Source organism: Sus scrofa, chromosome 14 (genome assembly GCF_054392235.1).
Source record: "Sus scrofa isolate SSC_HxYL_T2T_F1_AM1 chromosome 14, Sscrofa_HxYL_maternal_Yorkshire_Landrace_v2.0, whole genome shotgun sequence".
In the NCBI taxonomy this organism is placed as follows: Eukaryota; Metazoa; Chordata; class Mammalia; order Artiodactyla; family Suidae; genus Sus; species Sus scrofa.
This window is the reverse complement of record NC_139396.1, coordinates 67511100-67792723: the sequence shown is the minus strand read 5'-3', so window position 1 is coordinate 67792723 and position 281624 is coordinate 67511100. Positions and strand designations below refer to the sequence as shown.

The 281624-nt window shown below is 49.0% G+C and overlaps 8 protein-coding genes, 1 long non-coding RNA gene and 1 other non-coding gene across 76 annotated transcripts; 5 read left to right on the top strand and 5 right to left on the bottom strand.

Moving 5' to 3' along the window:
* The first annotated feature begins 2310 nt into the window (after positions 1–2310).
* Positions 2311–53001, top strand: AP1B1 (adaptor related protein complex 1 subunit beta 1). 21 transcript variants are annotated; one of them, XR_014825837.1, is made up of 24 exons: positions 2311–2428; positions 21887–22040; positions 22144–22206; positions 25451–25556; positions 27235–27370; positions 28074–28319; positions 30356–30546; positions 31286–31507; positions 34638–34758; positions 35134–35229; positions 36536–36651; positions 36942–37107; positions 38962–39060; positions 39510–39769; positions 40642–40843; positions 41652–41672; positions 42293–42436; positions 46676–46821; positions 48750–48879; positions 49157–49241; positions 49864–49950; positions 50045–50199; positions 50825–51147; positions 51960–53001. XR_014825837.1 is itself a non-coding variant. In XM_084993555.1 (23 exons), exons 3-23 carry the CDS (start codon positions 22170–22172, stop codon positions 52032–52034), a joined length of 2841 nt encoding a protein of 946 aa, XP_084849681.1. In that variant the 5' UTR covers positions 2311–2428; positions 21887–22040; positions 22144–22169; the 3' UTR covers positions 52035–53001. The 21 variants fall into 21 exon arrangements, 14 of the variants coding, with proteins under 14 accessions (XP_084849681.1, XP_084849680.1, XP_013845844.1 ...); XR_014825838.1 differs by lacking the exon at positions 2311–2428 and adding an exon at positions 15061–16642; XR_014825836.1 differs by lacking the exon at positions 21887–22040.
* Positions 47426–47522, top strand: LOC146396637 (small nucleolar RNA SNORD125). Its single transcript, XR_014828607.1, has one exon. It is a non-coding gene; the product is annotated as a small nucleolar RNA SNORD125 (small nucleolar RNA).
* Positions 53002–64225: 11224 nt separating the features above from the next.
* Positions 64226–82398, top strand: RASL10A (RAS like family 10 member A). 5 transcript variants are annotated; one of them, XM_084993603.1, is made up of 3 exons: positions 64226–64907; positions 65950–66074; positions 82231–82398. In XM_084993603.1, the coding sequence occupies exons 1-3, from the start codon at positions 64689–64691 to the stop codon at positions 82343–82345; spliced, it is 459 nt and encodes a 152-aa protein (XP_084849729.1). In that variant the 5' UTR covers positions 64226–64688; the 3' UTR covers positions 82346–82398. The 5 variants fall into 5 exon arrangements, with proteins under 5 accessions (XP_084849729.1, XP_003132992.1, XP_084849730.1 ...); XM_003132944.5 differs by lacking the exon at positions 82231–82398 and adding an exon at positions 66380–67026; XM_084993604.1 differs by lacking the exon at positions 82231–82398 and adding an exon at positions 66380–67026 and having other exon boundaries at positions 64731–64884.
* On the bottom strand, positions 67190–72704 carry GAS2L1 (growth arrest specific 2 like 1). Of its 4 annotated transcripts, none has more exon segments than NM_001244834.1 (6): positions 67190–68520; positions 69035–69206; positions 69291–69387; positions 69471–69578; positions 70981–71632; positions 72558–72704. In NM_001244834.1, coding segments are annotated over 5 exon segments (2046 nt in total). In that variant the 5' UTR covers positions 71614–71632; positions 72558–72704; the 3' UTR covers positions 67190–67484.
* A 927-nt stretch (positions 82399–83325) lies between the features above and the next one.
* EWSR1 (EWS RNA binding protein 1) lies at positions 83326–113787 on the bottom strand. Of its 8 annotated transcripts, none has more exons than XM_005657339.4 (18): positions 113753–113787; positions 109309–109345; positions 109115–109166; positions 106950–107073; positions 106505–106522; positions 101109–101295; positions 98901–99068; positions 94855–95066; positions 93756–93936; positions 90920–90957; positions 90373–90405; positions 89922–90040; positions 86694–86823; positions 85876–85998; positions 85268–85430; positions 84739–84836; positions 83738–83990; positions 83326–83543 (listed from the first exon to the last, which is right to left on the bottom strand). In XM_005657339.4, exons 1-18 carry the CDS (start codon positions 113763–113765, stop codon positions 83501–83503), a joined length of 1992 nt encoding a protein of 663 aa, XP_005657396.1. In that variant the 5' UTR covers positions 113766–113787; the 3' UTR covers positions 83326–83500. The 8 variants fall into 8 exon arrangements, with proteins under 8 accessions (XP_005657396.1, XP_013845831.1, XP_013845832.1 ...); XM_013990377.3 differs by having other exon boundaries at positions 83326–83540; XM_013990378.3 differs by having other exon boundaries at positions 90920–90954.
* RHBDD3 (rhomboid domain containing 3) lies at positions 113441–122467 on the top strand. 17 transcript variants are annotated; one of them, XM_084993577.1, is made up of 8 exons: positions 113441–113540; positions 113823–114014; positions 114525–114653; positions 116191–116380; positions 117050–117433; positions 118394–118556; positions 118640–118927; positions 119010–119344. In XM_084993577.1, exons 4-8 carry the CDS (start codon positions 116233–116235, stop codon positions 119185–119187), a joined length of 1161 nt encoding a protein of 386 aa, XP_084849703.1. In that variant the 5' UTR covers positions 113441–113540; positions 113823–114014; positions 114525–114653; positions 116191–116232; the 3' UTR covers positions 119188–119344. The 17 variants fall into 17 exon arrangements, 14 of the variants coding, with proteins under 14 accessions (XP_084849703.1, XP_020928941.1, XP_005657417.1 ...); XM_021073282.2 differs by having other exon boundaries at positions 113441–113633; XM_005657360.4 differs by having other exon boundaries at positions 113441–113633; positions 116191–116506.
* On the bottom strand, positions 120412–164500 carry EMID1 (EMI domain containing 1). Of its 11 annotated transcripts, none has more exons than XR_002338673.2 (16): positions 164299–164500; positions 156777–156890; positions 156237–156340; positions 148178–148261; positions 146940–147001; positions 144416–144536; positions 144012–144101; positions 143151–143297; positions 141430–141519; positions 141239–141291; positions 140623–140685; positions 140476–140520; positions 131766–131810; positions 125767–125851; positions 124817–124907; positions 120412–121213 (listed from the first exon to the last, which is right to left on the bottom strand). XR_002338673.2 is itself a non-coding variant. In XM_021073276.2 (16 exons), the coding sequence occupies exons 1-16, from the start codon at positions 164397–164399 to the stop codon at positions 120989–120991; spliced, it is 1617 nt and encodes a 538-aa protein (XP_020928935.2). In that variant the 5' UTR covers positions 164400–164500; the 3' UTR covers positions 120412–120988. The 11 variants fall into 11 exon arrangements, 8 of the variants coding, with proteins under 8 accessions (XP_020928935.2, XP_001928570.1, XP_005657409.1 ...); XM_021073276.2 differs by having other exon boundaries at positions 124817–125004; XR_014825866.1 differs by lacking the exon at positions 131766–131810.
* A 9303-nt stretch (positions 164501–173803) lies between these two features.
* LOC146396636 (uncharacterized) lies at positions 173804–194412 on the bottom strand. 3 transcript variants are annotated; one of them, XR_014825885.1, is made up of 4 exons: positions 194250–194358; positions 179457–179630; positions 177961–178011; positions 173804–173929 (listed from the first exon to the last, which is right to left on the bottom strand). It is a non-coding gene; the product is annotated as an uncharacterized LOC146396636 (long non-coding RNA). The 3 variants fall into 3 exon arrangements; XR_014825886.1 differs by lacking the exon at positions 194250–194358 and adding an exon at positions 193510–193559 and having other exon boundaries at positions 178397–179630; XR_014825887.1 differs by lacking the exon at positions 179457–179630 and having other exon boundaries at positions 194250–194412.
* Positions 194413–199199: 4787 nt separating this feature from the next.
* Positions 199200–269016, bottom strand: KREMEN1 (kringle containing transmembrane protein 1). Of its 4 annotated transcripts, none has more exons than XM_013990380.3 (9): positions 268837–269016; positions 245856–246018; positions 239997–240088; positions 222601–222725; positions 218562–218715; positions 207795–208127; positions 206570–206764; positions 205437–205521; positions 199200–202969 (listed from the first exon to the last, which is right to left on the bottom strand). In XM_013990380.3, exons 1-9 carry the CDS (start codon positions 268931–268933, stop codon positions 202801–202803), a joined length of 1413 nt encoding a protein of 470 aa, XP_013845834.1. In that variant the 5' UTR covers positions 268934–269016; the 3' UTR covers positions 199200–202800. The 4 variants fall into 4 exon arrangements, with proteins under 4 accessions (XP_013845834.1, XP_013845835.1, XP_005657403.1 ...); XM_013990381.3 differs by having other exon boundaries at positions 206573–206764; XM_005657346.4 differs by having other exon boundaries at positions 206570–206731.
* Positions 268462–280764, top strand: C14H22orf31 (chromosome 14 C22orf31 homolog). Of its 2 annotated transcripts, none has more exons than XM_084993597.1 (3): positions 268462–268639; positions 278673–279122; positions 280252–280764. In XM_084993597.1, exons 2-3 carry the CDS (start codon positions 278685–278687, stop codon positions 280711–280713), a joined length of 900 nt encoding a protein of 299 aa, XP_084849723.1. In that variant the 5' UTR covers positions 268462–268639; positions 278673–278684; the 3' UTR covers positions 280714–280764. The 2 variants fall into 2 exon arrangements, with proteins under 2 accessions (XP_084849723.1, XP_084849722.1); XM_084993596.1 differs by lacking the exon at positions 268462–268639 and adding an exon at positions 277785–278018.
* Positions 280765–281624: the final 860 nt, after the last annotated feature.

Below are 281624 nucleotides of genomic sequence, written 5' to 3'. Positions count from 1 at the left end.
TACCACTGACGTCACATTCACGTAAGCCGTCAACCTTTGTTTCTTGGTGTGTTTTGTTGGATAATTTTTCTCTTTCCATGTCACATTCCTAAGGAAATTTTGTTTTCCAATGAGGCCAATAGCATTTGCCAAAATTTATCATTAGAGAAAGGTGTTTCCTCCAGACAGCTGTGCATAGCATGTGGAACACGGCATGTGCATATAAAACTATTTATTTCCTGTCTACTTCAGAAAAGGATTTAAAGGAGTTTCCTTGTGGTGCAGCAGGTTAAGTATCTGGTGGTGTCACTGCAGTAGCTTGGGTTGGGAACTTTCACATGCTGTAGTCATGGCCAAAAAAAAGGAAAGGATTTAAAAATGGACTAAGTTCTGTAAATTTAGTTAAGAGAGTTGTTTCAATGCCAGTTCCCTGGTTTTGACATTATACTACAAATATATAAAATGTCACCATGGAGGGAAGCTGAGTGAGGGTACATGATACCCTTGATGTACTATTTTTGCAATTTCCTATAAGTCTGTAATTGTTTTATTTATTTATTGTCTTTTTGCCTTTTCTAGAGCCGCTTCCCACAGCATATGGAGGTTCCCAGGCTAGGGTTCTAGTCGGAGCTGTAGACACCGGCCTACGCCACTGTCACAGCAACTCGGGATCTGAGCCGTGTCTGCGACACACACCACAGCTCATGGCAACTCCAGATCCTTAACCCACTGAGCAAGGCCAGGGATTGAACCCACAACCTCATGATTCCTAGTCGGATTGGTTAACCACTGCGCAACGATGGGAACTCCACTATAATTATTCTAAAATTAAACATTTTATAAAAAGGATTTCAGGTTAATTAAACATGCAAAACTATATTAAAATTAAAACAGTAATATCTGGATTAGATGGGACATAAAGACTTGGCTGTGCAAACTTATTTATTAATACGTTTTGTAATATGAAACAATTGGTGACAACCCAAGTGAACAACTGTAGAGGTTTGTTTTTGAAAACAGTGATGCCGTCCATACAATAGAATCGCAGGTGTTGGAAAGCACCAAACAAAAATGTATTTCTTGGAGTTCCTGTCATGGAGCAGTGGAAACGAATCCGCCTAGGAGCAGTGATGTTGCGGGTTCGATCCCTGGCCTCACTCAGTGGGTTAAGGATCCTGCGTTGCTGCGGCTGTGGTGTAGGCCAGCAGCTGTAGCTTGGATTCTACCCTTAACCTGGGAACCTCCATATACTGAGGGTGCAGCCCTAAAAGTTAAAAAAAAAAACAAAAACTCTAAATATATTTCTTGCTTTAGAAGACTTTTACCAATATCTTGGTGAGGTAAAAATACCAAATGATGTGTTGAGTCTGGAAGGATATTCACCAAAATATTAAGAATGAGTGTACAGCAGAAATTGGCACAATATTGTAAATCAACTATACTTTAATTTTAAGAAATGATTGTCTCCGGGAAATGGGATTGCAGATGATTTCTCTCCTTTTGCTTACTAGTATATTTCCGTTTCTCTACAATGCAAATATTTGTCCAGTAAACATTTTTAAAGAGTAATGATTAATTAATATTTTAATGAGGATAATCAGATGGAATTCCCATTGTGGCTCAGCAGGTTAAGAACCCAACTAGTATTCATGAGGATTCTGGTTCTATCCGTGGCCTAGCTCAGTAGGTTAAGGATCTGGCATTGCCAGAAGCTGCGGCATTGGTTGCAGATGCCACTCGGATCTGGTGTTGCTATGGCTGCAGCACAGGCCACAGCTGCAGCTCCGATTAGACCCCTAGTCCAGGAATTTCCATATGCCCTAAGTGCAGCGGTAAAAAAAAAAAAAAAAAAAAAAAAGAAAGAAAGAAATTATCCAGGAGGAGAAAGTTTAATAATACCAGAGTTGGGAGTGAGATTGCTATAGCAACTGAAGTCCTGATTAACCCAGCCAAAAGGAAGATGGGACATCATTAAGCTCTCCTTGGAAGGTCTAAGGTTTTCTCTTACAACGCGGAATTCCTTCATAAAGTAAGCGATCTTGAGCAAAACTTGCCCCTCTCAGAGTCTAGTTTACCCGTCTGTAACGACCTTTTCCATCTTCATCATGTTAAACTACGTAACGGCTTATCTGTCTAATCTTTCTCTGGCTCTACAGTGGCTGAGAACGACATGTCGGAGGAGGGTTAATTCCCGCCGGCCCCGCCCTCCTGGCCACGCCCTCACGGGCCCCACCCCCGCCCGGGTTGAACCCTTGACCCCGCCCCCAGGCCCTGCGTCCACCGGAAGTGCCCGAGCGCGGGCAGCTCACTTCCGCCCGGCAGGTGACAGCCGCGGGGCTCGGAGCGGCTGGCGGCACGGACGCACCGGGAGAGTGGGACGACAAGGCCGCGGACGTTTTACTGCAGAGTGGAGCCGCGCCGTGGCGCCGGGAGCCGTTTGGACCTGCGGGTGAGGAGGCGGGGAGCCCGGCGAGGCCGGAGAAGAGATGGGGCAGGGAGTCGGGGGGTCTGAGGTGAGGGGTTTGTGGGGTCAGAGGTCACGGAGAGGACGAGGCGCTAGAGGAGCTAGAGTGGCTTCCCAGGCCGCGTTGAGGCAGAAGGGCTGCGGGTTCATTCATTCTCGGCCGCTTGGCCTCCCGCCTCCACCCCAGGTCCGCAGTCCCTCTGGGGGCGCCCTCCTGGAGAGACTCCTAGACTTAGGCCCCAGGGAGCCTGCGCTTGGCCAAACAGGAAACTTCTCTTCGGGTCCTGGTTCCCTCTGCATTCTTACCCCCATGGCCAGCCTGAGTCTTCCTCCTCGTTCAGGGCCTTATCTCTTTGCCAAGGTTTGAAAAGAAAAAAAAATAATAATAAATTAAGGAGCAGCCCGCGCTGCCTGCTCTGGGGTAGGGTTGGGTTTGGTCTGTACTTAGGCGCCTCACCAACAAGTTAACTGGGGACACCTGTAATAAATGCCAAAACTACTGATAAAATGCTAGCTGCTGATTAATTGAGCTCTTACTGTGTACCAGGCATTATGTTAAGTACTCGTAATGCAGCATTTAAATTTCCCAGCAACCTTTGTGAGGTAGCTGCTGTTGTTATCTCCATTTCACCTCCGAGTAAAATGCACAGAGAGGTTAAGTCACACCTGTAAGGTCAATCGGGTGGTGTAGGCAAGAGTCAGAATTTCTACCCAGGTTCTCAGGAACGTGCAAAGTGCAGAGACCAAAGAGAGGCTGGAGCAAGATTGGAGTGTAGGAGCTATTTAATATCTTTAGCTGCCATTATATTTACTTGCATCTATATAAAGATGTAGCCTTATTGCTTCTTGTCTAACCTTCATAAGGAGCATTTGATTCACTTTATTTAGGATGAAACAGTTTTGCAGGTCGTTGCTTTTCAGGGCAAGAGTTTTTCCTGACTATTGGGTACTGTGAGACATCAGATAGGCTATGGATGAAACTAATTTAATAATATCCAGAACCTCCCTTGAGAGTGGTTGAGCTGCATTCTTTTTGGAGTAAAGAGGAACTACATGACCCCTTAGAGGAATCTTTTGGCCCTGGGTTCTTGAAGAATATTCCCAAGGGAAAGGTCTGTGTCTCTCTAAGAAAAATGCAGGTCCCCTGACTTCTTGGCTAGAAAGTGCACATCTTGCCTGAAAGATGGTGAGATGGTTTCATCACCAGAGCACTAGGCTCTGTGATTCTGAACCATATTCCTTTGCAGACATTCTCTTGCTCCACTTCTGCCTCATTTTCCTTGGTAGCAGCACAGACCTGCTGATATCCTACCTGCTCCTGGGTATTACAAGCCTTAATGAACTCATAAGGGTTTCCACATGTTTCTGAAGAAAGTTGTGATACAGACATTACTGTAGTACCTGTTTTTAAACTCTTCGATCTGTTCTTCTAGTTCATTGAATTCACAGAAACTTAACATTCCTATCCCCATCATTCCAAGGGAGAATATGAGATGAAGTGACTTGTCACAGATGGTAAGAATATAAGCAGAGCTCAAAGCATCTGGCTTCCTGTCCTGAGTTGAGCCCAGCCTCCTTCAACCTCTTCAAGAAGCTCCATGAAGAGGGACTTAACTAGTTTTCAAAGAATCAGATCCCTCAGAAGTTGTATAGAGATTATCAGTTGAGTGTGGTTTGAGCATAGATTTCACCTGAGTGACTTCTTGAGCGCTCAGAGGTATGATGGAAAAAGCACTCCCTTACTCATCAGGCAATCCTGGGTTCCAGTCCTAGCTCAGCAGCTTCTTGGTGATGTGACCTGATTAACTTATTTAGGCTGAGCCTTCTCTTTTTTAAATTTATTTTTTATTAAGGGCCGCAGATCAGCATATGGAAGCTCTCAGGGTAGGCGTTGAATCAGAGCTACAGCTGCTGGCCTACACTACAGCCACACCAGATCCGAGCCGCATCTGTGACCTATACCACAGCTTACCGCAACGCCAGATCCTTAACCCACTGAGCAAGGCCAGGGATCGAACCTGTATTCTCATGGCTACTAGTTGGGTTCATTTCCACTGAGCCACCATGGGAACTCCCAGATTGAACCTTCTTTACCTCAGTTCTAGAATAACACCACCACCTTCGCCCTCTCCCCAGAACACTGGCACATGTGGCACATTTGTGCAGACCCTCTTGTTGCTGTGGTAGGTGCCTTGACTCTAGGCACTTGGTGCCCACTGGGAGCCTGTGTCTAAGGAAGGCTGTCAACCCTGGTTTGGGGGTGTGGTATTTCCATCTGCAAACAGAGACCATTATGTACACAGGACTTCTCCCGTCCTTCTTGTTTCACTTCCTAAAAGTGTTTCAGAACAAGTTCAGTCCGTTGGTCCTGCTGGCTCAGGGCTTGAACTTTCTTCTTTTTATAGTTATTCTCTGAAGCTATGGCACGTCTTGCCTGCTCACTTCCCAAAAACCCCCACGCCTGGCACCAAAGCCTGATGTAGAGCAAACACGCCTTGGGTATGAGATCTGTGCTTTGGTGTGTTTCCGAAAGCTGAAGGGGTATCTGTTACTTGTAGATATTTCTTTTTCTAAACAGGTCTTTTGCCTAAGATAGGTCACTGATGAGTTATCACAGTCCAGAAATGGTTTTTGTGTTCTTTTTCTCTTCACACAGAGAGGAACAAATAACTCCAGAGAGAAAAATATTGCTTGAGCATTTGAGGACTCTCTTTTAAAAAAAGTTCTGTTTGAATATCCATCAGTGGATCCTCATGGCTCTAAGGCTAAAACTCACACTCCCTATCGTGGCCTTCAAGGCCCTTTGAGCTCTGATCCCTGCTGGGTTCTCTTGCCTTGTCTTTTCTACACCTCACTTCCTCACTCCTCTTCCCAAGTTGCAGTCAAACTGAGCTGCTTTCCACTTCTGGAAAGGCCTCAGCTGTTTGCCTCTGTGTCTTTGCTTTGTGCTGTTCCCTCCTCCTTAACACCATTTCCTGTCACACACACACCCTTCTTTGCTGGACGACTACATGATGCTTCCCATCTGACCATCTCCCCCACCTTGCAGGCCTGAACTGGATGTCCCATGGCTTTGATCACAGTGAGTTGTCATTGTCTGTTTACTTGGCAGTCTCGTAAATACATAGCTTTTACTCCTTGGAGAGGGCTTATCTTAACTGTTTGTGTCTCCAGTACCTAGTGAAATGTCTGGCACATAGTAGGTGCTCAGTAAATATTCAGTAAATGAATATCACATTAAATTTTTAGCAGTCCTTGACTCCTGGGGAATTTAAAGCACTTTACAGACGATCTCCTGTCCATCCTTATGTCACCCCAGAGGAGAAGGGAGAAATCTGATCAATGGTGGGATTAACTACTCTAGAACTATTCATGCTGCCACTCAGCCAGCCACCAGAGTGTTTTAGGGCCTCCAGAGAACTGGAAATTCGGGAGCAGCAGGGAGGTGCTGATGGTAATGGCTCTTCCTGTGTAGTAGTAAGGTGACCAACATTTATCAAGCACTTGGTGGACTGGGCACTGCCGAGGACTTTGTATGTATTCCCTTGTTTTAGCCTTATAAACCCCTCAGGCATGTGCATTGTGATTCTCATTTTGCAGATGTGGTATGGTTGTGCCTGTTAGGTTGTGTAGACCCCTTGAGAGCCTGGGTTGTACCTTTTCTTTCCCAACCCCTTGCTCTTGAAATGTCTCCTTTTAATTTAATGGAGCTGAGCAAGGGCTTGCCTGTGGTTCTAGACTCCCAAACCTCATGCTTTTGGGCTCTTTAGCCTTGGGCTTGACATCTGACCTCCACTAAGAGGGTCTCCCCAAAGCTGAGAGGCCTCTTCCAATTAACATTGTGGCTGGTTGACCACAGAATGCCTAGAGTTCATCAGTCGCCGATCTGTCAAATCTCCTCTGTGGACTTTAGCTACAAGATGGTAGATTTGGAAGTCAGGTCTCAAAAGTTCGACCCTTTCAGCACTGAAGACATTCGTTACAGCTGAGCTCTGTAAAGGACTGGACTTGGTTGGCACATACTTTTTATCTCACCTTAATTGCTTTTTGGGTCCTAAGGATATTGAAAGTAGAATGACAAAATTTCATTAGAGCTAGCTGTTGTTTGTTTCTGTAGTCTTCATTCTCTGATCTCTGAGGGCTGGGTGGCTGGAGATTGCAACACTGAGGACAGAGCCTTCATACATCCAACATTCATTCATTCAGTATTTATTGAGCCCTCCTGTGTCCCTGACACTGGGCTAAATGTGATGATAGGTAAACAAGCCAGTTTCTGCCTTTGGGTTGCTTACCACATTCTAGTGGGGCAGATAGACAAAGAAGAAATAAAAAACAAATGTAAGAATTAGAAAAACAAGTGGAGTTCCTGCTATGGCTCAGTGGGTTAATGACCTGGCATTGTCTCTTCGGTTCAGTCTCCCGCTTGGGAACTTCCAAATGCTGTGGGTGTGGCTGAAAAAAAAAAGGTAAGTCATGAGGGATAAGAAGCATAGCAGCCAGCACCTGTTAAAATGTAAGCCAGATCTTAGGACTCTAGCTTAAAACCCTGCAGTGACTCACAGCTCATTCAGAGTAAAAGCCAGAGTTCTTACTTTGACCTGTAAGGCCCCCTCCATTCTCCTCTGATCTTAATAATCCACTGCCCCCCTTATAGCTCTCTCTGTTCAAGCCACATCACCTCCCTACTTTTCCTCAAACAGGCCAGGCACACTCCCACCTTTGCACTGACTATTTTTTACACCTGGAAGTCTTTCCCCAGGCATGGTCACCTGTCACCTTCTCAAGGAGGCCGTTTGTAGCTGCCCTGGTTAAATTTCAACTTCCCAGTCACCCTCCCTCATGCTCCCTGTTCTCCTTCACAGCTTTCTTTTTCTTCATAACATTAATCACTATCTGAGATACTATATATTTAACTTATTTATCTTGGTTATAATCTCTGCCTGCCATTAGGATATAAGTTCTGTGAAGAGTAAGCTCTTTGTTTCATTCACAGCATGTAGACCTATTTATGGCTCAGTAAATGTGTGAATACTGGGCTATGAAGGCAGAAAAATACCTGCTTAGGGTTTCTGTTGAGGCTCGGCAGTATCGAACCCAACTAGTATCCATGAGGATGCTGGTTCAGTCCCTGGCCTCGCTCAGTGAGTTAAGGGTCCAGCATTGCTGTGAGCTGTGGTGTAGGTCGCAGATGCGGCTCAGATCCCAAGTGGCTGTGGCCTAGGCTGGCAACTCTAGTTCTGATTCGACCCCTAGCCTGGGAACTTCCATGTGCAGAAGGTGTGGACCTAAAAAGCAGAAGAAGAAAAAAAAAAAAGAAAAATACCTACTTATGGAGTTCCCATCATGGCTCAGTGGTTAATGAATCCAATAAGGAACCATGAGGTCGAGGGTTGGATCCCTGGCCTTGCTCAGTGGGTTAAGGATCTGGCATTGCCATGAGCTGTGGTGTAGGTCGAAGACGTGGTTCTGATCTGGCATCACTGTGGCTGTGGTGCAGGCTGGTGGCTACAGTTCCGATTAGACCCCTAGTTTGGGAACCTCCACATGCCATAGGTGTGGCCCTAGAAAAGACAGAAAGATATATATATATCTACTTAGTGCATACAGGGATGGTATCTTTGAACTGATGTCACCTAAGCTGAGGTTTGAAGGATAAGCTGCTCTAGAAGCTGGAGAGATAATCCAGGCAGAAGGATCAGCAGGTGTGAGGGTAGTGAAGCACAGGAACACAGAAGGCCTATGAGCCTGGAGGGTTATAGGTGGAGGGAAGGCCCTGGCTAAGCTGATACCATGGCCTGTGTCAGAGCCCCCCTTCCCACACCTACCCCAGCATTTGTACCCCTACCTCCTGCAACTCTGGTCACTCTCTGAGCTCATGCCCAGAGCAGGGGAATGATGATATGGCCTCACTGAAGGAAGTGGCTTGAACATTTCTTCCGTTGAATATGTTGCCACTTGATCTTCTACCCTCTGCCCTTTCTTCTCTCTCATCATTTATTTACTTACCTTCCATTTATTGGCTGTAAAATGGCTAGGATTTTTGGCATTCTCAATTTCAGTTTTGTCAAAATAGCTTGACAACCAGAACAGATGTAGCTCTGACCCTGGTGAATCCTGTGAAATGAACATTGGGAAGGTGTTTCCTGGCTGAGGTTGGTTAACAAAATATGAAATTTCCCCAAGAAGAGGATTGAGCACTAGTCATTTGAATATTTACTGAGTACCTATTACTTGCCAGTCTAGGAGCCGGAATATAGTAGTGAACAAAATGGACAAAATCCTTGTCCTTGCGTAATTTCATTATGGAGGGAGGAAAAAATAGGCAATATAAATAAGTTTTATACTATGTTGATAAGTACTTTGAAGAAAAAAACAAAAGGAGGATAGGAAGTGTGGGGGATTAGTTGGGAGTGGTAATGATTTTAAATAAAGTGACGAGAGAAGGCCTCAGTGAGAAGGTAACATTTGAGCCAAGACACAAAAGAGGAGAGGGACTGGGGTGGGGGGAGGAGAGAAATAGGTGAGGGAGAAACTTGCAGTTGCAAAGTAAATGAGTCACGGGTATGAAGAGTACAGTGTGGGGAATATAGTCCATAACTATGCAGTATGGTGATCATTTTGAAATGTGTAGAAATATAGAATCACTATGTTGTGTAAAGGGAACTAACATAGTGTTGTAGGTCAATTATACTTCAAAAACAAACAGACTTACAGAAAAAGAGATCAGATTTGTGGTTACCAGAGGCAGGGGTTGGGGGGAAGGGAATTGAGTGAAGGCAGTCAAAAGGTACAAAACTCCCAATTATAAAATACATAAGTGCTAGGAATGTAATGTACAACATGATAAATATAAGTATACTTCTGTATGTTATTATGAAAGGAGAGTAAACCCTTAGATCTCTCATCACAAGGAAAAAATTTTCTATTTAATTTTGTATCTGTGTAAGATAATGAATGTTCACTAAACTTATTGTGATAACCATTTCTTGATGTATGAAAGTCAAATCATTACACTGTACACCTTAAACTTGACACAGTGCTGTATGACAATTATATCTCAGTACAACTGAAGGGGAAAAAAGATGAGCTGAGCTATGATGCCATCTGGAGAAAGAGCCTCCTTTGCAAAGTGAATAGCATATGCAAAGGCCTTGGGGTTGAAACATGCCTGTTGTGTTCAAGGATCAGCAAAGAGGCCCATGTGGCTGGAACTGAGGGAGTGATGGGGAGAACAGTGGGAGAAGAATTCAAAAGAGATAATGACAGGAGAGAAACAGGAGGGGGTATGCATCTTATCCAGGGCCTTGTGAGCCATGAGGCCATGATAGGGACTTTGGCTTTTACTCTGAGGGAGACAGGAACCATTGGAGGATTTTGAGCAGAGAGGTGCCACTGTCTTAGACTGATGGAACCATTCTGGCTGTTGCTGAGTTGGGTTGTCGGGTGCAGTGTGGAAGCAGCTTTGGCAGCAATCTTGATGGGAGGGGATGGTGTCCTGGGGCCAGGTGGGAAAGATGAAGCCAGTGAGAAGCCACTTCATGGATTCTAAATTCATTTTGAATGTAGACCCGACAGGAATTCCTGATGGATTAGATATGACATATGAGATAGAGTGTGTTGTCAAAGGTAACTGAGGTTTTTTGAACTTGAGAACCTGTTAACGATGGTATTGGCAGTAACTGGATAATGAAGACTGCAGGATGAACCAGTTAAGGGATGGGGGGAAGCAGGTGGTAGTTTTTTTCATTTTAAATTTGAGCTGCCTGTTAGGTATACAAACATTCAAGAAGAAATGTCAGGCAGTTTGAATATATGAGACGGGAGTTCAAGGGAGAGATTGGGCCTAGGGATGTAAAATTGTGAGTTGTCAGCACAGAGATGGTACTTAAAACCATGACACTGGGTGAAGTAAATAGCTCAGCTGGAGAATGGAGGAGGGCCTCTGGAAAAGGGCAGAAGAACCAGGCCTGAGCCCTTGGGTGCTGCAAGTATTGAAGGATAGGGAGAGTACGAGGAAGAGGAACAAAGACACCAGACAGTGGGATGGGGAAAAGCAGACAGCATAGCATCCTGGAATCCAAAGGAAGAGAATCTTTCAAGGAGGAGAGAGTGATCAGTAGCATCAAATGCTTGCCAGCATGAGACTTGTCATTTGATAAGATCACTGCATCTTCTGTTGGCAGGGTCCAACTCACCTTGACATCCAAGGCTGCCTTGAATCTCATCATTCCCTGACTAACCTCATCTGCTTCTTTCCCTGCCAGGATCTTGCCTTCAGCCAGGTGGTCTCAGAGCCTCCTTAAACACGTGTGTTTGTTTTGGCCTTGGATATGTCTCCTCTCTCAGCATCTCTAACTCCTCATTTTAAAATTGGTTACTTGAGAATTCATACAGGGGCTTTGAATTCCCTAGCACAGAGCCTGTGCCCCAGCCAGTGTTTGTGGTGGTTGAGTTATTCTCCATTCATTCCCTGTTATTCTGGCAATTTGTGGTTCTTCTCATGTCGCCTTTGCCACTCCCTGTCCAAATCTGACACATCTTTCCATTTTCAGTCAAGCACTATTAATCCAAGAAGGCATCCTTTAATGCTTCCATCTCTAAGTCTCCTTAGTTTTGGTGGCAGTTATCTGAAGGTCATGCTCACTCTGCTGTTCCCTTTACCTGGCTTCTGAATCTGTAAGGCCAGCAGGACAAGACTGTTCTTTGTCTACTGGGAGTGTGCTCCTGTATGGGGCACAGTCCCAGGCTTGGAGCTGAAAGTACCGCACACTGTTATGCATGCTGTATACGTGAATGACTTCAAAATTTGTCAGATTTTCAGAAATTTGTCAGATTTTCAGAAAGTGTTCTGATTGTTCAGGTGGGGAAACTAAGGTCTCAAGGAGCCTAGTTCTATAGTCTTTGGCCTCTTTCTCTTCATTAATTTAAAGATTGTTGAGATTGTTCAGAAGAAGCCCCCCACCCTCCCCCATTTTTTCCCTTTTTTGGGTGCCCCCAGCATATGGGGCTCCTGGGCCAGGGATCAGATCTGATCCATAGCTGCAACCTAAGCCTCAGCTGCAGCAATGCCAGATCCTTAACCCACTGTGCCAGGCCAGGGCTTGAACCTGTGTCCCAACGCTCCCAAGAGGCTGCCAATCCTGTTGCACCACAGTGGGAACTCCAGAAGGCCCGCCCCCTTTAAGGAACTTTTCTTTTTCTTGGCAACATGTCTTTCCACATATTACTGCTTTAGATTAGTTAGGGACTGGCACTTGATGCTAGAGTTCAGTACTAGAGATTCAGTCTTGTAGAACATTTGATGTGCCATTTGTCTGCTTTTAGTTCCTTTTCATTTTGAAGCTTTAATTGCTGGTGGATCATGGAAGATTGACTAATCAGTTTTCATCCAGATCCCAGGAGACCTATAACTCAGGTGAGCTCATGCAGACAGGCTTTCACTAGACACATTTCTAAACTTGACATTCCTGTTGTCCAAACTGGATGGGCTCGCCCTAAAATAACCTGTAATTCAAGCTTCGAGGGACTAGGCAGGGATGTGTGGCAACATACTTCACGACCTGTTTAAAGTGTGTGTGTTTCTTCCAGGGCTTCATCAGAGAGGGGGAGTTGCCTCACTGGACAGAGTGGGACATGTGTGACCTCATGATGGGGCAAGAGTAGAGAATATCGGAGTTACCATTTTTCTAGCTCTGTGACTCCAAACAAATGCCTTGACCTCTCTGGGCTTCATCTGTAAACTTGTGATATTATTGATACCTTCTTCACAGATTAGTGTGAGGTTTGAATTTAAAGCTCTTTTAGTTTCTGGCCCATAGTGCACATCCATTTGTCATTACCACTACCACTGCCACCTTTGTTTCAAATCTTGTGCCAAGCCCAAGGAAGAATACAGCTTATTTACTTATAATTGAACCGACTTGAAAGAGCCTGTCTAAATTTGGTAACCACATTGTCTCAGAGAGAAAGTCTGAAATCTGGTTTCTCTACTGCTGACTCACCTTTTAATCTTCGAGGTGGCCTGAGCTGTTTCCTTGTCTGTGATGTAAACTTCAGTACTTACCTGTGAGGATCTTTTCCTTTTTAAAAAAAGAGGCTGTTACAGAGTGCCCGTCATGGCTCAGTGGTTAACGAATCCAACCAGGAACCATGAGGTCGAGGGTTTGATCCCTGGCCTTGCTCAGTGGGTTAAGGATCTGGCATTGCCATGAGCTGTGGTGTAGGTCGCAGATGTGGCTCGGATCCTGCATTGCTGTGGCTGTGGCGTAGGCCAGCAGCTACAGTTCCGGTTAGACCCCTAGCCTGGGAACCTCCATATGCCCTGGGTACATCCCTAGAAAAGACAAAAAACAAAAAAATAAAAATAAAAAATAAAAGGAGACTGTTAGGTGAGGAGTGGTGAGTAGAATTACTGGGTGGTAAGTAAAATCATCATCTCTATTAAACATTGTATTGAATGGGGTCAAGGACACAATCCAGAGCATGCAGAGTAGGGGAGCATTTGTGAAATGAATCAACCTCTGCTCTTGAGACAGAACTTAAATAGCAAAACATACACGCTGGTTAAAGTTTGGCTTTTCTGTTGCAAGTGAAGAAACAGTAGCACTACCCTAGCCCCTGTTATTCACTCTTCCTAGCATAGTCTTGACTGTCCTTGAGCTAACACTTGCCTCGGATCAAGTTTCTGAAAGCTGTTCATCAGGCAGAGGTTTAACAATGACAGTTTCAGCACTGAAGTGGCAAGTTACCAACACAGACTTTTAGGGATCAGTTTTTCTTGCCCGGATATCCTTGAACTCAGTGATGGGTCTTGGCAATTGAATCAGACCTTGTCAAATGTCTCTTTCCTCTTTTCATTTCCTAAGCTTCTCCTCTGGCTGATCTCGCTGGGCGCCGAAGGCATGCAGGGCTCTGTGCTGGCACTGCCATCTTCATGCTTCTCATCCAATTGCAGAGTATGGGCTGCTCTGACATGAGTCACTGCTCTGAGCCTAGAAAAGTCCTCTCCCTGGCCATTGGCTGGTCACTTGGGGGAATTGCTTGGCTTGTTACTGTTTTCCCTCCTACTGAAGACCTAATAAGGTTTGCTGGCCCTGGCTGCATTCTGAATTTGTTTTCTCTTTTGTCCCCTTGGAAACATCTTCTGTCATGCCCTGTGAATGATCATGCACATTGCCTCTTGTCTGATTCCCAGGAAGAACACTCATTGGTAAGAAAGTGGGTTTCTCATCTTGCAGGGAATCATAGAACATGAAATGGGGGGTGGGAGGATGGACTTTGTCATTTAACAGACTGGTAGTTTTCTGACTTTGTTCCATGGAACTGTGGGTTGTCAGAAGGTCCCCTGGTGAGGGGAGGGAATGCCAGGCACAGTGGAATAATGCACCAGGCTCTGGGCACCCACCCTTACTTCAACTAGAGCAGTTCCATTTATCTATCTATCTATCTGTCTATCTCTCTATCTTTCTCTCTGTCGCCACACCTGCGGCATATGGAGGTTCCTAGGCTAGGGGTCAAATCAGAGCTGTAGCCACTGGCCTACGCCACAGCAGTGCCAGATCCGAGCCACGTCTGCAACCTACACCACAGCTTATGGCAGCGCTGGATCCTTAACCCACTGAGCAAGGCTAGGGATTTAACTTGTGCCTTCATGAATGCTAGTTAGATTCATTTCTGCTGAGCCATGATGAGAACTCCCTCCATTTTTGTTTTAAACAATTTAAAAGCAGGCCGGGGAGAAGGACACTTGAAAAACCATTGATTTCTTTGAATTCTCCTATTTGACAATTGGGGAAAGGGCGGGCCAAAGATGGGGGGTGTTTGCCCAGGGTCTCAGAGCTGTTGGTAGCAAAACTAGATTTCCTTGGAGCCATCTTGGCATTGGATCAGTCTTGCCATTTCTGTTGAAAGTTAACTGCAAAGCCTTATGTTCCTGGTTTGCCCAGCCACCGCTGTCTGGCACTCATCAAGCAGCCCTATTGTGGTGACCTGTTGTGGGCTCTTGGTTTTCTAGCTTCTCTGGAAAACCTGTCTTTCATTTTGTCATCAAACATTTTGTGAACTCCTGGAATATGCCAGGCATTGGCCAATTGCTGGGTTGACAGCATTAAACAGGACAGGTCCTAAATTAGAGTCAGGAGGAGGACTGTGGGGAAGCCCACACTGTGATCGAGTCACATGTCAGGGAAGCCTCTGCCCCTCTGGGTCCAGAGAGGGCTTCTCTGGTACAGTGTGTTTGAGCTGAGACTGAAATAAGCCTGGGGGTGGGAATGGTGTTTCGGATAGATGTACCATAGTTTTCTAAATTGCATTTATTTTTTTTTTGTCTTTTGTCTTTTGTTGTTGTTGTTGTTGCTATTTCTTGGGCCGCTCCCGCGGCATATGGAGGGCGGCATATGGAGGTTCCCATGCCAGGGGTTGAATCGGAGCTGTAGCCACCGGCCTACGACAGAGGCACAGCAACGCAGGATCCGAGCCGCGTCTGCAACCTACACCACAGCTCACGGCAACGCCGGATCGTTAACCCACTGAGCAAGGGCAGGGACCGAACCCGAAACCTCATGGTTCCTAGTCGGATTCATTAACCACTGCGCCACGACGGGAACTCCCTATTTTTTTTTTTTTTTTTTTTTTTTTGTCTTTTTAGGGCCGCAGCCAAGGCATATGGAAGTTCCCAGGCTAGAGGTTGAATAGGAGCTGCAACTGCTGGCCTCTGCCGCACCTGCTGGCCTCTGCCACAGCAATGCCAGATCCGAGCTGCGTCTGTGACCTACACCACAGCTCATGGCAATGTTGTATCCTTAACCCACTGAGCAGGGCCAGGGATCGAACCCAGATCCTCATGGATACTAGTCAGGTTCATTACTGCTGAGCCACAACAGGAACGCCAAACTGCATTATATTTCAAAGAGATGATTTACATACACAGGATATAAAATTCCCAAGATAGACAAAGATAAGTGATGAAGAGTCAGTCTCTTAACCCTCCCTTGGTAATCCAGCTTCCTTTCTTAGAGAAACCATGGTTAACATTTCTTTTTTACCCTTTCAAGGATAGTCTATGCATTTGCAAACACTTGAGTATTTATGTTTTATTAGTATAATTATTTTTTAATTAAATTAAAATTGTTATGTATTACATTTTGCATCTTTTTTGTAGGGCCACACCCACGGCATGTGAAGGTTCCCAGGCTAGGGGTATAATCGAAGCTACAACTGCTGACCTATGCCACAGCCACAGCAATGCCAGATCCGAGCCGAGTCTGTGACGTATACCATAGCTCACGGCAATGCCGGATCCTTAAGCCACTGATCAAGGCCAGGGTTTGAACCCCCAGCCTCGTGGTTCCTAGTTGGATTCCTTTCCATTGCACCATGATGGGAACTCTGGCATCTTTTTTTCACTTAATATCTTAGAGGGTATTGCATATAAGTACATGTAGAACTGATCATTCTTTTTCATGATTGCATAGTGTTCCTCATGTCTGTATGTAGTGGCATAATTTTTTAAACCAGTCCTCTCTCAATGGGAGGACATTTAAAGTATTTAAAATATTTGCTGTTACAAAGGATGCCACATGAATAACTGTATCCTCATAGTTTTGTACCTATAGAATAAACTGGAAGCAGAATTGGTGGGTTGATGGGTAAGTACCTTTGCAGTTTTTGGTATCTGCTGTTGTCAAATTGCTTTAAATGTTGTAGCAATTTAGATTCGTTAGCATTATATAAGGGTATCTGTTTCCCCATGTCAGCACCAATATGGAGTGTTGCCAGACTTTTGGGTCTTTACCAAATCCAATAGCTGATTTCAGCTATCGTATTTCATTGTAATTTTAATTTCCATTTCTCTTATCGTAAGTAAACCCAAACCACTGTATATCATTTTTATGAATGGGCTACATCCTCTGCCATTTTTGTCTTTGTAGTCACTTTTTTTTTTTTTTTTGGTCTTTTTGCCTTTTCTAGGGTCGCTCCCGAAGCATATGGAGGTTCCCAGGCAAGGGGTGGAATCAGAGCTGTAGCCTCTGGCCTACACCATAGTCACAACGTCAGATCCGAGCTACGTCTGTGACCTACATCACAGCTCATGGCAACACCAGACCCTTAACCCAGTGAGCGAGGCCAAGGGTTAAACCTGCATCCTCATGGATTCAAGTGAAATTCGTTTCTGCTGAGCCATGATGGGACCTCCTCTGTGTATGTATTTATCTTTTGTATGTCTTTGGGTTTTTATTATGTTTTTGGCCATGCAGAAAGCCTTGATTTTTGTATAATTGAATTCGTAGATCTTTTAAGACTTATTGATTTTATGTCTTGCTCAGAAAGGCTTTATTTCCTTTGGGTTATGCAGTGTGCTATTTTTCTTCTCCAGGGTTTGTTTTATTTATTTATTTATTTATTTTAATGTAATGTTTGTATAACTTACACCGACTGAAATGCTCAGCTCTGTGGAGGTCCCATTGTAGCTCAGTGGTAATGAACCTGACTAGTATGTGTGAGAACACAGGTTCAGTCCCTGGCTCTGCTCATTGAGTTAAGGATCTGGCATTGCCATGAGCTATGGTGTAGGTTGCAGATGTAGCTTGGATCCTGCATTGCTGTGGCTGTGACACAGGCTGGAGGCTAAAGCTCCAATTTGACACCTATCCTGGGATCTTCCTTATGCTAAGGGTTCAGCCCTTAAAAAAAAAGAGAGACAGACAGAGAAATGCTCAGCTCTTAAGTGTGCAGTTTGGTCAGTATCTGCATCAAAATAGAGATCACTTCTATCACCTTTAGAGGGTTTTTTTGTGTGTGTGCCCCCTTTGATCCATCCTTTCCACCTAGAAGTATCCACTGATCTATTTCATATTTATGATGGTTATGTTTATGCTTTCAGTATCCTTTCATTCTTTTTTTGTTTTGGTTTTTGTCTTTATAGGGCCACACCAGCAGCATATGGAGGTTCCCAGGCTAGGGGTTGAATCAGAGCTGTAGCTGCTGGACTACACCGTAGCCACAGCAGTGGGGGATCCAAGCCACATCTGCGACCCACATCACAGCCCACCGCAACACTGGATCCTCAACCCACTGAGCAAGGCCAGGGATCAAATCTGTGTCCTCATGAATGCTAGTCAGATTTGTTTCCACTGAGCCATGTCGGGAACTCTATGTCCTTTCATTCTTACACTATCCCCTGTCAGTGGTGAATTCCCCAGTTTTAAGAGAGGAAATTGAATTACAGAGATGAAGTAAACTGTAACCTCAGTTCAGTACTCTTTAATTAATTATTAGTGATTTTGAGACTTTGAAGAAAAGTTGAAATTTAGTATTTTCTTCATGTATTTTTTATAGATTTTGAATTCATTTTATTAGCTAAAAAACAGAAAGATATTTCTTAATCTTCTCTTCATAAAATTGTATTTAGATTTGTTGATGAATCAAAAATTTGAAAAGTGATTTTTTGTTTTTTTTTTTTCCCTTAAACCTAATCCTAACGCCAGTGGCTAAAATCTAAAATCTTAGCTGAAAATATTTTTATGTGTTTTTTCTTTCGCCTTTCCTTTTCTTCCTAGGACATCATTTTTCTACTCTGAAATTACATCTTTGTCCCTGGCCAGTTTGTTCATGATTTTCACCAAGAAGTTCTTCATAATTCTAGAAAACATATAAGAGAATACTGTTTCAGGCTTTATTACCTAGTTCCTTTTAAGCCTAGGGGCAGGGGAAGCAGCCTTGTCAGTAGGATTAAAAAAAAAAAAAAAAAAGAAAGAAAAGAAAAATGAGATTAAACTGGCCCTGAGATTGTGGCATCAAAGTCATCTTCTGAGAATGGGGAGTTCCCGCTGTGCTCTGCAGGTTAAGAATCTGACAAGTATCTATGAGGATGTGGGTTCAATACCTGGCTTTGCTCAGTGGGTTAAGGAGCTGGTGTTGCCACAAGCTGCAGTGTAGGTCACAGATGCAGCTTGGATCTGGTGTTGCTGTGGCATAGGCTGGCAGCTGCAGCTTCAATTCACCCCTGGCCTGCAAACTTCTATATGTTTCAGGTGCGGCCCTAAAAAAGAGAAAAGTCATCTTCTGAGGATGGGTGTAGGAAGGGAGGGTAAGGTGGGGATAGCAGCAGTGGCTTCTCAAAAACAAACCAGTCCTTCCAGATGTGCCCCCCTTTGAAGTTGGACTGTGCCATGCTCTTGAGGCATTCCTTGGTCTGTTAAATTTTGAAACTGAGGGCTATCCCAGCACTGAATGCCATCTCCTTAGCGAAAGTGACTCATCACACTGGCCAGAGCACCAGTTACTGCTTCTTTAATGTGCCCTGCTACTTTCAAAGATGGAGCCCAATGCCTAAGTTTTTTCCTATCTAAATCGGTTGCTTGCTTTCAATCATGGCACCTGTGGCCTCCATTAGCAGAGATGCAATGCATGGTGGCAGCTGGACAGGGCCAGGAAAAGCACCAGTCTTTCCTGTGGGAGCTCGAAGTCTGAACTGTAGGATTTTTTCAATTCCTGCAGAGAAAATGAAAAATACCTCTTGCACTGACACCCAAGAGGCAGCTGCAGTGAAAGGACACAAGGAGCTAGCCACCCTTGGTAGATCCATAGGCACAGATGATCTTTCATGGTGGGGTGAGGTTTTTTTATTCAGTGTTCTGGGGTGGCTTTGCAAAAGGGTTTCCACTTCTCTGCATCTCCCCTTCCTCCTCTTCTTTATTTCCTGTGTAGAAAACAGCTCCAGAGGGGTACTGTTTCTGCGTCACCTGTCCCATTGGGCCCTCTGCAAAGGAATATGTGAAAGAGATATTGCAGAGGCAAGAGGCCACCAGCACCAGCCGGTACACACGGGTGGTGGTTTAAGTTTGTGACTGCTTAGCCCCTGTAAAAGAAAGAGTGTCATCAACAGCTCCAGCTGTAGGAGCATCGGCATCTGTGGTGGCATCACTACAGCAGCTCTGTTGCTTTTATTACTCCCCCAAAGAGAAACATTCCCACCCTTTCCTCTACCTGGCTGGTTGTGTTTGGGGAATTCAGGGCCCTCAGATGTCATGTTGAGCCTGCAGATAAGCGGGAAGCCCCTAACAGTCTCTTCTAGAGAGAAGGAAGAATTTCTGGGCAGCACTGAAGTTAGACATCTTAAGGTAGTTTTTGCTGTGTTCATTTTGATTTCCATCTAGATTTAACATTGGAGGGATTTCTATGTTACTTTCTGTGATCCTTTTGGCCTGTGATTTTTAGTCCCTTTTGCTGTCATTGATCCCTCTTCTTGAACTAAACTTAACAATGAGAAACGGCTGTTCTCCTATTCTAGATACTTCTGGTTATGCTCTCAGGCCTGTGACTTCTGAAGCCATTCTGTCCCTTATTGTGTGACAGACATGCCATTATCTTCTTTACCTGCTCATTCTCAGAGCTCCACAAAGGACCTCTAGGTTGGTTCTAAGTTTCTCTGAAAAAAATGGCTTTATATGTGCTTAAAAAGAAATGATTTTTAAGGTACATAAACTCCTATAGGAAACAAGTGCTTAAATAGTTACATAACGGCTGTCAGAGAGTAGGCTGAGGCTCTCTGGGATTTTCAGGGGCCACTTTTCTTTCAACAACCATTGACTGAACACTGGCCATGTATGGAGGAGGGATGCTGCTGCGGGTCCTCACTTTGTGACTCTGCCTACAGCCCTGACTCCTGCCGCCAGAACCAGTGATTAGAGTCCCTGCTGTGGCATCGGCTCATCAGATGCAGCAGTCTCCTCTCTTCCTTGCAGTTCCCGTAGAAAGTGCCAACATCCCTTTTCAACCTGGCAAAGCAGGGGGGCTGTGGAAATTGTGTCTTTTTCTTATACTTTTGTCAGTGAAGCCTTTATTCCTTCATCCTAACAGCATCCATGAAGGCTTTCAGGCAGCCCCAAGCCAGTACGCATTGGTTTCCCATTGAAACAAAATCTATGGGCATCTCAGCTGGGAACAGCCCTGTTGTCATCCCGCCATAATTTACAAGCTTAAACTAGAAAAATAGAGTTGGGCTGGAGGGGTACTATGTTGGCTTTGTTTCCAGAGAACTTTAAAATGATACTTGACTCTTCATGTCCTTCCCACCAGTAACCTTCATCTCTCCTCCCCATAGTAATGAATTGAAAGAAGATGTTAATGGTTTTCATGTCTGAATCTCTTCCACAGAGGCAACAGAAGGGACAAAGTGAATTTTCTCCATTTAAACATCTGTTTTGGAGGGTTGTGTGGTTTTCTGTACCATATGAAACTACAGGCAGGACTAGAAGGTTTCAGTTGAAAAATTCTTGGTTTGTTAGACTGAGCCTTAAGCCACTGTCAGGGCTCTGTCCTTCCTCTTGGATGGGGGACGCAGAATTCCTTCATTAATAGAGCACAGATGCTGAGCTCTGATGGACCTGAAATAGTCTTCCAGTCCAGCCACTTACAAGCTGTGTGACTTTGTGCAGGTTACTTAACATCTCTGGGCCTGTCTCCTCATCTATAAAATGGAGTTAAAACAGTTACCTTATTGTTAGAATTAAATGAAATAGTATGTGTAAAGCCCGTGGCTTTAATAGGTGTTCAGTAAGTGATAGCTTCTTAATCAATGTTAGAAGAACCCCTGAAGCCTCTGCAGTATATCCAGGGTACTTGGCCCCTCTGTAGCTTCTTTTTTTGTTGTTGTTTTTTTGCTTTTTAGGGCCACACTCATGGCATATGGAAGTTCCCAGGCTAGGGGTTGTGTTGGAACTGCAGCCACCGGCCTATGCCACAGCCACAGCCACAGCAACATGGGATCAGAGCTGCATCTATGACCTACCTACGCAGCAGCGCTGGATCCTTAACCCACTGAGCAAGCCCAGGGGTCGAACCCATGTCCTCATGAATACTAGTCAGGTTTGTTATAGCTGAGCCACGGTGAGAACTCCATGTAGCTTCCTTTATCTTTCAGCTGTTGACAAAGAGCTACTGAGGTTACATAGTAAATGTCCAGCAAATTGTTGAATGAATGAGAGAGCCTTAGTACTTTCTCTGTCCTGTTGCCTTAGACCAGCACTGCACACTGTGAGTTTTATACTATGAGGTGTCCTGAGAGATGCTTTGAGAAAACTGGCCAGTTAGATTTGGAGAGTGTTGCAAAGTCTTCAGTGTAGATTCTAGCCCTCTCTAGGGATGAATAATACCTTTCATTGTTAGAGAAGCTTGGGAACGTTGGGGAGAGAGGAAATCTCGCGAGCTTTTTAAACTCCATATTTTCCAGGTTCCTTTCACTATATAGGCAGTAATAGTACCTCCATGACACTATGATGAGGCTATAATGAGTCAACATGTAAGAAGCCCCTAGAACCAGTGCTAGGCAGAGTGAGCACCACAAAGGGGCTGTCACCATGATTATTCAGTGCTTTTTAATCTGTGGACTCTTCCAAGGTATTGAGCCATTCCCTTACTGATGGGCATTTACATTGTTTCCAGTGCTGCAGGGTATAAAACCCTGTATAGGCGCTTCTGTGGAAGCAAAATTGCTGGGTCAGAGGATATGCACATTCAAAAATTTGATAAATGCTTCAGAATTACCTTCCAAAATCCAATCAGCCATTATCTGACAGTTCCTGTGCCCAGTAAAGAGGTGAGTAGCTATCCCCCTCACCAGGTGTGTACTGGATCCCCCCTCCTCTTGTGAAATGAACTTGGAACCCAAAGGCAAGTCACCCCTTTCTTCTGTCTTGCAGAGACTGGCTACAAATAAGGGACCAAAATGACGGACTCAAAATATTTCACCACGACCAAGAAAGGTACTGTTCGTTTCATTGTGTGGTCTTAACCTTATTTTCCTGTCGACCTATTGCATGTGCCTGCAGCAGTGCGGGGGGAGGGGAGGGTGGAGGCCTGTAGTCAGTGGTGGGAATCACCCAGAGTACTTTTAACCTCATGGATCCCCAAATTTGAATTGCTGATGGTGTAAGAAATTGACTGCTTCTTTTAGAATTCCAGAAGGGAAGGGCATTAGCTCCAACTATAGAAAAAGCCCTCTTTAGTTCCCCACGGCATTAAATTGTCTAAAATGATGTTGGGGTTTTTTGCTCTGTTTTGTTTTGTTCTCCTCCTGGAGAAAAGAAGGCACACAATGCTATCAGCAACTCCACAGTGATGTGTGTGTGTATCAGGGCCTTATCCTTAGGCAGATGTTTACGTGGTTGAAGTCAGAGTTTATATCCTGTTTTTCATCTGACATTATCATAACCATTTCCCCACATTCTGAAGACTCAATATTTGTCTTTTGAATTGCTGCATCAGAATTTGCTAAGCTAGTCTTGTGTTGTTGGGTATTGTGGTTGTTTCTCCTTTTCGGGAAATGGAATTTGTTGTAGTGGCTGGCACATGTGTTTTTACCTTGTGAGCATCTTTCTGCCTGGCCTTTTTTTTTTTTTTTTTTTTTTTTTTCTCTTCTTTTTTTTTCTTTTTAGGGCCACACCTGCAGCATATGGAGGTTCCCAGGCTAGAGGTCAAATCAGAGCTACAGCTGCCGGCCTACACCATAGCCACAGCAACACCAGATCCAAGCCGTGTCTAACCTACACCATAGCTCACAGCAGTGCCAGATCCTTAACCCACTGAGCGAGGCCAGGGATCAAACCCACAACCTCATGGTTCCTAGTCAGGTTTGTTTTCACTGTGCCACAACGGGAACTCATCTGCCTGGCCTTTTCTTCCTTCTTTCTCCCTCCTGCCTTTCTTCCAAATGAGACTGACACTTACCTGCTGACCATGAGGAGAGTTTGTTGGGTCAGCTGAGCCAGGTCCTGCAGTTCCCTTGTTAGGCATTTCATTTATTGGTCCAGCCCGTTTTCCTGAGTATCTTCCACATCAGTGGAGGAGACAGAGTCTTTGACCTGCTTTTGCTTGCCATTGAGCAGAGGAGACAGTTTCTTAAGTGGTAATACTCTAAAGGGCAGTAGGTGCTACAGTAAGGGGGGTGCTACAATAAGGGAGGTGCAGGGGACTGTGAGAGAGCCCGAGTGGGGCTATCTGGGTAAAGGCTGGGAGAGAAGCAAGTGCTCAGCCCTGGTCCATCCAGAGAAAGGAAAGCCACTGGGCACAAGCTACTGAGGAGAGTGATGGAAAGGAGTTTGAGAGGTGTGCAGGGCCTGGTGAGCCAGCCTGGTGGGGTGAACTTAAGTGCTGAGTATATTGGGGTGTCACTAGTAGGGTTTGGGGGGCATTTTCTTTTGAGGAGAATAAGGAAATGTCTGGGACCAAATCTGACATCGGTGATGGTTTTAGGCAAGGGAGGGTCAGAGGCAGACTCTAATCAAGGATTTAAGTGAGTATAGGAACCTCACAACTCATATGAGAGATGATGGTACCTGAGCTGGGGAGGAAGACGGGGGTCAGGGGGCTGGAGATAGAATCATGCCTCATATGTGGTTGAGGAGATAGGCTTGGTGACTGTTTAGATTTGGGGCTCATTATAGGAAGAGGACACTTCAGAAGCAAGCAGATCCCATGTTCACCCACTTGCCTTCTTGAAGCCAAGGCGATTTGAGCCTAGATACATCAGTTGACCACCAGTTGTACTGAATCTGGACAAACACCTCAAGCAAAGCAAGGGCAGCCTGGCAGCAGGGCTCATGGTCAGTCACATGGTCTGGATCCCACAGCAGGGACACACAGCCCCCTCAGTCTCTTGGAGGAAGAAGGGTGTGTTGTCCCTTCATCTCTCCAGAGCCAGGGGTTTGAACTGCAAGGTTTGCAGATTCTTCCTGGCTCTGTTGCACAATATCCTCACTGTGGCCTTGCCCTGGGCTCTGCCGCATGATTGTTCTTAATTAACCTGTTTACTGTCTCTCATTTCAAGTTCTTTGCTGAACACCACATTGTTCAGTCATAAAACAATAACAACAACAACAAACCTGTTTTCTTTTTTCTCACTGTAAATCCTCTAGAACTTCCTGTAGCACTTCCCCTCACATAATAGTTTCTGCTTCACCCTGGCTTCAAGTACTTGCGAGGAAAGCCTGGGACTCTCCTACAAAAGAGGCATCCAAGACAGAACGTCATGTGGCAAATTCATAATAGCAGCCACCTTTAATGCAGGCCACTGAGCGCCAGGCACTGAGCTGAGCACTTTGCATCTGAATGTCACATGAGAAGATTCAAGGCCCCAGCCAAGACAGGGTACAGATAAGGAAATGGGTTCATAGAAGCAGAGGGAATGTAGTGGGTCGGCCAGAGCGTTTGGGCTTTGGAGCTTTATAGCCTCCATATGCTGATCTGCAGAATGGCAGGGAGTGTTTTGAGGATGAAATGAGGTGTGGGAAGAAGTTTGTGAGTCAGTGAGGCATCTGGCTTTGAGAAAGTCTCGGGAAAGGTTGGCTGCATCTCTTTGGAGGGCTGGAGGCCTGTCTCACTCCACTGCCCTCTTAACCTCTTACTGGGGTGATCAGGGTCCTGACCACCTCTCCATGGCAGCCCTGCTTCCTCATTTGCTTTTTCCATATCATCAAGTTCTTAAGAACAGATTACTAAGTACTAGAGGCCTCGTGGGACAGCTAAATTTCCATTTTCAGAGCTGAGCAACCACTTGTGGCTCAGGAAGTGAAACCCTGAGTGAGCTCTTTTAACTGGAGGGTCTAGGAAAACAGGAAAAGCCTATGTATGTCAACTGAGGAAATCCTGCCCTTTCCCCTCAAACTTTAAGTCCCCAGGTTCTATCCCAGGCTGCATTGAGGGCTTTGGGTGAGGGGTACTGAGGAGAGCTTTGCTTCCCTCTGTATGTTTTTATCTGTGTGGCTGAGCAGGACCTGTCTACACACTTTTTGTCTCCCTAGACCCTCTGTAGTTTCCATGGTTCCTCTCCCTTTAATCCACCGTGACCTCCAGTTTCCCTCTGCTCCCTGTCCCCAAGGCCGGGGGCCTGAAGCTGTCCACACCACAGAGTGTCTTCCCTGCCTTCTTCTCGTTCTTTTGGAAGTTGGGAACTGGGAGTCACCCCCTGGCAGGGTGGAGATGGATCGCTCACATTGCCTCCTTTTTTAGGGGAGATCTTTGAGCTGAAGGCAGAGCTGAACAGTGACAAGAAGGAAAAGAAGAAGGAGGCGGTGAAGAAAGTGATTGCATCAATGACCGTGGGCAAAGACGTCAGGTGTGTGGAGTAGGCTGGGTGGCAGCTGGAGGTGGGTGATGGGGGCTTTCTAGCATGGGCCCAGCCTCAGGTCCCTCCTTTAATATGTCCCTAAGGACCCACATCTCCCTTCCTTTAGCTCCTTTCTCAAACCTCCTTTCCAAACAGAAGGTTTGGTGTGCAAAGAGATCATGTGCTCAGATGCAGATGGGATTGGGCAGTAATGGAGCAAGTGAAGTGGACAAGGTCGAAAAGGCACCAGACAATGCAGTGCATGTGGTGTGAACCCTATCAAACTCTAGAGGGTGCTGCCCGCTGTGGAAATGACCCCAGTGGGGCCAGTCTTTTGGTTTTTAGAAAGAGTGGGGAATTCCTGGATTTTTCTTTGCTTTCTTTTGTTTTTTGTTGTCTTTTTAGGGCCGCACCCACGGCATATGGAAGTTCCCGGGCAAGGGGTAGAATCAGACCTGCAGCTGAGGTCTATACCACAGCCACAGCAATGCCAGATCCAAGCCGCAGTTGTAACCTATGCTATAGCTTGCGGCAGTGCTGGATCCTTAACCCACTGAGCGAGGCCAGGGATCGAACCTGAATCCTCATAGATACTAGTCGGGTTCTTAACCCACTGAGCCACAAAGGGAACTTGATTTTTCATTTTAAAAATCTCTGTTTTAGATTGTCACACGATACCGAACAAACAAACCCTGTGCAAGTAAGACACACCTGCAGGTTTCTTGTTGAATTTGTCGTCAGTTTGCAGCCTCTGGTTTGCATCTGTTACCACAGCAGATCGCATACAGAATGACAGCCCCTCCTTTACTCATGCATCTCCCCAGCCTGGAACGTCCCTTCCCCTTTTGCGTTTACCCAGCTGTCTCCTTCATCACTCTGGCCCACTGCCCTGAACACATAGCATTTGCTGTGTTCCTATTGCTTGGCCCTAATTCTAGAGTGCCCTCTTCTTATGTGCGCTTGAGCCTCCCTGCCCACCACATTGTCAAGTCCTCAAGGACAAGGGCTAGATTTTACAGCAGCTCAACACATAGTGTTTGAGAGTCAGCAGAACACTTTTAGATATATTTTCCTGGAAGTTCCATACAATTTCCATACTGTAGGTAAGGATGATCTTTGGCCAAAGAAGCCAGAAACAGTGACTGTCCAAATGGTCACTTGGTTAATGGCAGAACCATTACTCACGCTCAACCCATCTGAAATCCAGACCTGGGTGCTTTCTTCCTTCCCTGTCCTTGGTGTCCTTGTGGTGCCAAGCTCCATGCCTTGTAGGCCTGGACACTGGCCTGGAGCAGCTCCCCATCTGGGTCCCTCAGCAGGATCCCTCTGCTCATACTTGTAGTGCCCAATCCCATTGCCACACTCAGCAAGGGACCTCCTGACAGCACCACAGGAGAAGCAGCTCTACAGAGAAGCCTGCTGAGGACAGATCAGCAAAGGGATCGGGTGTCTGCTGGAAAACTGGTGCAGCCAAAAAAGGGGGAAAAAAATCACCCTTTGGAATTCATTTTCTACCAGTAGATATTCATGGTAAAAGCTGTTGCCCTGCCTTTTACTAGGAAGACCTGTTATCTTTTCCTTCCCTCCTTCCCACTCACCCCCCTCCGCACCCTCCATTAACTGCCTGAAAAATCTTCCTTTTCTCTTCTTTGGCCTTCCTTGCACTGACACCGCTTTGACCTTCCAGTGCCCTCTTCCCCGATGTGGTGAACTGTATGCAGACGGACAACCTGGAGCTGAAGAAGCTAGTGTACCTGTACTTGATGAACTATGCCAAGAGTCAGCCAGACATGGCCATTATGGCCGTCAACACCTTTGTGAAGGTGAGCAGGAGCTTGTGGGAGGAGGGGTGTAGCTGCTTACTGCTCCCCCCGGTCTCTTAGGGTGGGGCACTATGGCTCTGGGCCTGGGCCCTCTGGCTCCCATCCTGGGGACTCTTCCTCCAGCAGAGGGCCCCAGCTCTCTTCAGAATAGCAGATGCCACAGACCCTGCTACTTCACTCCATGTGAGGTCACCCCAGGCCTGTTGTTCCCCCTGTTCCCTGGGGTGAGCCACTGCCCTGCGTCATTTGCCAGCACAGGATGCAGCACACATCTGAGAGCTGTGCTCCCCTTCTAGACTTTGCTCCTTTCTGCATTTTCTGTCCTCCAGATTGGGGAGAAGCAGGGACTTGCAGTGTCAGCTCTGCACTTTATAACCTTAGCTCCCTAATTCCCGTTGATGCCCAGATAGGTGAGTCCTAGGGCCTAATTGAAATATTAGATGCAGGATGGGTCATGGCTCTGCTGTGTGACTGGGTGAGCTCCCGACCTTGCTGAGAGCCTCAGCTCCCTCACCTGTAAAATAGGAACTGTATTCTGTGTCTGCTATGAGGATCAAGGAGGATAGTGCAAAGCCTAGCATCTGGCAGGTGTTAGATGCCCATATATGGCCCTTGCTTTTGATGTTGTTGGCCACAATTGGTGGGAGATCCCATGGTAGCTGTATGATGTTGCTCACCTCGGCCAATGGCTGATTCCCCTTAGGACTGTGAGGACCCCAACCCTCTGATCCGGGCTCTGGCTGTGCGGACCATGGGGTGCATCCGTGTCGACAAGATCACAGAGTATCTGTGTGAGCCACTCCGGAAGTGCCTAAAGGATGAGGACCCCTATGTGCGTAAGACAGCAGCTGTGTGCGTGGCCAAGCTTCACGACATCAACGCCCAGCTGGTAGAGGACCAGGGCTTCCTAGACACTCTTAAAGACCTCATCTCTGATTCTAACCCCATGGTAAGTCACTGCCACCCACAGTGTCACCTCTACCTCCTCCAGGGTTCCTTGGAAGGCCTTGGCTTGACCCTCCACCAGGCAGCTTCAGTTCCTGGAAAGAGCCCTGCGGGGTGGGCCAGCTGTTCTCCTGCCTGCAGTGGTTTGGGCACCATCTTTGGAGTGAGCTAGACCTAGATGCTCTTGTCTGCACGGCTCTCTCTAACAAGCTTTGCGACCTTGAGCAAGCTGCCTAACCTTCCAGAGCCCTCTTTTCTTCATCAGTAAGATGAATCTATTTCTGCATGGTTACCAGGAGTGTATGAGGCTTTATCTATGAAGGTATCGTGCCTAGCATAGCCTGGCACACAGTGGATATGCATCTACGACTAGTGCCCTCCTTCCCCTTCTAGTCACTGTTGTTGGTTTTTTTGGGGTTTGTTTTGTTTTGTTTTGTTTGTTTGTTTTTTTGGTCTTTTTGTCATTTCTTGGGCCACTCCCGTGGCATATAGTTTCCCAGGCTAGGGTCTAATCGGAACTGTAGCCGCTGGCCCACGCCAGAGCCACAGCAACGCAGGATCCGAGCCACGTCTGCAACGTACACCACAGCTCACTGCAATGCTGGATCCTTAACCCACTGAGTGAGGCCAGGGATCAAATCCACACCCTCATGGTTCCTAGTCAGATTCATTAACCACAACCACATGGTTCCCTGAGCCATGACGGAAACTCCTAGTCACTGTTGTTATCACCGTCCTCTCACCAAGACCATCAATGAGCTGTGAATGGGAGGTGCTTCTCCCTTTCCCCACTCTTTGCAGAGTTAGAGATGGTTACCCTTGAAGTAGTGTAACCGGAGAAAAGGCACCAGGATGCGTTGGGAGGGGACCTGGTCTCCTCGGTTTGGTGGGCAATTCAGTAGGGCCATATTTAAAATGAAATGTGGGAGTTCCCGTCAGTGCCTTAGTGGTTAACAAAGCCGACCAGGATCCATGAGGATGCGGGTTCGATCCCTGACCTCACTCGGTGGGTTAAGGATCTAGCATTTCTGTGAGCTGTGGTATTGGTCGCAGACTCAGCTTGGATCTGGCGTTTCTATGGTTGTGGCGTATGCCAGCAGCTACAGCTTTGATTCGACCCCTAGCCTGGGAACCTCCATATGCAGCGGCTGTGGCCCTAAAAAGACAAAAAGATTAAAAAATTTTTTTAAATAAAATGAAATGTGGAGTTCCCTTTGTGGAGTAGAGGAAACTAATCTGATTAGTATCCATGAGGATATGGGTTTGATCCTGGCCTCATTCAGTGGCTTAAGGACCTGGCATTGCCATGAGCTACAGCATAGGTCACAGATGGGTCTCAGATCCGAAGTTGCTGTGGCATAGGCCCCAGATACAGCTCTGATTCGACCCTTAGCCTGGGAACTTTCATATGCTGCAGGTGCAGCTATAAAAAGATTAAAAAAAAGGCAATGTACAACCTGCCTGGCCCAGCTGTCCCATTCTGTGTAACACTAAAACCAGTCACACACAGGAGCCAAGTGGCCAGTACAGAGATGGCCACTGGAGCTCTGCTTGGTTCAAGGAAGGTTGAACACCACACAGTACACATGTAAAACCAGCTGCTCTGGTGGAAATGGGTTGCACACCCAGAGCTTCACAAGGCAACCCTTCTGTGCTCCAGCCCAGATCTGTTCCTAGCAGCCTTGAGTGGCTCTGCAGGAACCTTCTAGCTCTGAGAAGCACAGGTGTCAACCCCTACAGAGAGCTGTTGGAGCTGGTAGACTGGTACTGCTGTTAGGTAGCAGGAGTGCTTTCTCTGGCCAGGTTTGGGACTAGAGCTTTCTTATCTTGTGTTTTTCTTTAATGGCAGGTGCACTTTTAGTTTCAGCTTACAGAGGAATCAATCGTAGCATGAGCTTGAAGTGAGTCTCGGAGATCCAGACCCTGCCTATAGGGTCTTCCAGGATATTTGAGCTCTGTCTGGTCCACATCATTAGCCCCACTACTGCCCTGGCCTGCAGACCGCACCCCAGCCTCTAACCCCTCCACCCTCTCAACCAGGTGGTAGCAAATGCAGTGGCGGCCCTCTCCGAGATTGCTGAGTCTCACCCCAGCAGCAACCTGCTTGACCTGAACCCGCAGTCCATTAACAAGCTGCTGACAGCCCTGAATGAGTGCACTGAGTGGGGCCAGATCTTCATTCTGGACTGCCTGGCCAACTACACTCCCAAGGATGACCGAGAGGCCCAGAGGTGAGAGGCTGCCCCTTGTTTACAGCCCCGCCGGGCTTGGCCCTAAGGGGCTGCAGCCATGAGCTGGGCTCCAGGCCTCTGGTGGGCCTCTTTCCAGGGCCTTGCCCCACAGACCATCCTCAGACACAGAGCCAGGCTGACAGTGGTGGTGCTTCAGGCCGTCGCTCACTGTGGGCACAGAACAGAAGCCAGAGACCTTGGTCACCTCGGGCTGAGTAAGGAGGTAGACAGCCTCAGGCCACCATCCCTTGAATTGTCACTGGGTGCTTCCTGTGCATTAGATAACCTTTAAAGCAACTCTGTGAGGGTAGCCCCATCATTGTCCGCATCTTAGAGGTAAGGAAACTCTGGCTTACGGAGGTAAAGGAAATTACATAGGACACCCAGCTAGGTCTCCCCTGACCCTGGGTCCTAACCAACATGATATCCTGCCCTCTTGGATTCGCTTGTAGCTGGAGAAGGGAGGGAGGTAACATTTATCCAGTATTTACTGAGTGCCAGGCTCTGTACTCAATACTGCACATGCATTGTCTCCTTTAAGCCCCTAGCAACCCTTCATTTTTCAGATGAAGAAACTGAGGCTCAGACTGGTTTTAATCTGCTTTGGGGGTCAGTTAGCAGGAAACAGTACCAGGAACTAAATCTTCCTCCTACAGAAGACATGCTACCTTAATAACTAAAATCAAGGTGTTTCCCCTTGTTTGTCTCTCCCATTTGTCCCCCTTGGAATGGACCGCAGCATCTGCGAGCGGGTCACACCCAGGCTTTCCCACGCCAACTCTGCTGTGGTGCTGTCTGCTGTGAAGGTGCTGATGAAGTTCATGGAGATGCTGTCCAAGGACCTAGACTACTATGGCACGCTGCTCAAGAAGCTGGCCCCGCCCCTGGTCACACTGTTGTCAGCGGAGCCTGAGCTGCAGTATGTGGCCCTGCGAAACATCAACCTCATCGTGCAGAAAAGGTACCAGGACTGCCATGTACAGATGGTGTGTGCCCTGGGGTCTCCTGCTGGGAACAGGCCTAGAGGGAAACTGACCTTCGCCATGCAAGATGTCTCAGTAGCTTAACCCAGGGGTTCTCTGCCACGGGCATCTTTGTCCCACAGGGGACATTCGGCAATGTCTGGAGACATTCTGGTTGTCACAGTGGAGGGTGCTACTGGCATGTAGTGGATGGAAGCCGGGGTGCTGCTCTATATCCAATAGTGCAGGACAGCTCTGCCCCCACTGAACTCTCCGTCCCCAAATGTCAGTAGTGCTGAGGCTGAGAAACCTTGGCTTAGCCTAACCAGGTAGTAGGCCAGGTGAAAAGCCTAGCTTGGCACTCTTTTTTTTTTTTTTTTTTTTGCTTTTTAGGGCCCACCCCCATGGCATATGGAAGTTCCCAGGCTAGGGGTCGAATCAGAGCTACAGCTACCAGCCTCACCACAGCCACAGCAATGTGGGATCCAAGCCACATTGGCAACCTACACCACAGCTCATGGCAGCACCAAATCCCCAACCCACTGGAGCAAGGCCAGGGATCAAACCCACATCCTCTGGATACTAGTTGGATTCATTTCTGATGTGCCACAACGGGAACTCCTAGCCTGGCACTTCTTAACCATGGACAGTGGGTGACTCCATAGTCCACACAGCCCTTCCGAAAAACAGGGTATAAGATTTTGTATGTGTGCACACACGTGCACATGTTTTTCCAGGGGAGAGGGTCTGTAGCTCTAGTCAAATTCCCTGAGTCGGAGAACCTCAGAGTGGGGCCACTCAGAGTGCTGGGCAGCCTGTTTCTGTCCACTCTGTATGAACGACCGCAGCAGTGAGCACGGCTTCTCAGGGAAGGCACCCAATATCCTAGTGGGTGGGGCTGAAATACAAGGACCAATCCAGTGAAGGAGCCCTGGCAGCTCTGTGGGGTGGGGTCAGACTCTAATTCTCCTTCGAGCCTCTGGTCAAATGGCTCACTCAGCAACTTACATATAAGCAGAGCAGGGCCTCTCGGAAGACAACACATGCTCCCTGTACTTATAATATCAGTCTGGTTCTTAGCATACACTGGGGGGCCCAAAAACATGAGTGGAATTGGGACATTTGTAAAGGTTTGAGAGGTCAATTTGGGAAAGCTCTGTGAGTACTGACATGGAGGGATGAGACTAGGGGTTCACATTTGCAGTATGGGTTTAGCGAGGTGCGGTGACCTGTGGATACCGCTCAGCAGGGGCACTTCCTGTAACATGGCAAACCTCCTAAGGAGTTGGCCATGTTGTTGAGGCAGCACCAGACCCAGGCCCCACCGAGTCCTGATTGCAGAAATCACATCTGCCACTTCCCAGCTCGGGATTCTCCTCCGCTGGCTCTGCCAGGACATCCCACCACTTGCTCGGCAGCACTGAAGACCACCCTGGGCCGGGGCGCTCCTTTCTTTCTGCCGGGTTTTTTCCCCTCTATAACGTCTGTCCCCATTTCTTCTGGTTCCTCCTTTCTGTTCTAGAAGGGCATGGGAGTAGGAGTCAGATAGGGGTGAGGCTCTCATCCTGCTCCCGCCCTTAATGCACTGGATGTGTGACCTAGTGCATTGCCCCCAACCCCCCAGCCTCGAGTTTCCTCAGCTAAGAAAAACTTGGTGGTTGGTGCCAGGTGAGGGAGCAATGACAACACTACTAGCAAGGGTCGTGGATCATGCTAGATGCTTTGCCTCTGCCTCTCACAGCAGCCCTGTTGCGTAGGTATCTGTATTGGGGTCCCCAAGACCACCCCCAGGTTCAGAAAGTCAGTAGAACTCATAGGAGACAGCATATCATTGTTCCCATTGATGGTATTTACTGTCAGCCTAGAAGGGCTGCACAACTGGATGATAAGGAGGACAGGAGGAGTCTGGAGGAATCTGAATTCAGGCTGCCTATGCCCCCTCCTTCCCTCCCGTCAGGGGGTCACACACAGTGCACCCTTCCCCAGCTGCAGTGCAGCAACGTGTACAGGATGTTCCCCCTCAGGGATGCCTGTTGAGACTCAGCACCCTGGATTTTTATTGGGGAGCAAGTGTCATAAGTACCCTCTACCTGACACCTTTCAAAATTCTAGGCTTTCTGGAAGGAAAGCAGGTGTTCAGCATAAACTATGTTGTTTATACAGTCAAGGCACAGCGAAGTTCCCATTGTGGCTCAGTGGAAACAAACCTTACTAGTATCCATGAAGACATGGGTTCGATTCCTGGCCCTGCTCAGTGGGTTAAGGATCCACCGCTGCTGCAAGCTGTGGTATAGATCATGGGTGTGGCTCACATCTGGAATCACAGTGGCTGTGGCATCCTGGTGTGGCATAAGCCAGCAGCTGCACCTCCACCTCACCCCCAGCCTGTGAACTTCCATATGCCAAACCTGAAGCCCTAAAAAAAAAAAAAAAAAAAAAAAAAAAAAAGACACAGTTAACCACCTTTATCATTTAGGGAATGGTGGGAGCACTCTCAGAAGCCAAATTCGCAGATGCTGGGCCTTTCTAAGACTAGAGACTCAGGCCTGCAATGGTAATGCTTCCGACACAGAACAATTCCCATTTCATGAGTGAGGAAATGAGCCTGTAGTCACCAGGTAGGATTGGAACCGAGGCCACTGCCTGGCGTCTCCAGCCTCTTGAGTGTGAACTGTTTCTTGTTAGTTTCCCTGTTCCCTTCCTGGGATGTGATTGGGCATGCAGGGGCCAGTCAGAACCTTGGTCAGCAGGTTCAGTTGTGGGAGTGACTGACTTCACAGATATCAGGCTGCCCTCAGATACACGTGGAAGGGGTTTTCTCACAGGGCCTATGACTTGTTCTTTTTTTTTTTTTTTTTTTTTTCTCATCATTTTAGGGCCGCACTTGCAGCATAAGGAAGTTCCCAGGCTGGGGATCGAAGCAGAGCTGCTGGTCACAGCTACACAAGAGCCAGGCCATGTCTGCAACCTACAGCACAGCTTATAGCAATGCCAGACCCTTTAACCCACTGAGCAAGGCCAGGGATCAAGCCTGCATCCTTACGGATAGATACTAGTCGATTCTTAACCCATTGAGCCATAACAGGAACTCCTCTGTGATTTGTTTTTTGCAATCTTGCCCACCACCAGGCCTGAGATCCTAAAGCACGAGATGAAGGTGTTCTTCGTGAAATACAACGACCCCATCTACGTGAAGCTAGAAAAGCTGGACATCATGATCCGCCTGGCCTCGCAGGCCAACATCGCCCAGGTCAACAGAGGGTGTGGCCGGGGGCACAGGGCTCTGTAAGCAAGCACTTGACAAATATGAACTGATGTTTTTGTTATTAAAGCATTTGTTCTCTATGTTATTACTTAACCATCCATCCATTGAGAAGTGGTAGTTAGGTGGATACATTAGCTCAATCAACCAAAACAAGGGTTCTCCAGCCCTGCCAGTGAGTCCTTCCTGTTTTCCTCTTGGGGCGTCTGATAGCTTTCTCCCTCCCCTGGGAATTCTGCCTGGAACAGGAGGCATAGTCCTATCCTTCAGGGGTCAGTGCGTAGCCACAGCCCAGGGGTATTCCGAGGTTGCTGTCCAGACCCCTCCCCCTCAACTCCATCGTCTTCTTTGTTTGGGCCATAGGTGTTGGCAGAGCTGAAAGAGTATGCGACAGAGGTGGATGTGGACTTTGTACGGAAAGCTGTGCGAGCCATTGGCCGTTGCGCCATCAAGGTGGAGGTGAGGCTCTGAGACGGTCCTCAACTTGGGGGAGGAGGAAGGGAAGGGAAACTGAAACCAGGCAACCAGTCTGATTCAACCAGAATCTGCCAGCTGTTTGTGGTCCAGGAAGGCCTGGGGGTCACCCCCATCGCACCCGTGGTACAGAATTAGTTGGGCTGCTTCTCACCTGTAATCTCCCTTAGGCCTTTGAGTGGCCACAGAGAAAATTAACCTATCATACTCCTGGGTTCTCCTGCACATTAGTAAAACACTGGGGCAGCTCCAAGCTGGTGGTGGCCCTGATAGACTCAGCTTTCACTTTGTGAAGCTTTGAGACAGGGCTCTACTCTGACTCTTGAGCATTTCAGCAAGTGTCATGATTCAGCTGTCCTTGTGCCTTTTTGCCAAATTCCCAAGGGTCATTCAGGCCCCTGTGTCCTACTGTTTCATCTCTCTCATTCTCTGCCTGTGGAAATTCTCCTTGACCACTGATCTTACTCTCCTTATTTTTGTTTATTTATTTATTTGTTTGTTTGTTTGTTTGCCTTATCTAGGGCTGCTCCCATGGCATATGGAGGTTCCCAGGCTAAGGGTCGAATTGGAGCTGTAGCTGCCGGCCTACACCAGAGCCATAGCAACTCGGGATCCGAGCCGTGTCTGCGACCTACACCACAGCTCACAGCAACACCGGACCCTTAACCCACTGAGCAAGGCCAGGGATCGAACCCTCAACCTCATGGTTCCTAGTCGGATTCGTTAACCACTGCGCCACGACGGAAACTCCAGATCTTACTCTCCTTAAATGAGTTCACTGAGAGCTAGAGGATCTGGGACAGCTGGTCACTTCAGCCCCTTGAAACGTTTTCCCTTTGGCAATCTGAGAAATCTCTCCTCTAGAGCATGCATTAGCATAGTGTTTTGGAGCAGGGGGTGTGGGGAGGGCTGATCCAAGCAGAGACTTCCTAAGTGTTTTTGGTCACAGGAAACCCTTTTGTGGAACAAATAGAAGTGAGATGTGGTCAGACTGTAGTATTGTCACACTACCTCAGGGCTTAGCCTGGAAGAGCTCCAAAGGCCTTCCCTGCTCCCAGACACTCTCCTGGCCTTCTCCTCAGTCTAATTCTCTCTCCCTGTGTCCCTGCCATCCCAGAACCATCATTTTGTACTCAGTCTCCCACCTGTTACCTGCGGAGAGTGTTCTGTTTTCCTGCTGTGAAAAGGAAGGTGGGCAAAGTGTGACTGAGCCCTTGACCAAGGCATGCTGGTCAGAGGCTCTGTTGGAGATGGGTGCAGGCCTTACCCACACTCTCCTCTTCCCACATAGCAATCTGCTGAGCGCTGTGTGAGCACGCTGCTCGATCTCATCCAGACCAAGGTCAACTATGTGGTCCAGGAAGCCATCGTGGTCATCAAGGACATCTTCCGCAAGTACCCCAACAAGTACGTGGCTGCCTCTCCCTGTGAGGGTGCTGGGAACAGGGGTGGTGGGAGGAAAAGCCAGGAGGAGCCTCTCCCCTCTGCTGAGAACAGCGTTCTCAAAAGAAACCCTTTATCTTTTCTTACTTCTCCTGAGCTGCCAGATGAGAACTAAAATGTAACAGAGAAAACTCAAATCCTTTTACCACACTCTTGGGACCTCTGGGGTCTGTCTCTCTTGCCCCTTCCTGGGTCTCCCTTGGGCAGCCCAGGCTCTCTCAGTGCTTATGTGCCAGCCGCGCCCTGGTCTCTAGGTACGAGAGTGTGATCGCCACACTGTGCGAGAACTTGGACTCTCTTGACGAGCCCGAGGCCCGGGCGGCCATGATCTGGATTGTGGGCGAGTACGCCGAGCGGATAGACAACGCGGACGAGCTGCTGGAAAGCTTCTTGGAAGGCTTCCATGATGAGAGCACCCAGGTGAGAGGTCGAGTAGCCGACTTGGGGAAGTGCCCTCCTAACACTGCACTGACCATGTGGACAGGCAGTGAGGTGACGTGTGGGTGCCAAGTGTAGCCGTTTGCCTCCCGCACTGGAATACCTAAGGGGGACCTGTGAGGACAGTCTATGATGGTTTATGTTAAAGACACACAAAGTTTCTGGTTTGGTTTCAATTTTGGGAGTTCCCATCGTGGCTCAGTGGAAACGAATCTGACTAGAAACCATGAGGTTGCAGGTTCAATCCCTGTCCTCGCTCAGTGGGTTAAAGGATTCGGCGTTGCCGTGAGCTGTGGTGTAGGTTGCAGATGCAGCTCGGATCTGGCGTTGCTGTGGGTGTGGCATAGGCCAGCAGCTATAGCTCTGATGCAACCTTAGCCTAGGCACCTCCATATGCTGAGTCAGAATTCAAATGAGATGTGATTGAACTCTGGCTCCCAGTAGGCAGCCATTAGCTGCTGTCTTCTAGGCTCACAAGAGGAGTTCCCCCTGTGGTGCAGAGGAATTGGTGGTGTATTGGGAGCTCTGGAACATAGGTTCAATCCCTGGCCTGGCACAGTGGGTTAAGGATCTGGCATTGCCACAGCTGCAGCTTAAGTTGCAGCAGCGACTCAGATCTGATCCCTGGCCCGAGAGCTCTATATGCTGCAGGGCAGCCAAAAAAAAGAGGAAAAACTCACAAGAATCCCCCCTGAAGCAGAGATTCCTCTCCTTCACCACCTGAGAATAGATGGTTTTCGCTAGGCTACCTGGCCAGGGGTGCTTGAACCAGGTCTAGAAGCCAGTCACTGAGCCACCTCCCATCCTGGAAGCAGCCACCTGCTCCTCTGCCCTTTGCCCATGTGTCACCAAATTACAAGGACTCTAGATACTTAGTCTGAGAAACCAACTGCATCTGTTCAATCCCACATACCACTGGCAGCCTGCCCTGCCTAGCAAGGCAGTTAAGCCATTTGTTTTTGTTGTAAGTGCCCTCCTGCACCACAGGCCTAGGAGGTGCTGCTAGCCCCTTTCCCACCTTTCTGCTGCAGGCTGTCCCTGGCACGGTTGAGGCTCAGGAGGTTCAGGCTGTCCTCTTGTCCCAGGGCTGACAAAAGTGAGATGGGGCTAAGGGCTCTGTGCAGAGAATTGACCTTTCAGAGGTCAGCAGGTTTTTAAGTGCCTGTTATGCACCAGGCACTAGAATGAACAGTAACCAGGGATGAGCAGTGGCAGATGCCATTCCTGCCTTCAAGGGTTCTCTCTACAGAACAGCCCAGGGGCTGGAAAGTCTTTGTAATACTGCGGGGTAGCACCAGTGTGGGGGCCTGGGAGGCATATTCAGGCAAAGGCAGCATTGGGTGACATGGGCTGATGGAGGGCTGGGCAGGAATGGTTCCCGCTCCCTGAGAGCGTTCCTCAGTGACACACTGGCTCTGTGGGCCCTGCTGATCCAGTCCGCTGGGCTTCTCTGGCACCCTCTCCCTTTGGTGACAGATGATCTTTAATAAGCATACCAGGCACACATGTTGCCTCTCTGAGCTCCTAAAGGCACTGTGGGCCTGGAGCCTGGGAGGGTTTCTGGGACCCTAGAGCTGGGTGGCAGCCCCCCTCCTGCCTGAGGCTGCCAGATAGTGCCATGGCCAGCTCCTTCCTGAGCCATGATGCCAAGGTCAAGGCTACTCTGCACTACTAGCACCCCCTGCTGGCCTTGGCCTGTTTGCATAGCCAACCCCAAACCCAGGAAAGCCATTCTCAGCCTTTGAATACCTTTTCCCCTCTTTGGGGTCCTTATCTGGTTTCCTGCTATCCCCAGTCACACTGCTTCTTCCTCGACTCCTCTCTGTCATCCTGCAGGTCCAGCTGCAGCTGCTGACAGCCATCGTGAAACTCTTTCTAAAGAAGCCGACAGAGACCCAGGAGCTAGTGCAGCAGGTCCTCAGCTTGGCCACTCAGGTGGGTGCACAGCCCTTGCTCCACAGAGGGAGCTTTAGTCCAAGAAGCCAGACCTGGGTGGTCTTGCCCCTAAAAGACCTGGGGTTTGGCTCCAGAGCAATCCAGGATCCCTGCTCAGGGAGCTCAGTCACAGACAAATCAAGGTGTGGCGGGAGCACATGGGCCAGACCATAACAGGAGGCGGAAGTCCATAAGCCAGACGGGCAGGCCCTGGAGAGGGTGGGGAGTGGAAACGGGTGGGGTGGCCTACTCGCAGCCAGGCCAGCGTGGAAACCAGTGGGCTGGGCCAGGTCTGTTCAGGTGGTTTAGGGACAGGCCCCAGGGGCTCTCAGGTCTGTCATGAGCAGCCCTGTGCTCATCACACTGTGTCATGGGACTATGGGAGAGGCTCCCCCACCTTCCCCTCACCTGGTTGCTGTGAGATTCATGGGCTCCTCATCATCTCCCAGGACTCGGACAACCCGGACCTGCGCGACCGAGGCTACATCTACTGGCGCCTCCTCTCCACGGACCCTGTAGCTGCCAAGGAGGTGGTGCTGGCTGAGAAGCCACTCATCTCAGAAGAGACAGACCTCATTGAACCTACGCTGCTGGACGAGCTTATCTGCTACATCGGCACACTGGCCTCTGTCTACCACAAGCCACCCAGCGCCTTTGTGGAGGGGGGCCGGGGCGTCGTGCACAAGAGCCTGCCGCCCCGCACCGCCTCGTGAGTGAAGTGGGCCAGTCGCCAGCCTCAACCTTCCCACCTGCCTCCTCAGTTCTAGCACAGGCACTCAGGCCTGAGTCTGAGGAAAGTTAGTTCTAGTGACCTTCTATCGAATGCTTACTGTACACCAGGTGTTGACTGGGTGACAGCAGCTCTGAGAGATGTCCCCACTTCACAGACAGGGACAACAGGCATAGAGAGCTTGAGTGCCTGGTGCAGCATCCCAGGCAGCATAGCTGGGCTCAGACCCGATTCAGTCTGACTCCAGAGCCCCATTCTTCTCGTCTTCCTCCTCTGCCGTTTCCAGTGGCTTATTGGTCTGGTTGTCCAGTTCTCTGGGGACCAGCATCTAGTCTTCTGTTTATTTATTTATTTATCTATCTATCTATTTATTTATTTTGTCTTTTGTCATTTTAGGGCCGCACCCACAGCATATGGAAGTTCCCAGGCTAGGGGTCCAATCGGAGCTGTAGCTGCTGGCCTAAACCACAGCCATAGCAACGCAGGATCCAAACCGCATCTGTGACCTCCACCACAGCTCATGGCAACACTGAATCCTTAGCCCACTGAGTGAGGCCAGGGGTTGAACCCACAACCTCATGGTTCCTAGTCGGATTCATTTCCACCGCGCCATGACGGGAACTCCTGGTCTTCTGTTTAGAGTGGGCTGAGTGGTGGGAATGCAGATGGCCCTCCCTTCATTCAGCTTGTGAAGTTGGATCTCTTGAGAGCCAAAAAGATGGATGAGACGTGGGAAGAGGGAGGAAGAAGGCCATATAGACTGGGGGTGGATCTTAGAGAGTGGGGACTCTGGCCTCCCTGAGATAGCCTGACCCCCCACTCTGCTGAACCTCTCCTCCATGTCCTGGCAGGAGTGAGAGCACGGAGAGTCCTGAGACGGCCCCTGCTGGGGCACCCCCTGGAGAGCAGCTGGATGTCATCCCCACCCAGGGTGACTTGCTGGGCGATCTCCTCAACCTGGACCTCGGCCCTCCGGTGAGTGGCCCCCCACTGGCCACCTCCTCGGTGCAAATGGGAGCTGTGGACCTTCTTGGCGGCGGCCTCGACAGCCTGGTACGTCCTGGGGCCCCTCTGTGTGATGTTAATAATTGATCTCAGAGGAGCGATCATTGAACACCCTCTGCTAGATTCCAATCAAGGGCTTCAGGTACAGTTTGCCAGCAACGGTGGTCACATAGCTCCCTACAAATGCGTGAGAAACTGAGGCTTAAAGAGGTCAGGTGACCTTCCTTTCAAGAGTACACAGCTGCTAAGTGCCAGGCACAGAATTTAGTCCCTTGCTGGGCTGCTGAATCCCAAGAGACCCGCAGCATGTAGGGCCTGTCCTAGCCCCTTCTCCAGAGTGGTCGCACAGGCACCTTGGCCTTGTAAGCCTGCAGGAGCCATGCCTATGTCCACTTATCCCACACCCTCGACTGGGAATAGCAGCCTAGCAGGCCAGGGAGAAGCCCATGAGAGGCCAGGGACAGTCCCTCCTCTCCTGTGAAAGGAGGTGGGAGGACTGGCCTAGATGTCTCCCTGGGACTTCTTTAGGCAGCTGATAGAGCCAGGTGGAGGGGGCAGTAGGGCCCTTGTCACTTGGCCATGCCTGGCTCTGGTACCCAAGGCTGCAGCACAAGAAAGGGTAGGGGGTGCTCTGGCACAGGACAAGGGTCGGGTGAGCCCCAGGATTAGTGCCCTTTTAGAGACAGTCTGGGCCCCTCCAGGCCCGGCACAGCCTTGCCTTAGGCCCTTTTGGGTGGAGCAGTAGTGACTAATCTTTTCCCTCTTTCCCTCTCTTGTCTCTCTGTGTCTTCTTTCCTGGCTTTTCTCTCTGCATGTGGCTGCCTGTTCTCATCACCCTGCCTGCTTCTGCTTGGAGATGGGGGATGAGCCTGAAGGGGTACGGTTTGACCTTTGTGTCACCAAGTATTTGTCCCTGCTCCTCCTAGATCGCCCACCTGGCATCCCAGGGGTTAATTGATGTCAAAGCAAACCCTCCCTACTAGCCCTGGCCTCTGTCCAATGTCCTGGCAGCCTCTGCTTTGACTGCCTGGCATCTCTCTGCCAGTGGGCTCCCACATTCATTCCTTGCCCTGTCCTCACCGCCCTACAACGAAGTTGCCTTGTCATTGGGAGGCTCGTCAGCTCTCTGTCCCCCCAGCCATCTCTCACATCCTAGAGGCCGTGCTCCCATCTGCTGAGCACTGCCCCCTCATAGCACTGTGTCTCTAGTACCCCTTTTAATCTGTGGGCTATTAGTCTGTGAGTGTCCCCAGTCCTTTCCCAGAGGTCACCCCAAAGGCTTGAGGGCTGCAGGGCATGGGAGGGCTTGGCCTCTCCTCTCCACCCACCTTACTCTGTCTTGTTTCTACAACTTAGAGCTGATGTGATGGCAGCCCTGTGGAACCCCCTCATGCCCTGCCCCCCTGTTTTCTGAAGGACCAGGGGGCCATACTCATCTTGAGCCCTGATGTCCCTATCTTTGATGCCTGCCTCTGACCTCTTTCCCATCCTTTCCAGATTGGGGCCCCCAACTTTGTGGCACCCCCAGCAGCAGCAGTACCAGCCAACCTAGGAGCACCCATGGGCAGTGGTCTGAGTGACCTCTTTGACCTGACCAGTAGCGTGGGCACCCTGTCAGGATCATATGTGGCTCCCAAAGCAGTAAGTATGGCAGTTTCTCTTGGCAGGAGCAGAGAGAAGCGAGAGGCTGAAGGATGGGCTCCTCAAGTGGCCCACTCTATGGGATAGCCTCTGGCAGTAGGGATGGGCCCCCCAGAGCAGCGGCTGGCCAGCGCAATGCTGAGGGCAGCGGGGAGCATGGAGGAGATGTTCATTTGGGCCTTGGGACCTGGGGAAGGCTTCCTAGTGGGGGGTGTCAATAGAGCGTAGGCCTGTGGATCAAGTCAGAGTTAGTGAGGCACAAACAGGGAGAGGGCTCCCAGCCTGGAGCTGAGGCAGAGCCCACACTTTCCAGAAGGCTGACAAAAGTCCCATCTAGTTGGGTCAGTGGTTCTCAGTGCTGTCCAACCCAGTGCCCCTTACTGATAACAGGCATGTTATGACTCCCACTCCTTTCCTAATAAATGAGATCTGTTGCCTGTGCAGCCTACCTCACATAGAATTTCAAAAACAGTAAGGTGCTATCACTGCATAAAGGAGACATAAAAGAAGAAAATGAAATGATATATTTCAATGTGGAGGCTGAGCACACCCACCCCAGAAGACCTGATGACATGGTCAGGTGTGGGCAGCCGTTCAGAGTCGCCATAATGCCACAGCTGTATGGTTTGCAGCTTGAATGTCATGAGTCGTGTGGCCGGAGGTGCCATTAGTTTTTGAAGTGCTGACTGACTCCCAGTAAAGGTCCAAACAGAACAAAGGACAGGCTGCCCTTGATTTTCACCGTCATTAGGTTCCTAGAAATTTCAGGGTATATTGCCACCATGCAGGACATAATCAAGGGCTGCAGGATGGTAGCTCGTGAAGACTGTCGTCTCCACAGCAGCACCCTTGATGTCAGCCCACTAAAAGGCACTGCCCCCACCCCCTGCTCCATTGTGTGGCCAGGAGATGCCCCCCCCCGCCCACTGGGCCCACTGGGCCCCCAGGGCAGTTGTGCACCCCAGGACTCCTGCCTGGAGTAGAGCTAAGAGGCAGGGAGCTGGTGAGGTCAGCAGCACCAGGCTGTGAGGGTTTGCTCTCGATCCTGGTGCGTCAGGAGCCATTGGAAAGTTTCAAGTAGAGATGAAGCAGATTTGCAGTTGAGAGAGATCACTCTGGCTACAGAGTGGGGGACGGCCCAGAAGTGGGGAGGAGAAGTCAGGAGCCCAGTAAGGAGACTGGCGGGAGGTGGCAAGTGCTGTTGGTGGCCAGATACGAGTTGGAGACGAGGCTAGACTGGAAGTAGGAACAGCAGGATGTGGGTCTCGAGGGGAGAGGATTCTGGCAGAAGTAGTGGGCCAAGGGCCTTGCCATTTGCTAGGGGTGCAGGCAAGGGAAGGAGAGCTGGATTTGGTGTGAGAACACGCAGGCCTGGCACTTGGAACAGCACAGTGTGGGCCAGGCCCAGAGTATCATGGAAGCTGCCAGAGGGGGGCGGGCTTGTCCTGATCCCTCACAACACTCAGAGCAGACACCATCTCAACCAGAGCCCCCCTCTCTCTTGTGAAGTTCCCTCCCCAGAACAGGACACAGCAGGACTTCAGGGAGGTGGGGGAGGGCACAGTGACATCTCCCTCGTGACTGGGAACCTGTGAGCCAGTACCTGCCCTGACCTCACCAGGTGTGCCCACTGAACCTGTACCAGAGGTGGCCAGAACCCCCAGGCAGGCCTCCTGGCAGGATCTGGACCTGAGGGGCATCCAGCAGACAGCAAGTCTAATGCTACCTGCACAAGGATGGCATAGCCACCATCCCACTGAATCCTCCCAGTGGCCTTCTGGTGCTGTTATTCCCATTTCACAGTTGAGAAATCTGAGTGCTTTTGCCTAAGGTCACAGAGCTGGTATGTGACAGAGTCTGAAACTGAGTGTAGGGCTGTGGCACCATAGCCTCTGACCCTAACCCTTACGTAATCACCTCTGAAAGTATTTGGAAGCCTCCATGTGCCTGCTTCAGTGTTATGAGTTGTCAAAGTCAGCTAGCCCTTGGGGGGCTGGACCTCTGCTTATGTTCATTTTGACAGCTATTATCTCTGCTTTGTCTCATTGGAGGGCCAGTGAGTGTACCAACTGGAAGGAGAGGTGAGGGATCAGCAGGTTAGAAGTAATCAGAGCAGAATGCCTGGCGGAGGGGTCCTTGCAACATGAGTAGGACTTCCCCACTACCTTAGTCACAGGAGGGTTCTGGGGTATGGGTGTGCTCTTCATCCAGAAGCAGTAGCTGTATGGGCTACATTTTCCTAATAGCACTGTGACTACCTTGAATTGTTTGTCCCATGTGACTTCCCCGCCCCACCTGTCATTCTCCACCTCTGGTCAAGGGGGATGAAGCTCTCTGTATAAGAACTTGGAGTTCAAGTATTTGGGGCAGCAGATGCAGACAGTTAGTTCTACACGCCATGAACCTACAGTGACCGAGAGACAAGGTCCTAACCCTCAGCAGTCAGGATGGTGTTAGTGCCAGAAAGAGCCAGTTCTGCAAGAACCTGAGAACGGAAGCCTGATAAGAGGAGCGGGGAAGTTCCGTGGGAGTTCTTGGGTGCTGCTGTCTGTGTGCCCAGTCACGGCTCAGAGTTGAAGTCGTGAGGTTCTGCCCTCACACATTTGTCTAAGGGAAGCAAAGGGTGATCAGGGTTAGCAAGAAGGATGGAGTGGGAGTGGGAAGCACTTTCCAAGCAGGAGGAACAGGGTGTGTGTGAGGGCCAGAGGCTAGCCATGAGCACTGAGCCCAGGGGGGGAGGGCTGGGTACCAGGCCGTGGAGGCCCTGGGGAGTGGAAGCATTGCAGGATTGAGGGGGTTTAAGACTGGTGTGATCAGATTTGCATTTTAAGAGATGGCTTTTGGTGCTGCAGAAATTGGGGATAGAAGCATTGGGCAGCTACATGGTGACTGCCATCTTACCTGGTAAACTCTGATGGTGGCTCAGATGCATGTAGGTGGTATCTGTGCAGAGGGGAGAGCAAAGGACCTGGTGGCAGATGGGAGGAGATGGCGTTGACAGGACCTGGGCTGCATGACTGGCCTAGGGGTCAGGGTGGGCAGAGGGCTGGTGCCCAAATGTTCTGGTTCCTGGCCATAACAACTTGAGCTGATACAAGGCCCCCTGGGGAAGCTGGTTGAGGGGTGGGTCCTGAGCCTTTTGGCCTTGGCGGGGGGCGGGGAGGCTGTGAGCCATCCCACTGAGAATGGTGGCCTGAAAGTTATTTGCATATCCACAGGATCAAACCCCTTGGATGTCCCTCATGGGCAGGACTTTTTTTTTTCTTCTTCTTCTTTTTTAGGGCCACACCTGCAGCATATGGAAGTTCCCAGGCTAGGGGTCTAATCAGAGCTATAGCTGCTGGCACAGCAACTTGGGATCCAAGCCACATCTTCAACCTACACCATAGCTCACAGCGACACCGGATCCTTAACCCACTGAGCAGGACCAGGTGTCAAACCGACATCCTCATGGGTATTAGTCAGATTCATTTCTGCTGAGCCACAGTGGGAACTCTGGGCAGGGCTTTAATTCATAGTGTATACTCAGCAAATATTCCCTGAATACCAGTCTCATGTCAAGCTCCGAGCTAAGGATACAAAGACAGAGAATCAGAGCCTCTACCTCAAAGAGCTGTCTAGGTAGAGGAGACAGTTAACCTGCTAGAACATCATTGCAGTGGGAGCCTGGAGTCAGCCTGGGGTCAGGCTTCCCAGAAGAGGTGGCTCTTGGGCTGAGACTCAAATGACAAGGATGGCCAAGCAAGCAGCATCAGGCCCGTCATGCGAGGGTCCTCTTAGGTTCTGTCCTCTGTCAGTCCACCTTGTACAGTTACAGGCCAGCCCTGCCTTCTGTGAGGAAGGACAGGCTGTAACAGCCAGGGAGGTCTCAGGCTCTGGCTGAGCCCCAGGCTACCATTGGGCTCCCGCCTCTCCTTGGCTGGTCCGGAGGCTGGCAGGCCCCACTTGTCTCGTGGCCTTCCTCAGCCCTGCTTCTGATTGTTCCCTCTTTGGACCTTCAGTAAACCCATGGGCACACTGAGTGCCCAGCAGCCACACTGGGGCGGGGGGCCCTGGGCAGGCCGTGCGGGATCCTTCATTCCATACCGAGAGTCGCACGGTCATCCTGAGATGGTAAAGGTAGGTGTGGTCCATCTGAGAGGCCCCTAAAGGTGCAAGGAGGGGTAAGGACCCTCAGGTGGGCTGTTGAGCTGGGGGACGTGGCGAACACCAGCCCCCTCCCCATCATCTTCCCTGCAGGTCTGGCTCCCAGCCATGAAGGCCAAAGGGTTAGAGATCTCTGGCACCTTCACCCGCCAGGTAGGCTCCATCACCATGGACCTGCAGCTGACCAACAAGGCCCTGCAGGTCATGACCGACTTCGCCATCCAGTTCAACCGCAACAGGTGAGCTCCCCGAGGCCAGCCTGCCAAGAGCCCACCCTGGTGACTGCAGGCTAGGACTGAGGGCTGCCAAGGCCTGTAGCTTTTCTTCCTGCTGAAGGAGGATATTGCTCACAACCACATCTGAGGCCAAAACTCTCTGAAGCAGTGATCTCTTGCCCAGTGACCTCTTTATGTATGCATACACCAAAAGGATAGAGGGGGTTCACCATCTCCCTTTATTTTTGCCGCCTTCTATTGCCCATGGGAGTATTTTGCTGACAAAACCCCCAACTCCAGCTTAGGAGCCTACCTTTGACACACATACTATATAAAAGGAGCTTGGAAAAAATAAAAAAAGTAAAAGGAGCTTGGAGCCTCCTCTCCAGACCCAAGTGGCTTCTGTCTCAGCACCTTTCTCTTAAGAAGGCTAGTGAGCAGTGGGCCTGCCTGCCAGCCTCCCCACTTGGCAACATTAAACCATCAGACAGGGCCTTTGGGAGTGGTGGCTGCTGCAGGCTCCCACCCCACCAGGTCCCCTGCTCTGGGGGGTCAGTGAGGAAGATCCCTTGTCTGGCGCCATCAGGGTCTTCATGGAGCAGGCCAGCTAGGTCAGGGCTCTCCGGGGAACCCAAGCAGCCTCTCCTGATGATCCTTCTTCCTGAGTGGCTCTAGTGATGAGCAAACTGAGCCTCTAAGAAGTTGACTGAAGGGGCTGCTTCCTCGGGGAGAACCTGTGGGCCAGTGGTTGCTGACCCTCTGTCAGACCAGGGAGAGTGATGGTGCTCTCCTACTAATCCTCAGGTGACCCTAAAGGCCACAGAAACACTCCAGGCTTCAGGGGTAGTCCTGCTAATTGCTCACAAGCCTACTGTATTGAAAACTTGCAGGGTACCAGGCCCTGTGTTGAGAACTCTTTAGGCGAGTGTTTGTCTCATTTGAGCCTCTTGGCAGCCCAGTGAGGTCAATGCCATTAACCCACCCTTTAGTAAGCAATGACACCTGGGTCAGAGAGGGCCGGTGCCTTGCCCCAGGTCACACAGTAGGCAGTGGTAGAGCTCCCAGAAAAGCCTGGCGTGCTGAGCCATCACAATGGCCAGAGGTTCCCCCATGTTGTCTCCTGCTGTGTCCCAGAAAGGTCTGATCTCCTTCATGGGCAGAGCACAGGCTGGGGTCAGGCAGCTCAAGCTCTGGATCTCAGCAATGCCACTCACCCTGAAGGGTCTGGACATGGGCCCACCCCTCCCTGAGTCCCTGTGTCCTGGAAGATAGGAGAGTATATATCTGTCGCTGTTTTTACAAGTACAGGAGTTGGCATAATGTCAAATGCCCAGCCTAGGCGCAGTGAATGTTTGATTCATGGTCTCAGTACTGTCGTGACTTATCTTCCCAGAGCCTGTGTCTGGGGTGAATCTCACTCTTGAGCATCCTCCTGGTTTGCCCACGTGCTGCTTTACCAAGAAGCAGGGCTTTCCTGAGACTCCGTGGCCATGTTATGGTCTGGCCAGTTCTGACCCAGTCAGTAAAACCCAGCATCTTGCTTGGGTCAGTCTGATTCCTTGTGGGAGATGGGGGTTGGCCGCCATGACTTGGGCAGTCACAAAGTTTCAAGTTAGAAGAAGCATATAGGCTCCTGGTATTACATGGAGCTCTTTGAAGGCAGGGCAGGGCCACACTCACCTGGGCCTGCCCAGTGCCTCGCCCAGAGGAGAAAGAGGAGCAGAGATGCTTTAGGCCCTGAGCCAGCCCAGGGCGCTTCCTGTCCACGTGGCCATTGAGGGATTGGAGGGGTGGTCAGGAGCTGGTCCTTTAGGCCTGGACCTGGGATGAGCCCAGCTTGCTGGCGAGGCTTCCCACCAGCTGCTGCCCCAGCTCCAGAACCCGAGGAGCCCACCCGTCCTGTCTCAGCACCTGCTCCCCTGCCATCCCCACGGGGGCTTCTCTCTCCACAGCTTTGGCCTGGCCCCCGCCGCCCCCCTCCAGGTCCACGCACCACTCAGCCCCAACCAGACTGTGGAAATCAGCCTACCTCTCAACACGGTGGGCTCAGTCATGAAGATGGAGCCTCTGAACAACCTCCAGGTGTGTTCTGGGCAAGGCCGAGCACCCTAGTCCTTCCCGCCTTCCCCTGGGAGGAGCCTGAGGTCCAGCTGGTGCTGGCCAAAGCCTGTGTCTGTGTACTTGTGCTCTTGATCACAGATCTGGCAGGGGAGGCCTGGGCAGAGGGATGGAGGGACATGGCTACTGGGGACACCGTGTGAGGGAACCTGCTCAGCAGGGTTCTCGGGGAGCAGGCACTTCCTAGGGCCTCAGGTGATATCCAGCATCAGGCACAAACCAGAGTTCCCCTTGTTCCTAGGTGGCCGTAAAGAACAACATCGACGTCTTCTACTTTAGCACCTTGTACCCGCTGCACATCCTCTTTGTGGAGGATGGGAAGATGGGTGAGTCATGAGGGTGGCCCTGGGGTGCCTAGAAAGGGTGGCTCAGATTTGCCCCCTGATGGTGTACTTGAGTACCTGGCTCCCCTGCAGAGCCTAAAGTGAGGGTCACATTTCTATCAGGACCCCCAAGATCTCGTCTGCCCACCTGGGAGACTGTGCCATGCAGGGGCTGTTTCACTCCTGGGTTCTGCTTTGCCTCTCAGCCTTGCCTCTATACAGTCATCCCATAGCCTCCCCAGCAGGGAGCCCAGGCCAAGCCTCACCCCTGAGTCCCATCCCCTGGGCCTCTTCTGGAACCCCAAGGAAAACATCTCAGCACCCAGAGGGCTTGCTATCAACTGGTACTGCAGGGAGCACTTTGCCCACATCATCTCTGGCATCGCAGAAGCTTTGTAACGAAGGCTATGACTCATAAGGCTGTTTGGTGCCACAGCAAAAGGGGGGCGTGTGTGGGCGGTGGTGGGGAGAAAGCTAAGGTCCAGTGGTGGGAAGCCTGGGGTCTTTTGGAACAGCACCAATAGCCACCCTCACCAAGCTCAGGGTTTGCCCAGGGAAGCAGGAGGGGCTGAGAGTTATGAGCGAGGCCACAGGTTTATCAGGGTCCCATCTCTACCCGCTCCAGACCGGCAGATGTTCCTGGCCACATGGAAGGATATTCCCAATGAGAACGAAGCCCAGTTCCAGATCCGAGACTGCCCCCTCAATGCAGGTGGGACTCCTGAGCCCTGCCCCACAGCCCACACTGCCCCTCGCCTATGTCCCAGGCTCCCACATCGCTGACTGGGGGGCCTTCTGACCCCCAGAGGCCGTGAGCAGCAGGCTGCAGAGCAGCAACATCTTCACAGTTGCCAAGAGGAACGTGGAGGGCCAGGACATGCTTTACCAGTCCCTCAAGCTGACCAATGGCATCTGGGTGCTGGCGGAGCTGCGCATCCAGCCCGGCAACCCTAACTTCACGGTGAGGGCCCCTGCTCCTTCCTGGGGCCTCTGCCTTCCTGTCCCAGGCAGCCTTTCCCACCCCACCCCCTTCCTAGGCCGGGGGTTGGCTCTGACAGGGGACACTCTAGCCCAGCTAAGCTGGATTCCCTTTGAGACTGGCATGAAAAAGCATCAGAATTGTGACTTCAGAAAGTTTCCAACTCAGTCCCATCAGATTATCCAGATAAGACACCAAATCGGGATGTCCCATTGTGGCTCAGTGGGTTAAGGACCCAACATAGTACCCATGAAGATGCAGGTCCGATCCCTGGCCTCACTCAGTGGGTTAAGGATCCGGTGTTGCCATGAGCTATGGTATAGGTCGCAGACACGGCTCAGATCCTGCACTGGCTGTGGCATAGGCCAGTAGCTGCAGCTCTGGTTCAATTCCTAGCCTAGGAGCCTCCATATGCCATGAGTGCTTGGCCCTAAAAAGAGAAAAAAAAAAAAAAAAAGACACCAAACTGGGTGTCAGAACAGTGAGTTGGACCAGAAGATTCTGTAAAATTGTGCCCTGTGAGGTGGCACAGTTGGCCCAAGGCCAACCTGACTTGGGAATTGGCTCTGCTGAGCCCAGGACCTGGCCCTGTCCCTCCCCACCTTAGTGCCCTCCTAAAAGGACGACCTTCCTGGCCTTAAAGTCAGACTCCAGCCAGGATGTGGCTTCAGTGGAGCGCGTGGTTGTCCTGGAGGCCGTGCTGCTGTCCCAGGCCCCTCTGGAGCCCAGGCCTTGCTTCACCCTGCACCCAAGTGTCGGGCAAGCATGACCCTCCAGACAGATGCTGCTCCCTGGGCCCCGCTGGTGGCATCAGCACCGAGGTTGGGTGGGGCTGCAGCGGTGGCTTCGGTGGTGGTAATTTCTGTCTCCCTGTGTTTGGATGCTGCATGTCCACCTTCCCTGCTGGTGCCCGTGGTGCAGGACTTGGAGGTTAGCGGATTGCTTTTCTCTTCCCCTTCCCCTCTGTCCTCCCAGCCACACCTTGCGCCCCGTCTTATGGCCTGGCCTCCTGGCCTCACCTAACCCTGCTGCTCCCCAGAGCTGGGCAGACACGCATGCAGGCTATAGGCAGAGGACCCCAGCCCTCACCCCAGCGCTCCCCAGCCTGGTGGCCCTGATTGAGGAGCTGGTACCCCCCACTGCTCACACAGAATCCCAGAAGGAGACCAGGGGTTCTGACTTCTGAGTGCTGTGTGCCCCTCCCCCTCCTGACTACCCTTCAAAGCAGTGATTTTGGCAGAAGGGTGGTGGCGCCTGTCTCTCCTGCCAGTGCTCTCCGGGCTCTTACCACACTCAGAGCCGAGCCAAGTCTGACGTACCTGCTTCCTAGGCAGGAAACCAGAAAAGAACCCCTCCACCTCCCTCCCAGCCCCGTACCCACTCAGGGACCTCCACCCTCCCTGGGCCGTGGGGGGGCCTGGCAGCTCTGTGGGGTGGGGCTGGCAATGCCTGGCAGCTCGGGCTGTGATTCACGCTGCTTACCAGCGGGCCATGGTGGCGGGGACAGCCGGTGTGTGGGCTGCAAGTATATTTGGTTCACGGCTGGCTGGCTGTGGTGGCCGCCCCCTCTCCTGCACTGCACATCTGCTGCAGCCGCACTTCAACCACCAGGCCACGTGTGCGCACCATAGTCTTCCTTCTGGTTCCGCCTTCTTGTCCTTCCCCACCTATTCCTTCCCACCCCAGAGAGGAGCCCCAGGAATAAGCGCTCTCTGTCCCCGCCAACCCTTCTCTCCCCGCAGCTATCGCTGAAGTGTCGAGCACCTGAGGTGTCACAGCACGTCTACCAGGCCTACGAGACCATCCTCAAGAACTGAGGCCCCATCCAGCATCTGCCCCAGCCTTCACCAGCCCCGCAAGGAGCCCCTGGTGGGGTGGCAGCACCTCCTCCTCCCAGGAGGGGCCGGTGAGGTTCCTGGCCACCCACAAGGTTCCCTGGACCTGACTGCAGTGTCCCTGAGCCTGGATCCTCAGGGTGGGGCGGCACCCCTCTGGGAGTGAAACCTCGGTGTACTCTCGTGCTCGAGATGCCCCTCTTTCCATTGCTGCTGACGTTTAGGGTCAGGTGAGGCCGTGGCCAAAGGAGCTGGCTCAGCTGCAGGAGCTGAACAGGGAGACCCAGGGTTCTTCTCTTGCTTTTCCTCCTCAGGCTCCCAGCCCCGGACTCCCCCTCCCCTCAGCCCCTCTGGGTTGGTGTTAGAGGCCCTCCTCTGTCCCTCTCCTGCCATGGGCCCTGGCAGGCAGGTGGTCCTGGTGTGCGCAGAGGGTCCCCTGCATACTAGGAGGGCTGCTCTGTTGGGGGCCTGCACCCCTGTGCTCCCAAGTGCCGACCGCACAGGGAGAACCCCAGCAGAAGCTCCCAGGGCCCCTCCCGAGCTCCTGCTGCCCTCTTGCCCGTGAGAATGGTCACTGCCTATGATACATTCCTGCGTGTGCCCTGGGTTCCTGGAGCAGAGGCAGGGCTGAGGGATGGGGCATGCAGGTGAGCAGGATGCTTCATGTCTGGGGTTTTTTCTTAGCATCTGCCACCCTCCTCCTAGCCTCCCAAGTTTCAGTTGTGTCTGACAGAGCATTAGGTTTTCCTGTTACCGCTGTTTAATAATAAAGATTCTGCTTTTGGCAATCACGGACACTTTTTTCCCCTTCCACCAAATGTCAAAATTAAAACTGCCTTTAAGTCCTGAGCCCTCCGGTAATGATGTCTAATATATATAAATAGAGACTATATATTGTATGTTTACTCCTATTTTCAGAAAGAGAACTGAATAAAAATGATGACATCAAGTGTGTCCCTAGCCAGTGTGTCAGGTCCTGAGGCTCTTGTAAGCAGGGTCCTGGGGTCCAGGGTCAAGGGTTCAAGCCATGTCAGCCCCTCCTTGGCCCTTTCCCTTTCCTGTCCTTGCAAACTGTTGAGGCTTGCTGGTCTCACAGCGCCTCTCCCACCCCTGACCGGAGCTTTACCCAGCTAAGGCCGTCTTGCCTTTTGATGTCAGAAGGACAGAGTCCATCTTGGTTTTCCTTGGCTCCTGGGAGTGGCAGGGAGGGGTTCTGATGGCGGGTGGTTGTGGGAGAGGGAGCCGCAGGCAGGCCCAGCACCAGGCCTATCCGTGCAGGGTGTTCTCCGCCCTGCATCTGCAGCAGCCGCCACCGAGGACGCCTCATGTGGCCCTGGTCCTGGTCAGGGCTCCATGGGTGGAGCTGCAGGTGGGTTGTCAGGGCTTCATGGCTGGTGGGCCTTTGGCCTTTGCCCCTTTTCTGCCCCAGCTGCTCCCTGCACCCTGCCCATGCCAGACACACTACTGCCTTCCCAGCTGCCAGGGCAGGAGCACCGGGCCCCCCACAGCCTCACCTCTGAACCCTAGGGTATCACCAGACCACCCCGGGACCCGGAGTCTAAAACCAGCCAAGGCCCCGGACTACACACCCTAGTTCTCACCGCACCTGAAAGCTCCGGCTCAGCAGGCCCCACACAGACACAGCTGGAGTCCCCTGTGGTCTTGGGGACTCCACTCCAAGGCCTGCCCTGTTGCCTGCCTGCTGGAGCCCGACTCTCACCCAACCTTGTGGGGTTACCAAAGTCCAGGCCCCAGGGCAGGGCAGGGGAGTGCTGGTGAGAAAGGCTGGCCTGGCCAGACGCAGGCCCCATCATAGGATATGTGGGTTCACTGTGCTGGAGCCTTGGGCAGTTGTGGGAGGGGCCTTACTGTGGATGTTGCCCCTCCCACCTGCATGAGGGGATCCAGCAGAGTCCTCATATGCAGCAGGAGGAGCTGAAGCAGTGCCTTCTCACTCCCAGGAACCCTAGCCTGGGCCTTAGCTGGGCATGGTGGCAGGAAAACAAGCCCCTGGCTGGATTTCCCATTTGTAGCGCAGTGGAAACAAATCCAACTAGTAACCATGAGGTTGCAGGTTCGATCCCTGGCCTCAATCAGTGGGTTGGAGATCCAGCATTGCTGTGATCTGTGGGGTAGGTCAGCAGCTATAGCTCTGATTGGATCCCTAGCCTGGGAACCTCCATATGCCATGGGTGCAGCCCTAAAGAGCAAAAAAAAAAACGCTGGGCCCCAACCTTTAGAAGTGTTTTAGGGGATGTCCAGTCTGTGCCCCTTAGCTTCTGTCCCTCCCTCACCCTAGTGTCATGACACCCATCACATGCCTCCCCCTCTCACATGTCTCCCTGGTCCCTATGTGCTCAGGCTTCCTCTCCTCAATGCTTGATGCTTCTTGGGGCCTTGGCCTCCTGCACACTCTCTGGGGACTGGGACTTCCCAGCCAGGGAATTCAACCCAGTTTCTAGTGGAGGGTCCAGCAGGCCCCAGAGGCCCGACTGGTGTGCCACACACCACGCCAAGGCCTGCAGCATGGCCTCACTGTACATTTTTTAATCTTCAACTAGTGGTTTACTTTTTTTTTCTTGTTTTATGGAGAGTGATTCTGGACCTTGGTAAGATCAGTCACACAAAGGATAAGGGTCTTCCACGCTTCCTCAGTTCTTAGTTTTCCTCCCAGAGACAAAGTTCATTGCCACACTTTAGTCTTCTTCCAGGGTTAATTCTGTGCTTATATAAAGCAAATCCAGGGAGGTATTCACTAAATAAATAGCGCACCCTAGACACTACTAGTATCTTGGCTTTATTGACATATCAGTGCAAATAGACCCACCTTGGAATTTGTTGTGCAGATGGACATTCTGGCTGTTTCCATCTTCGAGTCCAAGGAAAAGTGCTGTGAATATCTTCCTAGACAGCTTAGGGTCTAGCCCCAGAATTGCTAATTGCTGGACCAGACAGGTATAAGCATTTCACATTTATTTTGTATAATTTTTTTTTCCATTGTAGCTGCTATACAGTGTTCTGTCAATTTTCTTTCTTTCTTTCTTTTTTTTTTTTTTGGTCTTTTGTCCTTTTAGGGCCACAGTTCCGGCATATGGAGGTTCCCAGGCTAGGGGTCTAATCGGAGCTGTAGCTGCCAGCCTATGCCACAGCCACAGCAACGCCAAATCTGAGCCGCCTCTGTGACCTACACCACAGCCCATGGCAATGCCAGATCCTTAACCCACTGAGTGAGGCCAGGGATTGAACCCACAACCTCATTCCTAGTCAGATTCGTTTCTGCTGTGCCCTGACGGGCACTCGTGTTCTGTCAATTTTCTACTGTACAGCATGGTGACCCAGTTACACATACATGTATACATTCTTTTTTTTCACATTATCATGCTCCATCATAAGTAACCAGACATAATTCCCAGTGCTACATAGCAGGATCTCATTGCTAAGCATTTCACATTTTAAATTTTAGTTCTTATTTTGAACAAGTAATGCATTCAGATGGTTCAGAATCCAAAAGGTGGGAGTTCCCATTGTGGCACAGCAGAATTGAATCTGACTAGTATCCATGAGGATGCTGGTTCGATCCCTGACCTTGCTTAGTGGGTCTGGGATCCGGCATTGACGTGAGCTGTGGTGTAGGTCACAGACATGGCTCAGATCCTGTGTTGCTATGGCTGTGGTGTAGCCTGGCAGCTGTGGCTCCGATTCAACCCCTAGCCTGGGAACTTCCATATGCTGTGGGTGCAGCTCTAAAAAAAAAAAAAATCCTGAATGCAAAAAAAAAAAAAAAAGAAATAATCCTTCTCATTTCTCTCCCTAAAGGGAATCAACATTACCTTCCAAAGAGACTCAACAATGTCTAATATGGTTTTTTCCCTTTTTAGACACAAAGGGTAGCATGGAACATACCCCAATCTGCACTGTTATGTCTTGGAGGTTTTCCATTGTCTATTACAGAGCATGTCTTCATGCCTTTTTCTAACAACTCTGTGATTTTTCCATTGAATGGAGGTGCCATGATGAACCAGACCTCTCCCTGATGTCCACATCCATGTGTCTTGGGTGCTATTAGTACAAGTGATACTGCAAAGAACATTTACTCTCACGTGTTGATAAATTCCTCAGGTGGAAATGACTGGGTCAAAGGTAGGTGTGTTCATCACTATAAGAGCTATTGCTAAAAATTCTCTGGTTTACATCCCACCAACCAGGAATGAAGTTCCTGTTCCCCCTCAACCCTCACTCAGCATATTGATATATGTATTTAAGTTATAGGCAAAAAATTGTATCTTACTGTTTTTGTTTTTTACTTTGTTGTTATTGAGTTTTTTTGGATGTGCCCAAAGCATGCAGAAGTTCAGGCCAGGGACTGAAGCCAAGCCATAGCAGTGGCAATACCAGGTCTTTAACTGCTAGGCTGCCAGAGAATGCCAGTCTTACTGTGTTTAAAACATGCTTCTGGGAGTTCCCGTCGTGGCGCAGTGGTTAACGAATCCGACTAGGAACCGTGAGGTTGCGGGTTTGATCCCTGGCCTTGCTCAGTGGGTTAACGATCCGGCATTGCTGTGAGCTGTGGTGTAGGTTGCAGATGCGGCTCGGATTCCACATTGCTGTGGCTCTGGCGTAGGCTGGCATCTACAGCTCCGATTAGATCTCTAGCCTGGGAACCTCCCATATGCCACAGGAGTGGCCCAAGAAATGGCAAAAAGACAAAAAAAAAAAGAAAAACATGCTTCTATTCATGTGTTTTTGAGCCATTTGTATGTGTTTTTGTCTTCATGTTTCTTTGCCATTTTTCAGTACGGCTATTGGTCCTTTTTTTTTTTTTTTGTCTCGTTAGGGCCGAACATGTATGGAGGTTCCCAGGCTCGGGGTTGAATTGGAGCTACAGCTGCTGGCCTATACCACAGCCACAGCCACAGCAACTCAGGAGCTGAGCCACGTCTTCAACCTGCACTACAGGTCATGGCAACGCCAGATCCTTAACCCACTGAGTAAGGCCAGGGATCGAACCTGCGTCCTCATAGATACTAGTCAGATTCACTTCTGCTGAGCCATGATGGGAACTCCTGGCTATTGGTCTTTTTCTTCCTGGTTGGTCATTAATCTCTCCCCATTTTGTTACTTTTCCGTGATAAAAATGTGTTGGATGTTGGCTTCTTTTAATCTCTTCTTTCTTTTCAGTACTTACCTCATCTTAATTTTTGCATTTTGAGCCTGTTCCATCTGGGCTTTATGTTAAGAAGGAGATAGGGATCCAACTTTCTCTTTTCCCAGATGGTTACCTAGTTGTTTCCACACCATTTACTGAATAATTCATCTTTTTCCCACAGATTTGAAATGTTGTATCATATACTAAATTTTCACATCTATATGAGTGATTTTTTGGACTCCTTTCCATTACCAGAGAATTCATCTATTCATTGGCCATTGCTTTTTGTTTGTTTGTTTGTTTGTTTTTTGTTTTTTTGTTTTTTGTTCTTGTTAAAGCCGCAACCACTGTATATGGAAGTTCCCAGGCTGGGGGTTGAATTAGAGTGGCAGCCCCCAGCCTACATCACAGCCATAGTAATGCAGGATCCAAATCACACTGTGACCTATGCCGGAGCTTGTGGCAATGACGGATTCCTAACCCACCGAGAAAGGCCAGGGATGGAACTTGCATCCTCATGGATACTAGTCGGATTCGTTACTGCTCCGCTGAGCCATGAGGGGAACTCCAGCCACTGCATTTTTTTAAAGAGTATTGTACCTTCATATTTTCATAATTTATAGTACCCTCTTATTCATCCTTTCTGTCCTTTAGAACTCAGTTTTTCTTTAATGGTGGTATTATTTTTATTTCAATTATATCAATGTTTACATTAACTTGTAGAGAATTGACATCTATATAATAATGTTGGTAATAATGTTATTTTTTTTTTTTTTTGTCTTTTTAGCTATTTCTTGGGCCGCTCCCGCGGCATATGGAGGTTCCCAGGCTAGGGGTCGAATTGGAGCTGTAGCCACTGGCCTACGCCAGAGCCACAGCAACTCGGGATCCGAGCCTCGTCTGCAACCTACACCACAGCTCACAGCAACGCCGGATCGTTAACCCACTGAGCAAGGGCAGGGATCGAACCTGCAACCTCATGGTTCCTAGTCAGATTCGTTAACCACAGCACCACGATGGGAACTCCTCATGCTTTCTTTTACATCTCTATGATATTTTAAGTTTTCTTCATTTAAACGTCCTTACAAGAGTTCCCATGGTGGCTCAGCAGTTTAAGAACCTGACATGGTGTCTGTGAGGATGCAGATTCAATCCCCAGCCTCGCTCAGTGGGTTAAGGATCTGGCATTGCTGTGGCTGTGGCTTAGGCCTGAAACTGCATCTCCAATGTAACCCCTAGCCCAGGGAGCTTCCATATGCTGCAGGTGTGGCCATAAAAATAAAAATAAAAATAAATTAAAAGTTCTTCCATGCACATTTATTCTTGCATAGATTCAGGAGTATTTTCTATTTTGGCGGTCTTTTTGTAAATGGGATCTTTTCTATTCCTTTTTTCCCCTCTTCCTTTTTGGCTGCACCCATGCCAAATTTCCAGAGCCAGGGACCAAACCTGTGCCACAGCAGCAACTTGAGCCACAGCACTGACAATGCAAGATCCTTAACCTGCTGCACCACTAGGGAACTCTTCCATTCTTTTCTGTATATATGATATGTGTATGATGTAAATATATTTTATTATATAATACACAAGTATAGGAATAATAATATATATTTAAAAGATAAATAACCTAAATTATATAACATAATTTTTAAACCAAACTCCAGACTTTATTCAGATTTCACTAGTTTTCCCACTCATGTCCTTGTTCTGTTCCCAGATCCCACGTTCCATGTGGTTATTCTGTCCTGAGCCTCCCTGAGTCTGTGACAGTTTCTCAGACTTTGTCATGACCTTAAAATTTCTGAGTGTTGGTCAGGTACTTTGTAGGCTGTCCCTAAGTGCTGCCTACACCCTGGAAAGAGTGTGGGGACAGGGAGCAACTACATCAAATATTTGGAATTCTTCTGAAAGGAAAATTTTTTTCATCTGCATTTACTTATGAATTCAATCATTTATATCTGTTTGGACTCCTGGATATTTATTTTATAATTTAGGTTTAATCCAAAAGTGCTGTTTTTATTTTGCTGCTTAACTGTTCAAGCTTTGGCCTTTGGGAGCTCTTTCAAGTAGTCTGTGTCCCTTTGACCTACCCCCATCCTTTGGTTGCTTTTGGGCTCTTCCATACTTTCTGATGTTAGGAGATGCTTCAGGCTCATCTTGTATTTATTCTGCTCCAACCCTAGCATCAGCCATTTCCCCAAGGAGCCTGGAGAATAAAATTAGGAACTGAGATCTGGGCACTAGTGTGCTTGCTATTCCTGGGCAGGCACTGTTAGGGGACCATTGACTGAAACCGCCCGCCTTGGCCAGGCATGATAATAGCCCCTGTTATGAGTTGTCTCACAGCAGGAGGTCCTGATAAGGAATAGGGTGCTGCCCTAAAGACTAACCAGGAGGATTTGGGAGGGACCACCACCCGCCCAATATCCCTGATGCTGGAATCCATCTTGTCTGAGAGTCACATGTGCCACCAAAAAAGACCCTGAGTCAGATCAAGTATGGGCTGAACAAGAAGACTGGCGAGAGACAACCTGGAAACTAACCCAATTCCCATAAAACTGGAGACTGTGAGCCATGTGGCAGAGCAGTTCTCCTGGGTTCCTTTAACCTGATGCTCTCCATCCACCCAGGCACCCCTTCACGATAAAGTCTTTTGCTTTGTCAGCACATGTGTCTCCTCAGACAGTTCATTTCTGTGTATTAGACAGGAGCCCACACTTGGGCCCTGGAAGGGGTCCCCCTTCATGCAGTAGCACTTCTAGGCCCTCTCAGCAGACAGAACTAGGAAGTATCTGCCTACATACTTACCTATGTGCATATATGCCTCTGTTATATTTTGTAAACTGGCAGCTATTTGCATATAAAAATGAAATTATTTTAGGAGTTCCCTGGTGGCTCAGTGAGTTAAGGATCTGGCATTGTCACTGCTGTGGCTCAAGTCACTACTGTGATGGAAGTTCCTACCCCTGGCCCCAGAACATCCACATGCTGCAGGTACAGCCAAAAGAAAAAAAAAATTATATGTACAAATTTAGTCTCCCCTACCAGCCTTATAAACCTGTCTTGTTTTCCTCTTTGTAGCATCTTATTCCATCCCACAGTAGCTGTATGAAATCAAGACCATTAGAGAAGGAAAGTGAGTTTTAGTAACTTGTACAGATGACACGTCGCCTCCAGGGAAGAGGCTTCAAACCCTAGAGTTCTCATTCCCAAGGCCTGGAAGCCCTGCCCTGTGCTTCCTCCTTGTGTCCTGATAGCTGTAAGATCCCGAGGCCTTCAAGGGGCCAACTGGTGGCAATCAATGGGCAGCACTGCAGTGACCACCAAGGACCCACCACTCATGAGGCATCTGAGTGGTAAGGGTTTCTTCCCCCATTCAGGGCTCAGGGAGGTGAGTTAAGCTGGGACAAGTGATTAACCAGCAGGATAGACCATGATTAATGGTGAGTGGACTGACCAGAGACTGGACCAGAGAAGTCCAGAGCAAATACTTCCGGGAGTGGGAGGCAGTCCACGTGCTCAGCCCGGGGGAAGGGCTGGAATCAGGCTGATGGGGATAGGCCATCTGGGTGAAGGTCAGGTGTGGGGGGGACCCCCGGATGGTTGGTGTTGGGAGGCTGTGGGCAATGAACTGTGGACACAGTTCCCCACTGGGCTGCCCAGGCTCCCTCAGCCACCTCCCAGCCACCCACTTTCTGAGGTTCAGTCCTCCAGGGCTCTGCTTCGGTATGTCATCAGGCCCTTCCTGAGCTCTCCTCTTGGCCAGGCTGGTGCCTCCCCTGGGTGCCCTCAGTCCCACAGGCCTGAACGAGCCCAGTGCTGCTGTTTCTGTCTGTCTGCACCTGGCTGTGTGTCTGTCTTCCTCCAAACCACGGGAGGAGACTGTGTGCCCAGTGCCAGGTTCCATTTGCTGAAGGAGCAGATGCCTGGATGCCTGGTGGGTGCTCCCTGGGGGTGGGGGCACAGACATCAGCCCTGCTGCCCCTCCCTGGGAGGGGGGTCAGTGAAGAAAAGTTCAAAATTCAGGAGTTCTCTGGTGGTGCAGCATGTTAAGGAACCAGCATTGTCACTGCTGTGGCTCAGGTTGCTGCTATGGTGCAGGTTCAATCCCTGTCCCAGGAACTTCTGCATGTTGGGGAGGTGCGGCCAAAAAAAAAGTTTTTGTTTTTTGTTTTTTGTGGGGGTTTATTTTTTTGGGGGGGGGTCTGTTTAGGGCCATATCCACAGCATATGGAAGTCCCCAGGCTAGGGGTGGAATTGGAGTTGAAGCTGCCAGCCTACACCACAGCCACAGCAACAAAGGATCCGAGATGCATCTGTGACCTACACTGCAGCTCATGGCAATGCTGGCTCCTTAACCCATTGAGCGAAGCCAGGGATCAAACTTGAGTCCTCATGGATACTAATTGGGTTTGTTATTGCTAAAATACAGTGGGAACTCCAGGCAGCCCAAGTTCTCTGGCTTGCTAGTCTTTGGGAAGCCTGGCACCGGGCTGCCCACTCCTGTCTCAGCTCAGCTCCCACAGTTCCAGGGGCTTCCTCAGTCCCTCCCCACAGGGGCACAGGCTCCAGCTGACCTCCTCCTGAGGCCCTTCCAGACCCTGGGCTCTGATGAAGTTGGGCTTCTCAGAAAGTCATGTTCAGTGCCCCAAGGTCCTGGGTTCCAGTCCCTGTGCTTCCCCCTTTCTTGCTGGGCTCTATTGGAGGAAACATCGCAGCCCTCAGAGCCTCGGGGAGTACACAGCTATGGTCGGGGCTAGGCACGTCACTGGCCTTGATGGATGGGAGCGGCTGTTAGTGACTCTGATGGAAATGTTTCCCGGGGAATATGTCACCCTTTTGGAGTTTGCAGGACTCGGTGGGAGCTTTCAGATATGCCCTGTCCAGAGTGTCCTCTATCATTCCAAAACCTCACTCTGGGGCCCGAGATGCCTCACACACAGCCCTGTGTGTGGCTCCCAAAGAAGCCCTAGCCAAGAAGAGGGCACTCTGTCAGAAAGTGAAGGCAGGATTCCCAAATGAAGGACACTCAGAACTGGCTCCCACATGTGGATGAGAGAGTGCTCCAGGCAGCAGTGGGCCCCACCCAGTGCCCTAAGGAAGACCATCCTGATGTCAGCTTCACACCCTGCTGAGTGCCAAAAGGGAAGGGGGGGGGGCTGGTTTATTTACTCCCTGCCTTGTTTGCCAAAGAAACTGAAGCAGCTCAGGAAGCCCAATGGCTGAAAAGTTAAAAAGTCAGAAGGGAGACTTCTCACCCTTGGTGCAGTGGGTTAAGAATCTGACTGCAGCAGCTCTGGTCACTGTGGAGGTGCAGGTTCAATCCCTGGCCTGTTGCAGAGGGTTAAAGGATCTGGCATTGCTGCAGCTATGGCATAGGTCACAGCTGTGGCTCAGATTCAGTCCCTGGCCTGGGAACTTCCATCTGCCTCGGGGGGGGGGGGGCAGCCATAAAATTAAGAGAAAAAAAAAATCAGAGGGGAAATCTGATGAAGGGAAAAATCACAGCAGGAAAGGAAGATAAAACCAGGGATCCCTACTGAGCTTGAAGACCTGGAACACCTACAGATGTAGCCAAAACTCAGACTCTGAGCTCCCTAGTTGTTGAGAAGAAGAATGGAAACAGACCCAGGTCCCTGATCTATTTGCCATCACCTGCTCCCCAGAGGATGCACCCTCCCCCACCCCCCACCACCACTTCCCCACTTCAGGATTCAGCTCCTTCTCCCTCCTCCACTTCCTTCAGGCTGGGGTGGGCATGTTGTCTGTGCTCTTACAATTCCTGGATTCCATGTGTTCTAGAACATTCCCTCTCTCTCTTTCTCTCTCTCCCTTTTGGCCATGCCCATAACATGAAAGTTCCAAGGCCAGGATCAAACCCCTGCCACAAGTGGCAATCCAAGCTGCTGCAGTGATGAAGCTGGATCATTAACCCACTGATCCACAAGAGAACTCCTAGAATGTTTTCTCTTAAGGCAGGACTTTTTCCTTGCTTTTAAAAATCCATTTCAGCATCCTGACAAGCAATAAGATTGGGGATGTTTGTTTAAGAGACAGATAAGCAAAACCCTTGGTCAGTGCTGAAAGGGGATGTTTGTGCATTTCACCCAGTACCTGGGCATCTGGGCAGAGATGTGGGAGCCCCCCACTATAGTGGGTAGGCACACAGAGGCAGAGGATGGGGTTGGTAAGATTTCCCAGGCCCTGATGGGGAAGGAGCTTTCCTCAGCTCCAGGGAGGAGGGCCTTGGGCTCAGGGAATCTGTCATGGAGAATGCAGGGTTTGAGGGAAGCTACAGGTGGAGACCTAGACAGAAAACTTGGCTTTAGCAGTGATGATGTTGGTGTGGACAAATTCCTGGGTCTTTCAGCCTTGGGATTGGGGACTGAGATGCTGTGACCTGGTGCATTCAAGTTCAGCACCCTCTGTCGCTCTCCCCACTCCATGATGCTAGTTGACATTTTATTTCGTGCTGGCCATTGAACCCTGTGAGCAGGAGGGAGGAGGAAGAACTCCTCGGAGGGGATCACAAGGTTGCAGGTCAGGGGCCACCCACTGCCCCCAAACTTGGAGTGTCCCCTCAGTTTTCTCCTGAGGGTGAGACTGTTGGATCACGTAGGTAATAGCTTAGTATAGGGCTTGCAACGTAGTAGGTTCTCAAGAAACGGTGTCTGCCTTAGATGGAGTTGGAGCACAGCCAGCGCAGTGCGGCCACCGGCCCAAGGTCACACAGCTGGCCAGATCCGACGCGGGCGGCCTGACTCCAGCGGCCGGGTTTGTGAGCAGCCAGCTTCGGGGAGCGGTGTTTGGAGGAGCGAACGCGGACGTAGGCGGGAAGGGACGTCTATTTTGGAGCAGGTGACAGGAGCGCGGCAGGCGGAGAGGCTGGGGTGGGGCTGGGTCCCTCCCCAGGCTCCCCGCTCCCTTATCACCTTCCCACGACCCTTACCGGGAGAGGCGTCCAGGGCGGATAGGGGGAAGGTGGGAGGGGCGGGCAGGCAGGCGGTTACCTCATCGCCGCCTCCGGGAGGCTCGGCTCTCTCGCTCGCTCGCGCCGCCGGCTGGGGCGGCGACTCCGGGCGCCTGAGAGAGAAGGACGGAGGGACTGAGGCACCGAGAGGCAGTGCTGCACCCCGCGCCCCGCTCCGCTTCGGGAGCCCAGGGGCGAGGAGGTCCGACCTCGGTGCCCCGCGCTGCCGGTGGCGCCTCCGGCCGCGCTGCGGGGAGGAGGCGCGCTCGGTCTGTTCTCTCCCGAGCTTGGCACCAGCCGGAGCTGCCCGTGCGCCCGCCGTCCGCCTTCTCGGTTGTCTGTCTGCCTTCCCACCGCCAGCTCCATTCTCCAGCCCGTGGTCTCCTGGGGTCCCGGGTGCTCCGAGAGGCGATGAGGAGCGCAGCGGGACCGGGGCGCACGGGGCAGGACGCGCGGGGCGCGCGGCGCGGCGCCGGCCCATGAGGCTTCTCGGCGCGGGGCGCGGCAGCGCGCGCGGGTCATGGGGGGCAGCCTGCGGGTGGCCGTGCTGGGCGCCCCAGGAGTGGGCAAGACTGCCATCATCCGCCAGTTCCTGTTCGGTGACTACCCGGAGCGCCACCGGCCCACGGACGGGCCCAGCCTCTACCGGCCCGCGGTGTTACTCGACGGCGCCGTCTACGACCTGAGCATCCGCGACGGCGATGGTGCTGGCCCCGGTCAGAGCCCCAGGGGTCTAGAGGTAGCAGCTTGAGCGGCGAGCAAGGGCGACTGACAGCATGTGTGTGAGTGTGAGTGCTCGGCACACACGTGCGTGTCCGCGTGGACGGCCCCAGGGTGCCTGACTGTGTTCATGCGTTGAAGGATGAATGGGTATCCTGGAATTTGTGCCTCACCCCTTCTGCTGGTCTGAAGTTGCCTGAAACCAGGCCTGAGACCGGCTGATTTTGCAAGGTGGATTTTTCTCGCTATCTGCCTGCCCGCACTGGTGGGTGGAGAACAGTGCGTGGCAGAGCATGGTCCTACTTCCCTGAGGGTGAGCGTTGTGTGTTTGGGGTCTTGAGCAGAGCCGCAGCGGGAAAGGTTGAAACCAGACAAAGTGATGTACTTTGTGTGTGCGTGTGTGTCAGGGATGGGGGGGTCGTTCATTCCTGTGACTTGCAGCAGAGACTAGTAATTTTGCAAAGTCCAGGCAAACAATCCTTCGAGAGGTTGCGAGGAAAGAGCAGGCAGGATTAAGCAAGGCTGCCGGGGGAGGGGGGGGGATTGCATTTGGGGTAAACCTGGAAGGATTAGTTAAGTTTTGATTAAATGCTTCCAGCCACAGGCATTCCAGGTGGAAAGAGCAGCGTGCTCTTAGGCTGGAGGCCTAAATGGGGACAGCTGCTGACCTTCAGTGGTCTCTGCGGGCTGGGGGAGCCGGCTTTGGAATTAAGCTTGGAGGTAATAGTCAACCAGCCGGGGCATCTGGGGAGGGGCGGGGCCTGCCCCGAGTTGCGTTGTGGGATACTGAAGGAGGAGGAGGAAGAAGATGGGAGTGGAGAGGAGACCCAGACTGAAGAAGGGCTGGAAGCCGACTGGCTTCAGGCACCACCTGAAAATGTATATTCGAGCGGCCATGAGGACAGCAGGGCTCAGGAGCTTGGGAGAAAGAGTGCACTGACAAGGATGAGGACAGCTGAGGCCTGAGCATGAACTGTGGGTTTAGCGTCAAGTCTCCTGCAAAAGGTCTGGGCGTGAGAGTGGGAAGGGGACTCCGGCAGACTCTAGCCTCCCGCCCCCAGGAGTGGCCAGACCCTAAGGACTGGAGCTTGCAGGACACGGATGCCTTCGTGCTTGTCTATGACATCTGCAGCCCAGACAGCTTCGACTACGTGAAGGCGCTGCGGCAGCGGATCGCGGAAACCAGGTGGGAGCTCGCCCGGAACGGCGTGTGGGGAGGAGGGGAGTGTTTGTGGGTCTGGCCGGACCTTTGCCTGAGGTGAGCGGGTGAGTTCTGCCGCCGTTTTGGGCCTGGTCTCAGGCCTTCTAGGCCTGGCCGCTAGCACTAGCGGTCTTTGAGCCTGGGTCTTTGAGGGTCTGGTGTTTGCTGGGGGTCTCTGGCTGCAGGAGGGTATGCTCCTGAGTGTATATATATCCGGTGTTTGTGTGGGGGGTAGTTCTCCGGCCATGGGATTCCTGACACAGCGACCCTCCTTCCTATTTGGCTCCCAGGCCGGCGGGCGCACCTGAGGCGCCTATCCTCGTGGTTGGCAACAAGCGGGATCGGCAGCGGCTGCGGTTCGGGCCTCGGCGTGCGCTGGCAGCCCTGGTGCGCAGGGGTTGGCGCTGCGGATACCTCGAGTGCTCCGCCAAGTACAATTGGCACGTGCTGCGTCTCTTCCGCGAGCTACTGCGCTGCGCTCTGGTGCGCTCACGCCCTGCGCACCCGGCTCTGCGCCTGCAGGGGGCGCTGCATCCGGCGCGCTGCATCCTCATGTGACTGAATTGGACGGCGCCGCCGAGGGCGGCGGGGGTGGGGGTGTCCTCCATTTGACTGGAACGACTGGGGACCCGGATTGGATGAGATTGCCCAATTTCTCTTGGATTGGACAGGACATTGTCCTCCGTGAATGGCTGAGGAACGCTCCCACCCAGTCTCCTGGGCAACAGGCCTCTTTGAACATCATTGGACCCACATAGGCCTCAAGCCCCATTGGACAGATTAGTCTTTTCTGGGAATTCACTGGGTCATGATCCCATTGGATGGAAGGAACTTGGCTATGAATTTGATTGGAAGCTCTCAGACTGCTCTTGGAGTTTCATTGGACAAACTATTAAGTCAGACCTCTCAGGAGGTAATAAAGGGGGAAACAATTCAAGTGCACCAGGCATTTCTGGGAAGGGCAGGGTGATCTTAAGCCTAGAGGTCAGAGCTGCTAGGCATTGTCCCCTGGCAGTTAACACCAGAATCCTAACTTGTAATGAGGGCCTCCTAATGGGTGTGACGGCTTCAAGGCTGAGTCCCCAAAAAGCAGACACAAGTAGCTGGAACAAAACTTTACTGTCAGGCTCAGCAGGGCCACAGGACCTCAGCATGGGTCCTCATTGGGCTGGCCCACCTCCTCTAAGGCATTCAATAATATTAGTAATTAAATAGCAATGCTCATCCCCCAACCGGAATGTACAAGAGAGGTGCCATTGTGCCATGTGGTCCCAAGGGGTCTGGTCCCATGAGGTCTGGTCCCCAAGAGGCAAGGGGGGCTCCCTGATGCAGAAGGGTTAAGGCCACAAAGGAAAAGGAGAAGGAATGTGGGAATGGGAGCAGTGGGCTGGTCCATCACATCCAGGAATCCGGTTCTGCCCTTGGGCTGACCGAGTGCAGAGCAGGCCAGGCCCCGGGCTCTGTGGGTCCAGATGGGCGGCGGGGGCCCCTTGGCGTGGGGATGCGTGAGGGTTTTCGGTCAGGCTGTGTGTCCATCCGGCCTCGCGCCCAGGTCCTGGGGGGCTCTGGGCCAGTCAGGGGGCTCCCAGGAGCATCTGGTGCACCCCCTAAACCAGGGCAAGGGCTGCCTTCATCAGAAGAGCTGGACAGGGCTGGGCCTCGGGGACCAGGCAGTCCATTGGCCATCCTTCCAGAGTCCCCAGGTTGGCCACACTTGCTACCCAGGATGCTCAGGGATGAAGAGGAGGAGCTGGAGGAACAGTAGGCGGAATCAGGAGCTGGAGGGTCTGGGGCCCGAATCGGGTCAGGGGCTGGTCCAGTGGAGGTCCCACCAGCAGCAGCCTCAAGGGCTCGGGCGTTGGCCAGGAACTCCTCTTCCAGGCGTCGGAATAGTTGCTGCTCCTGCTTTGGGTCAAGCTGCAGTGGGGTGCGGAAAACACTGGCAGGGGTAGAGCTCAACTCTGGACTGGGGCTGGGAACCCGAGGAGGCCGGGGGGCTGCAGGGCTGTGGGCACGGGGAGTCCGGGGACTGCTCCTGCCCGAGCCCCCACTTCCCCTGCCCCGTGGCACCCATGAGTGCTGCCCATCTCGGTCCCGACGCACCAGCAGCACAGCCTGCTCCTCGCGGCTCTGGCTCCTGGCCCGCCGGGCAGGGCTGGGGGCCAACAGCTGGCCTCCCCTGCCTCCCGGGGCCCCTCGTGGCCGTCCCCGATCCAGCCGGTCTCGAGACTGGCTGCGTGGGGCGGGAGGCCGCCTTGGGGAGGCTGGGGTGCCTGTGGTCACCCGCCTGCTGGGCCGCTCCCGCCGGGGCCCAGTGCCTGAGTCTTCATTGCGGGCACTGAGAGGGCCACTCTGGGCTGAAGAGGCCGAGGAATCACTGTCCCCAGAGCAGCGGCGGGAGCGAGGATGGGGTGGCAGCTGGTCCCGGGCCCTGGGGCAGGGGAACGAGAGAGAGAGATGGGGCAACTTGGAGGGGACTGGTGCACAGGAAGGGCAGGGAAAGGAAGCAACAGGCAGCCATGCGGGTGGGGGGTGGGGAGACACCTGTGGGGGTGGTGTCGTGGGGGGGGCTGCCAAGGACTTCTGTCAGTCTCGGGGACTTCCAGAGAGAAGTGAGAGACTCTGCCGCAGCTTCCTGCAGCCAGGGCCACCCCCAACCCCAAGGCAGCGGAAGAAGAAGGCCCTAAGCTCCCCCTCCCCAGGCCTCTGGTTTCCTGGGCAGGCCAGAGGGAAGCACGGTTGGACTGGCCGCCACCCAGCCCCAGGGCCCGCCCAGCTGTGTTGTTCGTTTGGTGGGGTTGCCATGGAGTTGGGAAGCCAGGCCCACCCCCACCCACGGGAACTTTTCCCAGGGTGTGAGTCACTGGAGCACAGTCATTCAGGCCAGGGCGGGCGCCCGGCCCCCAACCCTGGACTCCTCACACCCACATCCTCCTGCCTCTCACCTGAGCGGGGTCTCAGGCCCCTCCTTTGAGCTGCGTAAGCTAATGGGTGTCATTTCTGGGCGGGAGCCCCGGCGCTCACCCCCTGGGGCTGGGCTACCAGCTCGGGGGCTGGGGGTGGGTGACACTCGCTGCGGGGAGAAGGTGCGGGCCCTCGGCTGGGGTGGGCGGTGGGCTGCAGGGAGAAAGGACAGATGGCATGTTGGGGGGAGGGCACAGAGGTGAGCACCCGCCTGCCCCCACCACCATGGACACTGACCCGTGGAGGAGCAGCGGCAGGGGTCATGCTTGTCCAGGTAGTGCTCCAGCGTGTCCCAGCCACCGCCCACACGCACCATCACATGGCTCCTCAGCACCTGTGGGAGCCCAGTGTTTGCAGGTCATGGCCTGTCCCCAACCTCCCCAGCGGCCGCCTGCTTGGGTAGTCCCTTGCTCTCACCCGCACAAAGATGAGCAGGCTGGAGTCTCCCACGCGGTACTTCCCCTCCGAGACCTTGATCATGGGAAACTGGTCTGGGCAGGTGCAATGGCCCAAGATCTCCCTCACCTGAGACGAGAGAGGAGAGCCTGGAGGTCAGGGGTCAGGTCCCTCCTCCTGGGGGCCTGATGTCAGCAACTCCAGGATCAGAAGGAAGTAAGTCTTGGGGAGCTAGGGCAAGACTCTGCTGCCCCAGGCTGGACTGTAGCCTCTACACTTTGCCTTTCACCAGCTTTCTTTCCCCTTTGGCAACCAGGGATCAGGGAGCTGACCAGGATAAGATGGAGGGGTTGTGGTCAGGCCAGGACCTAGGACCCCAAAAGGCACATCCTTGAATCCCTGAGCCTGTCCTCACTCCCCCTCGCCCACTTCACAGACATAATGTTGAGAGTCATAGAGAGGCCAGGTTCAGGGACAAAACCTGGGACACAGGTACAGAGAACCTATACCACATGGAGGCAAGAGTGTCACAGATGTGTGCGTATGTTGTAAGGCACACACACACAACAACACACACACCAAGCCACATGCCTTACCATACACATCTGCCCACATGCTCCCCCAGGCCGGGAGCGGCCAGGCTGGCTATGTGGGTGGCCCCTCCCGCCTCCTCACCCACAGCAGAGCCACTGGAGAAAATGAGCAGGTGGAGCCTCGGGTGACCCTGGCCCAGGATGGGGTGGGGTGGCAGCCTCTGCCCACAGCCATCCGGCTACCCTCCTCCAAGAGGACACATCATGTCCTAATCTCTTGATAAGAAGGAAACTCTTGGCCTGGCTGTGGGGGTGTCAGGGACACCTCGATCCCAGGAAGAAGAGGAGGGAGCTGGGGTCATGGTCTGGCATCTCCTATGCTCAGAGTAGAAAGAATCCTGCATCTTCTCACAGGACTTGTGCTCCCAGTAGCAGCAACTGCTCTGGGCTGGGCTACCCAGATAAGTGAGCTACAAGGCCCTGGGGAGTGGGAGGGATCTGCAGAGCCACTGGGAGCTTCCCTAGGCACTCACTGAGTGGCTACTATGTGCCAGGCACCTTGTCCAGGACCAAACATCTCGGGCACCCGTGATGTTATTTAACCTCAGGCTCAGTGATGTTATGGACACAGCTGTCTAGCAGCTGAGTGCAGGGAGGGCATTGTGGAGGGGCTGCAACCATGAGGCCCCCTAGATGAAAGACCCAGCACTTATCTCTCTGGTGCACGGTTAGCAAAGGACAGAAAGCAGGGAGATCATGCAATGGGGCCTGAGTATTCTCCCAGGCCTTATGGTCCCTGTGACCTTACCCAGTACCAGTACCTCCCTGTCCCTGGTCCTACTCATCTCCTTGAGCCAGGTATCCACTTGATGATCAACATAGGTACCCTTTCGCTGTCCTGAAGATTCGTGGTTAGGCCTGGGTCCCTGGCCTCTGGCACACAGGGATGGGTGAGTGAGAGTAAGCGGGCCACCAGGAATGCAGACTCGGGGACTCACCAGCTCATCGAGGTTGCGCAGGTCGCTGGGCGTCATTCGGGGCCCACGGGCAGGAGCCCCTGGGGTGGAGGCAGTCTCCGGGATGTTCTCCCCAGCAGTGGGGGCATTGGGGGCCGGGGGTGTAGCACGCAGCTCTCGCTCAATCTCCTGTTCAAATTGCACGAGGCGAGGGGCGAGCAGGCCGAGGCGGGCACCGCGCCGTGCCACCTCCAGCAGGCACAGCACCACACTTTTCTCGTTCTTTCGCAGCACCAGGTCCTCAGTCTCAAACATGAGCACTTCGGGCACGCCCAGCTCCCCTCGGCACCAGCCAATGAAAGTGGCCACATTGTCTCGGGCCATGAAGGAGCCAGGTGCCACGCTGTGTGCCTGGAAGGCCACCCCACGGGCCGGGCGGGCAGCGGCCATGGCGCGGGCAGCCTCCGTGACAGCGTTGGCATGTTGGCACAGTGTGGTGCCGGTAGCCAGCCCCGTCAGGAAGCCATCACCACCACTGGGCAGACCCAGGCCATACAAGGCATTGAGCCACTCGGCCAGGTCCTCCTTCATGGCCTCCACATAGGCCTCGCTTGAGCGGAATGGCCGCACGCTCTTGGCTGCTGAGCCTGCAATGCCCGCCACCGGGTCCGCCATGCCCAGGCCAGCCGAGTCACTGTGGGCAAGGACACGGGTCAGGATTGCTGTGAGGACCCATTGAGCTCTCAGTACAAAGTTGCTGACCACCTGCACTCTCCTGTCCTTTCAGACCAAATGTCTGAGAAACTTCTCGCCTCAGTTTTCCCGTCTGTGAAATGGATACAATAACATTACCTTCCTCATAGGAACAAATGGGATAATTTTTATAAATGACTTAGTGTCCATAAGTGTTTGTTGTTTGGTTCTTTGAGGGGAGACAGGCTGTTGGGGTACTTGGCTGAGTCCTCTCGCCCAGGCAGGGAGGCACCCATCTGGACCTCCCTGTGTAATAGGTGATGAGCTGAGCCCTAGAGAGATGAGCCCCACAGCCCTGGACTCACAGTAGGAAGCCTGGTTCTGACCTCAGAGAGGGGTTAGCCCCACTGCTCAGGGCTGCTGCCCATCCTGCTTCCTCCGGAAAGATCCCAGGTCCTCCCTCAGACCCCTTTCCCTAAAGACCGTGTCATTATAGCAATGACATGAACAGCAGCAGCAGAAAAGTAATCACGATGATCGTGGCCAGCACTAAGCTCAGTGATATTACCTCCATTTTACAGATGAGGAAACTGAGGAGCAGAGCGCACTCATGGACGCTGAGCAATGGGTGGCGGGGCAGTAGGAGCCCTGGCCGACGGACAGGGCACTGCGTTGCTGATCCGGCAGCCCGCTGGCCCGGGCCAGGCCCCGCCTCCTCCAAGGAGCCTCCCCAGCGCCCCAGGCTGGTCCGAGTGAGCCAGGACTCAGAATAGCCTTCGCCAGCCCCGGCTGTCCTCTGGGCTTCGGCCCAGAGAGGGTGCGGGGCTGCCCAAGGTCACACAGCTCTGGGGAAGAGGCCGCGGCCGCTGCCGCCAGGTCCCCTTCACTGTGTGCCGGACAGGGGGTCTGGGGGTCCCCGCACTCACCTCGCTCATCCTGCGGCCTCGGGGAGCATCGCTCTGGCGGGGCCGGGACCGGGCCGCCGCAGGGAGGCGCCGCCCGAGCCACAGCGATCCCGGTCCCACCACCGCGTCCTCCGCGCCAGCCGTCTCCGCCCCGCCTCCCTGGAATTCGGATCCGGCCCGGAGGGGTGGGCGGGGCCACATGCTCTTAAAGGGGACGCGCTCTTCCCGGGCTGGGAGGGTCTGCAGATGCCGAGCGGGCCAGGGACTCTTTGCAACCCTGAGTGGAGGCGGAACTAGGGCCCCCAGGCAACCCTACCAGCCCAGATGTCCCATACCCACCCAGGCTGGTCCCCACAGTCTCTTCCACCCTTCTTGGTCTCCTGGGGAGGGGTTTGGGTGTTTTTAGTTGCACTCCCTCGTCTCCAGTTGGTGGCCTCCCGGGTGATGGGCACAGCCTTTTCGTTCCCAAGAACTCAGGAAGCGATAGGGACCTGGGGCTGCAAAGTCACCTCCTCCAAGTGGTCCTCCTTAGCTCAGATAAATGAAGCTCTCCAACCTGGGGTGGCGGGCTTCCTACAGGCAGGGCGGCCTCGGGGAAGGATGGGGAGGGCTCTGTTACCCCCACCCAGCCACTGGAATGCTCTTTTTTAACCCTGAGATTAGGGGACCCTGTTTCTCCGATGAAGGCACTGAGGCTTAGAGGGGTAGGCAGGATGACGCTGTGGGCCCCTCCTCTGCGGTGAGGACGGGCCAGTCCTGGACCAACTCTGGCTGTCCGGGTGCGGCCATAGGCTATGGGTGAGAGGAGGATTGGCAGCAGCCGAAGGTTAAACCCGCCTGGTTTCTTTTCAAACTGCAGAGGAGGGAGCTGGCTGGGACCAGCGGGAAATCCTGCCCCCTGCTGCGGCAGGTCTGGCTAGGCAGCAGCCTTGCTGGCCAGGCAGGACTGCTTGGGATGTGGGGGGAAGCACTACCAACAACAGCCAATGCTCAGAGCTTTGATAAGGCTCCTACTGTGTGCCAGGCCTACTGTGCACCCTTGACCTGAAGGAACTGATGAGTCACCTCTATGAGGGACACTGTTATGCCCAAACTTGGGCTCAGTCAGAAGAGTAGCTGATGGAGCTGGGATTTGAACAATGACTATTTTGGGAATACCCTCATTCAAGGATCTGGGGATTTGGTTGTGGACCTACTGTGTGCCTGACCTTCTGGTACCAGGCTGCTCAGATGCATCATTTCACTGAGTCATTATGGCCTTTCAAAAGGTGGGCTCTCACCCCAACACCCAGGTGGTACAGGTCCCACTCCACCCTCTCCTTAGCCCCCTACCCCCACTGCAGAGTGAGGAAGGCAGGTGATGGACGTAGTAATGGGTGGCACCTGCCTGGCACCTACTGTGTGCTGCGTGTCTTTGGGCACTGCAAACCAAGAGCAAAGAGCAGGGAAGAAAATGGAGCTGGCTCTTAGGTTCACAGTTAAGAAAGGTGGCCCCTGGGGTGCAACAGCAACAAGGCGCTGGAGAGAAGAGAGTGGGGAGCAGGAGCAGCAGCTGGGGTGGCAGGCCAGCCCTTTTAGATCAGTGATCAGCAAAGGCGAAGGGGGGAGCTGTGTGGCTGTCTGGAAGGAGAGGGTTTCAGGCTGAGGGAACAGCCAGGTGAGAGGCCAAGGTAGAGGCGGGCCATGTGCCTGGTGTGTTCAAGAAAGAGGGAGGAGCCTTGGGAGGGTGGAGTGGGGGAGATGGAGGAGGAGAGATAGAGGATAGAGAGCTGGTAGCAGCTTGATTAGCTCTTTGTGGGCCACGCCTCTTCTGAGGGACATGGGAGCCATGGAGGGACTTCCAGCAGGGGAGGGTGTGACCCAGCTTAGGTCTTAACAGGTTCCCTGTGGCTGCCGTGTTGAGCAAGGCAGGGGCCCTGGAGGAAACCAGGCGGTCCAGTGGTGAGGGCCATTGGATGCCGGCTATATTTCAAGGGGAAAGCTGATCCTATGTGTTGGTGAACTGGGTGTGTCTGTGAGGACACAGTCCCAGGTTCAGTGCCGCTGATACCTTGGAAAGACAAGCTTGCTGGAGATGGGGCAGGGGAAGATCAGGGTGTGGAAACTAAGTAATTTCATTCTCAAATTAGCCCTCTGAGGTTCGATGCTTTTTTGTGTTCTTCTTTTACAATTTGGGGAAACCAAGGCCCAGAGAGGGCAAGGACTGTGTGTGGTCAGAGGCTGCGCAGGCATTTAACTCCTGCTTGTGTTTACCTTGTGGCACTGCCGGGTCTGGACACTGAATAGGTCAGACCGAACGTAGGCCTCACTGGTGGTCATTGGGTGAGTGGTTAAGCTCCGGGAGCATCAGTTGCACCATCTATAAAATGGGACAACAGTTGTAGCCACATCACAGAGTTATGAATATGTTATTACTCAGCCCAGTGCAGCCAGGGCCCAAGTCCACTGCTCCTCTGAGGAGGGGGATGAGGTAGGACTAGTTCTCTCTCCAGTCCCCTGAGCTGTGGCCTGCTGTGACAGAGGCCCACTGCAGACCAGAGACTCCAGGAGTCCTCTTGCTGCACGGGAGGTTAAGGATCGGGTGTTGTCACTGACCAGGCTCAGGTCGCTGCTGTGCCATGGGTTTGGTCCCTGACCTGGGAACTTCCACATGCCACACAGCCCGGCCAAACACCTCCCCTGCCCCAAGCCAACAAACAAACAGACGTGGAGGGGCTGGGGTTTTGTTTTAAAGTCAGTGAATTTCATTATAGTTATAGTTGTATAACTATCATCACAACCTAGTTTTAGAACATTTCCATCCCAATCCCCCAGCCCACCCACCCCCAACCTCTCTCCATTGTTAACCATAAGTTTTTTGGAGTTCCTGTCATGGCTCAGCAGTTAATGAACCCAACTGGCATCCATGAGGATGTGGGATCAATACCTGGCCTCGCTCAGTGGGTTGAGGATCCTGTGTTGCCGTGAGCTGTGGCATAGGTCGTAGATGCAGCTCGGATCCTGCGTTGCTGTGGCTGTGGTCTTGGTTGGCAGCTACAGCTCCAATTGTTCCCCTAGCCTGGGAACCTCCATATGCCGTGGGTGCGGCCCTAAAAAGACAGAAACAACGACAACAAAAAAACCCCCATGTTTTTCAAAATCTGAGAGTAAGTTTCTGTTCTGGAGAGAAGTTCATTGTATCCTTCTTTTAGATTCCACATATAGGAGTTCCCATCGTGGTACAGCAGAAACAAATCCAACTAGGAACCATGAGGTTGTGGGTTCAATCCCTGGCCTCACTCAGTGGGTTAAGGATCCTGTGTTGCTGTGAGCTGTGGTGTGTCCTGGCAGCTACAGCTCCAATTGGACTCCCAGCCTGGGAACATCCATATGCTGCTGGTGCAGCCCTAAAAAGACAAAAGCAAAAAAAAAAAAAAAAATAGATTCCACATATAAGTGATAGCATATGATGTTTGTGTCTCACTTTCTGACTAACTTAGCATGGTAATTTCTAGGTCCATCCATGTTGCTGCAAATGCCATCATTTCATTCTTTTTTTTTTTTTTTTGTCTTTTGTCTTTTTTTTTTTTTGTTGTTGTTGTTGCTATTTCTTGGGCCGCTCCCGCGGCATATGGAGGTTCCCAGGCTAGGGGTTGACTCGGAGCTGTAGCCACCGGCCTACGCCAGAGCCACAGCAACGCGGGATCCGAGCCGCGTCTGCAACCTACACCACAGCTCACGGCAACGCCAGATCGTTAACCCACTGAGCAAGGGCAGGGACCGAACCCGCAACCTCATGGTTCCTAGTCGGATTCGTTAACCACTGCGCCACGACGGGAACTCCCATTTCATTCTTTTAATGGCTGAGTAATATTCCATTGTGTATATTTACTACATCGTCTTTATCCACTTCTCTGTTTTTGTGGGGTTTTTTTTTTTTTTTTTTTTTTTTTTTTTGCCATTTCTTGGGCTGCTCCCGCGACATATAGAGGTTCCCAGGCTAGGGGTCGTATTGGAGCTGTAGCCACTGGCCTATGCCATGCCACAGCAACGCGGGATCCAAGCCGCGTCTGCAACCTACACCACAGCTCACGGCAACGCCGGATCCTTAACCCTCCGAGCAAGGCCAGGGATCGAACCCGCAACCTCATGGTTCCTAGTCGGACTTGTTAACCACTGAGCCATGACAGAACTCCTCCACTTCTCTAGAGATGGACATTTAGGTTTCCATGACTTGGCTATTGTAAACAGTGCTGCAATGAACATTGGGGTACCTATATCTTTTTGAGTTATGGTTTTCCTTCAGTAGATGCCCAGGAGTGGGATCGCTGGATCATATAGTAGTTCTATTTTTAGTTTTTTGAGGAATCTCCATACTGTTTCCCACAGTGGTTGCACAAGTTTACATTCTCACCAACAGTGTAGGAGGGTCCCCTTTTCCCAACACCCTCTCTAGCATTTATTGTTTGTAGACTTTTTGATGATGGTCATTCTGGCTAGTGTAAGGTGGTACCTCATAGTCATTTTGATTTGCATTTCTCTAATAATGAGTGATGTTGAACATCTTTTCATGTGTTTTTTTTGCCATCTGTATGTCTTCTTTGGAGAATTGTCTGTTTAGTTCTGCCGATTTTTTGATGGGGTTGTTTGGTTTTTCTGATATTTTTTGGTGTATAAACACCTCTGCAGCAGGTGTTTATATATTTTGGAGATAAATCCTTTGTCAGATGTTTCACTTCCAAATATTTCCTCCCATTTGGGGGTTGTCTTTTCATTTTGTTTAGGGTTTCTTTTGCTGTGCAAAACTTTTTAAGTTTATTAGGTCCCATTCATTTATTTTTGTTTTATTGTGTCTGTGTTTTATTGATTTCTTTCATCAGCGTCTTACTCTAGGAGGCGAATCTGAGAAGATATTGCTGTGGCTTATGTCAGAGTGTTTGGCCTATATTTTTTTTTAAGAGTAATATCTGGCCTTATGTTTAGGTCTTTAATCCATTTTTACTTTATTTTAGTGTATGGTGTTAGGAAGTGTCCTAATTTCATTCTTTCGCATGTGGCTGTCCAGTTTTCCCCGCACCACTTATTGAAGGGACTGTCTTTTCTCCATTATATATTCTTGCCTCCTTTGTCATAGATTAGTTGACCCATGCAATTGTTTAATTGTAGCTTTGTAGTATAGTCTGAAGTCAGGGAGCCTGATTTCTCAGCTCCATTTTTTCTTTCTCAGGATGGCTTTGGCTATTCTGGGTCTTTTGTGTTTTAAAATAATTTGTGTTAGTTCTGTGAAAAATGTCCTTGGTAATTTGAAAGGGATTGTAATGAATCTGTAGATTGCCTTGGGTAGTATAATCATTTTCACAACGTTGATTCTTCTAATCCAAGAGCATGGTATATCTTTCCATCTGTTTGTGTCCTCTTTGATTTCTTTCATCAGAGTCTTATACTTTTCAGAGTACAGGTCTTTTGTTTCTTTTGGTAGGTTTATTCCTAGGTATTTTATTCTTTTCAATGTGGTGGTAAATGGGATCATTTCCCTTATTTCTCTTTCTGCTCTTTCACTGTTAAGATACAGAAATGCAGTCAATTTCTATGTATTAATTTTGTATCGTACCATTTGACCAAATTCGTTGATGAGCTCTAACAATTTTCTGATAGCATCTTTAGGATTTTCTAGGTAGAGTATCATGTCATCTGCAAACAGCAATTGTTTTACTTCTTCCTTTCCAATTTGGATTCCTTTCATTTCTTTTACGTCTCTGATTGCTGTGGCTAGGACTTCCAAAACTATGTTTAATAGTAGTGGCGAGAGTGGACATCCTTGTCTTGTTCCTGAACTTAGCAGGAATTCTTTAAGCCTTTCACCATTGAGAGTGGTGTTAGCTGTGGATTTGTCACTTATGGCCTTTATTATGTTGAGGTAGCTTCCCTCTATGCCCACTTTCTGGAGGGTTCTTATCAGAAATGGATGTTGGAGGAGTTCCTGGTGTGGCGCAGTGGAAAGGAATCCGACTAGGAACCATGAGGTTGTAGGTTCGATCCCTGGACTTGCTTAGTGGGTTAAGGATGCAGCATTGCTGTGAGCTGTGGTGTAGGTCGTAGATGTGGCTCAGATCTGGAGTGGCTGTGGCTGTGGTGTAGGCCAGCAGCTCTAGCTCCGATTCAACCCCTAGCCTGGGAACCTCCATATACTGCAAGTGCGGCCCTGAAAACAAACAAACAAACAAAAAAAAAAAAAAAAAGGAAAGGAAGAAATGGGTGTTGGATTTTGGTCAAAAGCTTTTTCTGCATCTATTGAGAGGATCATATGATTTTTATTCTTCAGTTTGTTAGTGTGGTATATCACACTGATTGATTTGTGGAAATTGAAAAATTCTGGCATCAGAGTTCCTGTTGTGGTGCAGCAGAGACGAATCCAACTAGGAAACATGAGGTTGCAGGTTTGATCCCTGGCCTCACTCAGTGGGTTAAGGGTCTGGCATTGCTGTGGCTGTGGCATAGGCTGGTGGCTACAGCTCCAATTAGACTCCCAGCCTGGGAAACTCCATATGCAGCGAATGTGCCCTATAAAGACAAAAAAAAAAAAAAAAAAAAAAAAATGCCAGAAAAGGGAAAATCCTGGCATCCCTGGGATGAATTCCACTTGACCATGGATCATGGTGCATGATCCTTTTTTTTTTTTTTTTTCCGGTCTTTTTGTCTTTTAGGGATACACATGCGACATATGAAAATTCTCAGGCTAGGGGTCAAATTGGAGCTGCAACTTCCAGCCTATGCCATAGCCACAGTAATGCCAGATCCAAGCTACATCTGCGACCTACACCACAACTCATGGCAACGCTGGATCCTTAACCCACTGAGTGAGGCCAGGGATTGAACCCACAACCTCATGGTTCCTAGTCTGATTCATTTTCACTGAACCACGACAGGAACTCTGAGTCCTCTCTCGTTTTATCTTGATGAGTATGGCTAAGGGTTTATCAATTTTGTTGATCTTTTCAAAGAACCAGCTTTTAGTTTCATTGGGAGGCCTTGGCTTTGACTCCCACTCCCCCAGTCATATGGTGATCTCCCCTCTTCCTTGCAGGAACATTGCTGAAGGGATGAGAAGTTCAGGCTATGGTTGTCCTGAGCCCATCCCCACAGACTCCAGAGGCCACCTCCAAGTTCAGAATGCTGCAGCCCCTGCAGGCTCTGGCTAGCCCTTGGGCAAATGACTGGATTTCCAGCCTCTGCCGCTGGGTGCTAGGGTACAGCCTGCTGGCCTTTGTTGGAGCTGGAGGTCGGATGGTGGCCATGGAGACTTTAAGCAGAAACTTCACAGGGGGCAGAACCCTTTCCTGGCATGGGGTGGCCTGGGTCCCAGCATGGGGTGGCTGATCTACCCAATGCTCTCCAGGCTCAACTGAGCTTTGAGCACAGCCAAGATGAGTGAGTGACCTGCAGGGGCCTTGGGCTGCTCTGTCCAGATATGGATCCAACCATGACGACTACTTTTGCCCTGCTCTGGGGTGAATGACCCCAAACTTTCCTGAGCTGCCTCCTGTGTCCTCCATGAGAGAGAAGAAAGGGAGGCCTCGCTTTCCCACCAGCCTGCCTTGCCCTGTGCCTGACGTGTCTCTTAGGAAAGGGGCATGAGCTTGGCTGGGGGTGGGGTGGGAAGTTGGGGTGGCAGTGGGAAGGTTGAGGAGGTGGGGCTGGCATCTGGTCCTGTCACTGAACTGTCCTCGGCCCCACATTCCTTCCTGTGGAGCAGGTGAGCCACTCCCCACAAGCCTTGGTCCACACATGGGTGGGGCAGAGATCTATCTCCTGTTGACCCCTCAGTCTTTGCCTGGGCTTGTGGGGTGCAGCCTGGTGGGACCATGAGGCTGTGCTGGAAATTTCTGCTTTGTTTGTTTTTTAATTTTACAGCTGCACCTGCAGCATATAAAAGTTCCCCGGCCAGGTATTCAATCTGAGCTGCAGTTGCAACCTATGCCACAGATGTGGCAACACTGGATCCTTTAATCCACTGCACTGGGCATGGGATTGAACCTATGCTGCTGCAGTGGGATTGGTGATTTCTGTTCCAAGTGTGACTGAGAGTTTGGAGCTGAGTTTGGAACTTGATTTCCACCCACCCTCCTATACCACATCCTTGGGCTTCCATCGGCCTTGTGTAGCCCTTTGAGACAGGGCTTTGAACCCATGCTGCCTGAGGGCATCTGAGTGCAGTCCAGAAGTTTCTTTTGGCTGAAAGGAACTGGCCTCTTGTTGTCAACACCTCCACTGTCGGCCTAGGCACTGGGGACCTAAACCCCTCTCTAGGCAGGGATGCGAGGCTGCTCCTAGGGTGGCCTCAAGCTCTGGGTGGGAGACAGGCAATGTGGTTGTCCCTGCAGCAGCTTCCAGGGAGGGCTGCAGGCCAGGAGATGGGTGATTGGTGCCATTGCTGCGAGGGCACCCAGCCCTTCAGAAACAGTATGCCTGTGTGGGAAGGTAAGGGGGGTAGATCTCAGGCTCTGAGGTGGCCCCTGGATGGCAAGTCCCATCTCACCTGAGCATTGGGGGTGTCTCTTCCTACCTTGATGGGTGATGGGGAATTGGACGTGTTGAGGCAGCACTTGGCACAATGCAGGAGTCCAGTGATGTGGTTATGTTTGGGCCTTAGGGGTGTGAACTCTGGCTCTGATACCTGTTAAGGCTGAGGTGGGAGCATCCTTGGCCCCTCAAAGGAATAGCGCTGGCACACATGTCAGGGCAGATCGGGTCACGGGGGCCTTATGGGTCATGGCTGGCATGGTGGAATCTGAGGGTTTTGAGAATGGCGACAACTTAAGGTGTCAGGAAGCTGGCCTCTGTGGGGGAGAAACTATAGAGGAGCTGAGAGGGTGGAGGTGGGAGGCACGTGTTTTTTGAGCTGTGCTGTGGTTTGGAGAGGTTGATGGTTTGAGCTAGGGTCTAAGCAACAGTTAAAGAAGATTCCGAGGTTCAGAACAAGGGCTTCCATTTGCTGAAATGGGATGGAGGAAGGGGCAGGTAGGATCCAGCCCTGCTTTCAGCCCCTCAGACGTCCAGGAGGAGCTGGTACCTGGGTGAATCCCCAGTGGCGGGGAGATCAGCCAGGCAGTGAGGGGGCCAGAGGAGCCCTATTAAAGCGTAGGGGTTCCCTCCAGTTAGAAGGCTGGAGAACTAAGGAGCCACCACTGACTTGGCAGCTTGGAGATCTGTACTCTCAGTAGAGGCAAGACCAACTGGAAGTGGGTTCTAGAAAGAGAAGGGTGGTAGACAGAGGGAGCAGTCAAATGGTTTGGTGGCTGGAGGGGGATGAGGGATAAGGGCGGGTTTTCCAAAAGTGCAAAACCAAGGCATATTCAGGTGAGAAACGGTAATAATGAGGAACAAGAGGAGAAAAAGGAAACACGCACATGGGTATGTACAGTGTGTCCAGGAGAGCTGGGGAGCGAGCTCAGGTGAGCAGTGCACACCTTGCAGTGAGCGTGGCACCAGTTCCTCTGATGCTTCTCCCCTGCACTGGGCAGGGGATGGGGAAACAATTCACTCTCCACTCCTGCATCTTCCCCTGGCTGAAGGGGACAATCTCTCCTTACAACACTAGCTTTCTTTTTGACTGTGAGCATATGCTAAGGCTCAAGTTTGCTTCTCTAACAAACATCTGTCTGGGGATAAACCTACTTAAGGAGTTACAATTTGCTTGGAAAATTGCTTTTCCCAGATGGGTGTGTGAGGGCCTCCATCTTCAAATGACTGAAACCTACTGGCCTAGACTGGATACTTCTCCTCATGCAGGTCTAAGGACAGACCAGACTGACCACAAGGCCCACAGGTAATGGGTTGGGGCTCTTAACTCTTCCTGCACAACTTCAGAAATGTGCTCTGACCTCTTGATCCACACAAGGCAACCAGGGTGATCTTAATGGTAGCCTCTAGTCTTAGGCTGTTTACCAAATTTTTTTTTTTTTTTTTTTTTTTTTGTCTTTTTGCTATTTCTTGGGCCGCTCCCGCGGCATATGGAGGTTCCCAGGCTAGGGGTCGAATCGGAGCTGTAGCCACTGGCCTAAGCCAGCCACAGCAACGCGGGATCTGAGCCGCATCTGCAACCTACACCACAGCTCACGGCAACGCCAGATCCTTAACCCACTGAGCAAGGGCAGGGACCGAATCCGCAACCTCATGGTTCCTAGTCGGATTCGTTAACCACTGCGCCATGACGGGAACTCCCTGTTTACCAAATTTTAACTCTGCCCCATAACATCAAGGAAATAGTAAATATACAAAGTTCCCCTCCTTAGCTGTTACCTGGGCAGACCTATGTTCTGGGGTGTGAAGAGCCTCAGATCCCACCACTTCCTGACTAGAGGGGCCTTCAAAGGGCCTTGTGACACGAAGCCCTTTGTGAGGGCTCCCACATCCCCTCACATCCTGACAAGGCTCAGGGTCAAAGTAACACTTGAACCCCCTTTCCTTGCTGACAGCACCATGACCAACACTACACTGTGATGTCCTGTTTCAGATTTCCCACACATGCACAAGATGCTTGGGGCAGGGGCAGGCTCCAAGTAGAAGTGCAGCGGCTACACGCTGCTGCAGAACAGAGGCCGAGAAGGATGACTGTTTATAAACATTTGGAATTTTATTTAAAAAAAAAAAAAAAAAAAAAACCATCACAACCATGAACATTGTTACAGTTAAGAGGCCCTCTTGGTTCTTCACAAAGACACTGAGCATGCTCACAAGGGATTCCCATTGTTTAGTCTTAGTTAAACAACCATCTTTAAAAGAAAACAAAACAAAAAAAAACTCGGCACACTACCATTTAACTTGTTTTAATGTTTCTTCACAAATGGTGAAAAATACTAAAGTACAGACAAGGAATAATCATAATGTTGTGGCCAACATTATAAATATGGAATTATAAATTTAAAACATTTTCTGGTTTAAAAAATAAATCTGGTAGTCAATGCAGCTCTGCGGGGTCTCTGCGTCTAATAGGGCCGGTCTCTGCGTTCCTGACGATGCTCGCCTCTGCTGGGCAAAATGAAAAAGGGGTGATGGGTTGAAATGGGGGAAGGAAGGAAGGCCCCTCCCACAGCCTGAGCCCTGGGTTGGGCATCCCGTCTCCCTTCCTTCCCGTGGAGCCATTGAGACCTGCTCTAGTCACAGGACAGGGCCACTGACCCAACCGGTCCAGAGGTTCACAGCTGGTTTCCACTACCACATACTTATCCATTTTTCCAGGTCCTCCACGGCCACCTCTTCTTCCTCCCATCTGTTCCATCAAAGGTCCAGGGGGCCCTCCAGGGCCACCTCGCCTTCCTCCGCCAAAGCCACCACGGTCCATGCCCCGGCCACCACGGAAGCCACCTCTGTCTCCACCACGGCCACCTCTGAACATTCCACCAGGACCACCACGGTCCATGAGGCCACCTCTTCCTCCTCGCATGCCACCAGGGCCACCTCTGCCACGGTCACCACCTAAGGTAAGGAGAAGGACAGGAGAGGACGGCTCAGGGCTAAGATACAATGTTTAGGAAGAGAACCCCCCAGGATCTGCTGTCTTCCCCCAGAGTAGAAACTGATACTTTTACTCACTTGACCGCCATGGTCATAATTTAGAACTAAGGGTGGAACCACAGCTGACCCTCGAACAACAGGTCACTTAATATGAACTATGGTCCCACACAGTCCACAGCTAGTAGAATCTGGGAATGTGAAACCCCACACACGGAGGAAGGGCTGACTGTAAAATTCTAAGTGGATTTCCCCACTGTGCAGAGGGTCAGCGCCCGAACCTCCATGTTGTTCAAGGGTCAACCATGGAACTTAGGGCTCCAGTGTCAAGTGCTGCACTTGCTGAAACCACCAACCTGGTTCTTAGCAGTGCAGTTTACCAAACCCACCAATTTTTCCTTTTTTAAAAAAATGGCTGGACCCGAGGCACATGGAAGTTCCCAGGCCAGGGATTAAATCCGAACCACAGCTGTGGTGACACTGGATCCCCAAATTCACTGCACCAAGTTGGGGATCAAACCCATACCTCTGAGCGACCCTAGCTGCTGCAGTCTTTTTGGCCACCTAAGGCATATGGAGTTCCTGAGCCAGGGATCAAACCTGCCTGGAGCTGCAGAGATAGCGCTGATCCCATTGTGCCCCAGCAGGAACTCCCCAAGCCCACCAAATTAATGAAGGTTTTTATTTAGTACAAGATGCTGAAGGTACCTACCTGGCGGTGGGAAAGGAGGTGGGAGGAAGCCTTCGGGCTTTGGGGCCTTACACTGGTTGCACTCTGTCCTCCAGGCGAAGTTCTGGTTTCCACACCCCCTGCATAAAGTTGTATCATGACAGAAATCATTTACTAAATCAAAAAAGTTGAATAAGCAAAAGGCACCACTTGAGCAGGCACACTCTGCACTCCACCATCACAAACACTGGGACCCAGATCAAACACCAGTCAGAGGATCTGTCTACAGAAAATGGCTTCTGAGCCACAGCCTTTGATCCAGCAAAATCTGTACAACATGAGGGGTCTGGTGGAACTGTGATTTTCTGCTGAAGGCTCCAAAGCAGCCAGTGAAGGACTGATTAGGCCACCCACTCCTACGGCAGAGCAATCAGGGTCATAACTACTTTTCTCTTGCCAAAAAAAAAAAAAAAAAAAAAAAATCCACTAGGCCCTCTCCAGAACAGAAATGGGGCAAGACACAGGGTGACCTCACTAAGTAGACTATCAATTTGTCAGGTGAAGTACATACGGGTTGGGACATTGCCAGTCTCCAGCTCGGTGCTGGACGTTTCCTCCTCCAGATGGATTCCCTCGGGAACCGCGGGGCCCTCTTGGCGGGAAGCCCCCTCTGTCTCCTCCACGGCCTCCCATGCGACCCATGGGTCCCCCAGGACCTCCTGGACCCCCTGGACCTGCAGTAAGAGCAAATCACCTCTTTACAGACCAGAGATTTACAACAGAACACATTGATAACAACAGGAATCACAGAGCTCACAGCTGTCAGTGCCCCGTCACCTGGCCCATACTTTCCAACAACTTTAGGAAGGTAGGTTTTGTTCATAGACATCAAGAGACCAAAAGCAGGATAAATAAATAGCAGCCCCAAGGCTAACCCCCAGGCAGTGTAGGTCCCTGGGGAAGCCAGTTACTGACCAATCAAGCCCATCCCCTTCTCTTCCTTCACCCCCACGAACTTTAACTGTCAGCATTCAATAGTTTATAGTGTTGCTTGTGCACATCTTTTCAGTATTTCTGATGGGCTTGCCTTCACTCTAGAAATCAAGTTTCTCAAAGAGGTATGTACTAAAAAACTTTCAAAGCAACAAAGCAGCAGCCCAGAGAAGTGTTGGTAAGTACCTCCACGGAGCGGTGGCGGCATCCCTCTGCCCTCTCGGGGTGGCATTCCACCCCGCATGCTATTCATTGGAGGCTTCTTCCGAGCAAGAGAAACTTTAAGTTTGCTCCCTTGAAAATCTTTTCCTGGAACAAGATAACAACATCAATTACTCCCAACTTCCAACTCCTAGTACCCATGAGGGACCGGGCAAGGTTAGATGACTCCTTTTTCACCAAGCCCGCCCCATTATCACACTCAACAGGCCCACCACATCAAGTGTGCCTGCCCATAATCCTCTCTTAGGATTTTTATGGCAAGGCCAGAAAAGCTTTTAAAAGAAACAAAAAAATAAAATTGAAGAATAGGATGAGAAGCAGGGGCAAGAAGAGCTTGATGTGGCCAAGAAAGGAGAGCCAGAATTTGCTGACACTTTCGAGGTGGTTTTATATGAATACAAACACGTGTAGCTCTGGAGTTTTCTACTCCTCCTGACACCTGTGCTTAGAGAAGTATTTACAACTTCAGTAAGGTGGATCTGAATAATGACTGAAAATAAGGCTCTTTTAATGCAGGGTTAGGGATTGGGCCCTCACAGGGCTGAGGGGAGCCAGGCAGCACCTTCCTAGCAGCCATCCAGTGCTTCCTCCTTCCTGATGTGCCCTATGAACACAGAGGGACAACTGCTCCCTGGTACCACTTCAGAGAACCATACTTCAACAGCAAGCCCCTTTCTTTACTCAGAAGTTGACACGTGCAACCCTTGCTACCAGAGCTCTGTGTGCCCCAGAGTAGCAGAGCTAAGGCCAGGAGAACACACTTGCAGGCCTAAGGGTCATACCATCAAACCACTCCACGGCAGCCTTGGCAGTTGGTGGGTCTTCGTAAGACACTGTAGCATCGCCTTTGGGCTTCCCTGTCTCCTTGTCCAAGTAGATATGGATCATGGGTTGTCCAGTCCTCTTGTTCATCTAGGCATAAGATAGCATAGCTAAGGTAGGATCGAAATATACCAGTTTTTTTGGGGGGGCGGGGGCGGGGAGAGAGTCCATAATCAAACTCAGCCAAGTCCTTTAAACTGCCAAAGGCAGTAATTTTCCAGACACATATTCAGAAGAATCTTAGTTTCTCTGAGTGGTGGAATTACGCGTGACTTTATTTCCTAATTGCTATCACAAACATGTACTTAGAAGATTTTTTTCCTCTTAGGTGTGGTTTATCACAAAAACCAAGATAAGGAGTTCCCATTGTGGCTTAGCAGTTAACGAACTTGACAGGCACCCGTGAGGCTGCAGGTTCGATCCCTGGCCTTGCTCAGTGGGTTAAGGGATCCGGTGTTGCTGTGAGCTGTGGTGTGGGTCGCAGACGCAGCTTGGATCCCATGTTGCTATGGCTCTGGTGCAGGCCGGCGGCTACAGTTCCAATCAGACCCCTAGCCTGGGAACCTCCATATGCTGCAGGAGCGGCCCTAAAAAAGGCAAAAAGACAAAAACCAAGCTAAGTGCAAAGTTCCAAATACTGTGAATGAACCCCCCACCCCCATCTTCTTCGGTGTCCCTGCACCCGCCCCAGCACCCTGCTCACACTAACAGGTACCCTGAGAGAACAGCCACCTCCTAGGACGCTGTCAGGCCGCAGTGCCATTAGAACAACATTAACAACTTGGGAAAAACAAATCAAACCACATTTTCATTTCCTTCTACCATATTGGTAAAAGTGAAAAAAAAAAGTCAGGTGAGGAGTTCCTGCCGTGCTGCAACAGGATCAGTGGCCTCTCTGGAGTGCTGGGACGCAGGTTTGATCCCCAGCCTGGCACAGTGAGTTAAAGATCTGGCATTGCCACAGCTGTGGCTTAGGTTGCAACTATAGCTCAGAGCTGATCCCCGGCCTGGGAACTCCATGTGCCAGTGAGCAGCCAAAAAAGGAAAAGGAAAAAAAAAAAAAAAAAAAAAAAAAAAAAAAAAGTCAGGTGATTTCCATTAGCCCTGAAGGATATCTTGGATGCACTGCCAGGAGTGCTGGCAGGAGTCTATGATGGTCAGCCAGACAGTTACTCTGAGAGGTTCAACAGGTACACACCTTAAGAACCAGCAGTTGTACACCTGGGTATATAGTCAGTTCTCATTATTTGTGGATTCAATTTTTGCTAATTTGCCTACTTGTTGAAATTTATTTTTAACTCCAAAATCAATACTTGTGGCTTTTTGTGATTTGCAGATAATGCATAGTGTGAAAAAATTAAGGTGCCTAATACACATGTTCCTAGCTGAGGAGAAACAAGATAGAAACAAGATCATGTTTCCCTCCTCCTGTTCCAGCTCTTTCTGGAAATGACCAGACCCATGGACCATGGTGGGGATGGAGGTGCGAGGGGGGATGAAGCAGTTTCTGTAAGTTCTGGCTCTGGGACTACTTGGATGAATTTGAATGTCAACTTTGACAAGTCACACTTCTGAACCTTTTTTCCTCTTTTGTAAAATGAAATGGACAGGCTCTATCAGGATGAATGGTTTTTAGAATTTCCTTATTTTCTTTGGCCACCCTGAAGCACATGAAGCTCCTAGGCCAGGGATCAGATCTGAGCCACAGCTGTAACCTATGTCGCAGCTATGGCAACGCCAGATCCTTTAATCCACTGTGCCAGGCCAGTGATTGAATCTGCATCCTGGTGCTGCAGAGATGTTGCCAATCCCGTTGTGCCATGGTGGGAATGCCTAGAATTTCTGACTATATAAGGGTGTGTTGATGTATGTATTTGTACATACTCCCTCTAGGATCAAATAGTTCAGAATTCACCAATTCCATGTTTATAGTGACTTGATAGAACCTACCATGAATGACAATCAACTGTACATCCACTTGAGAAATTAGCACATCAGGAGACACAAGAATGTTCACTGGAGCATGGCTTATATACTGAAGAGAATACTAAGAGAATGTATGAATACATATATGTATATTTAAAGTATAGTTGATTTATAATGTTTTGATTGTGATTATTGCAACCTAAGCCCTGGCAACTGTGGCAACCCTGGATCCTTAACCCATTGTGTCAGGCCGAGGATCAAACCTGTGTCCCAGAGCTCCCAAGATGCCAATCCTGTGGCCAAACCTGTTATGTCACCGCAGGAACTCCATGAAATATTATAAAATGAAATACTGGATGTCCATACTTTTGAGATTCTGACTTAAGGACACACATACTAACCCTCAAAATCTGAGTTTTTCTTTCACATCTAATAATCCTACCATCATTCCAGTAGCTCAGACTGAAACAGCCACACCAGCCTCTTGCTGGCTGGGAAAGCTCCCCCTGCTTCACTATTTCCTTCATTATTCTGAAATTACTTCCCTGCTCTGAAAGGCTCTGTTCCTCATTTTATCCCTGCTCTTCTTGCTGTATTTATTTTCCTAACAATTACCATCAATGAACATAGTACAGCTATATTCCTTTTTACTATACATTCCTCACTATAAACTCCAAGGGTGCTTATGTGTTTGTTCCCAGTTTATTTCTAGAATAGTGCTGCCTTACAGTAGTGTTTAATAAATATTCTTCAAAATTATGTGCAACAGGAGTTCCCACTGTGGCTCAGTGGTTAACAAATCCGACTAGGGACCATGAGGTTGTGGGTTTGATCCCTGGCCTCCCTCAGTGGGTTAAGGATCTGGCGTTGCCGTGGGCTGTGGTGTAGGCCAGCAGCTACAGCTTCAATTGGACCCCTAGCCTGGGAACCTCCATATGCTGCAAGTGCAGCCCTGAAGACCCCCCCCCCCCGCAAAAAAAAAAGTGCAACAAAATATTACTGAGGGTACATGTATAAAATGAAGAAAAGGAATGGTAAAAAATTCAGGATGGGGGTGGGGAGAAGGGATAAAATTGAGAAGGGAAGACATACACCAGGTACTTCAAAAATGACTTTTTTTGTTGTTACTGTTATTTTAAGGAGCAAATCACAATATGGATGGCCCAAAAGGAAAAGTCAAACAACTCCAGAAACTCAAGTCAATTCTTTTATATTCTGTGGCTGGAAGATCTGCCAGATCACAAGGTTATGCTTTTACTTACCTTCACAACTCCACACTGCTTAAAGAAGTCCGCCAGATCATCTAGAGTCACATTGTCATTTAATCCTTGCACATAAATTGCACTGTTGTCAGAGTCTTCATCTGGATCTACAGGCGGGCCTTCCAGAGAAAAGTAGACAGAAGGAGTTATTGCCCTGTATCACAGAGGTTTATTAACCAACTGGTCACTACTGCCCACTGGTATTCACCACAAAGCTAAGAGAACTACCAACCATACTAACAAGGATGCCGAGGAACTTTTGGTTTACTCTTTTTACTCTGCTGTTTTTTAAGGTTATTATGAGTAGTAACTCAAGATAAAGGAAGCCCCAAACCATCTCTGACAGCAAGAATATCACAATGATCTACCAGGCTGCTGAACTTAAACCAGCACTTACTTTTGTGCTATGTGTTTATAACGCACAATGTAATATTCAGGAATTCAAAATTACCTAAATCAAGATCTGGTCCTTCATCCATGGGTCCTGCCAACCAGGAAAGATCATATAAAATATTATTAGTGCACGTCTTGCAAGCTACAAACCTTACAAACACACATAACTATCTACTATACCACCATTTGATGGGGCTTCATTAAATTCAAAATGACCCGCACTGCTAAAATGGAGCAGTGCCCCTTTAACATCTGTGAAAGGTTTGCTAGGGTTTGCTTTTAAACCATTAACCAAATACACTCGCAATGCTTATGTGCCAAATTAGTGTTAAATTTAAATCAATTTTTTTCCTCCAAATAAACCAAATTTAAAAAAATGTACTCTCCCCCATATTACAGAAGCAGTTGCTCAATACTTCAAGTTACCCTTTGTTTTGTAACCATAGGTTAACCTTATTACCCCTAAGACAATGCCGGCAGTACCCATTAGTCTCTTTTGTATAGATCATTTTTAAACCGCTTATGAAACTAACAAAAAATTATAGTTTTCTAAAAACTGACTGTATTTTTTTTAACACTATCCATGGTAATACTCAAAAACTTACCACCAGGCTTATTGAAGCCACCTCGCTCTCCAGCGCTGCTGGGGGGATAAACGAAGAAATGAAGGCCTTTCCCTTTAAAAGCCAGTACCGCTCTGAGCCTTGGGGGGGCTCGTGGGGAAGAAGGGCACTGGCTAACACATCTCCAAACAATGCATCTCTCTCATCTTGTCACTATGCCTTTCTTCAGGGCAGCTTGCTCAAATTTCCTTTATATACAACCTTGCTTGTCTGATTGTACACACCAGTGTGGTTGGCTCCTTTCATTTCGGGGGCTGGTATTAATAGTGCAATACATGGCAAATTGGGGGAAAAATACATCCCAAACACCCACCCCATCAGCTGAAAAACAGGGAAAGCTTGGTGTGGAGAGGAGTAGCAAGCTGGGGCAACTGCTGTGATGAACCTTTCCATGTTCATAAAGGTGCACCCTCACCTCTCCCAAGGGAGAGCCAAGTGAGGCCCTGGGCTTCCTAACAAGTCACAGTATAATAAAGCAGGAGACACCACAGTAAAGGCCTACAACACACACCAGAGGACGCATCCAGCAGATCTTCAGCATAAAGCCATACACTTCAGGGCACTAATGGGTTTAACAATCGCTGTGAAAGGAGAATGTACAACAAATACCAAGGCTTCACAGACTGGGGGTGCAACTTTATAGACATTTCAGTTGAGAACAATGACAATGGCAGTATAAAATCACTGCCTTATGTATTTAAAGGAAGGGGGAAGAGATACGAATCGGGCCTTTTTGGTTTTTCTTTAAAATTAAGTAAAATTAAATAAAGGCAGCTCCTCAGTGGGAGGCCCTGAGCTTTTTTCTAACCAGTATTGCACCTTTAATACCTGAATATACAATTTCAAGCTGTTGCATGCAGCTTTGTTTCCTTTTTAAAAGTACACACCATAAAATGTTCTCTCTCTTTAAACACAAAAGTTTACACTTTAATGTTACACAATTCTAGAGTATTATACCTCCTCTGGTTCATTACCAAACAACAAGTATGCAGTTACCAAAGTTACAGAAGGATTCCATTTATACAATGAATACATTTTGTTAAAAATATTCTATGTATATTTTTCCTCTCCATATGGACACCGTGTCTAGTCCCACTTTTCATTATGCTGCCGGCTGAGTACTGAGTACGGGTACTTTTTAAGTATTGAAGTGTATACAAGGCTCTCACTTTGTAACCTGTAGCATATAAATGCGACAAAGCATGTTAAAAAGTTTCCACGTTTAACAGCCAATGAAAATATCAAAATACTGAGGCAATGAAAAAGGGCATGTTAACAACATTGAGTGCCTTACCTGCAGAAGACACTGAAAACCATCACCACACCACAATAAAAAAAGAGGAGAGGGGAAGGCCCTTGTCCTGCCCCAAAGGATCCAACCGACTGCTTCACAGTCTGTTGAAAAACCTATGGGGAAAGCCATGATTTTTTCTATGGCTTCAGGAAAGACTTCTCCACCCACAAGGAGGGAACCCCTCTACTAACAAAGTAGTAAAATTAGTAGAATTATTACTTCTGAAGAATTAAGATGAATAAACTTGAAATTGGTTTTGTAATCGAAAAACACTAAGAATTCTAGGTGATTGGAGACGTGATGATAGTAATTTCAAGTGTCTACATCTATTTAAAACATCCATAAAGAAGTGAAACCTTTATAATGGAATGACATTCTTCATTTAATCAAAAGATTAAATTTACTTTTTACTAAGTTATTCATAAATTTTTCCATGTTGTAAAATGACTGTTTCTTCCAATAAAGATTTCACCAGACTTTTTAAGTTATGCAGAATATGCAAAGCAGTATTTTAAGCCAGTGTTGTTCAACAGTAAACAGATTTGCCAATATAAGAATTAAAGATCAATTTTTTAATGTATTTAATTTTGAAGTAACGTTTCTTAAAAAAGAGAAATTCTAGTTCAGTTTTTCCTTGAATCAACAGCAGCACCAACTCCAATTTATACTTATGTTAACATTCTGCATAACTTTTAAACTATTTATATAGGGACAGAACACACACAGAACTAAGCCTTCTGGATTATGTTAACCAACATCATACCTCACCTTCATCAAAGTATAGACACCAGAAAGGGAAGAGGGGGATGGGACAAGGGAGGGGAAGGGCAGGCACAGGTAGCAGGTTATGTTACTGATCTAAACAAAGTTTTCTAAACCAGATTGTGCCATCAATCAAAATGGTCAAACCGATTTAGACTTCTCAAAATCTCCAATGGGGAGAGTGATTCTATAAGTACATACATTACTCTGCAAAAAGTTATTGGAATTTTCTGTGTACCAGGTGCACCTCAGGCCATGGGTTCAAGGCTTATGGGACCAAGCTCTTCATCATTATGTTCAACAGTTCCAAGTACAAACAGAAGTTGGGGACAAACACTGTGGAAAACAGCTGCATTCCTTTTCTGCAGTATATACACCAGGTATTTCAAGACAACCATTCAGAGGCAATTAGTTAAAAACCTAGGGTTGTTAGAGAAGGGTTGTGTGTGTTCCATCCCAAGTCTATTACCCACAGAGGCTTTTGACCTCTGGAAACCATGAAGGGAACTGAAAGCTCTAGTTTCAAAACCATTCTTTGTTCTCCCCAACCCAACCAAGTAGACTGGCAGGGAAAAAAGCAAACTGCCACTTATATATATGCCACAGAGATGACATTTCCATGTTTTGGAAGATGGCTTGGGCTCATCAGATTATCCATGGAAATGCAGAAATAAATTTCTTATGTCTTTCAGTCCCTTCTTTCCATTGAAAATCCTATGGATGAAACAAAATTAGGTAAAAGGAGAAAAGGTTTGCTCTTACCCCATTCCACCGCGTCCTCCTCCCCGCCCACCTCTGCTCATGCCTCCACGATCAAATCCCCCTCTTCCCCTGCCCCGGTTATCAGGGCCACTCATGCTCCGGTTCTCTCCTGGTCCGGAAAATCCTCCAGACTCCTGCCCATAAACACCCATGCTACTGGGGTGGTCCTGTCGGAATGAACCTGAGGAAAGAGTCACATCTGTAAGCCATGGACCAGCACTTACACCACTGCCTGTTGCACTTTCTCCTGGACCATAGAAATCTCAATTGCAAGGCACTAACCAAGGCACCATCATCTTCTTTACACCTGATTAAGCACCCCAATCAGCAGGAACTTTTTTAGGTTCAACCATAAATGCTGGTTCATCAAGGCTTAAGTAACCTCATATAGTTAGTCTAGAATAAACCACTCCCGAACAAACAAACAAAAGGACTCTGGCCAACAGTTTAAAGGGTTCTGTATCCTCGGATGTCTCCAAAAACTTTAAACCATATTTAAGAGTTCACAAAAATAGACCCCGGTTTCTTGGGGGTTGCTAAGGGATAGTGTCCACCAAGTAGCACTGCTCATCTCATTGTTACAAATGAGACACAGTCATGGATGGAACTTAATTAAAGTAACAGTCCAGGTAGAGATTAAATTGTGAAGACAATTTTTTGGTTACTTCTTCACATAAATAAAACTAAGTATTCTGTGAGGACTTTTTCTTTTTTGCTTTATGCATATAAACAAAAAACAAAAACAAAACAGCATTTACTTGACTATCAAAACTGCTATTGTGTTCAAGAGCTAACTGCTCACTCCCTCTTAATGAGTTGGTGAGCAGGCTGTAAGAAATGCTGGCTTCACTCACTCTTTCCCAGAGAGAGCCGGGCTGGCAGCCTGAAACATTTTCTCTAGTCAGTTACAAATTCTTTTCTCTTTTTTTGTTAAGGCATACTAATGACAATTATATTAGAGAAAAGCCAGGATGTTAGCCAGGATATTATACCCTCAAGATGCATCCTGGAGTTCATACACAATAGTAAAGAGCATTTCCCTATTTCAGAAACTCCAAACATAATCATTCTCATTTTGTTTTCTCTCTTAGCAACTCACTCTGCTGCCCGTAGCTGCTGCTCTGTTGGCTATATTGACTTGGAGCCTGGCTGTAGGATCCAGTTTGGGGGGGGTAACTAGTGGGCGGCTGTTGCCCATAGCTGCTTTGTTGACCATAGCTACTCTGCTGTCCATAGCTGCTCGGCTGCCCATAGGTGTTCTGCTGGGAGTAACTGCTCTGATCATAACTAGTCGGCTGTGTAGAGGAATAGCTGAAAAAAAAAAAGAAAAAGAAAAAGGAGCTTGTTAAGAAGGTTTCCTAAATATGAGACATCTATAGCATGTGACAGAGAAACCCTTACAAATATAGTTACTTGCTATGTATCCACATGCCATATTGAATTTAAAACAAGCAAATCATAAAAGCTCTGAATGAGGTAGGGGATATTATTAAAAACAATCCGGAGTTCCCGTCGTGGTGCAGTGGTTAACGAATCTGACTAGGAACCATGAGGTTGTGGGTTCGATCCCTGGCCTCACCCAGTGGGTTAAGGATCTGGCGTTGCCGTGAGCTGTGGTGTAGATTGCAGACGCGGCTCGGATCCCGCATTGCTGTGGCTGTGGCGTAGGCCGGTGGCTACAGCTCGGATTCGACCCCTAGCCTGGGAACCTCCATATGCCGTGGGAGCGGCCCAAGAAATAGCAAAAAGACAAAAACAAACAAATCCATCTACAAAATGTACAACCATTAGAGTCTCCCCCTTTGTGCCTTGCTCTCATTAAAACAAGAGCTATTCTTGGAGTTCCCGTTGTGGCACAGCAGAAACAAATCCGACTAGGCACCGTGAGGTCACGGGTTTGATCCCTGGTCTCGTTCAGAGGGTTAAAAATTCAGCAGTGCCGTGAGCTGTGGTGTAGGTCACAGATGCAGCTCGGATCTGGCGTGGCCATGGCCAGCAGTTACAGCTCTGATTAGACCCCTAGCCTGAGAACCTCCATATGCCGTGGGTGCGGCCCTAAAAAAGCCAAAAAACCCAAACCCCAAACCAAAAAACCCCAATAGCTATCCTTAACCAAATTCAGGCCCATTTGGGAGTTCAAGTGGTACTAAGGGAAGAATATGCACATGTGCACCCAAGGAAGGTGGACCCAGGAAAAAGGCATTGAGATAAAGGAGGCAAAGTTAAGTGCGGCATTCAGTTCTAAGGCTGTCTCCAATAATTCCCTTGCGTGATAATTTCCCTGAAGGTACAAGGCCATCTGGTGTGTGTTTGTGTGGCCACTTGTCCCTTGAGAATAAGTCTAAGTTTCAAATGGCTACTGCACACAGTTTCAGTCAAACTTTCAGACAAGCCTGATCATCTATGAAATCTGGGCATTAATAAAGAAAAGATGGGGAGTTCCCGTCGTGGCGCAGTGGTTAATGAATCCGACTAGGAACCACGAGGTTGCGGGTTTGGTCCCTGTCCTTGCTCAGTGGGTTAACGATCCGGCGTTGCCGTGAGCTGTGGTGTAGGTTGCAGACGCGGCTCGGATCCCGCGTTGCTGTGGCTCTGTTGTAGGCCGGTGGCTACAGCTCGGATTCGACCCCTAGCCTGGGAACCTCCATATGCCGCAGGAGCGGCCCAAGAAATAGCAACAACAACAACAAAAAGACAAAAGACCAAAAAAAAAAAAGAAAAGAAAAGATGGGAATTTCCGTCGTGGTGCAGTGGTTAACGGGTCCGACTAGGAACCATGAGGTTGAGGGTTTGATCCCTGACCTTGCTCAGTGGGTTAAGAATCCGGCGTTGCCGTGAGCTGTGGTGTAGGTCACAGACGTGGGTTGGATCCCGAGGTGCTGTGGCTCTGGTGCGTAGGCGGGCGTCTACAGCTCCAATTAGACCCCTAGCCTGGGAACCTCCATATGCCACGAGTGCAGCCCTAGAAAAGGCAAAAAGAAAAAAAAAAAAAAAAAAAAAACAACCAAGAAAAGATGGGCCAGAGGACATTAGAATCATGGCAACTGTATGAAAGATGAATGTTAGACTGAGATTCATCATTACATATACCAACTACATGGCAGAGACACTAACCAAAAGTAAATTCTTACACAGAAATAAAGCTTAAGAGAACTAGTATTAAACTCTAGATGAATCATGGTAATAAAAAACAAGAAAGGAGGAGTTCCCGTCGTGGCGCAGTGGTTAATGAATCTGACTAGGAACCATGAGCTTGCGGGTTCGGTCCCTGCCCTTGCTCAGTGGGTTAACGATCCGGCGTTGCCGTGAGCTGTGGTGTAGGTTGCAGACGCGGCTCGGATCCTGCGTTGCTGTGGCTCTGGCGTAGGCCGGTGGCTACAGCTCCGATTCGACCTCTAGCCTGGGAACCTCCATATGCCGCAGGAGCGGCCCAAGAAACAGCAACAACAACAACAAAAAAAAGACAAAAAGACAAAAAAAAAAAAAAACAACAACAACAAAAAACAAAACAAGAAAGGAGAGCTCCTGTTGTGGCACAGTGAAAACAAACCTGATTAATATCCATGAGCTCTTGGGTATCTTGATCCCTGGCCTTGCTCAGTGGGTTAAGGATCTGGTGTTGCCGTGAGCTGTGGTGTAGGCTGCAGACGTGGCTCATATCCCGAGTTGCTGTGGCTATGGCGTAAGCCGGCAGCTGGAGCTCCTATTCGACCACTAGCCTGGGAACTTCCATACACAGCAGGTGTGGTCCTAAAAAGCAAAAACAAAAAACCCCCGACCCAGACAAAAAGACAACATATTTTACAATTCTAAGAACATTTAAACCAAGACTCGATCACTACCTCCCTCACCACAGCTGTAAGTATTCAAAAGCCTCTCTTCACACCAAGTGCACCAAGTGGCCAGATGAAATGCTCTCAGGCTTACAGGTGTGGGTGGGTCCTGGGGAGAACTGCTCAAGCCCTGCCCATTGCTGCTCCAAGCATACAGACACACTTACCCAGTCAGCTGTATTTGCTCCTAAACCTGTTTATGTCTGCTGCACTTTAATGCATAAACCAATGAAATGAGTACAAAAAAGGGAACTGTTAATTTTACCAAAGCTAAGTTGACACAATTCAGACAATTTACTTGAAAATCTGCATCAAATTAAATGTAAAACAACTTTATACAGAAACCAAAACTGGGAGTTCCCGTCATGGCTCAGTGGTTAACAAATCTGACTAGCATCCATAAGGACGCAGGTTTGATCCTTGGCCTTGCTCAGTGGGTTAAGGATCTGGTGTTGCTGTGAGCTGTGGTGTAGGTTGCAGATGTGGCTCAGATCCTGTGTTGTTGTGGCTGTGGTGTAGGCCAGCAGCTACAGCTCTGACTTGACTCCTAGCCTGGGAACCTCCATACGCCGGGAGTACGGCCCTAAATGGCAAAAAACCAAAAATCCTCCACCACAACCCCCCCAAAAAACCCAAACAAACCAAAATTGGTTTTTGTTGTAGCTGCTGGTGTGGTTAATAAAAGACAAAAATGCAGAACAAGGAAACCCTTAGTCAAAAGAAAAGGCCTAGGGAGTTCCCTGGCAGCTTAGTGAATTAAGGACCTGGCATTGCCACCACTGTGGTGTCAGTTCAATCCCTGGCCCAGGAACTTCTGCATGCCATGGGTGTAGCCAAAAGAAGAAAAAAAAAAAAAAAAAAAAAAAAAGAAAAGCCTTGGCCTAACCATTAAAAGACTGGTGCATGAATGAACCTCTGAGTTAAATTCAATATAAAATTATTAAGGTGAAGTTTCTTTTTCTAAAATAATGTCCTGCACTTTACCCAACTGTATTCGAGAAGGTGGCTTCCATGGTTCTGTTTACCTGCTTTCAAGTACTTGTCTCTCATCTGAATAAACTAAAAGAACAAAATTAAAAGAACGAACCTAAAGTGGTAAAAATGTTTTTGTATTCAGAGAGCAAAGTTTTTGGCTGTCAGAACCTAGGACTAAGATTTTAATCCACAATACATGGTCTGGTTTATCACTGGGAGAGTCAGATAATATATCTCACCTGAGGAAGCAGAAGCAGGCAGGTCAACAGCTTGAAAAAAATCTGTTTTTTTATTCTACTAGCTCATTGGCCACAAGAAGAAGAGTGAGAAGACTGACCTGGTAGGAGGGTAAGATGGTGGTGCTGTGACTGGCTGCATGGGGTAGCTCCCAGGAACTTGGGGATAACTGTAGTTACTCTGTCCATATCCTAGGCTGGGCTGGTTGTAACCCCCTGTGCTAGATTGAGGTTGACTAGTCTCAGCGGGTTTGTTACCATCCTGTGGTCTAAAAGGGGAAATAAAAAAGTGAAGACTTTTTTCTCAACCACAAAACTCTTGGATAAGAACACTACAATCTATGAGCAATAAGGAATGTTAGAATTGAGTCTGGAAAATAAATACAATTGTAAAATAAATACATCAAACCCACTGTTGGTCCAACTGTTTCCGCTGGAAGAGAACGCTAAAGATGGGGGAGAATTAATCACATCCACAGAAAAGACATTAACACGCTCCATTTATTCCATTATCAATAACTATAGAAAGTAGTTACAGTATTATGTGCTGTCAATTTAAGAGATCTGGGAGAGGAGGAGGTTTGTTCAGGAAGAAAATGCCTTTTCTCAAAAAAAGACTGTCAGGGACAAACAAACTTACGACGAACAAAACAAAAAACTTAATGCAAACTTTAGGCTAGAATAACATTTGTTTAAGTCCATGGCATGTACAAGCTTGGATGATCTGTGGGTCAGTTTCTCATTTATGAAGAACAGACCAAAAAAAAAAAAAAAAAAAAAAACATTTCCTAACTTGAACTTCTATACATTAATCTAAATTTGCCTTGAGGTCTCCATAATGGAAATAGCAGGGACACACACACAGAGAGGCAGACAGACTAACACACACTCTCCTCTCATGCTCAGATGAACTGAAAGACATCCTAGTTAAGTGACAAAAATCAACTTTAATCCCAAGGAGAAAACCAAGGTTTCTGTTACCCCCTAGCCCTAACAGTTTGTAACAGGGTTGTAGCAAGTGAACTTGAGCTATTTTAAACAAAGTCCAAGAGTCAGCAAGTAGACCAGAGAGGATGTGGAAGTACTGGTTTTTCCAAAGAGCTGAAATGGTCACAAGCCCCCTCTTTCCAGTGGAAGAGTAGCTGTCACTGATCATGAGACAGACAATTGTTTTAAAGTGTTAAGGATTGAAAAATTAAGCAAAAGGAACCAAAAGGGATGATTTATTCAGACCAATTAATATATTACCCACCCCCACCCCAGCTATGGCTTGGATTTACTGTTGCAATGGAGTATCAAATGGGACTTCAACCATAGGAGAACATGCTAGGTCCACCGAATTGGGGCCGTACAGGAATCAGTGTAACACTCACCATTGCATAGGATGTCTAGCAGATGTAAACTACTAAATTCACTCTGATTACCCACAGTGCATTTCAGAAGTAATCTCATGAGTGTCTGCCAGAGCTAATTTCTTACCTCTACAGTAGACAAAATCTAGGTTACAAGTTGATCTCTTGTAACCAGATTCAATGTTTCTTTGAAGACTATACGGAGAAGACATCTAAGTGCACTGCTTAAATATGTAAAATCTTCTGTTAAGGAATAATTAATACTGTTTACCTGCTCATCAGTCATGGAGTTATGAACTTTGTTGCTCAAAACAGTCACCCTATAGCACAGCAGGGCGCCTAGTTAAGAATTTATAAATATTTGTCTGTGATATTTGGATTACCAAAGCCAATATGTAATACAGAGAAAATCATGTCAACTCCTTAAAGGTGAGACATTAGTGTTTAACAACTGGATACGGAGAGACTCTTTACTGTCAGCAACAGGATCCTGTAACTATTTCTTGAAACATATGATGCTACTACCTCCACCCCAACTGTGAACTACAGTGTTTTTCACAGAGAAAGCCGTTAACCATTTACAGGGTCAATGAAACCAAAGGTAAAGGCATCTAAGTACAATTCTATCGGCTGTTCTACGGTGAGGAAACCACACAATTTTCTTCTGGGTTTAGCAAAGGAAACACAATAGCCTCCTCCTATTGAAGGGTTCACTCTTCTGAAACCTGTAGACGACCTGGTTGGTAACATTCCTCATTCTGGCCCCTGGATGGCACCATTTCTCTACTAAGTGAAGCATATAATGTGTCTGCGGTGTGACTCAAAAACAGTTAATATCTAAGTATACGAATAAGCATTAATAAGGAACCATGGATTCTCTCAGTGTGCAGGGTAGCTTTTCTCCTGAAAGCCTGAGGCTGTTACACGTAGCGTTATGAGTAGATGAGGGGGCCTTACCTTGCAGGTGCGGTGGCTGCCGGCTGCTGCCCATAAGCTGGGTAAGCAGGCTGAGTGCCATATGCAGACTGAGCTGCATAGGAGGCCTGGGTGGTAGTGACCGTAGCAGTGGTGGTATCATAAGCACCAGTGCCATACCCCTGGACAGGCTGACTGTATGCCTGGGGGGCAGTTGGAGTAGAATATCCTAGAACAAAGGAGAGCTCCATCAGATACTTGGCTTCTCAGGGATCTGCCTAGACACTCGTTAACAGAACAATTTGTAAACCACCTACTTTCAATGATCATATTTAACCCCTTTACATATTTCCCCTTCAGTAAAAGTAGTAACAAACCAATATTTAAGGCCTAAGTTCTCTGAAAACACTCAGTTCTCAGCAAAGCACTCTTTTGCTTTAAACCACACCTAACCGAGAGGAGAGAGTAGGCCATACAAAAGTGCTGGTATAGACAAAAAGGACCCCCTTTTGCCCCCCACCCCCGAAAAGAGTCAATAAGAGACAAGTCTGTTTTCAATGATTCTATACTGATTTTTTGTTGTTGTTGTTGTTTTGTCTTTTTGCCATTTCTTGGGCCACTCCTATGGCATATGGAAGTTCCCAGGCTAGGGGTCGAATCAGAGCTGTAGCCAACGGTCTACGCCAGAGCCACAGCAACGAGGGATCCAAGCTGCATCTGTAACCTACAGCAAAGCTCACAGCAATGCTGGATCCTTAACCCACTGAGCAAGGCCAGGGATCAAACCCGCAACCTCATGGTTCCTAGTCGGATTGGTTAACCTCTGTGCCACGATGGGAATGCCGATTCTATACTGGTTTTGCTAGCAGGCCTTAACTAGTTTTTCAACAAACTACTTAAGTACTCCAAAACCTCTCCAATAGGAATAAAATGTCCCAGAAAAGGAGGTAAAAGGCAAATGACACAGCATCTTAAAGTATCTACAAAATAATGATCCAGGTACCAGATTTTAGCATTAAAATCTATCATTTGGAATTATCTGCTTTCAGTCCTAAGCATCACGGGTAGTTCATGTTTAAGAAAATTGGAAATTGCAGAGAACTTGTGTTTAATTTTCTGTGAGATGCTAACAATTGTTTAAACGCTCTGAGAACTGCTAATTCTGTTAGCAGATTTAATAACTGTTTCAGGTAACAAACAACTAAGAAAGAAAATGCCTGTTACCAGCCCTAAGATTTGAAATGGCACATAATAATAAAGATAATAGTACAAATTATACTGGTTTACATATATAAGACCAACAAAGGTTATCCCGAAATTTTTTTTTTTTTTGCTTTTTAGGGCCGCACCTGCAGCATATGGAGGTTCTCAGGCTAGGGGTTGAATCAAGAACTTCAGCTGCCAGTCTATATCACAGCCACAGCAGCAACATGGGATCTGAGCCACGTCTGTGACCTACACCACAGCTCATGGCAACACTGGATCCTTAACCCACTGAGGCCAGGGATTAAAAGTGGACTGAACCCGCATCCTCATGGGTATTAATCGGGTTCTTTACCATTGAGCCACAACGGGCACTCCCTAAATTTTTTAATAAATTCCCAAAGTAAACCTCGATAAATGTCTTTCACGTGATAGAATCATTTGAGATTCTAGACTAGTCTCAAATTACCCACCCCCATTTCTCTCTTATTTACTTACAATAAGCAAATGAGTCTTTTCCCTGTTCACCTGTTCAGCAATACCAGAGGTGGACTCCATAGCCCTCTTGTTATTTCCCTAGCCAAGTGTTACAGACCTGCCCTCAGACACGAAGCTAGATTCTCTCCCTAGCTCCTGCCTCTGTCAGACCAGGCAGAATCCATGCCTTTTCACCTGGAACTTGGGCTTGGAGTGTGACAAAAACAAAACAACTCCCAAACCTGTGACTCCTAACTTGAGTCCCTGTCATCTAAGAGGTATTATAACCTTTCCTCCCTCCTCCCTCATGGTCAATGAGCACAAGTTGAGACATGCAATAAAAAGTTGGGTCTAGCCGTCAGCATACATGTCCATCAAAGAAAAATCCTAATCTCACTCAAGTAAAAAAAGAGTTTCAGTACTTAAAACAAAATCATGAATTATTATTGCTCATTTTAGTTAAGATTTAGGGCCTCAACATTAAAACTTCAGTTAGAATAAAGTATCCTCACTATACTCAACAAATTACTGGCCAAAAACAAATATCAACTTCCCTCTGTACAATCTATTTTTCTGGCTGCACTCAGGGAATGCGGAAGTTTCTGGGCTGGGGACTGAACCCAAGCTGCAGTTACGGAGAGATCTTTAACCTGTTGTGCCACAAGGAAACTGTCCCCTTTGTTGAATCTAAAATGTCACCTTTTGTAGCACAGACCATACTTTCTTCTCCATCCCAAACATTTTAGGAAAACTGTGAAATTAATTATACACAAAGACACCAATTTCCTTCTCAAACCTGTTGGGTTGAAACATAAATGAAAGCATATTTCATAAAACAGGGAGCCCCAAGCAATGGAAGTTTTTTGAGTTGGCATGGTATTCATCTGAATTGTTTATTTAGTTTATAAGTTCTTTGCAAAGTCCTTAATGTCAACCATATAAAGCACTCATTTATTTAAATTTAACTGGAATCTAGTCTACCCACCCTATTACTCCTACAAAGATTTTTTTCCCTACATAATAGGCCACCTATAAGATGTACAAGACTAAAAAAAAAAAAAAAAAAAAAACCAAAACTTAATAAGGGAACTCATAAAAATACTCAGCAACAAAGCCTTGTAGTGCTATACAGCAAGAGATTCAGTTAATAATATTTTAATTAATTGTAGTACCCATTAAGCAGCCAAGCAAAATGAGCAAAAATTAACAGGGCAGAATGATTTAATTACAATTAAAAAAAGACCAAAAGCAAAAAGACAACACACCTACTGTGTTGATAAATTCAAGGAAAAAGGTACTAAGAAACATCACACAAACCAACTAAAATTTTTACTCAACCTGAATAGCAAAAACTCATTCTAAAAGCTTAACGAACTGAGCTTTGTATAGTCTCCTTCTCACGAAGTGTAATTTCAAAATATTCTAAAATAGTCTTTTTATATATGTCTTCCAATAATTATCCAATAACCTTTTTTTCTCTTTCTTTGCTTTTTAGGGCTGCACTTGTGGTATATTTAAGTTCCCAGAGTAGTGGTCAAATTGGAACTGCGGCTGCCAGCCTATGCCACAGCAACAGCCATGCAGGATCTAAGCCACATCTGCAACCTATACCACAGCTCACAGCAATGACAGATCCTTAACCCAAAGAGAAAGGCCAGGGGTCGAACCCACATCCTCACGGATACTAGCCAGGTTTGTTCCCGCTGAGCCACAATGGGAATCCTCCAATAAATTTTATATGTAAAGACAGTGTGAAATAAAGAAAAAATTACTAACTGCTCTTGAACCTACTCTTACTATTAAGTCCTACGTAGTCTGGTTCAGCCCCAATTTGCTCACCAGGTTTAATATTAGTTTCTATATTCCAAAAGTTCATGAGAGAATTAGGGGAGCTATGAAGGGTCCTCCATAAACTATAAAGTCTCTATTAACATTCCTTATTAAGTACAATTTCTTGCTCATCCAAACTACCAGTTTCTGTACTAGAATGTCCTACACTTTTTGTGACCAGTCATGATGGGACTTTTTCAATGACAAAGCGAATAGATGGCTCTATAGAACTTAGAAAACGGTTTCCTACAAATGACTTTATCACGTTACTATAAAAATGATCCAAAGACTAGACTTAAGCTGTTTTATTTAATTTGAGATACTTTTTTAAATGGGTTAAGGTGGTCAAAAAGATACAAAACTTCATTATAAATCAGTCCTGGGGACGTAATGCACAGCAAGGTGACTACAGTTAACCATACTGCATTGTACAGAGTTGCTAAGAGAGTAGATCTTAAGTTCTCATCAAAAGGATGATGCATGGTGATTCATGTTAACTAGACTTATTATGGAGATCATTTCACAATATACACACAGAATCATTATGTTTTACACCTGAAACTAATGTTACATGTCCATTACATCTCATTAAAGATTTAACAGCTTCACTATGTAAAGTTTATCTCACAATTTCAAAATTCTGTGCTGAAAATACAAACCCTTTAATTTCAGTTCCAGCTTTTTCTATAGTTGCCAACTAACACTCATAGAATGTTTAAACATTTCCCAACCTATTCAATAATATGCATTAATTAGGTAGATTAGGAAGTACTTCCCATCAAATGAAAGACGCCACGCAAAAGATAAATTACAGATGTTTCTCCCTATCAATGACTTTAATAAAAGGTTTTACATCCTTAAGACTTTTGTATCAAGTACTTTTTTTTTTTTTTCTTTTTTTGCCTCTTAGGTCCGCACCTGTGCCATATGGAGGTTCCCAGGCTAGGGGTTGAAACAGAGCTATAGCCGCTGGCCTACGCCAAAGCCACAGCAAGGTGGGATCTGAGCCTCATCTGCTACCTACACCACAGCTCACGGCAATGCCGGATCCTTAACCCACTGAACGAGGCCAGGGATCAAATCCGCAAACCACATGGTTCCTAGTAGGATTTGTTTCTGCTGAGCCACGATGGGAACTCCTAAATATTTTAACAATGATAATGATGACGATGTTAGGAGTAGGTGGCGGGGAGAAGTAAGGATTCTGAATGTTACATAGCCCTGAACCTAAAAAAAGTTATGTAAAAATTGTGAATTTCCCGTATACTGCAGCTGGATAAGGATCTGGCAGTGCCATAGTTATAGCACAGGCTGAAACTGCAGCACAGGTCCAATGCCTGCCCTGGGAACTTTCACATGTCACAACTGCAGCCAAAAAGTTACATAAAATTTTCACACACTCCACTTCAACCCCAGTATTAGGATAAAGTTTATTCTAATTCTTAGTTTTTTCTTTTTTTTTTTTAAAGCTCCCTGAAATGTTTTTATATATATTTAAGACATACTATGGATTAAAAGAATCAACACTGAGAAAATAAAATGTGTCTGGACCGAAACATTTACAGACAAACATAATACATGCAGGGTGGCAATCTGTTCCTCTAAATAAATCTAATCATGCAATCTATCCTTCAGGGAATAGGGGAGTAATCATCTGAAATACCTTTGGGAAAGTGAACAACTATTGTTAGGGCCTGACACAAAATAATGTAAAATAAAACAAAGCAAAACCTTTCCCAAAATCACATAAAGAAAAAAGGACATGGATCTGCAAATGGCACCTAAAGCAGTTTTCCATTAGCACCTTGTTGTGTGTGATGTTAGAATATTTGAGGGTTAAACAAATGAAAACACCTAAATAATTAACATTACAGGGTTAGACAAGATGGAAAGCATTTCCCATGCAAGAATGAGCAGGATAGTCAAACCTGTACTGGTCCCTTCTACTGTGGAAAGCACAAAACAAAAAAGTAGAGGGCACACTATCAGATGAAGCAAACAGATGGGAAAATTGGTTTGATTTTTAAGCAGCTCAGTTTAAGAAAGCTCATTCTTTCCCAGCACTAGCATTAGCACAATCTTTTATATATTCTTCATTATGTTGTGAGATTATTCAATACACTGTATAAAACAGTTAGAAGGAAAAGATCTTTTTTCCCTTGGACTCTATCCCACCCACATTCTATTAGAGATCCCCCAAGGTAAAAGAAAAGGAAAAAAAAAAAAAAACGAAAAACCCCAACCCCACTCCTCTTAATAAAGGATTCCCAGATGCCAGGGTATTGATCAGAATATATACCCCAAAGCACAAGTAACAAGCTTTTAAGCAAACACCCTAGCTAACATGGTCCAAAAGTCTCTCCAGAGTCTTACCAGTGGGAGGCTGTCCATAAGAAGTTGCATAGGCAGTCTGCCCATAGGTCGCAGTGGTCTGAGCCTGCGTATAGCTGACATCAGTGGGCTGTCCATAAGTTCCATAACTTTGTTGCCCATACGCCTGCTCAAAGAAAAAAGGATTCAAGAACTTCATACAGGGAGTTCCTTAGCAGATTCCGCTGTGGCTTAGCAGATTAAGAACCCAACACAGCGTCTGTGAGGACACAGACACAGGTTTGATACCTGGCCTCGCTGAGGATCTGGTGTTGCTGCAAGCTGCAGCTCCAACTCGACCCCTAGCCTGGGAACTTCCATTATGCCTCATGTGTGGCTGTAAAAAACAAAACAAACCAAAAAACAAAAAACAAAACAAACCAAAAAAAACCCCCCCCAAAAAAATCAAAAAAGAAACTTCATACAGGAACCTTGCATCTTAGCAATAAAATGGAACTGACTTACTTCTAAGTTCCTAACCTGGAAAACCAAAGTCAAAAATACGCTTTCTGGAGTTCCCGTCGTGGCGCAGTGGTTAATGAATCCGACTAGGAACCATGAGGTCGCGGGTTCGGTCCCTGCCCTTGCTCAGTGGGTTAACGATCCGGCGTTGCCGTGAGCTGTGGTGTAGGTTGCAGACGCGGCTCGGATCCTGCGTTGCTGTGGCTCTGGCGTAGGCCGGTGGCTATAGCTCCGATTCAACCCCTGTCCTGGGAACCTCCATATGCCGCGGAAGCGGCCCAAGAGATAGCAACAACAACAACAACAACAGACAAAAGACAAAAAAAAAAAAAAAACGCTTTCTAATAAAAAAAGATTTAAAAAAAAAAAAAAAGACAAATGGAGTTCCCACTGTGGCACAGGGAGACAGGCAGTGTCTCTCTAGAGTGCAGAGATGCAGGTTTGATCCCCAGCCTGGCACAGTGCATTAAGGACCAGCATTGCTGCAGCTGCAGTGTCAGTCACAACTGCAACGTGGATCTGATCCCTTGCCCAGAAACTCCATATGCCACAGGGTGGCCAAAAAAAGAAAAAAAAAAAAACAAAAAAAAAAAAACAAAAAAAACCCCGAAACGACAAATAATAACTGTCATGAATGTTCATTTCTCCTTATCCAATCCACTCATATTTTCATGACCTACAAAAAAGTTCCTGAAATAATTAGGCAAAATCTCAATTTAATGATTCAGATTAACAAGATGCACTCAAATGATGAGCAAGAGGGAAGAGGTGTATAATCGCCAATACTTAGTGTAGCAAAGTCATAGCAAATGGAAACAAGTGCTAGGAAGACAAAATGAACAAAGAGAAAGAAAATGAAACTGGGGCTAAAAATCTGTCAGTTTTGAAAACTAGATTTTCAGCATGAAACAAAGATTTAAAAATTATCACACCACTTCAAAGAAAATAAACAAGAACACTGCATGTCTCCTTAAGGTCAGTGCAGCAAGAATAATGTCTTTTGAACTTGGACATCTTAATACTTAAAACCTGGCAAGGAATGAGCTGTTCTTTCAGATATTAGCAAGATCACATTCTAAATCTGAATGACTAGTTATGTAAGATCTGCCAGAGACCACATTCTGCCTGTCCTAGAATGTTTCCATGGCAGAGCTAGTAGTATCCATTTTATGCCACAGACCATTTTAAAATTTGAGATGCTCTTGAGAACACTAGGTTGCTAATTTCTAGTTAATGTTGACCCAGGCTTTAAAACACAGACTCATGTATAGAAAGAGCTCAGAAACCATATATAGTTAGGCAGCCATAGAGCTGACCCATTACTTACTGGTGAATGCTGTAATATCTACACACTGCAACTTTTTCATCTGCAAAATGTCTTAATATCACCTCCCTTTGCTGAACTGCTATATGATTAAGTTAAATAAATTTAAACATTATAAAATATGCAAAAGGAACAAGCATGGAGTGAGGCACCTAACTTGAGAAATAGTACTAGAAAGGAAAGGAAAGCTAGCAACTCCCAGTTTGAGGTTGGTTTCATTTACAATGACACTCCCACTGTGAAAGTTTAAATACCTGTGTATTTTATGATCACAAGCATATTACACTTTTCTTAAATTTTCTGAAAAAGATCCATGTTAGCTATTGCTTTAATATTTAACTTGGGTATGCAGCCACATGTAAGTAATTATTTTAAAGATTACCTGGGTGGTCTGTGCATATCCTTGAGTGGGCTGGGCGGTGTAAGCACTGTAACTGTAAGAGAAATTATATGCGTGAACTGAATACAGAACATCCAGGTCCCATCACCAAATTCTATACAACTACAGGAGGTTCTGTACTTTAAAAAAAAAGTAACCAATCACATCCAAAGTACTGTTGTGAAAATGTGACTTACCCCTGCTGGGCTGCAGCTTGGCTGTAGGTACTGTAATCTAGAGAAAGCAAGGAAAGAAAATAGTGTGAAGCCAGTATTTACAAGGAGAAAGGAAGGGGGGGGATTCAGGTGGCAGGAAGATTAATTTTTTTTTAAATCAGCTATAATGGAAAAAAATAAAAATCATTAAATGAAAATTAAAAAAAAAAATTTTAGGGCTGCACCCATGGCATATGAAGTTTCCAGGCTAGATAGGGGTTGAATCAAAGCTACAGTTGCTGGCCTATGCCACAGCCACACCAATGCAGTATAGGAGCCACAACTACAACCTACATCACAGCTCATGAAAACGCCGGATTCTTATTGAGGCTAGGGATCAAACCTGCCTCCTCATGGATACTAGCTGGATTCATTAGCGCTGAGCCACGACAGGAACTCCAAGGTGAATTTTTTAAACTGAGAGGTATTATAGGATAACACAGGACCAAATGAGCACCTCTCATCTCTCAACACCAAACCAAAAAATAAGTCTAAGCCAGTTAAACTCAGAATATTTGAATACAGTGCCAGCTAATGAGGTTAAGATCAGCTGATTTGGTAAAGATACTTTGCATGTTCCCATGATCACAAACCTCCTTTAACCGCAGGCTGTCATTTCAAATACATGATCATGTTAAGACGAGCAGAACAAGATAAACCCCAAAGGCTCTGAAACTTTACCTTCATATAAAAAGGAGGCACGCAACAAATAACAATATTTAACATCAAAATGATTACACCAGTAGCTGCATCTTCTTAAAAAATAATTTTGTTTTTTTAAAATCATTCCCTCACTTTAGGAAGTTAGACCAACCATAATTCCCTAGGAGGACTATGGAATAAATGGCAGAAAATAAGAGGCCAGTCATCTCAATCCAGTGTTCTAAAGATTTTGCTGACTGCATCAGGGTTACATCTGTAGAATAACTCAAAAACTAGACATATTTTAAGTCCCAGTGAAGCAGAGTTAAGGCAGATTTATGGTAAATCCTTGGGGGAATAATTTGATTTTACGTAACATCAACTTAAAAAAATAATTCCAGGAATTCCTGTGTGGCTCAGTGGAACAAACCCAACTAGTAACCATGAGGATGCGGGTTAAAGGATCCAGACTTGCTGTAGCAGTGGCATAGGCCAACAGCTGTAGCTCTGTTCGACCCCTAACCTGGGAACTTCCACATGCATGGGATGCAGCCCTAAAGAGCAAAAAATAAAAAAAAATTTTAAATTCCAACTTAAAAAAAAAAAACCCCACACAATTTTTCTTCCCCATCCTAAGTAAAACCTTCCTACAATTCTTCTTTTCCTAAGAAATTTACAAGCAAAAAAAGGACTGAAAAAAATAATTTCACCCTCTGATCCAGAGGTGTCTACAAATAGTGGAAAAAAAAATATATAAGCTAAGTTTTCATGACACTGCTGAATTAAATATACGTGTGTACACACACACACTTTAAAGAGATTAAAAAATAATTACTTTTAGAATCCTGCCAATTCTTTGCTCTTCCCAAAGAACTATGGATCTTCACGTTAAACATGAAGGCAGCCCAAAAGGTCCTTTTCTTTTCTCATTAGGAAGTAGTCCCTCATCTGAAAGCAACAGCTGACAGCTCTTCATAGAGGGGTTTCTACTCTCACTCTTTCCAAAGCCTGTCTCACAGTTCACCTTGCCTGGCCCTGGAGCATTTTGCCAAATCCATCTCTTTATGTTGGCTCATCGTTCACCTCCCTACACTTCACTTGACCACTTTCCTTCCTCTGTACATCCTCAACTCAGAACCCTGAATCATCAACATTAACAAATCAAGCACCAAAGACTGTATAACAAAAAAAAATTTTGTTCAAGACCATCACAGCTCTGTATTTAACATGTAAAAAATAAATGCAAATCACTTCTTCCACCAATGAAGCATCAAAAATCAAATTATTTTAACCTACATTCTGATGTTTCTGTGTGAGAAGTGATTCTAAATAGCTGACATGTAAGTTCAATGTTTGTAAGAGGACTTTTACACAAGAACAGTTATGTAAAACATAAAATTGGCAAAGCTAACATGGAAAAACGAATGATCTTAGATCGGTGAGAAGCCAGTTGATTTAGCCTCACACTGGCAGGGTAAGGGAGGTAGCAAATGTATTTCCTGAGAACTTGTCTACCTACAGCATACAAACATTACATGGCCTCAAAAATCTGCAGTTACACATTGATCAGATTATTAAAGTATTTTTTTTTTTTTTTTAAACTCTCAAATGTGCAGCTGAAGACTACACTAAAAATGCAGAACACAGGCTAGGTTGAAGACAGAGCAGGCTGTGATGGGGGACAGCCTATTCCACAGGGTCCAGAAGGCAGGCGACAGTCTATTTCTTGCTCTGAATGGTGGTTATTTGGAAGTTTACATTGCAATTCTTCGTTAAAATGGACATATACTTTAGGTACATTTCTATGTATGCTATATGGGAGAGGGAAAAATATCTAACATACCCAAGGTGGTGGCTTTCAGATACTTTAGGGCAGTCACTACCTAAACTGTAGAGATTTAGAGCTTCAGACTACATTCTGAGTTTAAAGTCACTATGAGACAACTCTGGGAGCCAAAATGCTTTACTCTAAGGTCAGAAGCCAAGGGCTCAAAAAACTCTTAAAAGGTCTAACCTAACTCCTTCACTCTGAAGGAAAGGAAACACCCAAGTCTAAGTTACATGACACACACCCCCAGGTCCCCCAGCCAGGGCTACTATTGTTTGTGTCTACCTAAACCACAATTGTAATTCTAATATAGTATGTGGTGGTTACCAGTAAACAATCTGAGCAAATCAGAACAAAAAACTGGCATGTCCAGCCACACACTATTTACTACCCAAACTTTAACAGAGAAGGGAGAGTAGCACTCCATTTACAAAATTCAAACACTGTAGGGAAAAGGAAAGTGTAATGGGCTCTGAGGTATCCATTTCCCACCAGAATGTCTTGGACGTGGTATAATTCAGCGCCCTCTCTTCCAGGAGCACTTTGTACCCTGGCACTAAAAGCCACCATCTAACTACCTGTTTACTACCCACACAACTGGGGAGAGTTCTTAAACGTTCCTTCGCTGGCTGGATTCCGGACCCTTTTCAAATTGAAACTCTGAAGGACCCAGGGCTTTTTCCCATTTCCTTCTTGTCTTTTGCAACTGCCTCAAAGGCCTAGAGTCAGGAGGGGCAAAAATGCCCCACCCTACCAATAACCGCAAGAACCTGCTGCAAACTGCAGGTCCAGTCTAGAGTGTTAAACACCCCGTGCAAGGACCACCCCAGTCATCGTATTCGAGCGAGCTCCCACCCCAGGTTTTCTTCCAGTACGCGCCTCCTTCCTCTCTAGTCAGCGAAATAAACAAGCCCCCCGGCCTAACCTGGGCAAAATAACATGCAGAACGATTACTTAAGCATAATGCACACTCCCACCCAGGCCTTTTGTTTCTCCTAAGTCAGAGGCCAGAAATTTCTTTCAGTGGAGATTTCTGGCCTCACGATCCGAGTTGGCCTTATTACACAACAGATCTCCCTCGGCGTTTGCTGAAACACGGCCCTAGGAAGCCACATAACCGCTTTCTGGAGAGAAAAAAATAAATGGTAAAAAACGAAGCCCGAAAAGGGAGCCGACTTGAGAGGCCGTAAAGTGTGTGGGGGCGGGGGGAAGGGGGGCCCACACTCCGTCTAAAACACAGTCGGACAGAAAAAAGTTCGGCTTCGCGCTGGAACCCGCCGAGGGGGCGACTTGGCGGCACTGGACGCCGCAGCCGACTCGGCTCTAAGGATGACGGGGCCCCCTTTCATAGGTCTGCGCCCCTCGGCTCGCAAATCCGTGAAGCCTTTTCAGCTTATATGCTTTTATTCCCCAAGCTTCTCGGCGAGGCAGAGTCGCCCTCGGGCTTTGGCTGCCTTTCTGAAAATGAGATTGGGGTGGGAAAAGTCAGAGGGGCTGCGGAACTGCAGCTTTCGGAGCCGCCGTTCGGCCCTCTCACCCCCCGTTTCGGGGCTTCGGAGCTTCGGGGCTCCGGGGCTCGAGGCCTGGCCGAGCCCTCCCCCCACCCCCGCGCGGGGCCCCGGAGGCCGCAGGCCCCGCCCACGTGGCGGGCGGCCCAGAGCGCGAGGCCGGACGGCCGCCACACAATGGAGGCCAAGGCTGGCCCAGCGCGCCTCCGCCGCCTCGAGCCCCCCGCGCGCCGGAGGTGCCGGAAGGTTCCAGAACCGGCCTGCTCGGTGGGGGGAGGGGAGCGGAGGAGAGGAGAAAGGCGGCCGTCGAGCTCCTCGGGCCGCGGCGGGTACCTCACACCCTTCCCAACAAATCCACTCAGTCGTTCCGGTCACCCCTAGAGACGAACGGTCCCTAACTTGGGCGTCCCAGCCGCCGCCGGCGCGACCGCGGCTCCACCACACTCACCCGTGGACGCCATTTTCTCTCCTTCCTTCTCGTTCTCTCAACGTCCGTCTCCCTCTCGCTTTCCCTCTAGGCGCCGCACTGCGCAGGCGCGAAACCCGCAACCTCGGGCGCTACCATCGGGCCAGGCCACGGGGGTAGGGGAAGGAGAGATGAACCACAGCTTTCTCGTCCTTCGCTCCCGCTGCTCTAGTCCTAAACCTCTCTAAAGAGCAACGGATGTGACTAGCTGGCCAAAATAGCACCGCAGGGGTGGGAGCGACCGGTGAGCGGATCTTGGTAACAAGTCAGAGTGATTCTCTGGTCGATGCGAGGCTGTTTGGAATGGTTACGTCCGCTGGCTCTAGGGACCGTCTCTGAAGAGTTTGCCTTGGAGGGAAACGGAGGCCGGCGGGAGGGCTGGGGGAAGGGACCCGGGCCTAGAACAACTGCTGACTAATCGGCGGGCGGCGGAGGAGTGGGTGGCGCGCCGACCGGTCGACCAGGGTCACGCGCCCGAGTGCGAGTAGAATGGGCTCGGGGCGCTCGGGCTTCGGCGGGAAGCTAGAGCACCGACTCCCAGCCGAGGGCCCCACCCGGCCTTCTGGGGGCGGGGGGCGCGCTCCGCAGTGAGTACCCCAGACACGTGGCCCGGCCTGCGGGCAAGGGGACCGAGGCGGGTGGGCTGGATGGGAGGCCGCGCACGTAGTGTTCGGCCCGAGGGCCCTCCAGTAACGGTCGAGTTTGAGAAGGAGGCCCTTTAATCACCACCCCCCACCAACACCCGTTTTTACAGAAAGGGAAACTGAGGCCCAAAATATAAAGCCGAGTCCCAGCCACACCGTGGGACCCCCACTTTCCATCACCCGGAAGAATCTTCCCGGTCCTTGTCTTTCCATTTCTGTCTTCCCGGCTTCCCAGTAAGGTAGGCCAGGGCGTGATGATGCACCGTCCCATTTTATAGATGGACAGGCTGAGACCTCGAGCATTCAAATCCCAGTTCTTTTTGTCCATGGGCAAACCCACTCTTGCTAAAGTACCCAGGGAGAGATGGTTGTGAGCGTGCAGGAGGCAGCTTGCAGTGGGTGCCCTGGCTCCCTGCAAGAGCTGCACCTGCCTGACTTCTTGTATTAAATCCAGTCTCCCTAGACAGATGCCCAGGCCCATCAAAAGGCAGGGCTTATCCAAATCCTTTGGCGGGAACTGGAGCCAAGCTAGTGTCTTTCCTTCAGTGAACACACATAAAGCAAGCTATATGTAAGCTATGAGCACCCTGGGGAACTTGGCCATGAGCAAGAGGAGAAGGTCTCCTCCAGCCAGTTCAGACCTTCTGCCTAGAAAAAAACAGGCCATGTGGTGCTTATTCGGTTGGGTAAGAGCCATGATACGGGGTGGGGGGGGGCAGAGGAGGGAAGGGGACATTTGAGCTGGGCTTCAAAGGGTGAATAGGAGTTCACAGAGAGATGAAGGGAAGGGCTTTGCAGGCAGAGGCATTTTCTGTATTTTTTCTGTAGGAAACTACAGGTGGGTTTCATCTATGAGGAGTGGGTTTTCTTTATTTTTTTTAATGGCTGCACCCGTGGCATATGGAAATTTCCCGGGCTAGGGACCGAATTGGAGCCACAGCTGAGACTGCAGCTGCAGCAATGCCGGATTATTTAACGTGCTGCACCAGGCCAGGGATTGAACCCATGCTTCTGCAATGACCTGAGCCGCTGCAGTCAGATTCTTGACCCACTGCACCACAGCCAGAACTCCAAGGGATAGATTTTCTTAATGCCCAGTTTACAGATGAGGAAGGAGAGGTTCCAAACTTGCCCAGGGATCCATAGCAGGAAGAAGTGGAACCTTTCTATGAAAAGGGGGCTAGAGCCAGAGGAGCTGAGCTTGAGGCTCTATTAGTCCAGGGTCATTGTGTGCACTCAGGGTGTGGGATTCCTCCAACCCTTCTGCTCCACCCCCTCCCTAATCTGCCTGCCCTTTGGCTGTCCTTGCCCCCTAGGTCAAGGGCAGCTGAGGCCACTGGGTGCTCTAAGTCTGGGCCCAGTGGAAGGGAGGAGGGAGGAAGGTGGTTGGTCTGCAGCCAGAGGGAAGGGGAAGGCAGAAGAAAGCTGGAGATGGCCCTAAATTTGTCCTGGGGGAGCTCCACCCCTCTTTTTGGGAGCCCAGGGCCCCAGTTCAATTTCCCATTCCCTGCCCCTCCCACTCCAGGCTCTTTTCAGGGCCCATCAGGGCTCAGGTACCTTTTGGCCTGGCCCTTTCTCATCCTCACACATAGGTGGGTAGGATGGTCAGATGGCTAAGCACATGATTAGCCTCTGAGCTCCTCAGTGGCCAAGTTGCTGGAGCCGCCTCTCCAGCCTCAGTTTCTACTTGTGTAAAATGATGCTGTTGGTAGGGTAGCTGAAAGGAAGTCAGATAAAAGCCACAATATAACTGTTATTGTTTTCCTTTACCCATAGCACACAGCCCCAAGACCACCTTTGACCACCTTCAGCCAAGTTATGCATGCCAGAGGCCCACCTGGCCTACCATCTCCGGCGCTGCCTCTCGCTTCCTCCATCCTGATGCTTCTAATAAGCAGCCTGTGGCTGCTGGGGGCTGGCCCCAGCCTTGTCCTGGCCCCAGAGCTGCTGCTGGACCCTTGGCAGGGTGAGGGTCAACCCCATGGGCCTTGGAGGAGGCAGAAGAATTGCTGTAGGGCCTCAGACCAGTTGGCAGGAGCAGCATGCATCCTGCAGCAGTCAAGCAGGGATCGGACCCAGTGCCCCAGGGAAGGTCAGCCTTGGACAGGAGCATACCCAGCTCAACCACAGCCAAGAAGGGAGGCCAGAGAACCCAGGCAGAGGGGCCACCTGGGTGGGAGCCTATGAGTAGGAATCCTTTTCAGACAGCTCCCTTTTTGGTGGTTTTCTGTTGAAATCAACGAAGGCTCTCAGCTAAGCCTGAGAAAGGGAGGAGACCCTAGGGATTTGAGGAGTGACCCCAGTCGAGCCTCTGTTTCCCAAGAATGATAGCTTCCATTTACATTCAAGGCACCCAGATGTTCACAGAAGTTAAGTGACTCACCCGTGGTTGGTTTCTCTTCCAAAGCCCAAGTGTAGGGTCCAGCTTGTTCCGTTTAAAGCAGCAGCAGGGCAGCCACGGTGTTGGGAAGCCCCTGGTCCCCTCCACTAGTGATTAAAGTGCTGGGAGTGGGCGGACTTGGCTCCTGGCTTAGCGGGTGGCCCTGACAGAAGGGGATTCCTCAGTTGGCACACCTGGGATATCCTCAGGGGTTAGGGCCACCAACCTGGCACATAAGTCCCTTCTCTCTCCCAGCACACCGGCTGCTGACACATGCCCTGGGCCACACGGCCCTGCCCAGTCTGCTCCTGAGCCTGCTGCTCCTGACCACGCTGGGCTGGCGGCAGGAGTGCCATCTGGGCACACTGCGGTTCCTGCATGCCTCCACCCTGCTTGCCCTGGCCTGTGGGCTAATGGCTGTGCTGCTGGCAGGCCTTGGGTTGTCCAGGGCCGCCGGGGGCTGTGGATACATGCCTGTCCACCTGGCCATGCTGGCAGGGCAGTGTTACCGCCTTAGGCAGCCCCGAGGGGCAATGCCACCCTGGCTCCTGCCCTGGCTGCTCCTCGCCCTGACGCCACTGCTAAGCTCCGAGCCACCCTTCCTGCAGCTCTTCTGTGGTCTCCTTGCCGGCGTGGCTTGTATCCTTTGTCTGGGCCCAGGGCTCATGTGGACATGTGGGTTCTGTTGGCTAGACCCCAATGGTGCCTGGGAAGGGACTGGCAGAAGGGGGTCGGGCCCCACGTGCCAGGAAGCTGTGTGCACACAGTCCAGGGGCATCTCTGAGTCCTCCTCTAGCCTGGCTCTAGCTGGAGATTGGAGGCTTGTGGCCACATAGAGGTGCCAATAATAATTAGAAGGGAGCCTGGGAGCTGAGGGACCCAAGGGCACCTAATCTGGACATCCCAGTGGAGGTGGCATCTATGCCAATGCCATGCAGGATGAGAGGTTCCAGTGACCAGATATGGAAAAGGAGGGCACAGGCCTCACAGACAGTGCAGAAGGCTGTCAAGGCGAGGGTGGGTGAGCCTGTGGCTCTCTGGGCACCAAAAGGAGGAATGACCTTTGGGCAGTGTGGTAAACACAGGCTCTTGCTCCCAAGATGCTTAAAGCCTGTTGGGGAAAAACGGTGCAGTCTGAGGGAACGCTGGGCGCAGGCTGACCCCTTCTAGTCATTCGGGGTTGGGGCCACCTGGCTGAATCCTGGGGTAGGGAGCATGGTGCCCTGGCTGAGGGCAGTCGGGGAGCATCAGCCGACCCAGGCGTGGGCCTGGAGTCACAGTGCTGAGCAGGCACACAGGGCTCAGGGGACAGTGGCCAGGGGGCTGCTGAATCAGGACGAGACAGGTTTTGGGGGGGAGCCACACCCAGCTCCACCTCTCGCTGGCTGGGGAGCTTCGGGCAGGTTCCTTTTTCTCTCTGAGTCTCGATTGCTCACAAGGGTGATGACACCTTTTTGGCACAGACACGGTGAGGAGAAATGAGGGAATACCTAGCACACACCAGGCCAGGCAGTTGGCCCAAGGCCTAGCATGCGGTGTGGGCTCACCCCTGGCTGGATGTGGCTTTCCTTGACCAGCCGCCCTGCCCTGGGCAGACAGATGCAGCCGGGGCCTTCCAGTGGCTGGAGCTTTCTGAGCGGCGGCTGCAGGCACTGCAGGAGGGCGTCCTGTGCAGGGCCCTGGCAGGGAGTTGGCCCCTCCGCCTCCTTCCTACCCCAGGCAGCCTGGCTGAGCTGCCTGTCACCCATCCTGCTGGAACAAGGTGAGGGTGATGCCAAGGACACTGGCCCTGGTATTGGAAGCCATACTGGTGGCTGGCATTCAGGCCTGCTTCTGCTTCTGCAGGCCTCCCACACCTGGACCTCCTTACATGGCCTCCGCTAGCCTGTGGTCCCACAGTGAAGGCTCAGCCCCGCTCCCACCAGGCCTGAGGCTGGTGCAGCCGCACTGGGAGGGTTCCTCAGAGGCAGGACTGGCCTGGTCTGGGCCCAGCTTCCCCCCAGGGACCCCACTGTGGGCAGCCCTGGATGAGCAGATGCTGCAGGAGGGGATTCAGGCCTCGCTCCTTGAGGGGCCAGCCCAGGGTCCCGAGGCCCCACTTTGGCTGCCTAAGTCCTCCGTCTCCTCTCTGCGGTAAGGTGGGGTAAGTAGGGGTGGGGTTCCCTGGTGTGGGGCTGGAGGTGGCCCTGACCCTCCCTGTCTCCCCTTCCAATAGGCTGCAGCAGCTGGAGCGCATGGGCTTCCCCACAGAACAGGCAGTGGTGGCCCTGGCAGCCACAGGCCGCGTGGAGGGTGCCGTGTCACTGCTGGTCGGTGGGGAGGTGGGTACTGAGGCACTGGTGACTCAGGGGAGGGGTGGGCCCGCCCACCCTGAGGGTCCTGGGCCCCCCTAGCACAGGCAGGCCCTCAGATGAGAAGAAGCCTGGCCTGTGGGTGGGAAGTCAGAGTTCCATGCTGCCTGCTAAGAGCTATGGTGGGTTCAGGGTCAGCCCCTCCAGCACCCAGCTCTGGTACTGTTTAGAATTAAACCAGTTTACTTTTCAACCTTGACCTCTTTGGGGGCAGTGGTGTGTCTGACTCGTGTGTGTTGGCATCAGGGGGATGGATGAATGACTGAGCAGTGAACCAACAGCCGACTGAGGAGAGCAGCTCCCTGATGTCCAGCGATGCAGTGTTACTGGCCCTGCACCATGCAGTCTCTTCCCCCAGCAAGCTGTGTCCCCACATCAGGGGCCTTTGCAAGGCTGGACCCTCGCCAAGGAGCATCTGTCATCTTGTTTTCCAGCTAATTTCTACCCATCCTCAGGTCTTGGCCTACAGAGAGACCTTCCTCCAGGAAGCCTTCCCTGATCCCCAGGAATAGCATCCCTTCACTGCCCAGAGCCCCCAGTGTCCCTGTTGGACATGGGACAATTCAGTCAGTCTCCTTGGCCCAGGGCAGGCTCTGTAGCTCGTGGCTGTACCCTGCAGGGCCCTGTGAGCAAGAAGCAGTGTGTGTGTGTGTGGGGGGGTGTGTCGTGGGGGAGAAGCTTTGTCAGCTTTGAAGCAGTAGTTCCTCTCTCCTGGTCCCTCTCAGTCTTACCTCCTCCCAGGGAGGGGAGGTACAGACAGAGCCAAGAGGGCAGAAGGGGCACAGGTGTGAGTTGCTCATGGGCTGGTGGAGGGGCAGGGAAGCTGGACTTTGCGGGGCAGCACACGGAGCTTCAGGTCCTGGAGCGGCCTGTGCTTTGGTCACCTGTGGGGCTGTACCCCAGGCCAGGGCCAGAGTGGAGGGGCTGAAACAGACTGGGAGACCTGATGACCGTGCTATCAGTCTCCTTTTACAGGTGGGGAAACAGGCTTGGAGAAGGGGAGCTGCCCCGAAATCTGGTAGCTCCTTGTTCTCCTGGCCTGTCAGATGCCACAGCCATTTCTGGACACCTGGCCAGGGTGGAGGATGGGGGGGAGGGTGGCCCGAGCCTCTGCTCTGCGCTCGTACCTCCACTTCCCAGCTGCCCACGAGCCCCGGCCTCACAGCCCTGCTTTGCAGGTGGGCAGTGAAGGCACTGAGCAGTGGGAAGAGGCTCCTGGTCCTGCCAGGCTGCCCCTGATCTAAGCACACACTGAAACCAGGCCGGTGGCATTCAGGCTGGGGGCCTTTATTGGCTGATACACATCTACCTCCTGGTGTCTGTCACAAAGGGTGGTGGGAGCAGGTGGCCCCTCCCTCTCCATGCCCCCTTCCCCCTGGGACATGGGAGGGACAGAGTGATTCAAGGGTCAGAACTGAGACAAGGAGCCCTGAATGTCCAGTCAGATCAGGCAACTTGACCTCAGGACCAGGAATCCAGCACCAGAAACAAGGAGAGGAGGGTACAGGTTTGGCTGGGGAAGGGGGAAGGAGACCGGCCACCTCACCATCCCACTTGACTGAGGGCCCGCAGAGCCCCAGCCTCCACTCCCTCAGTTGCTTGGGGCCTGGATGGCCGGGCAGTTAACAAGAAGATGGATGCTGCAAACCTGCCACCCCTGCCCACAGGCCTGCATCACCCATTTCACAGAGGGAAACTGAGGCCAGGAGCCCTGAGCAGGGCCTCACCTCTCGCCTGGGCCCCAGTCACTGCTCAGCCTCAGAGGAGGCAGATGTGTGTGGACTGCCAGGACCAAGACCTGCCCACCCCAAAGGCCTAGGTGGCAGAAGGGACCCTGAGGATATTAATAAATAGGGACCAGTGGACCCTGGAGGCAGCTGGCCAAGTCCAGGCTGGGAAGGGAAGCCTGGCCTGGCCCTCCCCGTGGGGCTACCCCCCCCCCCTCAGTGTCTCTCATTTCGGCTCCTGGGGGCCACGATCCGGTAGTTGGCGGAGTATCCTCCCCTCTTGCCCCGCAGGAAGCTGGGGGTGCCCATGCCGGCAGGGCCTGCCCCTGACCCCTCTGGTTCTGCCGGAGGGAAGGAGAGAGGCCGGGTTAGTGAGGTTGGTGTGAGGGGCCCACCTCCCCTTGGTCCTCAGGGGGTGGGGATGGGCCTCTCTTCCCTGGCGTCAGAGAGGCAGAGCTGTGAGGAAGAAGAGGATCTGCAAAGCTGGTTAGTGCCCTCCCCCCAGGAGTTATCAGCCTCTGACCCAACTGAAACACTCAGCCTCTTATTTCCCTGTCAAGTGGGGATGAGTGGACCCACCATGTTTCTGAAATGCTAAGCACGTAGTGAATGCTCCATAAAAAGGATAGCTCTTTGTTCATGAACACATTTTGGGGCAAAGGTGTGCCCTGAACCATCCCCATTTCATAGCTGGTTAAACTAAGGCCAGGCATCAGACTCACTTCCTCTCTGCTCAGGTTAGGCCACCTGTAGTGGGGAAGGGCTTAGGAAGACCAGGCTCTGCCACCGACCTGCATGGCTTTGGACCTCTGTCAGGACCTCAGTTGTCTCATCTCTAAAACCAGGGGGATGGTTCCAGATATACTGAGGCCTTGGCCAACTTTAATAATCATTGAAGTCAGTTCTGACTTGGTTATGGTGAGATATGCCTCAACCTGCAAATAAGCTGCCCTCCAAGAGTCAAACTGGATAACTGGCCCATCCCACCTGGAAAAACCCTATTTAACCTTCAAAACCCTGAGCAGGACCCACCTCCTCCAGGAAGCCTTCTATGACTATCATCTCAGTCCCTCGAAGTTAAACAAGGGGTAAGGCAGGTTGGAAGGATGGGCTGTTTTTCTGGGGGGGGGGTGCAGAATGGAGGACTTGGCCGAACCTCCGAATCCCTGTTCACAGGACAGACTCCTGTACCGTGGTAAGCACCAGCTTCCCAGCAAAGGTACAGGCAGGGGAGGGGGCTATACCCTCAAACCCCTGCCTGTCTAGCGCCTCAACCTTGTGTGTTGCAGCCTTCCATGCTCCTCCAGGCTGAGATGTGAGGCCCCCAGGGCAGTCAGGTATCTGAGGTCACTGTCAAGGAACGTTTCATACCCTAAACCAAGGAGGGAGTGTAGGAGGAGGGTAGCACAGAGCTCCGGTTCCAACATCAGCTAGGGCCAAGCCCTTGCCCTACTATGTCCCAGTTAGGTGGCTGTAGGCAAGTCCCAGAAACTTGGAGCCTCATCTGGATGACACTCGTTGTCACACCCTTGCACACTGTTTAACATGACCAAGAGTGGAAAATGGTTTGCACAGTAAATGCTGAATTATGGTCATGAGGTTGGTGTGCTTTCAACTGGGGTCTCCTGCAATTCCAGTCACTGTCAGTTAGTCATGAGATGCTGTTTTGTCGTGATCAACTTCAGGGCCTTGGTTTCCCCTGGGCCCCACTCAGTGCCTAGGAGACCAGAGGGGTCAGTGAACCCTTGCAGATGAAGCCCAAAGAGCCAGCGCTTTAGAAGCTAGACCTAGGGTGGACCCGTGGCCTCTCCACTAACATTCCTGTGTCCCTGGAGGAGTCACATGCCCTCTGAACATGTTTCTTCATCTGTGAAGTGAGCATGGTACCACCCACCTAGCAAGCTTGTTACAGATAGTAGATGATGGGTGTAAATGCCCCAGCCCAGGTGGGTGCATGTGACAACTGTTATTATTATCATTTTAAGGATTATAATCTAAATGTAAGCCCCACCTGGGTCTTTCATTAGCACCTGTGATATATAATGGGCCAGTGGGGAAGGTTCCATCTCCTCTGCTCCCCTTCCCCTGCACAGCCCCTTCTAGGCTCACAACCTACGCTGGCTCATGAGACCTGCTCTCTTAGGCTGTGGCCACTCTGAGTGGGCGTGGGCCTTGCCAGGTGCCTGGTACCTCCTTCCTGAACTGAAGGGAAGTGGGGGAGGACCAGATCCAAGGCCACAGTGTGTCCCTGTTGGCCCCTGTCCCGATCCTCCTGAGAGGGCAGAGGGGAACACCTGACAAGGAGCAGAGAGCCTGGGATTTGGTCCTGTCCTTCCTCTGGGAGAAAGGAGGAGGTCCGAGGGCTACAAGCTGGGGAAGCCACACAGGATGGCAACAGGAGTTCTGGAAACAGACCCCCCACCACCAACCTTCCCACCTCCAGGCCGTTGCCCCCTCGGGGCTCTATGAGGGCTGCCCTTCCACCCCCTCTTTCTGGCACACTCCTAGGCACCTTCCATGACCTAATGCAAGGGTCTCATCTCCCGGGAAGGCTTCTCCCGACACACATCGTTTGGTGCTCCTGTGTGCCATGGCCCACATCTCTATAGATGCTGAGGATTCCCCACCACCTGAGAGGCAGCACTCCTCAAGCAGGAACCCTTCGATCTGCTTCAGCGCCTGCCCAGACCTGACCTGCAGTGGTTGTGCTCTACAGTTCTAAATGAAGGAGGCTTGGCTCTAACTTTGGCTTTCCTTCCTGGTAGTGGCCTTAGTTTCCCCATCTGTAAAACAGACACGAGGTTGGATCCAATGTCTGAGGCCCATGTGCACTGATGTGCTAGGACAGCTGTGAGGTGGTGCAGCTGGAAGTGGGAGAGGGGCAGTTGTTGGGGCCTCTCTGTGGGCAGGTGAGGACCAGGGCTCAGTCTTGAAGGTGACCAATCCCTGCCTCTCTCCAGGGGCAGCCACAGACTCCTATTAAATGCTGAGAGGCCACCTTAGCCCCATAAGCAGGTGGTGACAGCCACCAGCCAGTTGGTGTCTTACCTCTTTCTGTGCCTTCCTGACCCACCTTCGAGGACCTTCTCAAATGAGGCCCTGCTGGATGTTTTTTTTTTTTTTTTTTTTTTTCTTTTCCCTTTTAGGGTCACACCCAAGGCATATGGAAGTTCCCAGGCTAGGGGTTGAACTGAAGCTGCAGCTGCTGGCCTACACCACAGCCACAGCAACATGGGATTTGAGCCGAATCTGCAATCCATATGGCTCCAGCAACGCTAGATCTTTAACCCACTAAGTGAGGCCAGGGATCAAACCCACAACCTCATGGATCCTAATTGGACTTGTTTCTCTGAGCCACAACGGGAATTCCCCCTGCCAGATCTTCTAACCTTAGTCCTCACTCCCCAGCAACCTCACAGAACAAGTCCTCCAGCTTCTCTTTGGCCTCAGGCTTTTGTCTGTGGGGTTCCTCTACCCCATCACACCCCAATCCTTGCCTTCCAGGGCTCCATTTAGATGCCTCCTCCTCCAGGAAGCCCTCCTTAGATGCCCTCAGCCACCCCCCGAGCCTGCGTAAGGAGTACTTCTACGCTTTCGTGGCTGCCTGTACTCACTCCACTATGTTATTCCTCACCCTGTGTTTAACAGCCAGTTCCAGGGCTCCCCCCCCCAGCGCCCTAAGCTCCAGGACAGCAGGACCATATCTGTCTTAGCTGTCAGAGCCCGTGCCAGCAAGGTACCTGGCACAGAGCAGGTGCTCACTCACTCAAGAACTAGTTACTGGAGCCTTCTGTGCCAGGCACTATCTGCTGGCAGGCTGGAAGGGCTGAAGAGTGAGTGTCTGTTAGCCTGGGTCCAGCACTGGGAGGTGCCTTCTGTGTCCCCAGGCCCTTCCCAGGCTCTTCCTGGAAGGGGCTGCCCCTGTCTGCCCACCCTGCCATTACCTGGCCAGATGATGGCTTCCAGCAGGGTGACCCGTCTGGCCAGGAGCTCCAGCTGAGCCTGCTGCTGCAGGAAGCTCTGTAAGCTAGGAGCCTGATGGGAGATTGAGAAGAGCAGACGGTGCGAGTCTGGCCTCCGAGGGCTGGGCTGAGAGCTGGGGGTCGGGGATGGGCTGGGTGCCAGCTGGCTTCTGGGCAAGAGCGTGGGCAGTGAGTCTCTGTTAGGACCTTGGTCTCTCCTTCTAAGTGGGGGTGGGGCTTGCTTGGCTCCTCAAGTGACCAGGTGGGTGGAGAACTGGTGGGGGAATGCCTGGGGGAGGCCTCTCAGGCCACTAGAGGAGGACCCTGGGGCCAGAAAGCCCTACCCAGTGAGAGTCTCTGTCACTCACCATCTCCTGCACCTCTGGGGCCTGGCTCCATGACCTATTGTCCTGTGGGCCTGCAGACTGTTCCCCACGATTTCTCTAGAGCTGAGGCTGAATGGAGTCTGGATCCATTACCCATAATTCTCCTGTGGGCCTGGGCTCTGACTTTCTTATCCACAATTCCCTGTACTGTTGCAGTCTGGCTCTGTTACCCACAATCCCCTGCACTGCTGCAGTTTGGCTGTTACCCACAATCCCCTGCTCCTTTGGAGTTTGGCTCCGTTGCCCAAAATTCCTTTCAGACTCAAAATCCATCACCTCTGGTTCCCCTGCAGGCCTCATTACCCACGATGTCTGGAGATCCAGGTCTGAACCACAGGGGTAGGGGCCTGGGTATCTAGGGCCCCCTTTCGTCTGTGGACTAGGGGCTAGTCATTGAGGGGTGGGTGGTCTTGTCCTTTCAGGTCCCCACCTGCCTGGGGCAGGGACCTTCTCTTGACTGGGCCCAGGCAGCTCCACCTTGGAGGGACTGGGAAAGGCTGGCGGGCGGGGACTGGGCTGTCTGTCCGTCTGTCTGTCTCTACTCACCATAGAGCCCAATCATTGTTTCCAAGATTAAAACCCTCTCAGCTAAAATCTTCAAAGCCTCGCGCAGTTGGTGCAACCCCTCCCCCTGTAGAGGAAAGAGACAGATGCAGCCGTGAAGGGGGCAGGGGAGGGGGCCCTGCAAAGCTTGTTGGTGGCCCATGCCCCACCCTGGACATGCACCTGCAGCCCAGCACCACCTGCCACAGCCTGGGGCCCACAGACAGAGGGACAAGACTAGGAGAGGACAGGAGGGGGACAAGGCAGGCGGAAGCAATTCCTTCAGTAAGACCCCACCCCCTGGCTGCTCTCTCCCCACCCCCTGCAAATCCTGCTGCACTGAGGGAGCTGGAGGCCAGTCTGCAGGGGGTGGTGCTGCTGTCTCAATGCCTGCCACAGGACCTGCCATGGAACCTGCTCCCGAGGTTGCCACAGAGCCCCAGCCACTCCTTTATCTCTGTTGCCTGATACCAGTTGTTCTCACATCTGCATGATTCCTGCCACATCCCTGGGTCACTTGTACTCTTGTTTACTTAATATTCTTTAAACTGACTCAGTCTTGCCTTAAATACTACATTTATCTCACTCTAATTAACTCCGTCGGTGGAGTTACTTATTAATATCCTTTCCATTCACATCACATAAGAGTAAAATTGGCATCGCTGTTGGTAAGCTGTGCTTAAAATGCCAGCGAAGTTGAAGTTCAGGTCCACATGCTCCCCTCCCCAGCCCTTTTGGGCTCATACCTGCCCGACAACTCCAGGTCCATATGCTGCGTGCATACGCAGCCCTCTCTTCTGAGGCTTTCCTGTCTCAAGAAGTGCCAGCTGCTGCCCAGGGCTCTTCACCTTCACTTCTTCCCAACCTCTGTCTGTCCTTTCCTTCCCAAGCACAGGGTCCATGGTCCTGCTCAAACTCCACGCTCCCTCATTCCTTCCTCTTTCCTCCTCCAGACTAAAGTTATTTCCAGAATGGAGATATCTTAATTCTGACAGAGCCCTGGGAGGGCACACAGAACTATTCCAAGGCTGACACATCTGGGAGTCTCTCTCGGAGTCCTTTACTTAGTACAGAACAAATGCAATGATGATGTATAATTTGCATCTTGGTACAATTACTATCTGCAAGTAGCTCTTCCCACAAAGACATCTAGCACCCCCACGGTCCCCGCATCATGTCCGTTCTGAGCCGACCTACTGTGGCCATACTGAGACTGTTCTGTCCATATCACGTGGACAGCATTACTCTCAGGCACCGACAGTCATTAAGCCTGGAAAGGTCACAGGGTCATCAAAGGCTGCACACCAAAATAATTCCTCTTCAAGTATTATAACAACAAGATCTCAAAAGGGATGACCTTCAAAAGTGACGTTAAGGGAGTTTCGGTTGTAGCACAGCAGAAATGAATCTGACTAGTAACCAGGAGGTTGCGGGTTTGATCCCTGGCCTCACTCAATGGGTTAAGGATCCAGCGTTGCCATGAGCTGTGGTGTAGGTTGCAGACGCGGCTCAGATCTGGCGTTGCTGTGGCTGTGTGTAGGCCAGCAGCTGTAGCTATGATTTGACCCCTAGCCTGGGAATCTCCATATGCCGAAGGTCCAGCCCTAAAAAGCAAATAAAATAAAGTAGTGACATTAATCCACCGCTGGCACAGACAGTAGGACATCATGAGCTCCCTGTTGAGATGCAGTAAGAGGGCATCAAGTTCTTAGTGTGTCTGCTGAGGGTATTTAGGAACAGTCAGACAAATCCAGATGGGATGACAGTCACAGAAAGAGAATGGAGAAAAGGGCAGGAGGCCTGTTCAAAATTAAGAGACTAGAGATGCACCCACCAAATGCAATATGTGAACTAGATTACATCTTGGTTGGTTGTTTTTTTTTTTTTTTTTTTTTAGCTGTAGCCGCCAGTCTACACCACAGCCACAGCAACGCCAGATCCAAGCCACAAGCCGCGTCTGTGACCTACACCATGGCTCATGCAATGCCGGATCCTTAACCCACTGAGCGAGGCCAGGGATTGAACCCACAACCTCATGGTTCCTAGTTGGATTCGTTTCTGCTGTGCCATGATGGGAACTCCCTCTTGGTTTTTTTTTTTTTTTTTAAACCAGCTACAAAAAGGCATTTGAGGGACAACTGATAAAATTTATATATAAGCTGTATATGAAGTGGCATCATCTCACTGAATTAATGTCAGCTTTCTTTTTTTTTTTTTTTTTTGGTCTTTTTGCCATTTCTTGGGCTTCTGCCTCGGCATATGGAAGTTCCCAGGCTAGGAGTCCAATTGGAGCTGTAGCCACCGGCCTACACCAGAGCCACAGCAACACGGGATCCGAGCCGCATCTGTGACTCACACTACAGCTCATGGCAATGCCGGATCCTTAACCCACTGAGCAAGGGCAGGGACCGAACCTGCAACCTCATGGTTCCTAGTCGGATTCATTAACCACTGCGCCACAACGGAAACTCCAATGTCAGCTTTCTTAGGTGTGACAGTGGTATCATGGGTCTTTGGGAGAGTGTCCATATCCTTCCTTCCTCCTTCCCTCCCTCCCTTTCTTTCTTTCTTTCTTTCTTTTCATTTTAGGGCCATACCCATGGCATATGGAAGTTCCCAGGCTAGGGGTCGAATTGGAGCTATAACTGAGGCCTAACCACAGCCACAGCAATGCCAAATCCAAGTTGCATTTGTGACCTACGCCACAGGTTGCAGCAAATGCCAGATTCTTAACCCACTGAGAAAGGCCAGGGGTCAAAATCTGCATCCTCATGGATACTAGTTGGGGTCGTAACCAGCTGAGCCACAACAGGAACTCCCAGGATCCCAGTATTCTTTCAAGACAACGATGATGTGTTAGGGGAGATGTAAATGAGATCTGCGACTTAGTTTCAAGTGGATTAGGAAAAAAAAGTCTGTAGATATATAGAGGAAAAGCAAATGTGGCAAAATACTAATAACTGATCAGTCTAGAAAAGTACAAGGATATTCACTGTATCAGCTATTCCATATATTTGAAAATTTTCAAAGTAAAAAACTGGGGGAAAAATGAAAAAAAAAATCTTAGTGGATACCTGCTGTTTGCACTGATGATGCCCCAGTCCCCTCCAAGCCTGGCCTGAGTGTCCAGGGCCTGCTGGACACCCCCACTCAGCTGTCACAGGGACATTCCCATTTTCCATGGACAAAACTCAGTGGGCCTAACTTCTCCTGGCTCGCTTTTACTATTGTAAAATCTCCCTTAACTTCTCACACCGCCCACGGCCAGACTAGCACCCAAGTGTCTCTTAGCTCCTGACATCTGTCCAGCTTCACTGTCCCCATCCCAGTTCTGGCCCCCACAGTCTCTTGCCAGGGTTACCATGACAAATTCCTACCTACTCTCTTTCTGCTCCCATCTTGCTCCCTCCTCCCATCTGTTCTCCACACTGCAATCAGAGGGATCTTTTGCGAACAAAAAGCTGACCACATCACTCCCCTACTTCCAAATATTTCGGTGACTCCCCACTGCCCACAGAACAAAGTTCAAATTCCTCAATATGGCCTCTTCAGTCCTAAAAGACTGTTTGACCTCTGTCTCATTCCTTGCCTGTCACACACTGTCATTCCAAGTATTTGCAGCTACTCAAACACCCCAGGCTCACTCCTGCCTCAGGGCCTTTGCACACAGTGTTTCTCTCCTTTGCCTGAACATCCTTTGCCTGGTTAATGCACCTTTGAGGCCTCAGCATAGGTCTCCTCACCCAAGAAGATGCTAAATCCTTCCCTATTACAGCTGAGCTGCCCCTGTCCTGTCACTGCTGGTTACTGGTCTGTTTGCCCCCACTGTGACCACATCACATTTACACCCACAGTGCCCAGCCTGGGGCCTGGCACCTATCAGGGCAGAATTTGGGGAAAGTTAGCTGCCTCCTACAGTCCTGGCAGCTGAAAATCCAGGACTACAGTTCCAGCTCTGCCAACAATTCATTGTGTGGACTTGGGCCTCAGATTTTCCTGTCTGAATAAGGGGTACGAGCTTTGGTCTAGATGGGACGGCTCAGCCCCATCATCACCAGGCAGTGCCTGCAGTACATCCTCTTGACCACTGGGTGTCACAACTGAGCCTCAGCGGGGTCAGCGGGTCTACAAGCTTCACCAAGTGGGCTTGGTAGGTAGAGCATGTATAGGAGCCCTCAGGGCTTTTCCCCACATGGACTCCATCCCCACTTGCCCCCAACAGAGCTAGTCCCCCCAGCCGCCAAAGCCTCATGCAGCCCCCAGCCCAGCGGGTCCTCTCCCAGGCAGGCGGCAAGCAGGAGCAGAAGTGCAGATGGTGAAGGGAAGGCAGGGAGACGGGCAGGGGCCCTGCTACCTCTTGGGGGGCCCCTCCCATGGGTGGTCCTGAATTTGAGGTCTGCTCTGGGAGACGTCAGGAAGCTGTCCTCCTGTTGGGAGCCCCACGCAGGGATGGGGCTGCCCAGCCTAATTCAGCCTTCACCTCACCTCTCTCACTGGGCTGGGTAAAAACCATGTTTCCAAGGCAAGGGTCCTTGGGAGAGGCCAGGGAAGGGGCCTAATGGAGGCAGAAGGCAGGGATCACATGGGTCTAGCTGACCCCCCCACCCAGCTCATGCCCATGCTGGCAGTATGCTTAAGAGGCTCTGGAGCCACTAGCGGGTGGGGATGGGGGTGTGGAAGGGAGGCAGGTGGCAGCAAGGGGTGGGGAGAGGCTTGCCGGAGAGGTAGCAGGGCCCCAGAAGTCATGGAAAGACATGGGGGAGGGCTCGTGCGGGGGAGGAGGGCTCCCACGGCTGTATCCATCACTGACCCCACAATCAGGAGCAGAGAGGGCAGGGCAGGCGCTGGGTGTGTCCCATGTCTTAACTAGTGCCTGCCAGGAAGTAGGGCGTCCCAGCCAGACTGCACCAGGGAGAGGGGTGGAGGAGGGAGGGAGGCAAAATACCAGCCTCCAAAATAGCTCCCCAGTTGCCTCTCCTGTCTGCCCCCATCCCATCCATTCCCCAAATGTCAGTGATGGTTTCCAGGTCCCTGCATCATGAGGGGGGCCCTCCCTCCATGTGTCTCCTGGGTGGGGAGATTTCTAGGTCCTGAAATTCATTCACTGCAACTATTTCTCATGATTGTGAAGGTTTCCAGGATCCCGCATGTGGTTTCTCAGTCCCCTTTCCCATTTACTCTGTGTCTTCTGTTTATGTGATAGTTTCTAGGCTTCCCTTCTCATTCTTCATAGGTTTCTTTTGTGTACGGTGGTTTCTAGACCCCCTCATCTCATTTTCCATGGTTTTCCTATGTGTATGAACTTCTAGGCCTCTCTTCCCACTCCTCATGGATCTCCTATGTATGCAATGGTCTCTGGGACCTCATATTAATTGTGTCTTTTGGGTAGAGTGGATCTATGTCCCCTGATCTCATTTACCATGTACAACATGCACATGATGGTTTCCAGGCCACCCTTCCTGTGATTCATGGATTTCCTATGTATACGGTGGTGTCTGGTGTCCCTGTCCCTTTTGCCAAAGGGCTCCTGTGCACCTCGGCGTTTCTACACCTCCTGTGCTATGCTTCACAGCTTTCCTAAGGCCTCCTGTCTTGTTCCCCTGTGTGGATATTGTTCTCATGCTTCCCTTTCTTCTGCATACAGGGGAGCAGAGGCCGAAGCCCTTGCTGGGAGGCGGGTATGGGGGCGGGATGCAGTCTGGACTGGGTCAGCCCAAACCATCCAGGAGGAACAGGCAGGGTCACCCTGGCCAGAAAGGCCGTGGAGGGAAGGCAGAGACATGGGGACAAAGACAGAGACAAGAGAGTGTAGAGTCTGCTGATAAGGCTGGCCCTGCCCACTGGGGGAGGGACAGGATGGGGGAGGGGGCGGGGCTGAGAACTGACAAGGCTCCTCCTTGGGAGACCCAGTGGCAAAGGGGATTTGGATGGGGTTCCCCCACCCGAAAATAATCTCCTGAGTGCCTGCAGCAGCAGGAGGTCAGTGCTGGGCTCAAGCTTACCCAGTGGCTCTTCTCACCAGGGTCTCCTTTGGGGCCAGGTTCTCCCTACAAGGAGAGACAGAGGTAGGAGAAGTGAGAGAGGGAAGGAGAGAGGGAGAGAGAAGGAAAGAGAGAGGCTGGGCAAGGCTGAGAGAGGCAGAGCAGCTGCTTTGGACTAACATGAGATAAAAATGCAAAAAACCAACTGTTTGAAGGTAATGGAAAGTGGTAAAGAGCAGCCAGAAACCAACCGCTCTATCTGACCTCTGAAAGAAAGGAACTGCACTGGGTGATTGCTCTGAGGGCTCACCCCAGCCCCCTTGCCCGGCCAACAGCTCAAGCAGAAGGCTTTAGTTTTATTGGCCTGAAGAGTCAGAGGTCAGCATTGAGACTGCCAAAGAAGGAGGAAATTGAGGAGAAATACTGGAAAGCAGGGAGTCACAAGAGGGGAGCAAAATCTGTATCAATACTCCCCCCTAATCCTTGGATGGTCTGTGACATGCCCACCTAAAGTTGCAAAGCTGTATCCAAGCCACATGCTCTTTAGAGGAAGATTCTCTTCACTGTATTATCCATATTATCCAGAACACAACACATAATCATTAGACACAGGAAGAAACAAAAATGTGACCTGTATTCAAGAGACAAATCAGCCAGCAGAAACAGATCCATAGCCAAACCAGATATCGGAATTATCAGACATGAAGTTTAAAATATCCATGACAACTATATTAAAGAATCTAGTGGAAGTGAGATAATGGGTGATGACATGGGGAACTTCAGAAGGGATATGAAAATTGTAAAAAGAAAAAAAAAAGCATTGAACAGGAATGTTGGAAATGAAAATGATAATACTTGACATTTAAAAATGTATTAGCGGAGTTCCCATCATGGTGCAGTGGTTAACGAATCTGACTAGGAACCAGGAGGTTGTGGGTTTGGTCCCTGACCTTGCTCAGTGGGTTAATGATTCGGCGTTGCCGTGAGCTGCGCTGTAGGTTGCAGATGTGGCTTGGATCCCGCATTGCTGTGGCTCTGGTTTAGGCCAGTGGCTACAGCTCCGATTGGACCCCTAGTCTGGGAACCTCCATATGCCGCAGGAGCAGCCCTAGAAAAGGCAAAAAAACAAAACAATCAAAAAAATGTATTAGCTAGGATTAACTGAAGATGGGCCATAACAGAAGAATCAACTTGATGACAGACCAATGAGATAACTCTAACTGAAGCAGAAAGAGAAGAAAGATTTTTTTAAACATTAGCAGAGCCTCAGTGACTTCCAGGAGCCTCAATTAGGTGTAACTGGAGTCCCAGGAGGAGAGAAGGGAGCACAGGAACAGAAAAAAAGTTTATCAAGATATATCAACCAGGTGTTTTTTCCCAAACGTAATTGAAAATCAAGAGTTCTAGTTTCTAGTCCAGCATACAAAGAGCTGAGAAGTCACCATTCTGTCCTAGCAACAAGTAAAAAGCTGAATAAACTGAAAAATCAAAACTCTTCACCAAGCCATCAAAGACATGAGGTCACAGGGCAAACCACTGCCCCCTCCAAATTGCAGAGACAGAGAGGGGATCAGGATCACAATTTCCTGGAGAAGAAACCTCCTTGGGAACCAGGCCAGCGGTACTGAAACCCAGTTATCACTGACAAAACACTGGGGCTTAGCATCGGCCAACAACTCTGACAGTTAACGATTCCAGGGGGACACGGTCTTTGTGGCAGGGTGGGGGCGGGGGACACACTTTTGTGAATTTTACCTCCAGGAGCTCTATCTGGTCCTCAGTCAAGGCTGGAGAAAAATGCCCTTGGGCTTTTGGAGGAGAGGAGAGGAGCCACCTTGAAACACCGTAGAGTGTTTCTCTTCCTCTTAGCAAGGCCTGTTGCCCTCAGGAGAAACCACTCTACTAGAGCCTAACCTGCTGGGTTTCATCAGTGCCTGATCAATGGGGCCAGGGCAATACCCAACTCCAGCCAAGGTTAGCTTCTGACATGGGGGAAGGAAAACATCCCGATTCCACCCCCAACTCCCACTCTCAGCCATCTTGAGAGGGAAGAACCAAAGCAAAGTTGAGAAGCACTGGGGAAGTTCACAGCCGGGGGTCACAGGCTCACGGAAGCCCTAAGACCTAATCATTTTTGTCTGCAACATGCTTCCTCCCCGACACGCCACCACTCCTGTACCAAAGGCCTGTTTAGTGCAGTTCCTTTAGTACATCATGTCTACCTTTCAACAAAAAATTACAAAGAAATAAAATAAAATTACAAGGTGTACAACAAGGCAAAAAACAGTTTGGGGGTGGTTATTTTGTTTGGTTGGTTGGTTTGTTATTTGACTGTGCCAGTGGCATGTGGAGGGAAACTAATTAGGAAGCTACCAGCGTCACAACAGTGTGGGGTTTGCTCAATGACAGTCAAATAGATCAATGGAACAGAATAGAGAGCCCGGAAATAGGCCCACACAGATACAGTCAACTGATCGCTGAAAAAGAAGCAAAGGCAATCATGGAACAAAGGCAATCTTTTCCACAAATGATGCTGGAACAACTGGACAACTAAATGCAAAACCATGAAGCTAGACATACACCTTATACCCTTCACAAAAATTAACTCAAAATGTATCACAGACCTGAACAGAAAATGCAGAATGAGAGAGTTCCTGTTGTGGCTCAGCAGAAAGGAACCCAACTAGTATCCATAGCACATGGGTTTGATCCCTGGCCTTGTTCAGTGGGTTAAGGATCCAGCATTGCTGTGAGCTGTGGTGTAGATAGTGAAGTGGCTCCGATCTGGCATTGCTGTGGCTGTGATGTAGGCCAGCAGCTGTGGCTCTGATTCGACCCCTAGCCTGGGGCCTGGGAACTTCCATATGCTGCAGGTGCAGCCCTAAAAAGGCCAAAAAAAAAAAAAAAAAAAAAAAAAAAAAGAAAAGAAAGAAAAAGAAAATGCAGAACTATACCACTTCTAGAAGATAATATAGGAGAAAACCTAGATGACCTTGAGTTTGATGACAACTTTTTATCTCTTTTTTTTTTTAGGGCTGTATCTGCAGCATATGGAAGTTCCTGGGCTAAGGGTCGAATCAGAGCTGTACCTGCTGGCCTACGCCACAGCAAGAGTAATGCCAGATAAGAGCCATGTCTATGATCTACACTGTGGCTTGTGGCAATGTTAGATCCTTAACCCACTGAGTGAGGCCAGGGATCCAACCCACATCCTCACAGAGACAACGTTAGGTCCTTAACCCGCTGAGCCACAGTGGGAACTTCTGATGATGACTTTTTATATATAATACCAAAAGCACAATCCATGAAAGAAATTATTGATAAGTTGGACTTCATTAAAATTAAAAACTTCTGCTCTGCAAAGGCAATGTCAAGAGAAGACACGCTACATACTTAGAGAAAATATTTGCAAAAGATACACCTGATAAAGGTTTATTATCCAAAATATACCAAGAACTCTTAAAATTCAACAATAAGAAAACCAAAAACCCAGGCGTCTCCATTATGGCTCAGCAGTAACAAACCTGACAAGTATCCATGAGAATTCAGGTTTGATCTCTGGGCTCGCTCAGTGGGTTAAGGATCCAGCGTTGCTGACACCTGTGGTGTAGGCCAGCAGCTTCAGCTCTGATTCAACCCCTAGCCTGGGAAGCCCATATGCCACAGGTATGGCCCTAAAAAGCCAAAAAAAAAAAAAAAAAAAAGAAAGAAAAGAAAAAAGAAAGAAAACTAACAACCCAATTTAAAAAGCTTTTGCACAGCAAAGGAAACCATCAACAATATGAAAAGGCAACCTATGAAATGGGAGAAAACATGTGTAAACCACATATCCAATAAGAAGTTAATGTCCAAAATACACAAGGAACTTATACATTCACTAGTGGAAAACCCAGATAAGCCATTAAAAAAATGGGCAAAGGACCTGAATAGACATTTTTGCAAAGATGACATAAAATGGTCTATTCATATATGAAAAGATACTCAACATCACTAATTATCAGGAAGACGCAAATCAAAACCACAGCTTGAGATATCATTTCATACCTGTTAGGATGTCTGTTATCAAAAAGACAACAGCTAACAAGTGCTGGTGAGAATGTGGAAAAAAGGGAACCCTTGTGCACTACTGGTGGGAATGTAAACTGGTACTTGCAGCCATTATGGAAAACAGTGTGGAGGTGCCTCAAGCAATTAAAAATAGAACTACCATATGATCCAACAATATAATTCTTGGTATTTACCCAAAAGAAAGGAAATTGGAGTTCCTGTCGTGGCACAGCAGAAATGAATCCAGCTAGGAACCATGAGGTTGCAGGTTCGATCCCGGCCTCGGTCAGTGGGTTAAGGATCCAGCATTGCCATGATCTGTGGTGTAGGTCACAGATGCAGCTTGGATCCCACATTGCTGTGGCTCTGGCGTAGGCTGGCAGCTGTAGCTCCAATTAGACCCCTAGCTTGGGAATCTCCATATGCTGTGGGTGGGGCCCTAAAAAGACAAAAAAAAAAAAAAGACCAGAAAACCAAAAGAAAGGAAATCACTACCTTGAAGAGTTATGTTCACTGCAGCTTTATTCATGACAGCCATGTATGGAAACAACTGTGTCCACTGATGGATGGACAGATAAAGAAAACGATGGTGGTAATAATACAATGGAATATTATTTTGCCTTAAAAGAGAAAGAAATCCTGCCGTTGTGGCCACATGGATGAAACTGGAGGGCATTATGCTAAGTGAAATAAGTCAGAAAGAGAAATACAGATACCACATGGTATCACTTATATGTAGAAGCCAAAAAAAAAAATGTTTTTTTCTTTTTTGGCTACACCAATGGCACATGTAAGTTCCCAGGCCAGGGATCAAAATCCACGTTGCAGCTGCAACCTATACCACAGCTGCAGCAATGCCGGATCCTTAACCCATTGTGCCGGGCTGGGGATTGAACCCATGCCTCAGCAGAGACAACGCCAGATCCTTAACCTGCTGTGCCACAGAGGGAACCCAAAAAAAAAAAAAAAAAAAGTTGAACTCAGAGAAACAGAGGAGAATGGCAGTTGCCAGGGTCTGGGTAGGAGGTAAGGAGAGAATGGATAAAAGCTGGCAAAAGGGTACAAACTTTCAGGTATAAGATGACTAAGTTCTAATCTAAGAATCTACCATACAGTGTGATGACCATAGTCAACACTGTACTGTATAACTGAAAATGCGCTAAGAGTTGATCTCAAGTGTTCTCAGCACACACACACACACACACTCATGGTATGTTTCTTACAAAAGCTTACAAAAACATTTCTTACAAAACTAAATATCCTCTTACCATATGATCTAATCGCAGTCATTGGTATTTACACAAATGAATTGAAAACTTATGTCCACATAAAAACCTTTATAGCAGCTTTGTTCACTATTGCCAAAACTTGGACGCAACCAAGATGTCCTTCAGTAGGCAAATGGATAAATAAAACTGTGGTATATACAATGGAATATTATTCAGACTGAAAAAAAATGAATTAGTAAGCCATGAAAAGATATGGAGGGAACTTAAAATGCATATCATTAAGTGAAAGAAACCAATCGGAAAAGGCTCCATACTGTATGCTTCCATCTATACGACATTTTGGAAAAAGAAAACACATGGAGATAGTTAAAAGATTGGTGGTTGCCAGGGCTTAAGAGGGGAGGGAAGGTTAAACAGGCAGAGAATAGGATTTTTAGGGTGGTGAAATATTCTGTATGATACTATGATGGTGTCTGCATCTTAACACTGCAGAATATACACTACCCAAGAATGAATCTTAGTGTGAACTGTGGACTTGGTGGGATAATGACATGACTGTGAGTTCATCAATTGTATGAAATGGAGTTCCTGTCGTAGCTCAGTGGTTAACGAATCCGACTAGGAACCATGAGGTTGCAGGTTCGATCCCTGGCCTTGCTCAGTGGGTTAAGGATCCAGCATTGCTGTGAGCTGTGGTATAGGTTGCAGACACGGCTCGGATCCTGCGTTGCTGTGGCTCTGGCGTAGGCCGGTGGCTACAGCTCCGATTAGACCCCTAGCCTGGGAACCTCCATATGCCATGGGAGTGGCCCTAGAAAAGGCAAAAAGACCAAAAAAAAAAAAAAAATTGTATGAAATGTACCACTATGATGTGAGAGGCAGATGGGGAGGAGGCTATCCATGTGTGGGGACAGGGACTTACGGGAATTTTCTGTACTTTCCACTCAATTTTGCTGTGAACCCCAAAAATGCTCTAAAAGAGAATTTTATTCATGACATAAAACAATGACAAAAACAACCAAAACCAGCAACCTTACAGATCCAGGGATCTCAGAGAATCCAAAGCAGGAGAAACAAAGAAAATCACTCCCACCCACATCATGATCAATCTGGTGAAAACCAAGGGTAAAGAGAAAAATCTGAAAGGCCAAAGAAAAAAAGACATATTACGTTCAGGGGGACAACAGTAAGGAGGACACCAGTTTCTCATGAGAAAATGTCATTGTCTACGTGAGCCAGAAGACCATGTAACAGCATCTTTAAGGCAATAAAGAGGGAAAAAACTGCCAACCTATCATTTTATATCCAGTGAAAATATCCTTCAGGAGTTCCCGTTGTGGCGCAGTAGTTAACGAATCCGACTAGGAACCATGAGATTGCGGGTTGGATCCCTGCCCTTGCTCAGTGGGTTAACGATCTGGCGTTGCCGTGAGTTGTGGTGTAGGTTGCAGATGCGGCTCGGATCCCGAGTTGCTGTGGCTCTGGTGTAGGCCGGTGGCTCCAGTTGGATCCCTAGCCTGGGAACCTCCAAATGCCGCAGGAGCAGCCCAAGAAATAGCAAAAAAAGGAAAAAAAAGAAAAAAAAAAGAAAATATCCTTCAAAAATTCAGATTCAATAAAGATGGTTTTAGATAAACAAAAGCAGTGAGGATTTGCTGCCAGCAGAACCACACTACAAGAAAGGCTAAAGGATGTTCTTGAGGCTGAAGAGAGATGATACTCTATGAAATCCACATCTATAGGAAGGCATGAAGAGTACTGACATGGTAAATACATCACTAGATGTAAAAGACTATTTTTCTTTGCTTTTTGAAACTGATTGTTTAAAGCAGTAACAACAATGTATTGAGGGGTCATAACACATACAGGAGTAAAATTTATGACAGCAAATAGCACAAGGGCAGAAGGGCAGGAGGTGAATTATACAGTTGTAACGTTCTTACTTATACATGAAGAGGTATAATAACAATGCAAATAGATGGTGCTAAACCAAGGATGGCTATGTTATCCTTAGAGAAACTATGAAAAAAATAACACAGATATAGCTTAAAAAGTCATTAATGGAGATAACACAGAATCGTAAACAATTCTTGACCCAAAAGAAGGCAGGAAAAGATGAGGAAAAAGAGAAATAAAAGAGAGATTGGGGTAGGAGTTCCCGTTGTGGCGCAGTGGTTAACGAATCTGACTAGGAACCATGAGGTTGTGGGTTCGGTCCCTACCCTTGCTCAGTGGGTTAACGATTCGGCGTTGCCGTGAGCTGTGGTGTGGGTTGCAGATGTGGCTTGGATCCTGCGTTGCTGTGGCTCTGGCGTAGGCCGGTGGCTACAGCTCCGATTGGACCCCTAGCTTGGGAACCTCCATATGCCGTGGGAGCAGCCCAAGAAATAGCAAAAAGACAAAAAAAGAGAGAGAGATTGGGGTAAATAGACAACAAATAGCAGGATGGTTGACTTAAACAGAACCGCATCAATAATTTTACATATCATTAAATGCAAATGAACTCAATATAATGAACTCAAATGAACTCAGCCAGATTATTTGAAAAAAAAAACTAAACAAAACCAGAAGCAACACTCAAGTAGGTGTCTGTTTTATAAGATGCACTTTAGAACAGAAACATACAAACAGGCTGAAAGTAAAAGAATGGGAAAAGACATACCACGTAAACTTTAAGCATAAGAAAGCTAGTATAGCTATTTTAATATCAAACCAAGTAGGATTCAAGATAAGAAGTTACTGAAGTTCCCATTGTGGCTCAGCAGTAACGGACCTGACTAATATCTATGAAGACGCGGGTTTGATCCCTGGCCTCGCTCAATGGGTTAAGGATCCAGCATTGCTGTGCACTGTGGTATAGGTGGCAGGCGAAGCTTGGATCCCACATTGCTGTGGTTGTGGTGTAGGCCAGCAGCTGCAGCTCCGATTCAACCCCTAGCCTGGGAACTTCCATATACCACAGGAGTGGCCTAAAAAGCAAAAATAAAAAATAAAAATAAAGAAAAGAGAAGTACCACCAGAAAGATATTCATTTCATAAAGATAAAAACACCGAAAAGACATTAAAATATTTAGCGTGTATGCATCTAATAATGAGGTGTCAAAATGCACAAAGCAAAAATTGACCAAGCTACAGGTAGACACAGGCATATCTACAATCACAGTTGGAGAGACGGAAAAAGAAAGAGTCAGAGATGGAGACACAGAGGGAAGATAGAGAAAGAGAAACCGGTGCAGAGACAGAGCCAGAGCAAAGGAGATGGAGGTGGCCTGATCTTAAGAAGCTGATGGGACCCTGAGATGGGGTGGGGGGTTGGGGACAGGAAAGGAGATGAAGCTTGCCCTGGACCAGACTGGGAGGGACAGGGGCTCTGGCCACAAAGGATAGAGCCAGAGCAGGGGTCTGGGCCTGTGGGATCCTAAAGGGGCTGCTGCAGGCTGGGCAGTCTCACTTACCCGATGCCCCATGGAGCCTTGGGGGCCGGGCTCCCCACGCAGTCCCTGTGGGAAGCAGAGGAGAAATGGAGTTGGTGGTCAGTGGGTCTGACCCAGGGCTCCCGAGACTCCCCAGAATCCTCCACCCAGGGCTGCCTCAGTACTCACTCTCTCGCCCTTCTCTCCTGGATGGCCGGAGATTCCTTTGGGTCCAGTGGGGCCTGGGGGTCCCTGAGCAACAAGACAGGGCCTCAGCCTTGTGCTAGGGTAGGGTAGAACGGGCAGGGACTTGGGGGTAGAGGGGTACGGGAGGGAAGCCCAGCTTGGCCTGGGCCTCTGGGCCCTTTACCACACACGCAATGCCCAGCACACAGCGGGAGTTCATACAGCTCAATGCCAGAGCTATGGCCCTGGAGTTGGACAGTCCCCACTTCGATCTGGAAGCTGTCATGTGCAGGCCACGGCCCTAGGGCAGGCAAACATCTCCACCTTTCTTGGCTTTAGGTGATAACAACGCTTGCTTCTTGTTACGTGGATGGAATAAAACTTATGGAAAGTAGTCTGCATATTAAGTGCTCCATAAATGCTTGAATGAATGAATGAAAGGATGAATGAGTGGACGGTGGATGGATGGGTGGGTGGGTAGATGGACAGATGAGTGGATGGGTGTGTTAGGTGGGTGTATGGATAGGTGAGTGGATAGATGAATGGATGGGTGGGTGAGTGGGTAGGGGGAGAGGTAAGAAGATGGATATTGAGTGAGAGTACTTGGAGAAACACTCACCATATGTCCAGGACTCCCAGGCATGCCCATGGGACCAGGAGGTCCAGGAGGACCTGGAATAAGACAGGATGTCCTCTGGACCAAAACATACAATGCCAGGTAGTCCACCACCAGCTCCTCCTGATGGCCAGCCCTGGTCTCTTTGCTACCCCTCAACCCTGCCCCTCACTGCAGACCCAGACTCAACTTACCCATGGGCCCTGGGGGGCCTGGGGGCCCAGCTGGTCCCTGGGGCCAGTGGCTGTTGGTCTCAGTGAAGGTGTTGGACAGAAATGGGTCTCCTGGGGAAGGAAAGATGATAAGTGAGCAGGGCTGGGCAGGGATGAGTGGGGCAGTTGGTTTTTTTTTTTTTTTTTTTTTTTGTCTTTTTGTCTTTTTGTTGTTGTTGCTATTTCTTGGGCCGCTCCCACAACATATGGAGGTTCCCAGGCTAGGGGTTGAATCGGAGCTGTAGCCACCGGCCTACGCCAGAGCCACAGCAACGCGGGATCCGAGCCGCGTCTGCAACCTACACCACAGCTCACGGCAACGCCGGATCGTTAACCCACTGAGCAAGGGCAGGGACCGAACCCGCAACCTCTTGGTTCCTAGTCGGATTCGTTAACCACTGCGCCACGACGGGAACTCCGGGGCAGTTGGTTTTAAGCTGCCATTTCTGCCAAGCCAGCTTTGACTGCCTGCATTATGGTTGAGGCCACCAGGTACCTGCTCCAAGGGGCTGGGGTGGTGGGGGGGGAGTGTTGGCCATGTAGGACCAGGAGGCTGGGGAGACCTGGGTTCTAACTCTGCCAGAGTCTAGCTGGTGACATCCAGCATGTTCTACCTTGCTGAGCCTGTACTGTCATGTTTAGTGGAAATAATAACAAAAGCTACCATTTTTTTTTTTTTTTTTTTTGGTCCTGCCTGAAGCATGTGGAAATTCCCAGGCCAAGGATCGAATCCACACCATGGCAGTGACAACTCTGGATCCTTAACCCACTGGGCCACTAGGGAACTCCCAGACGCTTCTTTTTTTTTTTTCTTTTTATGGCTGTACCTATGGCATATGGAGGTTCCCAGGCTGGGAGTGAGCCAAATCAGAGCTGCAGCAGCTGGCCTACACCACAGCCACAGCAACAACGGATCCAAGCCACATTTGTGACCTACGCCATCGGCTTGCACAACACTGGATCCTTAACCCACTGAGCCAGGCTGGAGCTCAAACCTGCATCCCCAAGAACTATGTCAAGTTCTTATTAACCCACTGAGTCACAGTGGGAACGCCACAAAAGCTGCCACTTTTGACACTTTCTTTGTGCCAAGCTTCTGTACATGGGTGTCACAGAGCTCTGGGATGCTGTCATGGTCACTATCCCCACTGTATATATGAGGAAACTGAGGATCAGAGAGGGAAAATGAACGGGTGAATAAATGTGTGGTCAAAAATATGACGTGGATGGGGTTGAAACTTGACACTCCAAGCTCTGACCCCTGGCAGCACACGTGGAAGTCAGGCTTTAGGGGAAGGTGAGGATGCATTTCAGCGCCTGGCTGGGCCAAGGGGGCCCAGCCTCTGAGCACAGGAGCAGGCGGTGGCCTTGGGAGCTCAGGACTCACGTCCCACGGCCAGGCCTTGAGCTTCCTGGTGCTCTGAAGCTGGGTCCTGGCCAAGGCTTAGCAGGAAGGGCTGTGCTGGTAGTTCCCAGCCCAGTCTCCGGTGGCCATGCAGATTTGAAGCTTCCATTCCTGGTTGTGTGATCTCCCCTCCCTGGCCCTCTGTTTTCCTCATCAGTGAACAGAGGACAATAGTACCCAATGGAGCATGAGGTGACATGTGGCCTAAGAGTAAGCCCGGTACACAGGGGTGCCTGGTAGATGGTCATGCCAGCCTCACCCCACCTCACCTGGACCTGTTGTGACCCCGGGAACTCACCATGCTGGGACATCCGGGCGGAGGGTGGTCCAACAGGGAATGGGGGGCCAGGGGGGCCAGGAGGCCCTGGGGGGCCTGGAGGTCCCCTCTCTCCAGGGGTGCCCACAGCTCCGGCCTGGCCAGGGCTACCTGGGGGGCCCTGCAGACCTGCAATGGAACCAGGGGGGCTGGTGGGTATGCAGGGGGCAGGACGAGGCAGCCTGGGGTGACAGGTACAAGAGATCCCAGAGGCCACAGGCCTTGGTGGTTCCTGGTTCTGACTCTCCAGCCATCCATGAGGGGATAAGCACAGCCCTCCCCTGGGGCTTCAGGACACTAGACACACGGTACAAAACAGGTGCTTAGCAGAATGTTCTCTGCTCCCTGCTACAGGCTTTTGCACAGCTGTTCCCTCTATGTGCTCTCCTTTTGTGCTGCCTGATGTTACACTTCAGGTCATCCTGAGGCCTCACATAAGATGTCACTCCTGTGGGGAGGCCTTCCCCACCCCCCACCCCACCCAGGCTGGGTCTGGGCTTCCTTCCTTGGGGTTCCCCTACATGCAACATCCTTAAGAACCCTGGTCACATGGGGTGGGCGCTGCTATTTCTCCTCTGCCTAGGCCCACCCTCCCTGGCCTCCCTGGTATGGGAGGTCCTGGGAGGGCAGGGTCTGGTTGACCCACCCCAGTGCCCAGCTTAGAACCTGCTGGGAACAGCAGACCTGGGAGTATGTACTGATAGATGCAAGAGGGTTTCAGGGAGCCAGGACTGAGGGGGCACCACTGCTGGCCACGTTAGGATTGGAGGAGCAAGGCCCAGCCTGTGCCCACCTGCAGGGGTGGCCAAGGGAGCTGGAGGGGACAGTGCTGTGGGCACTTACCTGGCGGGCCTCTCATCCCCATTGGGCCCCGGCTGCCAGGGTCTCCCTTAGGGCCAGTGGGCCCAGGAAACCCCCGGGCACCAACTCCATCTGGGGGAGAAAGTACATCAGCTGGGCAGCTGAAGCCTTGCTCTGGCTCCACCCCCCCAGCCTGCACCAAACATCTTGAGGGAACAGGGGGGCCCTCATGTATTCTCTGGCTCTGAGCATCCCTAGGGTGGCGGGGAATGCGGGGGTCAGTGCTCCCAGCTCCCCAGTGCTCAGGGGCCCCTGGAGACCAACCCCTCAGGCCTGCTGCAGAGCTGGGAAGACTAAGGACCATGATGGGGTCAAGCTGGGAGTCAGCAGCAGGGAGGGGCCTGAAATCTCACTCCCCCACTCATTCCCACATGGGACCCACTCACCTCGGAGGCCTCTATCCCCCGGACTGCCCTGGGCAGCTGGGGAGCCCCAGAGTAGGGCAGAGTCCTCAGGGGCAGCCAGGGTTGGGGGCACTGCCCGCTCGGTGACAGTCAGCACCGCCACCTGTGGAGGAAGAGGTCAGTAGGGATGGGGTGGGTACCAGGATCTTACCAGAGACAGGCCGGCTGAAGGGCCCCAGTGTGACGGGGGGCAGGAGGCCCATGTAGCCAGTACAACCCAGCCTGGAGTGGAAACCCAGGCTCAAAGGGGCCCAGAACTTTATCAGAAGTGACTGTGGCTCAAAATGTACAATTCATCACATTCATTGTAGAAAAGTCATCACATACCATCACAGCCACCCATGGTGAGTTCTGTCCCCGTGTTTGCTGGGTTGGGTGCTTTTTGCCTGTGCTTACTTGCATGTGAATATGTATATTCATATGGACTTATGTGCATAAATAATATGAAACTTCTCTTGGTCTATTAAAGCACCACAGGCTGGAAGGATTGTTACTAACTTTGAAGCGAACTTTGGATTTTTTGGGGTCTTTTTAAAATTTTTTTGCTTTTTAGGGCAGCGCCTGTGGCATACAGAGGTTCCCAGGCTAGGAGTCGAATTGGAGCTGAAGCCACCAGTCTATGCCACAGGCACAGCAACGCAGGATCCAAGCCACGTCTGCAACCTATACCACAGCTCAGAGCAATGCCGGATCCTTAACCCACTGAGCAAGGCCGGGGTTCGAAAATGCAACCTCGTGGTTCCTAGTCGGATTCGTTTCCATGGTGGTGCCATGATGGGAACTCCAAGAGGTGCTTTTTTTTTAAGTGAACTTTGGAAGGGTCTGACATGAAACAGGTGCCAAGGTGTGTACAAAAGCAGTTTTGAGAGTTCCCTGGTGGCTCAGTGGGTTAAGGACCTGACTTTGTCACTACTATGGCTCAGATCACAGCTGTGGTATGGGTTCCATCCTTGGCCTAGGAACTTGCACATGGTACAGGTGCAGCCCCTCCCAAACCACTTTTGGATCGGGTATAGGGGAGAACTTTAAAGGTCAGTGGTGTCCCCTAAGCCAATGACTGAGGATTAAGAGGCCAGAATGCCCACTGGCCAGGGCTGGGGAGCTGGGGGACCTGCCCAGAGAGAAGATGAAACTGTGAAACTCTCAGGCAGATGCAGAACTGAGAACCACCCCCAGATCTAAGGCTCACATGGGGTTCCCCTGGGAGGGTGCTTGGGGAGCAGGGTAGGGTTTCTGGGTTGCTCATACCTTATAATGGGGGTTCTAACATATGCTGTTTATTTTTTTATCTTTTTGCCTTTTCTAGGGCTGCTCCCGCGGCATATGGAGATTCCCAGGCCAGGGGTCTAATCAGATCTGTAGCCGCCGGCCCATGCCAGAGCCACAGCCATGCGGGATTCGAGCTTCATCTGCAACCTATACCACAGCTCACAGCAATGCCGGATCCTTAACCCACTGAGCAAGGCCAGGGATCGAACCCTCAACTTCACGGTCCCTAGTCGGATTCGTTAACCACTGCGCCACGATGGGAACTTCTAACATGTGCTGTTTAGAAGTGTGGTTTTCCCACCTGATAGATACATAAGGGGCATCTTTACATGTTAGAAAGTGGAGGTGTGGTTAATGCCTGTTTAGTACTCGGCAGAGCCAAGCTGGCTAATTATGCAATCACCCATTCTGTTGTTCAGTTTTCAAGTTTCCCTCTTAAGAGTTAATATTTTGGTATCATTGCATCTTATCTAAGGTAAATTCCCAGAGGAGGGAATGATGGAGGAATGGATATGAGGATGAAGTGTAAATGCCTCTATGTGTGCTTAAAAAATCAGGCAGAAAAGATGCTTAGATGTTGGTAATGGCACAGGTAACTGCTGCCCATGGTTTCCTGGTTAGGTTTTTCATGGTTCTGGGCGTTTCATGCATCTAAATTTATTTATTTATTTTGCTTTTTAGGGCCCTTTGGCATATGGAAGTTTCCAGGCTAAGGGTTGAATAGGAGCTATAGCTGCCAGCCTACAACAGTCACAGCAACTCAGAATCCGAGCCATGTCTGCAACCTCCACCACAGCTCATAGCAATGCTGGATCCTTAACCCACTGAGTGAGGCCAGGGATTGAACCCACATCCTCATGGATACTATTCGGGTTCGTAACCTGCTGAGCCACAATGGGAACTCATGTTTCTAAATTTAAAATGTCTTACTTTTTAATGGTTAAAACCTTTTTTAAGATAATTTGAGGCATGCAATAGGTGTTTTTGCTTTTTTGGAACTGCAAAGACACATTATGGGAAGGTGACAGGGCAATGAAGGGACTCAGGAGCTTGGGGGTGAGGGGTAGTGTCTAGGAGTATCTGGCTGGGATGGGGATGGGGGAGCTTCGTGGTCCTCCTGGAGGGAGCGCAGGCCAGTCTGTCTGTCCTTGAGCAGTCCCTGGAGGGGAAGCTGAGAAAGCCGGGTTGGGACCAATGGGAGGGTCCTGCCTGCCTGGCAGGGAAGCTGCTCACCCACCTTGGCCTCCAGCACCTTCAGCCGCTCTGTCAGCTCTGCCACTTTGCTGCAGTTGAGACAACCTGTGGGGAGGGAGGAAGCTGGGCTGGGGCTCCAGGTTCCCCTTGGAGCTTGTCAGCCCCCAGGGGTAGGCAGGAGGGAGAGGACAGACACCTGATGATACTGACCCTCCAGATGGCCCATCACAGAGAAGGGGCTATAGGGTCACAGCCTGTCCAGGGTGGGTCATGCCCTCTGGTTTCCTTTGGCTCCAGAGCCTCCAGGGGGAACTGAGTCCCACCCAGGACCTGACTCCTCATGCAAAATGACTCCTTTCCTAGAAACCAGGGTAAGAAAGCCTGCTGCTTTGCACCTGAGCAGGGCTGGCCTCAGCCTGCTGGCTCTGGGGACCGACACATCACAGACTGGACTGGTCTCAGACATGCCACCTCTGACCCTTCCTCCAGAACCACCATCCAGCTCCTTTGGCCTCCTCAGCAATATCCTTAAGTCACTCATAACCATGACAGGCATGTGCTGAGCAGTCCTCACCACAATCCTCTGTGTTAGGATGTGTCACCCCCTTCCCTCCATTCACAGCTGGGGATGCTGAGCTCAGACCAAGCATAGAGTGAGCGCTGAACAGGCAAAAGCCTGGGGCGGAGTCTCAGCACTGCCCCTTCCGGGCTGTGGGGCCTTGGGCAGGGCACATCCCCTCTCTGACCCTCAGCTTCCTTCTCTCTAAAGTGGAGGCAGGAAGTTCCCATGTGGTGCAATGGGCTTAATGATCTGGCGTTGCTACAGCCGTGGCAGAGTTTGCTGCTGTGGTGAGGGTTTGTTCCCTGGCCCAGGAACTTCCACATGCCGCGAGTGCAGCCAAACATATAAACTATAAATAAATAAAGTAGCGACAGGGATGCTTCCTGGGGTGGGGGGTGTTGTGAGGTTTAAATGAGTTGATGATGGAAAACTCCTAGCCTCTAACCCTGAAGACATTCAGAAAAGTATCATTTAAATAAAAAAAAGAAGCTGCGGGGGGGCCTGGACTTGTATATGCAGAACTCTGGGGGTCCTGGGTCTTGGGGTACCTGGGCCCAGGTCAGACTCCTCTTGCGGCCCTTCCCCTCTGGCAGCCTGGGGTGGACAAGGGCTGGGCGCTATCCCTAATCCTCCACTGCTGTGTTTTCAGGACAGTGACAACCAGCTCCTCCAGCCTCCCCCTGCCCAGGGGGACCCCAAGCAGCTGCCCCAGGACCCACCTGAGAAGGCTGTGGGCCGAAGTGCCATCCGCCGCATGGCAATGCCTGACCAGCTGGGCTCCACGAAGCCAGAGGAGCCTGCAACTAAGGGACAGGGAGGGTGAGAGCCCTGTTGGCCATGACATCTTGTTTTATACCCACCTCCACCACCCCCACCACTGTAGCCACTTTGGGGACCCCTACTCCCCTTAGTGAAGAGTGAGATAGAAGCCCAGAGAGGTGGGGCAGTTTACCTGTGTCACACAGCATGAACTGGGCTGAGCTGGAACAAGGCTGCCAGCCTGATGGGCTGGGGAGAGGGGCTGGTGATGGGTGGGGGCCATGGGTGAGGCTGGGGGCTTCTCCAACAACCCCTGCAAGCTGCATGGGTTAAGATCTTGAAGCTGACAGATGCAAGGTCAGGTCCCAGGCCCACCACTTGCTGACCTGTGTGACTTGTCCTCCCTGGACCTGCCTATCTTCTCCTCTGTAAAATGGGATCCAGGGAGCTCCCACTGTGGCTCAGAGGGTTAAGAACCCGACTAGTATCCATAAGGATGTGGTTTCGATCCCTGGCTTTGCTCAGTGGGTTAAAGGATCCGGGGTTGCCATAAGCTGCGGTGTAGGCTGCAGATGCAGCTCAGACCTGATGTTGCTGTGGTTGTGGTGTAGGCCAGCAGCTGCAGCTCCAATGCAACTCCTAGCCTGGGAACTTCCATATGCTATGGGTGCGGCCCTAAAAAGCAAAAAAAATTAAAAAATAAATAAAATCAGATACTAAGGCCTCCACACTTGCCAGGCCAGCATGTGGCCTGAGGACAGTGATGCATGCACTGTGCACACACAGGGCCTGGCATGCAGTAGGCACTCAATAAACGCAGTAACATTGCCATCCACCCTCCCTCTCCCTGACCCACTTGGTAAGAAGACACTAGAGTGGATCCAGCCCTGGTTTTAAATGAAAACCAGAAGGAAGCTGGCTGCCTGGGAGGGCGGGGGGTGGGGGGGGGGCGTTCCAGGCGCCCATCCCTGCTGCCACCCCCATGAAGAGCAGGCCATCCTGTCCTGGCTGGTCTGGCTTTGGGGGTCTGGTTTTCTGCACAGCTGGAGGGCTTCTGGAGCCAGTAATGGCAATTGCCTTCTTCTACCCCCCTGCCCCCCACCCCAGGCCTGCCTTTTAAGGCCACAAAGTGTCGCCTGGGGGGAGACAAGACCCAAATAAGGCACGGGCCTGGCAGCTCAGAGCCAGGCTGCGGGTTGGTGCAGGGAGTGGGAGGCCCCGGGAATTCAAACCAGACGGGTCCCTCTGGCCAGCCCCCTGCAGGGAGGCTGCCAAGCCCTCTCTGGGTACCACCACGGGGCCTTGGCTCATACTAGGCCTGGCCCAGCATGCCCTCCACGGGGACCTATGACTTGCCCCCTCACAGGGGACACATCTCACCTGGGGTGAATAAAGGCTGCCCAGGACTAGGGCAGGGATTGCGGGTGGGGTCTGCGGGCAAAACAAAGGCAGTTGTGGGGTTGCCACTGTGAGCCGTGCCCGGTGCTAAGTGCATCACATGGGCCAGGTCCATCCTACAAGGTAGGTAATAATAATAACAGCTAAGGCTTGTTTAGCCCTTACTTTGGGCCCAGAACATTCTAGGCACGTCTCACATACAGTATCACCTCACTGTTCTCTCGAAGCCCCATACGTGGGTGCTTACATCTCCTCCACACTACAGATGGGGAACCTGAGGCACAGAGATGCTGGGTATCACCACTCCTCTGTGCCCCGTGCCCAGATAAACAGACGAGTGGATATGAGGGTTTCCCTTTTGGGGGGGGAAGGAGGCAGAGGGGTGAAGGGGCTGGTGGCCCAGCTGAAGGCTGGAGCCTGGATTAGAACCTGGGTTAGTCTAACTCCAGGACCCGCCTCCTTCCTGGGCTACCTGGCACCATGGGTCAGCCCCCAAGTCTCCCCCGGCAGGGGAGGGGAGGCCTGGCGCCTGACCAGGACGCTGGTTCCTAAGAAGAGTGGCCTTGGCCAGACCTCCTCATCCTCTTTGCTCCCAGGTGAAGTCGTCAAAGGCCACTTTATGACTTTTCAGGAAGTCCACCAAAAGAAGTGGCCGTCTCTCAACGCCACGGAAGTCTGGGTGTTTTCTGCGATGAAGTCTGGCGGGGCGTCAACCCTGCCCCCCTCCCTCCAACCCTGCTCCAGTCTTTTCTTTTTTCCACAGCACTTTCCACCCTCTAACATGTCATCTGCTGTGCCAGCTCCGCAGTCTGATCTTCCACCACCACCCACCCCCCCACCCCCCTGGCTGGAACCCAAGCAGGGACCTCGCCCGTCTTGTGCGTGGCCAGGAAAAGTGCCTGGCACACAGTAGGGCCCCGCCGGCCTCAATAAACCTCTTGATGATGAATGCATGAATCACTGGCTGAAAATGAATTTAAAGCAAGCAAACAAAATAAAAGGCAAAATAATCTGGACAGCAAAACACAACTGTCTTTGAAAATGAGCATAAATGTAACGTTACACTGGGGTGTCCCCAAGGTATTATTCTGTGAGCTTGTGGTTGGAAAGTCTTTTTCAACTCACTTGCTTTGGGACATTTCACTGGGAGCCAGAGAAAATGAGAAGAACTAATGAAAACATGGCCTGACAAACAGTGTAGACAGAACTGCCTCAAAGAAAACTGTGAGTTAAAACTTAAAAAAAAGTCTAAGGAGTTCCCGTTGTGGCTTAGCAGTTAATGAACCCAACTAGCATCCATGAGGATGTGGGTTCGATCCCTGGCCTTGCTTGTGGGTTAAGGATTTGGCATTGCTGTGAGCTGTGGTGTAGGTCACAAATGCAGCTCAGATGCCGCATTGCTGTGGCTGTGGCGTAGGCCAGCGGCTACAGCTCCAATTGGACCCCTAGCCTGGGAACCTCCATATGCCGGGGGTGTGGCCCTAAAAAGACAAAAAGCCAAAAAAAAGAGAAAGCTTAAATAAACAACAAAAACTGTCCAAAAGACCAGGAAAGATTGGATCTGGATTCAGGACTCCCAGACATGGTTCCCCAACCTCCCTCAAATTCTGATAAACTCACAGAAAGACTTTAAGGGATGAATCAGGTTGTAAATGGCCTGGAAGAAAGCCACAGGTTGGGGAAGCCTCCTATAGGATGAAATGTCACATCCCTCCCACTGGTTGAGCCAGGGCCCCAGTAGGCTGAGAGCCCCCCTCACCCCAGCCTGGTGGTCCATCCTGAAGGGCCCTTCCTCAGCCCCAACCTCACTTGGCTAGTCCCAGGAGCACAAACCCCGGCCCCACTCTGGGACCACCACCTGGGAGGTCCTCAGCAGCGCCACACACACACACACACACACACACACACACACACAACCTCCCCACAGCTGCTCCCATGTCACCTCCTCCAGGAAGCCTTCCTGGACAGACCAGGCAATCCACCAAAGCCCCCTTCCCCCACAAGCTCTCATCACTCCATCTTGACCTCCAGAAGGCCAGCGCCATCTGTGGTTTCACCCTGTGCCCCCAAGGCAGCCCCCCTCCCCTTTGCTAAGTGTCTACTACTCCTTCTCAACGGATCTTCATGAGAATGCTGAGGCCCAGAGAGGAGGGGCTGCCTGTCCACACAGCAGGACCAGAGTGGGGGAAGAGAAGGGAAGAGCATGGAATTCAAATGCCATCCTTTAGCAGGGGGTGTGAGAAGTTGGGGTATCTCTGGATCCCACATCTGACTTTCTTTCCAAGGGGCTTCTTCCTTCACAACCCTTCCCCCAAGTCTGCTGGGTCCAGTGACCGCAGGGCGCAGCCTCCCCGGCCCCAGCCCAGCTCTCCTCCTGGGAATTTATTTGCAAATGTAAATATTTGCTGCTGTTGGCCTGAGCCAGGGTTCGGGGTCAGGGGCTGGGGTTGGGAGCTCCAAGAAAGCAGCCCTCTGGGAAGCCCCAGTCTGTCTGTTCAGCTCCTCTTTGGGTAAAATGAGATCCCCACTCATTTCCCGAGCATTCCCAGGAGTGGATAGATGGGTGGCGGATCCAGGCTGATTCATACAGCGTTTAACCTGCAGGATTCCAAGTCTGTGAAGTAAAGCACAGGCTTGGCCCTGCCCCTGGCATCTGGTTAAATGCATGAAGGATGAAGGATGTGCGGGAAGGGCCAGCACCAGACAGCAGAGAGGCTGAGGGGCCCACAGAAGTGCCGGGCTGGTCCTGGGCTTTTTTACTGTGCGACCTTGGGCAAACTCCTTCCTTTGCTGTTCCCCACCATGGAGGGCAGGGGCTGTAGGGGTCCATGCATGGGGAAGAGACAGGTGTAGAGGGCAGATGGGGGCAGTGGGGGAGAAAGCGGAGGCTGCCTGGCTCTGGGGGAGCCTATGGGGGTAAGGTGAGGGAGCTCCTCTTTCTTTCCTTTTCTTTGTCTTTTTACAGCCATACCCATGGCATATGGAAGTTTCCAGACTAGGGGACGAATTGGAGCTTCAGCTGCTGGCCTTCGTCACAGCCACAGCCACAGCAACTCAGGATCCAAGCCGTATCTGTGACCTGCACCACAGCTTTCAGCAACGCCAGATCCTTAACCCACTGACTGAGGCCAGGGATCCAACCCATGTCCTCAGGGATGCTAGTCGGGTTCTTAACCTGCTGAGTCATGATGGGAACTCCCCCCTCTGTCTTTCTATCTGGGAGGGGACAGGACTGAGATTGGCTTCCATTACTCCAATTGTCTAAACACGCTTCCTATGATGTCCTTGGCTGGCATTGCTGCAAAGACCCCAGCTCCGGTCTGACTGATGGGCTTTAACTCCATTGGTGGCCCTGAGCAACGGTACTCCTCTCTGCCAGCCTATTTCCATATCTGCCCTGCTGTCCCTGGTCATGATGGCAGAATGCAGGTCAGTACAAATCATGGTGCCCGGCATGAAGGGATGGTGGCAGCTTCCTCCCCCAGGAGGGTCTCAGGCAGGGGACACTGCGGACCCTAGGTCAGAGGCCTTAGGAGAAGCCCAGTCATAATGCTACTTGCTGTGTGACCTTGCGTGAAATCGACACAGGATCTCCTGAGCTGAGCCTCACTTTCATTATCTGGACAGGGTGGCTGTTGGGAGAAAGACCTGTCTGCAGGGAGCCCCCAGAGCTACTAGGGCGGCCACTAGGCCCTGCTCTAGGCAGAGCCCAATAGCCCAGGCCACTCAGGGGTTCTGCCCAGATAATGCATTCTGGTCTTGGCCATTCCTGGCCCATTGTTTCTGGTGGGAACCAGATGAGAGCCTGGGCCAGTCTTCCTCCCTGCCATCCAGCTCATGTCCCGAGGCCTGGAGGCACTAACAGGTGGATGCTTCGCCAGGCTGGTCCCAGTCCCAGTCCCAGCTCTCATGCTGAGTGGCCTCAGGCCCACCCCTCACTTCTCTGAGACTCAGTATCTCCATCTGCAAAAAGGGGCCTATTCAAGGCCCTTCCACTTGGTTGTCAAAACATGAAAGAGACCAGCTTTGCTCATCATCATGGAACAAACACTCCCTCTATGCAGGTAGGAAAACCAGGGCAAAGGGCCATGAAGTCTGCCAGCCTCACAAACCTAGTCTTGAGACTAGAGGCCCTATTTGCTAAGCAGCTGACTGAGAAATAGGGTCTCAGAAGTGGGAGGCAGGGCAGACTCCACAGCACAGGGGGCCTGAGGGGGAAGGAAGACAGTTACTAAGTAGCTATGTTGGAGGCAAGAGTCTCTGGTCCTTATAACAAGGGAGGAGGTGGGCATGTCTCACTCCCAGGTGACCTCCAGAAAGAGATGGGGTTCTGAGAGGTGAAGAGGCTTGCCCCAGGTCACACAGCACAGCATAGCTGATCCATGGCTGGATTCTGGAATGACAGGTGGTCCCTCTCCCTCTTCAGCTCACTCTGGGCCCTGCTGCTCCTGGCGATGCAGCTCTTTGGCCCCAGGTCATGTCATAGCACTGGACAGATGGAGAGGGCAGTCACCAGCAGGGGAAACAGCTGGGGGAGCCCAGCCTGAAGCTGGCTGCTGTAGGAAGAGCAGGGCCTGGCATGGGTCAGCGATGTCCTCATGCTTCCCCACCCTCTACTCCCAGGGCCCCAGCAGGGCAATTTTCTAGAATATGTAGGTCTGGGCACCCTTTACTCACCCTGAGCTTGTGGGTGGGGAGTGGCCTTCTCATCCCATCAGGCATCACATGCTGCCCCCATGGGCTGCCATGCACCCTGCAGGGTCTTTACTGCTTCATTTTATCCTCACAACATCCCTGGGAAGCAGACTATAAGATCCTGCCCGTTTGACAGATGAGGACACTGAGGCTCAGTGCAGGAGAGCCCCAGGCAGCTTAGTGCCCTTTAGAGAAGGAGCCCCTCCCTCTGAGTGGGCACAAGACAAGTGCCGCCTGAATGGCAGCCTTTTCCCCGCCACCCCACCCCATGCCTTGCACAATGACTTGCACAATGCATGGGGAGTCCCTGGCCCAAGGCCACACAGCTGGCGTGTGGCAAAGCCAGCCTGGCCCATGAAGCCCCCATCTCCAGGTTGGGACCCCAAGTCCCTGCAGAGGGAGAGGTCAGGGTTGGTCTAGCCCCAGGCCTTGTCTTGCACCCCTGCCTCACTATCGGCAGATCCCCAGCCCTTAGCCTGGCTTCTGATGTGTGGCCTACAGCTGCTGGACGTAAGGGCATGGGCGCTGCCCCCACCTGCTCCATGACAGCCCCGCAGACCTGGGACGGTCTGCCCTTGGGAGGGGAGCCAGGGACAGAGAGGCCTATGTCTGGGCAGGCCCTGCCTGGCCACCCTCAACCCTGGAGATTCACTCCCTCTTCACCACCAGCTCCTCTGTGGCCTCCTGGCTGGCTCCCCTCTAGCCCTGGGGCTCTTCTGCCTCCCCTTCTTTCTCCCAGCATCCTGGGGTCTGGATGTGCTGTTCCCGGTCCCCTCTCATCTGCCCCTCCTTGCCTCCCACACCTGCCTTGGTGGGGAGCCTCTCTGCAGGACCCCTACGGGGTGTCGGGCAGCTCCCCACTGCCCTGCTCTTCCCCAGCTGTGTTGGGGACTCTTCCTCATGGAAACCACCTCACTGCCCGACTCTGCTGGACTCTGGGCTTGCAACTGCTCCTCTCTGGGCCCCCACTGCCCCATCTGTGAACTGGGGCTGTTGCATGGTTGCGGGAGGTGAAGTGTGTAAATCCCTCCAGAGGCACCTCTGAACGCTGACTTGCTAGCATTACATGCCCCTGATGCAGAGGCCGCGTTTCACTCTTTCGTGTTTCTGGAATTGGAGTGTATATGTTGACCGATGTTCACACTATTGTGATGCCTGGGGGCATTCAGGCCTGAGGGGCCTCTAGATCAGCTCCTCCTCTTTACAGCCATTCTTGGGAGCATAGCTCTTGGTACCCCCAAAATTTCTGCTCCCTGGGTTCAGCCAGACAGTGAGGCTGGATGCAGTCTGGACCACTGAGTAGAAGCTGGTGCCTGAGAGGAGACAGCGCTCCCAGGAACCACGTGGCCAGGTGCTGGGGGGTGCGGGCTACCTCCTCTGCGCCCCGAGCTACTGAACTGCATGCAGAGAAGGTGGTGGGGTGAGAAGGGTTTCTCTGCCTGGGACCCACTCCACACGCAGGGGGCCCAGCTGAGTCCTCCCATCCCTGAGGGCCTAGGGAAAGCCAGGCAGATCTGGGTTCGAATCCTGCCCCTTAGGAGCCACGTGCCCACACACCCCGAGACTTGATTTCCTCACCTTCCAGATGGGTACAACCGTCCCGACCTTGCTGAGCCCTGCCCTGCTTCCCTGCGTTGTTCCGACCTCCCATGAAAACACCCCAAGTTTGGAGGAAAGGCTTGGAATGCACGACCTAAGACTTTCACGGCACGTATGGAATTCCTCTAGGATTCCTGACAGTCTTCCAGAGGCAGGCAGTCCACACCCATGGGACCGCGGACACCCACTGTGACTGGCTGTGTCTGGCTGGCAGCTCTGTGCAGCGGGTCCGGTGTGCGTGGCGCCGCACCCTGCAGCATCTACAGTCTCAGCTCCCTCCCATGCCCCTGAGGGGAGGCGCCCGGCCTGTGCCTGGGGCCGTCTTACCTTCCTCGCAGCTCGCCCCCGTGTGCCCAGGGCAGCACCTCCACTCGCGGGCTGTCACCGTCTTGTACATCACCTTGTATGTGGGTCTCACCACAGTTCTGTAGCTGAAAGAGGGCCCAGGTGGCCTGGCTCAGACAGGGCCTTCTGCCACCTCTCCCACCATCCAGGGGGGCAAAGCTAGAGCCTCCAGGGTCCTCAGCTGCCTCCAAGGCCCTCTCTCCCCCTACCTTCTGGGAATCAGCCCCTCCATTCCTCCCCCAACCCCCTCCCCGGCGGGGGATGATCTAGAAACCAACTGGACAAGAAGTGCCTGTGAGCGGGACTGGCCTGACCCAGAGGTGACTGTGCATTGAATGAAGGCATATGGGTGAATAGTGGAATGCCCCCCTCCAGGAAGCCCTCCAGGGTGGCCCAAGAGCCAAGTGGAAGTGCTTAGACTAGGCAATGGTTCCTTTGTCCACCCACCCTTGGGGTCCCAGGCTTCCTCTGCACTCCTGATGCAACCCTGGCACCAACCCTTCTCCACATGGTCTCACTCACCTGTTCCCAGGGCAGCTCATAGGCCAGGGGCAATTCTGCAGGACGCGCTGAAGGTAGGTGCCGTTCTGCACATGGCACGAGATGGTGCGGGTCACCACGTATGAGCACCAGTTCCTGAAACAGACCAAAAATGGGATGCTCAGGAGCCACACACAGCCTGTGTTCTCTCCAGGAGCCCCAATCTCCAGGCAGTGAGACACCTGAGCTCCCTATGTCCTTTAGGTTTCTGTGGGAATCTGTGTTGCTGTGGTTGAGGAGTGGACTCCAGAGCCCTGGAGGGGTGGCTGTGCTGGGGACTCTTGGGGGTCCTGGGGTATGAGCTGTAGGGGTGCTTCCTCCTCAGCATCTCCTCTCCAACCACTGCCTCCCGCCACCCACCTGGACAACGGCAGCAGCCCCTCCATCTCGCCCCTGTCTCCCCAGAGGGAGGGTCATACAATGGAAACCAGGCCAGGTCTCTTGCTCAGCCCTACTCTCAACCTGCTGTGTCTCCTGCACCCATTCCTGCCATGGAGTCCCCCAGTCCAGGCCTTTGCTCATGCTGGGCCCGCTGTCTGGAGCACCCTTCCCCCAGTTCTCCACCTGGCTCCTCCTACCTTCAAAGCCCCACTGTGCTGTCGCCTCTCCCCCTGTCCTCTCCCACCTGCACCCCCCATGGAGCAGAACCAAAGGTTCCCTGCCCTGGACCCGCAGTACTCTGTACACCTGTCACGCCGAGTCAAGGTGGTGGTTCAGGTCTGCCCCCTCCCTCCCCGAGGCATGAGAGAGGCGCCCTGCTCGTTCATCCTCAGGTCCCCTCTGTGTGACAGCTGGGATGCACAATCAACATCCCGGGCCTGAAGGACTGACTTCTCCAAATGGCAACCAATATAATTGCCTTGTGCTGCATATATGGAGCACCTACTGTATGCTACAGGTATTTATATCATTTTCCCACAGTGAGCCAGGAATGCCCTCCTCCCACTTAACAGAGGAGTAAACTGAGGCTCAGGGAGGGAGGACAACAGTTCATGTCACACAGCTGGTGCGTGGTGGATCTGGACTTGAACCCAGGAATGTGGATGGCTCAGCCTGGCCCCTGACTCCATCCCAGAGGCCTCAGCTCCCATCTCCTCCCCATCAGAGCCACGGTCTGTGGCTCTGTGAAGACCTCAGCCTGGGAACTTGCTGACCCCGGGCTCCAGGCCACAAAGGAAAGTCTGGTGGGGTGGGGGCTCAAGCTGAGAAGGGTCACCTGAAACGGTCCTTCCTTTCCCAGACCTGGGAAAAAATGCAGGCCTGTGACCCCGTGCAGGGCTGAGGGCCGGTGAGCACCTGGAATGTCTCGGCCATCACAGAGGGGCCCACCACTGCTGAAACCCAGCCCCTGGCTGCTGCCCCACCCCCACTCAGCCCACCTGAAGGAGAAAGTCAGGAACCAGTTGACACACTTGCTATGGGACACTGGGGAAGTCCCTTGACTGTCCTGCATCCTACTGGAATCAGTTCCAAAAGGATGACACAACCGGGCCACAGGCACAGAGGTGGAAAAGCTGGAGAAGGATGACTGTATTAGCCCAGAGACTTGGTGGGAGCTCAACAGAGCCCTTGACGACCCCACGGCAGAGGCGACAGGTGCTTGTTATGGCACCGTTAGGAACAGCCCAAAACTGGAACAGCCCAAGTGGGACCCCTAGACACAGAGGACCAGAGGCTGTGATGGAGCCTGAGGTCTCCAAGTGCCTGATTAAGGAGGAAAAGTACGTGCAGACCAATAGAGGGAAGAGATTTCTATGAATATAAGAAGAGAAAGCCAAGAGGCTGTCTGTACATGTTTGCACATAGAGAGAGGTGGGTATAAAGTGGGGAAAAGCAAACTGCCACCTCTGTGGGCGGAGAGGAGTGTTCCATCTGCTCTGTTCATCACGCTGGGAGCTGGGCCTTCCACCCGCCACTTTACAGATGGGAAGACTGAGGCTCTAGGGTCTGGGATGTACCCTGGGCACCCAGGATAAGCAACACAGTTCAGATTGGAACCCAGGTCTGCCTAACCCCAGGGCTTGTATTCTTTTTGTCTTTTTAGGGCCGCACCTGGGGCATATGGAGAGTCCCAGGCTAGGGGTCGAATTGGAGCCTCAGCTGCTGGCCTACGCCACAGCCACAGCAACATCAGATCCGAGCCACGTCTGCGACCTACAACACAGCTCATGGCAACGCCAGATCCTTAACCCACTGTGCAAGGCCAGAGAACTAAACCACAACCTCATGGTTCCCAGTCGGATTTGTTTCAGCTGCACCACGACGGGAACTCCAGGGTTTGTACTCTTATGTTGTGAGTCACACGGGAAGTCCAGGGCTTGTACTCTTAACCACAGGATGGAAACGTTTCTCCAAATGAGCAGGTGGGATTTTAGAAGTTTAAAAAGATGCATTTCGGAGTTCCTGTTGTGGCTCAGCAGAAATTAATCTGACCAGCATCCATGAGGACACAGGTTTGATCCCTGGCCTCACTCAGTGGGTCAAGGATCCACTGCATTGCTGTGGCTGTGGTGTAGGCTGGCAGCCATAGCTCCGATTCAGCCCCTTGCCTGACAGCCTCCATATGCCATGGGTGCAGCCCTAGAAAGAAAAGGTGCATTTCGAAAGGCCCCCGACCCTTTGAGCTGTGATTTAAAAAAAAAATCTGTTGGGGAGTTCCCGTCGTGGCTCAGTGGTTAACGAATCCAACTAGGAACCATGAGGTTGCGGGTTCGATCCCTGGCCTTGCTCAGTGGGTTAAGGATCCGGCTTTGCCATGAGCTGTGGAGTAGATTGCAGACGCAGCTTGGATCCTGAGTTGCTGTGGCTGTGGCGTAGGTTGGTGGCTACAGCTCCGATTTGACCCCTAGCCTGGGAACCTTCATATGCCATGGGAGCGGCTCAAGAAATGACCAAAAAAAAAAAAAAATCTGTTGGGATCTTCTTTGGGAGAGACATAAGCCCCTTTGGGAGACTGATGTGAGTTGTCACTCTTTCCCAGAAAAACACATAAAATTTGGGGTACAAACTCAGGGGGACTCAGGGACCCCTAAGACTGTGACGGACCCTGTGAGTGGAGGAAGGAGGGAGGGAGGGAGGGAGCAACCTAGGCAGAGGACAGTCAGAAGCACCAGACACAGAAGGGCGGCCCTGAGCACAGAATGAAGATTCCGGGTCAGTGTGTAGATTCACACACATGCACACACATCAAACATACCAGTTTGCGTCTTCTCCCCACCTCAGATCACTGCCTACGAAAGTCCCTCTGCCTGGAAAGCCCTCCCCCTGCTCCAGCAAACTCCTATTCATCCTTTGGGGTGGGGGTCTTGGTCCTGAGGCCCTGGGCACAGCTGGGCACCTGCAGGGGTCTCCACAACCACAGTAACCCTGAGCTTTTTTCTCCCCTGAAGGTGCTGGGGGAGGAGGCTGGTGCAGACCAAGCCAGCATGGGGCTCAGCCCAAGCACCCAAGGTGGCTCGTTGAATGACTGAATGACTGAGAACAGACAGGGTTTGGTAGAGGAGCCAGGACTCAGGCTCCCTAAGGTGGGCGCACTCATTGGCAGCCCTGACTCCATCCCACTGCTCTTGGGAGCTTCTTTTCCAGGGTGTCACTGGTGATAAGCTTCCCAAGAACCTGGTGAGGCTGGGTGAGCTCCTGAGGGATGGGGAGATGGCAGGGGCTGGGAGGAGGCAGCACTTCTCTCCTGGGCCTGCCACTTCCGCCTACTCAGCACCTCTGGGGCCCCCAGAGGCCGCAGGGAGGAGAGAAACAGGCCAGACCAGCTCAGCCTGGCACCGGCCCCCACTCCCCCTCCCAGCTAGGGCCCCCCACCTGCCCTCCACCCCCTGCAAGGAGGGGCCCAGGAGACTTTGTCTCCACGAGGCTGAGGGCTGTGATCCTGTGATCCGGAACAGTGATAGGGGCTAATTGCAGGAGGCAGCCAAGTGGGCTGGGGGCCAAGGGCCGTTATGAAAAGGAGAGGAAAGAAAGAAGACGCAGAGCCGGGTACGGTAAATAGAGCCAGAACCCCTCACCAGAGGCTAAGCTCCAGTCCTGGCTCTGCTTCGTCCTTGCTTGGTGACCTTGGACAAGGCCCTGACCCTCTCTGGGCCTCATTTTGCCCGTCTGCAAATGGGGACAGCAGAACCTTCTTCTGCAGGGAGGTCTCACCCACCCAAAGCCTTAGCAAAGCAATGATGGCTATTGGTAATTTTTTTTTTTTTTTTGCTTTTTAGGGCCACACTTGGGGCACATGGAGCTTCCCAGACCAGAGGTTGACTCAGAGCTACAGCTGCAAGCCACAGCCACAGCCACACCAGATCAGAGCTATGTCTGTGAACTACACCACAGCTCAAGGCAATGCCGGATCCTTAACCCACTGATTGAGGCCAGGGATCAAACCCGAAACCTCACGGTTCCTAGTCGGATTCACACCACATGGGAACTCCTATTGGTAATTCTTGTTCCTGGACCGTGACCTGGGCCCCACACTAGGCAGCAGTGGTCCAGTGGCTTCCCTGAGAGACACCAGCACCACACCTTCTGCACAAGATCCTCCCCTTGACTCTGGGATAGGGACTGTCAGGCTCTGTGTGTCAGAGGGGGAAACTGAGGCCCCGAGATAAGTCACCTGTCCAGGTCATCCATACAGGTGTAGCCCTGGGATCTGATCTCCTGGAAGAGGGCTTGGAAAGAGAACTCTCCTCTCTCTCTCTCTCTCTTTTTTTTTTTTTTTTTTTTTTTTTAATGTTTTTTTAGGGCCACACCCGCTGCATATGGAAGTTCCCAGGCTAGGGGTCAAATTGGAGCTGCAGCCACTTTCCTACAGCACAGCCATAGCAATGCCAGATGTGAGCCGCGTCTGTGACCTACAGCACAGCTCACATTAACGCCGTATCCTTAACCCACTGAGTGGGGCCAGGAATCGAACTTGTGTCCTTATGGATACTAGTTGGATTCTTATCCCACTAAGCCACAATGGGAACTCCTCTCCACTCTCCTTGATTTTTGGATTTGCCCAAAGGAAGCCAGTCCAGCAGGAGGAAGAGGCCTGGGCAGGACACCGGTGAGAGCTTCACCTCTACAGCCATAGCATTGAGACACTGATACAGATCATGAAGGCCAGGAGAGACCCTGGAGGGGCAGGAAGCAGCCCCAGCAGGGGACAGGGGGCAGATGGGGACAGGGGCTTGCCAAGGCAGCTCTGCCCAGCCCCCCGGGTACCCTGGTTCCAGGGTCTCAAAGTCTTGACACATTCTTGGGCCTGGGGGTGGCCCCTGGATGCCTTCCCGGGCCTCCCCCTCCCCAGGCACAAAGCCTCTTTTCTGCTGCTGGTCCCTCGGCTGCCAAGGGGTGCCTGGGGCGCTGGGCTGGGGGTGGAAGGAGGGCAGATGGGACGTGACATCCACATGCTGTCTCCAGTGACGCTAAGATGGGGCCACGAGGGTAGGTCCTGGCAGCCAAGAACCAAAGATTCCTCTGGCCAGGGGTCTCTCCTCTCCCCCATGTAATGTGGGTGACAACAGGGACCACTGTTGTCAGGCCCTGTACTGGTCCTTCCCATGGGGAACTGTCTTAAGAACAGGCCTGTGAGCAGGGGATGGGGGTTGGGTGGAGAAGAAAGAGGGGAACAGTGAGGAAACCCAGGGCCACCAAGTGTCCTGCCTGAGGCGACACACTGAGTTGGTGACAGAGCCAGGAGTAAAACCCTGCTCTGAGGCCACAGCCCCTAATTCCTAACCACGACTCGCAAACCTTTCCTAGCTCCTAGAACTGACGACTCCTCCAGAACTGCTGGGTGAAAAGAGAACGGGATCTAGAAAATGCTTGACTTGAATGGCGGTGCCAATTCTCCTCTCTAGGGCTCAGTCTTTGTATCTGTAAATGGAAGCAATAGCATTGCCTACAGTGCTTTGGTGATGCTCAGGCCACTGTGAGCCTTTGGGGAACAGATAGGGTGACAGTCCCAGTGACCTGATATCTGCCCACAGCCACCATCCTGCTCCCACAGAGGAAGTCCTGGGGAGAAGGGAGCCCAGGCCGGGAGGCCCTGCTGTGGACTGGCTGAAGGGCAGTCCGGGTCTTATACCTTCTCAACTATCATCCTGAGCTTGACACTGGGAATTCTGAGTTCAGAGTCTTGGTCAGTATATCATCTCGGACCCTGGGGGTTTACCTCCATGCCCTGGGCAGGTTATAACCCCTCTCTGAGCCTCGGCTTCCTCTTCTATGAAATAAAGATCATAAAAATGTGGGCCTCCCAAAGCAGTCAGAAAGATTCTGGCAGCAATGGATGCAGGTAGGATGCCAGCCCAGGTCAGGTATGGTCAGCATGCATGGTGGTGGCTGTGACATCTGCCATCCATCAGTCCCTGTCTCAGATAACTGTTCCTCTGGCCTCTGACACCTCAGCCACCTCTGCCCTCCAGCCCTGCCCATGTCACCTGCTCTTGCTAGCCCAGCGGGGGCACGCTGGCCCCTGACCACTGGGAAAGGGGAATTTCTGAAAAGAAAGAATTGAGGCCGTAGGGGGTGGGGGCCGGGCAAGACTTTGAATGGGATGAAAAGGCCTGGAGAGGGCTGGCTACTCCGTATTGTCTGCCTCAGACAACAGCAGTGGCTGGCCCTCGAGAGGGGACCCCAGCAGGGGCAGGGCTAGGGGCAGGGACTAAAGCTGGGACAGGGGTGTGGGCAGGTTCAAATCATGTCATCAAGGCCAGAAAGACACAGATTCAAATCACAGCCCTTCAATTAATGGCCAGTGAGCTCAGATTATGTTAATTCTCTGGGACCTCAATTTGCTGATCTGCTAAATGGGGACAGGTGTTCCCTACTCATTCAATTCTGGAAGGATTAACAAGGAGGACACTACATGTAAAGGGCCCCTTCACCTGGTCCTGGGAGATGCTCCATAAACGCCACCACCAAAGACATTGCCCCTTGCCTCCAGAGAAAGCGCAGGAAGACAAAGTGTTCGCTCCCAGCTCAGTCCCAAATGCCAGGTCTCTGGGGCCTACACTGACCCTGGGTCTGTGAAACTCCACCCCAATCTCCTTCCTTCGAGGGAAATAAATAGCCAGGGTACTAAAAAAAGCCAGGAACAGGGTAAAGGGAGGGAGGGTCCCCAAAGTGTCAGCTCAAGGGTGTCCTGGACTTTTCCTGTGTGCAGGGAGGGGCCCTTGGCTAGGGCGTGGGAAGTCTTGGGGTATCCTCCCTCGTGCCCCTCCCCCTCCCCTAGGGCTCTGGAGTAGAAGTGAGTGCTGGAGAAGGCTGTCTGGGGGTGCTGATGGCTCCAGATACGTGAAGTAGGGGACCCCCGAACTGCCGGGAGCTTCTGCCAGGCAACTCGGGAAGCCCAGGGTCCCTGCCCCCCGCTACCAGGTTGGCAATGAGGTGGGGACCCGGGTTCCTTCCCCGGGCTTGCACGGAGGTTGGTGGGTGGTGGTACCTGGAGTCCAGGTCCCCAACCCCCGGCTGGCAAGGCATAGGGGTGGCGCGGGGTGGGGGAGGGGGCAGCCCTTACCTGCGTGCAGAGAACGGGGCTCCCCCGACGCTCCACGCGGCACTGCCTCCAGGGAGCAGGAGCCCGAAGCAAAGCAGAGCCCAGGCCCGCGGGCCGCCCATGCTGCGCCCGGCGCCCTTCGCGCGCGGCCCCTCGCCGTCGCCCCCAGCCTGGCGTCCTCGCCTGCCTGCCCTCGCCGCCAGCCGCCCCGGACGCGCGGATCCCGGTTCCCAGCGCAGCGGCGGGAGGGCGGGCGGGAGGCGGGCGCGGGGCGGGGGCGCGCGTTCCCGGCCTCGCCCGGCCCCTCCGCGCGGCCCCCCGCCCCTTGCGCCGCCGCTGCCAACCCGGAAGGAGCCCCGGGGGGCCCGGCGCCCCTTCTAGGAAGCCCGCCAGGTGCCCACCTGAGCCCAACGTCCTGCACCGCACGGCCTTTTGGGGGGCGGGGTACCAGTTCTGAGGTACCCTCCCACGTGTTGCAAACTAGGGTACAGAGGCCAGGCCACGGTCTCAGAAGCAGCCAGGATCCAAACCCATCCAGCCAGGGCTAATGATGCGAGGGCCTCATTCACTCTCGACACTTTGGCGGGATCCAGTTCCCAGGGCACAAGGGATCTGTCCGTCCACGCAACAAAGGCTTCCTGAGCAGTGAGCGCCATTGTATGCAGGGCACCTCTCCTGCCCTTCACATCCTCCCTCGGTTTAATCTGCAGACCACTCTGGGTGAGGTGGGCACAATTACCCCCATTTCAAAGAGAAAAAAAAACGAGGTTCAGGCACTTGTAGTCCCCCTGGGAGAAGACTCTGGGAGAAGTGCTGACCCCAGTCAAGCCAGTGTCCACACTTGCCACCATTTTACCGCTGGAGAAACTGAGGCAGAGAGGAGACCCTCCTCTAGCTACAGCTCTCCATCAGTGGTTAGAAGAGCCAGGATTAGAATCCAGGTCTCCTGACTTCTGGGAGGGCATTTCAGCTCTCAAGCACAATTAGGGAAGAGTGCAGACATCAGTGGGCCTGGGGCTGGGTCTCCCCACCTGTAACAAATAAGGACTGGGTTAGAGTGGAGTTACTCCACTTGGGCTACGAGGGAGCTTCAGGGCTGAGGGCTGTGAATCCCACTGAGATGCATCTAAGTCTAACGTGTATGTGTGCATGGTGGGTGTGTGTGATGCTTAGTGTGCATGTGTGTGATGACTGTGTCTGTGAAAGGAGTGCGTGTTCATGCAGAGGGACTGCAGCTCTCATCAGAGGGAACCCAGAAGCTTCCAAAAGTCTGGGATGGTGCCTGACCGCCTTCTGCTGGGGCTGAGGTGCATGCTGTCCTGCCAGCTGGCTTGGTGGTGTCCCAGCGGCCTGTCCCACGGGATCCAGCTGTGGCTTGTCCAGATCCAGGATCTCTCCTAGAAATAGTCCAGCAAGAGGGTATGCTGGCCCTACATCTGATTCCCGGGACTGCCTCGCCTAGACTCACTCGGGCTGGGCAGCACCAGGCCCCAGCCTGAGTCAGAGACACAGAGGGTGTGCCGGTGGAGAGAGCCCACTCCTGTCCCTCCAGGGGGCAGGCAGTAAGAGTTGGGTTCAAACCCTCCCTCTGCTCCCTCTGCTCATGTTAGCTTGGGCAAGGCCTGCCCCTCTCTGAGCCCCACTTTTTCATTGTAAGGAGGACAGTTGCATGTTCCTTATGGGGAGTGGACAGGAATAAGATATCACAGTAGCGCCCTGGCACCCACTGTCCCCTGCTTCACGTGGTCCCCCAAATGCTCCCACATCCTCCAACAACATCGTCATGGTGCCAACTTTGCCCCCTAGTGGAGCTGCCTCCCTACCTTCCATCTGTGATTTTGGAGTACCTACTATGTGCCATTTGTCTGACTCCCAAGAAAAGCAGCTTTGTGCCTCTCTGATTAGCTTTTGTTTTGACACAACTAGATCAGTGACTTAATTGACTTAATCCCCTGGATAGCTTGTCACTCTCAAGGGGCCATCTCCTGAGAGGACCCCAGGCCCAGCTGAGACCTGGTCAGGTGCCGGGATCAAAACCCAACACCCCAAATGGCGCTTGAAGGGCCTGCAGCTCTTTAGGAAGGGGAAGCGCTGGGCAGTGGGAAGAACCTGGGAGGGCCACAGAATGAGGATGCACTGCCAGGTCTGTTTGGGACACATCCGAGCTGCTCCTGTGATGAATGGCATATACATTCCTTTATCATCAAGCTCATGGGAGCTCCAGGCCACTGAGGAATTTCTCTAGCCAAGGACACTCCCAGGAAAAGCTGTTATCAACATGCTGACCTCAGAGGGGGTCCCGTCCTTATTGAGGCTACAGTCCCTTGGTCCATGTATCTATACAGCTAGAGCTCAGAGTACAAGGCTCAGAACCCCATAGGCCTAGGCCTCATTCCAGACCAACCACTGAGCACTGTGTGACTTGAAACAAGTTGCCTGCCCTCTCTAAGCCTCATTTCCCTGCCTGAGGGGGAAAAAAAGGAAGTTTTAAGACATGGAAGCAACCTAAATGTCCAGCAACAGATGAGTAGATAAAGAAGAGGTGATACATATATATACACCATGGAATACCACTCAGCCATAAAAAAGAATGAAATATTGCCATTTGCAATAATATGGATGGACCTAGAGATTATCACACTAAGTAATTCAAAGACAAATAGCATATGATATCACTTATTTGTGGACTCTAAAAAGTGATTCAAATGAACTTATTTACAAAATGGAAACAGACGCACAGACATAGAAAAAAAATTTATGGTTACCAAAGGGGAAGTGGGGGAGGAGGGGTAAATTAGGAGCTTGGGATTAAGAGATACACATTCCTTTATATATAACAGATAAACAACAGGGTCCCACTTATAGCACAGGGAACTATATTCAGTATCTTTTTAAAAACCTATAATGGGAAAAAAATCTGAAAAAGAATATATATATGTATAACTGAATCACTTTGCTGTACTAATATAACCATAACAGAAACTAACGTAATATTGAAAATAAGCTATGCCTCAATTTTTTTGGGGGGGGGTCTTTTCTCTTTTTAGGGCCACACCCATGTCATATGGAGGTTCCCAGGCTAGGGGTTGAATCGGAGCTGTAGCTGCTGGCCTACGCCACAGCCATGCCAGATCCAAGCCACATCTGCGACCTACACCACAGCTCACAGCAACACTGGATCCTTAACCCACTGAGGGAGGCCAGGGATTGAACTTGTGTCCTCATGGATCCTAGTGGGGTTCGTTAACCACTGAGCCACAACGGGAACTCCTCAAATTTTTTTAAAGGCAATTTTAAAGCTTTGGGTCTCTGGTGGTCCTGGGACACAATATGAAGCCCCCTTTTAAGGGTACATTTTCCTGGTGGATGTCAGCCTACTTTCCGGCCGTCTTTCCTCCCAAAGCAGGAAGGGCAGGAAATGCTGAAGAGACCTGGATTTGGTCATTTGAGGTTTCAGTGTTTGCTGCGATGTGGAGGAGAGGGGCCTGTTGGCTCGAGGTCCCTGTGGGCGGAGCCTCCTCCCTGGGGGCCTGATCTTCTCGGCTGCCAAGACCAGACCACAACCTCCAGTAACGACAGCAGCTTCCGGTCTGAGCGCTGACTGTGTGCCAGGAGCTGTGCTAAGCATTTTGCTTGCATTGTCGCCTGCCCTCTTCTCACTTTGCTTTGTTATCCCCAGGTGTGGGGCTCCCTGAGGTCCCTTCGGGCTGGTGACTGATGGGTGCCGGCCTGAGCACTTACACACCAGCCACACTGCTGCCCTCTGGCTCAGCCTTGCAGGGGGCTTCTTTGGGCAAAAAGAGAACTCAGCTCAGATTTAAACTCCTATCTGGGAGCTGATGAGGTGAGAGAGAGCACTTGCACCCACACACGCGTGTGGGCCCCACAGGGACACGGACTCGGACACACACACACATACACTGCCCAGAGCAGGCCGTGGGGTACAGGAAACACAGCCCTTCTGGTGTGGATTCGCTGACACATCCACCCGGCCTAGTCCAAACAGGAAATGCTATTCTCCTCACCAGCAAACAAACCTGGGTCACAGCCTCCCTTCCCCGTCAGCTCCCCCGGGCCTCTTTCCTCCTCCCGTGTCCCAGGGCACAGCCTCCGTGGCTGGGGGTTCCCATCATATCAGCCCTGCTTGCACGCCTCCCCATAAGAGCCCTGTGCCCCACTTGATCAGCACCCGTATCCCCCATTCTATGGGGGAGGAAGCAGCTTAAGAGGGCTGGAGGTACCCAGAACCCATGGCAGCAGCCCCCAGGGGCCCAGGCAGTGCCAGTGGCCTCAGAAGCCTCTGCCCAGACAAAGGGCAGGGCCAGGGCCCCAGCCTTCCAGGTTAGGGAACAATGCCTGCTTTCTGTGCCTTTGATCTAGAGGCCCAGCCCGGCAGGCCCCTTGGTCCCAGAGTGGGGGGCACCCTGTTGGGTCGGGGGTGAGGGGCACTGGGGGACCCAGAGAGCCTGCAGCTGCCCAGTCAGGTTATTTATGCTCCGGGAGCTGCCCTTCTCACCCAGCTCATTCCTTCCTCAGGGAGCGGGGATTGGGGCTGGAAGCGAGTGGTGGGAGGAAGGAAGCTGTCGGAAAATCATAAATTAGGGCTCCTGGAGGACCTTCCTGCCCTTTTCAGGAATCCTCTGGGGGTGGGGGAGACTGACAGATTGGCAGGGTGTGGCACAGGCAGGCATAGCGGGACAGGGAGCCTGTGTTTGGACTTAGGAGACCTGGATGTCTGCATGATCTCTGCCAGGCTTTCTCTCTGAGCCTCAGTGTCCCCATCTGGAACTGGATGGGAAGGATACAAGACTTGGGGACTTTCCACAGACTTTGAAAAACTTATGGTTATCAAAGGGGACAGGTGGGGGTAGGGAGGGATGGACTGGGAGTTTGGGATTGACATATGCACACTGAGGTATACAGAGTGATTGGCCAGCGGGGACCTGCTGTCTAGCACAGAGATCTCTACCCAGTATTCTCTGACAATCCAGGTGGGAAAATATTCTGAGAGAGAATGGTTATGTGCATATGTATGACTGGGTCACTTTGTTGTACAGCAGCAATTATCACAACCTTGTAAATTAACTCTACTTCAATAAAACTTAAAAAAAAAAAAACTTGGAGACTTTCCTGTGACTGTGCTTTGTTGCCTCTGAAGAAATGGACAAATGAGAGTCCTGCCCCTTAGCAATGTTTGTCCCATTTCCCTTCCTCTGGTTCCTTCCCCCTAAATCCCCTCCTTTCTTCTCCCCACCTCTGACCCCCCTCCCTTCTTTGGGGATCCCTTGTTCTGCTTCTCTTTCAATATCTCTCCTCCTGCAAAAATGGACTGACAACCTTTCCTTCAGCAGCATCCACCTAGCTGAGGAGTAAGAGAGAGTAGCTGCTGGCTCATTTATACTAGAGTGATAATGACTGATACATTTCATGTTGTTAACTGGTGAGGGCAGTTAACAGGGGTTCTTCCTCATTTAACCCTAAATCACTGGTAGTGGAACTTTTGGCTGGTAAGGGGGATGCTTGGTAACCAAAGGTTTAGGAACAAAGTCTGCCAAGCGAAAGGACCTTCTGGGTGAGAAGGGGCCATCTCCCAGCCATACTAAGGTGAAACCCTCCCCCTGCTGGACACATCTGGAATGGCGGCCACAAGTCCCTGAGGATTAGCTTTATTTGGCAGTTGCAAGGGCAGGCAAGAGGAGTCACTCAGGGCAGAGGCTCTGGAGTTTCCTGCCAGCCCTGCCAGTCTCAGGAGGTGCCTGCTGGGCCAAGAACATGTGGGTCTGCCCAATCTGACACCCTCAGGATGAATGGTTTCTACCTCTGAGGAAGTGATTCTGAGGAGGAAGAGAAGAGGGAGAGAGAGTCAGAGAGAGAGAGAGATATGGAGAGATACTGAGAAAGAGAGAGAAAAGGAGCCAGAAAGCCAGAGATGGTGGGAGACAAGTGAGCCAGAGACATGCAGAGAGAGGCAGAAGGAAAGACAGGGAGGCAGAGAGACAGACACAGAGAGAAGCGTACTCGGGGAAAGAGACCCCAGGTTGTTTGTTTCAGCTCCTGGGGGGACTGGACAGAAGGGGCAGGACCAGGGTGCCAGCCCAGCTGCCTCTTTTTCCATCTGCTGCCCATGCCTGGCACTGGCTGACCAAGGGGCTCTGGGTGGCCCATGCTGGAATAAATCATGTGTGGGCAGTCCCATCAGGCAGATGGAGCCACTGGGCACAGGGGAACTGGATTTCCAGGCAATGGCTTGGCCTGGGGAGTCTTCAGTGGATGGACAGCATCTGGGGGATGTACACCCCTCAAGCTCCTGGATCGCAGGCTCTCCTGCCCCGCCCTCCTTCTAGCCCTTCGGGGCTGAGTCGGGATCCTCTCCATCTGTGCAGCTGCACTGTCCCTTCCAGCCTCCCCACCCTTCATGGGATGTGGCCTCAGTCTCTTCAGTGGCCTCTCCCTTCCCCTCTGATCCTTCAAGTCCTTTGGATCTTCCCAATGGCGAATGGGTGCATTTCCCTGTGAGGGAAAACTTCAGTGTCCTTGCAGCCCTCAGACTGAGGACAGAATGTGGCCTGACCTGCTTATCCTCCCTGCACCCCAGACCCCAGACACCAAAGAAAGTCTCCATTCTCCCCACTGACCCTGTGCTCTCCAGCTGGCTGCAGGGCTTCCCCATCCTGTCTCCTCTGCATGTCAATGTCCATTCCCCTTCCGTCTCAACTCAGACAGCATCCCCTCCCTGCCTACCCCCAAGACTGGGTCACATATCCACTGGGCTTCCCCACTGATAGCAGACAGCATTCTGTGCAGCAGCCCTCTGTTGACTTGTCTGGTTTCCCTGGTAGATAATAAATAGAGGCTAGGCCCTTTCTGTTGTCTTTCTTTCCTTCTTTCTTTCTTTGCCACACCTGCTGCATATGGAAGTTCCTAGGCTAGGGGCTGAATCAGAGCTGCAGCTGCCAGTGTACACCATAGCCACGGCAAAGAAGGATCCAAGCCACATCTGCCACCTATACCACAGCTCACGGTAACGCCGGATTTTAACCCACTGAGAAGGGCCATGGATTGAACCCACATCCTTATGGATACTAGTCGGGTTTGTCACCACTGAGCTATGACAGGAACTCCTCTGTAGTCTTTATAAGGTACTAGGAAAGATAGATACCCCAGAAGCTATAAAGGATATATTTGAGTACATAAAAATTTCTACATAGAAAAGGAGTAATATGATTAACTGTGGAAAAAATCTGCAACATATCAATCAGATAAAAAGACTAATTTCCTCCATGTATATAGAGCTCTTACAAATCAATAACATCAGTCAATGACCAAATAGAGAAATTGACAAAAATTATGAACAGACAACTCAGAATGAAAAGGCATTCGACTTCACTCCAAAGAAAAGCAATGCATGTGAAACCCACAATGAGATAGCACCTCTGAACCAGCTGTACTCTAAGAGGCAGCCCCTGCCCTGCTCTGCCAGGAAATACCCTGTGCCCCTGTCCTCAGCAGGCCTGGCCCAGGGCTTCTGGTTATTCATGACACATCTGAGTGGAGGCTATTCAGAGAGGTGATGGGGAGGTGGGGGCCCTGGCCAGAGGGAAGGGCTTGCTCCTGAGTTAGGCTGGCAGAGAGCCAGGGCTGCCTCCCCGTGTCCACAGGCTGCAGCCACAAGAAGCTGATATTGGCTGGGTGCTCCCCTGATCCCATGAGGGAGGAAGAGGAAGAGGGGGGAGGGAAAACAGAGACAGAGAAGAGGAAGGTGAGAGAGAGAGGGAGGATAAAAGAGAGAGAGAAGGAGAATGTTAGAGACAAGAGAGATAAACACTGAGAGAGACCGAGAGAAACTGAGCCCTAACGTCGCAGGCCTGACATGGACAGAGAGAGGGTCAGAGTGGAGCCACCCAGGCAGACAGATGTGGAGAGAGCAGAGAGATCAAAGGAAGGCAGGGGACGGGGGGCAGCACTGACTTGCTCAGGGCGAATTTTCAATCCTGCTTCTATCTTCCTCACTGTGTAACCTCGGCCTTCCCCTCTCTGAGACTCAGTGATTTTGCCTGGAAAATGGGGAGAGCAGCACTTGTCTCAGGGTAGGTTGTTAAGAGTAGCATTTAAACGAGCTCCTTACCCATGGCCTGGCATCTACCTGCTGCTCAGGGAAAAGGACCCCCATGAATCTGAGGCACTGTGTATGTGGTTTGCAGAATGAGAAATCTGAGCAGCCTAAGGATCTGACAGAAGAAGAGCCAGTCTTTGGCAAAGAGAGTATTGGGGAAGAATCTGCCTGAAATGCTTATGTTAGACAGACTCTTGGGCTAAAGCAAAGAAAACCCATGTTGAAATTCAAAACTCTCCTCTAGGAGGGCTATTGTATTGACTCAAAACTAGACTGAATAGTTTATTTACTTTTCTTTTTTGTCCTTTTTTTTTTTTTTTTTTTTTTTTAGGGCTGCATCCACAGCATATGGAGGTTCCCAGGCTAGGGGTCCAATCAGAGCTGTAGCCTCCAGCCTACACCAGAGCCACAGCAATGCTGGATCCGAGCTGCATCTGGGACCTACACCACAGCTCATGGCAACACCAGATCCTTAACCCACTGAGCAAGGCCAGGGATCGAACTTGTGTCCTCATGGATGCTAGTCGGGTTTGTTAACTGCTGAGCCATGACGGGAACTCCTATTTATTGTTACTTTTTTTTTTTTTTTTGGCTTTTTAGGGCCATACCTGTGGCACATGGAGGTTCCCAAGATAGGGGTCCAATTGGAGCTACAGCTGCGGGTCTACACCACAGCCACAGCAACGCAGGATCTGAGCCACATCTGCTACCTACACCACAGCTCACGGCAACACTGAATCCCTAACCCACTGAGCGAGGCCAGGGATTGAACCCGAGTCCTCATGGATGCTAGTCGGATTCATTTCTGCTGAGCCCCGCAAGCTCCTATTTACTGTTATCTTGACTGGCTTTGCTGACCCAGGGATCTGGTTCTTTGTAGAACTGGTGCTAGTTTTAGTTGTACTCTGCCTGCAATTAGGAAGCTCTGTCACTAGGTGGCGTCTTGGATTTGAACCGGCACAGAAAGATCCACTTCTGAACCACTGAGAATAGCTAGGGATACAGAGGTTTTAGATGGGTGGAAAAGGGTGTTGTGGTCCCTTAGGAAGGTCTGTTCCAGATGAAGGAGTCGGAAGCAGTAGTTTTGTGCCAGGCATCCAGCCACCTCTAGAATGTGCTTTTGAGAAGACAAGTATGTGTTTCTATTTAATGATACTTTTTAGAATAAGTGGGACTCTTCTTAAGACACTTGAGCCTAAGTATTAGAATTACTAATCACTATTTAAGAAGGGATGCTTATAAGAATTATTTTTCCAAATGAAAAACATAGTTTGGGAATGGATATGCAGCAAGATATTTAAGAAAGTAAACATGGAGGTTCAGCTTTTCTTACTGGTCATGAATGGTTTAAGAATTTCTGTTTTCTCCCCTCACAATTGTTTAAAAGAGAGACACCTTTAATGCTTTTTCTTACCTGCTTGTTCCTCTGTGTTCACAGGCAACTCTCGTTCTTGGAGTTAGGATATTCATAGACTCCCTCCGGTCTGCGGCTGTCTGCTCACTCAGCGTCTATCTCAGTGAGCCTGTTCTTGGAAGAAACTATAAAAGAACAAAAAAGGCCTTTTTAGCTGCGTTCTTCTTAAGAATTGCTGGGCTTTAAAAAATTATCCTTTTTCATCGGTAATCCCCTCAAAGCTTTCTTAGAATTTTTATTGTGGTAAAATACTACAATCATATCGCATCATGAAATTTTTTTCAAAAAGAAAATAAATCACTTGTAATCCATCCACCTTGATGAAATGGTTCCCCAGGTTTTTGTTTGGGGTTTGAGCCTCCCTTCCTTGAGTGCCTTTTTTTTTTTTTGGCCAAGGAAAGAGAAATTCCGGCCCCCTTGAAAACCTTGCCCTCACATCCAGGCAGCTGAAAATCCTCCTTCTTTCTTAGCTGTTAGCTAAATGCTTAGCTGTTTGCCCTTTGTAGTTAAAGCTGGTTTCTTTTCTAATCTGCACTGAATAGTTCTTTATTGATAGTCACATGTGGACACAGGCTGTCTTCTGCAAGAGTCAGGAGTTTTCAGTTTCCACATACACGGCTGCCTGATCACGATCCATATAAGTAAACAGGAGTTCCTGTCGTGGCTCAGTGGTTAATGAATCTGACTAGGAACCTTGAGGTGGTGGGTTCGATTCCTGGCCTTGCTCAGTGGGTTAAAGATCTGGCATTGCCGTGAGCTGTGGAGTAGGTTGCAGACACAGCTCGGATCCCGATTTGCTATGGCTCTGGGGTAGGCCAGCGGCTGCAGCTCTGATTAGACCCCTAGCCTGGCAACTGCCATATGCCACGAGTGCAGCCCTAGAAATAAGACAAAAAAAACCCAAACCATATAAGTAAGCATGAGCAAAGGGAGCTTTGCAGGGCTGGACACCAGATAGTTTTGTTTGTGGGGATTATGGGTGTGTCTGCATTTTCTTGCTTCTACTTTGTTGCTTTGTTGATCTCTAATATTTTGCATTTGAAATTTAAAATTTAAATTATTTTAATTGAAAAAACCACATTCACCACCCCTAGGTATAGACCCAAGAGAAATGAAAACATATCCACACAAAAACTTGCACACAAATTATGACTATTCGTAATAGCCCCAAAGGGGAAACAACCAAAATGTCCATGCACTGATGAATGGATAAACAGTGGTCTATACAAAAAATGGAATATTATTCGGGCAATAAAAGGCATCCATGCTATAGTGTGGATGAATTTTGAAAATCTTATGCTAAGTGAAAGAAGCCAGACACCAAGAGCCAATATTGTATGACTCCAATGGTATGAAGTGTCCAGAACAGGGAAATCTATGAGGACAGAAAGCAGGTGTGTGGTTGCCTGGGGCTGGGGAGGGGGTGCAGTTGGAGGGAAATGGGTCATGACTGCTCATATGTATAGGATTCCCTTTGGAGATAATGAAAATGTTCTAAAATTGATTGTAGTGATGATTGTGCAACTCTGAACATACTAAAAACTACTGACTTGTGCCCTTCAAATGGGTGAATTGTACAGTATGTAAATGACATCTCAATAAAACTGTTCTGTATGAAACACACACACATTCGAACAGAACTTAAGATTTTAAAGGCGGGGGAAAAAAGTGCTCCCCTGGACTCTGGGGAAAGAAGATGGCTGGGAGTGGGAGGTGGGAGGAAAGGTCCAGCCATGGACCACCCATGGCCCTGTGGCAGGCAGCAGCCATTCTGCAGGGAGCAAGATGGATGTGGGTGAGGTGGCCCCTGCTGCTGCTAGGCTCCAGTCTGGAGAGGTGGTGGGAGCTCAGGCCTCTGAATCAGTTGTCAAGGCAGGTGGAGGGGTGGGGCATCTAAACTGGGACGTGGCAGATGAGCAGAAGTCATCTGGGTGAAGCCCAGGAGAAGGATCCCAGGTAGAGCATGCTCAGACCCCTGCAGGAACCCTGGGCAGGTCAGTGTGGTGGGAACAGGGTAGGTGTCTGAGAAGTCAGCTGGGCCAGGCTGAGGGAGCTTCCTGAGGCTCTGGAAGCCTATGAGATTTCAAGTAGGAAGGGACTAGGGTCTGGTCTCTGCTTTTGTTTGGCTGTGTTTTTGTTTTTGTTTTGCTTTTTAGGACAGCACCTGCAGGATATGGAGGTTCCCAGGCCAGGGGTCCAAATAGCTGCCAGCCTATGCCAGAGCCACAGCAACGCCAGATTTGAGCCACGTCTGCGACCTATACCACAGCGACCTACACCACAGCTCACGGCAATGCTGGATTCTTAACCCGCTGAGTGAGGCCAGGGATCAAACCCACAACCTCATGGTTCCTAGTGAGATTCGTTTCTGCTGAGCCACAACGAGAACTCCTGGTCTCTGCTTTTGAAAGATTCCTCTGGCTGCAGACACTGGAGACTCAAAGGAAGGGCAATTGCAGTGGCCCAGCTTGGATGATGGCGGCTGGGGCTGTGAAGCAGGGGTTGAATATTAATGATACACACTGCTATATAGAAAATAGATAACCGACAGAGACCCACTGGATAGCACAGGGGCCTCTACTCAATATTCTGTAATTACCTATACTGGAAAAGAATCTGAAAAAGGGATATATGTCTGGGTATAACTGAATCACTTTGCTGTACCCCTGAAACTAAATCAACTCAACTTCAGTAAAAAAGGAGGGGTTGCACTGTGACCCCCAAAACATATGCCCATGACCTGGAACCTATGAATGTGTCCTTAATCGGAAAAGGAATCTCATAGATGTAGTTAAATTAAGGATCTTGAGATGAGAGTGTCAGGGATTACTTGGGTGGGCCCTAAATCCAATGACAAATGTCCTTACAAAGGACACCCAGAGGAGAGACAGAGAAGAGGAGGCCACATGAAGACAGAGGCAGAGATGGGGGGGAGGTGCAACCACAAGGCAAGGAATGCCTGGAGCCAGCAGAAGATGCAAGAGGCAGGCAGGATCCCCCTCTGGAGCCTTGAGACGGAGCCCTGCTGACATCCTAACTTCTGGCCTCCAGACGTGTGAGAGGATAAACCTCTGTTGTTTTAAGCCACCATATTTGTGGTACTCTGTTACAGTGGCCCTAGGCCACCAACACAGGAGGTCTCGTGGAGATGGAGAGAAGGCACCAGATTCTGGAGATTTTTAGGAGGTAGAAACAACCTCCCCAGAACACCTCCTCTCCTGCCTGAATTCCCAGACACTGCCTTTTTTTTCTTTTTATAGAAGTTCCCAGGCTAGGGGTGGAATTGGAGCTGCAGTTGCCGGCCTACACCACACCCACAGGGACATGGGATCTGAGCCGTGTCTGTGACCTATACCAGAGCTCATGGCAATGCCGGATCCTTAACCCACTGAGTAGGGCCAGGGATCGAACCCACATCCTCAAGGACACTATGTCAGGTTCTTAACCCACTGAGCCACAACAGGAACTCCCCAGGCATTGTCTTTTACTCCAACTGCAGTAACTTGAGCCTGTCATTCCTTTAAATGAGAGCTGTGGGCCCACCTATAAAATGGGATGATAGCAGCCTCCCTGCAGCTAAGGATGTGGGAGCACGTAGGCCTTGGGCCTGGCACACAGCGCATTTGGTACGTGTCAATGATGGCTGTAAATTCACAAAACCTTCGAGGGTATGTGCAATACCATTTCACTTTGCTAACGTCCTGACCCTTGGAACTTTTCCCCCTGGGCTCCAGGGAGACTGAGAGGGGTAACAGCATCATGGGTTGAGTAGTGTCCCCCTCAAAGATGTTGAGGTCTTAACCCCTTAGAATGTGACCTTATTTAGAAATAGAGTCTTTGTAAATGAGGGAGTTAAGATGAGGCCATTAGTGTGGCTTCTCCATCCGCCACTGCTCCAGCAGGAGGGCACCAGGCGCTTCCAGGACAGAAGTCTGGGATGCATTTGGAAACCTTGGCAGAGGGGTTTCAAATTCAGCCCCAGCCTGGTCAGCGGGGGAACCACCAACCACCATCTGGATCCTGTTTGCTGGGTCCTTGCAGGGGAATCAGAGCAGAACTGTGGAAAGTGGGCAGGGAGGGGGTGGCTCCCTTGGCAGCCAGGGCTCCGAGTCGGGAGACAGCAGGTCCTACAGCCCAGCCCTGGCCCTGCACTTACTTGCTGGGTGAGCTTGGGCTGCTCATGTCACCTTTGTCTTGGTCTTCTTACCTATTAAATGAGGACAATAGTAGAAGTTACCTCCAAATGTTGCTGCCAGGTTCCAGTGGAAGAATGGGAATAGCAGGATGCTGGGTAAAGGGGAATTTCAGATGGTTTTTTCACTTAAAAAAAATGTGGCAAAATGAACATAATTTAAATTGAACCTTTTCACCATTTTAAAGTGTACGGTTCAGTGGCATTGAGCACATTCATATTGTTGTGTATCTGTTACCACCACCCATCCCCAGAACCCTTTTCATCTTGCAGAACTGAAAGCCTGTCCCAATTAAACACAAACTCCCCATCCCTCCCCTCCCAGCCCCTGGCAACCACCCTTCTACTTTCTGTCTCTGAGTTTGGCCACTCCAGGAACCTCACGTAAGTGGAATCGTACAGTGTCTGTCTTTTTGTGACCAGCTAATTTCACTCAGCATAATGTCCTCAAGGTTCATCCATGACGCAGCCTGTGGCAGAATCTCCTTTGGATTTTATTTTTCCTGAGAAGAATATTGTGAGCAGCTCTGTGCGATGCCAAGCTCCCACCCCCCTGCCTCATGGTCCAGGCGCAGGCGGGCGCCGTGGGCCCGAAAGAAGGAAGCTCCCGGCCGGCGTCTGTTCTCGGGCTGCCTGCCTTCCAATCTCTTGTCTGGGGAGCTGAGAGGGGGCATTTTATTTGGGAAGCTGGAGCTCCTGGCTTATTCCTTTTTGAGTTTCTAAATTTCTAGAGGGAGATCCCTGGCTCCCAGGGACCTTCCCCAGGTTTGGTGGGGGGGGGGCGGGTACTGGTTCTGGACCTGCCCAGGGTAGGGGTGAGGAAATACATGCTACGTGTACAAACCCACGTGAACAAAAAAGGAGGACTGGCTAAATGCTGAGGGGATCCAGGTTAATTCAGGAGGCTCAGCCAGCGTCCGACCCGGGTCCTGGAAATCTCTCAAGGGCTGCAGCTGGGTTCAGGTTCTGCAGTAAGTACAACTAGGCTAGACCCTGCCTGAGAGAACCCCGAGGTTCCCAGACATAGGATGGAGCCCCTGGCCTCTGGGTCACCCTCAGCCTCCCACACGGCTGGGTTTCCTTGTCTCCCTCTAGCCTCCTGGCTCCCCAAGGCCTGATGGAGCCTCTCTCCTAGCACATAAGTGGCCATGGGTACCACTCTGAGATGGCACTGTTAGGGGACCATTGACTGAAGCCACCCACCTTGGCCAGGCACCATAATAGCCGCCAGCATGAGTTGTCTCATAGCAGGAGGCCCTGCTAAGGAACAGGCTGCTGCCCTGAAGACTAACCAGGAGGATTTGGGAGGGACCATCACCTGCGCAATATCCCTGATGCTGGAATCCATCTTGGCTGAGAGGCGCACTAACCACCAGGAAGAACGCTGAGCCCAACAAAATAGGGGCTGAAAAGACGACTGGCCAGAGACAACCTGCAAACGAAGCCCCTTCCCATGAAACCTGAGACTGTGAGCCATGTGGCAGAGCCGTTCTCCTGGGTTCCTTCAACCTGCTGCTCTCTGCCCCCTTCACGATAAAGTCTTCTGCTTTGTCAGCACGTGTGTCTCCTCGGACAATTCATTTCCAAATGTTAGACAAGAGCCCATGCTCTTGTCCTGGAAGGGGTCTGCCTTCCTGCAACAAACTGGTTCTTGGATGAGTGGTAGATTCAGAAGGCCTGGGGCTCGTCCTTCTAATCTTCACCGCCCAGGGAGGAGGGGATGCAGTGGAAGGGGACCAGCACGGGGCTGGAGGCCAGAAAGACTTGGGCCACCCAGGGCTTCAGCAGAGGATCTCACCTCCCTTCACCAAACGCAGGCTCCTCACCTATAAACTGGAGATAATGACACCCATGGCCACCTGACAGGGCAGGTGAGGACTCAGCAGAGTGACATACAGACATACAATGTCCAGCCTGTCCCTGGTGCGTTATGAGGAAATGGCCCTGTTGCTGTTTGGCGAGAGGACAACTCTCTGGGTTGAATGTACATCAGGACACCCCCTGGAAAGCCTTTTTTTTTTTTTTTTTTGGATGTGTCAGCTCACTTTCTAGCCACTGGCCTCTTCTAGAAGTTGCACACAGATAAAAGGTCCCAGTTAATGAGGATTCTAGTTAAAGTTTTAAAATTCACAGCGAGCCCACTGTGCATAATAATGTATTAGAAACACAACAATCCTTTAATCTAGAAGGAATTAATTGCCAGGCCCAGAAATTCAGGGCACGCTGACAGAATCCTTAATTTCTTGAGTTGATGGTTTTAAAAAGCGACTGATTTTAGACTGGCTCCTCTCTACGCGTTAGTAAGACTCCCACAGTTCCAACAAAGGGCGAGATTGTCTCGATGTCTTACTCAGTAAGAATCATGTACGTGGGGTCTGAATTAATGTCAGCTCTGAAGTTTTCCTGCTGGGTGGAACGTGGCTGATTTGAATCCCCAGGAGATTCAATGCCGGCTCTGTGGCCCAGGCATGCCGAGCTCTGAACAGGGAGCGGCCCCGCTCATTCCAAAACCACGTTTGCTGGGTGCCCACTCACAGCCAGAGCTCAGGTTTGGTGTTGGAGAGGCAGGAGAAGACACCCCCAGCTGCACAGACAGATCCTAGATAAGCCCACAGTCAGACAGCTGTAATTGTACATGGTAACGAGGGAATATGAGAAGGAATAGTAAGACCTAATTTAAAGGCAGGGCTTGGGTGTGGGGTGACTGCAGGTCCATGAAATGCTTTGTAAGCCGAAAGCTGGAGGATGAGGGCATTGAACGAGTGAAGACTGTAGAGACAGGTGCCGCTGGGCCAGGAAACGCCCTGTGCAAAGGCCCTGAGGTAGGAATATACAGTGATAAAAGCCAGGAGCTGTTCTCAAGGAGCTTCTAGTGATGGAGGCACATGGGGCAAACAAAGAAAAATCATTCTTATCATTCTAAGCACCAAGCTCAGGTGCTTGGGCGAGTGCTGTACGCCTGGGGGAATCAAAGCTCCATGTACCCCTGGCCCTCCAAAGGATGCAAATAGGAAAGCAGGAGACAGAATGGGCTTTGTCTTCTGTCACCGAGGCCTCCAACCCTCAGCACAGCAGCCTCTTTTTTAAAAAATTTATATCATGGGGAGTTCTCGTTGCGGCTCAGCAGAAATGAATCTGACTAGCATCCTTGAGGACTCAGGTTCCATCCCTGACCTCGCTCAATGGATTAAGGATCTGCTGTTGCTGTGATCTATGTTGTATGTCGCAGATGTGGCTCAGATCTGACATTGCTGTGGCTGTGGCGTAGGCCAGCAGCTACAGCTCCAATTGGACCCCTAGCCTGGGAACTTCCATATGCCATGGGTGCAGCCCTAGAAAGCAAAAAAAAAAAAAAAAAAAAAATTATGTTATGGAGTTCCCGTCATGGCTCAGGGGTAACGAACCCGACTAGGATCCATGAGGACATGAGTTCAATCCCTGGCCTTGCTCGGTGGGTTAAGGATCTGGCTCGGATCCCATGTTGCTATGACTGTGGTGTAGGCTGGCAGCTGCAGCTCTGATTTGACCCCTAGCCTGGGAACTTTCATGCCACAGGTGTGGCCCTAAAAAGACAATAAAAAATTTTGTTTTATGTTATGTCTTATGGCATAAGACATCATTTATTTTAAATAGTTTTGATGAGTTGTAATCGACTATAATAAGCTGTACACACTTAGAGTGGACGATATGATCAGATGTGACATATAGCCACACCTGGAAAACCATCCCACCATCATGATGATGAACTTGTCCATCCCTACCCCCTCAAAGTTTCCTTGTGCCCTTGGTAAGCCCTTCTTTCTGCTCCTTCCCTGATCCCCAGGCAACCACTGATTTGCTTTCTGTCACTATAAATGATTTTGCATTGTCTAAAATTTTATATACTCCGTACTCTTTTGGACTGGTTTCTTTCACTCCACATTGTTCTGTTTTGTTTCTTGGCCATGCGCGTGGCATGTGGAAATTCCCCAGGCCAGGGATCGAACCCAAGCTGCAATTGCAGCCTGTGCCACAGCTGCAGCAATGCTGGATCCTTAACACACTGCACCACTAGGGAACTTCCAGAGTTTTGAGAGTTTTTTACATATTCTGGATACAGGTCTTTTATTACATATGTGATTTACACATTTTCTTTCAATCTGTGACTTGTCTTTTTATTGTCTTAACATTGTCTTTCAAAGAGCAGATGTTCTTAATTTTGATGAAGTTCAGTTTACTGTTATTCGATTTGTTGATTGTATGTTTTGTGTCATGCCTAAAAAAATTTTTTGCCTAACCCAAGCTTGCAAAGATTTTCTTTTCCTATGTTTTCTTTTAGAAGTTTTATAGTTTTAGGTTTTACATTTAGCTTTACGAGCCTTTTTTTTTTTTTGGGGGGGTCTTTTTAGGGCTGCACCTGCGGCGTATGGAAGTTCCCAGGCTAGGGGTAGAATCAGAGCTGTAGCTGCCAGCCTACACCACAGCCACAGCAATTCTGGATCCTTAACACACTGACCTGGGGCAGAGATCAAACCCGAGTCCTCATGGATCCTAGTCGGGTTCATTACTGCTGAGCCACAATGAACTCCCTATGATCCATTTTTGAGTTAATTTTTTGTGTATAGTGCAAGGTGTAGATCAAAGTTCTTTTATTTAAAAAAATTTCATATGGATGTCTGTATTAGATTCTTGAGGATGCCATAACAAATTAATTGGTGGCTTAAAACAATAGAAGTTTGTTCTCTAACAGTTCTGGAAGCCAGAAGTCTAAAATCAAGGGGTTGGCAGGGCTGTGCTTCCTTGAGGGCCTCTGTGAGAAAATTCCTTCCTAATGTAAATTGGTACAACCACTATGGAAAACAGTAAGAAGGATACTTAGAAAACTAAATATAGAACCACCATATGATCCAGCAATCTCATTCCTGGGCATATATCCAAACAAAGCTATGATTCAAAAAGATACATACAGGAGTTCCCATCGTGGCTCAGAGGTTAAGGAACCTGACCAGCATCCATGAGGAGACGGGTTTGATCCCTGGCCTTGCTCAGTGGGTTAAGGATCCAGCATTGCCATGAGCTGTGGTGTAGGTCACAGATGTGGCTTGGATCTGGCAGTGCTGTGGCTGTGGTGTAGGCCGGTGGCTTAAGCTCTGATTCAACCCCCTAGCCTGGGAACTTCCATATGCCACAGCAGCAGCCCTAAAAGGACCAAAAAAAAAAAAAAGAAAGAAAAAAAAGATACACACAGCCATATGTTCATCATAGCACTATTTACAACAGCCAAAACATCAAAGTGACTGAAGTGTTCACCGACTGATGAATGGATTAAGAAGATGTGGTACATGTATACAATGGAATACTACTCAGCCATAAAGAGAATGAAATAATGCCATCTGCAGCAACATGGATGCAACTAGAGATTCTCATATTTAGTGAAGTAAGTAAGAAAGAAAGACAATACTGTATGATATCACCTATATGTGGAATCTAAAATACGGCACAAATTAACCTATTTACAGAATAGATATAGACTCACAGACATGGAGAACAGACTTGTGGTTGCCAAGGGGGAGAGGGGAGGAGTGGGATGGACTGGGAGTTTGGGGTTAGTAGATGCAAACTACTACATTTAGAATGGATATGGAGTTCCCATCGTGGCACAGTGGTTAATGGATCCGACTAGGAACCATGAGGTTGTGGGTTCGATCCCTGGCCTTTCTCAGTGGGTTGACGATCCGGCGTTGCTGTGAGCTGTGGTGTGGGTCGTGGATGCGGCTTGGATCTGGCATTGCTGTGGCTCTGGCATAGGCCAGTGGCTACAGCTCCGGTTCGACCCCTAGCCTGGGAACCTCCATATACCACGAGAGCGGCCCAAGAAAATGGCAAAAAGACAAAACAAACAAACAAACAAGCAAAAAAAACCGGCAAACATGAGGGCAGATGGACAGAGATTATACAATCTGAAGAACAGAGAGAGAAAAGAATGCAGAAAATGAACGGAGACCTCAATACACCATCATGTGCACTAACACATGTATAATGGGAACACCAGAGATGAGGAGAGAGAAAAAGGGGAAGAAAAACTATTTGAAGAAAAATGGTTGAAAACTCCTCAAATGCGATGAAGACATTCATCTACAAACCTGAGATGCTTAACAGACTCCACAAAGGAAAAATACAAACTGATCCACACCCACACACACCATAGTAAGGATAGGGACAGATTAGGATAGTTATACAGGTTGTTGCAGAACCCCGTAGAGGACCATAGATAAAGGGGGAACACTAGGGAACTTTGGGAGAACACACCAAGTTAATGATCGCTCAAGAAATCCATCAGAACATCATGGAACAAAGCCGGCTGGCTCAATTATAAAACAATAAATAAAAACATGAGATATGTCTTAGGTCATTAAGTGAAAGACAAAACGAGGCCTGCATTCAAAGTCAGCAAGATAATGATCCTTAGGACCAAGGACAGGAATTTAAGGGAAAGATGACATTCCAAAGTAGGAGACTCTCATTATATGGAAACCTGAGGTGATTCAATATATTTTAGCATATGTTACCACCCTTCTGCTGATTTTTTTTTTTTTTTTTTTAGGGCCGTACCTGAAGCATACGGAGGTTCCCAGGCTAGGGGTCGAATCAGAGCTACAGCTGCCGGCCTACACCACAGCCACAGCAACTCAAGATCCAAGCCACTTCTACGACCTACACCACAGCTCATGGCAACACCGGATCCTTAACCCACTGAATGAGGCCAGGGATAGAACCTGCATCCTCATGGATACTAGTTGAGTTTGTTACCACTGAGCCATGACAGAAACTTTGTTGAGGTTGTTACCACTGAGCCATGGCAGAAATTTCCTCCAAGAAATTCTTGAAATCAACAAAGATGAGTGATCATATACAAGAGGACCCCAATAAAACTGGTAAGCTGCCTCCTCATCAGAAATGATGGAGGCACATTTCTAAAAGGAAAAATAAGTCAGCCTAGAATCTTATAGCCAGGAGTTCCCGTCGTGGCGCAGTGGTTAACGAATCCGACTAGGAACCTTGAGGTTGCGGGTTCAGTCCCTGGCCTTGCTCAGTGGGTTAAGGATCCGGCGTTGCCGTGAGCTGTGGTGTAGGTTGCAGACGCGGCTCGGATCCTGAGTTGCTGTGGCCCTGGCGTAGGCCGGTGGCTACAGCTCGGATTCGACCCCTAGCCTGGGAACCTCCATATGTTGTGGGAGCGGCCCAAGAAATAGCAAAAAAGACAAAAAAAAAAAAAAAGAATCTTATAGCCAGCAAAAACTATTTTTCAAAGCTGAAGGTGAAATAAATGTATCCCTATGCACAACAATGTAAATAAACTATAATTTAATAAAAATATAAAAAATCTTTAAAAATATTAAAAGAGAATCCCAGAAAGACAAAATAAAACAAATTTGCTATATGTTATTCACTTCAATTTGCCAAAATTTTGCTAAGAATTTTTGTTTCTATGTTGGTAAGTGATATTGGAGTAGTTTTTCTATTCTTGAAATACTACTGTCTGGTTTTGGTATCAGTTGAATTAATGGCCTCATAGAAGGAAGTGGAAAACATTTCTTCCAGTTAAATTTTCTGAAAGTTTGTATAGAATTGGTATTATTTTTTCTCAGATATCTGATGGAATTTCCAGGCCCAGTGAAACCATTTAGGTCTGAAGTTTTGTTTGTAGGAAGGGTTTCAACATAAAATCAAAGTCTTTAATAGATAAAGAGGTATTCATGGTATTTCTTAGTTCTTGAATGAATTTTGGTAATAAATTATGTCTTTTCAAGGCATCTGTCCATTTCATCTACATGGCCAGTTTTACTGGCATAAAGTTGTTTCAAGTATTCCCTTTTATGGTTTTTTTTTTTTTTTTTTTGCCTTTTCTAGGGCTGCTCCCTCAGCATATTGAGATTCCCAGGCTAGGGGTCGAATTGGAGCTGTAGCCGGCAGCCTACACCAGAGCCACAGCAACACGGGATTCGAGCCGCGTTTGCAACCTACACCACAGCTCACGGCAACGCCGGATCCTTAACCCACTGAGCAAGGCCAGGGATCGAACCCGCAACCTCATCGTTCCTAGTTGGATTCATTAACCACTGAGCCACTATGGGAACTCCCCCCTTTATGTTTTAAATATCCGTAGATTCTACAGTGATGTAACTTCTGTGGTATGTCTTCTTTCTTTTTCTATTGGCCAGTCTTGCTAGAGGTTAATCAATTATATTGATCTCAAACAATAAGCTTTTTTTCCCCAGCGATTTTCTCTATCATTTTGTTTTCCATTTGTTTGATTTCCATGTCGATTTTTATGCCTTTTTCCCACTTGCTTTGGGTCTCACTAACCTCCTCACACTCCTCCTTCCCCAACCCTGTCCTTTTTCTTCTCCTCCTACTCTTTTTCTTCTCCTTCAGTTTCTTAAGGTAAAGGCTCACACCAATTCTTTAAAATTCATTGAGGTCTGTTTTATAGCACAGAACAGGGTCTATCTTGGTAAACGTTCCATGTGCATTTGCAAAGAATGTGAGTTCTGCTATTTGGGAGTAGGAAGTTGTACAAATGTCAATTAAGTTGAAAAGAATGGGGAGAGACTGCTCACTAGACCAGACAGTGAAGAGGTCAGGGGTTACTGCAGAAACTAGGAATATTTCTCAGAGGCTGAGGCTGTGTGGAGATGGTCTGTCCACGGTCTGTGGGCAAACACCTGGCTCCAGCAAAGAGAAGTCCAGGAAGGAGGTGCAGGTTCAATGTCATCTCGGCCCTGGGCCTGCCTGTACTATGGTCCTCACGGCTGCCTCCCTGGCTCTCTCTCTCACAGGTCCCCTGTGCTGGGATGGGCTGGTACCCAAGTTCCAGTGTTCAAGTTCCTGCTGGTCCCAGGCCTTTACATGGTGACTGGGCCTCCCAAAGAAGCTCTGGCCACAGAAACCCATCCTGGACTCTCTGCCTACTCTAGAGGGGTACAGGCACTGTATGATTGGGTCCTGACTCCTCTACTTCCCAGAAAGTCCTCTACTCAGGGCAGACAGCTACCCTGAGCCACACTCTCCTCCTCCGATCATGGGTCCTGTTTCCACACCCAGTTCTTTTATGCTCCTCCCCACTGCAGGCAGTCCCTTACCTCAGACAAAACTAAGCTCTTATCCCCTGTACAGGCTGAAAGGTGCCCACCCTCACATTCATATGTTGATGTCCTAACCCCCAATATCTCAAAAAGTAACCATATTTGGACTTAAGGTCTTTAAAGAGGTGATTTGGTTAAAACAAAGCCATTAGGGTGGACGATACTCTTCTATGGAGTTCTTATAAGAGGCAGTTTGAACACACAAAGAGATCCCAGGGGTACACTGCACACAGGGACAGCCATGGGAAGAGGCAGCGAGTGGGTGGCCATCTGCAAGCCAAGGACAGGGCCCTCAGGAGGAATCAAACCTGCCAGCACCCTGATCTTGAACTTCCAGGCTTCAGAACTGTGAGAACACAAATATTTGTTGTTTAAGCCATCTAGTCTGTGGTATTTTGTTATAGTAGCCCTGGCAAATTAATACATCACTCCTCATCCACTCACCACACACGCACACAAGCTTCTGTACCCACTGAGGTAGGTGGTCCAGCTGTACCCTCCGCCAGTCTGCAGAGCTGGGTGCAGATCTTTTTGGCTCCTGGAAGAGCCAAGAGGCCACAGACTGAGGATCTGAGGTCTGAAGAACCCAGCCACCAAAAAAAGGTTGGATCAGAACCTGTTTCCTCCACCCCTAGATCTTCTAAATTCTGAGGAACTCTATATTAGTTATCTGTTGCTGTATAACACATTAACCGAAAACATCAATACACACTGATTTATTCTCATAGTAACTGTGGGTCAAGAATTCAGGAGCGGCTTAGCTGGGCATATGTGGCTCAGGTCTCTCATGAGACTCGGGTCAAGATATTGGCTGAGGCTGATATCCTCTGAAGACCTGACAAGCTGAAAGACCCACTTCTCTCTCTCTCTCTTTTTTTTTTTTTTTTTTTTCTTTTTAGGGCTGCACTCGCAGCATATGGAAGGGGTCCAATCGGAGCTACAGCTGTTGTGGACTATGCCACAGGTACAGCAACGCAGGATCTGAACCACATTTGCAACCTACACTACAGGTCAAGGCAGTGCCGGATCCCCTGTCCACTGGGCAAGGCCAGGGATGGAATCTCCATCCTCATGGATACTAGTCAGATTTGTTTCCACTGCGCCACCACGGGAACTCCTGAAAGGGCCCCACTTCTAAGAAGGCTCTGTTCACACAGCTGTAATTTAAAATTTTCATGTAGCCCCCTTAAGTAGCTGGCTGCCTCTCATCCGTGACCTATTTGCCTCTCTAATGCTGGGTCGGCCCTGTCCTCTCCACCCTGACTTTTTCCCCCCAGGAACTCATGGGGGTGAACATTTTACCTACCGATGTCCTCTCCTGAGGGAGCCATTACCTCGGGTCTCCTCATGATGAGGCTGTCAATCACAGAGCAATGCCCACCCTCTGCATATCACATGACCCAAGACTGCCAATCCCAGCAGCATACCCTCCCGGGCTGTTTGCGCATAGAGACTGCGCTCAGTAGGATGGGTCAAGAGACTGGGCAGAGCTTGTGAGGACATGGGGGCTTCCTGGATCCGGCTCCATCTGAAAATGTCAACCCCTATATGAGAGTCAAGACTTCATTTTCTGCCTGTCACTCTGCCTGTCACTTCTTCCCTTCGAGGGTCCCAATTCCTGTCTGAAATGGCCATCAGATACAGCAACTTTCTGTAACCCTTTGATACAGAGCAATTCAGTTCTTTGCTAGGACCAGCTTCCGAGGGCCTCTTGCAAGCAGAAGGTCACAAGCTATTTTCCTAAATAAGAGACACTACCCCATTCCTGGGACAAATTATGGCTGTTCCTATAGCTTGGAAGTCATTTGTGGGCTTTTCTTCTTTTATATTCCCCTTCCCTTTCCCATTGCTCTGTTAACATCTTGGGGTGAATGGGCTGGAGTTGGGGGGATGGGTGGGCTCCAGGCACTGCTCAGCCTCTGACTCAGGTGGGGTGGGAAGGGGTTGGCTAGGGAGGGAAGTATGACATATAGCTGAAGGCTAGTGGGTGGGGACCACTGGGTGCACATCCCAACATCATGTCTTACAGAACTTATTCTCAATTAAAAACAAAATTTCTCAACAGCAAGTGTCTGTTTCCTCTCAGTCTGGCTCCCTGAGCAAGTGGAACCTGAAACTAGTCCCTTCTAAATGTTTATATCTGAGAACATTAATGAGCAAAACACTCCTGAGCTGACACCCCCACCTTTCTTCCTCCAGAGCCACTCCCTGTTTCCTTGCTACCACTGCCAGGCTGGAAAGCAGCCTCAGTCAATGGTATCCGTGCCCTGGAGGCACGGTCATTATGCTGATACCGCTGGATATAGGGCTGGTGACATAATGCACAGGGCACAATGCACAGTGAAAATGTGGAGCCCCTTCTTTGAAAAGTATTAACAATTTCAAGATGGTGTCAGGAACCTTTTTTTTTTTTTTTTTGGCTTTTTGGCTTTTTGCTACTTCTTGGGCCGCTCCCGCGGCATATGGAGGTTCCCAGGCTAGGGGTCTAATCCGAGCTGTAGCCACCAGCCTACACCAGAGCCACAGCAACACGGGATCCGAGCCGCGTCTGCAACCTACACCACAGCTCACGGCAACGCCGGATCGTTAACCCACTGAGCAAGGGCAGGGACCGAACCCGCAACCTCATGGTTCCTAGTCGGATTCGTTAACCACTACGCCATGACGGGAACTCCAAGGACCCTTCTGATTATGGGGCCCCGTGTCACTGCAGAGGCAGCACAAGCATGAAGCAGGCCTTGCTGTCACCAGTCCCCGTTGTCTTCGATCTCCCCGGGCCCTGTGTTTGCTTTTCTCCTCCATTCTTTAGTTTGGTTTTCCAACTTCCCTTTGCATTGTCTTTTTTCCTGGAGAGTCGGCCAGGACTCTTGGCTGGTGTGGCCTCCTCCTGTCATCTTCAGGGCTATTGGGTTTCCCTTAACATTCATCTGGAAGATTCTGCCTCTTATTCTGGCACCATCTTGTCCCTCTCCTGCTGTGGCTGGACTGATGTCAGGGACTTGAGCCACATGGGGCTTGGTTGCAAATCAGAACACTCCCTTCTACTTTTTCGCTAGTGTTTCTCATGGTGGGCCAGCCTGCTTCTCCAGCCTCACTCTCTGTTGCTCCCCCTATATGCTGAGCAAAACCCACACTGGACCTCACTCAGATCCTGAGGCATTTCAGGCCCTGACATGCCTATGAGATTCTGAATCATTGTGGCAGAGACAATGCTGTGGATTCACCAATTTCATTTTTCACACCTCTTTGCCTATGGGAGGACTACATTTCCCAGAAGCCCTTGTATCCAGCTGTGCCCATGTGACTGGTGATGGCCAATGGGATGTGGGAAGTAGTGAAGTACAGGGAAGGAGTACACTCCTAGGTCTCACTCCTAAAATCTCCTGGAGACCCTCTGCCCACACTTGCTCCCTGCCTGTTTGTGACACTAAGAGTGCCTTGAATCCATAAGATGCTGGAACTAAAGCTGACACTAAAGTCCACAATCAATTTTGCATGAAGAAACACCCTTAGAAACTGGGAGAGGCCTTCTGCCCAGATAGAGGGCCCAGGAAGCATGCCAGAAGATCAGCCTTTGATTCACCATTTTCCCAGTCCAGGGCTTGCCACCAGCTTCAGTTGTTTTTGTTTTTGTGTGTGTGTGTTTTTTTTTTTCAGGAAGCTTCATGTGGCGTTGGAAAGGACACTGACTGTGGAGGCAAAGTCATGGTGGCAACATGGGCATGAAGTCTGCCCCTGGGCCTCAGTTCCCCATTGAGAAGGTGGAGGAGGCTGATCTTTGGAGATTCCCCCAGCCTCTCATGATGTGCTTCTGGGACCAGGGGCTGAGAGTTGCCCCTCTCACTCCCTCCAGGTACCCCCAGGGGGTGAGCTGATCTGTGCATTCAGCTCCTACAGGGAGCTCCTTTGAGTCTGGCATTGCTTCTGGAACCCTGAAAGGTGATAACTGTCCTTTGTGTTAGTGAATACAAATGGACAGGGATGGCCAATATGACTATGAAGCTGCAAACCCCTCAGTTTCACCTCACTCTGCCACCACTCTCTAGCTCAGTGACCTTGGGCAAAGGATGCCATCTGTCTGAAGAAGAACCTACCTAGTCGTGATTAAATAAGACTGAAAAACAAATAAATACAGACCATTTCTCTGCAACTCAGTTTCCTCCCCTGTGACACATGAATGGAACTATACCCACCCTACAGGGTGGCTGGATCAAATGAAATAATACACAGTGTGTCAACTTCAGCAGGATGCCTGGTCCTCCAGCATTTAATTGATGTCCGCCATTTATAACACTAAGTCCCTGCTCTTCAGTATGTTAACCCTATGGCGGAGGGGCCTTGTTCCTCCTGGCTCTGTGCACACACCCATCAGCAGGGGTCTCACCCCCAGCAGTCTGAATGCTGTAGCTGCTCACGACCCTTCACTTAGAGCAGGTGCTGTGGTGTTGGGGGCTTTCTCAGGGTGAGTGCCTAGTGCCTAATTCAGAGTTTTAAAGATGTAGCCAGCATCCTTTCCAGAGAGCATTCTGAGGCCTCAAAAGCAAAGTTATAGCAGAAGCCCACAACAGCTGCCCCCCTCAACCTGCTGCAGACTTGTTGGCGGAGGATCAGACACCCCAGTTACTGAGGGTTAATTACAAACTTGGCGCCCATCTGCTCCGGAGAACTTGCAAAAGTCTCTTTTTTCTCTTTCCAAAGGCATAAACATTTGTACTGCAAGTAGCCCAGGGGGCCTGGAGATGTTTATTTTGTAGTTAACAAAGAGAGGGGTCTTTTGACTTGTGGATCAGGGGTTCTACTAGCCCCAAGCAGAAGCCTCTGGGGGGGGCCCTGCACCAGCAGGTGCCTCTGGGAATGGCTCAGTGTGGGGTGGAGCAGGCCAGGGGATTTGACCAGGACTTAGGACCCCAGGCGACTTCCCCTGGCAGGGGAAATGCTGCCCTCAGTGCTTAGTCTGTCCTGGAAACACACACTCCAGCATTTTGACTCTTTGACAGAAAAAGAAGTGCCAGTGAGACAAGGGTTTTTACACTTTCCAATTGTTAAAATAATTAATGTGCTTCCCCCCCCATTGCACGTGTAATTCAAGGATATAAAAGATTCAAGCTACATGTAGATATATCAAATAAAATGTGTTGAATGGTGACGTAGAATTTCATAGTATGCAAATAGAATAATTTATATGCTCACATCCCTGCTGAGGGAACTTTATTTTTTTTTGTCTTTTGTCTTTTTAGGGCTTCACCCATGGTATATGGAGATTCCCAGGCTAGGGGTTGAATCAGAGCTATAGCTGCTGGCCTATGCTACAGCCACAGCAACGCGGGATCTGAGCCATGTCTGTGACCTACACCACAGCCCACGGCAGCCGGATCCTTAACCCACTGAGTGAGGCCAGGGATTGAACCCGTGCCCCCATGGATACTAGTCAGGTGCATTAATCACTGAGCCATGAAGGGAACTCCTGATGGAACTTTATACACAGAAAAAAAGGATGCTCTTAAATAAAGACCTGCCTGTTGTTGGGTCCCTGCCTGTGGTTGGGATCAGGCAAAGAGGACTCGCCTTTTACACAGAAAATCTGAGAATACGAGGGCTTCTAGGTGGTGACGGAGACTGTCCTGGGTTAGTGACCAGGTTTAGGGCCTTGAGCGTTGCAAGGTGGGGGTGGCTGTTCCAAGGCTGACGTTCAGCCACAGCTCTCCGATCTTACCACTAGGCGGCGCTGGTGAGGAAGGCTGAACAGGGGCGGCTCCTGCCAGGAAAGCAAGGGTGCCGGAGGCAGGGTTGGGGCTATAGCCCAGGCAGTGGAGCTGGGCTTGGGGCTTAACTTGCTTGTTTGCCCACGTGGGGCCAGGAGGGAAATAAAACGACATCCAAATTCTGGATTTGTTCCTGAACTGAAGCAAGGATATCAGCAGAGAAGGATATTTTCACCCAATAGATAATGTTGCTGAGATGATGGTCAGCAGACTTTTTTATAAAATAGGGACATATATGGAACAGATTAGGGTAAACTAGCTACTTAAAGGAACCAAGTTAGAAATTATTTTCTGAGGAGAGAACTTATTTTGTGCACTGAGTGCTTGGCGTTAGATAAACAGTGTTTCAATCCCAAAGGCAGGGTGCAAAACCATTTGATTTGGCTCCCATTTGCAGAGTTGAAAGTATGGGCCAGGCCCTTGACACGCTGACCCCTCTCCAGACCTTTGTGGTTGGAGTGTTACCCCCCTTAATTTACTGATGAAAATCATTAAAATGCTGGTGACAGAGCTAAACATTTTGCCTTTATTATGTTATTTAATCTTCACAACAATTCTATGAGAAACTACTGTTATACCTATTTGATAGATGAAGAAACTGAGGTTAGAAAGGTAAAGTAACTTGCCTGAGGTCTGGGAGCTGGTCATGGTAGAGCCCACATTGAAGCTGGTCCCTACAAGTCAGAGTCCACGGTCTTAATTCTCCTCTTATGAGCAATCAAGCCTTCCTCAGTGAAGCCAGGTGGCTTGGCTAAGGTTACCTGCACAGGTGTGATGGCAAGTCCACACCCTCCCCCACCCCTTGTGCAGAGAAGCAAGGAGGCAGCGAAAGTGAAGCAGATCCTTTGCTAAGACTCTTTGCTTAGAGATTTAATGGCAAATCTCAGCTGAGGAAGGCCGTGTGCAAAAGGGCTGCCCTGCCCGCCTCACGGGACTGAGAAGGCCAGTTTCTAAGAGACTGGGGCTCCCTAACACGGGAAGGGGAAGTGGTTTTAGCCAAATATTTGGCTGGGAATCAGGCCCCTGGTTCCAACTCCTGGGTATTAGCAAAGGAGAACAAGGCATTGCTAAGGGTGGCAAATTGGTTATAACTAAGAGAACCTGGGAGATGCAAAACAACGTGAGGGCCACCAGCTGTCCTGGATCTGGGGCCTCTGTCGCTGGAGGAACAACGGCTCAGGAAACCAGCCGCCCTCCCCCGCAGTGCAGCCCTTTCAAGCCAAGAGCCTCTCCCCCTCCCTCCCTCCCTCCCTTCCTCCCTTGTGCTCCCAGGGCTGAAGAGCTGCCATGCATTAGGGTCCCCCTTTCTGCACCCCTCCCCCTGCCCCACACCTTGTCCTTCCCTTTTCCCCCAGTTTAAACTCACCCAGCTTGTTGCTCACGAAAGCGAACAGGCTTGGGGGTGGGTTCAGGTCCCAACTCTTGTGCTTGTTGAATGAATTATTTAACCTCACCGAGCCTCAATAGCTTCATCTGACAGATGAGGATAATCACAAGGCCTAATCCATCCAGCTGTTGCGAGATTCAATCTGATGTATGAAAAGTATGAAAAGTGGTTGGCATGGTGCAGGGGCTGGCCTGTGGCCTTGCTGCCTGTTTCAGGATGGCCCACGAGCTAAGAATGGTTTTTACTTGTTTTAATTGTTGGGGAAGAATCAAAAGAGGAAGAATATTCGGTGACATGCGAAGGTTATAGAAAATCCAGGTTTCAATGTCTGTTAAAAATTTTTTTTTAACACAAACTGCCATTTGTTATTGTTGTTTGCTTTTTAGGGCCACCCCTGAGGCATATGGAGGGTCCCAGGCTAGGAACTGAATCGGCGCTCTAGCTGCCGGCTTACACCACAGCTCAGGGTAACGCCAGATCCTTAACCCACTGAGTGAGGCCAGGGATCGAACCTGTGTCCTCATGGATGCTAGTCAGATTCATTAACCACTGAGCTACAACGGGGACTCCAACCTGCCATTTGTTTATATGTTGTCTGTGGCTGTTGAGGGGTGGTCCTCGGTGCCTTCTTCCAACTGCCAATCCCCGTCTCCTCACAGAGTCACCCAGTGGCTTTAGGACTTGCAGTAGTGGGGTCCATGGAAGTTTCAGGCTGCTGTTCCCAACCAGTGCAGGCATAGCTGAGAGGTTGTGACAGTCTGACCAACAAGAGCTAAAATAGTTCCTGTTTAGCCCTTTGCAGAAAAAGTTTGTTAATTCCTGGCCTGAGCACCTGACTCTGGGTAAGTGATCAGGTAGATGTATCCATGGTTACTACTGCGATTATTATTCTTTTGGTCTAATTTTAACTTCCAGGTACTGTTATTTATGGTTTAATGGAGAGATTTTGAAACTGAAATCATTGGAAGGGTTTTTTTTTTTTTTTCAATTGGTAGGTGGTGGTTGGGGGGGTGTCTCTGAATCTCCAGAATTTCTATGTAGTTTTTTGTGGGTGAGGCCTTTTGGGGAGGGGCTTGATGACATTCATCTGATCCTCAAGTAGGTAACAGTGAGGGTTTGATGCTTTCCTCGCCCCAGGCAAATTGATCTGTACTTTCCCTGCGCTGACTGGAGGCAACATCAATGACATTTGGGGGGAGACCTTGGGGGTCTTTGGGGCCTGCCCTGGTGGGAGGTGCTTGCAGTGCAGCAGAAACCAGGAGCCCTGGCTTTGGAGCTAGCAGGTGAGCTGAATCCTGACCTTGCCCTCCACTGGCCAGGCTGCTTCTGGGAGCCTCAGTTTCCAAGCGGGGTTAGCCCAAGGATGACAGGAGGATTGTGCAGGGCCTGGCACACACAGGTGCTGCAGAAGTTAGCTGCTGCTATTATCATCATCATCACTGTGGCACATTCAGCTCTTTCCTCAGTTCACCAGGGGCCATAAAAAGCTGTCCCATACTTGGCTAAATATGAAGTTTGAATTCCCCCTGGGTTTTCTTGATCCTATTTTATCAATGGAATCAGCAACTAAAGCGAGTTCATTAGACATATTCACACAATCGGTGTGCAAAATAGCAGGCCCCCAATTAAGTTTTTAGAAGTTCAGGGAGTTCCTGTTGTGGCGCAGCCAAAACGAATCCAACTAGTATCCATGAGGATGCAGGTTCGATCCCTGGCCTCGCTCAGTGGGTTGGGGATCCGGTGTTGCCGTGGCATAGGATGGCAGCTGTAGCTCAGATCCAACCCTGAGCCTGGGAACTTCCATATGCTGTGCGTGAGGCCCTAAAAAAGAAAAAAAAATTTCAGTGGTTTCATTTGAACTGGGACCATGGTAAATGTTCCTAAAAGCGAAATGAGTGAGATTTGAAGATTCTGATTCAAGAGCCTTGGCTGTTTCAGATGTTCTCATTTATCCCCCGAGGAGATAGTCTGAACCTCAAGCTTGGATCTCCTTTCCCCCTAAAATGTTTCTCCCGTGGATCCTGGTTCCCCAGCCCACTCATCCACAGCTGGCATGTTCATTCCAGAGCCCAGGATCCATCACCAAGAGAGCCGAGGGCAAACCTGCCACTCGGCTGTCCTGGAGCTGGGCCTCGAGAACACAGTCTGGTCCATGGCCAGCCCAGCCCAGTGCTGCCTGTCCCCAGTTGCTGGGCGTAGTCCCATTCAGCAGGGGCCTGGTGGCTCCAGACAACAGCCGGAGACCAGAAAGGAAGACTTCTAGCTACAAGCAAATGTTGCTGCTTCTTGAGGTTGAAATATTCTATCCTGAAAGCATCCCTTTCAGCCAAGCAAAAACAATCCCCCATGGGGACCCGACCTCGCCACAGAGGAACAAAAGCTTCCTAGTTCTCTGAGCCCCAGAGACGGCCTGCAGTTTCAGTCGCACGCAGCCCAGTGGGGGAGGGATGATCACATGACCTCTAAGCTTGGAGACAAGATCATCCTTGTCCAGCCTGTCTTGTCTCTGCAGGAAGAAAAGCCTTGAGTGCCTGACAGAGGATGAGACTGGTGGCTGCCCTGGCCCTGGCTCCCTGGTGGGTGTGGTTTACAGCATCCCCATCTCTCAGGTTCGGAGCCAGGAGATGGGATCAAGGTCAGCGGTTCCCAACGTCCACTAAGGAGGATTCAGGGGGCTCCTCCTGGCCCTGCTTTAGGCAAGACAGGGGCACATTCTGGCTGCAGATATTTATTTTTCTGTTGCAGGCGGCTCTGTCTCTAAGAAGTTCAACCAATGAGGCCACCCCATTTGTTTTCCACCAGCCACTAAAAATATTTTCCTTCAGGGAAGGAAAGCACTTCTGGGAGAGAGAGAATGAAAGCTCAGAGAAGATAAACACTCAAGTGAAGCTGGCCTTTGAGGCACCCTTGTGGAGCAAGCGCCACAGCAGGTTAGGGCTGTCTGCTGGCCGCAGGCGAGGTCGGGAAGGGAGAAGACGCGGAGAGCTGTGCGTCTTCCAGAGAAGCATCCGGAGCAACTGCTGCACCACACAGCTTTCCTCCCCTGCCCTCACTGCCGGAGATGTGTCTCTGGAGAGATCCGGCCTTTGAAGTCAAGGAACAAATAACACTGTGGACGGCGAAGGAAGCAGCCATTGGAACTTAAGGCCACTGTCTACGAGTGGACACCTCCTCCTTTCAGAAGAGAAAGTGACTCCCAACCAAACTTGCCCAACAAGTTAAAAGGGTTGTCACACTTCAGTGGGTGTCGGTGTCACTCCAAAGCCGGGAATGTGGCAGGTCTGGGGTGGAGCCCAGGAACATGCATTTTGAACGAGCACACCAGGGGTTCTGAGGCTAGTGGTCCAGGCACCATGCTGAGAAGCATGTTTTCGTCTGAGGCAGCAGCTGGAACAGGGGGACCTTGCCTGGCAAGGCTCCTGAGAATCTGGACTTGGGGCTCATAGAACCAGCAGTGGCTGTGGGCTAGAAGCAGGCAGGTCAGGAGCTTGGCTTCCTCAGCTGCCTCCCAGCCTGCATCCCTGCCGCCCCGCTCTGATCCTGCTCAGGCTTCCCCTTGGAGACACTGGATGGCCCCAGACACACCAGGGTATGTGGTCTGTGCCGATTCCATGACTGTGGTCCCCAAGCCTGGCGTCCTGGGGTCTCAGGCTGCCTGCTCGGGGCCTACAGACTACTTTGCCTCCATGTCCCGCAGGGACCTCACCTAGCTTAGCCCAACTCAACGTGTTTTCTCTCACGCTTGGCGCCTTTTATGTCCTTTATTGCAAGAATGGCCTCCTCTCTCCTCAGCACCAAAGTCAGGGTACTCGGGCATCACTCGATACTCCCTTGTTTTTCACCTACCACCCCCCCGCCAGCTCTATTCTAGAACAAGGAACTACCAGTTATTGAAAACATACCACAGGTAATAACTCATCACACCTCGATGAGGTAAGTACTGTAATTGCTTCCACCTGACAGACGAGAAAACAGGCAAGGAGGGGCAGCCACGTGCCCAAAGTCCTGGGGTAAGTGGGGTGGGGTGGGGTGGGGTGTGAGTGGGGCAATTGGCACAGGCACGGGCCCCTGGCCTGTGGATGTGGCCAGCTCCCTCTCAGGGCCTCCCCTCTCCCCACAGCACCAGTCTGGGGGCTTTGCCAGGCCCTCTGCACCTCACTCTGCACCGTGCACCAGCCTGACCCCTCGGCCTTCCCCCCCACCGCCCCGCTCAGGTCTGTTTTCAGAGGGGGGCTTTGATGCCCTTCAAAGGCTCCCCCTTTACAGCCTCGAATGAGTGGTGGCAGCTGAATCCCGCAGGCTGACTCGGTTGTGCTTAGTTGTGCCTGGAGCTCCTGCCTGAGCCTCAGCTTCCATGTCGGCAAAACGGGGATGTGGTTACCCGCTGAAAGGGCTGTTGGGGTGCACGGTGTCCCACGGGAGAGGGCCAGACGCAGGGTGGACAACTCACACCTGAGCTCCTTCCATACTGTCAGGAAGGAAGGGGTGGGGAGGAGAGGGGAGAGGCTGCGCTGGTGCCCTGAAAGGCAGCTAGTAGGTGGGACATCAGTGTTCACAACCTTCCGGGCCACAGGTGCTGTGCATCTCACAGGAGGGGAAGCCGGACGGGCCGACTCAAGGCCACGCCAGACCCAGGCTTTCTGAGTGCAAAGCCCTCCATGGCTGCCCCGTCTCCATCTCTGACATGTGCTTGGCACCTTGTTGCTTTGGAATGTCAACTTCTCAACTTCTCAGGTCTTATGGGCCAGAGATCAGCTGTGGGTCAGAGGTGTGAGGAGAGCTGAGGGTTCTGGAGACACCGAAAGAATAAGGGGAATAACCAAGCAAACGCTGAGGCCAGGCCTTTGTGCCCGAGGTCACCCAGCGAGATACCTTCCTGGCCAGGGGCTCTGGGAACCACCCATAAACATGACAACCTAGGGCCCACCATGGTTTCTACAACAATGAGAATATTTATTTTCTCCAGACAGTAAAAATAACATTTTTCTCTCTTTTGTAAAAGTTAAGTACCATTACATTCCATTTTCTTAAATAACAAAATCCTAAAAATATATATTAAATTGTATACAGTGCGTCACACTTCATCTTATATTTTAAAATACATGATGTTTCTATTTTATTCTCAAAGTTGCATATTAAGAGCATATTTACAGATAAAGCCTTGTCATCCAAAGTCAGGGTCCCCACGAGAAGTTGAGTCTGGCCATGGGCAGGACCTGATGCTGTGTGGCCCCTGTGGCACCTGCCCCCCACTGTGTGCTCCTGCAGCTGTGTCCTTTCTGAAGAGGGGTTACCCCGCCTGTCCTCCACACTCCACTGCTGCCTCGCTGAGTATGTGCAACTTGGCAAGACAGGAAGCTGTGAGCTGGGCCCCCTCCCCCGAGCCAGCCAGCATGAGGGGAGGCAGCTGTGGCTGGAAGGTCTGGAAAACACCCCACGCCAGGGCAGCTACGATGAGAGACCTGGCCAGGAGGTAGAACAGTGAGGAGGGTAAACAAAGACACCAGAGGAAATAATCAAAAGGTTAAACAGTCCCAAGATGGTAGCGAAAGCAGACATCAAACAGCAAAGAGGAGATAGAAAACCCAAGGGGGCAGCAGTTCCCTGGGTTGTGGAGGGGAGCTGGTCCGGCTCTGTGGGAGGCGGGGGGGCCTCGGAGGCCGTCCACCTGTAAGTGCTTGAAAAGGTTAAGTGCCCAGAGGGCATGGGGGCTTGGTGACAGGCTGCATGTCCTGCTGGTGTCAGGATGACCTGGCTGGACACCGAGCAGGTCAGGCTGACCCCTGCCTTGGGCTGACAATGGGAAGTGAGGGTGGAGTCATGCCCAGTGCGCCCCATGGGTCTGGCCAAAGAGCCAGGACAGCTGTGCATGCTAGGTGCTTTGATCTTTGTGGGTTTCTGATCTATTGGAAGCTTGAGCCAAAGCGCATACTTCAGAAGTTACAGAAACCTGGTTACCTTGCTCAGGCCCAGAGAGGGGCCTCAACTCTGTTCTGACACAGGGTGGGGAGGGCACCTGGGGTTCACTACCCCTCCTCCCCCTCTGCTCTGTAAGCGACTGTGCACTCAGGGAAGTATATGGGCACCGAGCACCTTCTGGAGGCACCAAGGGACCAGGCTCACGGCTGATGGGAGAGGAGGCAGGGCTTGTGTCCCAGCAGCAGGCTGTAGCCTCCTGCGCTGTCACCCAGGGAAGAGGCTCTGGGCAGGATACTTTTACAGCCCTATCCATGGTGGTCCCTGAAGCCCACCTCCTTCCTCTTACCCAGGTAATTGTCTGTGATGTACTTTTCTCAGTGTCACCCTTTCCCATCACCTCCACCCCCCACTTTATCTCCTCTAAAGTAGCTTCTTAGAGGAACAAACACCTCCTCCTTCTCCTCCACTGCTCCTGGGTGTACACACCCTCTCTTCTGGGACACAAATGTCTTGGGTGTTTACTTGGTTGCAGGCAGCCCTCTGGGGGTATGGCTGACAGGTTCCAGCCAAGGCCACAGCCAGACTGCTCACGGAGGTTAGCCTGGGGCAATTTATGACCCTCTCCCCCGACACCGTCCTAAGGCTGGTATGGGTTTCCCAGGGCTGCTCCTGGGACAGTAAGTGGATCCAGGGGCACTGGGCTGTGCAGGAAGGAGAGCACTGGGTCAGAGCACTTCTGGGACCTCTGAGAAAGAGCTGTTGCAGCTGCTCAGACAACACATGACCCGAAGTGTGAGGAGGGCAGGTGGGCCCATGGGACGCACCAAAGGATCGTTAGTCAGAGCAAGCCCACGGCTGCTGAGAAACTGCCCCTCGGCCAGGCCCAACCCCCACCTCCACACCCCACCTCCCACCCCCCAGGCGGAATTCCACATTCCCTTAGCGCCGCGCACAGACCTATTCACAGCACAGGGACCTTTGTGACTGCACACACCTGACACTTGTGCTTGAGAGGAGATTCCATAAAAGCCAGGAATAGCTGAAGGGCAGACTGCACACGTCAGTGTATTCATTCCAGTGGTCCCTGTATGCGACAGGCCTGTCTGCAGACCCAGGGGCCGGCAGACAGCTGCTCAGGGTAATCGCCCTTTCCAGATCAAAGCCTGGAGACAGTCCCATGCAGCTTTGAGCCTGCGGCTCGCCCTCCTGGGGACATGCTGCACACACACCCCCGCCCAAATGCCCTTTGCCCTCCAGCTCCCCAAATCTTTCCTGGCTGCTGAGGCCACCTCCCAGCTGCTCCCACTTGGCCCTCTGTCTTTCTGGGAGCCAGGCAGATGGCTGCCATCAGGGCAGAAGGGAAGGCAGTGGCAGGCAGAAGCTCAGGGGCTCAGGGAGGTGGGCGAAGTACCCCAAAGAGGGAACCGTAAGGCCCCAGTGCCTGTGGGAGAGGCCCCAGACCCTCCTCCTGGGTGTTGGTGACAAGGCCTGCTTTCAGATGGCGGGACTTCTGGCCTGGAGACAGTCTGACTCCCACCGCTTGTGGCCACAGCAGCTGCAGCTCTCAATCTTAGGAGGCCTTTCTTCGGGGTCTCCAGTTCCCAAAGCCTCCCTCCATACTCTGCATGCTGCTCTCTGCAGTTCCCTCCCCATCTGAAGGCAGGGTGGTGTGGGAGCAGGGACAGGAGCCCCCTCCTTCCTAGCTGCCGAGCCATTCCAAAACCCACTCTGTCCCCAAAAACAGGGGCACAGAGGCCACAGAGAGCAGAGGCCATGGGGTAGCCTCTTTTAACATGAGGGACTGATGGCCCATCTCACATGATGCTGCCAGGATGCTAAACCATGTTTATACTCTCTGTTCTGAACTGAGAGTTAGCCTAGAGAACCATGGAGATGGGGCCAGCTCAGGGTCCACAGGACCCTTGAGCTGCTGGGGCAAGGCCAACAAACCAGCCCAATAAGGAGCTTCTGAGGGCCTAGAAAAACTTTCAGTAAAGTCTGCGGCATGAATAAGTGAATGGATATTTTCTCGAATCAGCCCTCAAATTGGCTCTGCTGGTCACTGAGCTGTGGGAAGAAGCCTATGTTGTGAAGGTATCAGGTTTGATGTGAATGGGGATCCCCAGACCCACTTCCCAGGCCCTCCCAGGTTGGAAGAGGCCCATCCTTGTCCAGAGCCCAGAGAGCAAAACCTCAGAGTCAGCACAGAGCATGGGTCTCCATAATGCTTTGGAGGACTAATGCCCAGGACCAGGCCAAGTTTGGGAGAGCCTCAGAATTCTCTGGCTGTGTTTTGAGCCACAAAAACCAGGAGAAAGTGATCTATGTGGACAAAACAGAGAAGAAGCACTACCTACCCACTACCTGATAGTCATTTAGAATGTACCTGAGCCCAGTGCAGGACACAGCCACCTGCCATCTCAGCCCCAATGTCCCGACACCCCCATTCCCAGATTAGAGAGAGAGATGAGGGAGGCACGGGCCTCAGGGCCTCGAGTCTCTCTCCTAAGTGCAGCGATGAAGCAGGTGTAATCCAGGCTCCGTGGGACAGGTGGTCCCCAGCGGCCATGAGCACAGACAGATCTGTGTCCTGGGCATGGGGTGGAGGCTTTTAGTCACTCACAAGAAGGTTACGGTCATCCTGTTGACTCTGACCCTTGAGCTTCTTCTTAAAGATGGAAATCGAAGTAGAAGGCTTATAAAAAATGCTCCAGATTTCTCCCGATGTCCCTGGTTGATGACAATCCCTAAGGTCCCCTGAAGCAGGAACGCTATGGGATCTGTTAAACAAAAGCAACTTAATTTTTCAGGTAGAATAGAACAAAGCCTCCACAACAACCCACCATCTCATGAGACACCTGAACCTACAAGACGGGATGTTTGGTGACACTGCTATGGATTGCGGCGGGGGGTGGGGGGAGTGGGGGAACGACTGCAGCTACTAGAACAGAATGTTCTAGCTGGCAGGATTATTCAAATCTGGAAAGGGCTAGCCTGAGAGATTATAAGTTTTAAAATTCTTCATTTTTTTTTTTTTTTTTTTGGCTTTTAGAGCCACACCCACAACCTATGGAATTTCCCAGGTTAGGGGTCGAATTGGAGCTGCAGCTGTCAACCTACTACATCACAGCCGCAGCAAAGCGGGATCCAAGCCGCATCTGTGACCTACACCACAGCTCATGGCAATGCTGGATCCTTTAACTCACTGAGAGAGGCTGGGGATCGAATCCACATCCTCTTGGATACAAGTCAGATTTGTTACTGCTGAGCCACAAAGGGACTCCAAATTCTTCTTTCTTTTTAAGCAAAACTCCTTTCAAATGACACTCATCTGGAAGCCCACCAAGTAAGCAGGATAAAGGCAAAACTGCTCTGTGTGAAGTGGGCCCTGCCTTTCTGCCCATCCCCTGCTTGGCAGAGAGGAGTCAGACATGGATTTTGGGGCCTCAGCATGTAGTGAGGGGCTGGGCCCTAAGGAGAGCCCTGCTGGAGGGAACACACAGAAGGGACTGTGCCTGAGAGGCTTCCCCAGAACATGAAAACTGTGACTTAAAAAAGACAGAAAGAAAGAAATATATAGAAGCTCAGTAAATAATAATAGCATTGTTTCCACTGAAAAATGTAAAGCGCAGGGTGGAAGGGCCTATGCGTGGTGCCAAAGTGGCAAGGGGCAGCCCTCACAGGGCAATGGAGGAGCTGGCATTTAATGTATAAAAAGTCTGTGGCAGGAGTTCCTGCTGTGGTACAGTGGGTTAAGGACCTGGTATTATCTCTACAGCAGCGTGGGCTGCTGAGGTGCAGGTTCGATCCCTGGCCTGGAGTAGTGGGTTAAGGACCTGGCATTGCTGTAACTGTGGTATAGGTCGCAGCTGCAACTCAGATGTGATTGCTGGCCTGGGAACTTCCATATGCTGTGAGTGTGGCAAAAAACCCCAAAAAACCGAAACAAAAGCTGTGGCAGAGAGTTCCCGTTGTGGCGCAGCAGAAATGAATCTGACTAGTATCCATGAGGGTGCAGGTTTGATGCCTGGCCTTGCTCAGTGGGTCAGGGATCCAGCATTGCCAAGAGGTGTGGTGCAGGTAAGTTCAAATCCCACATTGCTGTGGCTGTGGCACAGGTCGGCAGCTACAGCTCCAATTTGACCCCTAGCCTGGGAACTTCCACATGCCACAGGTGTAGCCCTTAAACAAACAAACAAAGCAAAAAAATAAATAAATAAATAAAAAATAAGAGAGAGAGAGAAAGAAAAGAAGAAAAGCTGTGGCAGAGAGCTAGCCAAAGATCAGGGAAAAGGTAGCTTTTATAGAACACCAGTGCTCAGGAAGGCCTTGGGATGGAGAGAGGCTTGTATGTCAATTATATCTCAATGAATCTGGGGGAAAAAAAGAAATGGAGAGAGCCTGTATTGGGAAATACAGGAGACAGAGCAGAGGTCTAGAAAAATTAGAACTCCCCTCTGTAAGCACAGACATCAGTAGTGTGAACAAGCACCCCTTTTCCAGAAGGCAGAACTGTTAAACCTGAACAGCGGGGAGTTCCTGTTGTGGTACAGCAGAAACAAATCTGGCTAGGAACCATGAGGTTGCAGGTACAGTCCCTGCATTGGGTTAAGGATCTGGCGTTGCCCTGAGCTGTGGTGTAGGTCACAGACACTGCTCTGATTCAACCCCTAGCCTGGGAACCTCCGCATGCTGCAGGTGTGGCCCTAAAAAACAAACAAACAAACAAAAACCTGAACAGTGGAAGTAAGGGAAGGAAATATTTTTTTTTCCAAATTGGGCGTAACTGAAGGATGAAGCTTTTATAGGCTTCCTAAATAACTGTTTAAAAACAATCATTAGGCAATAGTTATTGAGATGTTAGAGTTCTCTTCCTAAGACTGTCTCATGGCTGCAAGAAGGCATCTGGAAATATGCCTGGTACTGTCCCAAGAACTTCTGCTCCTATGTAAAGACATCTTTAAGGGGCCAGCACAAGCCAAAAAGTGGCAATTGTTGTGTATTGTGTCCAGACTGTTTTAATCCCCCTTGAAATCATATCCTTTGGACACAGGAGCAAACACAAGCCCCCAAACCTTAGTGTGATTTGTGCAGTTGTACAATTCTCTCCTCGGAGGAGGAGGAATATCTACACTAAGGGCTTGAGAGTCATGTTTTAATGTTACAACTGCTCTCGGACAATTGAAGCATAGAAGAAAAGGAGCTCTGAGCCTTTCCCTCCCTGGGTCGGGCGGCTCTCGTACTCACTTGGACGTGAGGTGCAGAAGTATCTTTGCTATGATGGCTGTGACGGTGAGGATGAGGAGTGTTGCCAGGCCATACACCGTCCATCCTGCAAGTGCAAAAGACATGGTGATCGGACTGTGTGGGCTCCCCTTTCACGTCAGTGTGGAGCCCTGTGTGAACCCCAGCAGCCCAGAGAGGCTGGCCTGGCTGAGGAGCTCCTGCAGGTGTGGGCAGCCACGGAAGTTCTGCTGAGTGCAGGACTGGCACGGAGCCCCAGGCCTTCCTTGCTCTAGAGCTCCCTCTTGAAGAGAGGTGTGGTCCAAAGCACACTCAACTGGGAGAGGAAGGGGTGGTACACGTTCTGTCTCTTCCCTGGAACCACTGTGTAACCACAGATGAGTTACATAAACTCTTTGGGTCTCAAAGTTTCCTCATCTGAGGAGTGGGCTGGGATACACAGGGAGGGGCTCTCCTCCCTGACCCTCTACTGTGAGTCGGGCAGAGGAAAATCTCTAGTCCAGGGAATTGTGAATGGCACTGTGGCTCTGCCAGCTCAAAAAGCCTCCGAATTCCTTGGCAGAAAAGAGTGAGAGTATGTACCCAACCAAGTTCACTGCCTTGAACCACAAGACCATCGCCCCCCATGCCACCTCACCTCCCACATGATCTTCCTTTACGGCTCTGGTTACTATCTGACTCTTATTTGGCTTCTTGTCTTTCTCCTCCCACTTAGAAGCCACAGGAAGGTAGCGATTTTGTTTGGCTTTTGTTTGTTTGTACAGTTCAGTGTCTACATCAGGGCCTGGCACCATAAAGTACTCACGTCTCTTCCAAATGACTGAAAAAGCAGAGCTCTGGCAACTGCATTTAGGGAGCAACGACTCAGGGCTGGAGAAACACTGGATGAGATGATTAATCCAGTGTTTGTAAAGGCACCCAAGTTGCACCTTGGAGGTGAGGATTTTTTCCTAAGGATGACAGGATCAAGCCAAAATGAATATGTTCCTCCAAGGCCAGGACAAAGAGGGTCACAGAGCCAGGACCCCCACCTGCCTCGGGAAGAGAAACACCCAAGAGCACTCTGTTTTTGTAACGGCCAAGGGCGCTGCTCCCAGCTCTGTGGCTTCTGCCCTTTGAAGGTGTTTGGGAACTGCTACCTGGGACAGCCTGGGGTGGGTGGCTGGGGCTGGTGGTGATGACGTAGAGGACTTTGGAGGACCAGGCAGCGCTGACACTGAAGTTGGCCTGCTCGGTGATCACCTCAGCCACTGTCTGGTTGGCAGTGGGCCTCTCCTGTGGCGGTTCTTCCTTGACGGCTGGAAGATCAAAAGGAATGCACTGGGGAAAAGCTGGTGGAGACGCAAAGAACAGAAGGCCCTGGTCACGAAGAAAAGGGAGTCTTCTCTCTCTTGGTTCTGGATGCGATTCCCCCCACTAGGCCACCGGCCCCAAGGCAGAAGCTGTCAGGCTCTGGCTCTGAGGAGCCATTTGACTGGTCTCTTTCTGGACACCTGAACATGCTTCATGGCTTTCCCACCCTTGTGCCTTTGCAGCTAGGGTCCTCTTCCCCGGGAGACCCTCCTCCTTCCTGACTATCCACCCAGTCCCACCTGTCCTCCCTCTGGCTGCCTGTAGCTACATGGACTGAACTCGTCCCGAGGCCCTGACGTCCAGGACAGAGACTAGGTCCTGGACACCTGCTGTGTTCTCACACAGGTACAGGTGAAGAGATGTATCCAGAACATGCGTGTTCACATTAGCGGGACAGGAGTGCAGCTCCACCTGAGGAGGGTCTGACCAAAGATGGTAAGTCAGTCTTTTGGGATTGGCTGGGATGTTCAGAGGCAGGAGGATGGACCAAATGACCTCTTCAGAACCTTCTGATTCTATCAATCTCAACTCTTTCTTTTATTCTTTTCACCCTCTCCATGAACACTGCCATTAGAATGACTGAAAAAGAAAAGTTTGATGGGCTTCTCTTTTCTGTATCACAAAGCATATACATGTTATAAAACGGGAGGTGGGGGAGTTCCTGTGATGGCTCAGCGGTTAATGAACCCGACTAGTATCCATGAGGATACGGGTTCGATCCCTGGCCTCGCTCAGTGGGTTAAGGATCTGGCATTGCCTTGAGCCGTGGTGTAGGTCGCAGACATGGCTTGGATCCTGTGTTGCTGTGGCTCTGGCGTAGGCCGGCGGCTACAGCTCCGATTGGACCCCTAGCCTGGGAACCTCCATATGCTGAGGGTACGACCTTAAAAACAACAACAACAACAAAAAACAGGAGGTGGGAAAATCTGGGGTCCTCCCGGCAGGAACCACTGAGGTTGGCAGGTCACAACAGGATGTGAGGGGAGCCCAAGGAGGCCTGAGTCTTACCTTGGTACAAGACAGCAAATCCCTGGGCCTGATTGATGCGGTCAGAGAAGAAATACAAGATGACAAAATCCAGAGAGACATTAAAGGACAGAGGTGGGCGGTTCCTTCCATTGAAACGGACTAGGACTCGGTGGGTGTAACCGTCCAGTAGCTCTACCATGTCCGCAGAATCCCTGATGTCGAACAAGGTGAAGTTGAAGTGGATGTGGGAGGCACCTGGGACACGGATGGTCCAGTAGCAGACCCTCCCTGTGGCATAGGTATCAGGAAAGTCAGGGGAATAGACCACAGACGTCATGGCCGAGTAATTCCCACCGCAGGCGCCGACCAGAGCTGCAGGAGACAAAAGGACACCAGGCCTCAGCCTGGGGCTTGGCCACAGGGCTTGCTTTCCAACCTGTGTCACAAACAAAACTTCCTAACTGATGTGATCTGGCTTGGGATGTGGTTTTTTTGTCTATGAAACTAGACTGTCTTATGTTTCAGGATTGAATCACAGAATGAATAGCTTAAACCCTGAGCAAATTGACTGTGGAGGCTTTTTGCTTTTTTTTTTTTTTTTTTTCCCTTCTTTTTTTTTCTTGCCCAGGAGACCTTGGAGTCAGCACACAGCAAAGCGGTGCAGCCCAGGTGGGGGCCCGGCTGGAGTCAGAGAGTCTGGGCTTGGGCCAGCTGGGCTGTGATCTCAGGGCCACTTCACATCCAGGCCTCTTGCTTCTCTCAGCTTGGAGGGTGGAGAGCCCACCACTCGCTCCTGGGTCACATGAATGTGAGGGCGGATGAGACAAATGAAAACTCGGGTACCTCTCTGCAGGGAGCACTTGATGACATGAGGTCAGGAAAAGCCAAGGGCAACCTGGGGACCTTAGGGGTGTGAGCCTTCAGGAGAGGCCACACTCACTTTTCCAGTGGGAAGCTGTGGCCCAAGACATGCCTTTCTGCAGAGAGGCAATGCACTTGATTCTGACCATTGCACTGATACATCTGATGTCCTGGGATGGCCGGTTCTGACTGGCAGGTCCCAGGAAGGGGACACCACCACTTCCTGAATCTTAGGTGAAGTGTAAGCAAGGTCCTGGAAATGAAGGTCCTTGAGAGGCAGTGCAGAGCCGGGATTTAAAAAGCAGACTTTGAAGGAGTTCTGCTTCCTTTTAGGATGTAGAAAGCAGTAAGAGAACGCTGCTTCCATCCTAACAATGAGAAAAGGCTCAGCACTTTTCCTTAACCCATCAGAAAGCTGAGGTCCCAAAACAACCCAGAGAATTCAATTCTGAAAAGTAAGAAGCCCCTCTGAGGGGAGTCGGGCCACATGAAGTGTTTCATCTTTGGCAGAGCACAAGAGGAAGACATGGCCGCCATGGAAGCAAGTAAGAAGAAAGCAGCTAAGGAGTTCTCTTGTGGCTCAGCGGGTTAAGAACCCAACTAGTATCCATGAGGATGTGGGTTCAATCCCCGGCATCACTCAGCGGATTAAGGATCTGGTGTTGCTGTGAGCTTTGGTATATGCGACTCAGATCCTGTGCTGCTGTGGCTATGGTGTAGGCCAGCAGTTGCAGCTCTGATTCAACCCCTGGCCTGGGGAACTTCCATATGTCACAGGTGCAGGCCTAAAAAGAAAAAAAAAATTTTTAAATTAAAAAAAAAAAGAAAGCAGCTAAATTTTCAACAAATTTCTAAAGGCTGAATGTGGGCGAGCCTCTGAGTCAGGGACAATTGGGGTTCTGGACACAACAGGAGTCTGCACTCTCTTGCAAGCAATTCTGGGCAGGCCTCCACTCAGTGACCCTGAGAATGACAGGGGTAGGGCAGGAGACCAAAGTCCCCATTGGCGGCATCAGTGAGCAGGAGGTGATGAGCTGCTGCTAGAGAACAGGCTGAAACCCTGTCTCTTCCAGGACCCTCCTCTCAATGGAAGCCAAAGCCTTCAGCTGCTAGGGGAGGGGTGGCAAAAGCTCTTACTCCCAGGGCCAGGATAGAAGCACAAACTGTCTGCCCCGGGTAGGGAGCAGGAGATGCTCTCGTTGCTGTCAAAGTCACGAGGCAAGGATCCACTGCTTTTGGGGGAAAAGCAGAGGCAAAAGCCTTTAGCCCTTGGTTGCCTCGAGCCCCAGGATCCTGCACCAATGTGAAACAGGGGTCTGCTACCCGGTGGGGGGGGGGGGGGGCAGGAGACTCCCTCCCTCCTGGAAGCCACAGATACAGGTGGTGTTTGCCTGCTGGGAAAGGAGTATTAGGAGGTGGGGATGCCGGAGAGGCCCCACCAGGATGGGGCAGGAGAACAAAGAGCCCCCAACCACAGCACCAAGTAACACAGAGGTCTACCATTGGGGGAGGGGAAAGATCATGGTCACAGAGGAACTGCTCACAGATGATGTTACAGAACAGTGAAAAAAGCCCACTGGCATTCAGGGCTCCACACTGAGAACGAGGTAACAGCAGCCCATCACGGGAGGAAGTGAAGCCCAACGTGCCCAGAGGGTGATGACAGAAACAGGAGAACCCAAACCCAAGCCATCCACCGATGGAAAGGCTCAATCCCACTCTCAGTGGGCCTGCCCATTTCCAGGTGTCAATACACTTAGCTTAGCCTCCACTATCCTACACAAAGTGTGTGGTATTTATTCAATAAAACATGGCAACACACAGAACGTGAAAACAAGCAGGCAAGGAAAATAAAAAACACTGTCAAGGAATAAAACATTTGGTAATCATTTCACAATATATGCACATATCAAATCATTATGTTGTGCACCTAAAACTAACACAATGTTACAGGTCAATTATATCTTCATTTTTAAAAAGGGAGACAGGGGAGTTCCCGTCGTGGCGCAGTGGTTAACAAATCCGACTAGGAACCATGAGGCTGCGGGTTCGATCCCCGGCCTCGCTCAGTGGGTTAACGATCCGGCGTTGCCGTGAGCTGTGGTGTAGGTTGCAGACGCGGCTCGGATCCCGCGTTGCTGTGGCTCTGGCGTAGGCCAGTGGCTACAGCTCCGATTCGACCCCTAGCCTGGGAACCTCCATATGCCACGGGAGCGGCCCAAGAAATAGCAAAAAAAAAACCAAAAACCAAAAAACAAAAAAAATAATAAAAAAAATAAAATAAAATAAAAAGGGAGACAGGAGTTGCCGTCATGGCTCAGTGGTTAACGAATCCGACTAGGAACCATGAGGTTGCGGGTTTGATCCCTGGTCTTGCACAGTGGGTTAAAGATCTGGTGTTGGCGTGAGCTGTGGTGTAGGTTGCAGAGGTGGCTTGGATCCCGAGTTGCTGTGGCTCTGGTGTAGGCTGTCGGCTACAGCTCCGATTAGACCCCTAGCCTGGGAACCTCCACATGCCACAGGTGTGGCCCTAGAAAAGACAAAAAAAGACAAAATATGCTGTACAGTGGGAAAATAATAATAATAAAAAAAAGACTAAATAAATAAATGAATAAATAAATAAATAAATGAGATAAAACAATTCACAGAATCAGACTCAATAATGACCCAGACATTAAACCACTAGACCAAAAATATCTAGTGGAAAAGATGGAGGACTTCCAATTGTGGCTCAGCAAGTTAAGAACCCAACTTGTATCCATGAAGATGAAGGTTTGATCCCTGGCCTCACTCAGTGGGTTAAGGATCTGGAATTGTCACAAACTGCAGCACAGACTGAGGACATGGCTTAGACCTGGCGTTGTTGTGGCTGTGGTGTAGGCCAGCAGCTATGTCTCTGATTCAACCCCTAGCCTGGGAACTTCTATGGTCTGCAGGTGCAGCCCTAAAAAGAAAAAAAAAAAAAAAAAGATGGACAACATGCTTGAACAGATTGGCAATTTCAGCAGAGATATGAAAACTATAAAAAGGAGTTAAAAATAAAAGAAACTGAAGTTCCCATCATGGCTCAGTGGTAACAAACCTGACTCGTATCCACAAGGTTGAGGGTTCTACCCCTGGCCTCACTCAGTGGGTTAAGAATCCAGTGTTGCTGTGAGCTGTGGTGTGGGTCACAGACATGGCTCAGATCCTGCATTGTGTTGCTGTGGCGGGCAGCTGCAGCTCCAATTTGACCCCTAGTCTGGGAACTTTCATAAGCCGCAGGTATGGCCCTAAAAAGGCAAAAATAAATAAATAAATAAAATAAAACAAACAATATTGAAGGTGAAGAATTCCTTTGATGGGCTTAAAAAAAGATTACACAAAGCTGAGGAAAGAATCAACATAACTGAAAATAGGTCAGGAGAAATTATCCAAAATGAAACACAGAGAAAAAAAAAAATAAAAGCAGAGCAGAGCATCTAAAGCTAGGGTACAATATCAAGGTGTCGAGCAATATATAATTAGAGTCCCAGAAAGAGAAGAAAAAGAGAATATGGTAGAAGAAATATTTGAAGAGATAATTGTTAAGAATACTACAAATCTGATGAAAGATTATTTAAGAATATCAAGCAAATAAAACAAAAATAAAAAGACAAAGAAAACACACCTAGGAGTTCCCATGATGGCTCAGGAGTTAATGAACCCGACTAGCATCCATGAGGACATGGGTTTGATCCCTGGCCTTGCTCAGTGGGTTGAGGATCTGGCGTTGCCATGAGCTGTGGTGTAGGTCGAAGATGCGGCTCAGATCTCGTGTTGCTGTGGCTGTGGCCTAGGCGGGTGGCTACAGCTCCAATTAGACCCCTAGCCTGGGAACCTCCATATGCTGCAGGTATAGCCCTAAAAAGACAAAAACAAACAACAAACAAACAAAAAAAACAACACCTAGTCACATCACAATCAAATGTTGAAAATAAAAAATAAAGATAAAATCCTGAAAGGAGACAGAAGAAGAGAAAATATCACAAACAAAGTCAGGGCAGGCATTTCTAGCAACCATGTAAGCCACAAGACAAATGAACAACAGTTTTGAAGTACTGAAAGAATAAAACCTGTCAGCAAAGAATTCAAAATCCAGCAAAATTATTCTTCAAAAATGAAGGTGAAGGTTCCCGTCGTGGCGCAGTGGTTAACGAATCCGACTAGGAACCATGAGGTTGCGGGTTCAATCCCTGCGCTTGCTCAGTGGGTTAAGGATCTGGCGTTGCCGTGAGCTGTGGTGTAGGTTGCAGACGCGGCTCGGATCCCGTGTTGCTGTGGCTCTGGTGTAGGCCGCCGGCTACAGCTCTGATTCGACCCCTAGCCTGGGAACTTCCATATGCCGCGGGAGCAGCCCAATAAATAGCTAAAAAGACAAAACAAACAAACAAACAAACAAACAGACAAACAAAAAACAAAAATGAAGGTGAAACACAGTTTTCAAAAGCTGAGAAAAGCCTCAACAAAAGATCTGCATTAGAGAAAATGCTAAAGGAACTTCTCTAGGCCAAAAGAATATGATGCCAGATGTAAATAAGAACATGAAAAGATGTTTAACATCATTAGAAATTACAGAAATGGAGTTCCCGTTGTGGCACAGCAGAAACAAATCTAACTAGGAACAATGAGGTTGCAGGTTCAATCCCTGGCCTCACTCAGTGGGTTAAGGATCCGGCATGGCCGTGAGCTGTGGTGTAAGTTGCAGACATGGCTCAGATCTGGCATTGCTGTGGCTGTGGCGTGTAGGTTGGCAGCTGTAGTTCCGATTCGACCCCTCGTCTGGGAAGCTCCATATGCTGTGGGTGCGGCCATTAAAAAAAGAAAAGAAGAGAAAAAAAAAAAAAAAGAAATTATGGAAATGCAAAGTAAAACCAAGAGTTACCACTACATACCTGATAGAGTGACTAACATTAAAAAGCAGACAACACAAAAGTATAGGTGAGGATGTGGAGCAGCTGGAAATCTCACATATTGTTGGTCAGAGTGCAAAATGGTACAGCTTTGGGAAAAGAGCTGGCAGGGCCTTATAAATACAGAGTATGCACTCGGTGTATGACCCAGAAATCCTGGAATTCCTAGGTACTTACCCAAGATAAATAAAAATAAATGCTCAAACGCTTGTACATATATGTTTACCATTATTTATTGATTGGTAAATGGTGAATAGGTTGTAATACATTTGTACGAAGACAACTTTATTTATTTATTTATTTGTTTATTTATTTATTAGGGCTGCACCCAGGGCATATGAGTTTGCCAGGCTATAGCTACAGCTGCCAGCCTACATCACAGCCACGCCAGATCAGAGGCACATCTGTGACCTACAAGCAGCTCACGGCAATGCCGGATCCTTAACTCACTGAGTTAGGCCAGGGATCGAACCTGCGACGTCATGGATACTAGTTGGGTTTGTTTCTTCTAAGCCACAACGGGAACTCCTCTATGATGGATTTTTAAAGTTCAGTGATAATTCAGGAAATTAGGAAACTTTGAATTATATAATTCAGATAATAGAGAAACTTGAAACAGGAACTTATTCAAGTTCTTGTTTTTGAAGGGGACACTGACCTGACACATACCACCGGGGATGTGGCTTTTAGTCAATGCAGGTCACTGTTCAATTGGAAGCATTTTTTTCCCTCAGTGGAATAAAATGATGTTGTGTCTCAAAATTGGTGGCATCTCTGAATCCATGAAATACAATTACTAACACAGTCTCACAAGTCAGAACCCACCTAAGGGTCCTCAGGCCCTCAATCTTTTTCATAATTAATTTTCTCCTTTCCCACCAAAATATAAGTTCCCTGAGGGCAGGATCTCTATCTGTGGGACTTGGGGCAAGTTCCTAAACTTTTCTGAGCCTTAGTTTTCTTGTCTGACAAATAAGGGTAGTATAATGCTTCACAGTATTATGAGAATTAAGAGAGAGAATGCATGGGACACGAACAGCACGATGTCTATAAATCTGAGTGCTCCACTAACGTTACAAAGTAAGATGTGATCTGTATGAGTCACCTCTCCCTTCAGTGCCGAGAGCTGAGGGAGGCCAAGAGGCCAGCCTGTGCAGTCCCTGCCACCCACTGTTGATACCGGCCAATCACCAAATCTCCTGTTTGGTTCTGTTAATTCAATAAATTACATTCTGGGGCAGCAGAGGCTCTGAAACCTCCATCAGCACGGCATTTACACATAGAACCCAGCCTACTCCAGCAATCTCCCTAAGCTCAGAAGAGCTTCCTGGAAAATCAGCCACAGAGCCTGTGACAAACTACATGTGTCAATTACGACTGAGCTGACAGTTTCCGCTGGTGCAGACGCAGCCTAATGCTTCTAGAGCCTGGAATGCTCTTCTGTAAGGAGCAGAAAACAGGAAAACTGCACTGACATCCTGACAGAGACCCTTGTTCATTCGTGCCCCACTGGTAGCTGAGCCTATTCTGGGACACAGAGGTGGTAACCTGGCCCTTTTCTCACATCTAACTCTCCTCCAATCTCTTTCGAGAAGCAGCTCTGCCCTCTCAAATTATGACAGTCGGCAGTCACCATCTTCAAAGTGTTCAGCCTCATCCAGTGGATCATAGGATTTCCATGAGGCAGAACTTTGGCTATTTAAACTATTTTACTCTTTAATAGATGAATCTCTACAGGTTATTTCTGCAGTGCTGCATTCTGTACCTTTCTTTAGAAGGTGGTGGGATGTGAATTATGACTTGGCTGCTGTCAGGCAACACGCATCAGGGCCTCTGAAGACGGGAATAGGCGCCGCTCAGAGCTCTGACCTTCTTAGTCCATGAGAAGCCAGACAGGGCAGCTTCTAGAGACCGGAGAAGGGGCCAGTTTGAAAACAATCAGAGCACCTGGGCAAACCTTGTTCACACACTTTAAAGTATTAAACCAAATCTGTTTATTATGGTCTATTCTATTATTGTAAATAAAAAGGATTCTAGGAGTTCTCTTGTGGCATAGTGGGTTAAGGATCTGGCGTTGTCACTGCAGCAGCTTGGGTCGCTGCTGTGGTGCAGGTTTGATCCCTGGTCTGGGAATTTCCACATGCTGCATGTGTGGGCAAAAAAAAATAAAACATTAAAAATAAATAAATAAAAGGAATTCTAGCTGCTGAAAATAGAAAAATTAAAAATGTGGCAAACCTGGGTTTGAATCCTGGCCCTGGCACTTACTAGTCTGAACACATTATTTAATCCTCTGAGCCACAGTTTTCCTTATCAACTGGGCTGCTGCAAGGATTAAATAACAAAATAGACAAAAGCCCAGCATCAAGTCTGGTGGGCAGCAAACACTCAACAGATAGCACTTATTTCATTATCATGATTTTGTTTTACGGTACTTTTGCGTGAGGTCCATTACTATCTCCTCAGCATCTTTCTAGATACCAAAGATGATACTTGATACAAAGACTTGAAATCAAACTGTTGCCCTCTGACACCCCTAGTAGGCACTGTGCTAAATAAAATGTAATTTATATGCCACACTGCACATAACCAATAAAAATGTGCTAAATGAATAAGAGTATCACATAAAAACTAAGTTTTTACTGATATGAAATTCACCATTTTTACCATTTAAAAGGGTACATTTCAGTGGCATTTAGTATAATCATAATGTTGTGCAAACACTATCTAATTGCAGAAGGTTTTCATTGCCCCAAAAAGAAAACCTGTATCCACTAAGCACTCACTTCTCATTCCTTCCCTCTCCCCAGCCCTTGGCAACCATTCATCTCCTTCTTGTCATATGGACCTGCCTATTCTGCACATTTCTTATAAATGGAATCAGAAAATACGTGGCTCAGTGTGTCTGGTTTCTTTCACTGAACAAGGTTTTCAGAAGTCATCATGTTGTGATGCGTGTTTTCAAGGTTCATCATGTTGTGACGTGTGTCAGTACCTCATTTCTTTTTGGGGCTAAGTAATATTCCCTTGTGCAGAGAGACCACATTTTGTTCATGCAGTCATCAGCTGATAGACCTTTGGGTTGTTGCCGCTTTTTGGCCATCATGAATAATGCTGCTATGAACATTCATGTACAAGCTTTTTTTGTGAACATATGTTTTCAGCTCTCTCAGGTATATACCTAGGAGCGGAGTTATTGGGTCATAAAGTAATTCTGTTTCACATTTGAGGAACTGCCAACTGTTCCAAAGGAGCTGCACCATTAACATTTACATAGGGATAATAATGCCCTCCTCAGCTGGCTGCCATGGTGCCCAATGTAACAATTTTTATAAAGCCCTACATGCTAGAGACTCAGTGTTTCTCTCTTTTCTTTTTTCACTTAAAAGAGTATACCAGGCACTTTGAAAGCTCAGCAAACATACTCTCCAGGGTTGAGGTGTTAAGGCAAAGGATTTTATAACAATGAACTCTAGAGATTAAAGGCTAAATGGATGTGCAATGCATATTATTTGGCAATTATTCCCCCTTAACCATTAGCTAAGGTTCAGGCTTTAACAGAGGCACCACAACCGAGCATAGCAGGATGCATATGGTCAGTGGCAGTCTCTAATGGGCACACAGCTAAAAGGGCCAACAATTAACCACAGGAGTTCTGCTTGCCGATCCTTCCCCTGTCCGCCCCTCAAAACACACATACTTTTGACAATGTCTAAGCTACTACCTGTGAAAGCATCAGTTATAAACTCAGGCTGGGTTTTACACTCATCACCATGTAGTAGTTGAACTGTGTCCTCCAAAAAGGTTATGTTCAAGTCTAATGCCTGGTATCTATGACAGTGACCTTATTTGAAAATAGGGTCTTTACAGACTACCAAGTTAAATGAGGCCATACTAAATTAGGGTAGGCCTAAACCAACAACCAGTGTACTCATAAGGAGAAACAGGGAGACACAAAGGCACAGATACACATAGAGGAGGAGGCAGATAAGGAGTGAATCAGCTACAAGCCAAGGAACACCAAGGATTGCCAGCAACAACCAGAAAGTAGGAAGAGGCAAAGGAAGATTCTTCCCTCACGACACCTTGATTTTAAGACTTCTAGCCTCCCACACCATGAGAGGATTAATCGCTATTGTTTTAAGTCACCAAGTTTGTGATAATTTGCTATGGCAGCTCTAGGAAACTAATTCACCATACAACATTCTTGCTTAAAGCTGAGCAACTCTGCCTAGTCAAGATGTCAAGGGAGCACCTACTCTAGCCTAGTGACTAGCAAAGACCCTATAGACTCTGCAGGCTATCTTAGTAATCTCACACCTTTCCTTCTGTCTGCCTCGTTTGTGACTATCTCCTTTCTACCATCTTAATAATCTGGTGTTGCATTGGTACTATGGCTCTCACAAAATCTCACTACTGCCACAGAGATGTGGGTAGATTACAAGGGATCAGGTGGCCCAGAGGTTGGAGAGGTCAAGGCCCCCAGCCATACCCCATTCAGAACACACTCTGTTCCTGGCTAGAATTCTACAAGTGTGGCAGGTCAGGGAGGAGGTGGGTCAGGGCACCCTCAGTTCCAGGCCTTCAGCTCTCCTCTTTGCTGTATCACAATAAGATATAAATCTCAAATGTCTAAAAAAAGACTAAATGGGCTTGTGGATTACATTGAACAAGAGGATCTTAGAGCTGATACTGAGCAATTTCATCAGTGTCCCTATTACTCTGGCAAAGTTACCTCTTCTAGGTTGTCTAAGCATCTTACAACAGGCCACATCTCTTCAAAGCACAAGGCACAACTGTAAATAATTACTGTTAAAGGTCTGCCCCCACCTTCTGGAGTCTTCTTGTTCAGTGCTCTATTCCCAGGGTCTAGCCAGGGTCTGGCCTGCAGTAGGGGCTTTGTAAGTACTGTCAAGTGAATGAATGAGTAAGAGGGAGGGAGCGTGGGCAGCCTTGCTCTCCTGGCCCAAGGGTCCCCCTACCTTGGACAGTACCGGGCAGGGGGCATACTCACTGTCAAAGAGGATGATCCTGCCATCGCCCCCACAGGGCTGGGTGTGATCCCCGAAGCAGACGCTGTTGCACTCAGTACTGGCTGCCTCCCCGTACTTCCAGTAATCAGGATTGTTTCCACAGAAGCAAGCATAGCCTGATTCCATCCCGGCAAACTGCCACAGCAGAAAAGCAGCACTTGGTGAGTGTCAGTCAGGGGTATCAGGTGGCCTGGAGAAGCCTGGCAGGGTGGGTCCTGGGAAAGCACCCTCCTCGTCTTCCCAGCCGGCTTCCCTGGGACCTCCGTCTTGTCTCATCCACTCTCACAACACTTCCTTACACGCTGACCAGTAACTGCACACCACCTGGCGCGCCCCTTCAGCAAGCAGCCCTTATTATGGTCACATTTCTACCATATTTAAGTAAATGGGGGAGTGGAATCCCATTAACCTGAAATATTAATAACAGCTAACATTTTATTGAATGTTTATTATGTGCCAGGTGGTAAGTACTTTATAGTTAATCCTCATAGCAAACTTATTCTAGCCCCATTTAAAATTCCTATTTTTTATATGACCATACAGTAAAAGTATTTGCTTGTTTATTTATTATTTTAGGGCCACACCCACAGCATATGGAAGTTCTCAGGCTAGGGGTCCAACTGGAGCTGCAGCTATTGACCTATACCCCAGTCACAGCAACACAGGATCTGAGCTGCATCTGCAACCTATACCACAGCTCACAGCAATGCTGGATCCTTTAAGCCACTGAGTGAGGCCAGGGATCAAACCTGCATCCTCATGGATACTAACTGGATTCTTAACATGCTGAGCCACAATGGGAACTACTAAAATTATTGATTCATATAATCTTATGAATTTTAATCCATGTATAGATTTGTACAACCACCACTACAATCAGGATACAGAGCAGGGGCATCACCCCAGTAACCTCCCTTGTGCTATCACTTTATAGCTTCCCCTCTAGAACCTTGGCAACCACAAGCAAATCTGCCAATGCCTTGAACTTGGACTTCTCAGCCTTCAGAATATGAGAAATTAATGCTATTGTTTAAACTATGCAGTCTATGGTAATTTTGTTATAGCAGCCAGAATGGACTAAGACATCATATATCATACTCGGAAAGTATGTAGTATTTTGAGGCTGGCTTCTTTCACTGAGCATAATGTCTTTGAGGTTCATCCAAATTGGTGCATGTATCTATAATTTGGTCCTTTTTATTGCTGAATCGTAGTCTGTTGTATGAATGTACCAGTTTGTTAATTCAGTGGGTTGTTTCTAGTTTTTCATGATTATGAATAGAGCTGCTATAAACATTTGTATAGATTTTTGTGTGAACGTAAGTTTTCCTTTCTCTAGGGTAACTATCTGGAAATGGGACTGCTGGGTTGTATGGTATGTGTTTAACTTTATAAGAAACTGCAAAACTTTTTCAGAGTGACAGTACCATTTTACATTCACGACAGTGTATAAGAGTCCCAGCTGCTCTATATCCTTGTTATTACTTTCAGTGTATTTTATTTTAGTCTTTCTAACAAGTGTGTTGTGGTACCTCATTGTGGGTTTCATTACATTACCCTAATGGCTAACAGTGTTGAATATCTTTTCATATGCTTATTTGCCATCTGTATATCCTCTTAGGAGAAGTATCTGTACAAATCTTTTGCCCATTTAAAAAACTGAGTTTTTTGTTGTTTGCTTGTCTATTTGCTTTTTAGGGCTGCACATATGGAGATTCTTAGGCTAGGGGTCTAACTGGAGCTACAACTGCCAGCCTACACCACAGCCACAGCCACGCCAGATCAGAGCCAATCTGCAACCTACACCACAGCAACGCTGGATCCTTAACCCACTGAGAGAGGCCAGGGATTGAACCCAACACCTGATGATTCCCAGTCAGATTCGTTTCCACTGCGCCATGATGGGAACTCCTGTTTGTTTTTTACTATCAAGTTTTTAAGAGTTTTTTTGTTTTATTTTGGGTTTTTTTTTTTTTTAACACATTCTGGATATAAGGTCCTTTGTTGCATAAGGGATTTGCTAATATTCTTTTTATTCTCTCAGGTTTTCATTTATTTATTTATTTATTTATTTATTTATTTATTTATTGTCTTTTTGCTATTTCTTTGGGCCGCTCCCACAGCAATATGAAGGCTCCCAGGCTAGGGGTTGAATCGGAGCTGTAGCCCCCGGCCTATGCCAGAGCCACAGCAACGCAGGATCCGAGCTGCGTCTGCAACCTACACCACAGCTCAAGGCAACGCCAGATCGTTAACCCACTGAGCAAGGGCAGGGATCGAACCCGCAACCTCATGGTTCCTAGTCGGAATCGTTAACCACTGCGCCACAACGGGAACTTCAGGTTTTCATTCATTTAAAAGTGTCTTTTGCAGAGCAAAAGTTTTAAATTTTGGTGAAATCCAAATTAAGATTTACCAATTTTTTTCATTTATGGATCATGCTTTTGTTGTCATATCTAAACCCAGGTCATGAAGATCTTCTCTGCTTTCTTCTAAAAGTGTTATAGTTTTACATTTTACAGCTAGACCTAAGATCCATTTTGAGTTTAGTATAGTCTTTTGTATTTAATTTTTTTCAATTAGCATAATATTTTGGCAATTCATCCATGTCGTTGTGTATCACTATGACTTACTGTGTCTTTTCTTTTTACTACTGAGTAGTATTCCATAGCATAAACATACCACAATTTGCTTATGTGTTCATCAGTTAGTGGGTGCTTGGAGGAGTTCCCGTTGTGGTTCAGTGGTTAACAAATCTGACTAGGAACCATGAGGTTGAGGGTTTGATCCCTAGCTTCACTCAGTCGGTTAAGGATCCATCATTGCCGTGAGCTGTGGTATAGGTCGAAGATTCGGCTTGGATCCCGTGTTGCTGTGGCTCTGGTGTAGGCTGGCAGCTACAGCTCTGAATGGACCCCTAGCCTGCGAACATCCATGTGCTGCAGACATAGCCCTAGAAAAGACAAAAAAAAAAAAAAAAGAAAGAAAGAAAAGAAAAAATAGTGGGTACTTGGATTATTCACAGTGTGGGGCTATTATGAATAATGCTGCTGTGACCATTGATGCCTACATCTTTATGCAAACACAGGTTTTCATTTTCTCTTGGGTAAAAACTCAGGTGTGGTATCGCTGAGTTGTAAGTAGGTATATACCTAAATTTATAAGAAACTTCAAGACCTTTCTCCAAAGAGTCTGTACCACTTATATTCTTACCAGCAGACCATGAAGAGTTCCAGTTGTTTCACATTCTTACCAACTCTTAGTATTTTCAATATTTTTAGTCACTCTGGTGGGTGTGTAGTGGTATCTTATCATGGTTTTAATTTGCATTTCCTGGATAACTAGTGATGTTGAACACCTTGTCATATGTCTTTGGCCATCCATATGTCTTCTTTGATGAGATGTCTATTCAAATCTTCTGCCCATTTTTAAACAGAGCTGTCTTATTACAAAGTTGTAAGAGTTCTTTATATATTCTGTACACAAGTCTCATCAGAGATATGTTTGGCAAATACTTTCTCCCAGTATGTAGCCTGTCTTCATTTTCTTAAAACTTTTTTTTTTTAAGACAAATTTTTAATTCTGGTAAGTCCAATTTATCAACTTTTTCTTTTATGGTTTGTGGTTTTTGTGCCCTGTTTAAGATATCTTTGTCTAACTCAATATCAAAATTTTCCCTATTTTTTCTAGAGGTTTAACAGTTTTTTATTTCAATTGAGATGTAATTCATATAACATAAAGTTTACTGTTTTAAAGTGTATATTTCAGTGGTTTTTAGTATATTTACTATGTGGTGCAACCATCACCATCATCTAATTTCAGAACACTGTCATCACCCTGAAAAGACACCCATACCAATCAGCAGCTGCAATACCTCTGAAGCACTTCCCACCCTCTGGCAACCACTAACCTACTTTCTTTACAGGTTTTGTTTTTTTTAATTACATTTTTCAAAGATATCTCAGCAGAATGCATTCATACCTTTATCTTTTTCTATAGATATAGCCATGGAACTGTTACCTTGAACCTCTGACTCCGACAAAAGCTGATGCAGGTTTGTATGGTAAGTTTGTTAGACGTTTTACTGGCACCAGTTAGAGGAGGTGGGTTTCCATGATCCTTGTAGCAGCCAAGGTTTCCAGGCACTGGAGAAAAAAGAAAAACAAAAGAATTTTACAACGTCTGGCTGTGAAACCCCAAGAAGGAAAAGTGTATTATGCCAGGTACTTTCACCTCAGCCAGCATTTCCACTCCTAAGGTGCAAATATATAACAAGCAGCAAGTTCTAAAAACGGAAGCCTTAGTGTCTTCTGCTAGCTGTGGCATTTTTGTTCTACTTTGACGAGTCTGTGAGACCCATGTAACGAACCCCGAGAAAATTTTTACCTCTTCAATATTGATAGAATTTAGTACTGAAGAGAACTAGGAATAACTGCCTAGAAATAAAGAAGCTACACTAGTAAATGATGTTCAGGGTCACTGGATGGCCAAAAAAAGCCCTCAGGAGCCCATCATCCTGTGCCTTGTGTCACCTGTTGTCACCTCAAAAGCCCCACAAGTTGGTTTCTCCAGGTCCTTTGGTGAATGTATCAGTTTCTTATCACTGCCATGAATCTGGGGCTTCATGTATAAATTCACTACCTTACAGGATAGGAGGCTTCATGTATAAATTCACCACCTTACAGGATAGGAGGTCAGAAGTTCTAAATAGGTCTTATGGGGCTAAAATCAAGGTATTAGCAGAGCTGCAGTCCTTCACAGCCTGCGGGGACAATCTATTTCTTGCCTTTTCCATCTCCTAGAAGCTACACCCATTCCTTGGCTTGCAGCTGCACCGTTCCCGCCTCTGCCTCTCTCCCTCCCTACTTCCATCATCATCACTCTCTGACTCTAATCCTCCTGCCTCTCTGTTATCAGGAGCTGTGAGACTACACTGGCCCACCTGGGTAAATCAGGATAATGTCCCCATCTCAAAATTATTAACAACCACATGTGCCACATAAGGTAACATATTTAAAGATTATGGGGACAGGGATTATCCTGTTTACCACAGTGAGCATACTACTGTTTCACAACCACACAATCAGGCTGGTCTAATAGAAAAAGCTGCAATCAAGAATAAAGAAACCTCGATATATGCACCAGCTGTAGTAAAGAGCTTTCAAAGATGGCCCCCCATGACCCCCACTTCCTGGTGGTCATGCCCTCGTGGGATCCCCTCCCCTCTGAGTGTGGGTTGGACTTGGGACTTGCTTTTGTCCAACAGAAAGTGGCCAAGTTGATGGGATGCCTCTTTTGTGACACGAGATTGAGACTTCTGTCTCATTATTAGACTCTATTGCCTTCCTGGCTTATATATTTTGATAAAGGAACATGTCAGAAAGGTCATGTGGCAAGGAACTGAGAATGGCCTTTAGCCAACAGCCAGCAAGAAACTGAGACTTTCAGGAGTTCCCATCATGGCTTAGTGGTTTACGAATCCAACTAGGAACCATGAGGTTGCGGGTTTGATCCCTGGCCTTGCTCAGTGGGTTAAGGGTCCGACGTTGCCGTGAGCTGTGGTGTAGGTCACAGACATGGCTCGGATCCCGTGTTGGTGTGACTCTGGCATAGGCTGGTGGCTACAGCTCCGATTCAACCCCTAGACTAGGAACCTCCATACGCTGTGGGAGTGGCCCAAAAAATGGCAAAAAGACACACACACAAAAAAAAAGAAAGAAAGAAACTGAGACTTTCAGTTGCTGCAAAGACTGAATGCCGTCAACAACTATGTATGCTTGAAGTAGCTCCTTCCCCAGTGAAACTTTCAGATGAGACCTGAGCACTGGCAGACACCTTGGCTGCAACCTCACGTCAGACCTTGAAGCAGAGGACCTAGCTAAGCCTTGTCCAGATTGCCTGACCCACGGAAAGAGTGAGATAATAAATGTGTGTTTTTTTAAGTCATTACATTTTAGAATAATTTGTCATACAGCAATAGATAACTAACACACCTATATAACATATATTAATATTGCTTATTGAAAGAAGGAATGAATGTAGGATGAGCCATGGTCAAATCAACCTCTCCAGCCCTTAGTTTTCTATCTATGTTATTAATTTACGAATCACTCCACCATCAGATGAAGCCCTTTCTCTGCTTTTTCTGGCTCCTCACAGTTTATATAACTGAAGATATAATAAGACATAGATGAGGCCCAGTCCTAAAAGCACTTCGAGGTCAGTCAAGAGTTATACATTATCCAATTCCCAAGTGTGACATATAGAGTCTTAGAAAGCACTTTTCCTTTATGTTTAATACTGGAAAATAGCATGGTCCAGTTTAGTAAGTTTTATATCCATGTTGGTTTGGGCATGTAAAAGCATATACCTGTATATACAGGTGTATATACAAGCACACACACTTTTTAATTTCTGCCGCCATCTACATCTAACAGGCTCATTTAAATTTGGCAGGAAGTGAACTCAAAAAGTCACCCTTCCCCCCTAAGCCAAGTGGTTACCCTTCTCCCTTGCGTCACACATAGTTCAAATATAACAAATGTGGCTCACCACACAAATGTTAAAATGCATCTTTCAGAAACAAACCAAATCTCCATAGTAGCAAATGTGAACAGAAAAGCTCTAGGCAGTAGGAGTTTGGTGTTCAGCGGGGGCCTGGCTTGGGACTGGCTGGGTTTTAGAGTTTAAACAAATGCAGTGAGTTAAGCGTCTCTAGTCAGGGGCATATCACATAAACCGAGTTTGTTAAAGGGGACTTACACATGGAAATCTGAACCAAGCATTTAATAGTTTTTAATGAGAGCTACTTGATCACGATCATCTTGGTCATTTACTCTGATTTCTGTTTCATTTATTCCATTATGCTCACAAGTAAGTATGTTATTATGTACTTGTTTATAGACAGCCCAAGGCACATAAGCATAAATGTTAAGATTATACATAAACACGGTCGTGGTTTGCAGTGATGCAGCTGGAACCCATAAGCTTTATTCACAACAATCCGGTGAGTAAATCCAGGCAGCTCATGTTCCAGTGGGGCTGTGAGATCCCAAAACACACCAGGAGGTAGACACTGGAAATCGGACCACCCCCCACCCACCCACTGCTCCATCCATCTGAATATCAAATGGCCTTAGGTATCATCCTTTTCACCCAAGCCAAGAGCTTGCCAGACACTGAATTCTGCCTCCGAAGATATTGCAGACACTGTCCGCAGCTCTATCCACTCTGCCATTTCCCCGGTTTAGGACACCATCCCATCCCACTTGGATCACTCCATCAGCCTGTGATTCTGTCTCTCTGTTGTTCCTAGGCCCACCCTAATCCAGTTAGTACACTGCAACAAGGATGATCTTGGGCCAAGGGCCTTGGCCTTTGCAGGTACCCAAAGAAGTGAGTGTGACTAGTGACAGAACGAGGGAAAAGCATCAGGGGCTAGAGGGGTATGCAGAGGCACTGTCTAAAACCCTCAAAGTTCCCAGGCTGCCCTTCAGAATAAGTCCAAACTCTCTCTCTCTGGTACACAAGGCCCTGCTTGATCTGTGCTGCTTCCCTACCCCACCCCCAATAGCATGACCCCTCTCTCCATCCTTCAGCTCATATTCTGTACAAAAGCCAAGATGAGTTACAGTGTATTTGCAAGTTTCCCACCTGCAGGTTTCTCTCTGGCCTCTGGACTTTTGTATGAGCTCTTCCTTCTGCTTAGAATACTTTGCCTGCCTTAAGACTGTAGCATGAGCACCACTGCCCTTGGGGAGCCCACGGGCCTCCCATCATCCTCCCACCCCACAAAATAGGTTATAGGCCCCTGCTGTGTAGTTCTTCCAGCAGCCCATGCTAAGCTTGATTCTAAACATCTGTCTATGTCTCTCTCCCCCATTAACGGTGAACGACTTATGGGTAGGACTGCATCTTCTGCACACAGGGCCTGGCACAGTCCTAGTCACACAGCGAGTGCTCTAAAACTGCGTTCTGAATGAACAGATGTATCCTATGTTGCCAGCTGAAATCATAGAGTGAGTGGGTAACAGTACCTGTTAGGCAAGCAGTGAATGGAGAGAACAGAGTAGAAGTGAGAGCTGATGTGCATAACAAGGTCCACTTAAAGTCAGGAACCACTGCTTGTGACTCCTGACTGACCTCTTCGGCTATCTTGAAACACCATTCCAGACAACCAAGTTCTCCATTAAGGTTAACTTTAAAACTTAAAATTCGGAGTTCCTGTTGTGGCACAGCGGAAACGAATCCAACTAGGAACCATGACATTGCGGGTTTGATCCCTGGCCTTGCTCAGTGGGTTGGGGGATCCAGTGTTGCTGTGAGCTGTGGTGTAGGTTGCAGACATGGCTCAGATCCCGTGTTGCTCTGGCTCTGGTGTAGGCCCACAGCAGCAGCTCTGGTTAGACCCCTAACCTGGGAACCTCCATATGCCGTGAGTGTGGCCCTAAAAGGACAAGAGACAAAAACAAAAACAAAACAACAACAAAACCCCAAAAAACTTAAAATTCTATCTTTTTCATTTCGGATGTAACTTTGAGAAAATGCATTAGCTTTTTTTTTTTTTTTAACTTAGTGTTTTTTGTTGTGTTGTTGTTTTGTTTTTTTCCTTTTTGGCCGCACCTGATGCATATGGATGTTCCTGGGCCAGGGTTCAAATCTGAGCTGCAGCTGCAACCTACGCCACAGATTGAACCCATGTCTGAGGCACTGTGGAGACAATGTTAGATCCTTAACCCACTGCACCACAGCGGGAACTCCTTTAAACTTAGGTTAACCTATTTTTTTTTTTTTTTTTTAATGGCTGCATCCACGGCACATGGAACTTCCCTGGCCAGGGACTGAATCTGAGTTGCAGCTGTACCTATACCATAGCTACTCCAACATCGTATCCTTTAACCCACTGCACTGGCCAGGGATCAAACACAAGCCTCTGCAGCAACCTAAGCCCCTACAGTCAGATTCTTGGTGACTTGAGGTCATCAAATATGCATCACCAAATGGCCCTAGACTGGTGTGCTTTTCTATATTCTTGTGTCTGATTTTTACAGTTAGTCCCTCTCTTTGGTTCCTACTGGGGCTGCTGAACCCTCAGAACATTAGAACTGGAAGGAGTATCAGTGTCTACTTCTTGCTACTGTTAGTGCCTGTGGTCTTTGCTCATCCTCTTCTTAACTTGCTGCTTCCCAGGCTCAGAACTATCAAGTTTATTGGAACTGTGTGAAAAGGAGTTCCCATCGTGGCGCAGTGGTTAACGAATCTGACTAGGAACCATGAGGTTTTGGGTTCAGTCCCTGCCCTTGCTCAGTGGGTTAACGATCCGGCGTTGCCGCGAGCTGTGGTGTAGGTTGCAGACGCGGCTCGGATCCCGTGTTGCTGTGGCTCTGGCGTAGGCCGGTGGCTACAGCTCCGATTCAACCCCTAGCCTGGGAATCTCCATATGCTGTGGGAGCGGCCCAAAGAAATAGCAAATAGACAAAAAAAAAAAAAAGAATTGTGTGAAAAGAAAGGATAGTTTCTGAAGGAAGGAGGGCCTTTATGCTTCCCACTTTTGGCAGTGCATTCTGTAGCTTGGGGGGTTTTGCTTGCTTACTTCCCACTTCTTGGCAATATACTAAAGGGCTCTGGTGTTACCGTCACCCATCCAGAAGCAACCAGCATTTTGCAGCAATCACAAACATGGGCTTTCAAGTCAGACAGACCCCAGGCTGAACAGTGGCCCCTCCACCAAGTTTCATCTACAGTGGAATAAGGAACAATACAGGCCTCAAAGGGTTCTTTCGAGAATTAAAATTAGATAGTGTAAATAAAGTAAACACCACAAGGTCTGGCAATATAGTCCACGCTGAATAAACAATGTCTATTATCATTACATATAATAAGGTTTTCATCATTTACCACACAAACAAGAATAACCTGCTCGGTTAATAGGAAAGTAAAATTGAGCATTGAGTTAAAAGACAAAATCAAAGGCAGCTACCTTGGAAAACTGGGTTTGGTTCCAGATATTAAAATATTAACTCTTACATCTGGCCCAACCCAGGTCACTTCCATGCAAGCCTCTCACATGAAAACCCGTATCCCTTTCAGGAAGGCGGCACAGGTGATGATCTCAGGCGACCAAGAAGAAACCACAGTTCAGCAAGGTGAAGGGCCCTGCATGGGGCACACAAGAGGGAACTGGAGAGCAGAAGTAAGCTCTAGGATGGCAGGTTCTCACTCCATGGCTTTTTTATTGTGTCCCTGCCTCCCTTTCCTTATGGGCCAGTCAGGGAGCTAAATGAAAGTGACTGAGAAAGAGACTGAATTTGCAAACACATTAGTCCCTCAATGCTCTGTGCACCACAAGGCCGGCCTCTGAGGGCTGTCACGGCCTCTGATTCGCACTGGAAAGTGTGGCTCCAAGTCTCGCCGGAGAAGACACGTCATTGTAGTCTTCAAAAGCAAGACTGGTCAACTGAGTGGATTTCCAGACCGTATCCCGCCCTTAGCTCTTCCCAGAAGCAGGGAGGAAAAGTCAGTTTGAAAAAGGGATATTTGTTCTCAAATTCCTTTTTACTTTCAAGACCACTTTAAAATCCTGTGGCTTGGTCATGCATGTTTTCTTCTTACCAAAGAGGCTGCATCACTTTCAATTAAAAAAAAAAAATTTTTTTTTTTAAATACAAATGGACCCCTTGTATATCATAGTTGATGCTTTAAAATTCATGACAGTTAAAACTGTTGTTCTTTTACTATCACAAGGAACTGTTGGGAAGGACTGGGCAGGCTTCCTAAACAGCCATTAAATTTGGAAATAACTATGGCCTCACTGTGAAGGTGCTACACACACTTCCACGGGGACCTCCATAGTCGACAACATTTTTCTGAGAACCTCCTCTTGTCCACAGCCCTGTCACAGAGGATCTGCTCCCATTAATTGCTGCTGGCTGTGGGCAGGCCAAAGAGCCCATCCTCTTGCCTCAGCTGATTCCCACTGGGGCCACCAGATCTCACTCCCAGGATGCTGAAACTAGGATTCCGGTTAGTAAATTGTAGGCACTGGACTTGAAGGGTTCTGTCTAGTAGGGATTAAGGCAACCAGCCATATTTGGGCCATGTGAGTAATGAGTGAGCTGCTTCTCCTGGTCCACAAAGAGGAGGAAGAATGGATGCCCTACTGAAGGAGAGGTAAAGATGGGAGACCTGGTGGCCCCGGAGAGAGATGGCAAGAGTGAGTAATTTCTTCCCAGGTTCTTGGGACACAGAGATTGGGTTCTGGGATATACTCCCAACATCCTTCTAGAAAATCTCTTTTGCTCAAGTTAGCTTGAATGAGTTGTTCTCTTTTTTCTTCTTCTTTCTTTCTTTTGTGTGTGTGTGTGTGTGTGTGTTTAGTGTGTTTTCTATTCCAACGCTCTGATCAAGTCTGAGATGTTTGTTTAAGAAACCAGAAGCGAAGGTCTTGTCTTGCATTTTAAAAAATTCCCTGGGAGATGGAGTTCCCATCGTGGCACAGTGGTTAATGAATCCGACTAGGAACCATGAGGTTGCGGGTTTGGTCCCTGGCCTTGCTCAGTGGGTTAAGGGTCCGGCGTTGCCATGAGCTGTGGTGTAGGTCGCAGACACGGCTCGGATCCCGAGTTGCTGTGGCTCTGGCGTAGGCCGGTGGCTACAGCTCCGATTTGACCCCTAGCCTGGGAACCTCCATATGCAGCGGGAGCGGCTCAAGAAAAGGCAAAAAGACAAAAAAAAAAAAAAAAAAAATTCCCTGGGAGTCCCCGCTGTGGCACAGAGGGTTAAGGATTCAAACCATGGGAAATTCCATAGGCTGTGGGTGAGGCCAAAAACACTGCCAAAAAACAAACAAAAAACCCTCTTCCCTGGCTCTGCAGAACTCCTTTCACTTTTTCTTACAAATAAAATCTGCTTATTCGGAAACAATGCAGTGACTCCATTTATTTTAAATGTCATTTAACCTTGTGTGACAGAGACCATTTTCTGCATCAGGGATTCCACCTTGGTGCCTCAGTAGCTGAATTCTCCCCTCCATGGGAACAAGGACTAAGTATACAAGAGATGATACCGCTGGTGTCCTATTAAAGGACCAGTCATTTCAAATACTTCCTTCAGAGCATTGATGGGTTAAGTGTAGATTATTCCACACTCTCGGCCTGTGACCATACTGTCCACTATAACCTCTGTTCCAAATCTGACAGCTGCCATTGTGGTCCACATCCTACCTCTTTAACATTATTTCTAAACGGCAACTCTCGTTTCAGTCACTCAGCCCCACTCATGTATCTAAGTCTCACATTAAACTCACCCAAATAAATAGGTAAACACAGCCTTTTCATCCCCTACGACATTTTACCTTTAGGGGAAGGTAGTGAGAGTTCCTAAGGATTCTGACCAGATAAGACCCTGATCACAGAGGTAGTTCCCTTCCCGTGGGAGCTCTTTCTCTGAAACAATTTCTGGTGATATAATATGATGGACAGTCTCCAAAGGAGGCTCTAATCATTTCTCCCCTCCCCATACATGTATGTGACTCCACACTTTAAAACTTGGGATCAGTTTCCTCTCCTCTTGAATCCGGGCTGACCTTGTGGCTTGCTTTGACCAATAGACTGTGGTGGACTTTTGTGTTCACTTCCTAAGAGGTCTGGCAGCTTCTCTTAGAAGCCAGCCACTATGCAAGAGGTGTAAGTATGTGGCTGGAAAGAGGGGTCACCCAGATAGAGGTCTGAGGTCGTCTTGGATGTCCAGGTCCCAGCAGGGCCACCAGGTGATGCAGCCACTTGACTGAGCCCAGATGAGAGCAGCAGAAGCAATGCTGAGCTGAAACTCAGCCAATCCACAAAGTCAGGAGAAATTACAAATTGTTGTTTTAAGCCACCAGAGTTTGGGGTGGCGTGTCATGCACTAACAGACAACTGAAACACCTTGCTTGTCAAAAGGTCAGTCCAAGTTCAAGGGGAATGATGCAGCTGTGTCTCTGGGAAGAAGAGCTCAGTTTGTTGACTTGAACTTTTTCCAGGGCCACCACAAATATCCCTGGCAAAGAACCACAGAGTCATCTTTTCTTCTTCCTGCTGTCTCATCCCTTATAGAATCCACTTGTCATCAAGTTCTGACTTCTTCCTAAAGCATCTTGCATTTAACCCCTCCTGCATTATCTTGCTGCTGCCATCACAGCCAGGACCTTATCTCCTGCACCTAGAAATCTACATCCATCCTCTCCTCCCTGTAGTCCCTCCCGTAGAGGGACACTGGGCTCATCTTCCTGAACGAGGGCTTCCAGCGTGTCAGTCCCCATCTAGCCAAGGCTGCCCTGCAAGGTTCTGACTTAGTTCTTCTCTGGCCACTCCTTTCCTCAGACAGCTTGGCTCCCACCACATGCACAGCAATCCCAAGGCCTTCCTCCAAGTCTGTCAGGCTGTGCCCTGACCCATCCAGCCCCACCAGTCTTTCTCCAAGAAGATGCCTCCAGTTTCCCAACCCTTCCTGAGCCAACCCACCTTCAAAACCTCACGGCCCTCTACCCCATAATCTTTCTTAAACAATTGGTGGGCTGGTTTCCAAATGTCTCCTAGATTGATAACTCAGATTCCTAATCACATCATAAGATGGAGAGTAGAGACTATTCCCTATGTTTATGTATCTTCCTTACAGGCAAGTCCTGGTATAAAGATTTTTCAGTAAAATCATCCATATTGATTGGAATGATTTTCCTTTTTTTTAAGTTATTGGTATGCTTAGAACATTCTAAAAAGGGATTATATAGAATTGTCACTGAGAAAAATGTTAATTTGGTTCAGAAAGTCTGTATTTTTTTTTTTTTTTGGCTGTGTCTGTGGCATGCGGAAGTTCCTCGGCCAGGGGTCGAACCCATGCCACAGCAGTGACAATGCTAGATTCTTAACCCACTGAGCCACCAAGGAACTGTGAAAGTCTGTAATTTTTTTAATGAAAAATTTAATAGTATCCACTGTGGAGTTCCCATCGTGGCTCAGCGAAAACGAATCTGACTAGTATCTATGAGGATGCAGGTTCGATCCCTGGCCTCGCTCAATAGGTTAAGGATCCTGCATTGCCGTAGCTGTGGCATAGGCTGATGGCTGAAGCTCCAATTCAACTCCTAGCCTGGAAACTTCCACATGCTGCAGGTGGGGTCCTAAAAAGCAGGAAAAAAAAAAAAAAAAAAAGGACCAGACAGAGAACAGAGATAAAATGCAGGCTAGGAATAACCTATTTGGGAGTGAGATGATAGGAACATGCCAATGGTGGTCTATTCCCACCACAATCTGGGCTGGGATTTTGTGCCTACCCTCTGCTAGGTCCTGGACTTGGAGTCATGTGTATTTTACTCCTTTAATCTTCAAAATAACCTTGGAAGGTAGAGATAAGGAAACAGAGGCTCAGGGGAGGCTCATTTTGCCGTAGCTATTAAGCAAGTAATGATTTCAATCTAAGCCGGTGTGACTCTGGAGTCCACATTCTTTCCACTAGATTGTGTGGTCTCTCTTGTTAGAAGAGATATGACATTTTACAAGCAAGGATATTTGGTGAGCACCTGTTATGGCGTCCACTGTGCTAGGTGATGAGGAAGATAGTTAAAATATCTGGCTGGAGGGGGAAAGGCCCCATAAATTCCATCCGCACCCCTCCATAAATATTCAGTCCAGGTAACCTAAGGGTGCTGACCAAGAAAATATGGCTTTCAGAGAAATTCTTGAGTCCCCTTTCCACCTTAAGTCTCTCCTTCACAGAGATTCCAGAGCTACCCCTGTGCTGATATTTGAACAGCTCAGTCCAGTTGGGGAAAAAACCTTGCTCACATAACACAAAATATAAACAATAAACAACAAAAGACTGAATAAACAATAAAAACTGAACTCTGACTATGCTAATTTGCACAGTCTAAAAGGGTTCCATCAGACAAAATGTTAAATAATTGTAGTGGAAAGAGAGAAAAGGTAAAAATGAGTCTGCGTCATTTATATCATTAATGTTCATTTCAATATTGCTTTGGCTATCAGCTGAAGTTGGAGGTTTGTTTTAGCTGTAGAGTGTTAATGTGTCTTTTTCAAGGTGAAGTTCAGCCTGTGCAATGGAGATGGTGTTGGGGAAGACCCTACAGCCGGGACAAGGCCGACGATGCAGTGTTTCATACATAGGGTCCAACTCTGGGGAGCCCTTTCCCAGCTGAGAACAGCTGGGCTAGGAACAGCCGTGGAGACGGGCCCAACTTTTTACAGAGCGGCTCTGCTGTGCAACAAATGCTTCCTGGATACCATCGCAGCCTACTTACTCTTGGGGCTTGGGATTTCCCAGATTCAAAGGGGAAAAGAAAATGACTTGGAGCTAACAGCTTGAACTGCAGACCCTCTGTCGCCACTGAGTTAATCCTCTGGTTTCCACAATGTCAAAAAAGCAATCCTAATAATTCAGCATACTATCAGAATTTCAAACTCTAATTCCCAAACAATCCACAACGAAAAATTCTCAACAGTGACCTCAACAGTAGCCTGGAACCATCCCAAGGCCCTTGTTTTAAGGATATAAATGAAACAGGGCTGTTCTCAAGTTCTGGATGGAAAGGGCACTGGTCTTGCCATTAGGAGTCCTAGATTCAAATCCTATTTAGTTTAGAGGGTAACCCTCTCACATCACTCAACTGCTCCAGCTTCATTCTCTCATCTGACCAGGGCTGGAGGGAGGGGTTATAGGGCTGTTAAAAAGCTGATAAAGGGAATTTAAGTGCTTTATACATACTCAATAATAATTTAAATAAAAGCTAAAACGTTTTTTAAAAATCAGTGCTGACGATAAAATGCAGAAAGTGCTGACAGAAACAAAACATCTTCTATGTTTGAGAGACTGCCTTGATCACCACTGCCAAAATGCCCTTGGCTTTTTATTCAAACTCAGAACTTAGCTCTAAAAACTCTTATTAGGGATCACAATTAGAAGCTTTCAAATCCTGTTTTGGGGTGATGCATCTTTGTAAGGAATGACAAATCTGTTTTAACAAAGTCAGGGTGTCATTAAATTAACAGGAACTTGAGGCAGTGAGGTCACTGGCTGAGACTGACTTGAAGCTCCCACATGGCAGAAGTGCTATTGCTGGCATCCTCTTAGGGCTGGTCTGTGTGAGTGATACAGTCACTAGAGAACCTCTCACGGATTAGGAGGGAGAAATCTCACCCCAAATCCCTAATACGAAGGCTTATGAAGTCATGGAGAAATGTTTCCTTCTGACCCTCCACACTCCCCTCAGCCTCAGCACCATCTTCCTGGATTGAGGTCTGCATCCAGACCACAAGAATCCCTTATCTGGCCCCATCTAAGTCTTCTCAGATCTCATCTCTTGCCTCTCCTTCTTAAAACTGATGTCTCAGCAATACTGATTTTGCTTGAGAATTCACCAGTGGGATGTGTGTGTATGTGTACATGCAAACTACTGACTTTGCTTGGGAATTCACCAGTGGGGTGTGTGTGTGTGTGTGTGTGTGTGTGTGTGTGTATACACATGCAAACTGTTCCCTCTGCTTCCAGTGTCCTCCCTTACCCTGCCCAACCTGGCTACCTACAGGGTGGTCCTGCAGTGCCAGCATCCAGAGGCCTGTTAGAAATGTACAGTCCTGGGTCTGTCCCACACCAGCTGAATCAGAATCTGCATTTTAATAAGGTATGGCATGCACCTTAAAGTGGGAGAAGCCCTGCATTAAGACCCACTCCTTCCAGAAGCCCTCTGACAATCAGCAGCCCCCTCCTCACTGTGCCAGGGCAGATGACTCTCTTCAGTGCCCCCAACCTTCTGCTCGTCTCACTTATCACAAGTATCTTGCACATGCTTATCTGTTTATGTGTCTGCTTTCACTCTTAAACAAGGGGCTCCACACAGGCTGTAGCCAGGTCACCCTGTGTCCCCTACTTTGTACAAGTTCTAATATATGGTTAGAGCTTAGATAATATCATTTGTCACAGCTAATAATTTCTAAAGTCCTTGTGATTTTAAACTTTAACAAATAATTTTTTTTGGCCACACCCATGGCATGCCTAAGTTTCCAGGCTGGGGATCGAACCCACACCACAGCAGTGGCCCAAGCTGCTGCAGTGAAAAGGCCAAATCCTTAACCCTCGAGCCACGAGAGAACTCCTAAACTTTAATTAAGAATTTTAAGTAACTTTGATAACTAGTAGTTTTAATATCTTTAAATAGGAGTTCCCGTCGTGGCGCAGTGGTTAATGAATCCGACTAGGAACCATGAGGTTGCAGGTTTGGTCCTTGGCCTTGCTCAGTGGGTTAGGGATCCGGCGTTGCCGTGAGCTGTGGTGTAGGTTGCAGACGCGGCTCGGATCCAGCGTTGCTGTGGCTCTGGCGTAGGCCGGTGGCTACAGCTCCAATTCAACCCCTAGCCTGGGAACCTCCATATGCCGCGGGAGCGGCCCAAGAAATAGCAACAACAACAACAAAAGACGAAAAAAAAAAAATCTTTAAATAACTAATAGTTTTAATAAGTTAAATAACTAAAACTTTAATAACTAACTCAAATAGCAGTGAGGTATGTTCAAAAAGTATTATAATTTAGATTAGTCATGTTGCTCATTTGAGTCCACCTACTTTGAATGTATTTATAGGTTCACTTTTTAATTTTTAAAGTATTTATAAAATGTGTTATAATTTTTAATATTATAAAAGTTATTTTTATAACTGAAACTTTCAAACATACACAAAAGTAGGAAAGAATATTTGCCCCTGACCTGGCACAAATATCCACTTTTTAAAAAAACAGTCTTGGAGTTCCCATTGTGGCTCAGTGGTAACAAACCCAACTAGTATCCATGAGGACACATGTTTGATCCCTGGCCCCACTCAAGGATCTGGCGTTGCCATGAGCTGTGGTGTAGGTCGTAGACACGGCTCGGATTTTGAGTTGACCCCTTAGCCTGGGAACTTCCACAGGCTACGGGTGCAGCCTTAAAAAAGGGGTGGGGGGAAGCAGTCTCATTTCATCTATTTCCCTCACCCCCAACCACTCACTCTTTGGAAGGCTAGACCATTTTCAAACAAATCCCAGATATAATTTCTTTCTTTCCTTCTTTCCTTCCTTCTCTCTTCTTTTTTGGCCACCCTGTGGCATAGGGAGTTCCTGGGCTAGGCAGATCTGAGCTGCAGTTGCAACCTATGTTGCAAGTATGACAACACTGGATCCTTTAACCCACTGTGCTGCGCAGGAATCAAACCTGCATCATGGCACTGCAGAGATGCTGCCAATCCCATTGCGCCACAGCAGGAACTCTTCCAGATATAATTTCAACCACAAACATTTTGATATGTATCTGTAAAACCACCAAGCCATTATTATACCTAAAAAAATCACCAGTGATTCCTTAATATAATCTAATACTCAGTCTGGTATTCAAATTTCTCCATTTCAAAGATGAATTTTGTTTGTTTTTGGCTGCACCTACAGCATACGGAAATTCCCAGGTGAGGGAATGAATCCATGCTTCAGCTGTGACCTACCCACAGCTGCAGCATTGCAGGGTCCTTAACCCACTGCACCACAGTGGGAACTCCTCAAAGATAAATTTCGTAGTTGTATTTGCAGGAATCAGGTGAATATTTTATACCAAACAAAAAAACAGCTCTCAGAGCTGACAAGATAAATTTCTTATGCCCATGGCCTCAGGCCCCAATCAGCTATGTGAAGAAAATTCTATTTGCCTTTCAATGTTATCTGTAGGCTCTGCAACCCCACTAACGAGATTACTTTCCAAAAAGCTGTACAAAACATTCATAAAGAACCTGTAGGTGCCAGTTATAATGGAAAAAAAATAAAAATCATTAATAAAAATTAAAAAAAGAAGCTATAGGTACAAGAGAACAAAGCAAAAGCCATGCTGAGTATTGCAGAGCTGTCCTTCAAAAGCACTGAACTAAATGGGTGATTATTTAACAGACATCCAAAAGGCAGACATTAAGCCAAATGATCTTGCCATCCACAGCCAGACCAACACAACTTGGAGATTTAGAAGGCGGGACATGGAAGGATGGTAAATTTGAGGATGTTGTAATTTCCTTCAAAAAACTGGTGTTTCTTCTGTCTGCAAGGGTATCTGAGAAATATGCTGGCAGAAGCGGTTTGAAGAGCAAATCCAATTACCTCGGAGTTGTTCTCCCTTTAACAGTAAGTTCTGATCCGTGCTCCGCAGGTCAAGAGCATAGTTCAAATCGCTCTTTGCCCCTTTTGAATCATACTTTGCCTCTGCCTCCCTGCTCGTTTTAGCTCTCTACGTAACAGAGATTCCGGTCTCCACACAATGGCCCACCATTCAGCCCTGCTCAGGCTTTGTCCCTAAACATTCATTCCCCCTGGCTCCTGCTGGGTTTGTTATATTCAGATATGAACTTTCCAGGAATCCGATCATGTCACAGGCCTCTTCCTGTATGACAAGTTCAATGCTAATCATGAATAGTGGCTTCACACAGAGGGTTAGCATTATTCATGAAAATTATGACTCCACATCCAGAAATAGGGCAAAACTAGCCTAAAATAAGCAGGCTGGATAGCAGTTGAGTCCACCGACCAATTACCAAGGTCTCTTGCTGCAAACAGCACAGGAATTTGTCTCAACTATGTAAATCTGGCACATTAGAAGCACAATGTCCTTCCAGACTCCAGGTCTGAGGCTTGGCTCAGTGGGAGCACTGGTACCCACAGGGTGAATGGAAAGGTTTTCCCAAGAACCAGACAGACACGGCTCCCTCCTCCCACATTCCCAAACTAAGGGATTCCCCACTTCTCATTCCCTATGTCTGTATGTCTCCCCACCCTGACCATTTTGAGGCTGGCTTTAGCAGCTGTGAGAGGGTTACCAAGGTCTTTCAGAAAAAGAATGGATATTTAATTTTTCTTTTCTAGAACAGTGAGGCACATCTGACAAGTATTACAAATTAGAGAGGGAATAGATGGTTCATACCATTTTGCTCTAATTCTCTCCTCCAGAACTTAGTCTCAGTGGCCACATGAGTCTGCTTCCATTGGCCCAAATTATATTTTATAAAGGCAAGCTGAAGATTATCTTCCCAAATAAAAGCGTCTGCATTGAAATCCCCTCTTCACCATTCCTGAGAGAATGACATAGGCTGGTACTAAAAGACTATCTTTGTGTAGAACAAATGGACCGAGGAAAATCTGCTTTCCTCTCCCTGCTGCCCCTTCCTTCTTTACATAACTAGAGCCAAATGAGATGTTTCTCATTTTAAAAATTTGATTAAGAAGCCAGGGGAAATGCCTATTCTTCTGGTCTTTACTGTTTTCTCAGTTTGGGGGACTGAACCAAGGCATAACAGGTTGGAAGGATAGGCATGCAAGGGCCTGACTGCCAGGCAGTGGTGACATGTAGAAGTTTAGTTCATAAAAGGTGAGCCCGGTGCAGGGAGTGGCCCTTTACCCAGAGGCAGCAGAATTTAGACTATGTGGTGGGCACTAGGGAGAGGGTCCCAGTTCCTGTGTGGACCTCCACACCTAGCCTCTTGCCCTGAGGGGAGAGAGAGGTGGCAGGGTGAGGGGTAGATTTAAACATAAAGGAAAAAAACCAGGTAGAATCATTATGAATGAGCTCTTTCTCTTCAGCTCCAGGAACTGAGAAACCCCGTTCCTTCGGTATTTTTTGAAAACATATTGTAAACACTGCCTTGGTAAATGCTGTGTTTAGTTTCGGTTTTTGTACTTTAAATCTTCCCACAAACAGTTTCCACCTTATTTTAAAGTGTTTTTTGAAGGTGCCCTGTCACACCACCCCTTCCCTGAGGTTCAGAGTATCTTTCTGTCTTTGTATCTTGCATGTAATCAACACTGAATACCGGAAGGAAGGAATGAACCAGTGAGAAAACAAGTTTTGTGCTAAAAGTCTGAAGAAAGTGGGTTTTCCAGCAGTAAAGAGTGATATATTCTAAGTGATCATGAAATAACAACAAAACATCTTTATGCTATCACATTGGCTTTGGAAGGTATCTAATTAGATATTTACTGAACATCACTTTTCAGGGATCAAATCTAAACAGTAAGTAGTGTCATAACAGTTTTACCACCCATAAATGGGCTCTCCATCCACTCTAAAAATTAATTCTCAAAAGTGCAATGTACATTTTTTTTCCCCTCTGGACTGCTACTAAGCTGTTGCCATGAAAGAATCAGCATGAGGAAATCCAGTAGACACAGAAATTCCAGTTGGGCTTATCCATCAAGGGGATGGGGTCCTGAGGGAACCGGGTGGTCCCGTTTCTGAAAAGCCTCCCCAAAAGAAGAGAAAATCCTCAGCCTGGTGGCTCGTGCTTTCACCTGCATCACGAAATCCACCTGCCCGCACTACCTCCTAGTGCTCAGCATCCTGAAACCTGTGGTGGTGCGTTAGAGCCTTACTCTGGCAGGCAGGAATCTCGCAGTACTTCCAGTAGACGCCGTCCTCGTGCTCCGCCACGTAGCACCAGGGGCTCACGTCACCGTCTGGGTTTCTGTGGAGGGAAAAGGACACACCCAGTAATATTCCCATTGTCTTAAGACAACCGGCTCACTGGCTTTCAGTTTTACCACAAAACCCCTCCAAATTCCCCAAACCTCTTCAGCTTCCGTATTTCTAACAATCCAAATGTATCTTGATGCCACCTCTTATGAAAAAGAAAAAAATGCTAATACTACGAGAACAGAACTATCCACTGCAACACATGCCTCAGCATTTGAGGGCAGGGGGATGGCAAGTGAGCAAAGGTAAAATGTGTTTACACAAACTCACTGCAGTGCAACCAGGACAACTAGACCGCTCAACAGATCGTATCAAACAGCACTGGCACCTTAAGCGTGAACATGGCCAACCCACGACAGTACAGTTGCTTTCAACACAAGAGTTAAGAATGTGAGTGGGGCAAATGGTCAGGATGGCACCTTGGTGATTAGAAGGCCCTGAAAATATGCAAATCCCCTTTATTTAGTAATTTCTCCTTCAGTGCTGTATTCTAAGGAAATCTTTACTTACAGAGATGTTCACTAGAGCACTTTCATAATGCAAAAAAGGTAGAAACCACAACTGACTAGATAAACAGGTTAAATTCATCTAAAGGGATACTAGGCAGCTGGTAAAAATGTAGTATAGAGGAGTTCCTGATGTGGCTCAGTGGTTAACGAATCCGACTAGGAACCATGAGGTTGCGGATTCGATCCCTGCCCTTGCTCAGTGGGTTGAGGATCTGGCGTTGCCGTGAGCTGTGGTGTAGGTCGCCGACACGGCTCGGATCCCACGTTGCTGTGGCTCTGGTGTAGGCCGGCAGCTGTAGCTCCGATTCGACCCCTAGCCTGGGAACTTCCATGTGCCGCAGGAGTGGCCCTAGAAAAGGCAAAAAGACAAAAAAAAAAAAAAAAAAAATGTGGTATAGAGATACATTTATTACTATGGAGAAATATTCACAACGTTTTGTTAGGTTTTTTTTTTTTTTTTTTTTTTTTTGGTCTTTTAGGGCCACACCCACAGCATTTAGAAGTTCCCAGGTGGAGTTCCCATCATGACGCAGTGGTTAACGAATCCGACTAAGAGCCATGAGGTTGCGGGTTCAATCCCTGGCCTTGCTCAGTGGGTTAAGGATCTGGCGTTGCTGTGAGCTGTGGTGTGGGTCGCAGATGCGGCTTGGATCCCGAGTTGCTGTGGCTGTGGTGTAGGCTGGTGGCTACAGCTCCGATTGGACTCCTAGCCTGGGAACCTCCATATGCTTCGGGAGCGGCTCAAGAAAAGGCAAAAAGACAAAAACAAACAAACAAAAAAGAAGTTCCCAGGGTAGGAGTCAAATCGGAGCTACAACTGCCAGCCTACACCACAGCCACAGCAATGCCAGATACGAGCCACGTCTGTGACCTACACAACAGCTCGTGGCAACACCAGATCCTTAACCCACTGAACAAGGTCAGGGATCGAACCCACACCCTCATGGATACTAGTGTGGTTCTTGACCTGCTGAGCCACAAGGGGAACTCCTTGTTAGGTGCTTTTTTTTTTTTTTTTAAAGGCAGTTTTAAAACATGATGGATGACAATCCCCCCCCCTTTTTGGGGGGGGGGCACACCTGAGGTGTGCGGAAGTTCCTGGACCAGGGATTGAATCTGAGCCACAGCAGTGACAACACCAGATCCTTAACCTGCTGAGCCACCATGGAACTCCCAACAATCCCATTTGCAAAAAAAATGGATATATACTAGCCTCTTGAAGGTATTTATCTCTGGATGATGGGACTATTGTTAATTTTAATTTTTTTTCTTTTCCAATTCTCTATTTTCTTTTCTTTCCTTCCTTCCTTCCTTCCTTCCTTCCTTCCTTCTTTCTTGTCCTTTTAGGGATGAACCTGCAGTACATGAAAGTTCCCAGGCTAGGGGTCTAATTGGAGCTGTAGCCACCGGCCTACGCCACAGCCACAGCAACTTGGGATCCAAGCCGCATCTGCGACCTATGCCACAGCCACAGCCACGCCAGATCCTTAACCCACTGAGCAAGGCCAGGGATCGAACCCACAACCTCACGGTTCCTAATCGGATTCATTAACCACTGTGCCACGACGGGAACTCCCCAATTCTCTGTTTTCTTATTTCTTCTGCAATGAACACAAATTGCATAATTTTTAAACAATAAAATAAAATTCACATCAACTAGCCTTCACTGATAGATAAGCTTTCACTAGGATCAGACTGGTCAACTCACATTTGATAGAAATGGGTCCTATTCCCACCTCAAAATAGTAACTTCTCTGAGAATTCTGAAGAAAATTATGCCAAAGTTTTAGTCAGAACATACAGTCCTGTAATCCTGGTACCAACTTCTGATATGGCAATAATAACTGTAAAAGACTTATTCCATATTTCTAAAGGAGTGGCTTGGAATAAACGCCTTTAAGGTCTTTTCAACTCAGAGATGCCATGACAATAATGGGCAGTGCTGCTGAAACAGACCAAAAAAAATGGCAGGGGTTACTGGACACACAAAAAAGCCTCGCCTCTCTTCACTGCTTTCCAAGCTCCCTTTATTTGGACTCAGAACACTGGAAACCTGACACTCTGGTTAAGCCGGAAATGGGCATAAAGACCCTGAGGCCAGAGCTCTGGAGCAGACCCTATCAGGCCTGGGAGGGATCAGCCTATTGTGTGGTCCAGAAGATAAGCCGCCCTGAAGTACAAAGGGTCTTTTTATTTTTTTGTGCCCAAAGGCAGGTGCCAGCGCCAACTCTGCTTGTCCTGGCCTCTCTGCCTTCCCTGCTCCAGATAATGTGAAACCCAGAGAAGTATGGTCCCATCATTCGCCATCTCTCAGCCATCTCAACCGGGATGGGCCTGGAAACGTCATATAAGATAAACACGGTGTCAGATGTCAGCTGAGAAATCAAAGTCAGAGAACTTGTACAAAGCCCTTCTTTAAACAGTATTTCACTGTCATTTTCCTCCCTCTATTCAGTGTTTGGCTTTGATGTAGTATTTGGTAAAGGCCTTCAAAATCAACTGTTTATTATCAATGTCAAACCGTTCTGAAAAGCATCAGGATAGCTTAATAAAGAATGAGCAAATCCACCTCTGACTCTGCTGCAGTGCTAAAACAAAAGACCCTGGCTTTCTGACATGAAAATAATCAACCCTTTCAGTATTCCTTCTTTTGAATAGTTCAGGTCTGGTATATTCCCTCAAATCAAAGGAGGGAGCTGTAGCCTGAGCTCAGAAGGAATGTGGTCCCCCAGCTCTCAGCATTTTCTTAATGGATATTTGCTGGTGCATTTCTGGGAGCCCAGGGGTAGAACTGGGTGCTAATCTATAAAAGAAGCTTTTTTTTTTTTCCCACTTAAATGAAACACTGGAAATTTAAAATTTACCTTAAAATCAGACTTAAAAACAGGAGCAATTCCGAGAAGAAGTGCTTGATAGAAGGCAACAGAATAATAAAATAAACCAGCAGCCTAATACCAAGAGACACTTTAAAACAAGAAGATAAAAAATTATGTTTAAAAAAAAAAATCACTGGTTTCTCTTCTTTTTTTGTCTTTTTGTCCTTTTTTTTGAGGGCCGAACCCATGGCATATGGAGGTTCCCAGGCTAGGGGGTCTAATTGGAGCTGTAGCTGCCAGCCTACACCACAGCAATGTGAGATCCAAGCCATGTCTTCGACCTACACCATAGCTCATGGCAACCCCAGATCCTTAACCCACTGAGAGAGGCCAGGGATCAAACCTGAAACTTCATAGTTCCTAGTAGGGATTTGTTTCCACTGTGTCACAACGGGAACTCCTGGTTTCTCTTCTTAAATACTTTTCCTAAACTAACTATTCCCATGAATAGGAAAACTAGGGGAAGTGAAGTGGGGTTAATTTTTTGAGTCATGCAAGAAAAATAAATAAATGAACACATGTAATTTTGAAAATAAAATGTAAAAGAATTATTTAATGAACACATGTAATTTTGACAATAAAACACAAAAGAAATAGCAAAATGTGACAGCACATATACAAATTGTTACCTGGGAAGTGGGCTTTGTTAGAGAGGATTTAGGAGGAGTTAAAACAGGGACTTTATTTAAACAATGTGTATATATACACATACATACATACATACATATATATATATATGAAGTAGTTCAATAAATTTTTTTGGAAAAACTCTTAATACTTTTATAACAAATAACAAAATGTAACATATAAAATACAAAAATCATCCGTGAGCTGTGGTGTAGGTCACAGACATGGCTCGGATCTGGCGTTGCTGTGGCTGTGGTGTAGGCTAGCAGTTATGGCTCTGATTTGACCCCTAGTGGGAACCTCCACATGCTGTGGGTGTGGCCCTAAAAAGAGAAAAAAATAAAATACAAAAATCACACTAAAAAATAGTGCAATAGCAACTACAGGGGAATGGCCAATGGGTACAAACCAGAACTAAGGTGAAGAAAAGAGCTGAAGGCACAGGGATAAAGATGACATGGACTACAGGCTATGTCATAACCACAAGGGTGTTAGGGTTAGCAAAGGTACCTGAGGTGGGAGTGGGGGGCAAGAGGTAAACACTGTGGCCCATGCAACACAAGTATAAATATTAGGCTCATTGGGTCACCAATGCCATGGCTGAGTCCAACATTCTGATAGCACTGGGGGCACAGTGTGCTGCTACTGCTCAGCCACCACTTTCCCCCATCCCAGCGGCTCAAGAGGCTACCTTTGCACCTGTCCTAATAACAATTAAATTCAACACACTGCTGAACCATGAGTCATATTACCAGGATCCTGGGTATAAACAGCCAAAATGTAGCTATAACCAAAGGTGTTCTGGGCCCTACTGACTAGTGAGTCTTAACTTGTTTTGGATCACTGACAGCTTTGAGAATCTGATCAAAGCCATGGATCATGGGCCTACAAAACTGCAAGTACACGCTTGAAGCAGCATGAATCTCAGCCCTTGCAAGAGTCAGATAAGAGGTGAAAGAGCAGATGGGAAGGAGGGAAACAGCACAAATCCGATGGCTATAGCTGCTGCCAGAGCAAGGTAATCCTGGGCTGGGAGGAGGTGGGATAAGGAGGGGTAACTTCCTTTACTCAGAAGCAGAGGGAGATTTGGGCCACAGATGGTGCTGTGCTTGCCCACCACATTCACAGCAGCTTAAGAAATTTTGCTGTCTGTGCATTGTCTTCAGGAGGTAGCATCAACTAAGAAAACCCTCCCAAAGAGATGCAAAAGTGATCAGACAGGAAAACAGAGCTCTAAAAACCAGTATCAAAGCAACAGTTGAAGAGAGCAGATTGAGAGTTCCCGTCGTGGCTCAGCGGTTAGCAAACCTTACTAGGATCCATGAGGATTCGGGTTTGATCCATGGCCTCAGTCAGTGGGTTAAGGATCTGGCGTTGCCATGAGCTGTGGTGTAGGTCACAGACGTGGCTCAGATCCCACGTGGCTGTGGCTGTGGTGTAGGCTGGTGGCTACAGCTCCCATTGGACCCCCTAGCCTGGGAACCTCCATGTGCCGTGGGTGCAGCCCTAAAAGACAAAAAGACCAAAAAAAAAAAAAAAAAGAGAGAGAGAGCAGATTGTGTGTGCGTGTGCACATGCACATGTGCATGCACAGTTCTGGGAGAAAGATTTTTAAAATGGTAACAAGAAAGGCCTTCTGAGTTGGCCAAAAGAAGACAAAGAAGCTTTCCCAGTTGTGAGCAAGGCTGGAGGAAACTGAAGAGGAGACCAAGGAGTTTTTTTTAAGTTCTGTGAAGCCCCATCTTACCTGCAGTAGTTATGCTCACCCAGGCCCCCCTCCCCGTTGGGGTATTTCAGAGTGTTGTACGGATGCTGGAAAGTCTCGTTCCAGAACAGACATGGCTTCCCGTCTTGTGGTGCCGTCCAGTTCTGCGTTCCTCTGTAATCTGCACCGTTGGCTGTGAAACATTCTAGGAGAAAGAAAAGGCAGAGCAAACTAATTTTCTGGCAACATCTACAGCTTCCTCCCTCTCTGCTTGATGTTTTATTTGTTTTGTTTGGACCAAGCTAGAAATGGATAGTGTCTTGCAAGATCCTGGACACAGAGGATTTAACATTTCCAGGGCTGAGCACATCTGAAAGGAGGTGCCCTTCAAATGCTAGGCTAATCTTGGCACTGGCTTGTCTAGAGACACTGGAACATTTCCCTCTAAAGTATACAGACCCTGACTAGGATATAAACAGGGAGCTGAAATGTACTGAAGCCTATGAACTGACCAGGAAACCCCCAAATCTGAGGAGAGTTGCATCTGTGAGGAACTCTGGGTGCTCGGAGGGGGTCACTGCCTGCGCCAGCGTCTCTGTATGGTAACTAGAACCAGGTCACCAGCTGTAATCGAGCTCTCCCCTACAGTCTGAAAGGCTGCACTGACACTTGGATTTAATAAGACCATCGGATACAGCAACGCTTTGGAATCCCAATCACACAAGTCTGGGAATGACTCACATTCCCTGGTAATGAAGAACAGTCCTCCCCACGCTGCTGGAGATAGAGGTGCCACAAGACAGTCAGTCAACAGGAGGGAGCAGGGGCCGAGTTGGCATTTTTCTCTCACCTCTTTCTGAAATTCCTTCTACAAGACACATTCAACATGGTCTCAGGTCCGTTTAATAAAACAACAAAATCCTTGCAGGTGCAACAACGTGCTTCTAAAATCTGCCTCTCAGACTTTGGCGGGGCAGGGGTGGGATGGGAACTTGGGCTGATAGCATTTCCCCCCACATATTGCACGCATTAAATTCACAGAGGTTCATGAGAAAGGCACAGTACAAAGAGCAATTTTTAAAATTAGCTTAGTTGAAACTGACAGATAGAAGCACTTCAAACACTTCTTTAAGATGTACCACTAGGAACCTGACAATCTGGGGGAGTTACATGAACATTCTTAGCTTTCTTCCTTTCCTTCTCCTGGCACATGCTGACCCATAACTTCCGAAAGGGAGGACTCCATCCCCGCTCCTGCTCCAGTGCGTGCCTCCTCCAGCCTGAGAGTGTGTACAACACGAGCACCTCTATATTCTAAAAGGTATTTCTTTTACTCTTTAAAATCCTTCCACAGACCATTTTTCTTTCTGTACCCTCTTCCTCTCACTATCCAGGCCCTGTGTTTTGTCTGCAACAGTGTGGTTTTACAGACGCCAACATAACCCGGAATCCCAGGGTGTATGGGACACCTTAGCAATTTCTTGTGTTGCTGTGTGACATTCACGTGTTACGATAAGTGCAACTCAACATGTTCCATGACAACTAAGCCCTCCACCAAGATCTACACTTAAAAAATGTTCAAAGGCAACTGAAGGAGGCGGCTTGGTGCAGCAGAAAATACCCCGAACCAGGAGGCTAAGCCCTGGCTTCTCACCCTGGACCTGCTGCTGACCAGCTGTGGGACTCTGGACGAATCAGCACTGATGTTTGTGTAGTGTCCCATCACCTGCCAAGCTCTGTTCAGCACTGATGTTTGCATAGTGTCCTATCACCTGCCAAGCTCTGTTCTAACTGCTTTATAAGTATCAACTGGCCACCAACCCAGTGGAGAGGGCCCCTAATACTCTCATTTTACAGATGAGGCATCTGGGCCACTCAATCACACGTTAACACTGCTCCCCATAGGGCCCCTCGGCATCATCCTTGCCTGTCCCACACTCTCCATCACCTCCTTTCTGCTCATAGCAAGTCCTGTTGACTCTCTCTCTTTTTTTTTTCTTTTTGGGGCCACAGCCAAGGCATATGGAGGTTCCCAGACTAGGGGTCGAACCAGAGCTACAGCTGCCAGCCTATGCCACAGCCACGGCAATGCTGGATCCTTAACCCACTGAGTGAGGCCAGGGATCAAACCCACTGATAACAGTGAAAGCACCAAATCCTAACCACTAGACCAACAGGGAACTCCCAACAATACAGTCTTGCTCAGGTCTCACAGCTTCCACTTTTGTGCTCCTGCGACTCATTCTCCACACAGGGCTCAAGGTGCCCCAGAAAACATGAGCACTGGGAACAAAACCCAAGCCTTCATCCTTGTCTGCAAAGCCCCCGTGATGTGGCCCCAGGCCCTGCCCCCAACATCCCTGAGCTCTTCTCCTGATCACTTGCTATGCTCTAGTCACCCTCGTCTGCTTTTAATTCTGTAAACATACCACCCTATTTCCTGCCTGGAGTGTTTTTCCCGTAATATTTCCCATCACAGACTAAACATTATCTCCTCAGAAAACCCTTCCCCACCATCTCCACTCCTGTTTTTCTGGCCTCCATTTGTTTGCTTCATAGCACTATTATCACTAGGCGAATATATAATATGTAGAGAGAAAGAGGGAGAGAGAGACTGTGTGTGTGCGCGTATGCATGTGTACCACACCAGAGCCCTATCCAGCCCCAGGGTTAGAGTGGGACCTGGGAGCATACATTGCTAAAAAGCTGCCCAGGTGATGATTCTAAGAACATTAAACCAGGAGTTCCTGTTGTGGCTCAGCAGTAACAAACCCAACTAGTATCCATGAGGATGCGGGTTCGATCCCTGGCCTCGCTTGGTGGGCTAAGAATCCAGCGTTGCCATGGGCTGTGGTGTAGGTTGCAGATACAGCTCAGATCCCGAATTGCTCTGGCTGTGGCACAGGCCAGCAGCTGCAGCTCTGATTCAACTTCCATATGCCACAGGTATGGCTCTAAGAAGACAAAAAAAGAATGTGGCAGCCATCCGCACAAGTGTCCACCCTCCTGAATGGGATGAGGTGGCATCTGAGAGAGGGAATGGGAAAGAGCAGGCTTGTTTGCTTTAGTCTGTTTCTCCCAGACCCAGTCTTGTTCTTAGCTATGCTAGGGAAACTGAGGCAGTGTACCAGATTTTACCATTATTTTTTGAACAGACTTGCCCAGTACATGTCAATTGTGGGGGAAAAAAACCAGCAAGACAAACTTGGGTGTTCTGGATTAAATTTATGTGTGTATCTTGATTTCATCAGAATACTAGGGTGTGTACTAGGTAATGGGGACCCTGCCTCCCTTGTCTCTACTACTATGACACTGACATAAGCTTTGGCTAGATAAGTAAGGTGTGGCTTAAACCAATAAAAAGTAAAATATCACTTTTGGCAAATAAATATAAAATATACAGTGACTGGCTGTATATTTATGCATCGAGTGAAAGAGACTGAGCAAAGGCAATAGATCTAATATTTAGGATATTTTAATTCATTCAACAAATATTTATTTAATATCTCCTACGTCTGGCACTGTTCACAGCACTGGGACTGCAGTGGTGAACACTCTGCATTCGCATAGCTCACATGCTAACAGGGACTTCACAGTCATAATAAACCAAGCAAAATTCACACTAGCTAGTGAGAAGTGTTATAAGAGAAAATAGAGTAAGGCGGTGGAGATGGAATGAATGCTGGGGCCTCTCCTTTAGAGGAGGTGGGTCAGGGAAGGCCTGGAGAGGAGGAGATGTTGTGCAGAGATGTGGACTAAGAGAGGAAGCAAACACCGTAAATGACACGGGAGGAGCATTCCAGGCAGAGTGCATGGCAAGTGCAAACCCCTGGGAACAGTGACATGCCAGGCAGATCTGGGGAATTATAAGGCAGCTCCTCTCATCTGACTGGAGTGGGGCGAGTGTGCAGGGAAGGGTGGGTAGGAAATGAAGAGGAGGAGGCAGGCAAGGCCAGGACATGTAAGGTCTTGAGGGTTGTATAAATTAGATTTTGGCTTCTGTTCTAGGTGTGAGAGGAAGCCAATGGAGGGCTGTGAGTTGAGAAATGACACAATCTGACTTATCTCTTTTTTTGGCTGCACCTGCAGCATATGGAAGTTCCAGGGCCAGGGACTGAACCCTCACCACAGCAGCAACAATGCCAGATCCTTAACCTACTGAGCCACCAAGGACTCCGACCTGACTTGTCTTTTAGAATTGTCTAGGTGCTGGGTGGAGGAAGAGCTGTGGAAAGAGAGCCAGGAAGTCAGCAGGGAGACCAGTTAGGTGATGACTGCAGAAGGATGAGCTAGAAAGAAGGATGGCCTGGGCCAGGCTGATAGCTGAAGGGTGGGGAGAAGTGGCCAGATTCTGGATAGATTTTGAAGGTAGAAACAAAAGTACTTGCTGGGGGTCTAACTACAGGGTCCGGGGGAAAGAGGAGTCAGGTACAAAATCAAGGAGGTAGGCCTGAGTGCTGCGTGGGTGGCACCACCATTTACTACAATGGAGAGGACCCCAGAGGGATAGGGTGGAGTCAAAGGCTTGGTTTTGGATAGTTACACTGGATGGACATACTGAGTAAGCAGTATGATGAGCCTGGAGCTGAGGAAAGAAGCCAAGGTTGGGTCGGTAAGTGTGGAAGGAAGGGTACCAGTGTGTAGAGAATAGGATTACTGTATGTGGAGAGAAGAAAAAAGACATCTGGGGCTGAGGCCTGGGGCTCTGCAACATTTCAGGCTGGGAAACAGGGAAGCCCAGCAGTGATGACTGAGAAAGCACAGCCTGGGAGGTGGGAGAAAAGCTAAGAAAGAGTGTGGATCTCAGAAGTGAAGGGAGAAGCTGTTTCAAGAATGAAGGAATAATAAACTGCGAAAAGCACTGCTTTATTTTCTCCCTGTCTTCTCTAGTCAGCACCCGTTCCATTTGTCTCTGTTTGATGCTACCTCTCCATCAGAAAACTCCAAATCTTCTGTTTGGAGGATTGAAGGAAAACAGCCCTTAAGTTAGACACAAGCCTGACAAAAACTTAGTGAACACAGCAGAAAACTCCCCTAATAAGAACTTCCAAGGCTGGCCTCAACGCAGTCAGGATGAATTCTAACTTTCTAAGTTGGTGATTCCTTATCTTTTTCTCCATTATGCAAATCCTCCAAAGTATGGCATATGGCATTTATTTTTAAAAGTTGGAGATGCTCATTTCTTTGAAATTCTCTTGAGATAAATGGAATCACATTAGGGTATAAAAATCCTTGGCTGAGAATCTCCGAGCAAATGGTTTTACACAGACCAATTGCTTTTATGGGACCTGCTACTACATGGAAGCCTAGAGGTCACTCCCGTGGTACTGAGATCTCAAGGCAAAGACTGTTTCAGTGAATGCTCAATCTTCCTCATTGCTAATAAAAGTGAGCCGGAACGTTCTCTCATAAAACTATTATTGCTCATTATGCTTGGAATTTACAAGGGTCGGTATAAAGGCCAATTGACTTGATGGCACATATAGTCTAAACTTTGATATTTATCCCTCAAATGCCATAGGCTCTCACATACTCATATGCCGTAGGTAAAATTATTTGAAGATTTTAGTTAATTTAGAGGTATGACATGTGGAAGATCTAGAAATACTCCCAGATACATTTCCACAATTCAAGTCCCAAAGTCAGTCTACCCGGTGATTGAATGGGCAACTGTTTAATGGTTTATGAACTGCACACACGGCAATGGAGGGGTGCAGGTCCAACCTCGTAAAGGGATGCTGGTTACTGAGCAGTGAAGGAGGCCTGGCCCTGCGCTAACATGGCTGTCTGATGGCAGAGGGCAGCATCACCTCTCCATCAGGACCAGAAAAGCACTCATGGTCAAGGAAGGATGCTGACGGGCAAGAGGTCTGCCCTGCACTAGCTCTGATTTGGCCGCTCTGTGCTATCTTCGCAGCACATCCATTTTTGCAACTCAGGTTGCTTTACCTCTGAAATGAGGGGGGTTGCTAATCATTTTAGATATACACAGACCTCTTGGAGAATCAGCTGGAAGACAGGGACCCATTTCCCCAGACAAACATCACATACCCAACATTTCACAATTTCAGAAGTGCGTGGGGAGCCCTGAAGCCCCTCTATGCAGTCAAGATCCATGAGCTCTAAGTTAAGGACCCTCTGAACAAGTGACATCCACAGAATACACATGTGTGCACACACAGAAATTTGTAGGAATGAGTATTTAATTTCAAGGGTTATGAAATAGTTTAAACCAAATACTTTTCTCAGTACTTTCTTTTTGTCCTTTTTTTTGTTTTTTTGTTTTTTGTTTTTTTTTGTTTTTAGGGCCACACCGGTAGCATATGGAGGTTCCCAGGTTAGGGGTCGAATTGGAGTTGTGGCTGCTGGTGTACACCTCAGCCACACCAACACCAGATATGAGCCGCGTCTGCGACCTACACCACAGCTCATGGCAACGCTGGATCCTTAACCCACTGAGCAAGGCCAGGATCAAACCTGAGTCCTCATGGGTAACAGTCAGATTCGTTTCCACTGAGCCAGGACGGGAACTCCCTCTTGTAAGTGCTCTTTTAGCAAGAGAAACTTCTAGCAACAAGGTGGTACAGCATGGAAAGTACATGTTAGGGACTGGAGTCAGACCCGAGCTTTGTGGTTTACAAGCTGTAGGCATTCAGCTAATCTTTCTGAGCCTCAGTTTCTTCACTGGTAAAACAGGGGATCCAACTATCGACAGCTCAGGACAATTGGAAGAACTGGAGGATCTACAAGTAAAATGCCCAGCACACACCCAATAAATTATTATTTTTAAAGATTTTAATTTTTTCCATTATAGTTGATTAACAATGTTCTGTCAATTTACCCAATAAATTATTATTGTGGAACTAACTGGAGTTTGCTCATGGCCTAGTGGTTAAGGATTCAGTGTTGTCACTGCTGTGGCACAGGTTTGATCCTTGGCCCAAGAACTTCTGCATGCCTTGGGTATGGCCAAAACAAAAAAGTTTTTTTTTTTTTTTTTTTTTTTGTCTTTTTGCTATTTCTTGGGCCGCTCCCGCTGCATATGGAGGTTCCCAGGCTAGGGGTCCAATCGGAGCTGTAGCCACTGGCCTAAGCCAGAGCCACAGCAACGCGGGATCCGAGCCGCGTCTGCGACCTACACCACAGCTCACGGCAACGCTGGATCGTTAACCCACTGAGCAAGGGCAGGGACCGAACCCGCAACCTCATGGTTCCTAGTCGGATTCGTTAACCACTGCGCCACGACGGGAACTCCAAAAAAGTTTTAAAAATAATCAAACTTTATTATAAATTTGAAAGTATTATAACATGTAGTTTATTCTGGCCCGTAAAAATACTTAACTCTAAAAGGCACTATAACGTGAGTGCACAGGCATATACCACAATTCTGTTGGCATTTATCAGGCTATCATTAGGATAGACAAAATATACATGGTTTGCACCCTATGTTGCAGGGCTGAACCTACTGCATAAGGAAGTTCCCAGGCTAAGGGTCGAATAGGAGCTGCAGCTGTCAGCCTAAGCCACAGCCACAGCCACACCAGATCTGAGCCAAGTCTGCAACCTATACTGCAGTTCACAGCAACGCCAGATCCTCAACCCACTGAGCCAGGCCTGGGATCAAACCTCCATCATCATGGATACTAGTGGGGTTTTTAACCTGCTGAGCCACAGCGAGAACTCCTACATTCCATTTTTAACGTTCATGTTTAAAACTATAAGAGGAGTTCTCTTGTGGTGCAACAGTTTAAGGATCCAGCCTTGTCATTGCAGCAGCTTCAGTCACTGCTATGGCGCGGGTTAGATCCCTGGCCTAGAAACATGGGTGCGGCAAAAAAAAAAATCTTAAAACTATAATGAGGTATTCTTTTTATTTATTTATTTTTTGGCTGCTTCCTTGTCATAAGGAAGTTCCTCGGCCAGGGATCTACCCACATGGCACAGGGTTGCTACCTGTGCCACAGCAGCAACCTGAGCCTCAGTTACAACACTGGATCCTTACCCTGCTGCACCACAAGAGAACTCTCAGATATTCTTTTAATATAATTAAGGAGTTCCCGTTGTGGCTCAGCGGTTAACGAACCCAACTAGTATCACTCAGTGGGTTAAGAATCCAGCATTGCCATGAGCTGTGGTGTAGGTCGCAGACGTGGCTCGGATCCCTCATTGCTGTGCCTGTGGAATAGGCCAGAGGCTACAGTTCTGATTCAGCCCCTAGCCTGGGAACCTCCGTATGCCTCGAGTGTGGCCCTAAAAAGACAAAAAAAAGAAAAAAAAATTAAAATGACAAATATGAGATAGTAGGAGAACAAAAGTCATTCTATTTCTTGATAACATTTAATAAAGTTGAAGAATATGTTCTCAGTGAAGCTCTATAACAAGGTAATTCCTAACTACACTATGTGCCTGAAACCATACTATTGAGAAACAAACTTTTTTTTCTCATATTGAGTCTGGAATTCTCCCAGTTTTCTGGTAGCTAATTACTAGTTAGATCTCTATTATGTGATGTTTGTGAGAGTCACTGTTTTTTTAATCCAGTGATTCACGTAGGACCACTCAGCATCTCTACTGATCCTATGCTGGAGGAATCTGGCTGGTTTTAGCCTAGTCTAAAATCAACGTAAATCAATAAGCATTAAATTGAATTTTGGCATGTTAAAATAAGAAGGCAGAAAACATTTTCCAGTGGGAACTTCTTTTTCTCTTTTAAAGATAGCTATAAAATTTGGTAGGTGGGCAGATTATAGACATACAAGGCTTAGGTGGAAAAAGCTCCTTTTAATATTTTGAGGGGAACACAAGAGTTTCATCAGAAGTTTGCACAACACACCTGCTGCTCTCCTGGGCTTCCAGTACAGACTGGTGTCTGGTGGGAACTTGTGGGCAGGGCTTCAAAGCCTATGGTCCCTGGCAAAATCACCTTTTGCCCTCAGACACTCAGAAGCACTCCAGGAATGCTTACTTCGGTTACGTGGAGCCCTGCGGTGAAGAGGCTCAGGCCCTGAGAAGGGAGTAGTTCCCAGCCTTTTCCTGCCCCAACCCAGCTGAGGCTGTGAGAGGTACTCCCCACCTTTAACACTGGTGGCTTCCCAAAGAGTAGTGACCCCATGATTACATGGAGGCAGGGGATCAGGCCTCAATCACCTCCATCACCAGAGAGAGAGAATAGTTTGGGGGGTGGGGACCTTCTATACATCGTATATATTGAGAATCACTGGAATAAAGAGGAAATGACATCAGAGAAGTAGCTGACAGTTTGAAGAAATCACCTGAATTTGGGCCTCCATTTCTTCACTTGTGAGACGAATGGATGTGAGCCAGGTGGTCTCAAGGTCCCTTCACTCTAAACTGCAATTTCAAGAGTCTAACAAAATAGAAGTGAGGCTCCAAAGTCTGGGGTGATGTGAGAGGAAAGGACTGATGGCTAAAATCTCTTTCAGGCTTCAAATTCTCTAATTTGACCTGTTTCTCTAAGGGAAGTGAGAATTCTACGGAAAAAAATAACTCACCTCCCTTCCTCTGAAGGGGTACTTAAGCACTCTTTTTGCTTAGAAGAAACTACATCTTCAACAAATAAGTTTCAAGGAAAAAAGAAAAGAGAAACCTCTGGGTTCATAAGACTTAAGAGTCACATCATCTAAATGGACCTTGTTTAGATCCTGGTTCAAACTGTTAAAAAAAAAAAAGGTTGATGGGGCATTCCCACTGTGGTGCGGTGGGTTAAGGATCTGGCGTTGTCTCTGTAGCAGCTCAGGTTGCTGCTAAAGCACAGGTTTGATCCCTAGCTGGCACAGTGGGTTAAGGCTCTGGCCTTGCCACAGATGTGGCGTAGGTCCCAAATGAGCCACGGATGTGGCCAAAACCAAAACAAAGCCAAAACAAAATACCCTGAGACAACCAGGGACATCTGAACACTGATCACTGATTGGATATTTGATATTAAGAGGATCATTGTTAAATATTTTAGTTGTTATATTGGTAATGGTACTGTTACTATGTTTTTTGTTTTTTTTGGGTTTTTTTTGTCTTTTTGTCTTTTCTAGGGCCGCTCCCACGGCATATGGAGGTTCCCAGGCTAGGGGTCGAATTGGAGCTGTAGCCGCTGGCCTACGCCAGAGCCACAGCAACGCTGGATCCGAGCCGCGTCTGCAACCTACACCACAGCTCACGGCAATGCCGGATCCCTAACCCACTGAGCAAGGCCAAGGACCAAACCTGCAACCTCATGGTTCCTAGTTGGATTCGTTAACCACTGCGCCACGACGGGAACTCCTGTTACTATGTTTTTGAAAAGAGGTCTCATCATTTAGGGATCTATACTGAAATATGTACAGATGAGATAATATGATGTTTGAGATTTATTATGAAATAATCTAGTTGGAGAATGAAAGGGGTACAAATAAAATAATATTGGCCTTGGTTGATAATTGTGGAAGCTGGAAGAGGGATACACATGATCGCCTTACACTCTTCTATTTTTGTATATGTTCTAAATCTATCATTGTAAAAAAAAAATTTAAAGGACATCTTGATACTAACATGTTGTTTTGGTTTTGGTTTTGGTTTTTTTTTGGTCTTTTTTTTTTTAGGGCTGCACCTGCGGCATATCGAGGTTCCCAGGCTAGCGGTCTAATCGGAACTGCAGCCGCTGGCCTACACCAGAGACACAGCAACGCAGGATCCGAGCTACGTCTGCGACCTACACCACAGCTCACGGCAACACCGGATCCTTAACCCATTGAGCAAGGCCAGGGATCGAACCCACAACCTCATGTTTCCTAGTTGGATTTGTTTCCGCTGGGCCACAATGGGAACTCCCTAACATGTTGTTCTGCAACTGACCTACCTAGTTTCTTTTCAAGAACTATAAACAAACTCAATCAGCCATAAATTCAGTCATCTAAAATCAAGACAGACATTCACCTACCATATTTCCGGCCTATGTATTCACAGTGACCAGAGGACAAGCTATACTTTTGCCCAAAGTAGAACCACCACAAATAGTATCACTGTAGTTACTTATCAGTCCCTTTTCCATTAAAGTATCTTTTAGAACTTCTTTTTCATTCATGGAAACAGTGTCCTTAAAAACAGTAACAGAAGAGAAGGCCATGCCTCTCAAAGTTATTTTAACTTAAGAAATCATACTTTCGGGAGTTCCCGTCATGGCGCAGTGGTTAACGAATCCGACTAGGAACCATGAAGTTGCGGGTTCGGTCCCTGCCCTTGCTCAGTGGGTTAAGGATCTGGCATTGCCGTGAGCTGTGGTGTAGGTTGCAGACGCGGCTCGGATCCAGCGTTGCTGTGGCTCTGGCGTAGGCCGGTGGCTACAGCTCCGATTCAACCCCTAGCCTGGGAACCTCCATATGCCGTGGGAGCGGCCCAAGAAATAGCAACAACAACAACAAGACAAAAAACAAACAAACAAACAAACAAACAAAAATAGCAAAAAAAAAAAAAGAAATCATACTTTCGGAAGGGGACCTGAGATCTTCCATCTGAATCCCCAGGTTATTCACCTCTATTTCAGATACAATGATTAATTAAAAGACTATTCCAAGAAAAACTGAACTTGTAGTAAGCAATGGAGCAGAGGTTTAAATTCAGGCCTATGGAAACACTTCAGAGAGGGTCCTTATTATCTGTTATATAAAAATTTTAAAAACAAATAATTATCAAGGCAGAGCAAGTCCAGAATGCAGTGTTGCTTGTGTACCACTCTTCCCAGCTGGCTCTCGCCTTGAACATGCTCCACTAGCACCCAAGCAGGATCCAGTGGAAAGAATGCCGTGGCTGTCACTGAGAAGCACATGTATTTTTGCTAGGAAGAGTCACTATGAACATGCGGTAGTGCTTGAAGAATTTACATTCATCATTTGGGATATTATAAACAAGTACATCATTAAATCAAAGACCAAGAGATAGTTTTTAAGAAAGAAGGACCATTAACCTGTCAACATCTAGCTGTATAACATACACAGAGATTAGGCCAAGTCTCCGTTAAAGCATGGACTCGCTTGGTTAGAAGTCACTTGCTCAGGAGAACCGTAAGAAAAACATTTCATTAATTAACCATGAGCCTTACTGCCAAGACCAACAGAACATATTCAACCACAGTGTGGTGATGGCACCTCTCCTGGTGTAACATTTGAGTACAAATGGATCTACTTTTGATATTTATTTATAAATATCCTCTTCAATCTTGAGATAAAATTTCACACTAGAAAGAGTTTTTAGGAATTCCCACTGTGGTGCAGTGGGTTAATAATCCAACTTCAGGAGTTCCCGTCGTGGTGCAGTGGTTAACGAATCCGACTAGAAACCATGAGGTTGCGGGTTCGATCCCTGCCCTTGCTCAGTGGGTTAACGATCCGGTGTTGCTGTGAGCTGTGGTGTAGGTTGCAGACGCGGCTCGAATCCTGCGTTGCTGTGCCTCTGGCATAGGCTGGTGGCTACAGCTCCGATTGGACCCCTAGCCTGGAAACCTCCATATGCCGTCGGAGCAGCCCAAGAAATGCCAAAAAAAAAAAAAATAATAATCCAACTTCAGTGGCATGGTGCAGTGGGTTAAAGGATCTGGCGTTGCTGAAGCCACGGCTCAGATTCAGTCCCTGGACTGGGAACTTCCATATGCTGTAGGTGCAGCCATAAAATAAAATAATAATAATAATAATAATAATAAAAAGAGTTTTTACATAAGGAAATGAGAAGCATAAGAAAGCTCTCTCCAGTTCTCTGATGGACAATATTTAGTGCACTATGAGTCAACTCTAAAGGAAACAAAAAACAAGACAAAAGACAGAGAAGTATTTGAAAGCTCAGGGTCTAGAGGAGATAGCACTATGCTTCCAAGGAAACCAGGGGCTCTAAAACAAGTCCCACAGCGCCTGCTGCCACAGCTCTTCTAAGACTTGATCACCTTGAACTGTAATTGCTCAAGAAGCATCTGGCCCTGCTTCTACCAGCCTGTAAGTTTTCCTCACTCATGCTTGTATTCTCAGCAACTACAGACCACACTGAATGTGCCTGGCAAATGTTTGCTGAATGAGGGAAGCAGGTGTATGGAGGGTGGGGGGTGGGAAAGGGGAAACCACCACGACAGACCTATTCAGAGTGCCCTGGTTTCCTCACCAATCTGTGCCTCTAGGTTAGCTATCAAGCCCTACCTAGCAAGGCCAGTGAGAAGTTTCAGGAAAGTTTATGTAAATCAAGGTTATGTAAATATAAAGCAAGTATTTGAAATCAAATGCTTGCTATTTCAAGCAGGGGAATCTGCTATTTAAATGAAATCCATGGTCAAGCTATTTGTAATAAGAATGAGCAACCCCCTTTGTAATAAATACACTTATATTCATTATATGCTGATCAGTCTGCTTTCGACAGGAAACACCTGGCTCACATCTATACCTATCTCACCATTATTTGAGCAACACTCTTTCACACTGTCTGAAGCTCTCAGACTAAAAGGAGATAAAATATACTGATATAATTCAGCTTCTGGGCAAGTTTCATCAGTTTTGCTGGTGCCCTATTTTTACTCTCAGATGGTGAGAAAGTTCCCTAATAGTGGAGGCCTGGAGTGCAGCCAATGCTCCATGGAAGTCAGGCTCTGGGCTATTCAGCTTACCTTAGTTGATGTGGGATGGGCAAATAATACAATAGGACTTGAGTGCAGAGCTGACTGCCAGGTAGACAGCATATCTCTAAAAGAATATCTTTAAAGTAATATGCATATTTAGTGGGATAAGTAAGGCCAATAAATACAATCATATCAATAGATGGAGTTACCCAATAAAAAGTTGTTTGTGATTAAAAATATCATTAAAAATGAAAGGATACTTTGGAGATATCTTAGAAATCTATGCATAGAACTTCCATATGACCCCGTAATCCCACTCTTGGGCAGATATCCAGACAAAACTCTACTTAAAAGAGACACATGCACCCGCATGTTCATTGCAGCTCTATTCACAATAGCCAGGACATAGAAACAACCCAAATGTCCATCAACAGATGATTGGATTCAGAAGATGTGGTATATATACACAATGGAATACTACTCAGCCATAAAAAAGAATGACATAATGCCATTTGCAGCAACATGGATGGAACTAGAGAATCTCATACTGAGTGAAATGAGCCAGAAAGACAAAGACAAATATCATATGATATCACTTATAACTGGAATCTAATATCCAGCACAAATGAACATCTCCTCAGAAAAGAAAATCATGGACTTGGAAAATAGACTTGTGGCTGCCAGGATGGGAGAGGGACTGAGTGGGACGGATCGGGAGCTTGGGGTTATCAGACACAGCTTAGAATAGATTTACAAGGAGATCCGACTGAGTAGCATTGAGAACTATGTTTTAGATACTCATATTGCAACAGAACAAAGGGTAGGGGAAAAATGTATACATGTAAGGATAACTTGATCCCCTAGCTGTACAGTGGGAAAAAAATAAATTAAAAAAAACAGAAAAAAAAAAAAAAGAATATCTTTAAAGTAAAACTTGAAGCAACAAAGTTGTAGTCTTCTACGAATTGGTATGAGGACGAGTCCTAGTAGGAGATGCTGGGTATATAGTAGGCATGTGACAAGCATTTGTTAGTTGATGCCAAAATAATAATGTGACTCAAGTGACAAGTCTCAGAAGTTCTGGCCATGGAGATAGCTTGAGACAGAAGGAAAGTCTCAGTGTAGTGCTAACTCATAAACAAGAATGCATACTAGTGTAGTCTCTAGTCACCCAAGGCAGATGTTGGCCAACAGAGTGATCTCAGAGTCAAAGGTTAAAGTTTGATGTTTCATGGGTTGAGAGTAGGGTTACTAGATTTAGCAAATAAAAAGCACAGAATGCCAATTTACTATTATTATTTTTTTTATTTTTTTAGGGCCGCACCTGCAGTGTTTGGAAGTTCCCAGGCTAGGGGCTGAATAGAAGCTGCAGCTGCCGGCCTACACCACAGCCACAGCAACGCCAGATCCAAGCCCCACCTGCCATCTACACTGTAGCTCATGGCAATGCTGGATCCTTAACTCACTGAGCAGGGCCAGGAATCAAACCAGCATCCTCTTGGATACTAGTCATGTTCGTTACCACCGAACCACAACTGGAACTCCTTAAATGTGAATTTCAGATAAACAATGAATGATTTTTTACGATAAGTATTCCCAAATATTGCATGAGACAGACTAATGCAAAAAAATTGTTCACTGTTTATCTGAAATTCACATTTAATTGAGTGTCCTGTATTTAATCTGGCACTCTGACTCCAGAGAAAGCAGAAACATACAGTGACCTGCAGACCTCCTTACTCTATTAAGATTTCTGAAACATTGTTCACAGAAAGGCTTAAGGTGTTTAGACATGGATACTCAAGAATCTATTCTCTTAAGAGTAAAAAGAGATGATAATCAGGGTTGCCTGTTCCTAGGCCACAGTGAAGGGAAGGACAAAAGGCCCCCCTCCAGCCCATAAGAAGGATGAGAGGACTGGTCATTTCAGCTAAGACAATCAGAACCCTTTATCTGCCATAAGCACTAGAGAAGAATCTTCCGTGAGCCAAGCCAATGAAGTGCTGCACGGGTGCACACATCACAGCAAGCAGGGCGTTGCACCCGGCCTTTGAAGACGTTCCTTTTAAGTTAACCTCCTCCCTTGCAACTAAACTTTTTCCAAATCTCTTCCTGCCATTTGGAAGTTGAGTGATTCTCAGCTGAAAAGGCCTGAATATACGAGGTGCAGATGGCAGCAGTTACGGCCCTCACCAGATGCTGCAGTCTCTAATTTGATTGAAAGGATATAATTAGACAACAGAAACACTTTAATGAAAGAGCAAAACATGGAGGGAGGGAAGGATTGAAGGCCCTTAACTGATGCCAAAACACCCACCAGTAATAGAGGCTTTGAGTCTGGGGAAAAGGAAGGGGAAAGCCCCTTAAAAGGACAGTCCCCATCCTGTTTATTTCCCCATAGACATAGGAATAGGGATTTTATTATTGTAGATTTCCACTGTATTTTATGTGGGAACAATCTGATTAAAACCAGAAGAAGTCTTCGGAAGAACATCAAAGAAAAACAAATATGGCTTCTGTGGTTATTATTAAAAATATTTTTACCAGCCCAATAATTTTCTTTGAAGATGAATTTTTATAGATTGAACAGCAGCAAGTAATTTACATACTGTGATGACATTGGTTAACAATCCCTACTGTTCGAGAAGAGAACTAGTTGGTTGCCATGTTTTCATCCAACTTTGGGACACCAAGGAACATGGATAGCCACTTAACATATCTGTTTGGAAGATATAAAGAAACCACATAGGAGTTCCCGTCGTGGCGCAGTGGTTAACAAATCCGACTAGGAACCATGAGGTTGCGGGTTTGATCCCTGGCCTCGCTCAGTGGGTTAAGGATTCAGCGTTGCCGTGAGCTGTGGTGTAGGTCGCAGACGCGGCTCAGATCCTGCGTTGCTGTGGCTCTGGTGTGGGCCGGTGGCTACAGCTCCGATTCGACCCCTAGCCTTGGAACCTCCATATGCCACGGGAGCAGCCCTAGAAAAGGCAAAAAGACAAAAAGAAAAGAAAAGAAACCACATAGAGTCCTATATGCCAATGCTGTAACCATTCCGAATCATCTTTAAAAGTTGCCTATGCTGTTTTTATTATTTCCTAGCCTTTCAAACTTTGAGCATGAGCATGCTACTCTGGTTGTAACCAAAAATCTAACCAAACTGAAAGAAATCCTGCCCTCAAAATCTGAAGATGCTAATGTGGTGTGACACTTGGGTTTGGAAGCCTCCTCAGCCCACTAGAAGCAGGGCTCTGCCCTTGTGGTAAATTGAACAATTAAAGTTTAATGTTTTGGCTACTTGCCAGGGATTAAATCAGTGGCAAGAGAAACTAGAAGCAGGGCCCTACAGAGTGGCAGCCCTGAAAGGGTACTGTTATAACAGTAGGAGGGAAAGGCAATTTGGGGTGTTTGGTGGCCTAAAATCTTTCATCTGTAAAGTTCTTCCTAGACCCCAACTTCATCCTTTAAACTGGTACAAGTCTACGTGAGGGAGGTGTTTACCTGGAAAGAAGATTAAAAGTGTGGGGGGCAGATTTCCTTAGAGGAGAAGGCAAGTTTCTGTAGAGTAGCTATTTCTGAGGTATACGGACGGACACCCTCCTGACATTTTTACAATTGCCTCTTTCCTTTCCCTGTTCAATCGGAAGCAAGGACAATGTCTCAGGGGTGAGGTCTGGGGAAGAATCACGGCCATCTTGCAAGGAAGACAATGAAAACAACAGAGAGGAAGAAAAAAATAGAGTGACCTCGGGTTCTTCTCCTAGCTGTTGGGGAAAAGTGACCCTGGCTCGGATCATCAGTGTCAGAAAATGAGATACATGAACACGAGGAGATCTCAACAAGGCTCTTTACTTCTGCAGAAGGGTGCGCCAAAGAGGGAAGGCCCTCCCATTTATCCCTACGCAGGTGGTATACCTGTCCCCTTCCCAGTGGTCAGGTCAGGACACATTCTTCTCCCTTGGCTAATTTGAAACAAATTGTTACTGGGAGAAGAAGGAAAGAGGGGGGTGGAGGAGGGTGTCTCAGAGAAAGCAGGACAAAGTGGAGTAACCAAGACTTCCTTTGATAGGAAAGACATATGTTAATTCTCACAGAGCCTAATACTTCCGGGTTCCAGCTGGATTCACAAGGTCAAACTGAATATGGAAGAACGTCAGTCTCAGTTCTCACCCACGGAGGGGCTGCACCGTGAGCCAGCCAGAAACTAACCTGCCCAGGTGACATCAGGGGACTTGAGGAGGCTTCACCTCAAAACCTGCCCAGGTAGTTTTCTAAGGGACACATTCACTTCTTCCTCTGTTGTCCTTATTATTCGGGAGGCAAGAGCTGCAGATCCACACTTCCGGCCTCTCCCAAGTGTTTTGCATTAACTGTTCCACAGTACAAACACAATCAACTTGGTATGTTTGAATGTTTCGTTTTGTTTTTTCAAAAATGTTTTAATTAAAACAAAATAATCATCCATGCTAAGCACATTGTTGTCTTTTAAAGGCCACTTTAAAAGTGACAATAGGAGTTCCCGTCGTGGCGCAGTGGTTAACGAATCCGACTAGGAACCATGAGGTTGCGGGTTCGGTCCCTGCCCTTGCTCAGTGGGTTAACGATCCAGCGTTGCCGTGAGCTGTGGTGTAGGTTGCAGACGCGGCTCGGATCCCGTGTTGCTGTGGCTCTGGCGTAGGCCGGCGGCTACAGCTCCGATTCAACCCCTGGCCTGGGAACCTCCATATGCCGCGGGGGCGGCCCAAGAAATAGCAACAACAAAAGACAAAAGACAAAAAAAAAAAAAAAAAAAAAAAAAAAAAAGAAAGAAATGCTAAAAAAAAAAAAAAAAAAAAAAAAAAAAAAAAAAAAAAAAAAAAAAAAAAAAATAAAAGTGACAATAGAACCATGGAATAAAACTCAACTGTTTAGGAAAGTGATAGAAGTTTATTTTCTTCTTTTTTTTTCTGGCCTTTTTTTTTTTTTTTTTAATATAATGTCTCAGGGCTGGTGCCACCTGCTGCCTGGGCTTTCCTCTGAGAAATAGATCTCTCAGCGGTTTGATCCAAGCAACATCTGCATAGCTGAATAAACCATGGACTGGTTCCTAGGCAGGCATTATTTTCTTTATGTCTACACTGAACCACACTGAATTTCTTTTTAAAATTTTTAAAACAGCCCACTGCCTGTTCTAATATGGCCCATGAACTAAAAAAAAACGAGCCATACAAAAGAAGAATATTTTGTGAAATATAAAAATTACAGGAAATTCAAACATCGGTGTCCATGTAAGTTTTATTGGAACACAGCCATACCTGTATTCATTTACATTTTCTCTATGGCCACTTTTGCCCTACAAAGCCAGAGTTGAATAATTGCAACTGACAGTACATGGCCCACAAAGCCCAAATTATTTACTGTCTAGCCCTTTACAAAAAACATTTGCTGACCTCCGACCTAGAGCCTCAGATGATATTACAGGCTCAAAAAATCTAAATATGGTCAATTGCCCATCACCAAAAATCCCTATTGTTAAAAAAAAAATCCCTAATATATTGTAAAACTATAAGTCAACATATTTATCTCCATCATCTACTGCTGTTGATCCAAATATGCCAAATCATGAGTATATCAATATCTATATTAAGTGTATCAACCTGCTGTTTATTCGAAGTGAACCTAAATGGAACTTCTTTTTGCTTTAAGATTTATAAAAGCGGGAGTTCCCGTCGTTGCACAGTGGTTAACGAATCCGACTAGGAACCATGAGGTTGCGGGTTCGGTCCCTGCCCTTGCTCAGTGGGTTAAGGATCCAGCGTTGCCGTGAGCTGTGGTGTAGGTCGTAGACGTGGCTCGGATCCCGTGTTGCTGTGGCTCTGATGTAGGCCAGCGGCTACAGCTCCAATTCGACCCCTAGCCTGGGAACCTCCATATGCCATGGGAGTGGTCCAAAAAATGGCAAAAAGACAAAAAAAAAAAAAATTTATAAAAGCCTACCTCGAACATTAATTAGATTTGTCTAGGGTCCAAAACAAGTTTTCACAAAAAATATCAGAGTTCTTTGATACCAGGTTAGTTTTGACAGTTCTGTGTTTCCTAAAATACTCAAAACATCAAAGTAATGCACACTGGTCCTTTTCATGCTTCTCAGCCCCTGTGCTGTATACAGCAGGTAATTCTAGGGTTTTTTTGGCCATACCCAGAGCCAAGGATTAAACCCGCACCACAGCAGTGACCTGAGTTACTGCAGTGACAACACTGGATCCTTAACCCACCGAGCCACAAGGGAACGCCACCTTACACAAGTAATTCTGTTAACATTAATTAAATCCCCAAGAGGGACATGGCTCTGTGCAATGGAAGCTCTCCTGTTAACTCATAGGTTTTATGGCAACACACACGATTGTCTAATGGGTCAAATTGTAGATGAGGAGCTGGAGGAGGATGAGCATTAACTATAAAAGACTGTTAACAGCAAACAGTGACCTGAGCTGAGACATTCTGTTGATGCATATTCGATAGCTGCTAAACATAGTCAAACACCAAAGCAGGTATTTGCCTTAGGCAGAAAACTCATAGCTGAAGTCCACCCAGCCTTCTCTGCTCTTCCTACCTCTCAGCTGTCCCCTGCAGGTCAGTAAATTCCAGATGGGAATCCGCCTCAGAGAGCCAAATCGGTCCATGGCCCTGCCTGCCTTCCTCCTTGCAAAGGGAGTCTAGATTCCCACTAACCCCTACCATCCTCCTTATCAGTTATGAAGGAAGGGAAAGAATCTCAAAGAATGAAGAGAAGGGAGATCATCTGGGGTTGGCTACACACTGTAATTAGAAGTAGCACTGATGGGGAATGAGCTAACTGTTTTTTATAAAGTCAGCATTCAAAAATGCAAACCACCAGTAATTTAAATATTACAAAATTGTGCAGAATATAAGCACTGAAATATTTTTTTCCATCCACAAAATTTTAGAGAAAATTACAGTATCAAAAAATATGGAATGGCAAGTTTGGCATATCCTCAGAGTAAAACATGTTTTTTATTGGAAAGGATTTTTAAAAACTAGTGGGTAGGCTCTAGACAGGATGTGATGCTGAAGACCATGTGTTATATACACTTAAAGCTGCTTCCGGAACTAAAGAGGAAAAGTCATAAAGGCACTGATGATGTATCAGAATGGTATGGAAAAAAGTTGGTGAGGCTTACTGAATTGGGAACTTGGGTCACTAACTGCATAATGGTTATTTATTTGTCCCTACCCTAGACTCCCAAATAAAAGCACACCAAGGTTTGAGGTTCCAACTACATAGGAGCTGCTGCTTTTTTTTTTTTTTTTTTTTTTTGTCTTTTTGCCATTTCTTGGGCCTCTCCCGCGGCATGTGGAGGTTCCCAGGCTAGGGGTCAAATCCGAGCTGTAGCCACCAGCCTACGCCAGAGCCACAGCAACTCGGGATCTGAGCTGCATCTGCGACCTACACCACAGCTCACAGCAACGCCGGATCCTTAATCCACTGAGCAAGGCCAGGGATAGAACCCGCAACCTCAATTGTTCCTAGTCGGATTCATTAACCACTGTGCCACGATGGGAACTCCAGAGATGCTGCTTTTGACCCTTAGCAAAGCAAGGGTGCCTGAGGAGAGAATGTCACCTTCTAACAAGCCTAAGTACAGAGCTGGTTCACTTAACAATTTTCAGAGCTATTACTCTGCCCTTTCCAAGAGAGGAACCAGTTTATTTCCACCCATACCTCTCTCTCCGTAGAGGACATTAAATCCTGACCACACAGATGGCAAAGTGGAGCTAAGGGGTTACTAGGTTACAGTTATGTTGACATATCCTGGCTCTCAGAAAGTCCCTCCTTCATTCCTCACGTAGGGCAAACAGTAGAAGTGATCAAACTTCTGCAGAAATTTTTGTAGAAGTCCCCTACAAGGCCACTGATCACTCAGAAACTACTTTCTGAGCCTAAGGTTTACAGCACTTGGAGATACCCCCCCCCCCCCACTATCTAAAGCCAAGCTTTGACTTTTTCAGGGGTTAATCAGACTGGAAGCTCAAAGTGTTCCCAGGGCAAATGAGGTGCCCAGCACTTGGTGAACTGTGAAGCTCTATAAAATGTATTATTAAAATATGTTAAGTGACTGCCTATTACATGTGGGTATTTTACTTGCAGTATATCTTTTAATCTTCACAACAACCTGTCAGGAAGTTGTCATCCCTCCTTTACAGATGAGAAAACTGAGGCTCAGAGAGCTGAAGGCACAACCCAAAGTCACACAGTTTAAGTGACAACACCAAATCCTATCTTTATCACTAATCCAAGCTGTTAAGTAAACAAAGCAACTCTAAATTTTCTTTCAGCAAAATCCTGTCTTTCCAACATTACAATCTGTGACTCTGGGTGAGGACCCAGGGGCTGGTTTTCTTACCCTTCCCTCCCTTCCACTAATGCCCAATTCTCAACACCTGAACAACCTGGAGAGAAATGTAACCGGGCCAGACAACGCCCTCTTGCCTGCTCTTAAACTTGAAGAGTTTGCTGCAAGGAAGGGTATGTGGGAAAGCTAAGCAAAGTCTCAGCTTCCATCCTGGTCTAGGGACTTGGGAAGACCTGGCTTTGGCCTTGGACTGGGGAGCAGGTGACCCTGTTTAAAGTGTGAGGCTCCCGGGGAAGTGCAGCTCTGCGTTGCACTCTCAGGATAAGCCCCCTAAGCTCTGTTGGGGAGAAGTTTTCCGTCACCCCTTCCTTTCTTTCTCTTTTCTCGCTGTACCTGCACCTGAGTCATAAAGGGAAGTTCAAAGTCACCGCGCGGGGGAGGGAGGGACGTTCCGGCCGGGTAGAGAGGGTGATCTCAGGACCCCGATCTGCCTCCTGCAGGGAGGGCAGGTCAACTTGACTGCTCACAAGGCAGAAATTACAGCGCTGGGCAAGTGGGCTCAGCCGGGACCCCGGCAGAGGGGCCGGGGGCCGGGCGCCGGCACTCGTCGCCTCTGCACCGGCTTCTGAAAGGGGTGGCGCGGGGTCCGCGGACATAGGTGGGAGGGGGGCCTGGGGCCGTCGTTGTGGGGGTTGCGGAGGGGAGCCCGGCGCGAGGGTGTCGTTGAGAGGCTTAGGGTGGGGGTGCAGCGTCTAGAGGCTCGGTGCAGGAGGGCGTCCCGGTCCGGGGGTAGTCGCTGAGGGGCTTGAGCTGGGGTTACGGGGGTCCTGAGACAGAAGAGCCGTCCGGTCCCGGGGAGGGTCACTGAGAAGCCTGGCGAAAGGGTCTCGGAGGTAATGAGACAGAGAGGGCGCCGGCCTGGGGGCGTCGCTGAGGGGCCTGGGGGAGTCTCGGGTCCTGAGGTGGGGGCCCTCGCCACCCGAGGGGCGTCGCTGAGGGCTGGAGAAGGAATACCAGAAGGTAGGGGCGACGTTGTTGGGTGCCCCGGGCGGGCTCCGCGCAGGACGGGCGCGGGGGGTCGCTCACTCACCGGGTCCGGGGCCGAGGCCGGGGCTGGGCGCGGGCCGGGCGGCCAGCGTGAGCGCGGCGGCGGAGAGCAGGGCGAGGCGGGCGGCGGGCGGCGCCATGGGCCGTCAGTGCGGGGCCCCGGGGCGCGGCCCGGGGGAGAGGGGGCAGCGCTGGGAGCCGGGGGCGGCCATGGGAGCGGGACGCTGGGCTCGAGCGTGGCTCCGCCCCGGCCGCCCGACCGCCCCGCCCCGGCCCGCCCTCCCCAGCGCCGCCACGCCCCGGCCGCCCGGGGCCCGCCCGGCTCCGCGGTGAGGCCCGAGGGGCGGAGCCGATGCGCACGCCCGTCCTGTCTCGCCCGCGCCTGCCACTCATACACCAGTCTCCGCCCACACTCTTCACCTGGGCCCGCCCACCCTTGGAGCAATTTCTTGGTAGGTTTCAGGGGCCGGACTAGCAGGTAGGGGGCGGGGCCTGGGGCACCGCCCTCAAGACCCCAGGCGGAGGTTTGGCCTGTCTGGAGCCTGCCGGGTGCCCAGTGACCCCTGCTCCACCCTCACTCGGGTCGTGACCCACACGCGGGCTCAACCGCAGCGGTAATAATCAGAACAGCAGTTTGCAATCCGCTTTTCCCTGCTTGGCTCATCGCAGGGGTTTAAAAAAGGGTGCTCTGGAGTCAGCCTGTTCATATCCCACTTGATCACTTGTAAGATCTTGGGCAGATTTAAAGGAAAAACAGCTCTCTTACTTCAATTTCCTCGTCTGTTAAATGCGGGCATTGATAGCAATTACTCCAAAAATGGTTGTACTAAATGAAATAATGCGTGGAAACTTTTACACACATGCAGTAGGAGCTTAGAACATGTTAAATTCCTTTCACCATCCCAACTGTTGTAGCCACAAAAGAGACAGCACACTGAGCCTTGGTTCCGAATCCTATCGCACATCTTTGTCAACTGGGGCAACTTTCCAGCTCTTTGTCATCTGCAAAATAAAAATAATAAAAGGCCTTCACAAGATTAGATAAGACAGAAGCAAGAAAAGCGTACGACAATGAAAAAGTCCAGAGGTGGGTGGGGCAATGACGCTTTCTTAGAGTCTTCGATCCCTGGGTTCGGAGTGCTTGGCTCCCTTAAACTCTCGGCGCCCGGCGTGGCTTGCCCTTTGCCTCTCACTCCCCCGCAAGGTCTTCCCAGCCCGCCCTCGGGGTCTGTCGTGGTTCTCTCTCCTCCCCCGCGCTCCCTCAGGCAGAGATTTTCCCCTCAGCTCCCGCCTAAAGCGCCGAGGTGACGCCCCTCGGGGCAGGTCCGGGCGGCGCACCGGGCGCTTTCAAGTCCCCGGTCCCAGACCTGCAAGTGCGGGCCTGCGCCCGGCGCGGCGGCAGGAACCTCTGTCCTCCTGTGCAGACTCGCCGAGCCCTGAACCGGGCCGGGCTGTCCTCATCCCGCGGGTTCCCCGGCCCGCCTTAGGTACACCGGCTCCTGCGCCCCCTAGCCACCCGGGAGCTGGACCCGCCACCTCTCCCCCAAACCCCACCACCACCCCATCCCCCATCCCACCCCACCCAGCTGCTCCCAGAGTTGGGCACCAAAGGCGCCGCTACCTCCCCCGAGGCCTCCCAGCTCCGTCCCTCTCCACCCACACCACCCAGCGCCGCAGCAAGAATAATCATGTTCAGGCATTGTTTTCACTGCCATTCCCAAATTCAAGAATCCTCTGGGCTCCTTTTTGGAGCAGGGGGATGTTGCCCCCCTCCCCCGCCCAGGTCCGCGGGGACACACCCTCCACATCCCACCTGGTGTCTCTCACTCCTGCTTACTATCTCTCTTCTGCACCGTTTGGGGCCCTTCCCCACCTCCAAAATCACCTCCTCCAACAGAACCTAGGAATCCTTCACCTCTTAACTTGTACCCTCCCAGGCAAGAGCCCCTTGAAGGTGAATAAAATGGGTACATGCAGGTAAAACCATTAGCACAAGCACTCAGTAAATGTGATCCTTCCTCCATTTAACAAATATTCAGTGAGGAGCCTGCTGAGAGCACCAACAAGACAAGAACTTACACTGGGAAGAGAGAGGCCGACTAATCATGAGGAAAATAATGTGAATTTCAGAGAACAAAAAGTACTATAAAGACAAAAAATGATATTGACAGAATGAACTGTGAACTTAAAAAAAAATTTTTTTTAATTTTTTGTCTTTTGTCCTTTTAAGGCCTCACCAGCGGCATATGGAGGTTCCCAGGCTAGGGGTCTAATCAGAGCTGTTGCTGCTGGCCTACGCCAGAGCCCCAGCAATGCCAGATCTAAGCCGTGTCTGCAACCTACACCACAGCTCATGGCAACGCCGGATCCTTAACCCGCTGTGTGAGGCCAGGAATCAAATCCGCAACTTCATGTTTCCTAGTCAGATTCATCTCTGCTGAGCCAGGACGGGAACTCCTGAACTGTGGACTTTTAAATAGCATGCTAGGGAAAGTTTTTAGCAAATCAGAACACAGCTCTCTACAGTTTATAAGGTCCTTTCACATCTCATCCTAGTTTCAGAGGGGCAGACAGTGGGCTCAAAATCTGGTTTATTTGGCCAAATCTGGGTGCATATGCCTCATGGTAGTAGCTTATTCCACCACGGTAATAGTCTTACTGCCCTGCAGAAAGGGCACCACCTCCTTCCTTTATTCTGTTCTATTGGCCTTGTGTACAGTGGGAAATAAAAATAAAATTATTAAGAATTTCAAGAATGGGATCCTGCTGTGTAGCACTGAGAACTATGTCTGGTCACTTGTGATGGAACATGATAATGTGAGAAAAAAGAATCTATACAGGTATGTGTAACTGGGTCACCATGCTGTACAGCAGAAAATTGACAGAACACTGTAAATTGGCTTTAATGGAAAATATAAAAATCATTATTAAAAAAAAATTTCAAGATGGCAACAACAGAGCATTAGGCCAAGCCTGGGACCCTTCCGAACTCAGGAGCCTGTGTCACTAACCACACATACCCCTGAAATGTTGCACGCCCCTGAAATCAGGTTTGTACAACAGAACTCAGAAATAACGTGCAAGCTCCTGTCCCCACTGGCTGCCATGAGCAACATCCCTCTAGCTGTCCCCAGGCCTCCCTCTTCACTTTCCCAGCATAAAGCCCAGCACAGGTGATGGAAACAGCACCGAGAGGCTAAAAATACAGCTGAGCAGGTCTAGGTCAGGGCACGTAATGGCTCAAGGTCTTTGCTCAGTTATGTGGTCCCTGGCCCTGGCAAGGAACAGCCTGAGATATTCATTTCAATGCTTCACATACCTCAGTCGTTAAACAGCTTTATTTCATGGAAAGAGTGAGGGCATTGACTGGAGCCCCGGGCCTCCAGGAAGATGTTGGTGTCTGTCTGTTTGCCTGCTCTCGCTTGGATTCCTCTCTGAGGGCAGCAGGATTTGCCAAGAAGCTAGATCTCAGCTGGTGGCATTTGCATGATCCTGGTATCTTCGAAACTCCAGTTCAGACGATTTCTGCTCAAAGGACAGTCATGCCGTGGAGAGAGCACTGGAAAAAGTCTGCTTATGATAACAAGAATAACAAACGTTTACTGAGGATTTGACAAAACTCTAGGCAGGGTGCAGTATTTGCTGTCACATTTCACATATGACAGTGGCACCCTTACCAGCCCTCTCATGCAGACAGGTTAAATGGCGTGACTAAAGGTCGCATAATGGCAGAGCTGGGCTTTGAACCCAGATAGTGGGACTCCAGAACTGCACTTCTAAACACATGGTGAATTATTCTTTTTTTTTTTTTTTTTGTCTTTTTGCCATTTCTTGGGCCTCTCCCGCAGCATATGGAGGTTCCCAGGCTAGGGGTCTAATCAGAACTGTAGCCACCAGCCTACGCCAGAGCCACAGCAACGTAGGATCCGAGCTGCGTCTGCAACCTACACCACAGTTCACGGCAACGCCGAATCGTTAACCCACTGAGCAAGGGCAGGAACTGAACCCGCAACCTCATGGTTCCTAGTGGGATTCGTTAACCACTGTGCCACGACGGGAACTCCATGGTGAATTATTCTTACAGGGTTCTAGCAACACATGCTTACTGAGTGATACAGGGCTAGGATTAGGGTGAAGGAGGCATTTGCCTCAGGCACAATAATTAACTCAGTAAGGAGCTCCCACTGTGGCTCAGTGAGTTAGGAAAACAAGTCTGTGAGGATAAGGGGTTGGACCCCTGGCCTCACTCAGGGGGTTAAGGATCCGGTGTTGCTGAAAGCTACAGAGTAGGTCACAGATGCAGCTCGGATCTGGCATGGCTGTGGTGTAGGCTGGCAGCTGCAGCTCTGATTCAACCCCTAACCTGGGAATTTCCATAGGCTGTGGGTGTAGCCCTAAAAAAAAAAAAAAAAAAAAAAAAAAAAGGAAGTCAGTAATCCCCCCCAAAAACAAAAAAACTCAGTAATCAAGAGAAATAAATATTTAATCAATTTAAAAATATACTCAGTATAGTTAATGAACAGTGTTTTAATGCAATATCTATTATTTTTTTAAAAATTTTAATGTTGTTTGTCTTTTTTTAGGGCCATAGCATATGGAAGTTCCTAGGCTAGGGGTCCAATAGGAGCTGAATCCACCGGCCCATGCCACAGCCGCAGCAACACAGGATTCGAACTACATCTGCAACCTACACCACAGCTAACGGCAACACTGGATCCTTAACCCACTGAGCAAGGCCAGGGATTGAGCCCACATCCTCATGGGTACTAGTTGGGTTCATTAACTGCTGAGCCACGACGGGAACTCCTGCAATATCTTTTAAAACTCTGAATGAAGGTCAAAAAAATTCATGATGAACAAAATATCAAAATCGTAAATAGAATCTAGATTCCTCATTTTCCTTTAGCCTCAGGCCCATCTCAGCACAGTACTGTTACTGATCCTGCCTCCCACATTCTGGGTCTGGCAACTCGTGGTGGAAAATTCAAGATAAATAGTAGTTTTTCCATTTTTTGTTTTTTCTTTTTTTGGGTTGCACCCATGGCACATGGAGTTTCCCTAGGCTAGGGGTCCTGGCAATGCCAGATCCTTAACCTGCTGAGGGAAGCCAGGAATCGAATCTACATGCTTATGAATATTAGTCAGGTTCATTACCGCTGAGCCACAATGGAAATTCCGATTTATTGGTTCTGATAGAGACAAGGGGAGAAAAAGAATTTGGTTTTGAACATAATGAGTTGGAGGTGTCTGTGGGGCATCCAGGTAGCCTTGTCTGAGATCTCAGAGCCAGGTGAGAAGGGCTGGCAAGATGGGCACAGCACCCTCATTTCACATACTTGGCCCATGGTAGGTATATATTCGGCACATGTGGTCTAGATCACTGATCCTCTGAGTTTGCATCACGGTTCAGGAATCTTTTCAAATTCTCTCATCCAAAGTTTTTCTTTTTTCCTCAAACTTCCACATCACCAGTTTCAGATATGTTCCCATATGGGTGTGGAAGTTTACTTGCCTGGGTATTAAAAACATCTTCTGAAGAAATTAAAAACAGCTAAATTCCACTAGAATTTGGGGGTAGGGTATGAAGAAGGAAGATGAGAATTAATATGAATTGCCTTAATTTACTCTTTAGTCAGTGACTCTTTAGAAAGAGAATAGGAGCTAAGAGAAATTAAAGAGAGGAGAGGTGGTAGTAAAGGAGAAAAGGGAGAAAAAAGATTCTCGGAGCCAAAAATGCAGTGAGGAGTTCTCTCGTGGCTCAGCGGGTTAAGGATCCAGCTTTGTCACTGCTGTGGCTCTGGTTGCAGCTGTGGCCAGGGGTCAATCTCAGGTCCAGGAACTTCTGCATGCCACTGTCAAAAATAAAATAACAAAATAAAACAAAATAATTACAGTGAGGACAGCCTGGATAAGCCTCAGAGAGGGCAGGTGTGTTTCCAAGTAGAAGCAGTGATTTAGATATGTCAGGAAGAAGAGCTCCAAAGGATGGGTGGAAAATAAAGAATATTTAGACTGAGCTCAGCAGTAAAAAAGTTCATTGGAGAAGCCAACTGAGGAACAGGCCTTTCTGCAACACGGAAGCCCTACAGCCTCAACCCCAAGTTCTCTGGATCCAGCGTTGCCACCAGCAATGGAAACTCTTGGCATGGTTTCAGGACCCTGGACCAAATTGAGTCTTTCCATCCTGACTTTGTAATTCTGTACAACCTCTGGGTCCTGCTTCCCATTCCATCTAACAAAGCATGAGATGTTCAGGACAGCTTCTAAAACCAGGGGGGAAAAGTAGCTCCTATAGATACATCATTTCTGAAAGGTCCATGAATCTGACAAATGTTGAGTGAAGACGGATCATGGGAAAAGAAATGGCCTGGTACCCAAGTCAGATCAGAAATCATTCCCCAATTTAAGAAGCTCATTGCTTGCCAATAAGAATTTATGGCATGGCACAGGGAACTATATTCAATGCCTTGTAATAACCTGGAAAAGAATCTGAAATATATATATGTATATGTATATATGTACATATATATATATATATATATAAATGAATCACTTTACTGTATACCTGAAACTAACACAATATTATAAATCAACTATACTTTGATTAAAAAAAAGAGGCTCATCACTTGGCCTCTAAATCAGATGGACCTGGGATGAAGTTGATATCAAATGTTGGGTTAAGTCACTCAGATCCTGAGCAACAGGAGCTCAAGAAAAAGTCAGCTGAGCGATGGGGGCCACAATATTAATACCATTGATAAGAACTTTTTTTTTTCTTATTGGGGCCACACTGGCAGTAGGTTCCCAGGCCAGGGGTTGAAACGGAGCTTCAGCTGCCAGCCTACACACAGCCACAGCAACACCAGATCTGAGCTGTGTCTGAGTACTACATCACAACTCACAGCAAAGCCGGGTTCTCAACCCATTGAGCAGAGCCAGGGATCGAACCCGCATCTTCATGGACACTAGTCAGATTCGTTACCACTGAGCCACGACAGGAACTCCAATAAGAACTTAATTTATTGAGCACTTACTCTGTGCCAGGAGCCAGGCCAAGTACTTCACAAGTGTTGTCCCATTACCTCCTCATGATGATCCTGGGGTAGGCGCTACTACTCTCCCCATTTCACAGATCAGGAAAGTAAGGTCCAGAATCGTGAATTCACTTGCCCTTTGAGAGGTGGATTGGGGATGTCAGCTCAGGCAGACCAACTCTTGAGTCCAGAGATAGTCTCATAACAAGCGTAGGACCAGATGTGGTCTGTGTCCAGGTGTGTATGTGGGCAGACCAACCAGATCTGAGGCAAAGTGGCTCAGTGCCAGCTCTGACTGGATAAGAGCAAGGGTAGTGTAGACCTTGATTGGGTTGAATCCAGCCTCTGTTGGTTACTAGCTTTGGGACCCGAGCATAGTCCTTGAGCGCCTGGGACCTCGGTTTCTTCTTCTATAACGTGGGGGTGGCACTAGCACCCAAACTCATTCATAGGGCTGTTGGTAGCATTTCCTGAGATGATGTTTCTAAAGTATCTAGAACCATGTTTGGACTAAAGTAAGCACTCAGTAGATACAGATTTTACTGAAATTGGAGAAAAAGCACAGGCCAAATTACCCTGAGTTAGTTCTAAGGAATGTGAGAGTGACCTACCGGGGCAGGGTCAGTCAGAGGGAGACCCAAGGAGGGGAGAGAAGGGAGAATTGGGTAGAATTTGAAGAGTATGTTTCAGCCACCATCTGTGTGAGCAGCTCTGTGCTAGAAGGACATTTTGAGTGTTCCTTAGAGCCTGAGCAGTGTCACTGGGTCACTGAGTAAAAGGCTTAGGAAAGGAAATACATTTGAGTGTCTGCAAAGAGGTGGGGCAGGAAAGCCAACCTCATATTGGGGAAGGAGAGAAGGGAAACAGAAGGACAGCTCCTGGTAGGCCTTTCTTGCACGACATCTCCCTCCTGTCCCTGCCATGGAGAGTAAAGGCAGACAGTCGCCTCAGAGGTGGCACCTCTCTGGGATTCACAGGCTTTGAAAAGAGGCCCACCTGCCCCCCCTGTCTCCAGACATTTGCAAACCCTTCCCAAAGACAAGCCCTTTCCAAAGCCCTGCTCTAAAATGGACCCACCTCTTGGGAGGTGAGGCTGGGGCTCACCCCTGATGAATGGCCCCCATTGTCCTCCCAAGCATCTATGGGTCCAGATGCCATTGGCCTGGAGGTGGTTCCATGGCAGCCTGCGGTGCTGTCTGCTTGCAGACTTTGATTCACTCCAGGGACAAAAAAAAAAAAAAAAAAAAAAAAAACCAAAAAAACAATCAAACAGGCAACACGTGATTCCAGGATCTCCTGCCAGACTCATACTCTCTTTTTCCATCATGTCGCTCTCCTCCCCCGGGGAAGGGAGCCTCCTTTGGCATCCTGCATGTGAAAAATCAAAACCACCAACAGGAGGAGCACCTGATAAGGAGTGAGGCATTGCCCAAGAGTTCCCAGGAAGAGGTGTCTTTGTTCTTGTTTCAAGCCCTTGACACCGCTAACAGCTCTAATTACTGCATTTGCCATGGGATGTAAAATAAAACCGCATTCCAGAAACCATGTACTCTCCCCGCGAGAGACATGAGGGGAGAGGTGCCCAGGGCTTCAGAAACGTGTTCTTTCATTTCTGGTCCCTATTCTTGGCAGCTATTCTGAGAACTCAACAGTACCTTCTTTATGTGCACAGAGGAGGGCACTTTCGCACGTGTAAGGATGCATCTCGCTACCTGCAGCCACAAATCTGGTCTGCATATTTGACTGCATTGCATGCATGCAAAGTATGCTTCTTAGGAATGCCAGGACCTTCAAAATACACCCAGGCCATTTGGGGGGAAATGAAGACCTCAGAAGTTCCTGAGGCTGTAAACAGCAGAAAATAGGACTTCTTCCAACTTAATTTAACTATAAAAATCTGATGATGTAACATCCACCCACACCCACATCACAAACCAAAGTGACATCACAAATACTAGAGATAATGGTTCAAAACTGCCTGCATGTAAGCCCAAAACTAAATAAACAGCACTTTGCCCATACATGACTGAGGCAGAGAAAGGCAGGTGATAGAAATATTATAATAAAACAAAGCAAAAAAAAAAAAAAAAAAAAAGAAAGAAAGAAAAGAAAAAGAAAAAGGGAAAAGGAAATACATATTTCTTCCCCCTACTAAGCTAGCTAAAATAAAATTTAAGGCAACTGAAATATGGTAAGGTGATTTAACTTTTTTATAGATGACATTTCTTTGAAAGCCAGGTCTCTTTAAGTGTGTGACTCTAATCTATCCAAATTGTTCTCTTGTTCTTGATGGCTCCCGGGAAATGGAGGCTGGCGTCATTTACATTGTGCTTTTGTCTTTATAGACCCCAGAGGATATTTCCCTGCTTTGCAGCTTTTCTTGGCTCAGGGCAGTCTGGTCCGAAGTGATTTCAGGGCTTTGGCAGGGTTTTACCTGCTGTCATTTCTGTGCTGAGGCAAGTTGAGGGGTCGCTACAGCAACAAGAGGAATCTTGAGTGATCCTGTCACGCAGTCCTTTCCTGCCATGGGTTCCCTCTGCTTTCCAGGAGACAGAAATTGTCTTTAATTCCTTGGAAATTCTCCCTGACCCTCCCTCTGCTTCCAGCCCAAGCTGCATTCTTTGAGAGCCTGACTATCACTGTGACCTTGTGACGTTACTCTTGCTTCCCTACCTGGTACACAGGCTTTGGAGAGCAGTGGAGAGAATGTAGAAAGATTTCTAAGAGCTGTGTGAAAGAAATAGTCTATAAAGAGATGTTAGTCCTTTACCTCCAAAATGGACCTTCTAATCTCCGCTTGAGAATTGGTCTTTTTTATTCCTTTTCTCCCCCCTTATAATTCTAGAATCCACTTTATATGAGACGAGACCCCAGCATCCCCACCTATGGACTCCGACAGTCTATCTTACTGAACACCCGGCTTCAGGACTGCTACGTGGACTCTCCAGCTCTGACCAACATCTGGACAACCAGAACATGTGCAAAGCAGAATATCGGTGCCCCCATGCCTGGGACCACCTCTTCGTGGGAAGTTGTCAAGAACCCATTAATTGCCAGTTCATTCTCCCTGGTTAAACTGGTGCTCAGGCGACAACTGAAGGAGAAATGCTGCCCTGTATCACGCAAGTTTAGAGACGTAAAACCCCTGAAGAGATTAAAGCCCAAGGAGGTTTCAGTGATGAAAGCTGTCCAGCGGGGCAGGATCAGAAACCCCATCAGTTCCAAGGGCAAGCGGCCAGTGGGGCAGCAGCCAGGCTCACCTAGGTGCAGGAGGCCTTCAGGAGACATCCATGAGGTAGAGAATGGCTGGTGGGGGAGAAAATGTGATGGGGTAGAGAGAGCGAGAGGTAAGCTAGAGAGATGGAGAGATTCGTTTGAGGACAAAGGAATCTGGATGCTAAAGACAGGGTGGTGGGGGGTGAGGATGGGGGTGGGGGCGTGATATAATGACGAGTATGAGGTCTAGGGTCATGCACATTTATCCTCTGCTCAGCTCAAAAGGAGGATAAAATGGCTTGAAAGCATGCAGAGATGAAAGGAACTTGCCGTGAAGGGAAAATAAGGACAGGAAAGGGTCAGACCCACACTTTTTTTTTTTTTTTTTGTCTTTTTGCTATTTCTTGGGCCGCTCCCGCGGCATATGGAGGTTCCCAGGCTAGGGGTCCAATCGGAGCTGTAGCCACTGGCCTACGCCAGAGCCACAGCAACGCAGGATCCGAGCCACGTCTGCAACATACACCACAGCTCATGGCAATACTGGATCCTTAACCCACTGAGCAAGGGCAGGGACCGAACCCGCAACCTCATGGTTCCTAGTCGGATTCCTTAACCACTGCGCCACGACGGGAACTCCAGACCCACACTCTTGAACCCCAGAGCGAGACACAGGTCTGGCCATGAACTTCTACGTGTAGAACTGGGCATCCAGGGGCCTGATCTACGTCTAGCTCCATGACTCCATGGTGGCCAGCAGAGCTCAGAAACGCCCTGGAGCTAGGTGGTCAGGGTTCAAATCCCAGCTCTGACTAACATTGAGGATGCCTGTGGGCTGGATCCCTTTATACTTTGGAAACGGTTTCATGAGGATTAAATGAGTTAATACATGCAAAGGGATTTTGAGCCGAACCTGGCACAGAGCACTCAGGGTCCTGTGTGGCACTAGTAGGGGACAGCTGTGGGTCACCTTCTGTGTGGCCCTGGGCAGACCCATTCCAACATCCTTGACCTTAAAGCCGTCTCCTACTGACCTTACAGGGTTATGGGGAAGTGCTCACAGTGGTAACTGAAGGAATTCAGTAAACTAGAACACTAGATGAATGCTGGTTGTGGCTGTAACCAAGACTCTGGGACACAAATCCCAGATAATTATTCTGAGCTCCCTTCTCAAGTTTTAGCTTTGACGTCTCTGCTTTCTTCCTGGCTAGAGTAAAGAAAGTTCAAAGGAGAAAAAAGTAACAGTCTGCCAAGATCTTGAGAGCAGATATGCTGAACATGTGGCTGCCACCCAAGGACTACCCCGGGACATTGGGACAGCGTCCTGGAAGGGCCGAGCCTTGCTTCCTGAAACCAGGAAGCAACAGCCGTTGTCAGAGGACACACTGACCATCCACGGCCTCCCCACAGAGGGCTACCGGGCTCTGTACCACGCAGTGGTGGAGCCAATGCTGTGGAATCCTTCAGGGACCCCCAAGAGGTACAGCCTGGAGCTGGGCAAGGCCATCAAACAAAAGCTCTGGGAGGCCCTGTGCAGCCAGGCTGCCAGCCCCCAGGGTCCTCAGGAGGAGCTGCTGCCGGGCAGGAAGCGGCTGGAGGCCCACGAGGAGCTTGTGCCCAAGAAATGGGCCAAGTTAAAGCGTGAGAAACAGGAATGGGAGCTCACGGGATGAGGATATTCTCTGCTGGATGTCTGAAAAATAAACACCATTTTGCAGCTTCCACATACTCTCAGAGTGCTTTAGAAATTAGTGAGTATGGGAGTTCCATTGTGGCTCAGCAGGTTAAGAATCTGACATAGTGTCTGTGAAGATGTGGGTTCAATCCCTGGCCTTGCTCAGTGGGTTAAAAATCTGGCATTGCTGCGAGCTGTGCTATAGGTCACAGATGTGGCTCAGATCTGGAGTTGCTGTGGCTGTGGTGTAGGCTGGCAGCTGCAGCTCTGATTTGACTCCTAGCCTGGGAGCTTTCATATACCACAAATGTGGCCCTAAAAAAAAAAAAAAAAAAAAAAAAAAAAAAAAATAGTGACTGCCCTCCCAGGACACAAGACAAATGGGTACGAGATTCATTGAAGACTGAAGGCCCCTCTCCACCTTTGCGGGTAGGTCATTTCCAGGGCTAGATGCCTAAGCTTTTTTTCCTATAAGCCCCTTTTCCTCAAGAGGGACTGGAGGGCCTCAGTTTTCCAGGTAGGAAAAGGCCTGGCAGAAGAAGCCAAAGGTTCCATCCAGCCTAAGGTCCCTAATTTTAAAAGGGACCCTGCTGGGGTGTTCCCTGGTGGCTCAGCGGGTTAAGTTTCTGGCTTTGTCACTGCTATGGTGCAGGTTCAATCCCCGGCCTGGGAACTTCTGCATTCCACTAGCACTGCGAAAAAAAAAAAAAAGTGCTGGGGTTGACCACTATTCCCTTCATATGGCTGAGCAGAAAAACCACCACCACTCCAGGGACATAATTTCAAACACTGTCATTCAGATGCTTGCCCGAGACACCACCTATATCCACCTATATCCTCAGTAACCTGAACTCTGTATTAACAGGAGAGAAAATGACACAGAGGCTCCCCTGAGCAAGTTGCCCATAA

Excerpts from the sequence above, each read along its gene's own strand:
- AP1B1 (XM_084993553.1), top strand. The coding sequence starts at position 22,170 with ATGACGGACTCAAAATATTTCACCACGACCAAGAAAG. Across the intron at positions 28,320-30,355 it reads TCTCTGATTCTAACCCCATG|GTGGTAGCAAATGCAGTGGC; the intron begins GTAAGTCACTGC and ends CCTCTCAACCAG. Across the intron at positions 50,206-51,959 it reads ACCCTAACTTCACGGTGAGG|CTATCGCTGAAGTGTCGAGC; the intron begins GCCCCTGCTCCT and ends CTCTCCCCGCAG.
- RASL10A (XM_003132944.5), top strand. The coding sequence starts at position 64,689 with ATGGGGGGCAGCCTGCGGGTGGCCGTGCTGGGCGCCCCAGGAGTGGGC. Across the intron at positions 64,908-65,949 it reads AGAGCCCCAGGGGTCTAGAG|GAGTGGCCAGACCCTAAGGA; the intron begins GTAGCAGCTTGA and ends TCCCGCCCCCAG. Across the intron at positions 66,075-66,379 it reads CAGCGGATCGCGGAAACCAG|GCCGGCGGGCGCACCTGAGG; the intron begins GTGGGAGCTCGC and ends TTTGGCTCCCAG.
- GAS2L1 (XM_084993033.1), bottom strand. The coding sequence starts at position 71,613 with ATGGCGGACCCGGTGGCGGGCATTGCAGGCTCAGCAGCCAAGAGCGTG. Across the intron at positions 69,207-69,290 it reads CTGCCGCTGCTCCTCCACGG|CCCACCGCCCACCCCAGCCG; the intron begins GTCAGTGTCCAT and ends TTCTCCCTGCAG. Across the intron at positions 68,521-69,034 it reads GGGCCTGAGACCCCGCTCAG|GGCCCGGGACCAGCTGCCAC; the intron begins GTGAGAGGCAGG and ends CCCCTGCCCCAG.
- EWSR1 (XM_005657339.4), bottom strand. Across the intron at positions 90,041-90,372 it reads AGGACCAGATCTTGATTTAG|GCCCGCCTGTAGATCCAGAT; the intron begins GTAATTTTGAAT and ends TTTCTCTGGAAG. Across the intron at positions 85,431-85,875 it reads GCCGCCACCGCTCCGTGGAG|GTCCAGGGGGTCCAGGAGGT; the intron begins GTACTTACCAAC and ends CTCTTACTGCAG.
- RHBDD3 (XM_005657360.4), top strand. The coding sequence starts at position 116,233 with ATGCATGCCAGAGGCCCACCTGGCCTACCATCTCCGGCGCTGCCTCTC. Across the intron at positions 116,507-117,049 it reads GACCCAGTGCCCCAGGGAAG|CACACCGGCTGCTGACACAT; the intron begins GTCAGCCTTGGA and ends TCTCTCTCCCAG. Across the intron at positions 118,557-118,639 it reads ACCCATCCTGCTGGAACAAG|GCCTCCCACACCTGGACCTC; the intron begins GTGAGGGTGATG and ends CTGCTTCTGCAG.
- EMID1 (XM_021073276.2), bottom strand. The coding sequence starts at position 164,399 with ATGGGCGGCCCGCGGGCCTGGGCTCTGCTTTGCTTCGGGCTCCTGCTC. Across the intron at positions 148,262-156,236 it reads GGGGGCGAGCTGCGAGGAAG|TTGCAGGCTCCTCTGGCTTC; the intron begins GTAAGACGGCCC and ends CCTGTCCCTTAG. Across the intron at positions 144,102-144,415 it reads GGGGGATAGAGGCCTCCGAG|ATGGAGTTGGTGCCCGGGGG; the intron begins GTGAGTGGGTCC and ends TTTCTCCCCCAG.
- KREMEN1 (XM_013990380.3), bottom strand. The coding sequence starts at position 268,933 with ATGGCGCCGCCCGCCGCCCGCCTCGCCCTGCTCTCCGCCGCCGCGCTC. Across the intron at positions 246,019-268,836 it reads CGGCCTCGGCCCCGGACCCG|AATGTTTCACAGCCAACGGT; the intron begins GTGAGTGAGCGA and ends TCTTTCTCCTAG. Across the intron at positions 222,726-239,996 it reads CGAGATTCCTGCCTGCCAGA|TGCCTGGAAACCTTGGCTGC; the intron begins GTAAGGCTCTAA and ends TTTTTTCTCCAG.
- C14H22orf31 (XM_084993596.1), top strand. Across the intron at positions 279,123-280,251 it reads CTTCAGGAGACATCCATGAG|AGTAAAGAAAGTTCAAAGGA; the intron begins GTAGAGAATGGC and ends CTTCCTGGCTAG.